This window comes from Prionailurus viverrinus, chromosome D2 (genome assembly GCF_022837055.1).
Source record: "Prionailurus viverrinus isolate Anna chromosome D2, UM_Priviv_1.0, whole genome shotgun sequence".
Lineage (NCBI taxonomy): Eukaryota > Metazoa > Chordata > Mammalia > Carnivora > Felidae > Prionailurus > Prionailurus viverrinus.
The window spans coordinates 59,109,769-59,398,126 of record NC_062571.1 but is presented as its reverse complement, the minus strand read 5'-3'; the positions used below and the strand labels follow the sequence as shown (position 1 = coordinate 59,398,126).

General features: G+C 41.5%; 4 protein-coding genes and 2 pseudogenes across 12 annotated transcripts; 4 read left to right on the top strand and 2 right to left on the bottom strand.

Annotated features, from left to right (window-relative positions):
- The first annotated feature begins 2,842 nt into the window (after positions 1-2,842).
- Positions 2,843-38,685, top strand: ERLIN1 (ER lipid raft associated 1). Of its 5 annotated transcripts, XR_007145307.1 has the most exons (13): positions 2,861-3,002; positions 3,271-3,394; positions 5,102-5,183; positions 9,395-9,441; positions 11,190-11,251; positions 13,875-14,000; positions 16,170-16,243; positions 23,567-23,625; positions 25,508-25,599; positions 32,678-32,767; positions 33,847-33,926; positions 36,410-37,046; positions 38,252-38,685. XR_007145307.1 is itself a non-coding variant. In XM_047825072.1 (12 exons), the coding sequence occupies exons 2-12, from the start codon at positions 3,282-3,284 to the stop codon at positions 36,629-36,631; spliced, it is 1,047 nt and encodes a 348-aa protein (XP_047681028.1). In that variant the 5' UTR covers positions 2,843-2,926; positions 3,271-3,281; the 3' UTR covers positions 36,632-38,685. The 5 variants fall into 5 exon arrangements, 4 of the variants coding, with proteins under 4 accessions (XP_047681028.1, XP_047681027.1, XP_047681026.1 ...); XM_047825072.1 differs by having other exon boundaries at positions 2,843-2,926; positions 36,410-38,685; XM_047825071.1 differs by having other exon boundaries at positions 2,844-2,983; positions 36,410-38,685.
- On the top strand, positions 37,042-46,516 carry LOC125147613 (histone deacetylase 2-like; annotated as a pseudogene).
- Positions 46,517-59,364: 12,848 nt separating this feature from the next.
- On the top strand, positions 59,365-81,836 carry CPN1 (carboxypeptidase N subunit 1). Of its 3 annotated transcripts, XM_047825067.1 has the most exons (10): positions 59,365-59,587; positions 62,158-62,354; positions 67,343-67,498; positions 70,780-70,962; positions 72,238-72,349; positions 74,988-75,127; positions 76,385-76,484; positions 78,584-78,702; positions 80,414-80,548; positions 81,560-81,836. In XM_047825067.1, the coding sequence occupies exons 1-10, from the start codon at positions 59,365-59,367 to the stop codon at positions 81,671-81,673; spliced, it is 1,479 nt and encodes a 492-aa protein (XP_047681023.1). In that variant the 3' UTR covers positions 81,674-81,836. The 3 variants fall into 3 exon arrangements, with proteins under 3 accessions (XP_047681023.1, XP_047681025.1, XP_047681024.1); XM_047825069.1 differs by lacking the exon at positions 76,385-76,484 and having other exon boundaries at positions 74,988-75,080; XM_047825068.1 differs by lacking the exon at positions 80,414-80,548.
- An 11,918-nt stretch (positions 81,837-93,754) lies between these two features.
- On the top strand, positions 93,755-238,428 carry DNMBP (dynamin binding protein). Of its 3 annotated transcripts, XR_007145310.1 has the most exons (20): positions 93,755-93,887; positions 114,550-114,685; positions 131,926-132,080; positions 133,827-133,949; positions 145,271-147,247; positions 183,093-183,286; positions 184,921-185,020; positions 186,229-186,376; positions 187,190-187,207; positions 187,922-188,121; positions 190,163-190,293; positions 191,240-191,344; positions 195,659-195,787; positions 197,340-197,672; positions 198,082-198,261; positions 199,856-200,054; positions 203,474-204,015; positions 205,638-206,267; positions 223,961-223,971; positions 238,415-238,428. XR_007145310.1 is itself a non-coding variant. In XM_047825116.1 (18 exons), the coding sequence occupies exons 3-18, from the start codon at positions 131,936-131,938 to the stop codon at positions 205,821-205,823; spliced, it is 4,710 nt and encodes a 1,569-aa protein (XP_047681072.1). In that variant the 5' UTR covers positions 93,755-93,887; positions 114,550-114,685; positions 131,926-131,935; the 3' UTR covers positions 205,824-207,287. The 3 variants fall into 3 exon arrangements, 2 of the variants coding, with proteins under 2 accessions (XP_047681072.1, XP_047681073.1); XM_047825116.1 differs by lacking the exons at positions 223,961-223,971; positions 238,415-238,428 and having other exon boundaries at positions 205,638-207,287; XM_047825117.1 differs by lacking the exons at positions 93,755-93,887; positions 114,550-114,685; positions 131,926-132,080; ... (2 more) ...; positions 223,961-223,971; positions 238,415-238,428 and adding an exon at positions 162,269-163,617 and having other exon boundaries at positions 205,638-207,287.
- Positions 218,484-270,637, bottom strand: ABCC2 (ATP binding cassette subfamily C member 2). The gene is made up of 31 exons (XM_047825118.1): positions 270,453-270,637; positions 267,658-267,783; positions 265,358-265,492; positions 265,025-265,132; positions 264,502-264,557; positions 263,107-263,341; positions 260,867-261,027; positions 259,884-260,061; positions 255,960-256,214; positions 254,817-254,882; positions 252,111-252,248; positions 251,444-251,590; positions 249,707-249,791; positions 248,930-248,996; positions 246,750-246,876; positions 243,898-244,074; positions 242,345-242,512; positions 239,744-239,924; positions 234,575-234,695; positions 234,149-234,284; positions 233,215-233,434; positions 232,908-233,062; positions 229,200-229,355; positions 227,541-227,740; positions 225,322-225,448; positions 224,400-224,501; positions 223,842-223,985; positions 222,883-223,041; positions 221,805-221,971; positions 219,791-219,985; positions 218,484-219,143 (listed from the first exon to the last, which is right to left on the bottom strand). The coding sequence occupies exons 1-31, from the start codon at positions 270,525-270,527 to the stop codon at positions 219,014-219,016; spliced, it is 4,497 nt and encodes a 1,498-aa protein (XP_047681074.1). The 5' UTR covers positions 270,528-270,637; the 3' UTR covers positions 218,484-219,013.
- On the bottom strand, positions 266,694-267,311 carry LOC125148166 (transmembrane protein 147-like; annotated as a pseudogene).
- Positions 270,638-288,358: the final 17,721 nt, after the last annotated feature.

The following is a 288,358-nucleotide window of genomic DNA, read 5'->3' as shown; positions in this document are numbered from 1 at the left end:
TTTATTTTGCTGTGGAAATAGTAACATGTTTGATTATTGGGGGCGGGGGAGCGCTGCCACAGACCCTGCTGGGTGTTTATGGAGGATGGTATATGCACTGAATTACTTTTCTAAAATCTGAAAATTTTGTAATTCTGAAACATTGGGCCCTAAGGGTTTCAGATAAAGGATTGTCCATATATCATCTGTTAAATAAATAAATTAGAAGGTCTTTTGTGTTTTTTAAAAAATGTGAAATGCTTTTATATTCTAGACAGTTTTCCACTTTGTGTATTAAATGATTTTTAAATTACTTGTAGAATCTCTATTCATTATAATCAGATTACAACAGAATGTTTGAATATGGTTTGGGAATGTGATGGTTCCATGAAGTGGAACTGAAGCACAGAATAACATTACAGGCCCTCACTGTACTTTCCTTAGGAATTAAACAGGACTTATAGTAAAAACAGCATTGGGTAGCTTCTTTTAATATAGTCTTTTCTCCCGTCACCACTCTCCATGTCTAAAAACCATACTCACTCATATCTTGCTCTATAAACTGAGGTCTTAGTCACACCATCCTCATTTTCCTAGCGGTGTCATTTTCCATCATCTACGTTTGAAATCTTGGGGCTGTCTTCTAACTTTTTAGTCATCTGGTACTACTGTTTCTCTAAATATGGAAATTGTGTCTGCTGTTTTAATAGGCAGCCTGTCCCTTGCTTCTCTAGTTCTAGGTATGTATGTGTTTATTTATTTTGTTTTTATTTATTTTGAGAGAGAGAGAGCAGGGGAGGGGCAGAAAGAGAGGGAGAGAATCCCAAGCAGGCTCTGTGCTGTGAGTGCAGAGCCTGACATAGGACTTGGAACTCATGAGCCGTGAGATCGTGACCTGGACCAACATCACAAGTCAGATGCTTAATCAACTGAGCCAGTTGCCCCTATTTTATTTATTTATTTACTTACTTATTTATTTTAAGGAGGCTTCATACCCAGCATGGAGCCCAGTGTAGGGCTTGAATTCCCAACCATGAGATCAGGACCTCTCTTGAGCTGAGATCAAGAGGCAGACTTAACCGACTAAGTCACCCAGATACCCCTCTAGTTCTAGAAGGTTTTAATCAATGAAACATTTATTGGATACCTGTTGCTTAGAATATTGAGCTAGATGGTAAGATCAGAAACCCTTAACAAAGGCATTACAAGAATGCTTATCTGGGAGTTTGAACACTGCAAGCCATCCAAGCATTGGAATGATTATTAAAGAAATTTATTGTTTAGATGACTGCATATTTTCTAAATGTCACTGTAATAATTGATAAGAGATCTGTGTTCGGGTGTGGCCAGTTTATGGTGTGGCTGGGGTGACGTCAGGGTAGCCTGATGCATGTAATACAGGCAGGTGTTCTGACTCAGTACAGTAAATTATAGTGAGATCACTTCAGACTTGTTTCTGATGCATGGGTTGACTATTTTTTTACTGGGTCACACCTTTTCAGAGTGGAATGGCGATTGTAAATGGTATACATTTCATCTTCTAATTCCAGCAATATTACGAAAAGCTAAGAAAATCAATCCAGAAAACGGGCTGGAACAAGTTGTTTTAACTTCGTTTTGCTTTCTGGAAGTTAAAATAGCTAAGCTTTGCTAATATTATATGCCTAGAACAGACGAGGTCCCAGACATTTGTAGGTAATAAAAGTCCTATGAACAGTACAGGTAAGTACATTTATTGAAGGGAGAGGGCAGAGTGGTCTTGTTTTAATGAAGGCTTGAAATCCTATTTACCACTTCCCATTTCCACTGTTACTACCTTTGTAACCTTAGGCCTCCAGTTTCCTAACCGCTTGGCTTCTTTGCCTCCATTCTAAGCCATTTTGTAGCCATTTTGGCCCTAACGTACTGTTTTCCCACACTTCTCTGCCCAAGGCTACAGGGCCCCAGGATCCTCATCTCCCTTGTCCCATTTTGGTCCCACTAGGCTTTGAGTTTACAGGATTACTGTCTAACCTACTTTAACATGCTACCTTTATTTCCCTTGTGTTCATCTCATTCCCATCTCTACTCTTTAACTTTGCCTTTTTTGTTTTGGGTAATATATGCACATGATCCATAACTTGAAATAACAGAAGACTGCAGTACAAAAAGAAAAGTCTTTCTGTTCTCTAGTCATTCAGCTCCCTCACCCTGAAGAAAAACTGCATGCAAGCCTTTCAAAATCTGGGCCTGGCCAAACCTGTTATACCACTCCTTTCCATCACTCGGGCTTCAAGAAAGGTGCAATACTCTTTGAACTACCTGGATGACCCCCTTCCCCCAAACAGACACACACTCGCGTGCTTATTCTGTTTCTATTGGGATGGCCTTCATAAAGCCCTCACTGGATCAATATTCTGGCACGTTAATCGGTGCTCAGAAAAACACCTGAAGGATGAAAGATGTGGTCAGATTGAATATCTTCCTCTTCTGAACTTGTACAGTACTTTTATTGCAACAGGTCTATTGCTCCTGAATTCGTGCAGGACCCGTGCCTGAAGCATGTGGTTGTCACAAAGTATAAACCACAAAAGGACAAACGGAGCAGCTACCACAGAGAGCACGGGAGTGGATTTCTGCACAAGAACAAACTGACCAATCCCTCGTCCCAGGCGCCCTGTCCTTCCCTCTATATCTCTGCTTCCTCCACACTGCGGACTTCCCTTCTCTTTCACAGCAGGAAACCAGCATTGCGCAGAGAGGAGCGCAAGTACCTCCGCAGGCGGGCGGCCGGGAGAATTTTGTCCCGCCCGCTCCCCGTCTCCTAGTGGGGCGGGGAGAGTTACGTCGGCGTGCGTGGCTGCGCAGCCGCAGTGCCGGGCGAGTGGGCGGGGCCGGCTGTTGGCGGCGGTTGGCGCGGCCCGGGAGGCGGCTGCACGTGCAGGCGGGGGCGATGCGTCACTGATCGGTGAGGCGCGGCCTTAGGGTCGGCCTCCCCCTGGAGTCTGCGGCTGGCCCCTTCTCAGTTAGTGCCTTCCGCCAAGGTTGGGGGTGGGTGCAGCGGCCGTTGAGATTGGGGGTGTCAGGACGCTCACCGAGTAGGGGCGGCCCGCGGCCCTTTTCGGGCGGAGGGGTTGGCGAGGGAGAAGTAGGCTGTGTGAGGAGGGAAGTATGCGAGAAAAGGGGCACAGAACTCTCTGGCTCGCCCTGCGGAAGGAGGCCGGGTCTCCGGAGACAGGGTGGAAATTGGGGGGGGGGGGGGAGGTGGCGTCGGTACTCACGAGGCTGGGGATCCTTTCCTCCCCCATCTAGGAGGAGCAAGGATGAATATGACTCAAGCCCGGGTTCTGGTGGCCGCAGTGGTGGGTCTGGTGGTTGTCCTTCTCTACGCCTCCATCCACAAGATCGAGGAAGGACACTTGGCTGTGTACTACAGGTGAGCAGCGTGTGCAGTCAGTTCAGATTCCGGAGTAGGTTGAAAGGGGACTCCCGTTAAGAGTGAGTCTACGAAGTTGTCCCCTCTTGCAGCATCGGGGAGCTCTCCAGTCCTAGGAAGTGATTTTCGTCCCAGCCCTAGGGGAGGATGAGGGTCAAGTACCCTCTAAGTATTGGACAGTTTTAGTGCTCTCTGCATTTTGTGCAGAGGTTCAGATTTTCTACATTTATTCCTAATAGACCGCAAACTCAATTATTTGTGGGAAAAACGAAGAAGGAAGAAAGGCAGTAGTCGCTCCACTGTGACTGAAGAGGTAGATAAGTCATTGTTATATTCCATACAGCTGTACAGGCTTTTAGTTTGTAGTCACAGATGCCATTTAGAAACTCTGCTCTTGTTTGTGGTCGTTTCTTGGATTTTTTTCCCCTGATAGCCCGTAGTGACTGGTTTTGGCTTAGGAGGCCATGATGACCATGACAGTTGTTATATCTCTGGAACTTGAGAGACATAAATATAGCATTGATGGGCCATCCTCCTCCCACCTTACCCTTTCTTTTCAAATTGAGGAAAGGAGTAGCGTGGGATGTGTTGCTGTCTAATTGAGATGGAATAGCTTTTCCTTCAATGTAGTTACAACCAGTTCCTTTTGATGTAGACCGAGGACAATTTGGAGAAATTGCAATAATGTATTTGAAGGAACTTCAACTTTACTTTCAGATCCATCGAATCTTAGAAACGGTCTTTCCTGTGAAGTGCTAGTTTCAAATACAATTTTAGTGATAGGTCTTAGCAGATGGAGATCTAGCATAACAAATGACAGATTAATTCATATTTCCATCTGGTTCAGCGTTGTCTTCCTAATGGTAAAACCAAGGAAGGAACATTTCAAGGTATGGCTCTCAAAGAATTAGAGACAGACTTCAGTTCATTTTTTCTTAGTTATTTGTTATGAATTATTTGCAAACTTATTAATGTTTTCAAGATAAGAAGCCAGGTTCTATGAATTTACTATTCACTATGTAAACAGGACTTCTTTTTTATTCCTGCCTGCCAAGTGCCTCCTTTTTAGAATTTCCAAGATGTACTTTCATATTTCTCACATTTCAGAATTTGGTGAACAAGCCCACACTTATATACTATCTGTTTATAGTTTTATCCTTTCACCCTTCATCTTTTCCATGCCAAGTTTTTGTTGTTATTTTTAACACAGACTTTATGCCTCCAGTGTTTTAATACAGGTAGGTAGAAAAAAAGAGTCTTGAGCCTCAGAAATTTTCTCTTTATTTGAAAGTTTGTGTTATGTTCTTTTTTCAACCTGGTGATGAAATGTATTATGTTTTAATAGGGCTCATGTTATGTACAGTTAAAGTACAGCAACTGAGAGCCATTAGAATTTTTTTCACAATTATTTCTCAGAAGCTTAAAGATGAGGGAGGATCCTTTGTACCCAGAGCAGTGCTAGAGACCCAGAGGTATCCTTGTTTGAGCTTATGAAACGAAGTGTAACATTGGCAGTTTAATTTGATCTTTTTTCACCTTTGGCAGATATTTTAGAGACCAGTAATTGTTCCTCATGAGCAACTCATATTAGTGAGGCTTTAGTAGGTCCATAGCATGAGTAAGAGTGAATATTTATTATAGCATTTTAGATTTGGAAAGAGGATTTCTGTCTTTATAATCTTGTCAAATTGAAACATCTTTTTGCAGGGGAGGAGCTTTACTAACTAGCCCCAGTGGACCAGGCTATCATATCATGTTGCCTTTCATTACTACGTTCAGATCTGTGCAGGTGAGTGATTCCTAGGGAAGCCCCCATGCTGGGTAGACAAGTGTGACAGGAATAGTTACCACATTCATGGGTGGAGGTGGATTTCCTTATTGCTTAAGCAAATGGTGGTATTTACTTAAAAGCAGGAGTTACAAAGTTCAGAGTACAACTGTCACAGCACGAGTTCTGGTTTTGAACCACCTCACTCTCTCGAAGTGTGTTAGAAGTATGAGCCAGGCAACTTGGAAGGACCCACCTCCCCCATCTATATAGTGGTATGCAGCATGTTTTTTGTTTCTCATGTCAAAGTAAAATAGGACTTTGAAACACAGAAGTACAAACCAGTGATTACTTGGTTTAGAAAGGTGTTTGGTTTCCATAGAGACCAGTTCCTGGGCCACTGTTAACCAGGAGGATCTGAATTTTTACACACAACTTTTCTGCCTGGGACATTAAGCACAATTTTATATGGAAACTTTTTGAGTGTTTTATTTTGGCAGCATCCCAGAATATTTGAAATAAGCATCTGTCCGTTGAAAACAGTATCTTGGCTATGGGAGACACTTAGTAAATATCTTTTGTTATAACAAGGTGAAAAAACAGGATTAGATTGTGCCTACTTTTGCAAGCTCAGTGTGATCATACATCTTTGGATTCAGAAGTTTGTGTAGCATCTGCTGTTAATTTTTCCAGAACTCAGGAAAACGCAATGTTTTTAATCTTGTAATTTAAGTCTAGGCTTCCTTCTAGTGAGAGTTTCATTACGAATACTTAAATCCTCCAGATTTCCTTCCAGTTCCCTTTTAGATGGCTTTGGGCAAGAATTGTGTCCATTGAAGTGAAATGTAGTGTTCTTCTCCTAGTCAGACTTATTTCCATATTGTTTTCCCTTGTTTATTTTTTCATTCTTACCTTGGTTCATGTTGTCGCCTCTTCTCTCACCAACTCTCCTTCATTACTGCTCTCCTATCTCAATCTTGCTAGCCTTTTAAAGTCTCACTGCAAATCCTTCTTCTAATCTATAGCTCCTAAAGTCTGTATGGTAAATTTTGGCTCTTAGTCATGTTTCCTTTAGTAATGTTGTTTGTACTTTCAAAGTTGCTTTGTGTATTTTCTTTCCAGAGAGTCTCCAAACTTCCTGAAGGCAGAGGTTGTAACACATTTGTATTTCTGACCTTTCTGCTTATGAAAGTTTTTAAATTGAGCTGATTTCTTAGGAAGCAGTATGGTGTAGTGAACATGGGGCCAGAAACCTGGAGACTTAGGTAATGGCTCTGGCACTAATTGGTTACATGACTTTGCAAAAATGACTTAACCATTGTTATTCCTCCATGAAAGAAGGGGTTTTAATTACATGACCTCAACAACAGCCCAGTCAGTAATGATGTTATCAATGGCATCATCAGACCCTTAGAGATAAGGAGCTTTTTAAAAGTCTTGTTCAAAGTCAGTCAAATCTGTTTCTGCTTTCTTGGAGCTTAGTATTTTGAGTCATACTAATGCGGAGATATTTAAAAGATACAGACAGTAAACATTAAAACAAATTTAAAGGTTAATTGCATACAGCAGATATGCAGTGTATATGTATATATGCATATATAATAATAAATTGTCAAACTTAAGACGTGAAATTTGTAAAAAGATTTTAGTGTAAACTAATATACATCTACAGATATTAAAGGCTGGATCCATTGTGGCTAAATAGTAGTGCTCTTTCTTCATACGGGACACAATAACATTCTAGGAAAGGATTGCATTAATAAAACTTTTAAGAAACTGTTCTTATAAGAACAAGACATTTATTTTTAGGAATTTTTGGAACGCATGAGAAGACAACCTGTATAAACAAGTGGCTTAACGAACTTGGCAGTTGAAAGGAATGTATAAGTAGCATCTCGGGAAATGTGAAATCCTGTATATGAAATAAAAAGAAAAAAAGCTATGCTTAGGGAAATATAAAAACTTTCAGCCTTTATATTACATAACTAAAGACTTAAATTTTTTTTTTCTGTTTATTTATTTTTGATAGAACATAAGGCAGGGGAGGAGAAGGGAGAGAGGGAGACAAAGAGTCTGAAGCAGGCTCCAGGCTCTGAGCTGTCAGCACAGAGCTTGACATGGGGCCCGAACCCACAGACCATGAGATCATGACCTAAGCTGAAGTCAGTCGCCCAACCGACTGAGCCACCCAGGCGCCCCTAAAAAGACTTAAAATAAATATTCATACCGGGAAGATGATAATTTTGGAGATAATTTAAAAGAACTATAAAAGGACATGAAGATAGGATATTGAGGATTTAATGTTTGAACTCTTTCCTAGTTCTTTAAGGTTAGAGAGTATCCTCTAGGTTTGTTTTTTGTTAAATTTTTTTAATGCGAATGTGTACACGTCTGGGAGGGGCAGAGAGAGGGAGACACAGAATCTGAAGCAGGCTCCAGGCTCCAAGCTGTCAGCACAGAGCCGGACCCCGGGCTCGAACTCATAAACTGTGAGATCATGACCTGAGCCAAAGTTGGACACTTAACCGATTGAGCCACCCAGGTGCCCCTATCCTCTAGGTTTAAATAGGGATGTATATTAAGAGTTGACGTGGAATATGGAAATTGAATTTGGTTAATGTTTTGAAGGAAATAAATTGAACTCCTCTCTTCACCTCCCCTCACTGTGCCTAGAACCTGTCACTAATGTTTACCGTCACCCTAATCTTCCAACCCTAGGGTTGTATTCTATTCTTTTCTCCCCTGGAATGTTATATGCAACCAGTTATTACATCCTTCCTCTGTTAGGTCTCCTGGACTGACAGCTTTCAATTTCCATGGCCTTTACTACATTAACTTAAATAAATCAATACTTTAGCTTCCCAGCTGGTTTTTCTACCTCCAGATAAGATGGATAATGAGGACTGCATCACATATAAGCACAGAAATTAGGAAAAAACATATTTTGAAAGGTTCGTTTGGTGGCTATATGTTAGATGAGCTAGGGAGAGCCCAAGCCCACCAGTGAACATTTAGGGCCCACTGTCTAATTTCACATTCTCTTCTCAGAATTTGCACTCTCCTCTATATCGCCCCTTTTGCTCCAGGCAAGCCAGCTTGCTTCCTATCATTATACATGTGGTTTGTCCTCAGTTGTGTGTATTTGATAGGATAGCTCCTTTTTTAAGTTTTTGAAGCTTTATTAAACATTTCAAACAACTGTGAAACAAACACACCAGAAATAAAGCTCCAGAATAGCAGTCCAGATGTTCCTCAAGTGTAGCCTCATGGTCCCATTTCCTAGATGGACTGCCTCCCTTCGCACTCAGGCAAGAGAAAGATGGATGGTTTGGACTGGAAAGACAACAATGTTGGTCCCTATGGGCAGGGCCAGGAGAAAGTGTCATTTGCCAATACTTGTTACTTAAGCGCAGAAAAAGCAAAAAGCCAGTGACCGTCACAAGGTCTTCCTGTGTGTTCTTCATAATGTACAGTCTATATGCTCAGGACTGAAGAAGCTCCTGGCACGAGGAGCTATTGAACCTAAGATGTGTTCTTATTTCTCTTCCTCTAGACGTGGCTTATAAATACTTCACCTCGGAGAGCTTTCCAAACTATTATTCTACTCTTTATCACTTACCTAGCAATTCAGTTTATAATCTGTTATTGTGTACATGTCATCAATTGCTTTATGAGGATTTTATGTCTTATGTGGGATTGTGAGCTTTTAGAAACAAAGATCATGCTTCCTTTTTTGTTTGTATTCCATAAAGTAATATGTTGCTGTATTCTTAAATAAGGTTCAGTGTGTCCAGAATATGCAGTAGAATTAAAGTTCAGAGCAGAAGTCCTAATGGTAGTATCCTTGTAGGTAAGCCATGTAGTTTGCAATCCTAGGCCAGCTCCAGGCAAATAAGGGACTCTGAGAGACTAAACATTGAAACTTTCTAAGGGTGCCTTTTTTTTTTTTTTTTTTTTTTGGCCCCAGCTCCCACCTCCAATCAACCTTCCCACTCTGGGTTGTCCATATGCATCTTGATTGGGACATTAGCTATAAAACATTTTGTTTTATTTTTCATATCTACTAGGATGCAAAAAGAAATTACTCTGATAGCTAATCTTTGGGGACTGAAATCGTAATGGAGCTCTTCTGTACTTACCTCTTAGCAGTTCTCTGTAGGTTTTCTTCTGGGACCAGTAGTTCTTTGACAATATGTGTCCTGAGTATTCATGAAATATTTTTTTTTCCTCAGACAACACTACAAACTGATGAAGTTAAAAATGTGCCTTGTGGAACAAGGTAAGCTTTTCCCCTTGCTTACTAACCTCTCTTTAATTCAGATGGAGTTTCTGTCCACAAACTGCGATTACTTAAACTAATTTTTCAGATAGACGTGATAGTAACCCAGGAGGATTTCTTTTCTGAGCATTATTTGAGTAAAGCTGTGTCTCCAAGCTTTCCATCTTAGAAGCCATTTGGTACTGGAAAAAGTAGTTTCGGAACCGGCAGACCTAACTTCATACATCAGCACTGCCCTGTGTGCTGTATTGACTTTTTTTTAATAGACTTTATTTTTTAGAGCACTTATAGTTTGATAGCTAAGCAAAAGGACAGAGAGTTCCCATATACTCCTTGTTCCCATCCATGCCTTTATGGATTTAGTTAGGCTTAGTTTTCTTGTTTGTAAAAGTTGGGTAATAAGACCTATCTTGCAGGGTTATTGTGAGGATTAGGATTAGTGTATATAAAGTGCCTAACCAGCACTTGACTCAGAGTACGTACTCAATAACAAATAGTTCGAATGAAATCATCTCACTTTCTTGTCATCTGTACTACTAAATGCTATCTAATTAGAGTTTCTGGTTCATGAGGTCTGGAATGAGGCTCAAGAATTTGCATTTCTAGCAGAAGTTTCCAGGTGATACTGCTGCTGCTGGTCTGGGGACCTTACTTTGAAAGTCTCTGCCCTAAAGAGTTTTAGGGACAGAACAGCCAGCAAAGCCTAAATTATTTCTAGAGTATAATCAGAACATTGAATTGTGTAACAAAAAAAAAGAGTGTAAAATTCAAGGTATTTTTTTAAATGCCCTATTTGAAATGACTGTCAGTATTACAAGCCTGTAAGAGAGGCTTGGCCATCTCTGGACGGACAGAAATGCTTGTAAAAAGGGAGAATTTCCCTCTGTTTTAAGTTTATATATTTGATATCAGGTTCTTCCTAGATCTCTCTGTAACTCTCTTTTATGGATTTCCTTTAGAGAGGACTCAAAATTGGCAGCTGATGAAATTTGGGGTAAATTTTATCTTCATGCTTCCCTTATTTTCTCAGATTTTTTTCTGTGAGCAGGTATTACCTTTTATATCAGAAAGAAAATGTCCTTGTAAGTTGTTAGGAAGACTTAGTTGTTTAGTTTCAAAATCTCTAACTTCATGAATCTTAAATTGAGATTCACATGTACCTCAGGGTCTGTGCTAATAGGCCAGGAAGCCATTACTTAACAAGACCTATCTTTCTGCAGTGTCAATTTTACTTGAGGGTTTGAGGAGAAAGTCTTTTTTCATATTAGAATAAATACAGTTTAAACAGATTAAAACTCCTTATGAATTATTAAGATAAGGCAGGAGACCAAAAAAAAAAAAAAAAAAAAAAAAAATGTCAGCCCGTGGCTGGCCTTAATACACCTTGGGGAACCATTTTACTTGGTCCCTTGATGGAAAAGTTTGAGAAGTGTACTGCGTTAGCTGTGGCTTCAGTTAATAAGGGCAAAGTGCCTAAGTAGCCCTACGTTATACATTTAGTCTTCATGTGAGCTGAGTTGATTGCTTCAGTTACAGAGGTGAGACTTGGTTATGAGAGGAGCCAGATTAAATGTGTACAGGGATGTTTGAGTGGTGATTGAGTAGTGGTTATTTTAATTAATGAGTAGTGTATGACTTTAGATTTTCCTTCTAAATTTCTACCATGTGGGATATGTTTGACAATGTGGGAATCTGGGATTATGATAAATTTTATTTAGCTCACACTTTTTCCATTTCTTTGTTTTTAGTGGTGGGGTCATGATCTATATTGACCGAATAGAAGTGGTTAATATGTTGGCCCCCTGTGCAGGTATGGTACCCATATATTCTGTTGTTTTTATAGTTACAATTAGAGTATTTATATCTAAAGAGATTCCTTAAGGAATAAAAGGGTAGTTTTAAAGTTTTATGACCTCATTCATTTCTGATATATATAAAAAAATGAGAATCTTTTCCATTTCTGGGAAATGGTGGCAGAAACAGGTCACAAGTCCTAAACAGAGTTGACTTTCTGTAACTTTATGTGTTACTCTTCTCTCATCTGAGTTTTCGAAGAGCAAGATGGTCATTGATTATTTCTAGAGTTTCTAGAAAGTAGCATTTTATCCAGTCAGGATGAGAGAATTTTCTTGCATGCTAAAAATCTGTAGCAGATCAGAAAACACTGATTTATAACCATAGAAAACTTCTAGTTGAGATTTGCTATAACTTGTAAAGTGATCTGAAAGTTCTCAGTATGGGGAAAACACTTCCTTGGTAAAAGATGAAAAGCCACAGAGATGGAGTGGTTACTATTCAAATCAAAAACTTAGAAGTTATGGAGAAAGATTTGCTTTTTTTTTTTTATGTTTGATTTTTTTCCCCCCAATTTTTTTTTTTTTTTTTTATTGTGGTAAGATACATATAACTTAAAATTTACAGTCTCAAGTATTTTTCAGTGTACAGTTCAGTGGTATTAAATACATTCACAGGGGCGCCTGGCAGGCTCAGTTCATAGAGCATGTGACTCTTGATCTAAGGGTTATAAGTTCAAGCCCCACAGTGGGTGTAGAGATTACTTAAAAATAAAATCTTAAAAAAAAAAATTCACATTGTTGTGCAACCATTAACGCCATCTACCTCTTTTCATCTTGCAAAAATGAAACTACCCATTAAACATTAACTCCCATTTCCCTCTCTCCCCAGCCCCTGGCACCTACTGTTCTGTTTTCTGTCTCTATGATTTTGCCTACTCTGAAGTACCTTATAATAAGTGGAACCATAGTATTTGTCTTTTTGTGACTGGCTTATTCACTTAGCATAATGTCCTCAAGGTTCGTCAATGTTGTAACATGTGTCACAATTTCCTTTTTTTCTAAGGCTGAATAATACTTTGTGTATATACCACATTTTGTTTGTCCACTTATCCATTGATGGAAACTTGGAGTGCTTCCACATTGTAGCTATTGTGAATAATACTTCTATGAACACAGGTGTATGTGGGTCTGTTTGAGACTCTGCTTTCATTTGAAAGATCTGCCATTTTATCTTGATCCTTTTTATTAAAATTTGCATGTATGTTGATACGTACAGGATAGTGTGTTTGACAAAAACAGCTTAAAAAGGTGAAGTTAGAGCCTTTTCCCTAAGGGTTTTTTTATTGTACTTCAGAAGACGTGATACCAGCACACATATATACATAGATGGATGTATGTATTGATGTATGTCGGAATATAAGGTCATGCTAAATTTCATGGCACTGGTACAGGCACAAATAGCAAAAGAATTTCAGAGTAGAAGGCAAGCTGTATTACTGTCAAGTGGATTTGGATTATATTTTTCAGTTATTATTTTCCTTGTCTTTTTTTTCCATCTACTTACCCTGGTTACAAATCAGTGGAATGAATTATGATTGGAAAAATAGACGAAGGGAATTTATTGCTGGTTCTCTAACCAGAGATAAGGAAACTGTTGGATCAACAGTTCATTTGGTAATGACCAACCAAATGAGTTAGTCAGCAAGTATTTATTGATGGCCTATCAGTTGTGATCTGGAATCCATTTACACCTGATATCCTCCGTGGGAAAGCCAGTAGAACTAGTCTTTGGGTCTGAAGGAAGAAAGCAATGTTTTAATAGGTAGAGCATGGATCTGGTGTGATCTAGTATGTGCCCTTAGGCACATTTTTGAAATTCTGTTTCCTATTATGCAAAATTTGGAGGGGTTTTTTGTGGAAATTAAATGGTAATGTACATAAATTCCCTGATATAAAGCCTGGCCCAGTGAACGTTTGCTTCTTCTCCTTTGAGCCTGGTATCTTTTTACAGCCTTTAAAAACTACCTTTTCGTTGGGGAGGAGATGGGCTACATGGGGAATGGGTACTAAGGAAGGCACTTGAGCACTGTGTGTTATATGTAAGTGATGAATCACTAAATTCTACTCCTGGAACTTACCTTACACTATATGTTATCTAACTAGAATTTAAATAAAAATCTGAGGAAAAACAAAAAATCACCTTTCCAAAATGGTCGTTTGCAGCTGCTTCCTTCTTTTATTTCCACTGTTCTTCAATTGATTCAGGCCCTCTTTACCTCTTAGCTCAACTTTTGCTTTGCAGTAGTTGCCTTATATTTGCCCTGCCCCACAGTTCATCTTCACACTGCTGCCACAGTACAAATGTGATTGTGTCATGCGCTTGTTTGAAAATTTTGACAGCTCCTTATTACCTCCAAGATAATGTAGACTCTTCTTAGTATGGAATTCAGAATTTGCCCATTAGAATTGCAAATGTAGTAATATCTGGAAAATTCAGCACAAGAAATGCTCAATGTTTGTGAATTGTATTTCATGTTTTCACTATTCTGTTGTCACTTTTTCTCATGTATATTATAACTTTTACCTTGGCTGAATTAGAAGGTACATGGGTAAAAATGGATTGTACCTCTCCTTCAGTGTTTGATATCGTGAGGAACTACACTGCAGATTATGACAAGACCTTAATCTTCAATAAAATCCACCATGAACTGAACCAGTTTTGCAGTGCCCATACACTTCAAGAAGTTTACATTGAATTGTTTGGTGAGTGTCTTATTTGTTTTAAATATGTGAATGATTAGTTGGAAATCTTAGTCAACTCTGTGGACGCTATAACAATATTAGTAAACATTATGTTATTTCAGCATTCTTCTGAATTTATAATAGAGCATTTGTCTTTAAAATATTCTTTATCTGAAGTTTAAAATTTCTTATTAAATTAAGCAAATAGTTACTCAAAAGATATTTTAAGAATGAGAACCATTTTCTGAAATGCACTATGTATAACTTGATAGTGATTAGAAAAGGATCATTATTTATAGACTATATTCTGTTTTTTTACTATGATAATTTAGTGAAAATTAGCTTTGTTGTTATTTTAATAGATAATTTGGGGAAATTTAGTAGAAGTCTGTTTCTTGGTGTTTCCCAAGACCCACCCCCATGTTTGATGATTTGCTAGGAAGACTGACCGGACTCAATATATGTTCTACTCTCACCTAAGATGTATTATAGCAAAAAATATACAAAGTAAAATCCAGAGGAAGCCAGGCACAAGCTTCCAAGAATCTTCTCCCAGTGGAGTCATGCAAGGATACACTTTGGTATTAAACGGTGACAACACATATGAAATGTTGTCTGCTAGGGAAGCTCATTAGATACTTACTGCCCAGAATTTTTATTGGAAGCTAACATACAGGCATCCTCTGCCTAGTACATAACAAAATTCCAGACTCCCAGAAGGAAGGCACATGTTCAGCGTAAACCACATTGGTTGTATAAACAGTTTAGGCACAGTGAGTCATTCTTACCAGTTCCTGGAATAGTGGAAATCCTTTCCAAATTCAAGTTCCCAGGTGACAGCCAAAGGCCAACTTACAGACAAGCCTTTCTAAGGATCACAGCTTCAGGACTGCTATGTTAACTCTTTTCTGCACAAGTTACTTTTCATTTGTGATAGTGAAAGCTGTGACCCGTGATTGGGTTGTTGCTGTTGGTTGCTCACTTCTCCCTCCTGGAATTCTTAGTGAATTTCTTTTTCTTTTTTTTTTTTTTTTTTTTTTAACATTTATTTATTTTTGAGACAGAGACAGAGTATGAACAGAGGAGGGTCCAAGAGAGAGGGAGACACAGAATTTGAAACAGGCTCCAGGCTCTGGGCTGTCAGCACAGAGCCCGACGCGGGGCTCGAACTCACGGACCGTGAGATCATGACCTGAGCCCAAGTCGGACGCTTAACCGACTGAGCCACCCAGGCACCCCACTTAGTGAATTTCTTACAGGCAGACATAGGGATGGTTAATCATTTTAGAGATCTACCAATTGATCCCTCATTGATGATTCACAACTACTAGATGTATGAGACAACTGTCCTGATTTGTCACATCACTGGTCATTTTAATAATGGTGAGAGTACTATTGAGGTAGAAAATTTATAAGTTAAAAAGCCAAGTGAAGTGATAGCTTTATTGTCCATTCTTGTATACTTCAAAGACCTTCCCGTGAACTCTACCCCCTCCCTTTTTATTTAAAAAAAAATTTTTTTAGACATTTATTTATTGTTGAGACACGGGGCGAGACAGAGCATGAGCAGGGGAGGGACAGAGAGAGCGCAAGAGACACAGAATCTGAAGCAGGCTCCAGGCTCTGAGCTGCCAGCACAAAGCCTGACACGGGGTTCAAACCCACAAACCGCAAGATCATGACCTGAGCCGAAGTCAGAGACTTAACCTGCTGAGCCACCCAGGCACCCTTGTTAAATCCAAAATAATGGGCAGAGGTCCATGGAAATGAAATTTAGTTATTTGGAGATTCGGGTTAAGGATTGAGGATAGGAATTTGGTTTTTATGATAATCAGGACACATATTAAGTAACAACACTGAATTAAGATATTAGAGACTTAGAGTCTCCATTTATTGGATAAACAACCTGTTTATCATCTTTCTTCCTTAATTTCTCTGACAGTTCTTCACATTTTCTCCTATACAAAAGGAAAATTAAATATAAGTTTTAAATATATGTAATAATTTATACATTTATAATATGTAGGTAGTTTTGTTTTCATATATATGTGCAGTGGTTTAAGCTTTACAAAAGAACAGTACCATAGAAACTTTAGGTCTAATAGTGATTGGATTTTTTTCAGTGTTAATACAATGAAAAAAATATTTTTTGAGTATCATGAGAATTGTTGTTCTTGGCCTCAAAAACAGATCAAATAGATGAAAATCTGAAGCAAGCTCTGCAGAAAGATTTGAACATCATGGCTCCAGGCCTCACCATACAGGTAAGCCCTTTTCTTAGGGAAAATCTCTAGGAATTTTGAGGGCTTTGAATTTAATTGTTCTTTCATTGGACATTGTTTATTCAGCAGTTATTGAATTGAAGCGCTAAGGTATTTTATAGAATAGCTTTCTCACTTTGACTTTAGGTCTCTGCAAAGTAAAATAGTCTTGTAGCTTACCCTGGGTGTCATTTTCTTCTGAACTCTTAGAAGGAACAGATAAGCTGAGAGACTCTTACAAGGAAATGAAATCCGTGCACCGCTTGTATGTGAGTCATTATTAAGATACAATAATGGTGATAAATCAGTGTAAGAGTAAGGCTTTAGTCTCAGTAAGGTTTTGAACAAGGATTTCAAATATAAGATTTGAATAATAATTCTATCAAAATAGATGTCATGTATGATTAATTGATATATTGATTGGATGATTATTGCTGTAAGAGTTTAGAGTTATAGAACATTTCAAGAGAGTCTGCCTGGAAACGACTATGATTGAGTTGGGGTTTTAGATGGGAATGGAAGAATTATCAGGATTTATATGGGGGGGGGAGAGGAATAAGGAAGGTATTTCAAGTGGGTAGCATGGCCTGAATGAAAGTAAGATAGCAGGTGAATTTGGTGGTCATGGTGGTGGTGGCTGTGGTATTAGGAGATAGAATGGTGAGAGATTATATGCCTGCTTTTGTGGGTCAGTATATTTTCAGATTGGGTTGAAATCCATAAGTAGATTCTAAAATCAATTTTAGTGGATCATGACCAGCATTGTAAATAAAATGAAATTGAAGAGGAAAAGAAATCAGAGCACATGACATGTACTAAGTTTATCATTCTGTGAAATTTTTTTTTATTTAAGTGTGTAGGTGTTTATATTGGGTGTCACTGTAAAATACATGTCTTACTGTGGTCATGGTCAATAATGTTAAAAGGTGTTGCTGTAGATCTGGATTACCTGAGAAGTGGTAATATGGCTTCTCTAGTGTCCTTTCTTAGAGTTTCTAGGAGATCTGCTATTGTGGTGACGAATGTTACTGCAGCTAAAGAGAAAACTTTTTTTGGTGTCACATGTCTGAAGTGTCACACCATTGAGAATGTACCTTCACTGTGAGCGATCATATGTGAGCTCAGAAACAAGACTGGAAAGGTGGTGAGGGTTTTCCCTTTTCCCATTCACGCTGTGCCATTATCTCCGACTGGTGCCTGAGGGGGTGTTGCCAAAGTTAAGAGGTCATTTGAAAAGTCCACAGCTAACTTCATAAAATCCTCTTGGTTGTCCATTCAGTTGTGGCTGGAGTTGCTTTTCAATTTTAAAGGTAAAAAATATGAAAAAATAAAGATAAAAAATATGAATGTGACAGATTCTTAGATTCTGCTTAGGTTGTTACTTGGGAGATGTAGCTCATTCTTCTTAACAGCTACCTAGAATTCTTTGCCTTATATTACATAATTAGTTCTCTGTTGTTGCCAATTTTTTGCTGTTAATAAACAATAGGGTAGTGAACATTCTTGACACATCTCCTTGTATGTACAAATTATCTTTCAAAAACTTGTATAAATCTTTATTTTTACTAACAATATATGTGCATACGTGTTTCTACGTAAACCTCACAAGTATTTGAAGCAATTAGATATCCTAAGTTTTGCTGTATGGAGTGATGTTCTATCTCTCTTTGATTTGCATTTCTTTAGTTATTAATGAAGTTGAGCATCTTTTGATCTTTTTTCTTTGGCTATTGTGTCAATTGCCTATTCATATCCTTTGCCCACTTTTCTGTTGTATTGTTTTAATTTTCTTACTGATTTGTCGTTGTATTTTGTATATTCTGAATATTTTTATACAAACATGTTCTGTGTGTTGTAAAGAAATTAGGTATTGGGAAAAAGATGAATAATAAAACGAAATTTACCCATAGTCATACCATTGCAGAGATAACAGTTGTATTTTTTTAGATTCTTCTTAATCTAGAGGAGCGTATATTTGTTTATAGGTATAAATAATGTTAAAGTGGAATCATACCATAGCTGCTTTTTTCACTAACAGTATATATAAGCATCTTTTCAAGTCAAAAATATAGATTCACTACATCATCACCTTTAATGGCTTTATTTAATTAGTCTGTGGTTCCAATTTTTACTGTCACACACGTTGCAATGATAGGGTTCTACAATCCTTCCCTTACAATAGATTCTTTTTTTTCCTAGTTTATTTATTTATTTATTTATTTTTAATTTAAATTCAAGTTGGTTGACATACAGTGTAGTTTTGGCTTCAGGAGTAGAACCCAGTGATTTATCTTTTACATATGAGACCCAGTGCTCATCCCCAAAAAGTATGTTCCTTAAACAAATTATTAAGTTAAGTGTAGGATTGATGAGTCAAACTATATGCCCTGTTTAGAGGCCTTTTGATACATATTGCCAAATGGCCTTTCAAAAAATTTTAGTATCTTACATCTGTCATCATTAGTGTTGGTGAGCTGTAGTTTCCTACATATTAGATTGTGAGTGTACCCAAAAACAGATGCATGCCCACTCTCCATCCTTTCAGAGAAATTATTCTGGTATTTTCTATTAATTATTGAGGTTGAATGCCCTAGGATATTTTTTGGCCATTTGTATTTCATTTGTGAATTATGTTAGTTATTACAACTCTTAAATGCATGGGAAACATTTCTCCTAGTTGTTTTTTGTTTTTTTTTTTACCATTTAATTTCCACCTCCCTCCCCCCTGGCAATTCTGAAGCTTTAAACTTATGTAGTAATTTTAGTATTTTTTTCATTTATGGTTTTTTGCAGTGCTGGCGTACTTTAAGCCACTTCCCCCACTTTAAAATATAGAAATTTAAATAAAATTGGAAATTACCACATTTTTCTCTGCTTTTACAGTTGTGTTTTTAGATTTAAATCTTTGGGCACCTGGGTGGCTCAGTTGGTTAAGCGTCTGACTTTGGCTCAGGTCATGATCTCAAGGTTCATGAGTTCGAGCCCCGTGTCATCAGGCTATCTGCTGTTAGCACAGAGCCTGCTTTGGATCCTCTGTCTCCCTCTCACTGTAGCCCTCCCCCGCTCGCATTCTCTCTCTCCCTCTCTCAAAAATAAAGGGCGCTTGGGTGGCTCCATCAGTTTAGTGTCCGACTTCAGCTCAGGTCATGATATCACGATTCTTTGAGCCCCACATCAGGCTCTGTGCTGACAGCTCAGAGCCTGGAGCCTGCTTCAGATTCTGTCTCTCTCTGCCCCTCCCCCATTCACACTCTGTCTTTCAAAAATAAATAAATTAAAAAAAATAGATTTAAATCTCTAATTCATTTGGAATCCATTGTGATGTCAGTTGTGAGGTAGGGTTCCAATTCTCTGTCCCCTAAATTGGTAGCAACAAGAATTACTGAATAATTTATGCCTCCATCTCCCTTGTTTGAAATACCATTTGTATTGCCTGCTGAATCCTATTATGTTGTACTGTTTTTTTGGACTTTATTCCATTGATCTTTCTGTTTCCTATTCCTTCATTAGTTTTCAGCCCTAAACTTTTTCCCATCAAATCTGTTTCTGCCTTATTTTTTCTATCTTGTTAGTAATGACCCCTCTTTCTCTTCAGACAAATCTAGACATGTGGGAGGCATCTTTGACAATGCTCTCATCCTTGGCATCTAATCAGACCCCATATCCTGCTGATTTTACCACCAAAATCCATAAAACTGTTCACTCCTCCATCTTCACTGCCACCTCATTAAGCCAAGTCACTATCTCTCACCATCTCACCTCCTCTCATGTTGCCGCACTTTCACTTTTACCTTTACGTCATTTTCTGCATAGCAGTGAGAAAGATCTTTCAAATTTAGTTATATTTATTTGTTTTTATAAAACCAGTCACTGAATGAAAAAAATGTCGCTTTGTAATACGTTTTTAAACTGGTTGATCAAGATCTTCATTGTTTTGGTTGCTTAATCTTGTCATGAAAGTTTCTTACGAGGGGCACCTGGGTGGCTCAGTCGGTTGAGCGACCCAACCGACTTTGGCTCAGGTCATGATCCCCCTCATCGGGCTCTGTGCTGGCAGCTCAGAGCCTGGAGCCTGCTTCTGATTTCTGTGTCTCCCTCTCTCTCTCCCCCTCCCCCACTCATGCTCTGTCTCTGTCTCTCTCTCTCTTTCTCAGAAATAAATAAACATTAAAAAAAAATTTTTTTTTAAGTTTCTTACGAGAGCTGGAATGCTTTTTCAGATCTTCCAGGCTATTTGTCAGCCTTCCTTCTTTAACACATTACTGTCTGTTATGATAATTCAACTTTTTATTCACTTTTAAAATCTCATAAGATATATTATCTTTTCAAAAATAGTGGCCTTTGATATTTCTGCCAGCTTATTCTTCCAGATAAGTTTTCATTACTGATATTTTCAAGCTATATCAGGTATCTAAATTGGCATATAAGTTTAAAATTAGGAACACAGTTTATGGTTTTACTTAGGTATATCATCACTTTTGTTTCTTTTAGAATTTCTGACCTAGGTGAGAAACCCATATCCCAAATTAAATTAATACTCACAGATTTACTGAATTTTAGTGCTATTAAATATGTTGTCTCTTTTTGTGTAAGCATTGAGGAATCCAAATGATTCTTGGTGAATTTATTGTGTATCTACTAGTTTGTTGACTTCACTGTCTCTAATAAAGTTTTTTGGTTAATTTCCTTGAATTTGTTTGTTGTGTATGTAGTATAAACATTTAACACGAAATCTACCCTCTTAAATTTTTAAGTGCACAATACATTATTGACAGTATGTGCAATGTTCTACAACAGATCTTTAGACCTATATATCTTACTTGACTGAAACTATGAATTTCCTTAGATTTTTATTTATATAATTATGCCAAAATAAAAATCTTAATTTTCCCCTCCACAACCTAGTGTTTCCCAGTCTCCGAGTCATCCTATTTTAATTCTTCACATGACACTCATAGCTATCTGCAACTTTTTTATTCATTTATTTGCTTTTTGTTGTTATCTATTGTGTTTTCTCCCCTTAAAAATTTCAATTTCATGAGAGCAGTCTCACCTTGTTCATTGCTGTATTCATAGTGCCTAGAACAAACAGTACTTGGCACAGATGAGGCACCCAGTTAACACTTACAAGCATTCTCTGTAATAATCAGTATTTAATTTTTCCCTTGTCTGTATTTATACTTTTTTCTTCTTGGACAACTGCTGTGGCAAATTTGAGTGGTGAAAATATGTGTCTTTGATATTTTTTAAATATTTTTTTTCTTATGTAAGAGAGTGACTATATTATATGCTGGCTTTCCATTTAAAATATATGCTTAGGGGCACCTTGGTGGCTCAGTCGGGTAAGCGTCTGACTTCGGCTCAGGTCATGATCTCACAGTTTGGGAGTTCGAGCCCTGCATCGGGCTCTCTACTGTCAGCACAGAGCCTCTTTTGGATCCTCTGTCCCCCTTTCTCTCTGCTCCTTCCCCGCTTTGCTCATGCTCTCTCTCAAAAAAAAAACATTTAAAAAATAAATAAAATAAAATACATGCTTATACCCCAGTGGTCACTTTCAGATATATTCATTTCATTAGCTTTTTTCCCCTCTCTACTTACTTACTGTGTGTGTGTGTGTGTGTGTGTGTGTGTGTGTGTGTGTGTGTGTGTGTGTGTGTTTTGGGCATTGTTTTGGGATATGTTGTCATTTTATTTTTTAAGTCTGTTATGATAACTTATGTTACCTGTTACAGTGGGTGCTTACTTTACACATACTTGAAAATTATGAGATTCCCAAGATTGGCAAGCATGTAGTATGTTCTTCAGCCTCCCTCATACAGCAAAATAGAAATCTTCAGAAGACAGTCCTATTTTACGCTTTTTAAAAAACAAACCTGGGGCGCTCAGGTGGTTCAGTTGGTTGAGCGTCTAACTTCAGCTCAGGTTATGATCTCATGGTTTGTGAGTTTGAGCCCCACATTGGGTTCTCTGCACAGAGCCCACTTTGGATCCTCTGTCTCCCTCTCTCTCTCTGCCCCTCCCCTGCTCACACTCTTTCAAAAATAAATAAACATTAAAAAAAAAGACTAAAAATATATGGCCAGTTTCTTAATTAAATGCAAAATGATAGTGCTTCCTCCTGGATCATATTAAAACATACTGGAAGTCATTTGTGTTCTGGTAGTCACATCGTGAAATCTGGCATCTCTCACAAATGCTTGTTAGGAATTTTTGTCTTCTGGGTATCTCTGTGCATTGTTCCTCAGGGCCTCATATGCCCCACCTTCAGCACGTAATGAGTTTCCTCACTAGAGTCCCCAGCTTCTTACTCCGTTTCACTAATTCTTGTATTTAGTTCTGATAGCTCTCAAATTCTTCACAGATTTGACTGTTCTCTCACATGTTGGAAAGGCTGTGTTGCTTAAAAGTTTTTAAGTCTTTGTAAAAGGCTTTTAAAAGAAGGTTATGTGCATAGAGGCTTTGTTTAAGGTTAGCCAGTTTTCAGAGGGAAATTAAAACTTTCTTCACATCAGGAGTTTGTTGTGTGTGTGTTTGTAATGTGGGGGGGGGGGGGGCGGGGAGTGATGTTTAACTAGTTAAATCAAAAGCTTTTGAAAGATCAGTTTTCTGATGGAGAAGTCAGCCTTCAAAAAGCTGCAGTTCCCAAATAGATAATCTTAATTAATGTCAAAGTACACTACGGTTAGGGAAACAAAGTGTCTAGTAAACAATGTCTAAAAAAGACAAGTAGACTTTGTTCTAAGTGAGCTCCTGGCAAGAAAGAATGTAAGCTGTTAACTGGTATTTGTTTTCCTTCAGCTTTGGACTGTTTCTGTATAGCCAGTACTGAGTGATTACAGGTTTAAGAAACAGTAAATATGTTTATTGTCTACTGTTACTAAGTTGCATATACTGACCTGAATTTTGTTTGCTTTTATTTTTGTTGTTGACTGTTTCCTACTTTACAATTTAAATCTTGGAATTTTGCCTTCCTTGTGTTTCTTTGGTTGGCAAGCCTGGAAAGGAAACAAAAGTATCCAACTGAAGAGCTTTGTGGAGGTCTTTTAAGGGAGAACCTTTTCCCTTAAGGAGTTTATTTCCTCAGTGGATAGAGTGGTTTTTCCTGTAGCCAAGCATTTTTTTTTTTTTAAGGAAGTAAAAAGCAGAGTATCTTTGATTCTTGGTGTGATGGCATGAAAAACAGATTTTCTAGTGGAATCTCCACACGTGTTAGTAGGCAGCTATGTCATAGTTGCTTTATTACTTTCATATGAGGAGCTTTTCTGTAGATTTAGTTTGAAGATTTATTTTTCAAATATACTTTGGCTTTTCACTTTTATTTTTTAGGCTGTGCGTGTTACAAAACCCAAAATCCCAGAAGCCATAAGAAGAAATTTTGAGTTAATGTGAGTAATATGCTTGGGAGCCCAACATTTTTTTTTAGGGCTGTCTACTTATTAATATACCAGTGTAGAGAAAACTTCTATATGAACTAGTACACTCTGGGGTGGGGTGTATATCTATTTTCCATTCTTTAATTCTAATAATATTATCTATTCTTGTGTCTTAATTCACTAGATTATTATGAGTTTTCCCTTTATATATGAACATTTCAGGAGCAGCATTAGAGGCTAAGTATGCAGTTTGCTATAGAGCTATTGTTGGAAAGCTAAGGAATTGTAATTTGGACATGATTATCTTGAATTAAATACTAATAGAGAAGAGAAGGAGTCCTGGCTGGTAAGGTTGAAGGGAGTGCCTGTATTGTGTTACTGTGTTGTAATGGTAAGAATAGAAACACTTTATTGGTGTAAAGTTTGATGTTCATTTTATGTGGTTGTGTATCCAAAATGACACCTAGATCTTTATAATTTGCTTTGGGGAAGCTTTGCCTTAATTGACTCCTGGTAGTCTTCTCTTTTATGTGTCCAGGGCTGACTGGGAATGAGAAGTTAACTTGCTTGACATGAAATTAATTTCTAAGTGTTCTGAAGATCCATATTAGGGGAATACCTATTGTAGTTGAAATGGCAGTATTCTTGTGTGACAGGTAGTGAAAAGAAGAAACAAAAGTCTTTAGGAAATTTGGCTGGTATTTGAAGAGGAAAAATATGAAATGCTGGAAAAATAACTGCACAAGTCAAGAATACAACAGATTGTATAAGTATAGGGGATCCAAGAAGTAATAATACTTCTTCCTGGGGTAATATACGGTTGAGTCCTTACTGTTCCCGAGTCTGTATCTTTTATTATGCTGAGTTTTATTTTCTCTTTTCATTTGTAGAAAAGGAACTTCTTTTTTGAAGCTATAAAGCAGAGTGCCAGGCTGGGTAGATCATGAGTCTGATCCATTGGTATAAAAAATTTTTTTAATTGAAGGCTCAGGATGCCTTAGGCTCTCAACATGATAGCTTCTAGTGATGGAAACGTGAAGACTGTATGTTCTCTGCCCTCAAATAATTTGTAGTATCCAGAATGCCATTTTATGTCTTTATCAATTTGGGCAGGAGGAAAGAAGAGATCTTTGGGGGGAAATGTTTTAGGGAAACTCTTGGAGTTACTTTTCAGATAAATCTGGATCTTTCTAATTTTGTAGACTATTGAAATCCCAGAATTAAAAGCCACCTTGAGATCTAACCTTCCACCTAATAGTAGTCTTTTTTATACTTTTTCTGCCATGTGGTCACCCAATCACCACTTGTACATGCTTAGTGATAGGCCAGCCATTTCCATTATTAGAGCACTCAGGTTCTCAGAAAAGTCTTCTTTACATTGAGCACTAGTTCACTACCTAATAACTGCCACCTAATTATGTCTTCCATACAACAAGCAGGGCCACTGCAAAAGAGTGCCCTGAGGAGCGGCTGAAATCCAGCTCCATTCTGCTTGTCAGACCATGTACCTGAGGGATTGCGTCTGCCCAGAGGTTGTTGCATTTTGCTATTTGGCCCAGAGTGCTGTATGGGCTAGCTGGAGGCCTAACAGTAAAAGAACCATTTATATCCTCCGGGTACTTCCAGATCACAGGCCTTTCCATGATACAGTTAGAGGAAAAGGTCAGACTAAACTCAGATGTATAAATTTGATGCCTATATCTGGGTGACTTTGGGCAAATCATTTAACCTTTCAGCCTCAGATTTATTATAAGTAAAATAAGGTAACACCTCTCTTGGCACCATAGTGGATCAGAAAGTTCGTGTTGAAATGGTTCTCTGACCCACCATAGAGTCAGAATTACTGCCTGTGACTGCACATCATTTCTAATTTTTATAATATTTTGCTTCACAGGGAGGCTGAAAAGACAAAACTTCTTATAGCTGCACAGAAACAAAAGGTTGTGGAGAAAGAAGCTGAGACAGAGAGGAAAAAGGCTGTTATAGGTACTTTGATTTCTTTCTGAATTGGTTGTTTTTAAAGTACATGTGTTACGAGCTTGTCCTGTTCTTTGTCAGTCTGATGATGGATATTGATGGGATCAAATAAGATTGCATCATACATAGTGGAGAATTCTGGAAACTCTTTTGTACATTCAGATGCCCTACAGCCTTTAAAACCTGATGGTGCCAGTACTTAATGAAGTGGTTTGGCTCGCGACCATGTGTGGCTGCTACTGCTACTTTTTTCAAGGACAAGGAAAATGGATAGGGTTTTTGGACAAACGCTGGCCTCTGTGGGGTAGAGTTTTTGTTCATACAATTTAAGAATGGGAAGTTTTTTGGCCAAAGCTCATGTTTATAGCATGCATCCTTGCTGTTGACATGTACCTAGTTTTATCTGGATGGCTAGATGTTGCCCTCTCCGACAGTACGGCGGGATTGCTTACACCTTATATGAATCACAGAGGCTTCCCAAACACTCCAGGAGACTGTGTATTGGACTGACCTCTTAGGCTGTCAGTTGTTTGTTCCTTGGGATGCTGAAAGTTTAAGAGGTGTTTTGTAAACTATTTCAAATATGCAGAAATGTACAGAGAATAATAAAATGAAGGCTTAGTGTTTGCCACATCCCTTCAGGTCATACTTTCTTTCAAAATAAATTTATATATCTGTTGGAAGCCCCCTGTGTTCTCTTACCTGGTCCTATTTCTTGACCCATCTTCTCTGAGTAGCTTCTGCTCTAAAGCTTGTGTAATCTTTCTGTCCATATTTTTATATTTTTATTATAACTACGTAATAATAATTCATAGGATTGTTTTAAACCCTAAAAATTGTATCAGACTCTACCTTTTATTTCACAGCTTGCCTTTATCGTACCAACATTGTTTGAGTTTTATTCATATTGGTATGTGTAGATCTGGTTATTTTTAACTGCTGTGCATTCATTCTATGAGTGGACCTCAGTTCATTCTGATGAATTACCGTTGAAGAGTTAGGTAGTTTCTGGTTTTTCCTTGCTATGAGCAGTGCCGCAGTAACGCCAGTGTCCATGTGTCTTTGTGCACATATTTGGAGTTTTCCTGTGATAGTGCTACTCAACATGTAGTGTTGGTCACTGCCCTGTATCATCGGCTGTTTGTTTCTGATCCATAATGAGATGACAGAAATTGACAATGAGTGCTTAGAAATTCTTATAGTATTATATAGTAATTTTATGTCTAATAATAAAAAACTGGACCCTGTGTTTTTGTTTTTAATATTTTTCCAAGTAATTAATTTTTATTATAATTTATAAAATATTGTTTCCTAACAAATTGAAATACAGAAAAAGGGGGGGAGGGTGCTGTTCCTTCCATAGGTAATTGAAGAAGCACTACTCTGGAATACACACCTCCAAGTCGAATTGCTGGGTCATAGGGTACATACATCTTCAAATTTATAACATACGGTATTGCCAAATTGCTCTCCAGTGGTGATTCTACCATTTTACCTTCTCTTCAGCAGGGTTTGAGTTCCGGTTCATTTGCTGCCATAATTGATTCCCATTTCTGCATATCCTCCTCAACTCTTGGAGTCATTAGACCTTTTAAATTTTATGTCAGTTTGCTGGTGGACATGTATCATGTAATTTCAGTTTGTAGTTCTCTGATAACTAGTAAAGTTGAATATTGTTTATTGGCCATTCAGGTTTCTTTTTTTGTATGTGAATTGCTTGTTAATATATTATTAGCCCATTTGATTACTTTTTTTGGACTGATTTATAGAAGTTCTTTGTATCTTCTGGATATTAATCCTGTCCCAGATTTATGCATTGGAAATATCTTCTCTCACTTTGTGGCCTTTGAACTCTGTGATGTCTTTGACATTCATATATATTTAATTTTCATGTGATCAAATTCATCAGTCTTTTCCATTCTGATTTGTGCTTTTTCTATCCTGTTTAAGAATTCTTTCCCAACCCCAAAGTAATAATTTTATTCTAAAAGGTTTAAAGTTTTGCTTTTCATATTTAAATCGTGAGTCCATCTGGAATTTATTTTAGGGTTTAGTGTGATGTTGGAATTCAGTTTATTTTTTCCAAATAGCAAGCCAATTATTTTAGGCTATTTATTGAAAAGTTCATTATTTTCTCTACTTTTTTCTAATACCACACCTATCATATAACAAGATACTGTATATAATTTGTTCTGTTGCTGTGGTCTCTATTTTGTTCTAATTTCATGGTCTATCCTTCTCCAGAATTACCTTGTTTTAATTACTGTTGCTTTTTATGTTAAGTCTTGCTATCTGGGAGAGCAAGTTTCTCCTTAACTATTCGCTTTACTCTTCCTAAATATTCTTATAAATGTCTGGGGCTATCCTAGGCCCTTTATTCCTCCATATAAATTTTAGAACCGGGTCAGGTTCTACAAAATGCTGTGTTGAGGTTTGATTGTAATTACATTACCTATACATGTCAGTTTGGAGAGAATTGATTAATTAAATTGTTTATTTATTTACTCAGACTTATACTGAGTCTTATAAGTCTGTTTTATTTCTCCATTTATGAGAAGTGTCTTTCAAAAAGTATCATAATTTTCTTCTTAAGGTTCTGGCACTTTCTTTCTTAGAGATTTATTCCTATATATTCCTCAAGCTTTTTGCCATTATAAATAGGATCTTTTTTGAAGGATTTTTCTAACTGGTTTTTGCTTTTCTATAGGTATGCTGTTCATTTTGTTGTTGTTGTTGTTTAGTAGTCTTGCTGAAAATGCTATTATTTCTAATAGTCTCCTGTTGTGAGCAGTCAAACTATCTTCAGATCAGGACAGTTCTGGTTTTTCCTTTGTAGTCCCATACCTCTTTACTCTTCTTATCTTCCTGGTTTCAAGGTTATGACTTAAAGTGCAGTGTTGAAAAGAAAGGTAGCATCAAGTATTCTTGTCTTGTTCCTAACTTTAAATAGTCCCAGTGATGTTTGCTGTACTTAACTTTTATCAGGTTCATGAAGTTTCTGTTTCTTGCTTGCCAAGAGGTTTTTATCATAAATGACTGTTAAAACTCTTAGAATTTTTTTCTATGTATATTTTTTCTAATTTTTCCTTTTAAAGCTTTTAATGTGGTGAATTATATTAGTAGATTTTCTTTTCCTGAATTATTTTGCTTTCTTGGGATAAACCCATTTGATCATGATATAGGAGATATACCTCAGTACATTTCTCTATATGTCTTGCTTATAATTTCTTTAAAATTTTTACTTTTATATGTTTTCATTTTTACTTTTATAAATTTCAGCTTATAATTTTTCCTTGTACTGTCAGGTGGTTTTTTTTGTTTGTTTGTTTTTTCTTCTTTTAATGGTTCCACTAGCCTCAAAATGATTTGGAGAGCATTCTTTTTTTCTGTGTTCTGGAATATTTTGTATAAAATATGTTATTATCTCCTCTTTGTAGGTTTAATGGAACTCTTGTAAAAAACCATCTTGGTCTGGTGGGGTTTGTGCTCTCTCATATGCTTGTTTTTGGTGGTAACATTTAGCCTGTTGATTTAATTTCTGTACTAACTATAGGTCTGTTCAGGTACTTGTTTCTTTAAGTTTGAGCAGTTATACTTTTCTAGAAAATTGTTTCACATCTGAAATTTCAGACGTGGGGACATAAATTTGCAGAATTCTCTTATAATTTTTAAAATCTGCTACCAAATGTGCATGCCCCTTTTCATTCCTAGTATTGTTTTTTTGTGCCTTCGCTTTTGCTGGATTACTTCTGCCAGAGGTCTGTGATACTCTATTCATCTTTTCAGAGAACTGCATTTTGATTTGGTTCTTTTGTCTCTTACTTTTCAATTACATTATTTACACTTATTTTTATTATTCTTCTACTTCTTTTTTTGAGTTTTCTCACTGGTTCTTTTCTAACTTCTTGAATTACTTAATTCTTTAGATTTCAGTCTTTTCTGATTGAAATATGTAAGATTACATATTTTCTTTTTTTCTATTCACGTGTTTTGAAATGTAGTTTATTGGTGTTCATTTTTAATTTTTGTAAAATGTTTCCATTGTGATTTCTTCTTTCACTTATGAAGTATTAAAAGTATATTTTTCAATTTCTGGGTTTTTAGGGGGCTACCTTTTTATTGTTGATTTCTAATGTTATTGCATGATAGTCAGAAAATATGATCTATTATATGGATTCTTAAGTATTTGTTGAAATTTGCTTTGTGGCCTATCAGTACATGGTACTTTTTTGGTAAATGTTCTCTGTGTGCTTGAAAAGATTGAATGTGTTTTCTTTATTTGTTGGATGCAAATTTTCTCTGTTTATCCATTCAGTCAGGCTTATGAATTGTGTTGTTTACATCTTCTGTATTCTAATTTTTGCCGCCTTGAGCTATCAGTTACTGAGAGAGGTGTGTTAAAATCTCCCACCATGACCGTAGATTTGTTGACTTGTAATTTTTTTTCTTTACATATTTTAGAGCTGTATCATTAAGAGCATTTAGGATTGTTACATCTCCCTGGAGAATTGCTCCTGTTATGTAATAACCCTCTTTATCCCAGACACACTTTTTGGCTTAAGATCTGTTTTGTCTAATGAAATTATAACTATGCCAGATTTCTCATGGTTAGTTATTTTCTTGATGTATCTTTTCCCATCCTTTTACTTTCAACTTTTCTATGTCATTATGTTTTAGGTGTGTCTCTTGTAAACAGCATATAGCTGGATTTTGTTATCTTATCCAATGTGAGAATCTGTCTTTTAACTGGTGAGTTTAGTCTTTTTATATTTATTGTGGTTACTGCTATATTTGGATTTGTTTGTATCATTTAGTTTTGTGCTATTCACCACGCATTTTTTTCCTTTGCTTCTTTTTTCTCTTTTCCGATTGGTATTGAATTGATTGGATTTTCTTTATTCTTTTCTTCCTTTTACTTAATTGGAAGTTTTATATTGTTTCTAGAATGTTTCTATAACTAGTCATTACCTGTAAAATGTTAATAAGCATACCTGACTTGACAGAATCTAAAGCTAATCATTCTATCCTCATAAAACCGTAGAATGCTTTAATTCTTATTACTGTCCCTCAATTTTACATAGTTACCTCATATTTTAGTTTTATGTTCTTTTTATTCCCTCATTATTACTATTATCATTTATTCTTACAGTAAACATCCATTTTGATCTATAGGCGTTACTTAATTTTTTTCCCTCTCCATTGTTTTTGGCAATTCATTCTTTTTTCTACTAGTTTGTTACTCTTGTTTTGGTTTTTTTTTCAATAAATGCTAAGGAATGGATAACTTACTCATTCTTCCTTAGTCTGAAATGATTTTATTTCATTCTTGAATTAGTAATTTAGCCTACAGTTCTAAGCCCAACAAAACTTACTTTTTTTCTGTCACTGTGGTGATATTATTTCATTTTTGTTTGGCTTCCTCTTGTCTTCTTACTTTCATAATTTTTCTCTGTCTTTGTGGTGTGTCTAGGTAGAGACAAGCTTACTTCTCTTCACTGGGCTGGTGGGTAGAGGTTTTTAGTCTCAGTGGAATTGAAGCCCATTAGTGGTCTCAGTTTTATACAGTTCTCAAGGCGTCACCTCCTGGCCATGAATGGGCAACAATCCAGGTCCATCTCCCTTGCTTGTCTAAGTTCTCAGCTCTTCCTATACCAGCTCTCAGCTCTCAACTCTTCCTTTGCTTATGTGTCTTGGGGATCTCTCATTCTTTCTTAGCATCTTAGCCACACATTAAAAAAAAATTGTTACATTTTGTCTAGCACTTTAAGGTGTTGTTAGCTGGGGGTTTTTCTCATTACTCTATTTCACCATTTTTCTAGAACTAGAACCTGACTCATGCTCTTTATTGGTTTATTTCTACACATCAGAGAGTAGCGTTAAGTGGGATGACCACAACCATTTCCCTATGTTGAGACACGATTCTCTGGGTTATAGCTATAGGCTCCAAATGCCTTCTGTTATTTCCAGTAGAACGTCATAGTCTATTTGGGAGTTGGGGTGATACAAGTTGATTTTATGCTAATGAGGAAATAGGGAAGTATGCGCTGGGGTCAATGCTAAAGGATACTGGATCTTCTGGAAATAGGAAAACACTTAGAAATCTTTTTTTCTATTATACTCTTCCCCCAGGGACAGAGATAAGATGTGTTAAAATACTCATCCTCTTTGGCTGAAAAGAAGAACTGAGAATGTTCTTCAAGAATTGCAGTGATTGAATTAAAAGTGTAATAAGAGTCTTTCTTCCCTGGTCCTGGATCTTTTGGTTAGGCCGCTGGTGTACTTGAGGGTGTTTGGTTTTCCCTGCCTATAATTGTCTGCTGCAACCAACATGTTCACCCCCAACACTTGTTTTCACAGTGTCAGATGAATTAGCCTGCTTTCTCTTTTATGTTCTACCACAGTCAGAATTCTCCTTCTCTGATATTTTCATCTTGTCATTTCCCTCTTGGTAACTTCAACAGTTGATCCTGAGTATATTAAAGGTAAATTCTTTAGCCCATTACTCAAGATGGAGGTCTTCTAGCTTTCTTTCTATTCTAATTATTTGTTCTCTTGTCAGCTGGCTCCATAATGACCTCTTCATTGTGACTGTTCGTTTGTTCTTCTTGTCTTTACTCCTTTTGCCATGTCCTCCTAGGTCATGTCCATTATTTTCTTTAGGATTTTTTCCAGAAGACCTTTCTTGGTTTAACTTCTCTTTATTCCTTCTTTCTCCTGCTGTTTTATAAGATTGTCCTATGTTGCCATGCATTTATGTTGCTTTGTTTTTGTTCTGAGTACTTTCACGAAGTATCATTTTCCCCATTAGTTTGTGGACCGCTGCTGTGTAATCCCATGAAGGACTGAAACTGTTGTTAACCTTTTGTATTCCCTCCCATTTCCCACAAAACCAGCACTGTCAACAGTGAAATAGGAAATAAATTCCCTTTTTTCTGTTGAGTTGTGTACAGTCTGGATGTTTAAAACAATGAAACAGCCCATAAAACCTTATATGACTAAGTGTTAAAACTATATGCTGATGATGCTAAGTATTTCCAGACCTAGAGAAATGTTTTTGAATGTATCTTTTTTTTGTGTATAATTATAGAAGCAGAGAAGATTGCACAAGTGGCAAAAATTCGGTTTCAGCAGAAGGTGATGGAGAAAGAAACTGAAAAGCGCATTTCTGAAATTGAAGGTACATCAGGGAGAAAAGAGGCTCTGACTATCTTGAACTGCCTCTCTGCTTCAGAGACTGATTTCTTGATTATGGTGGGTGGGAAGGCCATAGACAGAATAATCTGGTCTGGAGGAAGTGGCTGCCCTGTTATGCTCATAGACAGATTTTTTTTAATTACCATTACATGTTTAGCTCTTGGTTGGTTTGTGACTATAGGCAACTCATTGCTCATTTTCTGTCCTTAAGTTGTGGCTTATTAGCTACCACTTTGTCCTCAGGCAGACAAAATATGAGAATTACCTATAATCAGTTGTAAAGAATGCATAAGAAACCCCCACCACTACTAGTTTCTTTCCTACCTGTCAATCAAAAATATAACAAAAAATTTAGCCAGGAAAAAAGCAGCCTTAGTTTTCGTAAAAGGCTCTCAAACTCCTAGATTTCATATAGTGAGATGCTAACGTTCTGAGCTCACAGTCTTGAAGACCAGACATTCAACCTCTTTTGCTTGTATACTGCTGCTTCCTGTCCTGTCATTCTACATTAGCTGATTCTGGATCCAGTTTGGAGGGGATGGGGACAGTGCAATATATAGAGCAGAGCTTTCATGTCTGGACTTCATTGTTTTACTTGAAGCCTAGACATGGGTAGGGTGTGAGGCTTTTTGGGTGATGATGGGTAGAGAAAAGAAGGAGCAGCTTTAGGTGAAAAATGAAGTAGGCTCCGATGAGCTGAAAGTTCTTTAACAATGACGAGAGTATTCTCCTTGGAAAAGAGTCTGGGGACTGGGTTTTGAAAACTGCTAATGTTGTTACATGCCTTTAAAGTAAGTGATTGAGGAGTGCCTGGCTAGCTCAATCAGTAGAGCATATGACTCTGGATCTTTGGGTGTAAATTTGAGCCCCGTGTCGAGTATAGAGATTACTTTAAAAAAAATGAAATCTTTAAAAATAAATGAATAAAATAAGTGATCAAAATATCAGGCAGCGGAAAAAGAGAGCCCTACTTAACATAGTGTGTGAACCCTTACACAGCTGAGGAAGTGGATTGCAACTTTCCTTTGTTTTAAACACTCTTGCCTCTATTTTGCTTGCTAGATGCCGCATTCCTGGCCCGAGAGAAGGCGAAGGCAGATGCTGAGTATTACGCTGCACACAAATATGCCACCTCAAACAAGGTGATTGGCTCTCCATGCCACACTCCTAATAATATAGTGTTTGGGGTTTTGCTTTTCTTTGTTGGGGGGCTCTAATATGATAGAGGTGATTTATCCTGTGTCAAAGATTGGTAGTTACCATCATACTCTCCAGAAACAACCAATCACTTATCAAGTCATATTGCACACTCAATGGGGAGAGACCTTTGTGTAGTTCCTTGTAAAAGTGGGCAGATAGGACAATAGCGGACAAATCTATATAAACACAGGTCAAATGCTATAAACTATCCATCTGTACTGCTCTGTCAGGGCTTAGTAATCAGGAAAGGTGAGGATCTTCTCATGGAATGACAGGAGTAACAAGAGAAGAGTAAAGTCCATTTAGAGTTGCTTTCCAGGTAGCTTTGCATAGATGCTAAGTTCGTTTAGTGCAGTGTTTCTCATCAGAAACTTTCTTGGCATTTTGAGGTAGCAAACTTTTTCATTGTTGAAGACATGGGTATCTCATGCATTATGGACTATTTTGCATCCCTGACCCTTGCCTGCTATGTGTCAGTAGTGCTCACCGATTATTTGAACAGTCAACACCTTCTCCCCCGCGCCCCCCACACGTTTCCAAATGCCCCTAACTGAATACTGCTTGTTTACTGGATTTAAAAAATATTCTAGTTGTGAGGAATTTCACATGTGACAATTGGAGGTAGGAGGTTGGGTGAAATGGGTGAACGGTTTTTGTATAGAGACTCGGGTTAATTTAAGTCTAGAGAATGCAGGCCTAGTAAGCAGGAATTGGTAAGAGGCAACTAGAACCCCTGTGTATTCTGAAAAGGGAAGAATATGACCAAGGTTGATAAAGTTATTAATTGCAGAGAGAACATTGCAGATTAGAACGTTGAAAGAGTTGAGAAAGAGGTTGCCAAAGTGGTGTGGTTTGAAGGATTAGAGTCAAGATTTAAAGTATACACAGGTCTTAAATTCTTTCATTTTAGAAAGGAACAACATGCTCTGGGCTCAGAAGAATTGATAAGGCATGATATGATAGGTTGATAGAGTGAGAGTTGTCAGTACTTTGAAATCCAGTATAAATTTAGAAGTAAATTTAACATATTGGAGACACAGCGCTATCGAAACAATGGAATTTGGTCAAGATGGAGGCAAGGTGAGAAACTTTAGTTTATAAAACTAGCAATCCAGGGGCACCTGGGTGGCTCAGTTGGTTAAGTGTCCGACTTTGGCTTAGGTCATGATCTCACAGTTTGTGGGTTTGAGCCCCACATCAGGCTCTGTGCTGACAGCTCAGAGCCTGGAGCCTGCTTCGGATTCTATGTCTCCCTCTCTCTCTCTCTCTCTGTTCCTCCCTCACTCGTGCTCTCTCTCTCTCCTTCAAAAATAAAAACAAACAAACAAACACAAATAAATAAATAATAAAACTAGCAATCCAAATATGTTATGGGAGAAGCTATCCAGGCACAAGTATCAAGACCTTGTCCTTGAGGTTAGCCTTATGCTGAAAGGGACAGCAGTTTTATGCCATTTTGAAAAATGCTATTTGGATATTGATATTATATTAATAAGGCATTAGGAGGTAATTTGGTTATGCACTGTGACCATATTTGATGGCAGTTTCAGCAGAGGATGTGAATCAACTGGAGAGAGTGTAGACCCAGGGAGTGGAAGGTGTTTTGGTGGGGGGGGGGGGGGGGGGGGGGGTACTATGAAGGTCAAGATGGGCTTTGGCCTAGAGGACAGGCCAGGGACTTGCAATGAGGGGAGGATTACTAGGGAAAGGCTTTGGGGGAAGTATATTCCAGGAATATTCGAAATTAGTTTTAATAACAAACCCTGAGAGGTTTTGGTTGGATATATCTTGGCACCATGATTTTAATTTAAAAACAAAAACTGTGACAGATATGGTGATTGACAAACATCTATCACAATCAGTTTAAACATCTAGCTTCTAAGTAGAGGCAAGAGGACAGATCAGGTGATTTCTTGAGATCTTTTCCACTTCTAGAATGTGGTCAAGAAAAGCAGAATCACAAATGGTTGATTATAAGGATATGAGCCTAGCCCCTTTGAAGCTCTGCCATTCTCATCCATTGACCTGTCCTCTTAAGAGAACCTACAGAGATTCCAGACTAATTCTAGGTTGAACTTAGCTAGATGAAATATAAAAGTATATATGAAGGCATTTTTCAGGCCCCAAGTCACTATAGAAATGTTAGTTACCATTGTTCCCCAAACCCATCTCCTCAATCCTTTTTTTTTTAAATGAACAACTTCTCTCTACATTAGGACAGGAGCTTGTGTAAGGAACTTCAAGTCTAAAATACAGCTGTTAATGTGATAGCCACACTTCAGAGTGAGAGAAGATCATTGGCAATGACTCAGAGTCGAGTACTGATGTTCAGGAGAGCAGTAGGGGAAATGTGTGTAAGGGAAGAGACGGATGATTATTGCACTGAAGTGTCCTGATGCCTTTGCTCTTGTTTGCCCCCACACAGCACAAATTGACCCCGGAATATCTGGAGCTCAAAAGGTACCAGGCCATTGCTTCTAACAGTAAGATCTACTTTGGCAGCAACATCCCTAGCATGTTCATGGACTCCTCTTGTGCTTCAAAATATTCAGATGTTAGGACTGGAAGAAAAAGCTCTCTCCTCTCTAAGGAGGCTCTTGAACCCTCTGGAGAGAGCCCCATCCAAAACAAGGAGAGCACAGGTTGATGCAAGAGGTGGAAATGTACTCCCATATCAAGATGTGGCCCAAGGGGTTAAGTGGGAACAATGGTTGTATGACTCTTCAGATTCACAGAGAACCTGTGCTCTGTCTGTTCTGCCTCTCCTGTGATAGCCCTGGCTTATCAACTGATTGCAGGGTAGAACCAACTGTCTGGCACCCAAATGTCTTCAGCCACAGTTTATCAAGTATCCTGTGTGTGTTCCCTTCTGAACTGGTACTCATAAATCCGGGAAAGTCTGATGCTAAGATACTGCCTGCACTGGAATGTTAGACATCAATTATATAACAAGCTGTGTTTTTCTAAGCTGAGATCTATTGAATAATGTTTACATTGGTCCCCGGGGAAATGTGTGCTTGGCCATTCGAGACATAAGAGGCCAGAGAAGATGTCAGGATGCGGTAAGTGTAAAGACGACCAATCACGCCTGGGGCCCAGGCTTTCTTTGGGGTCCAGTTCCAGCATTCATCCATGTGATTAGCATCTAGTCCACTGAAGTTCTCCAGGAAATGATCTTCCACTTGAGCAATGATTTACTTGATATTATTTGCACCTTTTTTTTCCCTATAGTTGAGTTGGTGGCCTGCTGAGATATGTACCTTGCCACCCAGCCAGGGATTCCTAATCACTAGTTATTACTGCATTAGTAGGCTCAGAGAGCTTGGTTTGAAGTTCTGGGTAAGATGAAACCTTTGCTTTGCACCACAGCTCTGGGGCCCCCGCTTCCTCTCCATTGGATGATGATTATCTGCATCACTGCCCCAGGCCATTTGTAACTAAGGTGCCTGACTTTTAGCCACTCCTTCCTTATGTGTCACTTCTCAGCTCTGGCTGGCCAAGAGCGGGACAGGGCTTTAACCGGAAATAAGAGCAGCATACAGTTCCCAGCTGTTCACTGCACAGTATTGTATCATAACTGCAGGAAGTTTTTATTTGTAAAACTGGATTTGGGGTACATTTATTTGCCCCAGTACCTCTACCTGAAGGCCGAATCCTAGGGCTGCCATGGTTACTAGCACACTGATTCTCCTCAATATTGTTCTTCTGGAGCCTACATAGTATGGGACAGAGTAACTTAGAAAGCATCTTTGGTCATCTTTGTCTCCTTTTTTCCTTGCTCTGAGATTCTGAAATCAAAGTTGTTCTCTGGCTCTCACCCTCCCTAGGAAGTCAGGATTCCACTGACTTCCTGGGCAGCCAGGGGATTTAGTCTCCCTTGAGAGGATGACAGAGTGAGTTATGAGTTTGCCTGTGGCTGTGGGAGACCTATTTCATCTGGGCCTTTTCCCCTTCAGATTAGCTTTCCTGAAACAGTGTGCCCCATACAAACATAGGCCTGAGTTTGTAGCTTGTTAAGACACCTTTCATGAATACTGTGTTCAAGCCAGACAGAAAAGTCATGGGACCACTTCCAGAAACCTTTTTGCTGTCAGTCCTGTCAGTCTCATGACAGCTTGTGGGTTGTGCCAAACACTTTCTGTGGGGAAGGAATCCCAGATTTGAGTGGGGCTTTTCCCTGGGCCTTATACTAGAGAGGCATTTGTAATATGGAGAGAATCCTTTTTTCATTTTCGCTTATTATATACACTCTCTTTATGTTCTCTAGCTCTCCTTCAAAGAACCTTTGAAATAGAAGAATAAACTCTTCACCTGTCATGTATTGTTGCTGCAGATAGGTAATGATTATTGTGGGAAATTTGGGTCATTGACCTTTGTGCTTTCATTCCTAGAGATGTTTCCTATTCCCATAAGCTAAAAGCCGTTGCCCCAAAGTGTTGGATGTGGGTTTTCTTACCCCCCCACCCCCCACCGGTGGCAGAGTTGAGGAACAGGGAACTAGCTTTGTGAAGTTGTAAAGAAACTACTTCCACTTAAACTCTCCCTGGAGTGTGCTTCCCAGCGCTCGCTCAGGCTCTAAGTCTATCCCTCCTGCAGGGATGTTCCTTTTGGCAAATACACACTGTAATCTTGAAGTCTAAATTTATATGTGAAATGCTACCTTTTTTAAAAAAGAAACTAAATAAAATTATTTTACTATCAGTGATTTGTATTTTTTCCTTATGTCTCCATTCTTGTCTGTTGTCTTCACATGCCCCTAAGGCTGTCTTGCCCATTTCAACTAGGTAGCCAGTTTATTTACTAGCTTAACTCAACTGTAGAGGCTTTTCTTACACTCTTCTCAGAATACTGTTTCCTGGGTAGAAGAATCTTGAAAGCAGGGTTTCTGCTCTTCCTGACTCACAGAATGTAACAAGGAATGTTCTGATTCTTGGTGGGATATGGCCAGCAGCTGAAGAGGAAAGGGAGGCTGGAACGTCATGCCCTTTCTGAGTGAGTCTAAGAAGGGAGGAAGGGAAGAGACAATTGTACTGAGGAGGAGGAAGGGCAAATTGTACAAACTAGAACTGACTTCACTAATTCAGGTGTTAGTCCACAAGCCAGGGTTGGACCTGCTCTTTCCAAGCTCTCACCGTTCCCTCATAGGGAACAATTTCACAGTGATGTTGGGGCAGCGGGGCTCAGTAAGGGGGAGTTTTGGGGAAAGCAGCCCTTTACCTGGGTTCCAGTGGAATCGAACCCCATGGTAACCTACATCTGCTGCTGCAGACCAGGGGAGTTTACCTAATTCAGGTGTTAAGTGTTACGTATTAAGATGAAGTGATTTAGAACTAAGTGATTTCTGCCTCTTGCTGGGAGGAAGGGATTTTGTGAATTAGAATTTGTGGCTTCTCGTTGCTTTGGGGTTAATAAATCCCAGATGTGTGCATACAAGGCTCTTTGTCATCTGGCTCCCACTGACCTCTCCAGCCTGGGTCCTTAAATGTGCTTTCTCTCTGCCCCTTTGCATATATTGTTCCATCCACCTGGCTCATTTTTCCCCCTTACATATAGCTCTAATTTTCCTTTGCTAACTCCTGGTGAGTCTTCATGTCTTCAGAAAGGTCAACTGCTGGCTCAGGTCAGCATTCCACATTTCTGTCTTTGTACTATTTCACATATCTCCCATTACCTGTTTCATGTCTGTTCTCACAAGTGTTCAGCTCTTCGGGGTAGAGACCATGATTCTGCTCTTCTTTGGAGTGGTATCTATTGCTCGGACCCGGCCCATAGGCATTGGTGAGTTTTGTTTCATGAGAGAACAAAAGGGTGAATGTGAAATGCAAGAAAGGGAGTAGTGGAGGAAAAAGGACATAGAGATTAGGGTAGAGTGTCTATGTCAGGACTTAATGTGTAACCATGGGAAGTTACCTAACATCTCTGAGCCTGTTTATACATCCTTACAGCATTCTTCAGTGGGTTCAGCAGCATATGTTTAGACACCTAGCATAATGATTTGTGCATGGTAATTGTTGGGGTGCATTTCTCCCTTCCTAGAGTAGGGGAGGCTGATCTGGGGTTTCCAGGGTCCCCTTCCACTCTCATACAGAATGTATTAAGGGAGCAGTAATTTCTAGTAATGAGAATCACATAGGAACTGGAATCTGATTTTTCATGATGGATTTAAAAAAGGAAGAAGAGACAGAAAATGTGTCTGTAGCTCTAAGATAATCAAGCCAAGTGTCAACCTTTAACCCAAATTCTCTCCCCAGACTTCACATGCCATGACATTTGGGATATTGCTACCTCTAACAGTTAATATTTGTAGAGCACTTGACATTTACCAAAACATTTACATGCACACTGAGGATGTAGTCCGTTTTCTGTAGTGATTAACAGGTGTTGGGTTGTTGTTTGTTTTTTTAAGTTTGTTTATTTTGAGAGAGTGAGCAGAGGAAGGGCACAAAGAGAATCCCAAGCAGGCTCCACACTAACAGCGCTGTTAGCGAGGAGCCTGACGCAGGGCTTGAACTCTCAAACTGAGACCATGACCTGAGCTGAAACCAGAGTCAGACGCTTAACCAACTGAGCCACCTAGGTGCCCCAAGGGGTTGGGTTTTACATTTAAACAGTTCCAAAGAATAGAAGAGGAAGAAAAGGTGGCAAGCATGACCAAAACACTACAAAACAGAAACAGCTACTGATCTTGAAAATATCAACACATAATTTAGCATCACATTAAAAACACTACACCACCACCAAGTGAGGATAATTAGGAACACAGGAATGGTCTAACACCAGGAAATCTAGTTTAGTAAAATTCACCACGTAAATAGAATTTAGGAGGCAATCACATGATGGTCTCACTTGCACAGAAAATGCTTTTGATACTTAATACCCATTTAAAATTTTTTAAGTCCTTAGTAAAATGGGAATAGATGAATACCTCTTTAGCCAGAGAAAACATATTTCTCAAATCATCCTAATTGATAAAATACTTTATAAAAGGATCCCCATTAATATCAAGAATAAAACATGTCTATCTACCATTACTAGAAGTAGAAAAAGGGAACAAGATAAAAAAATTTAAGGAGGCAAATTTGTAGATGATATAATTTGTACCTGGGAAATACAAGAAAATTATCTGAACATGATTGCAAAAAGAGAATTATTCATTGGTTAGATACAAATTTATTATTTAAAAAAATTGCTGCCCTATTTAAAATAAAACCTAAATAAATAAACATAATGAAGGCAAGTTTTTAATAATAAAAACAAGGATGGGGAGCCTGGGTGGCTCAGTCAGTTGAACATTCAACTCTTGATTTCAGCTCAGGTAAAGATCTTGTGGTTTGTGAGTTCTAGCCCTGTGTCAGGCTCTGTGCTGACAGCATGGAGCCTTCTTGGGATTCTCTCTCTCTCTCTCTCTCTCTCTCTCTCTCTCTCTCCATCCCCCTCAAAAATAAATAAACATTTAAAAAATAAATAAAAACAAGGATAAAATACTTAGGAATAAACAAGAAATCTCAAGATTTATAGAAAAACATTAAACTGTTAAAGAGAAGTATAATAATAAATTAACTTACTCTATGGGAAGGAAGAAATAGCAATTATCCCAAAATCAAATTTATACATTTATGAGATCTCAATAAAAAATATCAACCAGATATTTTTTTGATCTAAACTAACATCCCAAATTTGATAGGGAAAAATTTAAAAGAACAGTCACAACAGCCCTACCTAATATTAAAGTAAAAAATCACAGTTATTGAAGTAGTGTACTGTAGCTTCTTTAGTCAAAGTATAGAAATGAATTATATATGGAAACTTAGTACATGATAAAGGTGCCTTTTCGAAAGCTTGTAACCTAGAGGGAAAATATGGATTATTCAATGGAGGTTAGAAAACTCTGGGGGAGTTGGAAAAAATACCCCTACTTCACATGGGGGGGGTTTACATGGAAATGTATTCTTGGTGGCTCAAACAAATACACACTTTTACGACTAGGAATTTATCCTTCATGAGTAATTCCCCCCAAATAAGAATATTCATCATAGCAATATTTGTGATATTTAAAGACTGGAATATCCCTGAATGTTCATTTAAAAAGATTTTTTTTACAATTCCCTTATTTTAATAAAGTAGGATACTAAGCAAGCATCAGAATGCCATAGGATGCTGCTGTGTGAAAATGGGGATGTGTATGTATGTGTCTTTTTGTTTTTTTAATCTATAAGTTATCTCCCAAAGGATATATCATAAGTGAGTAACAGTGATTACATCAAGAAGGAAACCAGAAGAGTATAGGAAGAGAGATTCATTTCCACCTTATACCCTTTTGTATATTTTTTTTGTATTTTATACCATGTGCATGTAACACCTACTCCAGTAATCATAAAATAATGTTTAAGGAAAAACAAAATAAAGTAAAAATGGTAAAAGAAAGCCTTCACTTAAATAGCGGTACTCTATAATCAGAATTTGGGTGAAATTCTAATTGTGCCTCTTGCTAAAAGTCTAACCTCAAATTATTTTTCCTTTCTGAATGTCAGTTGCCTCATTTACACTTGTGAACAAAGAGCCTACTGGACGTGGCTGAAGTGAAAAGTAAATGAGATTTCTAAACAGCTAAGCACAGTGTCAGGTAAATGTGATGGGTCCAGTATAAATTGTGGCTATCATTATATTTTGTCATTTAATCTTCATAAAAACCTTTTCACAAGAGGAAGAAAGTGTGTTGTTTTGGTTACCCCACCCCATTTTACAAGTGAGGGAAGTGGGCTTGATTCATAAAATTTCATGTCTCATTTTCTTCCATTCACATCTGAATTCAGAAAGAAAAAATTGTGATATGTAAGCTCCAGACTTGAGGCAGCAATTCCAGTAAAGTTCACGTCTAGACAATATGGGTTGCAAACCCTGGTTTTTCAACAATTAATCATTGCACATTGACCATGACGTTGCTCTTCCCACTGAGCACAATCTTATTACTCAGTAAAAGATAATGTATGAAAATATCATATGACTGCACTCATATGAGGACTTTAAAACACAGGACAGATGGCACAAGAGAAGGGAAGCAAAAATAATATAAAAACAGGGAGGGGGACAAAACATAAGAGACTCTTCAATATGGAGAACAAAACATAGTTACTGGAGGGATTGTGGGAGGGGGGATGGGCTAAATGGGTAAAGGGCATTAAGAAATCTCCTGAAATCACTGTGGCACTATATGGTAACTAACTTGGATGTAAATTAAAAAAAAAAAAAAAAAAAAAAAGATAATGTATGAGTGTGTAAAATAGCCATAACTCTAGAAGATCACTCATTAGACAAGTTTAAGAGTGCTCAGGCCTTTTCAATCCATTGTAATTAAGAGTGTTAGTTTTTTTTATGAACCAAGGGGAAATGTGATAAAGTACCATTTCACTCTCCATTTCTTGGTTCCAGGGTACTACTGTATTGCATTACTGTCTTTGGTCTTTTTCAATTGCAAGGAGTTTCCCAACCCAGAGAAGTTTGATCCAGGACACTTTTTGGATAAAAATAGCAGCTTCAGGTAAACAATACTTTGTGCCTTTTTCCCTTGGTTACTACAAATAAATCTACCCAAGTCATACACATGCACATTCTGGACAATTGTTAGCTTCACTGAGTTTATGGCATAAATAAGTAATGCACTGGTGATAGCCAAGTCAATCAAATCAAATTGTTACAATTCTCCAAATCTGGATGAAACCATTTAAGTTCGTACACCAGTAAGATCAGGTAAGTCATCCAGGAACTATTTTGTGTTTGGTAATTGAGTATAATGCATGGTTTTTTGTTTACTGTTTGTTTATTTTGAGAGAGAGAGCGAGTGCGAAAGCACAAGTGGGGGAGGGGCAGAGAGAGGGAGAGAGAGAATCCCAAGCATGCTCCACGCCAACAGCACACACAGCCTTACACAGGCTCAAACCCATGAACTGTGAGATCATGACCTGACCTGAGAGTCAGATGCTTAACCCACTAAGCCACCCAGGTGCCCCCAATGCAAGTTTTTAAAGAAACCAAAGAAAGTCCAATTCAGGTGTCATATATCACCAGCTGACCAAGGAATTTGTTTTTGCATAGTTTTGTCTGTTGATCTCCCCTTTGTACTACAGACTTTTCCAAAACAAAATGTACCCATTTCTGTTTTTTGCAAACTGTTAACCATTATTAATTTTCTGATTCCTGAAGCCAGGGGCCATCGAAAAGATCTTGGTCACTTTATCTTCTTTCTTCCCCTCTGAAATTCAGAGCCCCACATATCCTTGCCTCTGTGCAGGAGCTGGTTGGCTGGCTCCCAGTTATTATTCCCCATAACGTCATACAGACAACTTAGGATTGGTCAGCACACATTTTTTTTTCCTTGTTATCCTATTCAATCATTTTATTGGTAGTTTCAAAAATAACAGTTGATACGTTTTGCTTCTAATTACAATGATAAGTGTTCAACATAAAAAATGGAAAATGCAGAAAAGCAAACCAAAAAAATAAAAATGTTACCCTACAGAGATAATCACTGTCAATATTTTACTAGATACACTAAGTGCTCTTGAGCTCTCCTGTCACCCTCTTCTCTCCACCTTTCAGCCTGCCCTTCTCTCCCACACTGCCAACCCTGAGTTGGGTTGAGGCCACAGCACCAGAGGGAGAGGAGGAGCCAGAGCTGGGAGCCAGCTGTGGCCTGGGAGTACATGGCCTCCTATTAGGAAGGTGGCAAGAAGAAAGTCTACTACCAAGATGGTGACATTGGAAATTATTATTAGGGACAGGGTCAGCCTATGAATCTCATAGAATCCTCATGACCCATAACTTGCTGTGAACTTATGGGTTATATAGAAAAATGAAAATATACAGTTCCCATAAAACCACAGCTGAAGAAATGACAAAATACCACAGTGATGAGTATCTCAAATGTCTGCATTCAATAAGATCAGGTAACATGAATATGTCTGAGTATCGTAAGCAGATGCAGAAATTTAGTGATGGAGACAATTGCCCAGAGTTTCATGGACTCTGAGTTTTGTCAGCTTTCAACTAGTACTTGGGGCTTTGAAGTCAAACAAACCTCAAACCGATATGGCTGTTAACTGGGCTGGAGGATTACATCATGCTAAGAAATCTGAAGAATTAGGATTCTGTTATGTTAATGATACTGTACTTGCCACCCTTGAATTACTGAAGTATCACCAGAGAGTCTTATATATTACTGATATTCATCATGGTGATGGTGCTCAAGAAGCTTTTTATGTAACAGACCATATAATGACTGTATCTTTCCATAAATATGGGGAACACTTACCTGGAACAGGAGACTTGAGGGACGTTGGTGCAAGAAAAGGCAAATACTCTTGTCAATTTTCCAATAAGAGACGGTATAGATGATGAGTCAGATGGGCAGCTATGTAAGCTTATTATCTCAAAAGTGATGGAGATGTATCAGCCTAGTGCTATAGTTACAGTGTGGTGTAGACTCACTGGTGAGACTTGGTTGCTTCAATCTGATGGTCAAAGGTCATGCTAAATGTGTAGCGGTTGTAAAAACTTTCAATTTACCATTAACTGATGCTTGGGATGGGGGGGGGGGATAGATAATCTAATGTTGCTTGATATTGAACATGTAAGACTGCAGCCCACCCATAATTGTGAAGTTTCCAGTGAATTGCCACATAATGATTACTTTGAATATTTTGGACCAGTCTTCAAACTGCGTATTAGTTCTTCAAACATGACAAACCAGAACACCACAGAATTTATGGAAAAGATAAAACAGCATTTATTCAAAAATTTACACATGCTACCTCATGCACGTGGCATCCAGATTCAAACTATTCCAGAAGATGCTGTTCAGGAAGACAGTGAAGACAAAGATGGAGAAGATTCAGATAAGAGAATTTCTATTTGAACATCAGATAAATAGATAGCTTGTGATGAGGGATTCTCAGTTCTGAGGATGAAGGAAAAGGAGATTGTAGAAATGCTATCATAAAGAAAAAGTAAAGAAAGCTAGAAGCAAAGAAGACAAGAAGGAAACGGCAAAAAAAAAGTAGATGTTACGAAAGAAGAGAAATCCAAGGACAAGAGTAGTGAAAAAACAAATACCAAAGGAGCCAAATCAGAACAGCTCAGCAACCTTTGAATTAGAGTTTCACCAATTTCAGAAACCATAAAAAGGAGAGAAAAGGAAGGAAGAATTTTTCTTTTTGAAGACTTCTGGTTTCATTTTATACTAGCTTGGCATGGACTGTTTATTTTCAAAATGGCTTGTTTTTGTTTTTGTTTCGTGTGGCAAGTTTTATTGTGAGTTTTCTAATTATAAAGCAAAATTTCTTTTCTCCATCATGCTTTATGTAATAGTATTTAAAATTGATGTTACTCTCTCCAAAAATCGATCTATGAAAAGAAGTAACTGGGAGGCGCCTGGGTGGCTCAGTCAGCTGAGTGTGCGACTTCGGCTCAGGTCATGATCTTGCAGTTCGTGAGTTGAGCCCCACATCAGGCTTGCTGCTGTCAGCACAGAGCCTGCTTTGTATCCTCTGTTCTCCTCTCTCTACTCCTCCCCCATTTGCATTCTCCCTCTCCCTCCCTCCCTCCCTCCCTCAAAAATAAACATTGAAAAAAAAGAAGTAATTGGACTTTCTGAGCTGATTTTTCCATCCTTTGTAATTCTCTTTATTAAAAAACAATTATACTTGGAGGAAAAAAACCCACAAAACTACAGTAATTAATACTGTGTGACTCTGGCATACAGATAGACCTATAGATTGAAGATACAGAAATGGATCCAGAAATGAAACCTCACATAGTCCATTGATTTTCAATAAGGGTATCAAGACAACTTAATAGAGAGAGAATAGTTATTTCCACAAATGGGGCTGGGATAACTGGATATTCACATGCAAAAGAATGAAGTTGGACCTCTTCCTTAAACCATACACAGAAATTAACTCCCAAGTGGCTCATAGACCTAATGTAAGAGTTAAAACTATAAAACTCTTAGAAGAAAAATAGGAGGAAATCATGACCTTGAGTTAGGCAATAGTTCTTGAAATGACACCAAAAGTACAAATAACAACAAAAACAGATAATCTAGACATCATCAAAATTTTAAACCTTTGTGCTTCAAAGGGCAGCATCAAAAAAGTGAAAAGATAACCCACAGAATGGGAAAAGATATTTGCAAACCATATCTGATATGGAACTTGTACCCAGAATATATAAAGAACTCTGGTAAGTCAGCAATAAAGACAAATAACCCAATTTCAAAAATGGGCAAAGGGCTTGAACATTTCTACAAAGAAGATATATGAATGGCCAATAAACAAATGAGAAGTTCATTAAGATCACTAGTTACCAGAGAAATGTAAAGCAAAGCCACAATGGGATACCACTTTACACCGACTGTGATGGCTAAAATAAAGACAGATAAGAACAAGTACTTAAATACTATGGAGAAGCTAGAATCTTTATGAATTTCTGGTGAGAATGTAAAATGGTGCAGCCACTTTGGAAAACAGCTTGGCAGTTCCTCAAAATGCTAAGCATAAGATTACCATATGACCAACAATTTTGCTCCAAGGTATATATACCCAGAACAAATAAAACCTATGTCCACACAAAAACCTGTACAAGAATATTCATAGTAGCATTGTTCATAATAGCCAAAAAGTAGAAACAACCCAAATGTCTATCAACTGGTGAGTGGATAAACAAAATGGAATAGCCATACTATGGAATATTATCTGGCCATAAAAAGGGAATGAATACATGCTACAATGTGGATAAACCTTGAAAACATGCTAAATAAAAGAAGCCAGACACAAAAGATTACATATTGTATGATCCCATTTATATGAAATCTCCAGAACAGGCAAATCAATAGAGACAGAAAGCAGAGTCGTGGTTGCTTAGGTCTGGAAAGTGACAGCAAATGAGCACAGAGTTTTGGGGGCTGGGGGTGAGCTGATGATAATATTCTAAAATTAAACTGCAGTGATGGCTGTACAACTGTTTTCTAAAAACCGCTGAGCTGTACGCTTAAATGGATGAATTTTATAGTATGTGAATTATATCTTAATAAAACTTCTTTAAAAGAAAGAGTATATATACAAGCCCCAAATTATAATTAGAACAAATTGTCCTGATAAAATAGAAGCATGATGACTGGAAAGTACTTCATGGCTCATAGGTGTCTTCTAAACCCTGCCTCAAGATATGCAGTGTCAAGACTCAGGTTCAAGAAAATATCCCAGCAGAAGGCATGCGGGAACGTCAGAAGTATGGGATTGAAACAGGCCAGTAAGAAGAAGGGAAATTTCCTAGTACCAGGCACCAACCAGAACTGGAAGGAATTGGGCTACTTACAGGGAGTCAGTCGACAGTCCAGTCTAGAGTTTCCAAGGGGCCTTGGTGAACTCAGGCTAGACAGGCTGATGTTGATGTATGAGGAGGATTTGATTTCACGCATAGGTCTTGTCAGGTAAATAGTAGGTATTTCTACACACTTGTAATCACAACAAGAAGGATTTAGGGCAAAATACCTTCAGCCTTAGTGATGTCAAATTTTAAATCCCAAGACTTTTACATAATTAGATCCAAAAGTTAGATTCAGAGTGATCATTTCTAGTTCTGAATTTTTCCTGAAGCTGGACTTAACTTTATATTTATGATTGTTTGGGATGAAATATCTCTCATGAATTTCCATTCTCAGGGCTCTTATAAGCCACACTCAAGAAGCTTGCTCAGGCCTCTCCTTCCTACTTTCGTTCCCTGTTAGTTTCTAACATGGAAGGGATCTGTTGATCTTCAGTGATGCTCCAGTTGCTCAAACTGAAAAAAATTTTCTTGCAGTCTTAGATGACAATTTTTTATCTTTAGCATTAGTGCTTACTTCAGGAGGGAGCATAGAATAGAACAGAGCTAATAACAGGTTTTCAAATCTGATCATTTGTGACATTTTCTAGCTGTGTGACTTGGGGCAGGACCAGACTTTCTTGATCTTCATATAAAAAGTGGAATTGATAACACCTACCTTCCAAGGTTAGGAGATTGAGGATGAATGAAACGTATGTATTTTCTCTGACAATTAGAAGGAGCTCATATGTGATGGTTTTTTACTCTCAAGTCACTGAAAATTCTCCCATAGTCAATGCAAATTTAAGTTTTTAGACATTCTTTTTTTTAAGTTTATTTATTTATTTTGAGAGAGAGAGAGAGTGGGGTAGGGGCAGAAAAGAGGGGAGCAGGCTCAGCGCCGTCAGCACAGAGCCCGATGCAGGCCTTGAACTTACGAAGCATGAGATCATGACCTGAGCTGAAATCAAAAGTGAGATGCCTAACCAACTGAACCACCCAGGTGCCCCAGTTTTTAGACATTCTTTGTAAACCATTCATTGCTTTTTCCCATTCTGTTTCCTAGACTCGTGTGAAATTCCAAGCTTAGGCACTATTCAACCAATTAATACTTGTTATTATATTTCTCTGGTATAATAGTGACATTGGGTCTCTCTTATACTTCTCAGTGTAATACTGTATTTCTCTGAATTTAAGATACCATCTGTTTGAAGATATGTCTAGTTTCAGAGACATTAAAATGTGAAATAAGAGCACATATAAATATAGTTGCCCCCTACTACTTTTGGACCCATGGTCCGTTGCTCAAAGTCTGATGTACATTAGTCCCTTCATCCCAGATGACCAGATCACTTAGAGTCAGGCTTCTTTTTTTTCAGTTAACCTTCCGCCTGATACCGTGATACCTGATATGATGTCATAACAGTAAACACACATTACATTAGTTTTTTTCAAACTCAGAACCACTTTACTCCAACAAGGATAAGGATTACACAGGTACAAGCTATTGACAAATTAGGCAATACTGGTACACAGAACAGATTCAGAGTCCATGCTGTGCATGCTTTCCACTGGCTGGAGGGCAATCTGAGTCAACATGTCACTGAACCAATGATTGCCCTGTTGGAATTAGGGTTCGTGGGGGCATATGGAAGAGCCTGGTTTTCTGAAATTCCACTTAGTCATTTCCTGCCCTGTTCTAAAGTCAACAAAATGTAAATGCAGAGGAGGTAGTTCATTATTTGTTATTGCTTGTCAACATTTGTTTAATTCTGTTCTATAATTCACGTATAGGCTAGGGACTGGGAATCCTGAAACAAGATGTTGCCTCTGGGCTTAAGGACCTTATATTTTAATCAGGGAAGACAAACAAGTAAGCCAACAATTACAGCATAATACTATGTAGAGAAGTGTGCACAGAGTTTTATGAAACAAAGGGAAGGACACTGAATCAGACTAGGAGTAAGTGAAAGGAAAGATTTAGAGAAAATGATGCCTAAACTTAGATTTGAAACACAAATAGGAGGCAGATAGCTTTCAAGTGGAGAGAGAGAAGGTATCAAACCTCTTTTCTGTTGGTGTATCTTACCATAATATTTAGAGACTGGGGGGAAACATGTAGAGGCTTTGAAGGATTGTGGGTTGTTTGGTATGGCTGGCAGGAAGGAAAGGTGTTGGGGAAGAGAGAAGATCTGATGTGGGACAGGCAGTAAACACAAGGCCATAGAGAGCCTGGTTGCCAGGGAAAGAGCTTGAACTTAACTGAGGAGAGTAGAGAACCAAAAAAGGATCTGAACAGTGACGGGAGGGGCGAACAGGAGACAAGATGTGGTTTGCGCCAAGAAAAATGTCGCTGGCTGCAGTGTGACACATGCAGTGGGAGGAGGTTGAGTCCGAGGCAGGAAGGCAGATCCAGTCCAGGATGAATGAGAACAGAACTGAGACAATGGCGGTAGAGGTGAAGAGCATGGGGCAGCTGTGAGGATGGTTAAGAAAGAGAATGGAGGGGCGCCTGGGTGGCGCAGTCGGTTAAGCGTCCGACTTCAACCAGGTCACGATCTCACGGTCCGTGAGTTCGAGCCCCACGTCAGGCTCTGGGCTGATGGCTCCGAGCCTGGAGCCTGTTTCCGAGTCTGTGTCTCCCTCTCTCTCTGCCCCTCCCCCGTTCATGCTCTGTCTCTCTCTGTCCCAAAAATAAATAAACGTTGAAAAAAAAAAAGAAAGAGAATGGAGAGGGCTTAGGGAGTAAGGACATTTGGGAAATGGGTGAGAAGGGAGAACTTACAACAGTTCCCATGTTTTTGACTTGGGCAACAGGTGGTGCCGTTTCCCAAGAGGAGCGGCTAAGAGACGCTGTGTTTAGATTCGAAGGGGTTGCATTTGAGGTCCCTGAGGAACAAGCAAAAGGGGAAAGCATCCTAGTCAAGAAGATAAGAAATTAATCAATACACCCAACGTATACATAGCACTCCATAGTTTACACCAAACCTTTATCTAAAAGTGAGACATGACTGGAGCTGACGGCGTGGGGGTGAGGTCTGGGGAGTTTACCTGGAGAAGAGCAGCCAGCCTGTCTAGGGAGCACAGAAATCCAGCACTGGAGGTTGGGGCTAGATTCAAAAACTAGAGGAAACCCCAGAGGATTTTTGCCTTCTGCAAAATCCTGAAAGGGCAGCATTTAGAAGAAAATGAATTCAAGAGTATTTATCCTGAAAAACTGGAGTTAAAGATAGTAGGAAAAGGGCATTTTGGGTTCACCTCTAACTCTTGAAACCAACTGAAAACAAAATAAAATAGCAAAGAGTTAAAAAGAAACTTCTACCTTCAATAAATAAGGAACATGTTACAGAACGAAACTGTAAAGAATGACTGCCAGATTAAATTAATTTTGATCTAGAATATGTGAGCACACAAAGCCAACACATTCCTGCACAGACTCTGAGAAGGAGATCAATTTACCTAAAATGAAGTGTCGTGTTCCTGGGGAGTGCATCCAGTGGCCCTCCATGGGTAGCATGCCAAGGTCTAAGGTGGATCAGAGATGATCAAATGTTCTGCAGTATCTGTCCTCTCTTTTTATTGTAACAGAACTGATTTTTAGCTGGGCTTATGGCTGTCTGGGACAAAAACTACATGTACCAGCTTCCCTTCCATGTAGGCACGACTAGGTGACTGCCTTCTGGCCTGTGAAATGTAAGTGGAAGCCATGGTGTAAACCTAGGAAGTTTGTTTTCGTTTTTATTTTTATTTTCTCAGCTTTATTATGCATACACCACATACAAGTGGAATCACGCAATAATTAGGTTTTTGGTGACTGGCTTCCTTCATTTAGCATAATGGTTAAAAGGTTCATCCGTGTTACAGCATGTACGAGTACTTCATTCCTGTTTATTGCTGAATATGTATAAACCACATTCCGGTTATCCATTCTCACTGGCAGTGTGTGAGAGTGGGAAGTTTGCTTTTAAAGGAAGAAAGTGGGCTCCTTCTTGGTGGCTGGAATGTCTGTCCAGGCATCAGCACAGCCTAAAGCTTGGAGAGTACATGGCTTTTTATGAGGACTCTATTATCAAGACCTGTGGAATAGAAAAGACACTGACAGCCTTGATTTTTATGGCAGGTTTTGACCAGTAAACAAAACTTATTTTGGACAAATACATTTTGGAAAGGTATCAACCTAATATCATGGAAAGAATAACTTTTATCAGGTTTAAATTGCATTTCTGTTGAGGTCCTTTTTTTTTTTTTTTTGTCTCCACAAATTTGTTGTTTAATATGTAATGATGGGAAACAATAAACTTAGTTTTTCTTCTGAAGAAAAAAAACAGGGGGAGGGAGGAAGGGAGAAAGAGGAGCCACAGTTTTTTAACAATGATGATAAACATTGTACCATTTTAAATCTAAACGACAGCTCAACACTTGTGAGAGTTATGGACACAGTGCTGAATATAAATTTTACAGCATGACCAATAATGTGACTAAGAGAAATCTGGAGTCATTAGACTGCAAAGGAGCTTTTAGGAGAAGGGAAAAGTCACTTCAAGTTTGGGATGGGGCCCCTGGGTGGCTTAGTCTATTAAGCATCTGACTTGTGATCTCAGTTCAGGTCTTGATCTCAGTGTTGTGAGTTCAAGCACCATGTTGTTGGGCTCCACGCTGGGTGTGGAGCCTACTTAAGAAAAAAAAAAAAAAAAAGCTTTCTGATGGCTTCTCCTTACTCTTGGAATAAAATCTGAACCCCTTGCCACACGAATAAAGCGTGTGCCACTTTCCTATTCTCCCGTTGGATGTGTGGCCTCCTTGGTCTCCAAGCTCCTACACTGATAAATTGGATCAATTGTGGTAATATTTCCCAGTTTGAGGAGGCAGATGAGGGAAAGAGCAAATTTAATTTAAGAGTCATCCCAATGGAATTGCCTGTCACCAAATGATAGTAGGGGTTATTCTCAGCTGATGGGGTGTGGGGGTACCATCTTATTTTTATCCTTGTTCTTTTCTGTATTGTCTGCATTTTTATAACAAACACATTTCATTTTTACATAGGCATATAAAGTCATTTTTAAAAAAGAATTATTTTCAAGGTACCCTTAAGAACAGGAAGCCAAATTGGAGGCAGTGTCATGATATAATCAGGCCAACGTGACAGAGGCATTCTGGCATTGTGGAAAGCTTTGGAGTCAGACAACGAATTTAATCTCCAGATTTGCCAGATGTAAGTTATATGATCTGGGAAAATCATTTAAATTTTAGGGGTTCTCATACATGTAAATGGGATATAATGGTCCCCTTAGGGGCACGTGGGTGGCTCAGTCACTTGAGCATCTGACTCTTGATTTCAGCTAAGGTCATGATCCCAGCATCGTGGGATTGAGCCCCATGTTGGGTTCTGTGCTGAGCATGGAGCCTGCTTAAGATATTTTCTCTCTCTCTCTCTCTCTCCCTCCCTCCCTCCCTCCCTCCCTCCCATTGCCCCTTACCCTGCTCATGCTCTCTAAGAAATAAAATTAAAAGATAATAAAATAAATAGGAGCTAAGACCAAGCCTAACTAGGGAGAGGCCTCTTTAGGTGAGAGGATCAGGGGAGGGTCCCATGTGACAAGCTGTGAGAAGAACAGTCCAGCAAGGAGCATTGGTAGGAGCTTGGTCTGTCCTGAGGACCAATATTCTTTACTCTCCATGCTTGGCCAGGTCCTCTTTGCCCTGCTCTCTCATAACACTTAAACCCCAAATCTATCTCAGAGAGTGATTGGTGATTTGAATGGCGCTGGGTGTATGATTCATCTATATGTCTAGCCCACTAATGTTTATTAAGCAGGGTTAAATGACATTGAGACTGTCCTGCAGGAGCTCAGAGTTACTGCTGGATGATAGAAAGAAATTTTAAAGTTTAAAATTTAAAACCCACAACCTCTGCCTTCTCTCTCTGTCTCTGTCTCTCTCTCTCTTCCCCCTCCTTCTCACTCCCTCTCTCCCTTGTCTAGGGTCTAGGGAGGAGTGACAGCAGAAGGAGGAGGACTGCTGCCCACCTCCCTACTTAATGTTAACATCTTTCTACCCCTCCTCAATCCCTTACAAGTTTTGGTGAGCTCCTTTCTTTGCTCACATGTCCCTGGTGGGACCTTACTTCTGCTGCATATCTGTACTCACTAGAGCTAGTTGAGTAGGATGTTGGGCTCACTGTGCTGAAGGGTGCTGAGTTCAGGCCCTTCTCCACTACTTAGTTGTGTGACCCTGGGAAAATCCCTCCTCTGAAACGGGAATTACAGTACCCTCCTCCCCAGGCTGTCTTGGGGAATAAATAAGGAGCTAGTTGGCACCCTGTAAAACAATGTAGAATTGTGAAGTAGTGGAGATTTCTTGGACCAGGCAGGGGGTAACTGTGAGGATACTGAGAACCCAGGAAAGAGGAAGTGCCTAAAATCTGCCCTCTTTCTCACATCTCATCACTGTGGCTCTGACCCTCCTGCCTTCCTCTTTCACTCTTGAGGAACCTTGTGATCACACAGGGCTGGGCCAGGTAATCCTTCTATCTCAAGATTAGCTGATAAGCAGCCATAATCCCACAAACTTCTTTGTGCCTTGCCATGTAACATCACACACTCCCAACTTCTAGGGATTAGAATGTGGACATTTTGGGGGGCCTATTATTACACCTGCCACAGTGGGAGACAGGACCTTCTGATCTAATTCAGTGCCCACATACTCTCCCAAACCCAGCAAAGCTGTTACGTGACCCAGCTCAGTGGTCCCAAGTGAATACATACATCATGTCCCCCGCAGAGTTGTGTTTGTTCAGCCATAGCTTTGAGGACAGGGACTGCCTTTTCCACTATTGATTGTTACGTCACTAGAATGTAAGCACCACATGAGCAGGGGTCTTTGTTGGGGTTTATTCTATATCAAAAATAATAAGTAAAGCCATTAGCCTTTAATGGTAAAGGCCTTATGTATGTATTTGTTGAATGAATGAATTGTATGCCATCATCTAGCATGGTCTTGAGCACAGAGTAATTGCTTAATGCTGCTGCTACTACTATTAATCTGCTAATCATATGTATGGAGCCCTTATTGTGTGCCAGACACTGTGCGAAAGGCCTTACGTGTGTTATCTGATCCACCCAACTCATGAGGAAGGAGCTGTTTCTTCTCCATCCTATACAGAAGGAAATTGAAGTTTAGAGAAATTAATTAATTTGCCCAAGGTCAAATGACCTAAGAGGGAGTTGAACTTTACTTAAAATCATATCCTTATGCATTATGCTAAGTGAAATAAGTCAAAGACAAATACTGTATGATCTCACTTATATGTGGAATCTAAAAAAGCCAAGCTCATAGAAACAGAATGGTGGTTGCTAGGGGTTGGGGAGTGGATGAAATGAGATGTTGGTCAAAGGATACAAACTCCCAGCTGTAAGATGAATAAGTTCAGGAGATCTTATGTACAGCACAGTAACTGTAGTTAACAATACTCTAGTATATACTTGAAAAGAGAGTAGATCTTAACTATTCTCGCCATATGCACACACATACACACACTAAGATAAGTGAGGTGATAGAAGTATTAACTGACCCTATTGTGGTAATCATTTTGCAACATATACATGTATTGAATCATCACATTGTATACCTTAAATGTACACAATGTTATGTTAATTATATCTCATTAAAGCTGGAAAATTTTTTTTAATATCATATCCCTCTGACACTCAGACTCCTTCCACTTCTAGTTGTTTTGAGAGGCATTGCATGCATTCTGGCTTTAGGACATGTGTTCCGGTGCTCAAAGTGGAATCCCAGAGAAGTGCCAAGCTCAGCTCTGATATATAGAGGGTTCCCTGTTTACAACAACCCAAAGTTCAAACAGGCAGGGAGGGTACATCCCTCTCCTAGAGAAGAGGAGTCATCTGTGTAGCATGAGTGAGGTCCCCTAAGAACTATAGGCACATTTGCCAGAGAAAGGGGAATTCTTCTACCGAGGAACAATTTGGGCTTATCTGAGGGCCACTAAGCCAAGCCTTCAGTTGTCACAGTAGGTATTGTCCTAGAAAAAAGGCCTAATGTGTGACAGCATCCGTATTGCCTTCACAGCCTTCTCTCTTGATTCACCACCTGGGGTGTCCGTATCTTATCAGATACCATGGGATTTTAGTAATGGGCGTTAAGGCGGCAGCCCTATGCCACTACGAATTTGGTGCTTATCTAGGGTCAACCCTCTGGCCTGGCTATACAGTGTTCACCCGATATATCTAAGAGGGAATAGTGGTCTTTACTGACAGGTTATAAAAGCATTGGACTTCCTTGGGAAAGTTTGCTAGAGATAGAGCAGAAGGATGCAAGATGAAACATCATTAGTGGGTTTGTTCGTTCATTCATTTAACAAGGGTGCATCTATGCCAGGCTCTGTGCTAGAGGCTGTCGGCCATCCGAGATGACAGGACCAGGGTGTCAGTGAGCCTGCACTATATCCTAACACCCACCAGGCACATAGTAGGTAAGTACATTAATAGGCAAAGCAATAAGAATTGGAAATACAAAGACTGATTGTAGTAGCAATTGCAAGGGGAGGTGAGGAAGACCCAGGATTGAGAGCTGGGTCGAGGCACCTGGGGAAACAGCTCAAGCAAAAGCAGGAAGGCAGGTGAAGAGGGCATGCTCAGAAGACAGTGTGTGGTGTGCTGAGTCTGGATGACAAGTCACACCTGGACCATGTAGGATGGCCTTGAGGACCAGGCTGAGGCCTCTGGATTTTAACACTGCAGCACGTGAAGATCTACTGAAACTTTGTTCTTGGAAAACAGGTGTAATTTGTATACCGTAAAATTCACTCATTTTAAGTGTACAATTCAATGAATTGTGCAATCATTGCTATGATCCAGTTTTAGAGCATCCTCATTGCTCCAGCTAGATTCCTCATGCCTATTTACAGTAAATCCCCATTCCCATCTCCAGCCCCAGGCAATTGCTATTTTGATTTCTATCTCTGTAGGTTTACTTTTGTATGACAATTCCTATAGGTGGAATAATTCAATATGTGGTTTTTCATGTTGGCTTCTTTCGTCTAGCATAGTGGTTTTGGAGTCCATCCACGTTGAAGTATTCAGTTATATGGTTATACCACATTTGATTTATCTATTTACCGGTTAATGCACATGTGGGTAGTTTCAACCTTTTGGCTTTATGATTAAGACTGCTATGAACATTCTTTTTTTAAAAAAAATTTATTTATTATTAAGAGACAAAGAGAGACAGAGCATGAGCATGGGAGGGGCAGAGAGAGGAGAAGACACAGAATCCGAAGCAGGCTCCAGGCTCTGAGCTGTCAGCACAGAGCCCGACGCGGAGCTCAAACTCACAAACTGTGAGATCATGACCTGAGCCGAAGTCGGATGCTTAACCGACTGAGCCACCCAGGTGCCCCAAGACTGCTATGAACATTCTTATGTGCAAGTCCTTGTTCTCTTGCATAGGTGCCCAGAGTGGAGTTGTTAGGCTATATAGTAAATTTATAGTTAACTTTGGGGGGAGGGACTGTACTTCATTCTTTTTCTTTTTAAAAAAAAACAGCTTTGGTGAGATATAATTTGTATACCATAAAATTCACCTGCTTTAAGTATACAATTCAGTGAATTTTAGTAGATTTACAGAGTTGTACAATCTAATCTTGGAACACTTCTAACATCTTAAAAAGAAACCATCTGCGCACTTATAGTCATTCTACATTTCCCCTCCCAGCTCTATGCAACCTTTTATTTACTATACATTTGCCTTTCATAAACATTTCATGTCAATTGGATCATATAATATCTGGTCTTTTGTATCTGACTTCTTTCACCAAGCATAATGCTTTTAAGGTTCATCCATGTTATACAATATGCCAGTACTTTATTCCTTTTTATTGTCAAATGATATTTCATTTTTTGGATGTTCCATATTTTGTTTATCCGTTCACCAGTGAATGGACATTTGAATTGTTTCCACTTTTTGTCTGTTTTAAATAATACTGCAATGAACATTCATGTACACATTTTGTGTGGATGTATGTTTTCGTTTCTCTTGGGTAGATACGTCGAAGTGAAATTACTGGGTCATACAGTAAGTATAAACTTAACCTTCTAGGTAACTGCAAAACTGTTTTCCAAGGTGGCTGCAACATTTATTTTCCCATATGAGGGTCCCAGTTTCTCCCTATTCTCACCAACACTTGTTATTGTGACTTTTTGATTATAGCCATTCTAGTGGATGTGAAGTGATATCTCATTGTGTTGTATTTCCTTGTGACCAATAATGGCGAACATCATTAAATGTGCATGCGAATTAGCTGTTCATGTATCTACTTTGATGAAATGTCTATTCAAATCTTCTGCCCATTTTCGAATTGGGTTGCTTTATTATTGTGTTGTAAGAGTTCTTGATGTATTCTGGATATATTGTCAGATTTGTGAATTGCAGTTATTTTTCTCCCGGCCTGTGGCTCATCTTTCCATTTTCTCAATGGCAACTGTTGAAAGATTTTTGAGGAGCAAGGAGACAAGACAGAGCTGTGCTTCAGAAAGAGTCTGGCAGCAGTGTGTGGGATTGATCGAAATGGACAGAGAATTCTAATTAATACATCTCCTTAAATTGTAATATAGGGAATAAGCACAAGACAAGTTTCTCAAAATTCTCTGGGAATCAAAGGGTTATAAGCAACTATTTATTGAAGCCTGTTTACAGTCCAGTTAATCAGTAAGCCAGAATCAGTGAAACTACCCAATCTGGGGGAGTACAAAAGCCTTTCAAAAGGTTTCCCTGGATTAGGAAAATCAGAGAGATGGGGGAGGAGAGATGAGTGGCTATCCCAGAGCTACATAAATAATTTCCAGCATTGAACGGGACAATTCTGAACTTCCGTGCCAGGTGTTGTGGCACTGGTGTTTACTGGCGGGAAACTAGGAAGAGCTGGTTCTTGGCCCTTGGATTTTGACTGGTTGTTGGGAGAGGTGGAGCCCATTTTAGTGGGTCTCTTTGAAAAAGCCTGTCAAGATGTCAGGCCTGCTCTCAGTCTTCTTCCACCTCCTCCTTCTCTTCAAGTTGGTTGCCCCAGTGACCTTTCGCCACCACCGCTATGATGACCTTGTGCGGACGCTGTACAAGGTGCACAACGAATGCCCCTACATCACGCGGGTTTACAGCATCGGGCGCAGTGTGAAGGGGAGACACCTCTACGTGCTGGAATTCAGCGACTACCCTGGAATCCACGAGCCCTGTAAGCCCTGAGCAGTTCTTGGAGTGTATGGGACAGGACCCTTCCCTGACAAATCCAGTAATTGGGGCTGTTTTCTGGGGAAGTCCATGGACCCCTCCACCTATAAAGTATCACCTCTTCCTCCATCTGTGCTAAATATTTCCCCACTTAGCCCTCAAATTGCTCCTGCCTCTGGGGAGCTACAACCCCAATTCAGGCTCTAGTCTGTTCCTCCTTTGGAGGTTCTGTTTGCTCAAGACCTTAATGCTAAAAGGTGAGTCTTCTTCCCTCCTCCCATCCCAGCCCCCCTGCCTTCCCTCCCATTACCCTCCTTTCTTCCTTGCTGTTATGCTGTCTTTAACCAGTGCTTCAGGAGACATAAGCAGAAACAATCAGCTCTTCTAGTTCTGTCAGGAAGCCTCACAGGGTTTGGTTTTATCATTCTCTTTGGGGAATGACAGTATGATACGTATGGGATCCTGGAGATAGTTTGAGGTCTTGGGAATTGGTTTTATGCACTGCAATACTTTTTGTTAGTTTGTTTCTATTATAAAAGCAACCTGTATTTAGATTAAAATAGAAATTAGATATGGAAACAAACAAACAAAAAAGCTCACGCCATAATCCCACCACTCACAGATGATCATTGTTAACATATCGATGCATATCCTTCCAGACTTTTTTGTATGCATGTTTAACAACCCCCCCACACACATACACATATTTTTTTATAAAAATGGAATCATAATAGAACAGCTTTTCTCATTTCATAGTCTTTTATAAGTAATATCCATATCTGTAAATGTGTAAATCTGTTCATCATAATTTTGGCTGCATAATATTCATTGCATGGTTGTATTTAACTGTTCATTGAATGATGGGCATTGAAGTTGTGTCTAATTTCTCATATCTTGACTTAGAGCAGTTGTGACATCCAAGTTATGTCTGTTCCTCCTAAACACTGTCAGTTTCAAATCTCTCTCATCCTTTCCACTTCCACACCACCCACACCAGGCAAACATCATTGCAACCTGCCTATATCATCACAGTAGGTTCCTGACTCTTTCAACCCCTACCTGCCACCACTCTCTAAAACTTCCCTTCAGCACACAGATGCCAGAATACTTTTCCCAAATATTTAATCTTCTCACTCCCCTGCTTAAAATCCTTTAGTGGCAACCTCACACTCAATGGATCCTGTCTATGACAGCTTTAGAATGTTACATGGCCAGTGAGGAGGGTATGGGAGGGGGGGCACTGGCTCAAGGAAGTCTATGTCATTAAATGAGGATAAGGACTTTGCTTTGAAGCCACACTTGCATAGAAAGCACCATGTTTTTTGGGGTGTGTGTTCATTGCGGAAGCTTGTGGGTACTAGTTTTAGGGCTAGCCCCTCACTCCATGCATTCAAGGCCTTCTTGAAGCTCTTTCATACTATTCCAGCCCTCACTAATCTCTCTTTTCTCTGATGCCCTATAATTTAGCTGTTAATCCATTCATTCCTTTCATGCATTCATCATTCATTCCACAAATATTACTGATTATCTAGTACTGATTATCAATTACTGATTGTCTATTTTGTAGACTCTGAATAGACAACAAACAGGATAAAACAAAGACACCTCCCTCAGGGGCCTTAATTTTAGCCATGTAAGACTGGCAACAAATGGGTAACTAAGTAAATACATATTAAGTCAGATGAAAAAAAGTGCTATAGAGAAAAAATAACCTTTAAAAGAGAGAATGCCATAAGCAGGATAAGCAGGATAAGGTTGTTGCTGTTTAGGAAAAGCTTCTTTTTCGAGGTGAGTTTTGAGCATGTGATGGAGCATGCCACGCTGTAACTGGAAAGTCTTTGCAGACAGGAAAGAACAGGAGTGTGCTTGGTGTGTGTGAGTGCAAGGAAGCCCCCTGTGGCTCCAGCGGAGTGAACAATGGGAAAGCAAGGTCAGGGCAGTATGGTTGGGGATAGGGCTCCTAGGCAGGAGATCAGGTAGTGCCTTATAAGCCTGTGTAAAGATTTTGGCTTTTAGAGTGAAGTGAGAAGCCACTGGAGGGTTTTAAGCAGAAGAGTGACATGATCTGACTTAAATTTGTAAAATTAAGTTTTCAACTGGGATGATTAGGAACTGTTATGCCATAACCCAAGTAGGGAAAGCCTGCTTTCTTGTGAAAACACCATTCTTAACCTGAAAACACTTGTTTCTGAGAAGCATCAGGCTACTGTGAATGCACCTGGGCTTTGGCCTCCATCTTATTAAATAACTAGGTGACCTCCAACAGGTTACTCAGCTGCTTCCGCACCTCCATCATTCTGGAGCTAATGATGCCTACTTCACAGGTTTTCTGTGAAGATTAGGAGTAATGAACACAGAAGGGGCTCCATGGCATGGATTTCTGTAGCATTTATGATTGTAATTTGTTCAAAAGAGCCTCGGGAATCACTGGAAAAGACCCAATGGAAGCATAAGATTTTCATGTGTTCATTACGCGAAGAGAGGGAAAAGGTCCCTGTGCAACGTTAGGAATCCTTGCCACTTGCAAACTTTCCCCATCCTCTCTCTTCTCGCGTGTTCTTGTCGCGCCTGCAGTGGAACCGGAAGTCAAGTACGTGGGGAACATGCACGGCAACGAGGTGCTGGGCCGCGAGTTGCTGCTGCAGCTGGCGGAGTTCCTGTGCGAGGAGTTCCGGAACGGGAACCAGCGCATCGTGCGGCTGGTGGAGGGCACGCGCGTGCACATCATGCCGTCCATGAACCCAGACGGCTACGAGGTGGCTGCCGCCCAGGTACTGAGCCCCGGGGCGAGAGCCCTCCGGGGAGTCCGTAAAGGCATCCGCCCAGTCCCGCTGTAGATGCCGCTGTGCAATAGAGAAAAGGCCGGTGGAAATACAACAGTGTGCAGACCCGCTTCAGCGCTGTGGCTCCCTAGGCAGTGAACGTGGGCTGCCTCCACACCTTTCCGGCTGACCTCCCGGTTTTGTTGTGGGGATCAATGAGGCAATATCTGTGACAGTGCTTTTTAAACTGGAAACTACTAACCAGGTGTGAAGGGCTCTTGCAAAACCTCCTTCCCTCAATTTTTAGCTTCTTACTCTAAATACTTTTCTCCCTGCCACACTACACTTACCGTTTGCATTGGGCTGGGGGGAGGGAAACAAAACTAGCTTGGCCCAGAATGGCGAAGTCAGGGGCTAATTCTAGATTCTTCATGCATTTGGTTATATTTCTTTTTTTTTTTTAATTGAGGTATAATTTACATACAATATTATATTAGTTTCAGGTGTACACCATAGCGATTAGACATTTGTGTGCTTTGCTAAGGGAATATTTTACTATATTTTTGTACGACTTTTTCCTCTAGTATCATACTCAGCCTTTTAATTCTTTATTTTAAATATTTTTTTTAACATTTATTTATTTTTGAGAGACAGAGAGTGGCAGAGCATGAGCAGGGGAGGGAAAGAGAGAGAGAGAGGTACAGAATCCGAAGCAGGCTCCAGGCTCTGAGCTGTTTGTTAGCACAGAGCTGGATGCAGGGGCCCAAACTCACTAACTGCTAGACCATGACCTGAGCTGAAGTCAGACACTCAACTGACTGAGCCACTCAGGAGCCCCAATTCTTTATTTTAGAGTTACATTTTGCAGGGATCTGCGGGCTTTTACTGTATTTCTTGACGTAAATTCAAAATGTCAGTGTGCCTAACTTTAAATCAACGATTTTGTGTGTGTGGCTGTGCATCAGAATCATACCTGAAGATTTTTTGAAATATAAATTCCTAGCCCCCCCCACCTCATCTACTAAATTAGAATTTGGGGGGAGGGGCGTGAAGCCAGGCATCTGCTTTACACAATGGACATGTTCCTTTAACGTTTATTTATTTTTGGGACAGAGAGAGACAGAGCATGAACGGGGGAGGGGCAGAGAGAGAGGGAGACACAGAATCGGAAACAGGCTCCAGGCTCTGAGCCATCAGCCCAGAGCCCGACGTGGGGCTCGAACTCACAGACCGTGAGATCGTGACCTGGCTGAAGTCGGACGCTCAACCGACTGCGCCACCCAGGCGCCCCTGGACATGTTCCTTTAAAAGCTGTGCTTAATTCAGTCTGGTTTGTTTGGGGTTTGGGGTAAAGAATTGTAAATTAAAGAGGTTTGTTTTTTGTTTTTTTTTTCCAATTTAAAAATATGTTTATTTGGGGTAGTCTTGAAATTTTTTTCATTTTTAAAACTAGATTTCACTACTTTAAAAAAATTTTATTTTATTGTGGTAAGAACACCAAAGATGAAGTCTTTGCTCTTAACAAAATTTTAAGTGTACAACACAGTATTGTTGACTATAGGTACAGTGTCATATAGCTAGTCTCCAGAACTTATCTGTCTTGCTCAACCAAAACTTTAGGTACCTTCATTAGTAACTTCCCATTTCCTCCTCCTCCCAGCCCCTGGCGACCATCCTCCGCTCTGATTCCATGAATCCGACCACTCTATCCCGTACAAGTAGAACCATGAGGCATCTGTCCTTTTGGCCCATCCCATTTTTAACCTACTTAAGAATAGTGCTGGGGAGGTAAGTAGAGGCAGGGAGGAGAATGGAACCAAGATGCTGAATGAAACACAAATTTGACCCTTGCATTCTCACAGCTTCCTGCCAACACAACTCATCAAATGAAAAAAGAAAGCTTTCTTCCTCCACTGGAAAATCAGAGAGGTGCACATTAACATCTTCAGGCTTGAGTTTCCAAAACAGCAGGAAAATTTGGAAGAGATGTGGGGGAGACCTCCAGCCTGGTTGCTTTCCTTCTATTGAACCTTCCCTATATTGCAGTGGAGAAACCGGAGAACCTCAGACTTGCCCACATCTCTTGTAGAATGAAGTGGGGTGAGGGGAAGTGGGGGAAATCCCTGCCAGCCTTGTAAATCCTAGAGCCATCTCTGGGGAGCCAGTCACCTCTGCTCACCTGCTGTGTACTTGTTCAGAGGGAGCAGAGCTTGAACCCGAGTGCAAGAGAAGCCTAATCAGGTTCTCAGACTTCCAGAACTACCTGCCATACCCAGAGGAAACCTGTCTGCAGGGCTATACAGGGAAGACCTGCCTGCCCACCAAACTTTAAAGCTACCTGTAGGTAAAACAGAATAATCTCCCCTTCCTCCACCCCACTAAAGATTCCCAAATTATAATCCCTAGAAACTGTGCATATGTTATGTTACATGGCATGGGAGAATTAAGGTTGCAAGTGGAATTAAGGTAAAATAATCATCTGACTTTAAAATATCCTGGATTATTTGGATGGGTCCAGTGTAATCAATCACAGGGGTGCTTTAAACGTGGAAGAGGGAAGCAGAAGGCCACAGAGAGCTTTGAAGATGTGCCAAGGAATGTGGGTGGCCTCTAGAAGCTGGAAAAATCAGGAAGCAGATTCCCTTAGAGACCTCAAAAGGAACACAGCCCTACTCGTGTCTTTATTTTAGTCTTATGAAACCCATTTCAGTCTTCTGACCTCCGAAACTATAAGATAATATGCTTGTGTTGTTTTAAGCCACTAAGTATGTGGTAATTTTTTACAGCAGGAATAGGAAACAAATACACCACCTACCCTGTTTATGGGAACTTTCTGTTAAGGAAACTCTTTACCTGCAGCCTAACTAATGATCTGATGTGAGTGGCAAATCAACTAATAAGTAAATTAATGTAACTGTTAATATGGACAGTTGTGAGCTACATTGATATGAATGAGCAAGGAGTGAAAAACTCCTGGAAGCGTGATGAAAACCATTATCTCATAGAAGTGAAAAATTAAACCCCAAACTGAAAAATCATACAGATATTTTATATCAGAGCAGAATGAATTAGGGAACTTAAAGTAACTTTAAAAAAAAAAGTATGTTCTCAACGAGATATAAGAATAAAATATGAGCAGAGTGCCATGAAAAATAGAGAAATCTAGGAACAATAAAGATTTTTTTAATATGAAAATGGTAGTGCATCTGTGAGTGTTTAGCTTAGCACATCCATCCATTCACCCCACTTCTAGGAACTGCTACTAATTTGGGCTCCACCCTTTCCATCCACAGGGCTCCAGTGAACACTCCTCCCCTTCTCTAATGCCATACAAAACATTAGATGGCATTTCAGTTTTGTGATGGCCTTTGAACATATCACTATTCTGCCACTTTATATATTTTAATTATTTACATATATATCTATCTCCCCATATCTATTATGAATTCCTGGAAGGTAAACATAACATCTCATTATCTCCCTTCCTAGTGTCTTTCAGAGGACTTTGAGTAGAGATGCACTTAAGTAAATGTTGATTGGCTAAAAGGATGAATGAATGAGTGAATACATGACCAAATAAATGATAACAAGCTGAAGTGTGAGCAGGGAAATAAAGGAATGCAGGAGGTTGACATTGATGAGAAGAAAGGTAAACAAGGATCCTAAATTTAAAAAAAATAAAAAGAGTGGGGGTGGTTTCCATGGTGTAGCCTCTTTGGAAACAGTTTAGCATTTTCTGAAAAGGTTACAGATAGACTTCAATTATGACCCAATAGTTCTACTAGTTGGTGTCTACCCAAGAGAAATGAAAACATACATCTGTACAAAGACTTGTACATGAATGCTTATAGCAGCGTTATTCATTGTAGCCAAAAAGTGGAAATGATCCAGATGTCCATGTACAGGGTTGAGTAGCACCCTCCCCAAAATTCGTGTCTAACCTAGAACCTCTGACTGTGACTTTATTAGGAAATAGAGTCTTTACATATGCAAGCTAAGGTGGAATCATACTGGCTTGGGATGACCAACTCAGATATGACTGGTGTCCTTCTAAGAAGAAAGAAATCTGTACAGAGACACCCATCAGGGAGAAGCCCTGTGAAAATGGAAGTAGAAATTGAAGCAATACATCTGTGAGCCAAGGAGTGTGTCAAGGATGGCTGGCAGCCACCAGGGGCTGGAAGAGACAAAGAAGGACCTTCTTCTAGGGCCTTTGGAGCATATGACCCCGTTGATCTCTTGATTTCAGACTTCCGGACTCCAGAACTGTGAGAGAATACATTTCTGTTGTGATGAGCTACCCAGTCTGTGTAATTTGTTTCAGCAGCCCTAGGAAACTAATAGTCTATTAATTGGTAAGTAAACCCAAATAATGGAAAATTATTCAGCAATGAAAAGGAATGAAATACTGACACATGCTACAACGTGGAGGAACCTCAAAAAACATTGTGTCCTGTGATAAAAGCCAAACATGAAGTGTGTGATCCCACTTACTGAAATGACCAGAAAAGGCAAATCTAGGGAGACAGAGCGTGATTACCTAGGGCTGGACTAAGAATGAGGAGTGATTGAATGGGCATGAGGCCTCCTTTCAGGGCGTTAGAAATACTTCAAAGTTTTATTATGCTGATGCTCACACAACTCTTCTCAGTGGGAACTAGAATTCATTGAATTGTGCACTTAAAATGGGTGAATTTTATGGTATGTAAATTACACCTCAATAAAGCCATATTTTAAAAACAGGGGTTCCCATTATCTTGAAACGTCCAGTCTTGTCAGAGTGTCTCCTGGGATCTCTACCATCGACACGTGGTTTACAGGGAAATGTGAACCCCACCGCTGGGACTTTGGATAAATTAATGGAGAAAATGGTGCATCATTTGATAGATTAACTTAATGCGCCCCCCCCCCCGCCCCCCGCCAAAACTATGCAGTGTACTTCAAATATAGGATCCAGTCTGAAATCTTCCTTTCTCGTTTCTCCATTTTCCTGCTAGGGCGCAGACATTTCTGGATACCTGGTTGGCAGGAACAACGCAAATGGAGTGGACCTGAACCGAAACTTCCCCGACCTCAACACCTATGTCTACTATAATGAGAAACACGGAGGCCCTAACCACCACCTGCCCCTCCCAGACAACTGGAAGAGTCAGGTAGGAGATGAAATGTTCATGCCAAATGGGTAAATCAGCTTCTGGAATCGCTTCTCGCAATCTCCACATCAATTAAACAAGCACGAATTAAGCATCCACGCAACTCTGTGTTAATCTGTGTAGAGCGGCAAGAACTGTATCTTCCGCTCTTTGTATTCACTCTCTCCCCCAGCAAAGAGGCCCTCCCAGAGCACATGCTGTTTGATGTTAGTGGTAGCGAAGTGAAAGCGGTTATCATACCATTGTGCAGTACTTTACCATTTTACAAAATGCTTACTTAGCCAGTGTTTCAGCTGATCATTGTAATGCTGTGAAGTGAACATACGAAGCAGGGCTGAGATCCGTCCCTGGCTTACACCTACACAGCTAGTAATTGGTGGACTCAGGATTAAAACCCAGGCCTTCTGATTCCTAAGGCAACATTCTTTCTACCACATTATCCCATCAAAAGAGGACTCTAGCATTCTGTAGATAAATCTCTCTTACATGTGATGAACTGTGTGCTCACCAACAATTAGCTACAGAAGGAAGCTCAGGCAGCTCACTCCTACAGTTTTCCTCTGCCCTTTCTGTCTAACTCTCAGCTGCTTTACCTTACTGTCATTTCCCTTACTCTCAATCTGAGGAGCCCAGCTGATGCACCCAGGCCTGGAGGCCTGGAATGCCACCCATAGTAATGCGAGTGCTCCTGGGAATAACCACTGTGATTCTCAGAGCATTCCCACCACCACCCTGTTCCTTCTACTGTATAAGGTACTTTAAACATTCTATTTGTGAATATTTAAACTTAGAGATTGCAGGTATAAGGCTTTCTATTGGGAGTTTCCAGAAAGAATAGTCTCAGTTTTTCCCCCTTGAAAATGAGGCAGAGTCATTGCTGACAAGTTTAGATTTCAGATAGCAACTATGCCCTTGGCTCAAGTAAATAATAAGTCAAAACTAACTTCGTAGTAGTTGGCATATCTAGCCGGAAGGATGTCCTGATTTATTAAACTTGTCCAAGTAAAATAAGGTAATTGAGCCAATAGTAATTAGACTTCCACTGGCTCCTTTTTCTCCATATTAGAAGAAAAAAAGGCAATGAAAAGTAAGTCTTCTTGCTCCTGATGGGAGAGGAGCAGTGAGAAGCTGGCCTCATGCTGATGGATGGTGGCTTAGGACATGGAGAAAGGGCTGCTTCAAAGGATCTGAGCCCTGGTCACAGAGCAGGACTGGTGCCTTTGGTATCTTATCCATTTTGATCGGGCAAGACTCAACCCTATTCATCCAGTCCCTCAGGAATGGCAAAGATGGGGGCCTACTCAGCTGACCGCTAGTCCAAGGGGAGCCATTAACACATTAACACCACATAACCTCTAAGCAAATCCATCCTGAGAGGAGGGAAAACACTGAAGACTGTAAATTATTTACTTATACTGCAAATCCAAGTAGATTCACGGCTTTCTTTAGAATGCTGTCACTCACTAGGAACATAATATGCAATCAAGAGGGTGGAATTCAACTACTTAGGCAAGACTGGCCCGTATCATACTATATCTAATCCATGAAATTTGAATATGACCACAGGAGTGTGTTCTACTTGTCAACATTACAGCAGATGCAGTAGTGTAAAGAGGAGGTTCAAAATCATTTGTGTCAACCAGCTTCCCAGATGTATTTACTAGAGCCCTTAATATCTGCAGAGGTGCTTCAGAAGCCACTGGAGCAATGGGTAAATTGGAGAATCCCTTCCTTGTTGTCAGAAAGAAGCCAAGCCGGGGCCCTGAGCTCTCCAGCCATGCCACCCTCTTCAGACCTCTCTCTCTTTCTCTCTTCTCATCCAAGAAGAAGTCATAACTTATTAATGATAGAAACAGTACAAAATTCCAAACCAAGCTGCAGCTGTTCTTTTGAAACACCAAAAAAAGTTTCTTGTTTTCAGATGGTTACATTGTTAATTCCGTAATAGCATTTACAACGTCATTACTGTTGCTCTTCAGGGCTGGGACTGCCTTTGCTCTTGACACATTTGCTTGTGACGTGACCAGTTCTATGTCCTTAATTGCCACACCTATTTCATCAACTTCTTCTTTACTCTGCTCTTGTACAGTTGGAGTCTGTGTGTCTTCTTGAATGCCTGAGACAGCTTCATCTTGAACTTTCAGTTTCTCAGCAGCCGTGAGTTATGCCTGCTGAGATGAGTCCTCAATAAGAGACTTTATTTATTTTTATTTTTTTTTTAACGTTTATTTATTTTTGAGACAGAGAGAGACAGAGCATGAACGGGGGAGGGTCAGAGAGAGGGAGACACAGAATCCGAAGCAGGCTCCAGGCTCCAGGCTCTGAGCTGTCAGCACAGAGCCTGATGCAGGGCTCGAACTCACAAACCACGAGATCGTGACCAGAGCCAAAGTTGGACGCTTAACCAACTGAGCCACCCAGACGCCCCAAGAGACTTTATTTTTTATAGCAGTTTTAGGTTCACAACAAAATTGAAGGGAAGTCCAGGGTCCCCATATACTCCCTGCTTCCCATTGTTTACATCCCCCAGCCAGAGTGGTAATTTGTTACATTTGATGAACTACCTTGACCCATCATTGTCACCCAAGTCCATAGTTTACATTAGTGCTCACTCTTCATGGTATACATTCTATGGTCTGTGGCATTTGTCCACTGTTACAGTATCATATACCATAGTTTCACCTCCCTAAATGCTCTCCCTTTAGCTACTTTGTATGTTGGGATTCCACATCCCAATTTTAATGTCATTTTGTTACAGTATCATATACCATAGTTTCACCTCCCTAAATGCTCTCCCTTTAGCTACTTTGTATGTTGGGATTCCACATCCCAATTTTAATGTCATTTTGAAAAAGAGTCCATCCACTTCATTTTTTATTTTTATTTTTTTAAGTTTATTTATTTATTTAGAGACAGAAAGCAAGTGAGCATGAGTGGGGGAGGGGCAGAGAGGAGGAGAGAGAGGGTCCCAAGCAGGCTCCACACTGTCAGCATGGAGCCCGACACAGGGCTCAAACCCATGAACCGTGAGGTCATGCATGACCTGAGCCAAAATCAGGAGTTGGATGCTTTAACTGACTAAGCCACCCAGGCATCCTTCCACTTAAATTTTTCAAACTATTATGCAAAAGACCAGAGTTTTCCCATCTCCTCTTCTCATATCCAGGAGGACACTCTTTGTTTTATTCAGACGTACTATCCTCTCGGGCCACTTCCTGACAAACTCATTTGGATGGCACCTCTGGTTGCAGCTTCACTGCCAGCCCCTCGTCTGTCCACAGGTGGAGCCCGAGACTGAGGCTGTGATCCACTGGATCCGCTCCTTCAACTTTGTTCTTTCAGCCAATCTCCACGGAGGAGCAGTGGTGGCCAATTATCCATATGACAAGTCCCTGGAGCATCGGGTCCGAGGGGTACGCCGCACTGCCAATACCCCCACACCCGATGACAAGCTTTTCCAGAAGGTATGCAGAATGGCAGCTTGTCCGGCCAGAGGAATGTGGGACTCAGGAGAGGATTTAGGGGGTCTGATTTACGAGGTTATGGTAATATGGCTATGTTAATGAAAAATAGACCATGTGCATGAAAAAATGTTTACCTAATAGTTCAAATAAAATCAAGAGATTAAAATCAACAGATTATTGTATAGTTAATATATTAGTAGTAATGTATAATTAATACAAATAATAAACATTAATTATCAATTCATCAATTAATGAATTCCATAGAGGATAACACCAGTTATTGCTTTGCAAAGAAAATAGATTACTATAACTTTCTCTAGTAATCTCCTTTTTCCACTGTTATAAAGTAGCACTAAAAGGGAATTATAGAGATTCCGCATATATTCCTCTTCCCCCAACACACACCTCTCACACCTAATATATACAGTATTCCCACTTTATCCATGGGAGATGTGTTCCAAGGCCCCCAGTGACTGCCTGAAGCTGCAATAGTACTGAACCCTATATATAATTTTTTCCTATACATACCTGAGACAAAGTTTAATTTGCAAATTAGGTGCGGTAAGAGATTAACAATAATAACTAATAATAAAATAAAGCAATCATAACAATATATTATAATAAAAGGTATGTGAATGATATGCTATAGTTATGTATAAGTTATAATAAAAGTTAAATGAATTTCTCTCAAAACATCTTACTGTGTTATACTCACCCTTCTTGTGATGATACAAGATGATAAAATGCCTATGTGGTGAGATAAAGGGGAATGACTTTGTGACCTAGTAGTGTTAGGCTACTACTGACCCTCTGACATGTTGTCAGAGGGGGATCATCTGCTTCCAGACCCGAGTTGACCACAAGTAACGGAGACCATGGGTAAGAGGGTTCTACTGTAATTCTTTTCATGGTAAAGGCCTATTTTACTTGCTCCTTGTTTTATAAAATTAAGCTAGAATATGGTACACCTAGAAGGGAGTTTATATGTCACCTTGTGTCACCCCTCACTTTGCACTTGAAACTTATCCCCAGGCAGGTGGAAAAATCAGAACACAGTTCTCCTAACTCTAGTCCAACACACACACACACACACACACACACACACACACACACACACACCCCTTCTCCCTATGCCTGCTGGTATTTTCTTTCACTAAAGCAAGTAATGAGTTGTTTATACAGGGTGGAGGTTCGTGATATCACCCTACTTCTAAGTGTGAGCATTGCCGAGGAGTCGGGAGCACTCAGGTCGTTCTCCACCCGCTCTACCCGCAGCTGGCCAAGGTGTACTCTTACGCACATGGATGGATGCACCAGGGATGGAACTGTGGGGATTACTTCCCAGACGGCATCACCAATGGGGCCTCCTGGTATTCTCTCAGCAAGGGTAAGAAGAGTCCTGGGTACAACAGTGCTTTAAGTTGAGGTGGAATAGGGCACATCTCTCCTAAATTATCACTTTTTCTCAGGGAAACAACAAGAATACTATAGAATTTTGCATTCAAGTAGAGATCTGAGCAATGGAGAAGTCTTAAGTTGGCATTTAATGTCATATTCTGATTCTTTAAAATGAAGGTAGGGATACCTTGTGGTCCTTTATTATTTTTTGTTTTTAATTCTTATTTTATTATTTTTTGTTATTATTTATTTGTTTTATTTGAGAGAGCGAGAGCAGGGGAGAGGCACAGAGGCAGAGAGCGAGAGTCCCAAGCAGACTCCATGCTCAGAGTGGATGGAGCCCAATGCAGGGGTGGATGTAGGGCTTGACTCGAGGCTCAACCCCACGACCTTGAGATCATGACCTGAGCCGAAATGAAGAGTCAGACACTCAACCAACTGAGCCACCCAGGTGTCCCACTATGTGGTCCTTTAAAACTTGTGGTTTACATAATAGATTAGGGCATAGGAGGGAAATATTGTAGTCAAGTGGTTAAGAGTATGGCTGTAAGGGTACATTGGGTTGAATCCCAGCTTGCCCATTTACCAGTTATGTGGCTTCAGGGTAATTACTTAACCTCTCTGCCTCTTTTTCTCATCTGTACTTTAAGAATAACAATACTTGCATTATAATTTTGATGTGAATATTCAATAAAACAATGTACATAAAGCATTGGAAATGCATGGCTTATAGATGTTAGGGTCTTTTCTAAGTAGCATGGAGGTATGCCTCACAGAGCAGCAGATGACCAAAGGAGCTGGCCTAGATGCCAACAGTTCCTGTGATATATGCTCTCTGTGCCCTGTCTGCCCATCTCCTGTGAGCTGGAGTTTGCCATGGACATTGGCCACTGACAGCATAGCAGAAACCTTGAGCAAGAGGCTTCTCTCTCCATTCTCTGGGCCTTCCCCATCACCAAGAGGCAAGAAGTCTGTTTATGAACCTTTGGTAGACAGTGACCGTAAAGATAGGGAAGAGACTGAAGCAGAAAGCCAGGTTCTTTTAGGCATCATGTTTTAGCAGCTGTCTCTCCTATCCTTTCAAATCTGACCTGGACAGAGCCCAGATAACAGAAAGCTCCCTGGTAAGGGTTGAACTGATGGCTGGTTCTATGGAAAGTGGGAAGGAGGAAGGTTAAGGAGTCACCAGGTACTGGGAAGTGGTAGACTTCTTGTGGCTGACAACTTGCTTGAACACAAGGTAAGAAGATGTTATTGAACTTTATTTTTTTTAGTTTGCGTTAAGAAAGCAATAGGTGCCCCACACACAGTTTAAAATCTCAAATATACTTTTCCAAATTGTACTTGTTTTTTTCTCCCCTTTTCCATCATCTGAGAAAGCATGGCCCATGCTTCCACTGAGAATCATTGCCCCAAAATAAGCTGATACAATTCCAAGGTTATTCAGTTCATTAAAGTGATTGTTCCAATAGTGTGGTCTCTGGACCAGCGTCATTGGCATCAGCTGGGAACTTGTTAGAACTGCAGATTAGGGGACCTCACCCCATACATAAGGCCCAGAAACCTGTATTTGGCTGGACACAGCCTTCTAGATTATTCTGATGCAGAGAGAGATCCAATGTAAGAGGTCACAGTTGTTCTTCAGCTTTCTCCATTCTTTCTACAACAGCTGCTTATGTTCATTAACTTAGAGCAGGTAAAAGTTGATTAAATGAATAGTTTTTAACCCAAACACATTTGCGATATAAACACCACTCTAATGATCAGGAACATACTAAAAAAATAATTGATTCAATTGAATAATGTAGAAGATAGATGCAGACAAGCATTAGATGGAAGAAAACTATAGCTGCCTTCTGTTTTTTCAGGGGCCTGTTTTCCTGAGTTAACTGCTCTCAGGTTAGTGCAGCAGTCTCAGATAGGAGGAGGGTTGTGAAAACAAGATATCTATCTCATCTCTAAGCTCCAGGGTCTGAAGAACATCATCACCCAGAGAGAAGATCTGTCCCCCCAGAATCAGTACAGGTGCAGTCTAATATCAAGGCATGACTAAAAGCAGACGTTGGAAATGCTAAGAAGGTCAAGAAGTGAATTCAAGCGTTGAGATGGAGAAAAGGAGAGGATGGTGATAACAAAATGGGCATTTATGAAGAGAGAAAACTGTGAAATTGGGGAAAGATTTTATGGAGGAGAAAAATAAATGGAGATCAAGAGGTAGAATAGAAGGTCACAGAGGGGTAGGGTGGTGGTGGTGGAGGAGAAATCTTGGTTAACAACAGTGGAGGTGGGGAGCGCCTGGGTGGCTCAGCTGGTTAAGCGTCCAACTTCGGCTCGCATTTTGCAGGTTCAAGCCCCATAATCTCGCAGTTTGCAGGTTCAAGCCCCATAATCTCGCAGTTTGCAGGTTCAAGCCCCATGTTTCTTGGGCTCTGTACTAACGGCTCAGAGCCTGAAGCTTGCTTCAGATTCTGTGTCTCCCTCTCTCCCTCTGGACTTCCTCTACTCACGCTCTTTCTCTCTCAAAAATAAATAAACATTAAAAAAATTTAAAAAAAGAAAAAAGAGTTGAGGTGGGGCATTTGTGGGATCTTGGTTTTGCAGATCCGCTACCGCTCTCTTTCCCTCAGGAATGCAAGACTTTAACTATCTCCACACCAACTGTTTTGAGATCACACTGGAACTGAGTTGTGACAAGTTTCCCCGCCAAGAGGAATTACAGCGTGAGTGGCTGGGTAATCGGGAAGCCCTAATCCAATTCTTGGAACAGGTAAAATCCTATTCTTTAACTTTCCTAGTTACAGAAAGAGATGTGTTTTCTGAAGGTAGCAAGGGTTTTTGTGAGGCTCAGTGCTGACTTCTGCTTTGACTCCGTACAGTACGTCTGGGCTGCTTCTTCTGAGCCATTTTATTCACTCAACATTATTGAGTACAGTTATCTGTCAGAAACAGTACTGTATGCTAGGGATTATGGGCAGACAAATTTCCCTGCCCATATATAGCTTATGTTTTAGTTAGGAGAGATAGACAATGAACAAAATAATAAAGTACATTTCATAACATGTTAGATGCAAAATGTAGTGAAGAAAACCTTATGGAGAAAATGAATTGAAACGGACACAAAGGAGGTGAGGGAGAGGATCATGCAGCTGTCTAGGGGAGAAGGGGCTCCCTGATGTGGGCACAACAGGAAGTGCTAGGCCCCCAACAAGCGGTTGTTAGGGAAATGCAGATCAATTACACAATGAGATGCCACCTCACACTCATTCAGATGGCTTCTATAAATAAAAAAAAAAAATTACAATAAAAGACAGACAATAGCAAGCGTTGGCAAGGATGCGGAAAATTGGAACCCCTGTGTGTTGTTGCTGGGACTGTGAAATGATGCAACCACTATGAAGAGCCGTATGTGGTTCCTCAAAAATTACTAATAGAATAGCCTCTATGATCCAGCAATCCCACTTCTGAGCATATATCCAAAAGAACTGAAAGCAGAATCTCAAAGAGATATTTGCACATCTTTGTTAATATCAGCATTATTCACAATAGCTAAAAGGTAACAGCAACCCAGGTTGCAGCCCAAGTGTCCATTGATGGATGAATGGATCAATGAAATGTGGTAGGGACATAAAATGGAATATTCTTCAGCCTTAAAAAAGAAGGGAATTCTGAGACATGCCACAACATGAATGAACTCTGAGGACATCATGCAAAGAGAAATAAGGCAGTCACAAGAAGACAACTATTGTATAATTTTACTTACATGAAATGTCAACAGTAGTCAGTTCCATAGAGATAGACAGTAGGCTAGTGTTGTGATTTGCCTTAGATTTTCTCAGGGGTCACCTTGCTCTGTTGAGAAGAGATTGTTGGGAACAGGAAGACAGAGAGACCAAGTTAATCAAGCGGCTGTTACCATAATCTTTGTGAAGATCAAAGGCAAAAATGTATGAGAAAGCTTTGAGGACTCCCAAACACTGGATGCCTGTTTTGTGGTCCTAACTGTGCCCTGTAAACTTTCCTACAGGTACACCAGGGCATCAAGGGAATGGTGCTTGATGAGAATTATAATAACCTTGCGGAGGCTGTCATTTCTGTTAGTGGGATTAACCATGATGTCACTTCGGGTAGGTGGCCACTGCTTGGTGGAGTGAGAGGGAAGCCTTCATGTCCTCACCTTTTTTCAGCATATCAGGAGGCCAGTTTGTACACCAGCGAGACTAGCAAGGGTGTCAAGGACACTGGGGGTAGGGACAGGAAAGGTGATAGAAACAGGGACAGGGGAGCACCTGGGTGGCTCAGCCAGTTAAGCATCGACTCTTGATTTCAGCCCAGGTTATGATCTCATGGTTCGTGAGTTCAAGCCCCAATGCAACCAGAATCCTCCATACCAGTGGCTGGACCTGCGTTTAGGGATCAAACCTTGGGCATCCCTCAGAACTTCAGGGCTTGCTAGATTTTCATACCCTATTCATGCACAGGCAGGGAATGTCTTTGAAACATTCCAGCCAATCACTATATATTGAATACCGCTAATTCCACCAATAAGAGCCCACTTCCAACACTCACTATGCTAAATTAACAAATTACTCATTTCACTACTGAAGAAACTCATTGCCAATATTCATTATGCTATTTAGAAAAGCATCTAGTATTGATTACAAATAAACATAGCTGAAGCCCTAGTCATAGCTGTATCTGGAATTGGGCCTTTATGATACATGCTATCTAACCATTCTTGGGTGTAAGTTCCCAGTTAAGAAAATGACAGCCCCTGGGGTGTAACTTACACTATCCAAAATATGGATGATAATTCACTGCTTCTGCTAAAGTATTTTAAAAGAAATTACAGGCATTTAAAGGGGGCAGAGAAGATACTGCCTTATTATTTATTGTGTGTCTCATTCTTTTTTAAACTTATTTTTTATTTTATTTTTTTGAGAGAGAGATGGGGGGACAAGCAGAGGGAAAGGGAGAATCTTTTTTAATTTTTTAAGTTTTTTAAATTTATTTTGAGACAGAGACAGCATGAGCAGGGGGAGGGGTAGAGAGAGGGAGAGAGAGACTCTCAGTCTCCACACTGTCAGCACAGAGCCTGACGCGGGGCTCAAACTCATGAAACCATGAGATCATGACCTGAGCCGAAACTGAGAGTCATAGGCTTAACCAATTGAGCCACCCAGGCACCCCGGGAGAGGGAGAATCTTAAGCAGCCCCGCAAGGAGCCTGATGTGGGGCTCAAACTCATCATGACTTGAGCCAAAATCAAGAGTTCGAAGCTTAACTGACTGAGCCACCCAGGCGCCCCTGTTTCATTCTTAATTGCATTTACTATTTCAATTATGCATTTTTATACACTTAAATGTTAAAGGCATGGTCACAATTGTTTCTAAAGAGATACAAAGTCATTAGCCAAAATGGTATATCCCTGCCATAGAAAAATAGGCTTTCTTTTGAATTTTATTTTCCCCTTTAGAAGGCGATGGAAGAAATATTAAAAATAGGATTCTCAAATCAGACCTACAGTGGTCATTTAGTCCAGCCCTCTGACTCAATATAAGATCACATACATACAACACCACTGACAGCTGGCTTTCTAACCCAGGGCCGTCCTGTCCATTAGTGCAGGACCATGGCCATCAGTTCAGACTGTGCACTGCACAACTGTGTAGCTGTTCCAGGGATGCTCATTCAGTCTCTGTTTAAGTGCTCACAATTTCACAAAGCATCCATGTCTTTTTCAATAGCTCTGTTTGTCACAGCAGTTTTTCTTCTTTCTAGCAAAATCTTCTTCCTACAGTTTAAACTCGTAGTTCTCCTTATTTTTTTAGGTAGATGTCATTTCTTCACAGTGGCTTTTCAAACATTGAAACAGAAGTTTCATGTAGTTTCTTTACCACACAAAACATTCATAGATCTTTCAGCATATCTCCCAGTGACCCTTCGCTGGACATGAGTTTGTTTTAAAATACAGGGTCTAGAATTAAACACACTGCTGTGCTCAGTACAGAGCACAGTGAAACTTCTACTTCCCATGAGCTGAGAAGCCCACGCTCTTATTACATAAAATAGCCTAAGATTCTTTCAGATCTTAGCCAGTTTCATCATGCTATTAAAAAAAATTCAAGCTTGTGGTCAGCTAAAACCCTCAGATCATTTGTCTTGTCAAGGCCCCAAATGGCAGATTTCTAATCAGCAGACTGAGTTCTATTCTTGTAACTTTTAGGTGACCATGGCGATTACTTCCGGCTACTGCTTCCAGGTACCTACACTGTCACTGCCACAGCACCGGGGTTCGACCCAGAGACAGTGACCGTGACCGTGGGTCCTGGAGAACCAAAACTGGTGAGTTAGGCTGATGTTCACAGAGCACTGTAAAGATCACTTACACAAAGTCACAAACAACCTATTGCATGTTCTAATCACTGCTGAGCTTCCCTGTTTCACTTAAAAAAAAATTCATTGCTCTCATATGCTTATTTTTTTTCTGTCATTCTCCTATTATATCATTCCCCACTTCCTTTGGCTTTTTCTCTTTCTTCTGTTTCACATAGCATAGTGATGAAAAGCACTGTCTTCTTCTAAAAAGTACTATCTTCTGTCCAGAGAACTTGGACAAATTACCTAATCATTCTTCCTCAGTTTCTTCCTCTGTAAGTTGGTGTGAACAGCACCTGCTTTATAGAGGTTGGAATGGGAAAGTGCACATAAAGTATTTAGTACAGTGACTTCCACAGGGAAAGTGCTCAACAAATGCTCCTTTATAATCCCACAGACCTTGCCCAGATCCACTCCCTTAAATTGCCTGCTCTGTTCGTCAACTAGGACTACCACCAGATGGCACTCTGCCCCCTCCTGGTGCCCCGTGTGCCCAGCAGTCTTGCTTTCCACTCACCTTGGCCAAAGAGCCAGCTACTCCCCGGTATTCAGCTGGCCACAGCTGGCTTTTATAGGTAGGACGAGAAGCAAGGAACGTTTTTGACCTACTGCCTGGACCTTTTCAGCTTTGGTCATATTAGATTAGGATCCCAGAGCTGAAGAAGCTCAGAGGTCATGGACACTAGTCCTCAGATTTCTCAAGTGAGGAAGAGGTAATGAGGCAGTTCTATTTAATGAGCACCTACAGACCTTGTTTCCCCACAGGTCTGCTCTTCTCTGGGGCCTCCTTGCTCTGTCCAGTTCCTTCTCTGTACAACCCTAGAGCCCAGCAGACCCACTCACCCCTTTCTCTGTTGACTCTGCAGTCAAGTAGCCTGTTGTCCTCAATAGTTATAGGTACTATTTACTGAATGGTTCCTATGTATGAGACACTATATGAGAGCTTTCCAGAACTATCTCATTTAACCTTCACATCCCTGTCAGGGACACGTAAGTCTTCCCTTTTATGGCCAAGGAAACAAACTTAGAGAAGAAACATGCCCAAAGTCACACAGTGAGCGAGTGGAGCCCCCGTTGGAACCTCTCTGGGGCCTTCAGGGCTGCCGTCTTAGCCAGTGTGTTGAAGAACCTCATGCTAAGCTCACAACCTGGGTGCATAACCCAGGTTTTAACACGAGGACCCAAGTAGAGAGTTCTTTATGTCCTCTGAAGAGTCCTCTGAAGTTTCTAGATAGTTACCCCTTTCCCCTCTCCTCCTGCTAGTCCTAGCTCGTGCCCCTTATAAACTACTTCCACTTACAGATCAGGCAGCTCCCACTGCAACCTGTTATCTGGCCCCAGTTTCTCAGCCAGCTTTCTCCCCGCACCAGCCTCCAGCCCTTTTCTCCTTCTCCCCCAAAGTCAAATGGCTGATAGGCAGCCTCACGGGCGGATTCCGCCCTCTTCAGTGCCAGGTGCAAACGACTGCGAAGCCTCTTAAGTAATCTACTTCAAAAGATGTCACTTCTTTGTGATATAGCCTTTCAGTAAATTAAGATAGCCCATCATTATGTCAAATATACCCCAGAAAGGAAAAAAAAAAGTTGTCTTTTGGACATGATACCCAGAGGGGAAAACAACTAAGAATCCATTTGCTGATCACGGTAGAGCCACTTTCTCTTTTCATTTTTCTAAACAGAGATCCATCTGGCCAAGGGAAGAAAAAAGAAAAAAGGATTATTTACTGGAGGGTTTTCATGTTACAGTGAAGCCTCTTTCACACCATCTCCCAGAGTCCCGTGTCCTCTTTGCTTTTCCCCACAGCCTGCCAGAGGTCAGCTCCTTTCCTTGTCCTGCCCTTCCTTTATTTTGCTGCCTTCTCCCTCTCTCTCCCTCTCTCCCTCTCTCCCCCTCTCTCTCTCTCTTCCCCTCCCTCCCTCTCCCTCTCTTTCTCTCTCTTTTCTAGATCTCTGAATTACTATATAAGAAATGGTAATGATGTAATTAGCTCTGATTTCCTCTACTTTGGGGAACTGGCAGAAAAGCTGGCTATGGGTTTTCGTGGAAGGGGCGGAAAATGACCCCATGGAGAGCTTGCGTGCATGTTTTTCAACTCCCAGCTGGCTTCAGCAGCTCAGACTGTTCCAAGGCCTGGAAGCCAGGGATCCCTCAGGGGAATGTGGTTAGAACACTGTGCCACTCCCTCCTCCTAGGAAGGTTCCACAGTCCGCAGACCTACACTTTTCAGTCAGAAGGATCTTCACATCTGCAGGCCACAGACAGAGGGCAGGTTTCAGCCTTATGCCAGAAAGGACACATTCACTGCACATGGAAATTTGGAATTTAAGAATCCATATGAATAATCTGTATCATCTCTACTATCTATATTTTCAAGCAATTACGGCAGCAGGTTTAGATCTGAAGATGTGAGGTATTCATTGGCATGCCTGAGCACAACACCTGTGATTCACACATCAGCATGAAGGGGATTATTATGGAACCATCCGTCATAGCTCTGGTCCTAAGCAACAGTATCAGTGAAATTGTTGTTTGAAGTGTGGATGTCATTTTCTTCTCATACTTATAAAATAAATGTATATTAAGTTCATCCAGGTATACCCTATGTCATCACCAGTGATTATGTACCTCCTCTTGGGAACGTTAGCCAGGCTGGATGCCGTGTTGCTGCTGTGGCCCACTGCTGTGCTAATGCTCCCTAGTGCCCTGCCCTCAGGACCTGGAAGTGTGGTCAAACCAGGTCCAAACAGGTTCTTCCCCAGTTGGAATTCCAGGAAATGGAAAACTGACTCCTCTCCCCACCTAGTTGCTTCTTTCTTTCTTCCAGGTTAACTTCCATCTCAAGAGAAGCATCCCTCAAGCAACCCCTACGAGGAGAGTTCCCAACCCAGGGCACGGACGCAGAGTCTTACCAAAGAAAGTGCAGCCCCGGGTCAGCTAGGGAAGAAGATGAGGAGACGAAGCGGCCCCAGAGAGTCCCTGCCTGAAATGCACAGCGCTGGGGTGACACGTTAGAAAGGCTTGTTCCTGCTCTCCCATCAGATGAAGCATGCTTTCTATTTTATTATCTGGGACATATTTAAATATAAACGTATTCACGACAATTGCAAATGGTCTCTGTTCCCGGGGTTAGCCCTCTGATGTGGCGGTGCACACACTCAGCAGGATTCAGTAAGATTTCCCGATTCTGGGGCTGTGGTTTGCATCCAGGAGGCTCCGTGCCAGTCCTCGCTGCATCTGGAGACCAGCTCGGGCTGATTGGCTGCTTTGCCTCCAGAGTCTAGCACTGAGCCTGCAACATAGCAGACGCTCAAGGGAGATTTCTGAATGAATGGCCGAAAGACTGAGATGATTCGTCACTGATGTTGTTCCCATAGCAAGACCGGGTGACTAAGTCTTCTGAAATCCCAGAGGACCATTTCAGCAATAGCCAATAGTTTCTTAATAAGAAAAGGATTTCACAGGCAAATACCTAGTCCCGCTGTGACTCACTTTCGTACGTGGCCGTTTTACACAACATACATCTTTCAGAACATTCTCTGGGTTTGTAAGTATAATGTAGACACCTCTATGGAATGGCTCTGTCCTGTCCCTGTGCCAACAGTACCCAGCACTGTCCACCCCGCTGAGTTCCCCAGAGCCCATTTGTGCTAAAAGTGTTACTGAGGAAGAAGAAGTTAGTAAAGGTTTTGAAGAGATGTGTAGTCACAAGCACATAAGTTCATAAGCTCCCTCTGGGCATGTTGGGGTTCCAGGTCCCTTGTGCCTGGGGCTTGGTGAGGGTTCTTCCCCATGCACCCCGTTTCAGAGCTCATCTCAGGGCAGGCTCCAGTTTCCTCCATTTGTTCCATGTCCTTCCGCCCCTCCTACCTCCCCCAACCCCGGCCTCTAACTAACTAGCCAACTAACTAACTAACATCGAGTGATTTAGCGCTTCTCAACGAGTACTCCCACCCCCAGCAGAAAATAAGAGGTGCTTTCGCTGGGACGATTCACCCTCTTCAGGAGGCCAGTCAAGACTGGGATTAACACATGATTTATTTTTCTGTTACTTTGGCCATCTCTCAATCTGTGGTCAAAAGGAAAATAGAAGAAAATGTATCTTTTCCCATTTAAAAAGGAATTCTCAGGGTGTCTGAGTAGCTCAGTTGGTTAAGCGTCTGACTCTTGATTTTGGCTCAGTTCATGATCTCAGGGTTCATGAGATTGAGCCCTGCATTGGGCTCTGCACTGACAGCATGGACCCTGCTTGGGATTCTCTCTCTCTCCCTCTCTCTCCACCCCTCCCCCTGCTCGCTTGCTCTCTCTCAAAATAAATATAAAAAAAAATGAAAAGGGAATTCGCTCCTCAGGTGATTAATACTTTCTCCACATTTTTCCTTTCTTCCCAATTCAAATCCCATATTCCTTGGTCCTCTTTCTGTTTTCATAAAGCAGGAGCTTCTTGAGAGGGCTCTTTTCAGTTCAGTGGAATTTTATGTCTGAGGTTGCCATATGGCATCAATTTTTCCAGATTGTCTGAATATCACTTGCTTTGTTTTCAGGTTCCTTGGTACATAGTCACTTAACAGAACTGATGTTTGTAAAGTATGATCACAGTGTGTTCCCTGACACAGCCACATACTTTCATTCATCCATTCATCATTCATTCATTCATTCATTCAAGGGACATTTGTTGAGTCCTTGCTCAATGCAGAGAATACAAAAAAAAAAAAAATCTAAAACTTGTGATCTTGGGCAGCTACAATCTAGTTGTAGCTAAATAGGTGATTACCCTGCGTTGTGGTAATTGCTATGATTCCATAAATGAAGGGGGCGGGGATGGAGAGCCTGTGGGAAGGTCCCCACTATGGTCTTGGGAAGATCAGGCAGGAAAGGCATCCCAGAGCTAGTGAAGTCTAAGGTGAGATGAAATAAGGTCAGATAAAGAGGCATTGGCCAGGTGGAAAGAAATGGGGCAGCAAGTGAGGTGGCAGGGTGGGGGACTGAGCGAGGGGCCAAAAGCCGAGGCCAGTGGGGTGGGGAGGGACAGATAATGAAGGACCTTTGAACCATATCAGAGTTTGGACTTTATCCTGAGAAGAACAAGGAGCCATTGAAGGGTTCCACTCAGGCAGTGCCAGGATCAGATTTAGAACGATCACCCTGGCTGCAGCCTCAAGAGCTGGCTGGAGCAGGAGCAAGACTGAGTCGGTGAAGAGGCTGCCGAAAGCCAGCTGAGAAGGCAGTCTGATCTGGGGCAGGGCAACATGATGAGGAAACAAATCAGTTGATTTTAAGTTAATCAAAAAGGAGATTATCTGGGGTGGGCCTGACCTAATCAGATGAGCCCTTTACAAACAGTTTCTCTGACTGCCCTCAGAGGAAGAAAGCAGACAACCAGGTTGTGAGCTGCTTGTGAGGAGGAGCATCCCCTAGAAGTTGAGAATGCTCCCAGCCAACAGCTAGCGAGAAGAGGGGACCATAGTCCTACACCACAAGGAAGTGAATTATGCCAAAAATCTGAGTTTGGGCCAACACCTGAGTGCAGCCTTGTGCGGCCAGAGCAGAGGATCCAGCCAAACCACACCCAGACTCCTGACCATAGAAACTGTGAGATAATACATTCGTGCTGTTTTAAGTCTCTAATTTGTGCTGATTTGTTAAGCAGTAATAGGAAGATAATATATAAGCTATTTCATTTTTTTCCCCCTGTCAATTGGGTTGGATGTAAATAGATAAAACACAGACGACCAATTGTAACTGCCGTACTGAGAGGTAGGGCTATCGTGCTCCCGCCTTGAGTGAATGTATGTGAAACAAAGCACAGGAGAAAAACAAAACCATGTAACTCTTTTAAAATAAGAGAGCTGGTGGAGTCACCTTTACCCAGTAGGTGACTGTGACACCATTTTCTCTCTTTAAAGGGACATGTCTCTGACAGCAGAGACTGTAGCCTTTAGATAACTGTAGGTAGTGTCTTGTCTCTGGTAGTTCCCATTATTTGTACAAAATTGCTTGTTACTAGATTGTGAAAATGCACCGTTGGCACAAACACTAAAACAAGAGAAAATGTAAAGGGTGTCCAGAGACTTTATAGACAGAATTGTTCTTCAAATGAGGGCTCATCTCCCTTTCCCAGAGGATCAAAAATCAATACACAATGTGCCACATCCCAAGCTCTTCCATCCCACCTTCAGGACACTTTGAAGGAAAAGTGAGCGTGGGAGACTTCTTAAATAGCCAAACAGAGTTTCCCACAGCTTGAATCTTATTCTAAAATAATAAAATCCCCAATACAGTAGTGTCAAGTTTTTGACTGTTAAAGGTCCGGGGTGTGAATTCACAGCAGTTCATTTATTGATTCGGTCATCTGACAAACGGTTGAATCCCATTTTTGAGTCAGACCCCGTGTTCAGAGTGGAGGAGAGAGTGGGTAAGCCAGAGAGATGCAGTTCCTACCTTTTTGGAGTTAGAGGGATGCGAAGGAAGAGACAAAGAACAAAACAAGAAACACGTGCAAAGAATTAGTATCCGAGAAGGTGCTGAGAGAGGAAATGCCAGGGGGATCTATCTGAGATAGGATGGTTAGGACGATTTCTCTGGAGGTGATATTTGAGCTGAGGTGTAAAGGATAAGACAAAGGAATAAAAGTTTCAGGCAGAAGGAAGAGGAAGCCTAAGGACCCTGTGGCAGGAAAGTGCCCGGCTGGTCCTAGCAGCTGCAGCTCTAAGGATGTGTGTGTGTGTGTGTGTGTGTGTTTAGCTTCTGGCTCTATGATCTAACATTCTAGAAGCCTAACCCAACAGAGGTCCAAGACACAGCTCGGCATCCAAACCACACTGAGTCTAGTCATAAGTGAACCAAAAAGATTCACTTTTTCCATGGCCGCAGGAAACACCCCAACCCGACTAGCCATCTCGAAAACAAGGATCAAGAAAGTGGGACAGCACGGCTTGCGACAAACCTGCTATCAGATGCCAACGTTCATGTATCCAGAGCATTATCTGCACATACGTGGTCCTATGATTTGTCTAAGACATACATGCCCAGCACACACCCTGCACGTCACTCCATCATGCCCACCTCCTGCCTGGAATATGACTTCATTTCTACTTGAACACTAAGCTCATTCTGACTATTAAACCATGAGTAAACATTCCCCCTGGGCAAATGCCTAAGCAAACATCAATTCTCTCCCTCCTCCCAAAAGTTAAATTCCACTATTTATGAAGGATTTTCTCCCTTTTAACTTTTTCTTATTCCTCCCTTCACTGAATGTTTCACCCCACTCCCCTTCCCCTCACGGATCTTTTCCTCTGTTATGTTCATGCTCTTCCCTTCCTGCCATTCCCTGAACCCCTTCACCCCACCAAGGCTTCAGTGCTCAAGGGACATAGCATCACTCAGAAGCGGGGGACCTGGAGCTATTATAGGACAGGTGACAAGCGGCCAAAGAGAAGCCCTCAGGCGCCGCTTTTTTCCTGCTGATGTGCTGCTTCCTATTGCACAGTCCCAAGGAAGAGGCAAATAAAATCATCGCTTGGATCCGTGTCAACCCCGCCCCCCCCCCCCCCAGGAGGAGGGACGAAAGACCTCTCTGACTTGTTTTTAGATATTCCCCCCATGTGAAGCCTTTGGAATGAAGAGTCCTTCCTGGGCATTAGATCAAAGGAGTCAAGTGAGTTTCCTTAATGCTTCCTGGAATCAGATGAAGTATAAACAAACTAAGAAATAAAAGGATCCCAATTTTCATTGTATATCCAGATACTGTATTTTACATACTGTAATTTATGGCAGATTTTATTTCACATACTGATAAAAACATTTTTTTTAACTTCATTTATTTTGAGAGAGAGAGAGAGAGAGCACATAAGTGGGGTAGGGACAAAGAGAGAGGGAGAGAGAATCCCTAGAAGGCTCTGCACTGTAATCACAGAGCTTGATGCGGGGCTCTATCCCACGAAACATGAGATCATGACCTGAGCCGAAATAAAGAGTCACACACTTTACCAACTGTGCCACCCAGGCACCCCCAAAAACATTTTTAAATGAAGGTTCCTATGGACTGAGTGTGTTCTCCCCAGAATTCAAATGTGGAAGCCCTAATGTGATGGCATTTGGAGGTGGAGACTTTGGGAGGTAATTCGGTCATGAAGATGGAAACCCCACCATGGGATTCTCATCCTTATCAGAGGAAGAGAGCTACCTTTTCTCTCTCTCTGCCATGTGAGCCTACAACAAGAAGGGCATTTACAAGCCAGGAAGCAAGTTCTCACCAGAACCGACCATGCTGGCATGCTGGTGGCAGACTTCCCAACCTCCAGAACTGTGAGAAATAAGCCTTTGTTGTTTAAGTTTATGGTAATTTGTTACAGCAGCTGGAGTAGACTAGGACAAAGGAGAGATAAGGGGCCACTAACTTTCTCATTTCCCATTAAGGACAATTAGAAAAATACGATTGCTATCTATTATTACAATCAATTCATAAATGCCAAATATTAACAAAGATATAATGTCAGGATAAAAAGAGTCATATAAAACAAATTATTTTTTTCACTTTGCTAGAGAAGAGCAAATGTTTCGTCTCAGGCTGGCATTTGTGAACCAGTAGTTTAATGATGGGACCTTAGTGGCTCAAATAACTAAAAATTTATAAGCGGAGTTTTCAGGCACAGCTGGATCCAGGTACCTGAATTATGTGGTCTGGACTTTTTCTCCACTTCTTGATTTCATTCTCTTTGGTGGTGACTTCATTCTCACATGAGCTCTCCCCATGAGGGGACCAGATGACCAAGCAGTCGCTTCAAGTTCTACCAGTCTAGCAACAGACTATTGATCCTTGGGCCTGACTCTCAATAGCACAAATTGGTTTATGTGCCTGTCTCTGTGTGCCAGTGACACTGATTGGTCAGTCTCGGGTCATATGCCCAACTCCTGGAAGGCAGGGGAAGGTTAAGGGTGACTTATAGTATAGTTGACCTTTGAACAGCATGAGGGTTAGGGGCGTTGACCCCCACACCCGTGCAGTTGAAAATCATGTATAACTTTTGACTTCCCCAAAGCTTGACTACTAATAGCTTGCTGTTGGCCAGAAGCCTTATCAATCAACTAGTCACATTATGACATAATAGTCATAGTCAGTTAACACATGTTGTTATATGTTTGTATGTTATATGTACTACAAACTGTATTCTTACAATAAAATCAGCCAGAGGAAAGAAAATGTTATTAAGAAAACCATAAGGAAGAGAAAACACATTTACAGTACTGTACTGTATTTATCAAAAACAATCTGCATATAAGTGAAACTATGCAGTTCAAACGCATGCTGTTCAAGTGTCAAAAGTAAACGAGAGTTGGTTCCAATTTTTTTAATCAAAAATTGTTATCAAATACAGAAGAATCAATGGTTATAGACAAAAACAACAAAAGAGCATTACAACTTTGTTAAATTCAAGCAACATTTCAATTTTGCTCTGGCTCTTAAGTGAATTCATTCATTCCACAAACATTTATGAAGTATACCTATGTGCCAGGCACTTTGACAGGCAACAAGGATACAAAGATAAATTCATAGTCCCTGCCTTCAATGAACTCACCATCTGTAGAGAGAATGAGGGGCTGACACTTTATAATAGTATGTGAAGCGGTTGAGATCAGCCCTATCAAAGGCCAGAGAATCATAATCCATGTTGTCCTTCAGTCCCCTACTTTGTTTGGCTAAGGTCGACCTGACTTAGTACAGTATGAAGTCAGATGACTCTTTCCTATGAAACAGTGTACACTAATTCAAACAGATAATTATCATGGAGGAGTTGGGAGTGTGGGAGAATGTGAACTTGACCACAGCACAACAAGAAACAGCAATGTGGCCCAGCTGCTTAAATGGGCAATGCCTTCCCAGACTGTGCTAGAGACAGCACAGCCTCACATCAGAAGAGCACAGTCCCACCTGGCCCCACAGGTGTCAAGCTTCCTCTGGAGTGTGGTAAATAGTTCCAGGCACATTTTCAGGGAAGACATTGAAGGTCACAACATCACTAAGCCTCATGGACCCACCAGGATAAAATATTGCCAAGGGAAGACAAACATGGCCAATTCAGAGGACAGGTGTGAAATCAGTTGAGTGGGAAGCCCACATTGCACAATGGAAAGACTTGGATACTGGCAGAGAGTGGTTTGAATCCTAGCTTTGTCCTTTACAAGCTCCATTTTCTTGGGCAAGTCAGGTTATTTCCCAAGGCATGGGTAAAGAATCATGAGTAGTACTCAACATGTTCTTCAGGATAATTCAGGTGGCACAGGAGCCAACTGTGGGTGATGCTCTGACCCAATAATCAGTTGGTGAAAAATCGCTTAGTGAAAACGTTGTTCTCTGATCGGTTTCTTTAGATCCTTCTGAATACATCAAGCTGAAAGTTTCTGTTTGGTCCTAACTTTCTAACACAGGTTAGTTTCATTTTTTAACGAATGCGGAGTGGCCTCCAGCTCAGAATTAGAATTTACTAACACTGTATTTTATTTCCACTGTATGTATTTTAAGGATTATCTTCTATGAATTACAGTCCATACTGGTTTTGCATTTATGGGAAGGGTACAAAGTCCCCCTTCAAAAACAAAGTGAGTAAATTTAAATAAAAATATTAAACAAAAAAATAGAAACATGGTATAGGAATGATGAAAGTGTGGGAAGCAGTAGGCAAACTACTTAACTTCCAGAGCCTCAGTGCCTCATTGACAAGCTAAGAATGACAAAACTCCCTGGCTAGGTCGTTGTCAATCTGTGCCGGGAAAAAAACAATCAATATTACTTGGAAAAGGCAAAGATGAGCTTGTTTATTTTGCTTCATTAATGTAGACAACCAGGAAAAGAAAATAAAGATGATTTGTAAATTTATAAAATATTTTGCAAAAATTATTGATTCTATTCAAATGGGGAATCCATTTTGGGGGGTAATATTTTTCTGACCAACAGATGAAAAAAAAAAGATAATGATCTTTTTTTTCCCAAAATCTTTTTAATGTTTATTTTTGAGAGAGACAGAGTGTAAGTGGCAGAGGGGCAGAGAGAGAGAGGGAGACACAGGATCCAAAGCAGGCTCCAGGCTTCAAGCTGTTAGCACAGAGCCCGACATAGGGCTTGAACTCAAGAACTATGAGATCACGACCCAAGCCGAAGTCGGACACTTAACCAACTGAGCCACACAGAGGCCCCTGTATGGTAAGCTCTTAACTGAAGGCCAGGCCTCAATAAACATTTACTATAAAATTATCTTCAGTTTTTCAGCTTCCCCTTTCTTTCCACTATCTTCTTCTTGATCCCCAGATACCTTCTCTCTTGTCTTCTCATGAAAATAGTAAAAGATAGGGTAATATCACTTAGATATACCTTGATGGATACACGAAAGAATGAGGTTTTTTTCCAAAGTATTACCTCAACTAGGCATTTGCATTTTAAGGCAGATTTGTTTACCCTGTTTGATTTTTATTTCTAATTATGAAGAATTCCTTATTCCTCATTAAACCAATTTCAAGCTTCTGTAAATAGAGAAGGAGCTCATAGGGAATACTATATTAGTGTATAAAAAGGGCTCTGAAGATAAACACAATACCATCTTTTCTTAGAACTCAGAGGCTTCCTTCCTCTTCTAGGAAGAACAAACCAGGGATTGGCTTTAGTCTTGCCATCTGGGGTCTATGCCTAAATGGAACCAGATTGCCGCTGAGGTCTTCTTATAGGAGTTGGCCTTGCACTAGCACTAGACAAATGCCCTCCCTCCAGAATCGTCCCAACTCCTCCCTTGCCCAAGAGAGCATACTTCCTCTGCCCTTTCCTTCTTCCTCCATCCAACCTGAGTCCTCTCCTTTCTGTCCCGGTACATTCTGGCACCATTTTGATGAATAGTTAGTAATATTTCCAAGTGATGTCTTCCTTCTCTAACATCTTAGAATGCAAGCCTATGCCTTATATATTCTATCACTAAGATATCGAACCACGTCTTTAATAATAGAGATAGGAATATATTCTCTGAACTTCTCCCCCCACCTTTTTTTTTTTTTTTTAGAGCTGGACCCTGGCTATTCAAAGACTAACAGATGACTCCCACCTTGAGCAAAGCCAATTTAGTTTAGTTTCAGCAACTTGCTACTCTCATCAACTTGCCATCACCTGCAGCAGCAGGTTGTGGCTGTGACGTGATACATTCCAGAGGGAAGTCAGAGGGAGTTGGCTTTGATTTGGGGCCAATCCATGCCACACTGTTAGTGAGGCAGTCTATCATAACCGTGATGGACACTTCAGGTGCAATATGTCCTGACAGGTTGAATTTAGGTTCAGACCTCAGAGATCAAAAAACGACACAACTAAACAGTTTTGATCAATGGGATTAACCAAAACGCAATTGAACCATTCCCTGTTTTGGCTTATTGAGGATTTTCCAGGAAAAACGCCAGTCAAGCTTTTTCACTTTAACATTACACATCTGGATATTGTCATTATTGCTAACAGAGAAGTTCCACATACATTTATCTCCATTGATCCTTTTCATTCTAGTCTTGTAAAATTTAGGATATTTTATAATGCGTCAATAGGGTGACTGAAAATGAAATTTGCATTCTTTACCAAGACCCACCAGGCCCAGAATGATCTTCACCCCGTCTGTTTTCAGTTTCACGTCATAATACTTGCTCTCTTGCTCACACTGGCTTCTCTTCTGATTCTGAAACTCATCAAGTTGCTTTCCACTTCATGGACTTTGCACCTTCCGTTTCTCCTTCTTGAAAGTCACTTCCTCAGCTCTTAAATATTTATCTGATTCTTTCTCATCTTTTAGGTCTCAAGCGAATGGTTACATCCCAAGGGACTTCCCTGACCATTACTATATTCAAAGAAGCTTCCCACCACTTACCTAGGCCCTTATCAGGCCAGATATTCATCTAAACCACAGAACACAGAGATTATTTTCCCAGTTCCCTCAAAGACTATATAATTTGTACCATTCCAGTTGCACAAAAGTGAATTCACTATATACAGTGGATGCTTAGGGCACTCGGACTTCATTCTCTATGATCTAATCTATCTTATCCTTTGGTTTATTTCCTTCACTGCACTCATCACATCCTGTCACTGTTTGGTGTATCATTGGTTTATTTATGTATTGTTTGTCACCATACACTAGAATGTGAGCTCCATGAGGGCAGGAGGCTTGGTCTGTCTTAGGCTAAATCCCAAACATATAGCACAATGTTTATGGCATCGCAAATGTATAAATCTTTGCTGATGAGTGAGAAAATACTATTTTGCCTTTAATGATTTAGAATCTTTGCCATGCCCTAGGGCAATGATTCTTAAACTCCAGTGTATCCAGTAAGGAACCTTCCTCCAAAGATTCAGATTCAGTGATCAGAGCATTCCAAAATTGACTGTTTAAGGTAAAAGAAAAAGATCATGTTGGATTGGGTGTATGTTAAGACATTCAAAATTGTCTTTTTAAAATGAAATGCTTGATTTCTATTTCATCTTGATTTCATATGACATTAGAAACATTACAAAAGTACATCCGGGAAACACAAAATTGTGGTTAGTTGAATAGTGACAATATCTTCAAAAATAAAAGCTATAAATTTGCAATGTCAATTACTTATTCTTAGGAAGAAAAGTCACTGTTTCACAGACAAATGAAGTGTTTGTTAACAATTTTGTCAAAACCCAGAACACTGATATTTTAGCAGAGAGTTTTCTGCCCACAATGTTCACATGCATCAAAAAAAGCAAAGGAGAATAGTATGGTAGTTCCTCAAAAAGAAAGAAAGAAAGAGAGAATTACTATGTGATCCAGCAGTTCTATTTCTGTGTATAGCCTCACAAGAACTGAAGTCAGCGTTTCAGACAGATATTTGTACACCCATGTTCATAGCAGCAGGATGGACAACAGTCAAAAAGCAAATGGATGAAGTCGCTGACAGATGAATGGATAAACAGAAGGTTGTATACACACACAATGCAATATTATTCTGACACTCACTACAACCAGGATGACCCTCGAAGACACTATGCTAAGTGCAATAAGCTAGTCACGAAAGGAAATACTGTAGGATTCCACTAATGTGGGGTGTGTGGCAGTCAAATTCAGAGACAGAAAGTGACAGTTGGGTGGAGAGAAACGAGTTAGTGTTTAATGAACATGGTTTCAGTTCGGGGACATGAAAAGGCTGTGGGGATGGATGGTGGCGAAGGTCGCACGACAGCGTTGAATGTCCTTCATGCCACAGAATCGTACACTTAAAAATGGTAAAAATGGCAAGTTGTATGTTACGTGTGTTTTACCACAAGGAAAGGGGAAAGGAAAGCCCACGAACGTTTTGAAATAGAGGTTTCTCTGTCGTGCGTACACAGTGACAGACTTGTTGAATTCTTCCGGATCTCCTAGGTGGATCCAGAAACGGAAGGCACACAAATTCAAGCGACAGGCCAGCAGTGGGACTCTGTGGCCTTTACCACACAAAGGGAATCCTGCGAGGATTCGCGAACAAGTTAAAAGCGGTCTCTCAGCCCCGCCCAGTCCTTACATCGTGTTACTCCTCGCTTTTAAATTCTCGGAGTTGTCCTGAGAGACTTTCCTCAGGGGAAAAATGGGACAGCCAGAGGCGCGCGTCAACCTTGTGTAACGTGATAAAGGAAACTGCCTCGGGGCGGCAAAGAGGACGCCACCACAGGCAGGAACCGAACGGGCCTTCCCTCACTGGCATTTCGCCTCTTTTCCAGGCTGAAGGGCCGGGTGGGGTGAGGGACTCGCTCTGAGCCGGAGCCGCACGCGGCCTGGGAGGCGGCGGGCGCCCTGGCCGCGCCGGCGCGTGCCTCAGTTTCCCCGGCCAGAGGCCTTCGGAGCGCCGCCCCCTCTGACGCCGCAGGGCGGGCGGGCCGACAGGGGGCGCGAGCGCGGGGCGGGCTCCTGGAGGTGGGCGCGCGGGGACCGAGACGCCCCAGGGCCGCGCGGCCGAGAGAGGCGGAAGCCGGGGCGGGAGGCGGGGAGGCGGGAGGCGGGGCGGCGGCGCTGAGTCACACCGGATCGGCCCGCCCGCCGCTTCCAGGGGCGGAGGTGACAGCGGCCCGGGACGGGCGGCCGCAGCCAGCTGCCCGCTGCGCCGAGGGACCGCTGGGCGGCGGAGAGCAGGTCAGGGCCGGGCGGGGAGCACGAGTCGCTGACCCGGGGCGGCGGGCGGAGGGGACCCGAACCCCGAGGGACGCGCCGCGCTGTCCGGCCTGCGCCACCCCTTTCCCCGAGGCGGCCGCTGCCGTGGCCGGGAGCCCCCCGGGGGACGGGGGTGGGGGCGCCGGCCCTCCTCGGAGCCCGGGTCGGGTCCCGCCCTGTGAGGTCCCGGCGAGTGGCAGAGGCTGGGCGGCCGGCAGTCAAGGGGATGCGGCCGTGGGCTCGTTAAACGGTGTCAAGCCCGGGGCTCTTTTCACTGCACCGCCCTGCCACTCGGGCAATGAGGCGGAATTTGAGAGCTGGGAAAGAATTCGGCAGTAGCCCAGCCCCCTGATTTTACAGATGAAGAAATCTTCTGGCTTGCTCAGAGTCCCATCCAGTCGGTATGGGAGTCCGTGATTCTGTGTCAGGGAGGCAGGGAGGGATGATTTCCGAGGCAAGAGTAAGACCTGTTTGGCTAGAGATGCATGTTTGGTTATGCTGGAGTTTTGCTGTTACCCGCGCACACCTGCATTCCTGCCACAGGTCCTGAAGTCCGCCAGGCATCAGTTTCTCAAAGCGCTTAACCTTGAAAAGGGTGACGGTGCTGGCAGTTGCGTAAAGGAATATTGGGGTTACAGACTGGTCAGGTCTGCTGCACATTAGGTGCTGTGGAGAATGCTTGGGGTGTAGAGTTCGTTTTTAAGTGCAAAAAAAGAAAAAAACCCACCCCGCTTTAAATGCAACCTCATTATCCTTTATTTTCATCAGGCAATAATGAATGGCTCTCCCAACGTGATTCTGTTATATTGGTAACTTGCCTACTTTACAGTAATTTGCGGATCTTGTGTTGAAACACTTTCTTTACCTAATTAGTGATGCTGTGGTATGTGGCAAGCCAGTGGCAGGCTTAATGTTTAGGGTTTGAGCATAGTTTAGCTCCAGTTGTTTGAAATAGCTGAGTTCCAGGGGGGAGAGTAGCACTGATTAACCCCTAGTTGCATTTGGCAGGCGAAGTCCCTGGCACCGGACAGGTGTGCGTTCTCAGTTAGTGCTGTGTTGATGACCCTCACAACAGGAATAGATTCCAGGTGATGAGTAAGTTAGTTTATCCCTCCCCACCTGTGTTTCTCTAAATTATTGAATTAAAGGATCTCTAGCTCGTTTCCATCTCCTGACCTTATGTGTTAATTTGGAAACTGCCACTCATTGTGACAACACAGAGTTTTCATAAAACAAGTCACTTTATCAGCATTGGCCTAGAGAAGTGAAAAGTGATTTTTCTTTTTCTTTTTTTTTTCCTGGGTGCTTAATTTATTTGATATAAACAGGTTTCCGTTTTGAAATGATTTCAATAGGTGTCAAGCCAAATTAAACATGCCTACTTTAAGACAATTTTTTTTCTGTCCTGCTTTTTATGTTTTATTTAAAAAAAATTTTTTTTAACGTTTATTTATTTTTGAGACAGGGAGAGACAGAGCATGAACGGGGGAGGGTCAGAGAGAGAGGGAGACACAGAATCCGAAGCAGGCTCCAGGCTCCGAGCTGTCAGTACAGAGTCCGACGAGCTGTCAGCCCAGAGCCCGACGCGGGGCTCGAACTCAAAGAGTGCGAGATCGTGACCTGAGCCGAAGTAGGCCGCTTAACTGACTGAGCCACCCAGGCACCCCTCTGTCCTGCTTTTTAATTGGAAGATATATAATCAAACAAAGAAAGGTCCTTAAATCTGAAATAAATAACAGTATGATACCATCAGTTTCTTAGAAATAATGTACAACCTGTGATTACTTTTTTAATCTCAGCAGTGCCAAATGCCATACGTAATAACCTCTCAGCCATAGTGCAGTTCATAGAAATCAATCATATCAATCAAATGAAAAGGAGATTCAACACACAGATCTGAATGGAATTGCTTAAAATAAAAGCATCACGCGTTTAAAAATTACAGATACTTCAGTGTTCACTGACGTTCAGAGACTGGAATGGGGTGCTTTGTGAGAACAGCTAAAATCTGACCTGGGAGTGGGGTGTATGCGGTGCACAGATAACTTTTGCAATAAACTGAGAACATTCTGCCTCAGGAAATGTGATAAGATGTCATTTCTGTAGCGCTCCTATTGTGTGTATTTTCGGCTGAGATATAATAATCTTTATAGACAATCTGTCCAAATATGTACAGGTTCTTTATTTTGCCTTGTGGCCCTAAAGCAGAGCCTTTCCCACTTCTTGTTTCCTTTTTTTCTGGCTCCTTCTGAGTGGCCCTCTTTCCCACAGAGACCCTTTCCCGTTCCTCTTTCATCCACATTGCAGTTCAGAGCCTGCTTCAAGCATTGCTTGAACTTACACCACTTCTTCTCCCCTTAAAGAATATGACAAATCCTAATTCTTGAGTCACCATGTAGGATCTCCTAAACACTAAGGGTGGGCGTTCATTTTTAGAACATAGTGCAAGACTCCTTGAGACTCTGGTTCTGAAAAAAGGGTTCAGTGGACTGCGTTTATGTTTTTATCTCCTGTGTACTTGGAGGCTGCAGTCGAGGAAGCCTTGAGAGCCAGCAAACTCACTTATCTCTGCCTCAGAAGGAAATCCTTTCGTAGGATGCATGGTGAATCTTCAAATGTCTTATTGCCCTCAACCTTGCCACTTTACAGGATTGGGCTAAAATTAGCAAAAAGCTATTTTTCAAATTTGAGATACTTCAGTGATGTTTCAAATTGCAGATCCTTTTTACATTGTGAGGATTTTTTTTAAATGATAAAAACAACTACAGTGGAATGCAGATGGAAACTTGCATGCCTATTCCCAGTATAAGGCTTGAACTATTCTCTAGGTTTATTATCCTGTTTCTGAAATCAATTTCTTACCTACAACATAGCATTGTTAACGGGATTATCTGCTTTGACATCCTCAACTGGGATTGGTTTTTAGCTAAAGTGTCCTGAACATTCATTCAGAATACTTATGAAAAGTTTCACAACAACCGTCGAATTAATATTAAATAATTTCTTATGCTCAGCTTAGGAAGACATCTGGATAAACTAATTTTCAAGATTGGATAATGTAGTCTTGTTGGTCAGGTGTTAGTGATGAGATTTCAGGGGCATCTGGCTGGTTCAGTTGGTAGAGCCTGCGACTCTTGATCTCAGGGTTGTGAGTTCAAGTCCCACATTGGGCATAGAGCTTACTTAAAAAAATTATGAGATATTAGTCTCTCACCTGGAAAGGCAGAAACCTAAAGTAGCAGCATCACAGAACAGCTCTATAATAAAAGGGCCCTTAAACCAAAGGTGTTGACTTTTGGTTGGGTGCTTTATCCTTGATGCTATAAAAGTCAGCCACAGGAGATAAAATAAACATAGAGTAGCTAAAATGTATTATTTCATTTTTAGATTTTAGAGCTTTCTAACTTGAAGGATGTAACCACCGAAACTGAGGCAGCATGGTGGAGCAAATAGGGCATTACACTGGGGGTCTCAAGTCTGAACTCCTGGATTTTGGTTCTGATTTGTTGATTCATTCACTACATGTTCATTGAGCACCCTTGTCCACCAGGCACTGTTCTAGGTGCTGGGGATACAGCTGTGAATGAAACAAAGCCCTGTTGACATGCCATAGAATTCTAGTGGAGTGGAGGCAGACAGATAAAAATGTGAATGGATAGACTGTCACGTGGTTGTAGTGCTATGGAGAACTTGAAAGAGGTGTAAGTGGGAAAGCATAAGTCTAGGGGTGAGAGGGTGGGCAGGAGGCCTCTGCTAAGATCACTTTTGATCTAGGACTTGAAGGAATTGCGAGGGTGAGGGTGTGGGGGAGGGGCAGAGGGATGAGCAAGTTCCAGGCCCCGATGCTGCACATGTTTGGCATGCGTGAGGGATGGCGAGGCGTAGCGGCCACGCAGTGCCAAAGTGGGTGAGGGAAAAGCGGCAGCAGATGAGAGGTGGTGGAGTGGGAAGGGGCACATCAGTGTAGGCCATTGTAAGGATTTTGGCCTTGACTCTGAGTGAGGGGGAAGAAGCCAGTAGAAGGTTTTGAACAGAGTTGCTCATGATGACTTAAGTTTGACAGGCTCCCTCTGACTGCTGGGTGAGAACAAAATGGGGACAGGGCAGAGTCAGGAAGGCCTTCCTTTTCATGCTAGCTGTGTGACCCTAAACCGTAACCCTTCTCAGGGCCTTAGTTTCCTCATCTGTAGAATAACCAGGTCCTTTCTAGCTCTAGAATTTTAAGATTCTAGGTAGCGTGTAATATTTCTCTGGGGAGGCTAAGGGATTGCCTACAACGGAGTTCTAAAAGTAAATAGCTTCAAATGACCCGAAAACTTGATTCTGACCCGCCTTTAGCTGAATCACTCCAAATCAAGAGGTAATCAGGTCTTTTCGGTCAGGTTGTCAGGTCATGAGAACAAAAACACTGCTTCGTGAATAATCTCTGCTGATCCCTTTAGTACTCTGCTGATCCCTGAATTTTCTCTTCCTGCTTGAAAAAGGATGCAGAGCTGTTACTCATCAACAGAGCTGGCAAGCCAAGTAGCTTTTGTTGTTAGGAAAGTTGGAAACTTTGGGGAAGGAAACAATTCTAATTTTGTATTTATCATAGGTCATTGAATTCTTTTTTAACATGCAAGGAGTGTGAAAGATTTCTTTTGCTTTTAACTCCCTTATCCCCTTCCTATTCCCCGTATGTATCGTAGGTTCTTGTTCTAATGCACATGTGTTTCTTTTTGTCCGTGTAGGATCTTGCAAAGTGGTGATGTTTGTTTATATGTATTTCAATTTATAATGTTGCATTTCATTTCTCTTCTTTTTTTCTCTAAGTACTGTTTTGAAGATCCATCTGTTTCTATGTGCACGTCTAATTCTTTGTTGTTGACTGATGTCTTACACTCCATGCTGTGTGCTCAAACCACAATTTTACTTATCTGCTGTCTGTGTGATAGATACTCAGGTTATCCCTACTCCCTAAGATATATATACTACTGCCATGAGCATCTTCATACCTGTCTGCTTATACAGCTGTGAGTATATATTCAGAAGAGTAATGGGCTTGCATATAATGAATTTGATTAAATAGTGCCAGATTCCTCTCCACAGTGGCAGCCCCAGTCTCTCTTCTGCCAGAAGTGTTGGAGGGTTCCTTTACCCTCACATCCCAACAGTGCTAAGCTTTATCCAGCTGTACATCTTTTCTAATCTTGTAAATACAAAGTGACCTCTTATCATTTTAATTTGTGTTTCTTTGGTTACTAAGGATTTTGAACATCTCATATATAATAGCTTCTTCTATAAATTGCCTATTCATATCTTTGCCCATTTTCTATTGGAGTTGCTATCTGCATTGTTCACGTTTAGACTTTGCAGATGTCTTCTCCTTGGTCAGCTGTTAATTTTGCCTTTGTTGTCCTTTGATCAGGAAACATTCTGGGGCAGTTGGGTGGCTCAGTTGGTTAAGTGTCCAACTTAGGCTCAGGTCATGATCTCACGCTCTGTGAATTCAAGCCCCGTGTCGGGCTCTGTGCTGACAGCACTGTCTTTTTCTGTCTCCTCTCTCTGCGCTCCCCCACTCATGCTCTTTGTCTCTGTCTCTCTCTCTCTCAGAAATGAACAAATGTTAAAAAAAAATTTTTTTTTTAAAGAAACATTCTTAATTCTGACGTAATCAAAGAAATTCTTTGGCATGTTTAATACTTGTGGAGTTTTAAGAAGTCCATTTCAGTAGCTATTTCTGTAACTCATCGAGAGCCCTCATTGCATGTTAGATAGGGATCCAGTCCTCTTACTCTTCATTTAATGAGGCAGTATTTCCAATAATATCTCCAAGAACATCCATGCTTTCCTCCATTGAGTTGTGGTACCCTGTCTCTCATCAGTGGTTTCCATGGATACAACTGGTCTGTCTCTCAGCCTCTCTTCTGTTCCATTAGTTTGCCAGTTATTGCTCTATGTTTTATTTTTTATTTATTTTTTTTATTTTTAAAAATTTTTTTTTCAACATTTATTTATTTTTGGGACAGAGAGAGACAGAGCATGAACGGGGGAGGGGCAGAGAGAGAGGGAGACACAGAATCGGAAACGGGCTCCAGGCTCTGAGCCATCAGCCCAGAGCCCGACGCGGGGCTCGAACTCACGGACCGCGAGATCGGGACCTGGCTGAAGTCGGACGCTTAACCGACTGCGCCACCCAGGCGCCCCTGCTCTATGTTTTATTGCAATGATTTTGTAGTAAGTTCTCATGACTGGCAAGTGTCCTGTCTCTGTTCTTCATTTTTAAGTTTAATTAGCTATTCTTGGACCATTATTTTCCCATATAAAATTTGGAATTAAGTTTATAAGTTCCTCAAACATTTTATTTTTAAGAAATTTTTATTGGGGTTACATTGAATTTATAAATTATTTCAGAGAGGTTTGACATCTTTTTGATATTAACTCATTTCCTCCAAGAGCATGTAATTTGTCTCTCCATTTTTTCAGCTTTTTTTTAAAAAAGAATTTTGTTTTATTTGGAAATAATTTAAAACTAACAGAACAGTTCAAAGGTTAGTACAAAGAGCTCCTGTATATTCCTTACCCAGATGTACCAAAAGTTAGCATTTTGCCATATTTGCTTTATTACTCCCTCTGCTGTATTTCTATGCATGTTTTTTTTTTCCTGACCCATTTGAGTTAGTTCCCTTTTTATCCCTAAATACTTCATCAACTCATTTTTAAATCCTTTATTAGAAATTAAAATTTTTCTCCATAAAAGTCTAGGGGGGCATTTTTGGTTAAACTAATTTCTAAATACTTCCTAGTTTTTGTTGCTATTGTGAATCGTGTCTCTATTATTATTTTCTATTTGGCTATGGGTAGTTTAAGAGAAATGGTGTTGATTATTGTATGATCTTGTATCTGACAGCCTTTCTTCCCCATCTCATACAAATAGCTGATTTCTGGGTCATATAAACTATCATATAATGATAGTTTTATTGCTTCTTTCCCATCCTTATACTTTATATTCCTGCATTGGCTGGAACTTCCAGGACTATGTCAAAATAGTTGCTATGCTAGTGGTATCTTTGTCTTGTTTTCAGTCTTTAAGAGAATGAGTCTAAAGTTTTTCCATTTCATATACTATTTGTTTTAGGTTTCAGACTTTTTTTTTTTCCTTTTAGAGAGAGTACACGAGCTGGGGTGAAGGGTAGAGAGAGAGAGAGAGAGAGAGACTGAGAATCTCAGCAGGCTCCATGCTTGTAGACCCTGACATGGGGCTCAATCTCACAACCCTGGAATCATGACCTGAGCTGAAATCAAGAGTTGGATCTTCACCAGGCACCCCTGGTTTTAGATGTACCTGTGTCAAGTTAGGGTGTCCTCCTCTAGTCCTAGTTTATTGAACATTTTAATCATAAATGAGCATTAAGCCTTATCAGCTACCTTTTCAGTATTTGTCTCCAAAGAGCTAAGATGGCATCGGGAAGGTGCGTACCCAGATTCTAGGCCTATGCTAAGGTTAAGTTTTAAGCAAAAGAAGATGAATAAGAGTCTTCAGTACTTCTGAGCCCTACTTATATAAATTTATGGTAAACATTTCATGTTTCTAATATAAGCTTATTTCACCATTAGGTCAGCCTTTCCTCCTGTTAAGAGTCAGAATTTAAATAGCTGGTGTGAAGAATGGGAGAAAGAGCCATATTCAGCATCACAGCTGGGGCCGTCAGCATGATTGTAAATAGAAGACCTGTAAAATTATAGTTTGCTTACTCTGTGGATCCGTCTCTACTCCAGGTATAAATCTTATCCAAGTATATCTCACAGGCTATTGAGATACTTTAGCTCTTCAGCAACCGTAACTCCTGGGGAGTTGGGCAATTGATTGTCATGGCCATCTCTTTTGGTATATGGTTGGGTTTTTTTTTTTAAGTAGCTATTTTTTCCCAATTATAAAAACTATACATCTTCATTGTAGAACATTTGCAGAAATATAGAAAAGCAATTCTTTCGTCCTGACTTTTAGCACCAACTTGGAAAAATGTTGGTTATTTCTCTCTCTCTGGCCTTTTTTGGGGGAGGGGCAGAAGGAGGGGACGTGTTTGTGGAGGAGGAGAATGCACTTAAATTTGGGCTATATATAATTGTATCCCCCTTCCTCTTTCAAGGTTAGGCCGTCAACTCTTATTGCTTTGATTGATCCTCTGAAAAAAGGCAAAAAGATAGGAGTAACTTATGGGGTGAAGTAAATGCATGCTGGTTACTTAGAAATTCTGAACAGGCTATGCCTGGGGGAACCATTGTGCACAGAGAGCCCAGTCTCACTCTCCAGATATGGGGCAGTTGAAGCCCAAATGCTAATAGACCGAAGACTAGCTTGGCGCAGGAAAAGGGGAGAAGTCTGTCTGATGTCACTTTGCTTCGGTTCATTTAGGACTTTCCTTCTTTAGGCCATTTTCGGAAAAGAAAAATATGGAGAATATAGTTGTAATTTATCTTCTTTTGACTCTGAAATAAACCCAATACAGCTGTCTTGTTTCCCTCATCACCTGCTATGTGCTGAGTGGTGAGGGAGTGGTAATAAATAGCAGGAAGTGAGAATTTCTAGGTTAACATTCCTGTCAGCTGGAAGATTCCACATCCAACTGCCCTCCCCTTCTTACTCCCCATCCCTTTGTCTACTATTTTTTGGTTTTGTTTTTCATTTTGTCCTACCTAACACCTGTCACTTCCTAAAATGCTGTCTGCCTTCCCCATCCCTCAAGGAGGAAGTCCTTCAATGGCAGGGATCTTCTTTTGTTCACTGATAAATCCCAGGCAGGTGGCCGGCACATAGTGTGCTCTCAACAAATGGAAGCTGTAAAATGAATCAGTCTGTAAAGAGGCAGCTCTGTGATACACAGCAAGGAAATCTAAGGGAGGGGTGAGGAAAGAAAGTCCTCTCGGCCTCCTTTAAATACATGGGTCCAATAAGCCAGTAGAATCCCCGTTTCCTCCTTGACCTTGCGTACGTAACCTTCAACCAGCCACAGAGCTAATTTTTCTACCCCTGTTTCAGCAGTTCCTGTGGAGTGTAGGGTTTCTGAGAGTGGAGTGTGGGTGTCCGTGTTGCTGACAAGCACATGGTGGGAGGAGGGCCCCGGAGAGAATAATCAGTGCTGACGTTCTAGCCATGGGTTGTGGGCTGGGCACACACTCTGCATTGTTTTCATGAGGTGATTCTCTTAGGATAAATGATCTGCCCCATCAGCAGGAAAAGTTGCAATGGATGTGTCGGCCTGTGCTGAACTCCCCAGCCTCACGCCCCATGTCCTCCCACTTTCTAGTTTATTCTGCCCTCCCATCCCCAGGAACGCAGAAACCTTTTGGCGTTTCTGCCATTTCTGGATCCAGTTCAGGATTGTCATGATGAACACTCATGTCGCATATACCTGGTTACTTTATTATAAAGCGAGACCTCAGATTATATTGGTGGTAGCACAATATAGGGCGCTAAAAAAAGTTGCCGCAGATGCATCACCGTGTTGCCCTGGAGGCCAGTGTCACAGACCCAGTTTGTCTTGTACAGACCATTTTCTGACTCATTGTCCTGAAATACTGCTTTTGCTTATTACTCTAGTGTTCAATACTTGTTACCCACTGTTCCCCCCAATAAATCTTAAACCACTGCCTGGCCCTCAAGTCTGATCCAAATCTATATATATATTTACTTTTATGTCGCCATTTTCTACTCTCATCATTCATCAGCTTTCTTTTCTACAGCAATAATGATAGCAATAAGTATACTATTAATTATAATTATGGGGGTGCCTGGGTGGCTCAGTCAGTTAAATGTCCAACTTTGGCTCAGGTCATGATCTCATGGTTTGTGAGTTCAGGCCCCACAGTAGGCTGTCTGCTGTCAGTGCAGAGCATGCTTCTGATCCTCTGTTTCCCTCCCTCTCTCTCTGCCTCTCCCCCCCACATTCTTCTCTCTCTCTCTCTCTCTCTCTCTCTCTCTCTCTCTCAAAACTAAACATTAAAAAAATATAATTGTGAATATTTCATCTTTTATTTTACTGGGTTTCACTAACAGTCTGAATTCAAATGAAAGGGAAGGAATATAAAACAGCAATACTAATATCATAATGGCAGCTAATATTTTAGCCAGTCACCATACTAAAAAATATATCCTCATTTAATCTTTACAATGGTTTTATAAGAAGGTGCCAGTGTAATCGTTATCATACATATGGAGAAACTAAGGTACAGATTGGTTGAGAGGGGCACCTGGCTGGCTCAGTCGGTAGGGCATGTGACTCTTAATGTGAAGGCCTTGAGTTCAAGCCCCACATTGGGTGTGGAGCCTACTTAAAGAAAAAAAAAAAAATTGGTTGAGAAACTTGCCCTGAAGTTATACTGCTTTTAAGTGGTAGAGCTAGAATCTCAGACCCGTATCTATCTCCAAAGCCCATGCTCTTTTTTTTTTTTTTAATGTTATTTATTTTTGAGAAAGACAGAGCACCACTGGGGGAGGGGCAGAGAGAGAGAGACACAGAATCCGAAGCAGGCTTCAGGCTCTGAGCTGTCAGCACAGAGCCCAATGCGGGGCTCGAACCCAAGATCCTGACCTGAGATGAAGTCGGAGGCTTCACCGACTGAGCCACCCAACCCAAAGCCCATGCTTTTAACCAGCATGCCATATGTAGTAGGCCTCAGGTAAGCAGGTAACTGAAGATAAGAAGTGACACACAATCTCAGGGTTATTGAGGACTGTCCTTTTCTCACGCATGCCATGTTATTTATTCACCAGTGCTCTGGGTTGTGGAGAGCACGGGAGGATTTTTCCTGGAGCCTGAACCCTCTGTGGGGGCTCCTCTCCAGATCCTGCACCAATTGCTGCAGACAGAGCAGGTGGCACCTCAGAAAGGATGGGCTCCGAAACTTTCCATCTGGGTAGCGTGCTTTGGCTTTTCAACCTTTCTCCTCAGGAAGTATTTAAGATTTGCAAAAATGAGGGGCGCCTGGGTGGCTCAGAAGACACAGAGACTGCTTCGGATTCTGTGTCTTCCTCTCTCTGCCCCTCCCCTGCTCACACTCTGTCTCTCTCTCCTTCAAAAATAAATAAACATTAAAAAAATAAATTAAAATTCCTCATTTGTTTCAATTTTTTAAACAATTGACTTGTTTGAATCAGGATCCAAGAAACAGGCACATACTGCATTTAACGAATGTGTTTCTTAGGTGGTTTTTAATTGATAAGTCCTCCTTACTTTTTCACTTTAATTTTTTAGTTACAGTTTATTTTATTGAAGAAACTGGGCTTTTATCTTCTAGTTTCCCACATTCTGGATTTTTAAAATGGTTTTTGACTTAACTTTATTGACCTAATGTGAGTTAAGTTACCCTTTTAATCTGTCAGTCACTACAGGAAGTTCCAAGTTATTCAGCTTCCAGAAATAGAAAGGATTCACTGGCCCACATACTGCTTGGTCTGGCCCAAAGGTAATTTCTGAGGAGTCTTCCAAAACATCCCAGGTGACAGGGAATGATGTTATCAACAGATTCTCCATATTTCAAAACATTTAGCCTCAGAAAGAATTTTATAACTTCTAATTGGCAAGGCATTTCTGTGTTCCCTAGAGTTAGTGGAGAGAACGGCGAAGGCAGTGAGTAGTCTGCTTTTCTTCTTTTAGACAGTGTTTGTTGCTTTAAGGATTTCTGGGGCTCAGTGCCAGAACCTCCTTGGGATATTATTGTCTTACAGTTTAGATCTGCTTATCAGGAAACAGAATCCCCTAAGGGTCAGGTAGGAGGAGAATGAGTTTACATTAAAACCAGACGTTGGTTAGTGGCTGTTGGGGTCCTGTATTCTTGAGCAGCTAGCGGGACTGTGGCATATACTAGTATATACATTTTCCAAAACCAGAGTTTTCATTACTTCTTGCTGCTGCCGCCTAGGTGTCGTTGGTGTTGTTTAGTAATTATGAAAGCTGGACCACTGTAGACATGAAGAAGTCCAGTTTTGTCTCGTTTTTCTTCTAGACTTGCTGCCTTGAGCTGCTAGTCACCTGCGATAGTTCTGTAGAGCAGTGAGTCAGTATTAAAGTATAAGGAATGAATATCGTGGAAGTACGAAGCGGTGCTTGGATTTATGTATTCAGTGACTTGAAGATTGTAAGAATACAGTATCTCAGTGTCAACATTTTCATCTGGTTTCAAAGCCAAATGGTTAATAAACCAAGGCTAAAAATCTTAAACACAGAATGAGGAAGGCATGTAATCAATTTAAGTATTTTAAGTAACTTTATTATAAGGCTACCTGCTTATTTTAAGAGGTGTGCTTTCAGGCATTGATAATAAAGGAATGAATCTCTGTGCTTTTACCAGAATGTTCAGACTCTATTACACTCTGTAGGTGCAAGTTAGGCTTGGTCTTTTTTCTCTTCTGGTGACTCTGAAAACTAACAAAGGAAAGCATATTTATTATTGACAATTAAAGTGTTAATCAGAGCGATTTGATAGTTTACTAATTGTTGTTCCTTGCGGTGGTCAAGTAGCAATAAAAATAAGCACCTCACATTCACATCTGATCGCAGATGGCAACAACACATACATGAGATCATGTGTTTGAAAAGCAAGCTGTAGATTATTAGATTGTAATAATGTGTGTTGTAAAACTGTAGTGCCTTGCAGACTGCTGCCAGCATTTTAGTGAGGCTAGAGTTTAGGGCATATGGGCGGAGGAGCGTGTCTGGAAATGAGGCTGAACTTGTGAGTGGGGACCAGGTCACGAAGAGCTTTGTACAGTCTGCAGAGGAGTTTTAGATACTTCCACAAGTGATGATTGGGAATCCCTTGTGGAACTTCAAGCAGCAGAGACTGATAGAATTTTGTGTTTAAAAAGATAATCCTAGTCACAGTGTGGAAACTAGAACAGAAGGAGACGAGACTGGTAGGGAACCGGTTAGGAAGATGTCACAGTAGTCCCAAAGGAAAGGTGGTGAGAGTCTAAAGTAGGGCAATGGCAATCTCAAACTTGTACATTTCAGCCCCAAAGAGCAATTTTTAAATAACTTTTTAATGCTTATTTATATATTTTGAGAGAGAGGAAGAGAGAGAATCCCAAGCAGGCTCTGCAATGTCAGCGTGGAGCATGAATGGTGAGATCACGACCTGAGCCAAAATCAAGAGCCGGTTGCTCAACCAGGTGCCCCCCCAAAGAGCAATTTTTAAAAGGTTGATGTATTTGAAGGATTTAGTGTCAGTGATGCCTCTAGAAGTTCAGGATTTTTTTTAGAAGAGTAAATAAATTAATTTCGTATCCCTCTTCTATCCCTGGAAGGCATTTGGCAAAGGTTTGCTTGGACCCATATGCAGGGATCTCGTTCATAAACTGCTGCCAAATCCTTGTGGGTCTGTTGTGAATACACAGCTCATTTAGAGCTTAGAGTAGAGGGGGTGTCAGTTGCTTTGTCCTTGTGACCAGTAACCACAGAATCACATTGTTCCCCCTTCTCAAGAAGATTGTAGCAATTTTGGACAGTGAGCCCTCCCACCCCGCCCCCCCCCCCCAAGTTGCTGCCTCCTCTGTATTTTTCATGTTACAATCAGTTTGAGTGATGATGATGGTTCTCTTACCCCTCCTCCTCCTTCATTATCATCATCATCCTGCTCATAGCTGACATTTACAAAATCTATGAGTACATACTATTTTCCAGGAAGTGTATTCAATATTTTATCTACATGATTAAACTTAATCCTCCTAACACCCTATAAAATAAATTTATTATTACCTTCAGTTTACTGATGAGGAAACTAAGGTTCAGAGTTCTTTAAGTAACTTGCCCCACGTACATAGCTTGACAAATGGTGGAACCAGAAATCGAACATAATTCTCTTTAGAGTCCAAGCTCTTAACGGTTATGATGTGGTTACTACTTAATACAAGTTAGTATGATTTCTCTTTTTAAATTTGCTCTTTTTTCCACTCTGGAAAGCAGTGTGGAGGTTCCTCAAAAAATTAAAAATAGACCTACCCTATGACCCAGCAATAGCACTGCTAGGAATTTATCCAAGGGATACAGGAGCACTGATGCATAGGGCCACTTGTACCCCAATGTTCATAGCAGCACTCTCAACAATAGCCAAATTATGGAAAGAGCCTAAATGTCCATCAACTGATGAATGGATAAAGAAATTGTGGTCTATATACACAATGGAATATTACGTGGCAATGAGAAAAAATGAAATATGGCCTTTTGTAGCAACGTGGATGGAACTGGAGAGTGTGATGCTAAGTGAAATAAGCCATACAGAGAAAGACAGATACCATATGGTTTCACTCTTATGTGGATCCTGAGAAACTTAACAGGAACCCATGGGGGAGGGGAAGGAAAAAAAAAAAAAAAAGAGGTGAGAATGGGAGAGAGCCAAAGCATAAGAGACTGTTAAAAACTGAGAACAAACTGAGGGTTGATGGGGGGTGGGAGAGAGGAGAGGGTGGGTGATGGGTATTGAGGAGGGCACCTTTTGGGATGAGCACTGGGTGTTGTATGGAAACCAATTTGTGAATAAATTTCATAAAAATAAATAAATAAATAAATAAATAAATAAATAAATAAATAAATAAATAAATAAATTTGCTCTTTTTTGTAGCTCTGCCCAGTAAGGTCCGTGTAATCAAACGCAGTTTATTTACCCTCCATCTGCAGTTCATAGCAGGTATAAAACACAAATATAGAACATTTTTAAGACATGAAGCACAGGAAAAACTGTGGGGGAAAGTGGTGTATGGGCAGAGTAGGGAAGCTATTTAAATTTCTAGCCTTTTTCAAGGCAGAATATTCATATATGCCTTCACTATTTTGCTTCAAGCATAGCAATTTTGGAAATAGGAAAGACAATTGTAAAAATCGAGATGACAATTCAGAAACTATAAAATTCACCCTCTTAAAGTGTATGATTGAATATGTTTTTTTGGAGTGTATTCATAAATTATGCAACCATAACCACTATCTAATCCAAGAACATTTGCATCACCCTAAAAAAGAAATTCTGTACTCATTAGCAGTCATTCCCCATTTCTTCCTGCAGAGACACTTACTTTCAACCCTACAATATACCAAAACATATCCCAAAGCTATGAAAAAGATTTTGAGAAGAATATTTATTCATGATCCCCTTCTCTTTAACACAGATGATAATAATAATAATAGCAGCCAACATCTGTATAATGGTTACTATGTGTAAGGTACTATTCTAAGTGCTTTACGTATTAACTCATTTCAATTTCACTATGACCCTATGAGGCAAGTTCTATTATTATATCCATTTTACAGATGAGGAGATTAAGGCACAGGGAAGTTGAGTAACTCACCTTAAATCATATAATTCTAATAGGGGATGGAGATAGGATATAAATCTGGGCAGTCTGTGGGGCGCCTGGGTGGTTCAGTCGGTTAAGTGGCCGACTTCGGCTCAGGTCATGATCTCGCGGTCTGTGAGTTCGAGCCCCGCGTCGGCTCTGTGCTGACAGCTCAGAGCCTGGAGCCTGTTTCAGATTCTGTGTCTCCCTCTCTCTGACCCTCCCCCGTTCATGCTCTGTCTCTCTCTGTCTCAAAAATAAATAAACGTTAAAAAAAAAAAAGTTTAAAGATAAATCAGTAAATCTGGGCAGTCTGACTTTGTAGTCTGTGCTCTTAATTATTACATATGTTTTAACGGGATCATATCTACATTTGAAAATGACAAGAGGACCTTGAGAACGTTATGCTGAATGAAACCAGTCACAAAAGACCACATATTGTATGATTCCATTTATATGAAATGTCCAGGAGAGGCATATCTATACAGAGTATTTATAGAACAGCAATTTACAGAGTGTAAATTACTGGTTGCCTAGGGCTGGACGTGGGGTGGAGAGGGTGGGAAGACTGTGGTGGGAAATAGGAAGTGACTGCTAATGAGTATGGAGTTTCTTTTTAAGAATATGAAGATGGAGGCTCCTGGGTGGCTCAGTTGGTTGAGCATCTGACTCTTGATTTTGGCTCAGTTCGTGATCCCAGCGTTGGGGGATCGAGTCCTGCATCAGGATCCGCCCTGAGCATGGAGCCTCCCTAGGATATTCTGTCTGTCTGTCTCTCTTTCTTTCTTTCTTTCTCTCTCTCTCTCTCTCCCTCCCTCCCTCCCTCCCTCCCTCCTTCTCCCCCCCCCCGCCCCTCTCCCCCGCTCATACTTACTTAGTCTCTTTCTAAAAAAAAAAAAAAAAGTGTTCTAAAATTGATAACAGTGAAGGTTGCAACTCTGGGAATATACTAAAATCCATTGAATTGTACACTTTAAGTGGATGAATTATATATATGTGAATTACAACTTAATAAACCTGTTTCTTAAAAAAAAATATGAAGAGAAACAACCAGAATTATTTTTCTTAGACTACCTTTGTCTTCATCTAAAAAAATTTATATGTACATACACACACATCACCTTTTTCTCTTTTATTTGGGGATACTCAGTCACTTGCAACCAATTCTGATTCTAAGCATTCTGCTTGCCTACTCAGACATTCCAGATGCTTCCAAGTACCTAAAAGCTCAACCTCCTTAACCTGGAAGTGAGGCCTGTGAGATCCCATAGAGCTCTGTGGGAAAGAATAGCATGATTATCGGGAATGTGACTATATATTTTGGTTTTTTTTTTTATTAAATATAATTTATTGTCAGATTGGTTTCCATACAACACCCAGTGCTCATCCCAACAGGTGCCCTCCTCAATGCCCATCACCCACTTTCCCCTCTCCCCCACCCCCCACCAACCCTCGGTTTGTTCTCAGTATTTAAGAGTCTCTTAGGGGTGTCTGGGTGGTTCAGTTGGTTAAGCGACCGACTTCGGCTCAGGTCATGATCTCTCAGTTTGTGAGTTCAAGCCCCGCATCGGGCTCTGTGCTGACAGCTCAGAGCCTGGAGCCTACTTCAGATTCTGTCTCCCCCTCTCTCTACCCCTCCCCCGCTCACACTCTGTGTCTCTCTGTCTCTCAATAATAAACGTTAAAAAAAAAAAAAAAAAAAAAAAGAGTCTCTTATGGTTTGCCTCCCTCCCTCTCCGTAACTTTTTTTCCCCCTTCCCCTCCCACCTGGTCTTCTGTTAAGTTTCTCAGGATCCACATAGGAGTGAAAACATACGGTATCTGCCTTTCTCTTCCTGACTTATTTCACTTAGCATAATACCCACCAGTTCCATCCACGTTGCTACAAATGACCAGATTTCATTCTTTCTCATTGCCAAGTAGTATTCCATTGTATATATAAACCATATCTGCTTTATTCATTTGTCAGTTGATGGACATTTAGGCTCTTTCCATAATTTGGCTATTGTTGAAAGTGCTGCTATAAACACTGGGGTACAAGTGCCCCTATGCATCAGTACTCCTATATCCCTTGGGTAAATTCCTAGCTGTGGTATTGCTGGGTCATAGGGTAGATCTATTTTTAATTTTTTGAGGAACCTCCACACTGTTTTCCAGAGCAGCTGCACCAGTTTGCATTCCCATCAACAGTGCAAGAAGGTTCCCGTTTCTCCACATCCTTGCCAGCATCTATAGTCTCCTGATTTGTTCATTTTAGCCACTCTGACCTGCGTGAGGTGGTATCTCATTGTGGTTTTGATTTGTATTTCCCTGATGAGGAGTGATGTTGAGCATCTTTTCATGTACCTGTTGGCCATCTGGATGTCTTCTTTAGAAAAGTGTCCATTCATGTCTTTTGCCCATTTCTTCACTGGATTGTTTTTCGGGTGTGGAGTTTGGTCAGTTCTTTATAGATTTTGGATACTAGCCCTTTATCCAGTATGTCATTTGCAAATATCTTTTCCCATTCCGTCAGTTGCCTTTTAATTTTGTTGATTGATTCCTTTGCAGTGCAGAAGCTTTTTATCTTCATGAGGTCCCAATAGTTCATTTTTGCTTTTAATTCCCTTGCCTTTGGAGATGTGTCATGTAAGAAATTACTGTTGCTGAGGTCAAAGAGGTTTTTTTCCTGCTTTCTCCTCTAGGGTTTTGATGGTTTTCTGTCTCATATTCAGGTCCTTCATCCATTTTGAGTTTATTTTTGTGAATGTTGTAAGAAAGTGGTCTAGTTTAATTCTTCTGCATGTTGCTCTCCAGTTCTCCCAGCACCATTTGTTAAAGAGACTGTCTTTTTTTCCACTGGATACTCTTTCCTGCTTTGTCAAAGATTAGTTGGCCATACAGTTGTGGATCCAATTCTGGGGTCTCTATTCCATTGGTCTGTGTGTCTGTTTTTGTGCCAATACCATACTGTCTTAATGATTACAGCTTTATAGTAGAGGCTGAAGTCTGAGATTGTGATGCCTCCCACTTTGGTTTTCTTCTTCAATATTACTTTGGCTATTCGGGGTCTTTTGTGGTTCCGTACAAATCTTAGGATTGCTTGTTCTAGCTTTGAGAAGAATGCCCTTGCAAATTGATTGGGGTTGCATTGAATGTGTAGATTGCTTTGGGTAGTATTGACATTTTAACAATATTTATTCTTCCAATCCATGAGCATGGAATGTTTTTCCATTTCTTTGTATCTTTTTCAATTTCCTTCATAAGCTTTCTATAGTTTTGAGCATACAGATCTTTCACATCTTTGGTTAGGTTTATTCCTAGGTATTTTATGATTCTTGGTGCAATTGTGAATGGGATTAGATTCTTTATTTCTCTATCTTTTGCTTCATTATTGGTGTATAAAAATGCAAACGATTTCTGTATATTGATTTTGTACCCTGCAACTTTGCTGAATTCATGTATCAGTTCTAGCAGACTTTTGGTGGAGTCTGTCGGGTTTTCCATGTAGAGTATCATGTCATGACTATATATTTTGATATAGAACTTAAAACAGTTTAATGTGTTATATCATCCATTCTGCAAATATTTATGGAGGGCCTTCTATGTACCAGGAGGTGCTCTAGGTGCTTGATTGATATCAATGAATAAAATAGACACAAGATTCTTTGCCCTGTAGAGTGTAGAAGAGATAAGGTCTAATCCTATAGGCTTCATAGAGGAGGTATTATTTAAGTTGGATCATAAAAGATACCAGGATTTTATCTAGATGATAAGAGTTAAGTGTGTTTGATGGAAGAGTGAGGTGCCCAGCTGGTCCAGTCAAAACATATAGCATCTATATTGTGTCCTTTTTTTATGTTTTTAATTTAATTTTTTATTTTTGGCTGTGCCACAAATAATTTTAAAGTCTCAGTGGCTTATACCAACAACCATTTACTTTCATTCTCATGGGTCTCTGGCTACAGTTTGGCTAATCTAGGCTGGACCAGGTAGAATTCAAAAGGCTTTCATTTGGGTTCAAGTCTCTTTCCCCTTGTCTTCCCTCTGGGGCCCTGTCTGAAGAGGCAGTAGCTTCCCAGGGCATGCTCTTCTCTTGGTGGGTATTAGAGCACAAGGGGACAGACCAAATCGTACAATATGGTGTAAAGCTTCTGCTCATATTCTCTACATTGGCACTCTAAAAGCAAGTCACATGGCCAGTCCAACAAAAATGTGACAGGCAACTATACTCTGGCCACAGTGGGAGGCACTGTATAGTCACACAGCAAAGAGTATGGAGCTGTAATTCTGTTATAAAGAAGGTGATGAATTTATTTTTATTTTTTTATTTTTGAGACAGTGAGAGACAGAGCATGAGCAGGGGAGGGGCAGAGAGAGAGGGAGACACAGAATCTGAAGTGGGCTCCAGGCTCTGAGCAGTCAGCACAGAGCCCGACGCGGGGCTCGAACTCACAGACCGCGAGATCATGACCTGAGCCAAAGTCGGATGCTCAACCGACTGAGCCACCCAGGCGCCCCAAGAAGGTGATGAATTTTGAACAGCAATCTGATCAACAAGAGTATTATAAGTACAAGAAATAGCTGGACAATGGGGCACCTGGATGGCTCAGTCGGTTAAGCGTCCGACTTCGGCTCAGGTCATGATCTCACTGTCCGTGAGTTCGAGCCCCGTGTCGGGCTCTGTGCTGACAGCTCAGAGCCTGGAGCCCACTTCAGATTCTGTGTCTCCCTCTCTCTCTGCCCCTTCCCTGTTCATGCTCTGTCTCTCTCTGTCTCAAAAATAAATAAACATTAAAAAAAATTATATAAAAAAAAAGAAATAGCTGGACAAGGTGTGAATACAGAAGCGAATAGACATGGGTATAGAAATGACTAAAAGGTGTCAAAGATGTTGTTAGAGGATTGGAACAAATTGTGAATTATGGTGCTCCACTGATTCACAATACTAGTTTTCTGTGTTACCGCTATCAATTTTAAGTCACGGCACTATGGGGTAAAGACAGTAAATATTTCTTTATTTATCTAAGTCATATTTTACCTATCCCAAGTTCTCTTCCACCTGGTTGTTGGCAACTTTAATTTTAGGTATCATTGGAGTCCTTCCTTCCCTGCACCCAGTAGTATCAGAGAGATTCCTGGATCTACACAGTAGAAAACTGGAGGAGGAGCTGTATCTTTAGGCTACAGTGGTTGCTTCCTAATATTATGGAAAATCCTACTATTCACATATACAAAATTCAGAGAGTTTAAAATGTAGAGTTAAAAAAAAAAGGTACTCTATGAACTCAAGAAGTTTAATATGAAACATTTGCGAATACAAAATGCTATGAAACGCTTCTGTCCTTTCTCTCCTAGATGGAAAAACCGGTATCAGACTTATATTCTCACTGTAAACAACTCTAAAACTGGGAAAACACAGGAGGCAGCTGTTTTCAGGCATCAGGCAATAGGCAGCGCTGGTCTGTGATCCTGGAAAGAAAGGAAACACCAGGTGAGTCCCGTATTCACCCTGGCTCTTTGCCTGGGAACATTTTCCCAATTACAGCCCAGGGAGGTGGCACTCAAGTGAGAGCAATGGGCTCCCTGAACAGAGGAGGAAGAACTCAGAGTTTAGGGCTACCAAAAGGGCTGAATTGTAGAACAGGGTACAGGAGGAGAGGGAGCAGCATATAGGTGTAGGGGGCAGGAATCTGCTTGGGTATTCACCTCAGTTCCTTGGCCAAGGGTCAGGTTGGGCATGCACAGGGAAGACTCTGTGAGACCTGATGCGGAGTGGCTGCTGTGGGGCTGAGAAGTGAACAAAGACACTGAGGGTGCACAGTGCTCAGAAATGTTGGTGTTCTATTCCAGCCAGAGTGAGAGAACTTGATGAGCGTTTAAGGTATGAATTTGGGATCCCAGATAGGACAACTTTAGGAGTGAGTACAATACCCTATAGTAGGGACACCTGGTGGCTCAGTCCGTTAAGCATTCGACTTTGGCTCAGGTCGTGAGCTCATGATTCATGAGTTCAGGCTCTGCATCAGGCTCTGCATTGATGGTCTGGAGCCTGCTTGGGATTCTCTCTCTCTCCTTCTCTTTCTGCCCCTTCCCCCACCCCCTCAATAAATACATAAACTTAAAAAAAAATACCCTAGAGTAAAGGCTGTACCTTAAGACTAGGGACAGAACCAAAATAAACCCACCTGACATGGCATAAAACCAAACCTATCAGGATCAAGAGGAACTGCCAGTAATTCAACTGCTTGTCAAACCGAAATTCAACACCCATTAAAGGAACACAACATAATCCAGACTGTGTACAACTTATCATCCACCATACTTAGCATACGATAAAAATTACAAAAGCACAAAGAAGTGAAACTATGACAAGCAAAAATGTGACCCATCCTATGGAGAAAACATACAACACATCCTATGATGGTCCAGGTGATAGATTTAGCACACAAGGAATTTAAAGCAGCTGATATAAATGTGTTCAGATATTTAAAAGAAAAGATGGACATAATTAATGAATATATGGGGAACACTGGCAGAGAAATGGAACTATTAAAAAGAGCCAAATGGAAATTCTAGATTTCCAGATGGAAAAGTACAATAGCTAAAATAAAGATTAACTGGATGGATTAATGAGAGCAGGAGAGACATGCAGAAGAAAGAGTCCAATGAACTAAATAAACTGAATCTAAACTGAATAGCCAAGAGCAAAAAGATTGGAGCTAGGGGATAACAAAGCTGTAGTGACTGTGAGGCAATATCAAGTAGTTTAACATATATCTAATTGGAGTCCCATAAAGATAGGAGGAAAGACGAGGAAGAAATATGTGAAGAAATAATGACCACAATTTCCCTAAATTTAGTGACAGACATCAACCCACAAGTCCCAAAACCTCAGTGAACCTCAGACAGTAAATATGAAGGAAACAACACCTGAGAACATTGTACTCACCTGCTGAAAACCAAAGATAAAAACAAAAATCTTTTTTTTTTAATTTGTTTTTTAACGTTTATTTATTTTTGAGACAGAAAGAGACAGAGCATGAACAGGGGAGGGGCAGAGAGAGAGGGAGACACAGAATCTGAAACAGGCTGCAGGCTCTGAGCTGTCAGCACAGAGCCCGACGCGGGGCTCAAACTCACGGACCGTGAGATCATGACCTGAGCCGAAGTCGGACGCTTAACCCACCAAGCCACCCAGGCGCCCCAAAAATCTCAAGAGTAGTCAAAGTAAAAAGATATGTACAGAGAACAAAAGTAATAATGATAGCTGACTTCTTATCTGAAATTGGCAGAAGACAGTGGAACAACATGTCTAAAGTTTGAAAGAAGAAAAACAAAACTGTCAATCCAAAATATTATACTAAGCAAAAATACCTTCCAGAAATGGAAGTGAAATAAAAACATTTTCAAATAAACTAAAGCTGAGAGAATTTGTTGCCTGGAGACTTAATATTGCAAGAAATGCTAACGGATGTTCTTTAGGCTGACGGGAAATGATACCTGAAAGAAACTCAGATCTGTAGAAAGGAATAAAGAGCACTAGAAATGGTAATTATATAGGCAAATGTGAAAGACTTTTCCTTCTTTATTTAAAGGACAACTGATTATTTATAACAAAAATGGCATTGTATTATCAGGGTTTATAATAATTGTACCAATTATTTATTGCTGTGTAACAGATCTTCTCCAAAATTAGTGGCTTAACACAATAAGCATTTATTGTCTTACAGTTTCTGTGGGTTGGGAATTCAAGAGTGGCTTAACTGGATGTTTCTGGTTCAGAGTCTGTCATGAATTGCCATCAAAATATTGTCTGGGGCTGTACTGATCTGAAATCTTGACTGGGGCTCTCAGCTCTCCTTATAAGATCTCAAATAGCTACTGGCAGGAGGCCTCATTATTCATCATGTGAGCCTCTCCATAAGGCTGCCCGAGTGTCCTCACGAATTAGTCTTGGAAATCACATACTGTCGCCACCACCACATTCTGTAGTTTAGAAATGAGTCACTAGCAGAGCCCACAATTAAGAGGAAAGGAACTATGCTCCTCTCTTTGAAGGGAGCGGTATCTAAAAATTTGTGGAGATACTTTAAGGCTACCACAAATATGTAGAGGTAATATATATGATAGAAATAATACAAGGAACAGGATGGAGTGGTAAATGGAATTATACTGTTGTACAGTTTATACAGTGTATATAAAGTGGTATAATATTAATTCTAAGTAGATGCATATTGTACTCCCTAGAGCAACCACTTGAGAAATCTAGAGGTATAGCTCAGAAGCCAATAGAGGAAATGAAATGGAATACTAAAAAATATTTGAGTAGCTCACAATATTGCAGGAAAGAAGGAACAAACCAATGGGACAAGTAGAAAAGAATTGCCATACCAATAACACTAAATGTAAATAATCTAAATATGTTAATTTAAAAGTATAAATGATCAGACTTATCAATTAACTGTTTAAAAGAGAGGCATTTGAGAAATAAGTCAGAGAGAGACAAATACTGTGTGAACTCACTTATATATGGAATCTAAAAAAGGCCAGACTCATAGAAACAGAGTTGAATGATGATTGCTGGGGGCTGGGGGATGGGAGAAATGGGGGAATATTGGTCAAAGAGTACAAACTTCCACTTATAAAATGAATAAGTTCTGGGATCTAATATACAAGATGGTGACTATAGTTAATAGTACTGTATTGTATACTTGAAAATTGCTAAAAGAGTAGGTTTTCAGTGTTCTCACACAAAAATTCTAATTTTGTGAGATGATGGATGTCTTAACTAATCTTATTGTGGTAGTCATATTGCAATATACACATGTATGAAATCATCACATCATATACACAATGTCATATGTCAATTATACAATGTCATATGTCAATTATATCTTCATAAAGCTGGAAGAAAAAAGAGATGTACTTTAAATATAAAAGCATAGATATGTTGGAAGTAAAAAAAAATAGAAAAATATAAACCATGTAAACAGTATGGAAAAAGCTGACATGGCTATATTAATGTCAAAGAAAGTAGACTTTAAGGAGTATTAATAAGATAAAGAGGGATATGTTGTTATGATAAAAGTCAATTCATCAAAATGATTGAAAAATTTGAAATGCACTAATAACAGAACTTTAAAATACATGAAGAAAAACTAACAGAATTAAAGAGAAAAACAAATCCCAATAAGAGTTAGGGGTTTAATTCCCCTTTCTCAGTATTCACAGAGCACGTAGATAAAAATCAACAAGGATATTTATGATGTGAATGCTGCCATCAATCACTTAACCTAACTGACATTTATAGAACACTATTCTCAACAACTGCAGAATGTACATTGTTTTCAAGTGTGGATAGAGCACTCACTAAGATAGACCATATGCCGGGCCATAAACATCTCGGTAAATTTTAAATAATACAGAGTATGTTTTCCTACCACAGCAGAATTAAACTGGAAGTTAATAACAGAAAGATCTCTGGGTATTTGGAGTATTTGGAAAGTAAACAATGCACCCCTAAATAATCCATAGTTAAAAGAACAAATCATATGGGAAATTGGAAAATATTTTTGGTTGAATGAAAATGAAAGCATCATATCAGAATCTGTGGGATGCAGTGAAAGCAGTGTTTAGAGGGAAAGTTGTAGCTTTAGATGCTTATATTTAAAATGAAGAAGGATTTAAAATCTGTTATCTAAGTTTTCACAGGAATGAGAAAAAAAAGAACTAATTAAACGTAAGGTTGGGGGCGTCTGGGTGGCGCAGTTGGTTAAGCGTCCGACTTCAGCCAGGTCACGATCTCGCGGTCCATGAGTTCGAGCCCCGCGTCGGGCTCTGGGCTGATGGCTCAGAGCCTGGAGCCTGTTTCCGATTCTGTGTCTCCCTCTCTCTCTGCCCCTCCCCTGTTCATGCTCTGTCTCTCTCTGTCCCAAAAATAAATAAACGTTGAAAAAAAAATTTAAAAAAATAAACAAACAAACAAATAAATAAATAAATAAACGTAAGGTTGAAGGAGGGAAATAACAAAGAAGAAATCAGTGAAATAGAAAACAAACAATAGAGATATTTAACAATGTCAAAAGTTGATTCTTTGAAAAGATCAATAAAATTGATAATCTTCTAGCAAGACTAAGAAAAAAAGAGAAAGCGAAATTTTCCAATATCATTACAGATCATACAGATATTAAAAGGTCAGTAAAGGAATATTATGAACAACTTTATGCCAGTAAATTTGATAGCTTAGATTAAATGGGCACTTTCTTGAAAAATACAACTTACTAAAACTGAGACAAGAATATAAATTTTCAATAGCCGTATACCTGATAAAAATATTGAATATTTAATTGAAAACCTTTCCTTGATGTTCTACAGGCCCAGGTTATTTTACCGATAATTCTATCAAATATGTAAGGTTGAAACAATACCAGTCTTAACATAGATTTTTTTCAGAAAATAGAGGAGAAAGGAGTACTTCCCATTCTTTATGCGGCAAGCCTATCCCTTATACACAATCTGACAAAGACATTTAACGAAAAGATTAGAGACCAATATCCCTTTGGGAGCATAGGTATAAAATCTTCAACAAAATAGTAGCAAACTGAAATTTGCACTACATAAAAAGAATAATAGGGGCACCTGGCTGGCCCAGTGTGCACCTCTTGATTTCAGGATTGTGAGTTCAAGCCCATGTTGGGTATAGAGATTATTAAAAAAATAAACTTAAAAAAAAAAAAAGAATAATACATCATAAGCAAATAGGGTTTATTCCAGGAATGCAAGGGTGATTTAACATTTGAAAATCATTTTAATTTGCCATATTAACAGAATAAAGGAGAAAAAACGCGATTGTCTAAAAACGTTTATCAGTAAATACAGAAAAAACCATTTGATAAAACTCACTTATTCATGTTTTTTTTTTTTTTTTAAAAGGGCAGAACAAAACAGTACGCACGACTGAGGCAAAGTCCTGAACTATGCCCTTCGTTTCTTTTGGCAGGAATCACAACTATCACAGACATGCTAGCTGCCCAGAAGGCCCAGCAAAAGACCCCATGCAATCTCTAGGACAAAGTTAATTAATTGCTCTATGATTGTGTGCATTTGCTCTTTGTTAGGAAACTAGCATTCCAGCTTATCTCAACTACCAGACACAATTGTTATTTTCTGTAGCAAATCTGTAATCTTATTATTAAAATGTCATCTTAGTTTTCTATCTGTCATGGCAGTCTGTCATACAAATCTCCCACCTGTTTTGTTCTCTTTTTATCTTATCCTAGCCACTATTTATGCGTCACTCCCAGATTTCCATATAGGGTTTCCAAATAGATACATTATTTTCTTTACATATCCTACCACTGCTCCCTCTGCTCTCGTCAGAGATCTTTTTACACACGATGAACCTTTTTACTGTTGAATTTTACGTTCAGACATCCTGATTTAGGACATTAAATCCTTCTGGTTGACACCGAGGAATCAGTCATTCATTGGGTTTGCCATGCCTTGGCCGTTACTCTCTGGTTCATCTTAAATAGAAATTACCAGAAGATTCCATATATACATTTTCCTTTCAAGTATAGTGGCTCTAGTTTCTACAAATGGCAACTGTGTGGGTTTTTTTTTTTTTAAGATTTAATTAAAAAAATTTTTTAGAGAGAGAGTGCCCATGAGCGGGGAGAGGGAGAAGGGGAGAGGGAGACAGAGAGAGAGAGAGAATCTTAAGCAGGTCCCACTGTGGAGCCCGACGCAGTGTTGATCCCATGACTCTGGGATCATGACCTGAACTGAAATCAAGAGTCAACTGTTGGGGCGCCTGGGTGGCGCAGTCGGTTAAGCGTCCGACTTCAGCCAGGTCACGATCTCGCGCTCCGTGAGTTCCAGCCCCGCGTCAGGCTCTGGGCTGATGGCTCAGAGCCTGGAGCCTGTTTCCGATTCTGTGTCTTCCTCTCTCTCTGCCCCTCCCCCATTCATGCTCTGTCTCTCTCTATCCCAAAAATAAATAAACGTTGAAAAAAAAAATTAAAAAAAAAAAAAAAAGAAAAAAAAAGAGTCAGCTGCTGAACCGACTGAGCCACCCAGGCACCCCAAGTGTTAGTTTTTGTTATTTGCTTGTATAAAGCTGCTGGTTCCTGTTTTCCATGGTGCTTGGATAGTGGTGCTCTTTGAGAGAACCTAAATCACCCACCCTAAGAATGGTCTCAGCTATGTTTAACTCCAGTTGGACAGTTTTTCTTTCCTAGTTTTCTTCCTCAGAATCTTTCGTTTTCAGAATTGCTTTCCTGATTCTTCCTTCTAAAATATCAAGAGTATTTTATAAAGTAGGCTGAAGGGTAGAGAAACTCTTCATGTCTTTTTAAACCTTTTTCTTTAGCGCAGAACTAGCTTGCCCTAGAAACAGATAAGGGAAAGAAACAAGATGCCTACCTTGCAGATCTTTGTAACATTTATCCTCACACTTTGGAACACTGGGTTACATTTTCTTGGCGTTCCCTGGAAACAGCTCTACAAACTGCCTGTCTTCACATGTTTGTGGTTATCTGTGGCCTCACCCTAAAGTTTCATTTTATAGTGTCACCTTCATCTGCACTTCTGCAACTGCTAAGGGATGTTTTATCTGGGCATTTATTACACACACAACCTAGTGGGGTTGTGAATTTTAATGTATCACTAAGCTGCTTAGCTCAGACATGTCCAATGTATTTACTCATGTGTCAGCAGTTCTTAAATTTCCACCCATAATTGAGATTCATGCATGATTTAAGAAATGTGTACCTGAAAGAGTACTTAAGGAACTCTTAGGTCGACCCATCTGAAAATATTTCTTTAATGGAAATATCCTCAACCTTGATAGGCCCTGAACTAGTAATTTTGGGACCTTCCTCCACCAGTGCAATTTTGTCAAAAAGACAAAATTGATGTAGAGACATATAAGCGAATTTTTACAAAATATTTTTTGGCCTCTACTTTATTTTAGATGAGAAGTGTTTGGTTTAAACCCTGAAGGGGACTGAAGGGCCCTTCCATGATTGGCAGAAAGTCAGATATATATCCTGTCCATCTGCTGAGGTTGCTGCCTTCCAGCTTGGGACCAGTTTGAAATAAGCAAATGTAATGTAAATTGTAAGACAGTTTATAATAGTAGATTCCTTTCCTACCTTCATTACTCTGATCATTCCATCTAAGAACAGGTTTTTCATTTTTTCCTAGGAGTCCGACATTCCACAGCTTGTTTAACCAAAGTATATGTTGTGAGTCAGTGCTCTTGTCATCAGAAGAGCAGTAGGCAGAAGGAGGTTCAAGGAGGACAGGTTGGCCCTGACTGTGTTACTCAGCCTCGTGGGGGATGCCATGATCAAGATGGGTTCTACTTTTCCTCCTCATCTGTTGCTAGTTCTCTGAGTAGTCACCTGGCAGTGACTGTTGACCTTCTGTCCAAAATGAACTCCGGTGACATAAACCAGAAGGGGAAATGCTGTTTCCCTAGCTTCTCTCATTTCCTTCCTGAAAGGAAGAACTTCATTTTCTGACACCTCTGATCCTTTCCCACAAAGCAAAGAGACTATTCTTTTTATCCCTGTGTTTTTAAGAATAAGACAACTGCACAATTGTCTTTTTTCTTTTTTTAATTTGAGAGAGAGCACACGAGTGGGGGAGAGGGGCAGAGAGAGAGAGAGAGAGAGAGAATCTTAAGCAGACTCCATACTCAGCACGGAGCCCAACACAGGGCTCGATCCCACAACCCTGCGATCATGACCTGAGCCAAAATCAAGAGTTGGACACTCAACCCACTGAGCCATCCAGGTGCCCTCCACAATTGCTTTTTGAAATTAAATATTATTTCTCATTGTGCTATTAAAATTTTTAAAATGGATTTCCATTCCCAAAAGTAATATTTTTGAGAAAGGCAGTTTCAAGACATAAAGAAACTCTCACATGCTCATGAAAGCATATTCCTTTGAAGGAACCTATACTGGAGAGTCCCCACAAAGAGGCCCCCTTCCCCAGCTTTTGTCAGGTAGGCAAAGATGTACCTGCTCCAGGGCTCCCCCCTTGCAGGACCAAACAAGAAACAAGAAAGGAGAAACAGCAGTCCTTCGTTTAGGAAACCTCTTCAGAAATTTTGTTTTGGAATCCCAGAGTTTAGACTTACACTATGAATTGGGAAATGAAAGTGTCACTAGTGCTTTCTGGAAGAATACATTTTCAAAACTCTCCTACATTGTATCCTACTTTCCTAATGGTAAAACAGATGGCTCGGAATTTTGAAACAAGAATTTAGAGTCTGGGTCCCACGCACGCGATCCATCAAAAATGAGGCTATTTTTTTAGTGGAATAATCCAGGCATTAATAATTTTATTCATATTTTTTAAAGGTTGCAAAATTTGCATCTCTAGCTCTTCTCTCTCATCTGGATTTCGAATGGTAGATTTAGGAAACCAATTTTATAGTTTTGTGTATTCTTTGTCCCCATTTTTTTTTCATGCACGTTTCTCAGAAATCCTGAAAATTCCTTTGGGCATGTATCCATCAGGGGCCTAGCAAAATATGGAAGGCACGCCAAAGGTGGATCATTTGAGGGGGTTCTTCTTCGAATGGAATGGACAGGTGTGGGGAAAATAACAACCCCAGGCTTGCAGAAGAGCCACCTCAGGCCTGAAGGGGCAGGGAACTGGGAGCCAACTGATAGCCCAGCAGGGAAGGAGCCCGGGGAATAAACACCCCGACTTCTCCTTCTACCGTCAGCTCTTCTGCTGTGCCACCCGTTGGCGGAACCCAACTGGAAGCCAGAGGCAAGGGGGCACCTTGCTGCGGTTCTTGTGGGTCAGCTCTGAGGAGCACAGCACAGGGTGCAGGGTGGAGGGAGGTGGAGGACAGGCCCAGGAGGGAAATGGCAGACCCTCAGCACACACTTATTGTTCAGTGTCCTCAATCTGTACCAGGCTCAGCTCTTTCCTCAAAAGGCTGGTTTGGAAATTACTTATTAAGCTGTGTGATATCGGTATCAGGGTAAAAGTTTATAGTTTGTGATCTCAAGATTTTTTTTCAGTAATACGTTCAGACTTGCAGATGTGTTACTTATTAAAAATTACCAAAGTTCCCCAAGCCTTCTCTCCCTTCTATGACATACGTGTTAAAAACTCTTTTTTACTGTGGTAAATGTATATATAACCTAAGATTTACCATCTTAAACATTAAAACGATTTTTTTAAGTTTATTTATTTTGAGCGGGGGGAAGGGGCAGAGAGGGAGAGAGAGAAAATCCCACACAGGCTCTGCACTGGCAGCACGGGGCTCAAACCCACGAACCATGAGATCACGACCTGAGCTGAAATCAAGAGTTGGATGCTTAACTGACTAAGCCACCCAGGCGCCCCCCATTTTGACCACTTTTAAGCATACAGTTCTGTGGCATGAACTACATTGACACTGTTGTGCAGCCATCATCACCGTCTGCCTCCAGAACCCCTTCATCTTCCCCGGCTGAAACCCCATACCCATTTCCCCTCACCCCAGTCCCTGGGAGCCGCCGTTCCACTTTCTGTTTCTTTGAGTTTGTTCTTGAATGATCATACAAATGAAATCACATGGTATTTGCCTTTTTGTTTGTGAGTTAGCATGATGTCTTCAAGTTTCATCCACGTTGAAGCGCGTGCCAGATTGTCCTTCCTTTTTAAGGCTGAATGATGTTTCGTTGTATGTCTGCACCACAGTTGTTTTCTTTTTATCCCAAGTTTTTATTTAAATTTGGGCTTGTTAACATACAGTGCAATATTAGTTTCAGGTGTAGAACTGAGTGATTTATCACTTACATAGGACACCAGGTGCTCGTTACAAGTGCCCTCCTGAATACCCATCACCCATTTAACTCATCCCCTCACCCACTTCTCCCCCCCATTTTGTTTATTCATCTGTGGATGGATAGTGGTTGCGTGTTACACATTTTATTTTATTTTTAAAAGTTTATTTATTTTGAGAGAGAGGGAGAGAGAGAGATCAAGCAGGGGGAGGAGCAGAGGGAGAGGGAGACAGAGAGACTCCCAAGCAGGCTCCACACTGTCAGCAAGGAGCCTGATGCGGGGCTTGAATTCACCAACCATGAGATCATGACCTGAGCCAAAATCAAGAGCCAGTTGCCTAACAACTGAGCCACCCAGGTGCCCCGTGATATACATTTTACTTTATGATCTTTTTAATTTTTATTTATTTTGAGAGAGAAAAGACACATGTACAAGCGGGGGAGGGGCAGAGGGAGAGAAAAGAGAGAATCCCAAGCAGGCTCCACACTGTCAGCACAGAGCCCAATGTGGGGCTCAAACTCATGAACCATGAGATCATGACCTGATCTGAAATCAAGAGTCAGATGCTTAACCAACTGAGCCACCCAGGGGTCCCCTGTGATCTACATTTTAAAATGTGATTTATTTCTGAGTATGTTCTCATTAATACATTCACTATCATGACTGTAACCTATACATGTGCAGTGTGATGTCTCAGAAATCTACAAAGTGATATAAGAGGAAGGGCTATAGGAGCTGAGGCATGAAAGGTGGAAGTGAGCATGAGCAGGAGAGGTGGGCATCATTTGGAGAAAGTGGAGAATGGGGAGACTTTAAATATGTGCAAAGATGGGGAAACCCACCATGGAGAAAAAAGGGGCATGTAAACAAAGGAAGAAATTCTGGACAGAAAGTGCTTTATGGGAGCAGAGAGCATTTTGATTGGTTAGGATTGCACTGAGGGCTACTCAAGTGGGGTGAGGTGAGGCAAAAAAAAAAAAAAAAAGTGTGCTGTGGGCAGAGAAATTTAGAAAACTGGTTTACAAAGGATTCTTAGGGGGCACCTGGGTAGCTCAGTTGGTTAAGGGTACAGCTCTTGATTTTGGCTCAGGTTATGATCTCATGGTTTGTGGGACTGAGCCCTGAGTCAGGCTCTACACTGACAGCGCTGAGCCTGCTTGGGATTCTCTCTCTCTCTCTCTCTCTCTCTCTCTCTCTCAAAAGAATAAAAATTTTTTAAAAATTAAAAAAAAAAAGAATTCTTAATTGGATTGTCTCAGTCTTCAATATACTAGTATTTTATGCCCCTCCTAGAGGGAAATAGTCCATAGCTTCCCCCAAGTTTACAGTGACCGTGGGGCTCTTGTATTAGAAGCTGCTTAGTGTCCTCAGAACATGTTTTGGGAAAATGGTGGGGACGAAGCTAAGCTTCTTGGGGGCAGGAACTATATCTTGAATGTTCTTTGGTACATCATGGTAGTAAAACTGGATTAAGAGGTAGCTGCCAAGGATATCAGTCGATAGAAAGTGTTAAAATAGTGAGTCACTAAAAAAACTCAGTGCAGATTTAAAAACTCTCTTTCTCTGTCACTGTCTAACTGAAAGAGAGAGAAATCTCCTTCTGAGATTCATGGTCAAGTTATATGCAGGGTTTTATTTTTCCCTAGGTAGGGTAGATACTTTGGGATAGGAGTTAAACTATTTCGGACAGTAGAGGAGAGTTGAATGCTCCTGTCAGCCACCAACGGGATTAGAGAATAAATATTTAAAGAATATTGGTCAAAGGGTCATCAAAGTACAACCAGAGTTTCAGCCTGCATGGGAATTGGAGTCCGTTAGGCTTGATAAATATTTGTCCAATATGTGAATAAATTAGAGAAAACAGGAAGACCTTGTGAATTTTTAAGCAACTGAACAACATGTAAAAATCAATAGTTTAAAAGATTAACTACGTTCATTGGAGAGAAATGAATTTTATCTTTGGCCAAGAAAAGAGGCAAACGACACTTAAAAACAACAATGAAATATGTAAACAGGTTTGCCCGGGTGGCTCAGTCGTTTAAGCGTCTGACTTCAGCTCATGTCATGATCTCATGATTTGTAAGTTTGATCTCCATGTCGTGCTCCATGCTGACAGCTAGGAGCCTGGAGCCTGCTTCGGATTCTGTGTCTCTCTGCCCTCCCCTGCTTGTACTCTGTTTCTCCCTCTCTCTCTCAAAAATAAACAAACATACCAAAAAAAGGTAAACAGATAATGACCTCTAGTTAAGATATATATGCCAAAGTGCTGGAGGAAAATATCTGTGCTTTATTTTGAGATGCATCAAAAATAAAACAAAATGTTTGCAATATGTCAAAAAAATAACATGGATTGATAAATGGATAAAGAGATGTGTGATAAAATAACTGCAGTAAGATGTGAACAGTAGAATCTAGGTAGTGAGCGTAAAACTTTTTTAAGTTCACTGTGTAAAAATTTTTATAATAAAATGTTGGAGAACCAAAGAGAGGAAATTGGAAGTTTAGAAGATTTTGAGGGAAGAACCAGGGAGATTTCAGAGATGTGATACCTACAGTAAAAAGAACATGGGCACTGGAATCAAACAGACCTGAATTCTGGGTCTGGCTTAGCTTTTTATTTGCTAGAGATATAGCAAATATATATATAATATATATATTATATATGTAAATATATCTAATATAGATATATATATAGATATAGATATATAGATATATAGATATATATCTAATATAGATATATAGAGATATATATCTAATATAGATATATTAGATATATTTTAATATATATATTAGATACACATTAGATGTATGGCCCAGTGGTGGCACTGGGATTTGAACCCGGGCACCCTGGCTCTGAAGCCTTGCTGTCTACCTTGCAATGCAGCAATGATTCAAGCTTCCAGTTCGGTGTCTGGCACATGGTAGATTATCATCCAGTAGCTGTTGCTATTAGTGTACCATCAACTGTAGAGGATGAAGTCCTTCTAGTATTCGATCTAGAAGATTTATATGACACTATTATAGGAGCTGGAAGGCCAAACTGTTTGTGGGAAGAGATGGTTAATTTAGTTTTCGATAAGTGGAAGTTGAGATTTTGATACGAATAGTTTTGTGTATTTTCTAAAATCATTTGCTTGTTAAAAATTTGAAAGTGTGTTACGTGCTGAGCACTGCTCTAGACAAGTGAGCAAAACAGACAAAAATCTCTACCCTCTTAGGGTTTTGTGTTCTAAAAGAGTTTGAAGAATTAAGGACCTTTATATCTCAAATGCAGACTGACTCTCCAAAGGAAATGCCAGCGAGAGAAGGTGGTGTTTTCATAGCAGACTTTCCTGATGTCCCTGACATCCTGCCGTATGGGCAGTTCTTTCCTCTGCTTTCTCTCAAGCCCAGCTGTGTTCTGATTTCCTCTGAAGTTCTTTTTACTTCCATCTGGAGTTGGTGGAACAGCTTATATAAGCTATTTATGATTAAGTTTCAAAATATCTGTCCAGGACTCTAAAACGGCCCAGACAGGAACAATAGTAGTTGCTTTTCATGGGGTTTACAGAGCAGAGAAGACGGAGATGAAATTCATGATATTCCAAGTAACCCAGAGGGCACCAAGATCTCCTTTCCGGTCTCACACATGAGTCCTGTACTTTAGCTAGGCTCTGGCTCCAGCACCCTTCCAGGGTGTGTATTCCTCAGCGATTACGCACTCATTCCAACAGGGCAGAAGGTCAGTCAGTAACAGTATTCGTTGAGCCAGACCCTCCTCTGCTTCTGAGTCATTTTCTGGTACAGCAAAAAGGTTGTCAGGGAGAAGCTTTAACTCTTTCAGATCACAAAGTTTACTCCTCAGCGTAACAGGGTCTGTCTCTTACATCCTACAGAGTGTATGCTGATTCTCTCTTTGACGTTTCAGATAAGGAGGTATATATTTAGTCTGAGTGTGAGATGGAATTTGAGAAAACAAAGTAGAAGGAGAAAAATAATACCACCGTGGCCCACCCTTGGGGAGGTGTGTTGATAACGTATAGATGGCTAAGAGGTTTGCAAAATATTATGCTTGTTTAAAAAAAATATTTATGACACCACGCTTAATGCGGAAATCTGACATCTGGCAACTTCAGCCATTTGGAAGACAGCCAGCAAATAAGAAAGGGGCATCAGAGCACATAAAAAGTAACTGTTGAAAAACTCTAGCTAACTAATACATGTAGTTTACCACCACGGAAGAGTTCGTTAGGTTTTCCTTTAGAGCTTGTTTACATTTTATTTATCTAGGAACTTCTAATAATTTTGGCGGTGTCTGTATGGTCTTCCCTCCCCAGCAGACTATGAACAGCAATCTAGAAAGAGGATAGAGAAACTGATAGAGGACATAACTGATAGCAGAGGGACAGCTGACAGCAAAAGAGAAAGACCCAAAAGTTATACAGTACTGGTACTATGCATCACAACACAGTATACTAATGTATGGTCTTAATGAACCTGTGTCCATCAGGCAAAGAGTAAATTATGTTCAGTGTCTTTCCTACTAGCAAAGGCGAGAGAGGTATATAATTTTTTTTAATGTTTATTTATTTTTGAGAGAGAAAGAGAGAGAGAGAGAGGGAGACACAGAACCTGAAGCAGGCTCCAGGCTCTGAGCAGTCAGCACAGAGCCGGACATGGGGCTTGAACTCACTATCCATGATTTCATGACCTGAGCCGAAGTTGGACATTCAACCAACTGAGACACTCAGGTGCCCCTATAATGTGTCTATTTTTAAACATGGTCAAAGCTAAACCAAGTTTTGACGTGTTGAAATGGTAGATTCCGTGGTGTTTTTGTACTTGTACAATGTGCTATACATTGTCTGGTGATATATCAGTGAGACGGATTTGAGCTTGTAGCTGATTATGGAAATAATGTTTAGTAACAACTGCTCACATTTATCGAGCACCTCCTATACCAACCCTGTCCTAGGTGCTTTTACACTATCAGCATATGGTTAAGGCTTTAGACAGATCTGGATTTCTGTTCCATCTCTGACTTACTGTATGACCTCGGACAGATTGCATCACCTCTCTGAGCCTGTGTCCTCATCTGCAAAATGGAAACTAATGATATGGGATAGGATTGTTGTGGGGACCCAATGAGGGACATAGCACAGTGCATGACATATAGTAAGTGCTCAATAAATATTAGGCATTATTATCATTATTTTTATCATCATCATCCTTCTGATGATTATTATCAAAGTATGATTATCCCCATTTTTCTGAACAGGAAACTGTAGCCCAGAGAGTTTAAGTAGTTTATCCAAGGTGAAATAACTAATAAAAGTGGGAGCTGGCATTTGAACCTTGATCGCTGACTCCAGATGCCTGGTTACTTTGCATTCACATTATGCTGCCTCTTCAGCATGGGATTGTAATTCAATTTTTTTCTATACAGAGGGCAGAGGACGTAGGGAATGTTACTGGCCACTTCTCTTTTCCACTGTGGACCCAAGTCATCTCATTATAGACAAAAATTCCAGTCACACAGAGATAAGCTCCTTTTACTCAACAGTACAAATTAAATATGCAATATTTAATTGTGTTGCATGATTCATTAAAATTGTAAAGGTGCTCCACATTAATATCCTCAACTATTTATATGCATAACACGTTTGTGTACATCATTGTTTTCTTAGGTAATAAACTCAACAAAACTTGTAACCATCTTTTTTTTTTTTTTTTTTTTTTTTTTTTTTTTGTAACTAGGCATTTAGTGCTTTTTGATGTCATCATAGTTATATGTGAAAGAAAAATTAGAAGCCTCATCTCTACCAACACCAGACAGATACTTGAGATGAATAAAGGAAAATAGGCTTGAGGCCGGGATACTCAGGAGAGAGAGCGTCAGGTGCTCTCTGTGAAACACCTGAGAGACAGGTTGCTAATCACGGCTTGTTGACAGCTGAGCACATGCCCAGTCTTTCCTCCTCTTCTGTTGTTTAAATGTGTATTGAGGAGGCTCCCTGGGCACATATGTCAAGGTGAAAGACCCTCTTAACAGTGCAAAGGATACTATGCAAGCTTGGGGGATAGGTGTCTTTGAACTGAAAACACATTCTTGATTTGGTCTATTGTACTAAATCTTGTCTGGAAGTGTCATTTTTATATCGCCCTTTCTTGTTCTTTTCATGGATTTTTACTTTTCAGTACATTTTAAATCTCTGCCATTGAGGTGTGATCCCACATTCCTTTTTTTTGGGGGGGGGGGCTAGGGGGTAAGTAGGAGCCTGAATCCTGGCCCTGCTGCTATGAACTTTGTGACAAATTAAGTTTTTCAACTTGCTGAGCGTAGGTATCCTAATCTTTAAGATAGTTCTGGGGAACTATCTTATTTCATTATAAATGAAATGCCATATTAAAAACCCTTACTTAAAAAAAATTTTTTTAATGTTAATTTTTATTTTTGAGAGAGAGAGACAGAACATGAGCGGGGGAAGGGCAGAGAGAGAGGGAGACACAGAATCTGAAGTAGGCTCAAGGCTCTGAGCTGTCAGCACAGGCTCCCCAAACCCCCTACTTTTTAAATACCATATTTTAAAAGTACCATATTGACTGTACTTGAAAACTGTTAATTTCCTTATTGGCCCCTTCAGGCCTATTGAGACGTCTACATTTCCCAACTTGTACCTTTTCTGTCAATCACAGGTAAAGGTCACTTTTTTTTCCCCCTGACTCCAGAAGTGCCATGAGAATCAAATGAAGAATGTATGAGGAAATCATTATTTTTGTCAGACAGTACTTAAATTTCTTCAGAATATAAAGTACAAGCTTCTTATTTGCTTAGCTTTGACTTGATTCTAAGCGTCTTTATATCTTAAGCTTTATCATTCTCAAGATATTGACCCATAGTCCAATGTCTTAAATAGTTAACACTTTCCAATGTCTTTTGACTTGCCTTTCCAGGTTATAAAACATGGAGGCTGGCTCAGTGGTTCGAGCCATCTTTGACTTTTGCCCTAGTGTATCAGAAGAACTACCGCTCTTTGTAGGAGATATTATTGAGGTGTTGGCAGTGGTGGATGAATTTTGGCTTCTAGGAAAGAAAGAAGATGTTACAGGTAAGAGGCTTATAATTCCTCAGGTACAAAATAGACCACAGGCCCTCCAATCTTTCCATATTAAAAAATAAAGGTTAAATGGGAAGCCCAAGTCAATAAACTACAGAATCCTTTTGTGTTTTTCCTGTGATTTTTACCAGTGGGGAGAGAATGTTTGTTATCAATCCATCTATCCTTATTGGTTCCTTCCAAAGGCTGAGATGGTTCGATACCAGCTGCCCCAGGCCAATTTTCTGTTCACATCTTTACCTATCCTTCCCAGGTCTTTGTCCTTTGTGCTCAGTGCCATTGTTTACCTTCTGAAAATACGTGTTATTTCTTTATTCAGAAACCTGTTGTTTGACATTATTTTTCACTACCAGTCTTTACCTGTGATTTGTGGAACGTAAGTCCCTCTCCACCATATTTTCTCTACCTGTCTTCCTCAAACGTTTTCTACCCTTTCTTTCACTCTGTTTTTCAAGGGATCATGATGCATCCTGTTCACTCCTTCTTAGATCCATGGTTGGCCCAAATTTATTAAAGCTACCCCTGTCCTGGGTGCAGCTACCTTCCACTTCTTATACACCTGATTTCCTTTCTTCCAGTCTTTCAAATATATGTTAGCACCAGTTTCTTTCATTAATTAGCCTAGGGAAGGGTGAAGGTTTTTACCCCACACTATGCACCTGTGTTAAATCCGGTCCTTAACTGACATAGATTTATGTAATTCTGGGCTGCAGCTTGTTATACAGACTCTGTTAACACTTAACCCACATTTGGGAGATAATAGATTATTTCGCAATAGAAATGATAGCTCAGCTAAGACAAAAATGATGAGTAAGAGCTAGCAACACAAAGAGGATAGACAGAGAGAATTGCTTATCCAGAGGCCCTTGAATGACAAAGAACATGGAGGGTCCGAGAAAAGTTCAGCCTGGCATGAGGTCTGAAAGGTTGAGGAAGGGAGAAGGTGCTGGGGAGAAGGTGCTGGGGAGAGGAGCAGGAGCTAGATCGTGGAGGACAGCGTATGCCGTGGTATGGAGTTATGGAATGGGATACAATACAGGTGCTTTAAGCACTGTCAGATTTGTATTTTAGAAAGCTCAGTGCTACAGGTTGAGAAATGATAGGGAAGGGCAAAACCAAGGGCAGGGAGGCAGCCTGGGAGGTTGTTGCAGTGACCCAGGTGAGACATGCTGCTGCCCTGGACCGAGGTGATGGGTCTGGAGATAAGTGGATGGATACAAGAGATATTTGGAAGGTGGAATCCATTAAACTTTCTGATGCTTTCCAACTGACAGGCCCTGTCTGTCTACTACCACCTATTAAAACGCTACCCATCTTCAGACTTAAATGCAGTCTTTTTCATAAAATTTTTTGTATTCTTCCTGAACCATTTTCTGCCTTCTCTAATGTCCATAGCAATCTGTGCATTTTTCTTGTGTCACTAGATTTCAGAGTGATTGTTTATGTCTGAATTCGATTTTAAGGTCTTTGAGAGCAAGACCGTCTTACTCATTTTTCCCTCTGTAGTGTGTCTTGTCTAGAGTAGCACCCAGTTAATGCTTATTGGATTGAATTGCATCTTTTCTGCTCCGCATGAATGAAATTTTGTGTGCTGTACTTTTTCTATAGTAGATTTTCCAATTATGAGTACTCACTTTTCAATTTAGTGTCTATAAATGGGCTCAGAAACACAGTTATTATGTCCTGGTACACAGAAAATGAAATTTCAGTATTAGAAACGTTTGCTTTTACTTTCAGGACAGTTCCCCAGCAGTTTTGTGGAAATTGTGACCATCCCCAGTCTAAAAGAAGGAGAGAGGCTGTTTGTCTGTATCTGTGAATTTACATCCCAAGAATTAAACAGTCTTCCCCTCCACCGAGGTAAGTTGACCATTCAGAAGTAGACTGTTTACAATAAGTTGAATGGAGCTGGCCCATTTTGACAAGTAGATTTTTTTTTTTTTTGAATTTTTAAAAGTGGCTAACCTCTGGAGAGTGTTTAGTAGTAGCAAGATCGTGCTGACAATAATAATGCCTTATATTTGCATAGCATTTTATAATTTCCATAGTATTTGCTCACAAATACATTCTCATCTGATCCTCACCACAGACCTGGTAGCAAAGTGGATATTATTAACTGCATTTAATAAATAATGAAAATGAGATTCAAAGGATGTTACCTGCAGATGAAAACTTGTGGCCTCAGAAGGTCAAGTCATGTCACGTGATTGTAAGTCCAGCATTCTCTTTCCACTGCCCCATATTGTAGCCACACTTCAGACTACATTAATCTTTTTTCCCTTAAAAACTAATATGGCTTTCCCAGCAACATTACTATTTATTACTATATAATAATCAAGCAGGAATTGTGGTATAGAGATTAAGAGACAGATGTCAAATAGCCCCATTTTGACTCCCTATCGATAGGTAATATTACATTAAAGTTATCATCAGAACCAGTTTAAAAGGAAGTGATTTAAGGGGTGCCTGGTGGCTCGGTTAAGTGTCCGACTTTGGCACAGGTCATGATCTCACGGTTCATGAGTTCGAGCCCCACACTGGACTCTGCTGTCTGTGTGGAGCCTGTTTGGGATCCTCTGTCCCCCTCTCTCTCTGCCTCTCCCCTGCTTATGCTCTCTCTCTCTCTCTCTCTCTCTCTCAAAAATAAGTAAACATTAAAAAAAAGGAAGTGATTTAAAATGAATAGTTGTAGCCATGTCTCAGTGACATTCCAAGTATTTCTCACTTACTCTGATAGACGTATGAACTTCTCTAAAGATGGACCATAAACCGTTTCACCAAGGATACTTGATTAAGTCCACACATTTCTGCATGAGCACAGAAACCAGTAGTGTTCCACAAACTGATGTTTATGATGAATGCAATTTTTGTGATGACAAAGGAGGAGCCAGCAAAATGGTAGAATTTATTGGGCATGTTCTTAATATTGTTACTTGCTCTTTTGAGTATGGCCCTGAAGGACTAGGCTTAATTTCTTAAACCATGTGCACATCTGAGAGAGAGAGCTCGCAGAGGTGGGGAAAGAGAGAAACCTAGCAAACTTCCCTAACCCTTAGACAGTGAGAAGGAATATTGAATTTAGATCTTAATCCTCAAAATCTGTTTTGAGAGTTTCTTACACTTTGCATTGACCCTCTACCTCTGTTCTGAACGCTTTCTTGTTAATCAGTGTTGGAAAGGGAGAGAGAAATAGATCAAGATGTTATAGCAGGAAACTTTTATCTGTCTCCACTCACAGCCCTTCCACTGCGGGGAGAGGGGGGTGGGGTCTGTAGTCCACATCAGACCAGAGGGAGTGGAGAAAAGGCCAGAGCACAGTAGCTTCCATTAGAGCTGAGCAGAAGATATGGGTGGCATGGATTTGTCCTTTCCTATACCTAGAGCAAATAAATAGTGGGTATAAGAATATACTCTGTGGGAATATGCAGTATGTCTACAACATTTGGGGAATTGGAAGATGTATCTTCTGGAATTAGCTTTTTTGCTTTATATCTTGTGTAGTCAGGTCTTAGATACTAAAAAGAGAGACTTTCTGCTGAATGCCTTCCCTGGAAAGACTGGTATCATGGGTTCTGAACTTGCTTTGAAGTTAAAATCTGCCTCAGGAATCCCAGGGCCACAAAATAGATTCTTAGGAAGACCCTAGCATGGATCTTTCAGCCAGGAGCCTCCTGGACCAAGACTGACTCAAGCTCAGGCTGGGTCTTAGAACCTGTAGACGTTATCTTGATTAGTTTTTAAGCAAAGGAAGAGGATGCAGCAGGGGCAATACGTAGGAAGAGACTAGAAAGAGATATGCTAACTGTCAGTGTTTTTATCTGTTCTCTTCTCTGCTGCTCTCCTTCCAGTGAGTGCACTGACTATTCAGCTCTGTTTCCTTCTATGCTTTTCATGGCTCTTTTAGCTCTGTGTCTTCTGATTTGAACACATAAGCCTTTGAGAATGGGAGAGTTAGATAGATGCACCTCTGCAATTTGAATTTTTCTGGGAAGTTTAGCAGGAGACACAGAAATGATTTTAATTTCTCTTGTTTTCTATGCACGACAGTACACATTAACAGATAATAATTTTACTTGTGGGAAGCAAAACCAGTAAAAAAAAAGAAAGTATTTTTTTATGCCCCCTATAGTTTATAAAACTTGAGTCTAGGCTTCCTGATTTTCAAGTCTAGTGCTTGGGATGTCCCTTCTACTTCTTAGGTTGAAAATTGTTTTTTTCCATTAGATCGGTGTCTCAGCTCACGAGTGGTATACATTCCTCTAGCCCTGCCGTCTAGTACTATTAGTCCTATTCCCTGTTGTTTCTTTCTCTCTCCTCAGTACCTTCCGTGTAGCAGTGAAGCTTCCTCTGTGCTGTGTAAATAAAACTTTTGGTGATTGAATATGTGTCAGGAGGGGATTTGGAAACCTTAAGAGCATGTGGGATAATGTTTGAGACCGGTTTCGTTTTACCATGCTGCCTTCAGTTAATTGTTACCTACTTACTGTTCAGAAGTATCATTGGGATTAATAAGAGAAAAAATTATATATTTTAATTGTAAAATTATGTTATTAAAGATATATATGTATTTGGAGCTTAGGAGATAAGAATTCTGATGGCCCTAGATTTAAATCCATCTCTACAACTTAGTAGCTGTGACTTTAGGCTAGTTACTTACGTTATCTCAGCCTCAGTAGGATAATAATACCTACCCCAGGTAGTTGTGAGGGTTGAGTGAGGTTATGCACATAAAGCATCTGGAACAAGGTAAGCATGCAGTAAAGATGAACTGTCCCTCTTATTCTTAACCTGGGATTCCTGGACTTTGTGGATGTGCTCTGGGGGGACGTTGTGTCCTAATAATGACATGAAGTTTATGTGTCTGTACATTTTTCCAGGGAGATTCTATCTGGAATTGGAATCACCAGTAGTTCTTCCAGCAGGTGTCACCCTTTCTCCTTTCCACAAAGCCATCCAGTTGTTTTGGATTATTCCCTGTATTCTGAGTTATATTTAAACTCCAAAAACAAGGCTGTCTCTGTATGTCTTCTTTGGAAAAATGTCTATTCAAACCCTCTGCCTATTTTTTAATCAGGTTGTTTGGGTTTTTTTGGTGTTGGGTTGTATAAGTTTTTTATATATTTTGGATATTAACCTCTTATCAGATAAGTCATTTGCAAATATCTTCTCCCATTCAGTAGGTTGCTTTCTTTATTTTGTTGGTGGTTTCCTTCACTGTGAAAAAGCTTTTTATTTTGATATAGTCCCAAAAGACACATGAAAAGATGTTCAGCATTACTAATCATCAGGGCAATGCAAATCAAAAACCACGATGAGATTATCACCTTATACCTGTCAGAATGGCTAAAATCAAAAAGACAAGAGATAACAAGTGTTGGTGAGGATGTGGAAAAAAGGAACCCTTGTACACTGTTGGTGGGGATATAAATTGGTACAGTCCTGGTGGAAAACATGGAGGTTCCCCAAAAAATTAAAAATAGAAATACCATATGATCTAATAATTCTAATAATTCACCCAAAGAAAACAAAAACACTAATTCAAAAAGATATGTGTGTGCCTGTATGTTTATTGCAGCATTATTCACAATAGCCAAGATGTGGAAACAACCTAAGTGTCCACTGATAGATGATAAGGAACATGGTGTGTGTGTGTGTATATACATATACATATATATATACATACATATATATATATATATATATATATATATATATATATATATGTAATGGAAAATTATGCAGCCATAAGAAAGAATGAGATCATGCCATTTGTGACGACATGGATGGACCTAAAAAGTATTATGCTAAGTAAAATAAGTCAGACTGAGAAAGACAAATACCAAGTGAATTCACTCATATGTGGAATCTAAAAAAAACAAATGAATAAACAAAAAAGCAAATCAGGCCTATAAATACAGAGAACAAACTGGTGGTTGCCAGAGGGGAGAGGTAGTGGAGGGATGGGCAAGCGAGAGATATAGACTTCCAGCTATGGAATTAAGAAGTCACAGGGAGGGGCGCCTGGGTGGCTCAGTCGGTTAAACGGCCGACTTCGGCTCAGGTCACAATCTCGCGGTATGTGGGTTCGAGCCCCGCGTCGGGCTCTGTGCTGACTGCTCAGAGCCTGGAGCCTGTTTCAGATTCTGTGTCTCCCTCTCTCTCTGACCCTCCCCCGTTCATGCTCTGTCTCTCTCTGTCTCAAAAATAAATGTTAAAAAAAAAAATTAAAAAAAAAAAAGGAGTCACAGGGATAAAAGGCACAGCATGAGGAATACAGTCAATGGTATTGTAATAACCATGTATGGTGACAAATGGTAGCTATGCTTGTGGTGAGCATGGCATAACATATAAAGCTGTTGAATTACGGTGTTGTACATCTGAAATAATGTAACATTTTGTGTCTACTTTACTCAAATAGAAAAATTATTTTTATTTTTATATTTTAGAGAGCGAGAGTAAGGAGGGGAGAAGGACAGAGAGGGAGGGAGGGAGGGGTGGGGGGAGAGAGAGAGAGAGAGAATGAATCTTAAGCAGGCACCATGCTCAATCCCACGACCCTGGGATCATGACCTGAGCCAAAATCAAGAGTTGGATGCTTCACCGACTGAGCCACCCAGGCCCCCTCAAACAGAAATATTTTTAAACAGAGAAAAACAAGGCTCTCTCTTAAAGGATCAGTGCAGGTGGCCAGGGCCATTTACTGTTTTATTTTTTTTTAATTTTTTTTTTCAACGTTTATTTATTTTGGGGATAGAGAGAGACAGAGCATGAACAGGGGAGGGGCAGAGAGAGAGGGAGACACAGAATCGGAAACAGGCTCCAGGCTCTGAGCCATCAGCCCAGAGCCTGACGCGGGGCTCGAACTCACGGACCGCGAGATTGTGACCTGGCTGAAGTCAGACGCTTAACCGACTGCGCCACCCAGGCGCCCCCATTTACTGTTTTAAAAATAAACGGGGGAGAAAAAAAGAGAGAGGGAAAACAAAAAACAAAAAAAGAGTATGAAAAGGAAAGTACAGAAAAAGGAGAGAAAAAAATTAGTGGGAATGATGAAATATCACTGATAATTGCCTCATATAACACAGAATGCTTATAACCTCATTTTCTAGGCCACCTCCTCACCCTCAAAAAAGACCAATAAAAAATGAATTCATAATTTTATTTTTTAATTAAATTTTTAATTTTAATTCCAGTATAGTTAACAGTGTTATATTAATTTCAGGTGTAAAACGATTCAACAATTCTATATGTTACTCAGTGCTCTTCATGACAGGTGTACTCTTTTTTTTTTTTTTTTAATGTTTATTTTTGAGAGACACCAAGTGTGAGTGGGGGAGGGGGAGGGGGAGAGAGCGAGGGAGACACAGAATCTGAAGCAGGCTTCAGGCTCTGAGCTGTCAGCACAGAGCCCAGTGTGGGGCTTGAACCCACGAACCGTGAGATCATGTATGACCTGAGTCAAAGTCAGTTGCTGAACAGACTGAGCCACCCAGGTGTCCCTATGATAAATGTACTCTTAATCCCCGTCACCTATTTCCCCCATTCCCCCCATTCCCCCCCACCCCCAGCTCCCCTCTGGTAACCATCACTTAGTTCTCTATAGTTAAAAGTCTGTTTTGGGGCACCTGGGTGGCGCAGTCGGTTAGGCGTCCGGCTTCAGCCAGGTCACGATCTCGCGGTCCGTGAGTTCGAGCCCCGCGTCAGGCTCTGGGCTGATGGCTCGGAGCCTGGAGCCTGTTTCCGATTCTGTGTCTCCCTCTCTCTCTGCCCCTCCCCCGTTCATGCTCTGTCTCTCTCTGTCCCAAAAATAAATAAAAACGTTGAAAAAAAAATTAAAAAAAAAAAAAAGTCTGTTTCTTAGTTTGTTTCTTTTTTTTTTTCCTTTGGCTTGTTTGTTTTGTTTCTTAAATTCCACATATGAGTGAAATCATGGTATTTGTCTTTCTCTGACTGCCTTATTTCACTTAGGATTGCACTCTCTAGCTCCATCCATGTTTTGTTTTGAGAGAGAGAGAGAGAGAGAGAGCATGCTCACGAATGGGGAAGGTGCAGAGAGAGGGGGGGACAGAGGACCTGAAGTGGGCTCTGTGCAGATAGCAGAGAGCCTGATGCGAAGCTTGAACCAACAAACTGTGAGATCATGATCTGAGCTGAGGTCAGTTGCTCAACGGATTAAGCCACCAACATTCCTCTCTGTGTTGTGGCAAATGGCAAGATTTCATTCTTTTTTATGGCTGAATAATATTACATTGTATATGTATGTATGTATACACACCACATCTTCTTTATCCATTCATCTATCAATGGACACTTGGGCTGATTCCGTAATTTGACCATTGTAAATAATGCTGCAATAAACATAGTGGTGCATGTATACCTTTGAATTAGTGTTTTTGTATTTTTTGGGTAAATACCCAGTAGTGTGATTAATGGATTATAGGATAGTTCTACTTTTAACATTTTGGATAAATTTATGTATAAATAACCTGACAAATGATATAATGCCCAGGCCATAGATTTGTGATGCCGTGTGTGTGACAGATGAGGGTAAGGTTCTCATATGGCTCATATGGAAATCTAAGTAAAACATGTGGTGAGTCTGCCTAAAGCACATAGTCTCCTGGGCATTGTGATTCAGGCTGGGGGCCAGGGGGACCTAATACTACGGAGTCAGACTACTTACATTTCAGATTCTAAGAAGGCTTGCGTTTGTTCTTACCATCTTATTCCTAATGCATTTCTTGTTCGAATTAAAAAATCAACCAGCAAACGTAAGCAGCCTGGCGGCTGGGATTATTTATGCATGAGTGAAAGGCTCAGGCTGACTCTAAGAGTCACCACCACACTTCCTATTTTTCTGTTTTTGAAATCTGGGCGCTCTGTTCCAGCAGTTCCTCATATTGTTGTTTCAGAAGGCTGGAAATGACCACCAGGAAGCCTCTTCCTCAGGACTCACCTGGGATGCCAGTGCAATAGCTGCACGACTCTTTCTGATGAAAATGAGAGACGGTGCAAAAACTCAGTAACAGCTACAAAATAAGGGTGTTGAGCAAAATTAAATCTAACATGCTTTTTGGGGTTTAAACTGTGATTCTTAAAAAAAATTCACCTTTTTGGGGGCACCTGGGTGGCTCAGTCAGTTGAGTGTCCAACTCTTGATTTCGGCTCAGGTCATGATCCCAGGGTTGTGGGATGGAGCCCCATGTCAGGCTCCATGTTTGAGTAAGCTTAAGATTCTTTCTTTCTCTCTTTCTCTCTGTCTCTCCCTCTCTCCCTCCTCTCCTGGTGCCCCTCTCCCCTGCTTGCACGCACTCTCTCTGTCTCTCAAAAAAAAAAAAAAAAAAAAAAAAAGATCTTTTTTTATATAAAAGTAGCCAACAGAATGACAGTCTGCCAGGTAATAAAGCTTATTGAAACAGTCACCCGGGTGAAAATAGGAAAAGCAAGCCCTATTATAAGGGTTTCATGGAGATCTGGCAACACAAGGAAAATATTGTAATTCTACAGTTTAGGAAAGCCAGTAGAGTGGGAGTTATGGCATGCCTTTATTCTTCTGATTCACCCAAAAGCCTCTTGTGCCTGGATAGTAGCCATGTCTCCGGTGAGTTTCTTCTGTGGTTCTGATGGATTAGCCTTAGAGGTAGTGGGGGAAAAATCATTTATAAAATTCTCAGGACCCCAAGCTCTAACCAATGGATAGTGAGCCATAAATTAAAGGAATATAGAAATATAGGACCAAGACCCTATATATTTTTTTCAGGAATATCTAAGTAAAACATCAAATCAGTGAAAATGTGTTGGGTGCCTACCACCAAGTACAAAATCTTAACATTGGGTCCTGTGTAGTATATAAAAATACAAGTGTCAAAATTAGTGATGTAAATGATAATTTCTTTACTAGGCTACAGATGGCCAAAGTGGATATGAGTTTCTAAGGTCTTTTAGAGAAGGATGCTAGGGTTTCAGACAGACAGTCTTGTTTGTATAGGAAATAATGAAAGTGTCCTTGTGTGGAATAGGGAGATAGTATTGTCTGGCTGGGGTGGAGGCAGGGAACGGGTTACGACTGGATGTGGGTGCCAGGTTGCACTAAGGTAAAAACATAAGAATAGTCTTTTAGTAGTTTAGTAACTAAACCTTTTTAGAGAGTTTAGAGCAAACTTATTTTTTATATATTTCAGATAATAAGAAATACTTTTAAATTTTATTTTATTGGTTTTTTTTTTTTATTGTAGAGAGAGAGGGAAGCATGAGCAGGGGTGAGGGGCAGAGGGAGAGAGAATCTTAAGCAGGCTTCACGCTCAGCCTGACGTGGGACTCGATACCACAACCCTGGGATCATGACCTGAGCAGAAATCAAGGGTCGGACGTTCAACTGACTGAGTCACTAGGTACCCCAAGAATAGGATTTTTAGAGAAGAATCCTATGGGAGTAGTAAGAAGCCTTCATGCCTCACAGGAAAAAATTGAGCGGGGGAGGGATATGATAAAACTGGTACGTTTATCATCTCAGTTTGGTTGGAAGAGACTGGAAAAGATGAAGTCTGGGACAAGGTTTAAGAGAGTGAGATGGCGAGAATTGGACCAGGGCAAGTAGTGAGTGGAAACACTATTTTGAAAGAAGGCATTAAAGGAAGAAAGGAAGGAAGCAGGCTGGAGCCAGTTTCAGAGGGAAGACAGGATTGATTTATTTGGGAGTTGGAGTTGCAGAATCATCAAATTGGACAACGAATGCTTGCTCTGGAAAGGCATTGTATCAGACTCAGGAAATACAAAAGAGAAGTGGTACCTGCCATTAAGGAACATGCCATTCACTTGGTGAGAAGATAGGACAGACTTAAATTTTTTTTTTCAAATCAAGAGAAGTTGAGTACCCTAAAAGATACCCTAAAGTTGATACCCTAGAAGATAATCTAGTTATAACATATGCTTGACTATAAAATAACTTATGTGACTTTGGTAGGTGTTTGCTGCCCTGGTCTTATTTTACTTGGGCTGCTTGCATCCCTTGATCACCTCTGCTGATGAAAGTAAAATTGACTAGGCATCCAGTAACAGGAAGATTTAAAAAGATTAAAACTGATAATCCACAAAATGAATAATTCATCATCAGATAATTAAGAGTTTGTTTTATAACAATTTATTACAAAACCATAGAGCAGTTCTTTAAGTTGGGGTGAATCCTCTAAGACTGAATTTTAATTTCATTTTTTTCCAGAAACACTGTGCCCCTATCCTTTCTTTACCTCACCTTCTTCAACAGTAAGACAGATAGACACGAACTGTTCAGTTTACATTTTGTGAAGTTAACCGAAACATTGATATTGGAACTATTTTCGAAACAAAAGTACCTATTGCTAGAACATGCTTTATTATGATGTATTTTCAGGATAAGAATAGTTCAAAAAGGCCTCTGGAGGATATAAATGAAGAATTTGTTGCCCACACCCTGTACCTCCAACAAAGAAACCATTCCTGAAGACTTGTTTTATTGTTCCATATTTGATATTAAATACGATTTAGCATGAGAGAGTAGATGCATTGGTTCAAAGGATTACAGTGGACATGTGTACACACACATACATATATTTTAAATGTTTTTATTTATTTTTGAGAGAGAGAGAGAAACAGACTGACAGAGCATGACCAGGAGAGGGGCAGAGAGAGAGGGAGACACAGAATCAGAAGCAGGCTCCAGGCTCTGAGCTGTCAGCACAGGGCCCGAACCCATGAACTGAGAGATCATGACCTGAGCTGAAACCAGACACTTAACTGAGCCACCCAGGCGCCCATTTATATTTATATTTATATTTATATTTATATATTTATATATAAAATATATACATGTATATTTTAATGTTTGTTTATTTTTTGAGAGAGAGAGAAAGTGTGTGCACAAGCAGAAGAGGGGCGGAGAGAGAGAGAGAGAGAGAGAGAGACCACACAATACAAAGCAGGCTCCAGGCTCTGAGCTGTCAGCACAGAGCCTGACGCAGGTCTCAAACTCACAAGCTCTGAGATCATGACCTGAGCCAAAGTTGAACACTTAATTGAGCCACCCAGGTGCCCCAGATATGTGTATATGTCTTTTTTTTTTCCTTTTTTTTTTTATTTTTATTTTTTCAATATATGAAATTTATTGTCAAATTGGTTTCCATACAACACCCAGTGCTCATCCCAAAAGGTGCCCTCCTCAATACCCATCACCCACCCTCCCCTCCCTCCCACCCCCCATCAACCGATATGTGTATATGTTTTATCATTTATAAACTAATCCAATGACACAGACTGTAAGAACACTGTTTAAAAGTAGTATTTTTCAACTTTTTGATCCTAGGAGCCCTTTTATACCCTTAACAGTTATTGAGACCCGAGGGAGCTCTTGCTTATGTGGGTTTATGATATTTGCAATATTAGCTATTAAAACAGAAAATTTAAAAACATTTATCAATTCATTTTTTAAAACCTATTATATATTAACATAAACAGCATATTTTTAATGAAAAATAGTTTTCCAAACAACAATTTTAATGAGAAGAGTGTCATTCGTTTACATTTTTGCAAATCTCTTTAATATTTGCTTTAATACAAGAAAGCTAGATTCTCATATTTATATTTACGTTCATTCTCATTGAACTGTGGTTTACTGAAGTATGTGAAGTATATGAAGAAAATATAGTTCTGACTTTACAGACTCTCCAAAAAGATCTTGGGGCTCCCCCAGGATTCCATGAACCACACATTGAAAACCACTTGTTTGCAGAAACGTGTACTATTTTGTCACTAAATTGTCAAAATTCACTAAATTCACTAAATTATCAAAAGTATTATGCCCTGTGTGGCTCAGTCGGTTAGGTGTCTGACTCTTGATTTTGACTCAGGTCATGATCTCACGGTTCATGAGATCAGGCCCTGCGTCAGACTCTGCTGACAGAGCTGAACCTGCTTGGGATTCTCCCTGTCCCTCTCTCTGCTTCTCACCCACTTACATACGTGTTCTTTTCTCTGTCTCTCTCAAAATAAGTAAATAAACATTTAAAAAAAAAAGTATTATGCCCTTAAAACTCCAGATGTGTATTTCCCTGAAACCGACATTTAAAACGATGAGTTGTACTATTAGTTATGTTAATACTCTTTTGGGGTGATGACTCAGGTCATTATCTTTGCTTCTCTTTCTTTAGGCGACCTAGTGATTCTCGATGGTGCTCCCACTGCCGGCTGGCTGCAGGGCCGAAGCTGCTGGGGCGCGCGGGGCTTCTTCCCGTCCTCGTGTGTCCGGGAGCTCTGCCTGTCCTCACGGAGCCAGCAGTGGCACTCGCAGAGTGCCTTGCTCCAGATTCCTGAGTACTCGATGGGACAAGCCCGGGCGCTGATGGGGCTTTCTGCCCAGCTGGATGAGGAGCTGGACTTCAGAGAAGGGGATGTGATTACCATTACTGGAGTTCCTGAACCAGGCTGGTTTGAGGGGGAATTAGATGGTCGAAGAGGCATTTTTCCAGAAGGTTTTGTAGAGCTTTTGGGGCCTCTGAGGACTGTGGATGAGTTGGTAAGTTCTGGAAATCACGACGATTGCATTATTAACGGTGAAGAAGACACCCCTACAGGAGAAGAGGAGAGGGAGCCCGAAGAGGATGAGGAGCAGCCAGGGACCTACGGAATTGCCCTCTACAGATTCCAAGCCCTGGAGCCAAATGAGTTGGATTTTGAGGTAGGTGATAAAATCCGAATTCTGGGGACGCTGGAAGATGGCTGGCTGGAAGGATCACTGAAGGGCAGGACAGGCATCTTTCCTTACCGATTTGTAAAGCTCTTTCCTAAAACAAGAGCAGAGGAGACCATGGATGTGCCAGAGGAAAGCAGCCCTGCTGAGATCCCTGACATTTCTCTGGATTGTTCTGAGAACTCCATAGTAGTAGAAGGAAGAAGACATGAAACTCTCGAATATAAAGCGGAGAAGTCCAACTGTGTTATTTCTGAAACATCTGCTTCTCCCCTGGAGCATCTGACTTTTGCTTATGAAGTAAACAAAAATTCTCATCAGGACGAGGGCACCTCAGGAGGGCCCCTGAGAAGCCCGGGCCTGGGGCACGAACAGCCTCTTGCCAAAGACTGTTTTGCAAAGGATCCTTCAGAGACAATCAATGGGGTTTCCTCTCAACCTCAGGTACCTTTTCGTCCCAGACTGCAGAAAAACCAGTATTATTCTCCAGTGGGAGGGAGCCTCCTAAGCTCAGAGCAGTATCCTGACCCTGTTCCCTTCGAAGCAAGGACTAAAGACTACTCCAGCCTACCTCCCAGAGGAATGCACTCCCCACCAAAAACCCTTCAGAAGCCAGTGCGACCTCCTCACAGTGGCACTAGTCTTTTTGCCCCTAGGGTAGTCAGACCCAGCCAGTTGAGCCCTCAGCTCCAGGGCATGGTAAGATGTGTTAAAAAGCCCCACACGCTCAAAGAAAATGCCTCTGGCTTTTGTTCTGGATCAGAGGTGAAGCCTGGTCTGCAAGATAAAGGGTTCGCAGTGGAAGCAATGACACTTGTGCAGGGAGAAGGCAGCACTGACCTGGATTCTAAGTTGACACAACAGCTGATAGAGTTTGAGAAGAGCTTGTCAGGACCCGGCACAGAACCAGATAAAATTTTGCGCCACTTTTCAATCCTGGACTTTAACTCCGAGAAGGACATTGTCCGAGGTTCCTCAAAGCTACTCAGCCAGCAGGAGCTGCCTGAGAGGAGAAAAGCCCTAAGGCCACCGCCACCGCGGCCCTCTGTTCCAGCGTCCACTTCTCCCCAGAGCCTGAAACCTGAACCTCCCTTGGCAGTGCGACCCTCTCGCCCAGCTCCCCTGCCTCCCCCAGCACAGCACAGAATGATATCCCCCAGGCTCCTAACCTGTCCCCATCCTAGCTGTGAGACCCCAGAAAAGGAAGGCCCTGAGAATATGGAACAGACTCCGGACCAAACTTCCCCGTGTCCGTTAGTACTGGTGAGGATTCAGGAAATGGAACAGGACTTGGATATGTGTAGCGGGGCTCAAGAAGAGCTAAACGTGACGGTGGAGGAGAAGCAAGATGAATCATTAAGGGCAGAGACCCTTGAGGACCTTGAGTTCTACGAGAGCAACATTGAAAGTCTGAATATGGAACTCCAGCAACTTAGAGGTGAGTGGTGAGGAAACAAAATGTACTCGCTTCTTGACATCCACAAGTCCGCGTTAACAGCCTCCCTGTGCTTTTTAAGGGAGATGTTACCGTCTTCGACAAAGAATGATTTGCTGTTTCTTTACCTAATTTCATATCACAATTCGACTGGTCTGTCTTGGTATATCCTATGACCACTCACTGTAGCTTCCTGAGTTCACTTGATGCCCAGATAAAGAAGCTCAAACCTCATTGATGTTCATGCCTCCTGTTCTGGTGTGGTATGCATAGCAGTCAGGCAGCTGGAAAGTCCCTTAACCAGGCTGTAGTGAGGACTAACGACTCCTAGGCTAAGATTCGTGAAAAACTGCATCTTATGTCTTTGTGGTTTAAGGAGTGGGTTTCAATAGTAACCATAAGTCCTAACATTTATTAACTTGTTCATAATAAGGACTGGTTACCATTTGCTTGCACAAATAATCTTCACAGCCACCCTAAAGGCACTGGGATAATTCATACGGCTGCTTTATAGATGAGAAAGGTAAGATTTGCAGAGATTAAGTAGTTTACCAAGGGAACTGGAAGCTCTTGTTTTTAACTACTGCAGTTCACTGCTTCCCACCTTGCACATTCAAATATTCAAATTCTGTCCCTTAATTTGGGGGTGACCAGCCTCGGGGACTCCATTTGTATTCACCAGACTCATGGGAGAAATAAATTATAAAGGAGAAGGAGAAAGGAAGTGAGGCACCAGCATTAGTCTAGGGCTCGAGGAGAACACGGCTGTGTCACTTCGGGCAGGTGTGCCAGAGAGCTCCGAACCCACGTGTCCTCAGGAAGGAAAATAATACAAAGTAATGCGTGGATGTAGGAATTGCAGGATACTGATTGAACTCCCAGCAGGAGAATGGTGGTCCAGAGAGGCTGGCTCAAGAAGGCGGGCCAAGTACACACGCTCACCTGCCCCTCTACTTTAGATCACTGCAAGCGACTGGAAAAATAAGTTCCAACAAGAAAGAGTATTATGGGAAGGCCAGAAGTGGAGTCATCTTCTGAGAGATGGAAAGCAGATGGTATTAAGGAGAGGAAACTTCTATCTAAACTATGCTTGGGAGAGGACCGCTATGCGAGCGCATTCAGGTCTGAGGGGACTGCAGCCTCAGAGGCGGGGCAGGGCCGGGGGGTGTCCTGGAGCAGATTTTGCTGTGAAGAATCAGGGAAGAACTAGGGCACTTGGGCTGAACAGGGGCGGCAGCAACAGTTACCCTCAAGGGGACTCGTGAGGATGAGCTCTTAGTCATGTCCTCAAGAAGGTGATCACTTAGGGGCACCTGGCTGGCTCAGTCGGTAGAGCATGCAACTCTTGGTCTTGGGTCATGAGTTTGAGCCCCACTTTGGGCATAGAGTTTACTTAAAATAATAAAGGGGACATTAAGAAAAAAAGTGATCATTTAATATGAGTACCTGAAGTCCTGGGGGGATTGCCAGATACCTGGATGGTTTCAGTGTGCCTGAAAAGGAGTTATAAGGGAATCTCAGTGCTACATCCCCAAAGCAATAGCAAGTTCCAGGATCTTCTACCACCTTCCAACTTGTAAGTTTTGAGATACACCTGTAAACTATTCTTGCATTAGATATACGGGTGGCTGAACAAAAGTGTCTCAAATTTCAGGTAGTGGGAATTTCTCAATAATGAGGCTTTTTAGGAGGGCTTGGCTGGCTCAGTGGGTCATGCAACTTTTGATCTTGGGGTTGTGAATTTGAGTCCCATGTTGAGTGCAGAGATTACTAAAAAGACATTTTTTTAAAAGTAATACTTTTTAGAATTAATTGTGTTCCACAGAAATGCTATGTCTTCTGTGCTTAAGGATCCCATGCAGTGTTTTTAAATGGATGTATAGATTAATGGACTGGTACTAAGTGATGAAATGGGTATTCTTTTTCCTTCAACTGACCTTCTTTTTTAGGACTAATTTAATAATTTAGCCAGTGTTCTTACCGTGCTTTTTTTTTTTAAGTGCTAAAAGTTTAATAATGTGATAGATCTACAGTGGGTGTGTACAGTCTTAATTAAAAAGATTTTTCTTCATTTGAATCTATCAACAGCATAGGCTATATTAATGTTAATTTTTTTTCAATAAGTATTATTTATGTCTATTGCTAATGTGATGAAATTATTCCTTGGAGTCACTAACAGTACTTCGTAAGGTCATCGTTTTCTGTTTTCATAAAAATGATATTCAGTAATATAGTCAGTACAGTGAAAAAGAAGGAAATCATCAGTTTGAGCACTAGGCTTTACTCTTCCAATGCTCTTGATACAGCATTCATCTAATTCTGATTGATATTATATTTAGTTGTTTCTATGCCTCCCAATGTGAATTTGAAACCTACTGAGAAGATATACTTTGTATTAGTGTATCATTTCCCACACCCCTGCCAGAGTATTCTGCAGGTAGTAGAGACCCATTAAATACTTGATAAATTGGATATAGTTTAACTGAATGAAATTAAGTTGAAGTTGCGTGTCTACTTCCCAGAGTTTTCATACATCTCCTACCTCTGTTTGTTACTTTGAATTTGGACCACTGTGGCTCTGGAGACTGTTGGAACAGAGATGCCAGTCCCCTTATCAGACACAGTTCATGGGTAGCAAAATAGTCCAGTGCTGTGTCAGACCCAAGGTAAGGTTCTTTGTTGTAGCTAGCTACACCTCCTTCTTAAGACTCTGGAATTATGGTGACATGAGGATTCATTTTGTAGAAGAAGCTCTATTTTTTTTTCAAATCTGAAATGTCATCTTTTATAGTTTTCTGTTTCCTGCAGGTAGCTTTCAGCTTGTTTTTTATTTTCTTTACATACGGTAAGCATAACTTTAGTATTAGAGTCTGCATATGATGATTCCAAGATATTATGTGTTAGTGGGGTTATTTTTGATGTTGCCTACTCCTCATTCATGTGGTCTAGACTCCTTATGTGTCTGATTATCTTTTACTGTGTGCTGGTCATAGTATTTGCAAAACGTTAAGACCTACAATGAAGGCACCTGATTCCAGAGAGGATTTGCATTTGTTTCTATCAGTTTTTTTGTGATCTGCTAATGTTCCCAAATTCCCAAAGGATAGTAATCCTTGGGATTCAAGAAAAAGAAACTGGAATCTCTGTTAATTCCTAAACTATAAATTATTCTGAATTTTAAACTATTTATTTACATGTTCTTAAATAATAATAGTAATACCATAATCATCTACAATGAATAATTTTTCTTTGTTAGGCTTATATTAAAAGTTTCAGAGATTATAATTTTCCTGTCTTATGCTAATACTAAAAGAGATTATTATATTATCATGGCACACACACATATACATATATAAGCAATGTGTGTGTGTGTGTGTGTGTGTGTGTGTGTGTGTATATATATATATATATATACACATACACATATATATATACATACATACATACATATATATATAAATGCATGGTTTGTAATGAACCAAATATTATGACAAGATTATGTATTTCTGTTTTTTTAAGATGTTTATTTTTTGAGAGAGCACAAGTGGGGCAAGGGCAGAGAGAGGGGGTAGAGGATCCAAAGTGGACTTTGCACTGACAGCACTGAGCCCCATGTGGGGCTTGAACTCACGAACCACGAGATCATGACCTGAGCCAAAGTCCAACTCTCAATTGACTGAGCTACCCAGGTGCCCCAACAAGATTATATATTTTAATAACATGTAAAAGTGTTCTCTACCTGATAATAGACTTTTTAAAGACTTTAAAGACTTTCTTACTTTTTAATTTAAAATAATTTTAGATCTGGGGCACCTGGGTGGCTCAGTCAGTTAAGCAGCCAACTTCAGCTCAGGTCATGATGTGTTTATGGGTTCAAGCCCTGTGTCAGGCTCTGTGCTGACAGCTCAGAGCCTGGAGCCTGCTTCGGATTCTGTGTTTCCCTCTCTCTCTGCCCCTCCCCGCTCACAATCTTTCTCTCTCTCTCAAAAATAAACATTAAAAAAATAAAATAATTTTAGATCTATAGGAAAGTTGCAAAAAATTAAAGTTCTCATATACCCTTCACTCAGCTTCCCCTTAACCTTCACATCTTGCATAACTATAGAATATTTATCAAAGTCAGAAAATTAACATGACAATAGGCAATTGAAAACATTAGAAGAGGGGAACATTAACATAAAATAAATTGTAAATAAAAATAATTTCAAAACTGTAAAGTAATACCACAAGTAATTAGTATTTAAAAGTTATTCTTAAAACAAGATTGTAAATACACAAAGCTTCATTTGCCCTGATCCTATTGATCATTGTTTTGTTAATATTCCAGGCATAAGAAAGAGTTTCCATCTTAGATTGATGTTGGTTGGATTATGAGTGTAGCTAAAAGCATCCTCAGGTGGGGCCATTAGGGTACATGTAAGTTCATTTTCTTTTTTTTTTAACAATGAAGTATTTTGTGTACTTGCTCTGATTTTGACTATGCCATTGAAATCAATATTGTTTTTGCTAATTCAAAATTTAGACAATATTTTTGCTAATTCAAAATTTAGACAAACTGGGTGGCTCAGTCGGTTAAGTGTCCGGCTTTGGCTCAGATCATGATCTCACTGTTCGTGAGTTTGAGCCCCATGTCAGGCTCTGAGCTATTAGTTCAGAGCCTGGAGCCTGCTTCAGATTCTGTGTCTCCCTCTCTCTCTGCCCCTCCCCTGTTCTTCTTCTGTCTCTCTCTGTCTCTCAAAAACTGAATTAAAAAAAAGTTTAAAAAAATTTAGACAATAAATTTTTAACTATTCATATCTGTAAAAAATTTTATTATTATAATTGATATACAACATTATATTAGTTTTAGGTGTACAACATAATAATTCAATATTAATATTCTCATGGTCTCTTTAATCTTCTGTTAAAATATTTATAAAGAACTATACCCTGTAGCAAATATTAAACCCTGAAGAATGCTGGGCAGTTTTGGGTGGTATTCAAATAATGGAACATTCACTGCTCTGAGCAAGATTTAACACTGCACAGAATCATTTGTCAGAGTTGCCAGTTTTGCTTCTAGAACTTGATATCACTTACAAAGTTTGTATGACATACACTGTACAAATAAGCTTATTAATATTTACTTGCAAGAATGACTCACTGTTAGCAGCACACAAGGCCATGAACACACACACTTGTAAACATAACATAGCAAGAACTACAAGCAAAACTAACTGATTAGATCCTGATCACTTTTCTGTGTACTCTTGTCTGGTCAACCTTAATCTTTCACTTTCTGTGTCAGTATTTTCTGTTCTTGCTTTCAACTTGACATCGGTAGATGCCAGTAATGTGTCTACCTTTATTATTAGGCTTTATTCGTAAAGAAGAATTATAGTATTTTCTCTTGTCTTCAAGATTTCTAGGCTGATTTTTCTTAGGATTCAGAGAGACCTATACATTTCTCAAGAAACACTGAGAAGCATTTTCCACATGGAAACATTAGTCCATCTCAGTTTGGTTCCTGAAATTAATTTCAAAGCTTAAAGTTCCATGGAAAACCAAGATATAGGAACCCCAACTGTAATTTTGCAAGAGGGCTGGTCCAATTCTGACTCACTCTCAGGGGTCCCTTGGGATCTTAGCTTATTTAGGGAAAAGGGCTGTTTTTAGATTTCTCGCCTTGGATAAGCTCTGGGCTTTGAGTTTTTGACCTTTTCTCCTCAGAGGACCATTGAAACAAAAGTTCCGTTTTCTGGAACTGGCAAGTGCTGTGGGGCAATGCCGCTTCTGTGGTTATTTGCTTGTCTGGATTCCAGTTTTCTTTTGGTTTTGGCCAGCATGCTACCATCTTGTCAGTGTATTGATAGTTTGGAGATTTTAAAAATATTTCCTCCAACTTTTTAAACTTGTTTTTTCCTGTGAGAGGATTGGTCCAAATAACCTAAACTTTAATTATTAGAAATTTGAAAGCCCAGGATTAGTTTTAGAGAAGCCAGTATTTGGCTCCAGCTGAGAATTTGGAGCTTTAAATTTGGAATTACCACGTAGAGTCAGAGTAGAATCAGAGTAGGAGGCATCTCTGATTATAGCACGTTGGGGAATGAAATGCCATTTTGCAGGCTTCAGGATGGGATTCAGTTCAGTCATTCATCCAGCAAATGTTTGTTATAGGTACTGTGCTAAGGGCAGGGTAATAAACACAGATGTGCTCTCTGCTCTCAGAGAGCTTCTGGTCAAATGAGTTGCTAGTTAATAAATTAAGGTACATATCTAAAACACAGTATCTTCAAATCTGATAAATAGGTTGACTTCCAGAGCAATGGAAAGATTTGGGGTTAATCCACAGACTTTCAGGTTTCCCAGTACATGTTACTTTTAGAACCCTGATTAGGACTACGTAATGTAGCCCTGAGAGAATCTTATTTTAGAATATCATAGTGTTTTCCTGTCTCTAGGAGAGGTTCACATGCCTCTCAATTTGACAAGTAATCAGGGTTGTACATTCATTTCTTTATTCAGCAAATATTTCTTAAGCACATACTAGGAGGCAGGCACTGGCTATCCATTGATTAATACGAAGGACATAGTCATAGTATTATTCATATTTGTGTATCTCTGAAACTCCAGTGATCATAGTGATGTTGACCTCTGTATGTAATCACACTGTTGAAGCCTTTGAACCATGGTCATAGTTACTTCAGTGTGAGTAAGGACCCCATTAGTTCTACGTCAGTGCAGGGAATGGTAAAGGGTAGAGTCAGCCTCTTCCATATTGGGAGCCTCGCTCCTAAACTTTTCTTCCCTTGAAGGTAATGTCAAGGGAATGTTGACCAGAGACTCTCAGGGTAATTTTAAAAGGCTGTTGCACATCAAATCAGAATGTGTTTCAAGAAAGTAACATTTTCAACAACATACTGAGATCTAAGACCCACTAAAGAGAGCCATTCATTTAATAAGTTAGAAAAGTACTGATATGGAAGAGTAATATCTTTATACTGAAGTGATCTACAATATTCTAGAAAGTATAGGGACACCTGGGTGGCTCAGTAGGTTTGGCATCTAACTTCGGCTCAGGTCATGATCTCACGGTTCGTGGGTTTGAGGCCTGCATCAGGTTCTGTGCTGACAGTTAAGAGCCTGGAGCTTGCTTCAGATTCTGTGTTTCCCTCTTTCTCTGCCCCTCCCCTGCTAACACTGTGTCTCTTTTTGTCTCTCAAAAATGAAAAAATGTTAAAAAAATTTTTTTAAATTTGAAAGTATAGTTTATTTCTACATCCAGAAGCTATTTATTATTCTGAAGACTCCTTGGCGTGCCTCAGTATTAAAAATTCTTTCTCAGGGTGCTGAGTGGCTCAGTAGGTTAAGTGTCTGACTTCAGCTCAGGTCATGATCTTATGGTTTGTGAGTTCAAGCCCCACATCAGGCTCTATGCTGAGTTCACTGGAGCCTGCTTTGGATTCTGTGTCTCCCTCTCTCTCTGCCCCTCCCTCACTCACACCGTGTGTGTGTGTGTGTGTGTGTGTGTGTGTGTGTGTGTGTCTCAAAAATAAAAACTAATAAATTTTTAAATAAAAAAATTATATTGAAAAAATAAAAATAAAATAAAAATTCTTTCTCAAACTAGTAAAACACAATGAGTTAAATAGCCAAAACATTTTGTGGTCTTTTAAGATGTAAAAGTTTATGTGAAAGGAATAATAATCTTTCTTTCTGATTTGTCAGTACATGAGAAAAAAAAGCAAGTATCTTTGACTTGTGGCATGTGGTTCAGGATGTTGGCTCAGTAAAAATTAGCTCGGTTACTTTAAATGGATTTTGTCTTGGTATAAAACAGCAACCAGTTAGAAGGCTTTAACGGTCTATGTTAATTCAGGACTGAAACTAGTTTTCCTTTTACAATAGGGGTTCAATGTGTGTCAAGAAATGTAGCTTGGAATGGTTGACTTAGTTATAATTAACCCATGAATCACTATTCTTTTTTTTTTTTTTTTTTAAGTTAGTTAAAGAATCTCTATTCCTAACTTTGTAGCATGGCTTTGTGAACATTTCCTCACGCTCAGCTCATGGCAGAGGGGAGGAGAAACTGGAATAGATCCAGGGATTTTAAGTATCGGTTTCAGATTTCACTGGGGCCTTGCAGGGATATAGTGAAAGGACCTGCCTCCCTCCTGCCAGCACAGACCCTTGGCCACAGTCATTCCTGCCACTGCACGGCCACCGAGTGTGTCATCTCCCAGCCTACACTTTGCCAGATGTAGCAAGCCCCAAGAGATGAGAAACTCCAGGGCAGTCATTTAATCTGCATATATTGAGCTCCTGCTGTATTCCAGGCAGTGCTCTGGAGTTAGGGCAGTGATCTCTGCCCTCATGGGGAGAGGCAAACAGTAAGTAGAAATATGAATATGTACTAGAAGGCAAAAGAAGCTATGGAATCAGGGAAGGCCTCACTGAAAAGTGACATTCGCGTGAAGATCTGAATGATTGTAGGGAGCCAGCCAAGCCATTTTTGGGGGGTGGGGAAATCGTCGCAGGCAGATGTGCAGCTAGTGTTTGAGGAACAGCAAGGAGGCCAATTCAGCTAGAGCTAAGGTGTGGGTTTTGTAGTTCATTGTTCAGAGTAAGACAAGCCACGGGAAGGTTTTGAGCAGGGGAGCAGTAAGATCTGGCGCATGTTATAGCGTCACTCTGGCTGCAGTGTGGAGGCCAAACAGAAAGATACAAGGGTAGGGGCACAGAGACCAGTTGGGAGGCTACTGCAGTGATGCTGCAGGCAAGAGGTGATGGCGGCCTGGACCGGGATGGTAGACTGGAGATGACACGGAGTGCGTGGTCCTGGGTATATTTTGAGTCTGAGCCTGTAGGATTTGCTGGTGGATTGGGTGTGAGGTGTGAGAGAACAAGAAGAGTCAAGGATGACCCCGTGGGTGAGCAACTGGAAGGGTTGGAGTTGCCAGTAATTTCTCAATTCATGGTGAAGACTGCAGGAGATGCTGGTTGGTGGGGGAGGTGGGACGGGACAGAGGTCAGGAGCTCTGTTTTGGTCATGTTGATGAGCCCATAAAACATCCGGGTAGAAGTATTGATTAGGCAAGTTTGATATACAGCCCAGAGTTCAGGGGAGGGGTAAGGGTTGGAGATGTACATTTGGGACAAATCAATTTTGACAGCCCATAAACTTTATTTAAAGCCACAACGTTTAATGAGATTACTTCTTTTTTTTTTTTTTTTTTTTTTTTTAACGTTTATTTATTTTTGGGACAGAGAGAGACAGAGCATGAACGAGGGAGGGGCAGAGAGAGAGGGAGACACAGAATCGGAAACAGGCTCCAGGCTCCGAGCCATCCGCCCAGAGCCCGACGCGGGGCTCAAACTCACAGACCGCGAGATCGTGACCTGGCTGAAGTCAGACGCTTAACCGACTGCGCCACCCAGGCGCCCCTAATGAGATTACTTCTTAAAAAAAAAGAAAAGAAAGAGTATAGATACACAGAAGTGGCCCAGGCACTGAACCTCACCATTAGCTGAAGGAAGTGAAAGACAGTGATCATAATTATAATTAATTGAGCACTTATTACTTGTCACACAGAGTGCTAGGTCTTTGACACACTTTCATGAATCCTCCATATTGTGCATATATGACAAATGAGAAAGCCCAGGTTGACCCAGACTGTCACAGTTAGTAAGTGGTAGGGCTGGGGTTCAAATTCAGGTCGGTTTCATTGCACAGCCTTCTGTGCCCTGTCACTGTGCCACACCATGATGTTGGCGTGTTTCAACTTGAGAGAGGGATGCTTGATCTCTGAGAGTGGGTGTAGGAAGCAGCACCTGAAAAACCCAGAAATTCAAGGGCTCACAGAGGAGGGATCCCAAAAGACCCTTGTCAACTTACTTCCAAAATAGTTTATTGTCAGGCATAGCATTTTTTAGTACTCTCATCTGTTGAAAACTATAAGAGAATATATGTATGTCTTGATATCTTTAAAAAAATACTTGACCCTTCTGCACAGATACACTTTTGGCTGCTTGCTTATCAGGAAGTCATACAGCTCTCCAACATGCTTACCCATTCATGCTAGCAACATCCCCACGCTGGTCGTTCGTCTCTCTGAGCCCTCACCTAACTCATAACCCTTTCAGTTCATCACGAGGTTATAAATTCTGAGACATCTTAAGTGCTTCTCACAGCCCTGTCTCATTGCGAATATTCACACCCTTCAGAGCATATCACATTTCCCCCCAAACACCTCTTATTTTCCAACACTCCAGCCCTTATTGCCTTTTACAGTGCTCCCAGAATCCTCTCTGCTTCTGCCTTCCCTCCTCCCAGTCAGTTGTTGCTTTTCATTAGTGCTTCATTTCTTCCTCTGCTGGGGAACTTAACCTTTAGATCTTAGGTGTCTTTCTTCTCCTTTATTTCCAGACCCTCTGTCCACACCACCAGAGGCTGTAGCACTGATGTCCTATGAGTAGCTTTAGCCGTAGTGGTCTCCTTTAAATTCTTCCTTTAGGCTGAGAGGCAGCGGCACTGAATAAGATTGGAAACCACATTTCCAGTCCTATCAGTGTTCCCTGCATTCCTGCCATGTGCTAGGTAATTGCATATCTAGGAGAAGCCCTGGGGCACACCAGTGTTTGGGAGTGTAGAAGACCAGGAAGGTGAACTAGCAAAGGAGAAGACGCAGATAGTCCAGTGAGTGGGACCGATCCATCGGAGTGATTGCGTTGCAGAAGCAGAGGGAGGGCCTTGTTGCTGGAACACAGTCTCTGAGGCGTTAGGGGGACTGGGATCCAGGGAACCAGCAGAGAGACTGGCCTGTTATCAGAGCTGCGACAGTTTCTCCATTTTAACAGGAGGGAAGGCAGAGTGTGTGGATACAGACACAGTAGGATGGTAGATTTGCTAGGGAAAGGATGAAGAAGCAGAAATAATTTATAAAGGAGGAAAAGAAAGGAAGTGAGGCACCAGCATTAGTCTAAGGCTCGCGGAGAACACAGCTGTGTCACTTCGGGCAGGTGTGCCAGAGAGCTCCGAACCCACGTGTCCTCAGGAAGGAAAATAATACAAAGTAATGCGTGGATGTAGGAATTGCAGGATACTGATTGAACTCCCAGCAGGAGAATGGTGGTCCGGAGAGGCTGGCTCAAGAAGGCGGGCCAAGTACACACGCTCACCTGCCCCTCTACTTTAGATCACTGCAAGCGACTGGAAAAATAAGTTCCAACAAGAAAGAGTATTATGGGAAGGCCAGAAGTGGAGTCATCTTCTGAGAGATGGGAAGCAGATGGTATTAAGGAGAGGAAACTTCTATCTAAACTATGCTCGGGAGAGGACCGCTATGCGAGCGCGTTCAGGTCTGAGGGGACTGCAGCCTCAGAGGCGGGGCAGGGCCGGGGGGTGTCCTGGAGCAGATTTTGCTGTGAAGGATCAGGGAAGAACTAGGGCACTTGGGCTGAACAGGGGCGGCAGCAACGGTTACCCTCAAGGGGACTCGTGAGGATGAGCTCTTAGGCATGTCCTCAAGAAGGTGATCACTTAGGGGCGCCCTCGCTGGCTCAGCCTGTTAAGCTTCCAACTTCAGCTCAGGTCATATCTCGTGGTTCGTGAGTTCAAGCCCCGCGTCAGTCTCTGTGTTCCGGCGCAAAGCCTGGAGCCTGCTTTAGATTCTGTGTCTCCCTCTCTCTCTCTTCCCCTCCTCTGCTCACACTCTGTCTCTCTCAAAAATAAATAAACATTTAAAAAACTAATGAAAAAAAAATTTTATGGTGATCATTTAATATGAGAAGTCCTAAAGTCCTGGGGGATTGCCAGATAGCTTGATGATTTCTGAGGACCTGAAGAGGGGCTGGAAGGGAATCTTGGCTCAGTGCTCCATCCCCAAAGCCACAGCAAGTTCCAGGCTCTTCCATGGCCTTCCATTACCTGTGACTTGGTTTGAGATACACTCGAGAACCATCCTTGCATTAGATATACAGGTGGCAGAACAAAAGTGTCTCAAGTTTCAGGTAGTGGGAATTTATCAATAATGAGGCTTTTTAGAATTATGTTCCACAGAAATGTCATGTCTTTTGTGCTTAAGATGAAAACATGACGAAACAAACTTGGAGAGCTTAAGTAACTTCCCCAAGATTCTACAGCTGGTGAGTGGCAAAGTCCAGACTCACACCCAGGGCTGGCAAAGCTGTGCTCTTAACCTCCAAGCTGTCCTGCTCTCTGCCTGGCATCTAGCACATGCCCCATAAATGCTGCAAACATCAGCTCCTCAAACCTGTCTGTACCTGCTGGGTAACCCATGTGCAGAGATGTGTTGAGGACTGAGACATAAGTTAGACATGGTCCTTGCCTCTAAGGAGCATTCAGTGTAATAAATGGAGTTACACATGCATAATAAAATAACGTAGGTGAAATGAGAGAGAGATTTGCTCAGTGCTCTGAAAAACAGCAAGAACTGTAGGAATCAGAGAACATCACTGGGGCACCCTTAGTGTGGAAGTGTTGGTCACCAGACGAGAGGCATGACCTGCATAGTTAACAGAGACATTAACAGAAGTGTAGGGAGGCATGTGTTCTTGCTGGTTCTTTTCTAGTCTCCTCCCTCTTCTTCCTTTACCCTTCTGGCACCTTCTCCCTCTTTCTGTCTCCTTCTAAATCCTGCTGCCTGTCTTCCCTCCTACCATTGAATATAGCAGTATTTCTGTCTACTGGGCGCGAGGGGTGCACAGATAGTCACTGCAGCTGATCGCCCCCACTCTGGTGACAAACAGCAAGCATCAGGGCCCTGTGGCACTTTAGGGCCTCCGTAATTTATCCTCTTTTATATCTTCTCTTGGTTGATGTACTAGGTGTGTTTCTTACAGTGCTATCTTTATCAAAGATACAAAGTAGCTAAAGGGAACTTTGTTTCCAGTAACAGTGTGGGAAAGATTAATCTTTATTTTCAGTATTTAAAAGTGTGCCTGGCTTACTTTATGTGCCAGTCTAGATGTGCACTGTGGTCAAATGGCGAGGAACGGCCCTGTGGTGGCCGGGTTGGGGGGTGGTGGCAGGGGGCACGGGCAGACTCCAGGACTGGAGGCACAGAGGGAATGTCAGGGGAAGGGAAGGGGCCAGTGTGAGCACACCTGCCTCAGAAGTGGCCACCTCTGACTTAGATCCTGATAGAGTTTACTTGTTCATTTGCTTGGTTTGAGGGAAATTAAGGTTTTCTAGTATGTTTTTGAGTATCCCTGTTCGTCTAGTGCCACGAAGTCAAACAGATCTGAGTTCAGATTGTGGCCCTGGCTGGTACCAGCTTATGTGACCAGGTTATTGAAACTCTGAGACTCTTTCTTTGTCAGCAGTAAAGTAAGGGTAATACAGTACCTCTTTGCAGGGTACTGAAGATAAAAAAAAAAAAAAAAAAATTTTTTTTTGTCAGCTTGCTAGCCCTCGCCCCGATTCTAGCACATTCTCACACTGAAAACACAGAAGCTTCCAGGGCTGCCGCTGCTACGGCTATTGGTTTGGAAGGTGTGAGGGAACAGAACAGAAACCTTCACATCAGAAGATTTGGCAATCCAGAGATTGCAGCCAAAGGGTGCATACTAGCGCCTTAGGTATTTGAGGAAAGGACAAACAAGTTGTGAGGAAAATGGAACATGGATTTTTTAAACTGAAGGAATCAGAGGTGTCATAGAGGTCAGTGGGCCTAGATGTCTACAGATGGGAACCTCGAGTGGTTCATCCAAGAGTAAACATCTAATTATTGACACAGCATCTAACCCTGGTCTCCTCACGGTTCTGTATACTGTTTCACAAATAGGGATTAGACAGTGGTTCAAGGAACCGTTCCTGGACGTTGATAGATGACCAGTTAGCTAAAACAATCATCTTACCAAAGCCTGTCTCTGAGCACAGTACTCTCCCTTGAATGAAGTAAATGGCATTCGGTCCCTTGGGATCTGCCCCAACCTACCGCTCCAGCCTTTTCTCTTACTACTTTTCTACGTATTCCATCCTCCAGACTGTTCCCCATCTCCTAGTCCTCCATATGTAGAAAGTCTGGGGAAATCCTGCTTGTGCTTAAAGGCACTGCTCAAATGCCGCCACTTCCATGATACCCTCCAGCTGCCCTGCCAGGGACTTTGCTTTGTTGCATTGCCCTTGTGTTTGTCATAGCACCTGTCACATTAGATCTTCTGTTGTGGGGTTGCTCCTGCATTGCAAGAGGCAGGGACTGAGTTGTTCACTTTTTCTCTCTTCAATACCTCACCTATAATAGGTGCCCATCTAATGTTTGTTGATCCACAGAGGTCTTTTTATAGGCACCTTTCTGCTTCCTAACCTTATTCCCCAGTTCCTGAATATTGCTGCATGATTGGATGGAGAAGAGATTTAGAAAATGGTTTTCATGCTTCTCTGGCATGGCACGTATCAAGGGAAGTGTGAAAAACATACTTAACTACATTCTTGTAGGGGACAGTTTTAAAATTACTCAGACACCAGATGAGAGTAAAAAGGAAGTTTTTTTTCTTCCTTTCAGTGGGATGCCCCATTGCGTCTGCAGGCAGGAGTTGAAACCACTTGCGATTTGAGTGTGTACTCACTAACTGGTAACCTGACTCCCATGAAAAGCAAAGCTCTCACAGGAGGAAGAGTTCTCTCTCTTAGGGAAACGGAGACCTGCAGAGTTTCAGATGTCTAAGGATTAGAAAGCTGAACTTGGAAGATGAGGAACAGAGGTCCAGTTTGAGCTGCACATGAAAACATTGTTTATACCCCTGGTTGATTACAGAAATATCTAAAGAGGCCAATGAGATTGATAGATGACCTTACCTTGGCTTTTAAAGGGGGCTGTTCTTGCTCACTCTGCTTTTTCTACAAAACCTTTAGAACAGCAGCATACTTCCACCTTCAGCACAGAAAGCAGCCAAGCCAGTTTGACCAGCTTGAGGGAAACACCAAACCAAGCTGCCAACTCCAATCACATGAACACTAGTTACTAATTATCTTCTGGCCTCTGTGGGGAAAGATATAGCAGCTCACTGATTGGATCCGAGGTTGAAATAACTCCACATTTCTCTGTGCTCCCAGCTGGAGGAGCAAGAAGAGTGAGTGTCTCGAGCACTTTGGGAGACATTTTCAGAAGGACGGATACAGCCTTGGGCTAAACCACACCTGTCCACATTTTAGCCCCACCCAGGCCCATGGAAGAGGGAAGCAAAACTCGAGTCTTTAAGTGCACTGAACATGTGTGAAACCCACAAAGTTAGAAAAGAAAGAGGAGCGGGCAGGAAAGGGCACTGGGGCTCCAGCTGGGAGTATGAAGATCACAGGAGTCTACAGAAGAGGGATCTTACAGGGCTGGATGGACTTTACAGAGAAGGCGCCTCGGATTCCAGAAACTGGACGTCAGGGCACAATCGGCCCTTCAGAAAAAGGCATTGTGGATACTGGGCTTTTGGGCAGAGTGAACCAAGTTCAGACCACGAGGAAGCAGAGGAAAGTGGAAAGGACTGTGTGGACTATGGAAGTGTGATTCAAGGCTGTGATGGTTACTGGAACTCAGGAGATGTAGATTATGGGAATCTGAGCCCCGAGACGAAGGATAATTGGCTTACAGGCAGCCCAGAAAGCTGGAAAGCTGAAGGATATAGGGAAACAAATGGCTACGTAGATGGTCAGAATCTGAACTGTAATCCTGAGGACTCTAAAGACACTGGACAACAGACTCGCCACAGTGGTTTGGATGATCCTGTGGGGAATGGTGGTCAACCTGAAAAGTGGCACGTGGACCACAGGAATTTTAATTATAATGCTGAGGATTGTAAAGAAACTAATATTTATTGTAGAAACCGCAGCAATTTATGTCAGGTTCCTGGGAATTATATTAATGGTCAGTCTGTGGACTTCCCAGATTTGAATGGTGTCAGTGAAGGTAAAGAATTTGCCGAATACTATGAAGGGGACAAAGGTGTGTGTCAAAATGATAAAATCTATCCCAAAACAAAGACTCCTGTCGTGGATCAGAGTGACTTTGATACAGAAAATAAAGGCCACGACACTCTATTTGCAAACTGTGAGTATAAATTTCAGAATTACAGAGAAACAGATTCTGCCCATCAGATGAAGGATTTGGAGGACAGTGGCATGGACAGAGCAGGAATGATGGCCCTTGGGAGCAGAGGGATCTTCCCGGATGGTCTGCGGAATCAGTGGACGAGAGGGGCTCGGGGAGAACACCATAGCGGCATTCCGCAGGGCCCTTCCTTAGGAAAGAATACCTGGCATTTAGAGGCCGAGAGAAAGACAAATGGCCCTGAGACTTGGAAAAGGAATAGTCGCTACCGCCGCACAGCACCCAGCACCCTGAGACGCTCAGAATTTGTGCAAAACAGGAAGAAAACTCAAGGTACGAACTCAGCCAGCCTTATTAGAATGCTAAAACATGAAAGAAGGTAATAGGGGTGGTTATCTAGGTACTAGGAACACCCATGTACTTAAGGAAACTGGCCCTCGAAATTCTTTTTTCAGTGTATCTTGAGTGAGAAAAACCTTAGAGATTTAATCCCTCTGGGAGGCACTTTTCAGAGCAAGAGCAGATACAGTACTATAAACACACACCATGGCCTCCAGAACGAGACCGTGTTCTCATGGGAAATATCTTTATCATTCTTGGTTTTGTCAGGGGTCTCTAATCCCAAATATCTTTCCAATCTTTCTTTAATATTTCTTTGTCTCAGGGGAATGGCAAGTTCATTACTGAGACACCAAGCGAAAATTTATTTTCCTGGCAGGATCTTTCTCTCCATCTCTACGCTTCTTTAGACGTTGGGGAAAAGAGGATTTAATTTGTTTTATAGAGTGTTTGTATCTTTACACTCAGGAATCTTAAGTGAATGATGAGCACTACAACTCTTCTGGAAATCAGAGGATTATTTATATTCTTCGCGATGCTTTGTACATTCAAATTTCTTCATCTCACTTCGCCTTAACTGTTTTTGTAACATGATACATTAAGAGTCTTTTATAATGTAGAGGTTGTTTCTTTCTTGCCAGTTTGTCTTCTGATGTTCTCTGAAATGAATTCTGTTCATTTTGTTTTGTTTTGTTGTGGTTGTTTTTATAATTACTGGATTCCCTGTTAAGTCTTTCTTTTTATTTACGCTATTCTCTCACGAAGCCAACTTTCTGGTGGAGGCCGATTTGAGGGTGGTGTAGGTTATGAGCAGAGGATAAGGGTTAGAGTCAGAAAATGTGAATGATCTAGAAACTCCATCTCACACCTTCCTCCTGAGCGGGAAGTCTCTCATCTAGATCTTCAGAACAGGCTCACTGTTGGTGGGGGCATGACAAGTCCCTGGTGTGATCCCAGAACTGCCAGTGGTTTATCCTGTGGTCTTCCGGCACAGGCTTAACCTAACCAGAATTTCCAGGGCATTGTTTTGGATAAATCAGGGTCTCCACCTGCATTTATAAAGATAAAAATGAAACTAAGCCCGGCTTTAATTGGAAGGCTGAGGTATTTAGCAGCTAGCCATTTTTTTCTAGGTGTGTTTTTGCTCTGAGATGATAGGGATTGAATGACTTCTAAATTCCTTCCAGTTCAAATCAACAACAATCAAAACACACACACACACACACACACACACACACACACACACACACACACACAATTACACAAGTGATTCTGTGATTCCTTATATTGGTTTTTGTGTTGCTCCTATTCCCTTCCCCCACATCTGTTCCGTACATGAACTTTGTTTCCTATCTTTAGTTCCTTATTGTATTAAGCCTCCTAAGTGTAATCTAAGTGTGTTTACTCTGTCTGACTTAACAAGAGTCAAGCCCTTCTCTCCCGAGTGGTGCAATTTGCCCTATGAACTCTCTTAAACCAGCTCAGTTCCCCCTTCTGTCACTTACATTTTTACAACTCTCTCTTTATATTCGAGGGCTTCAGTTTTGATGGTATTCCTATTTAGCTTAATTGACATCCCTATGCCAAGTGTCCTCCTTGGCCTATAACAGAATCTTAGTCTGCCCTGAAATCCTTTTGCTTTCTAACATTCTTTGCTGGCTGTCTCACAGCACAGGCACCAATGTCCTTGCTGAACGTTACAGTTACAACATGTAATTACAGAAACAAGTGTTAGAGTCTGTCTTCTGCTAGGAGTTCACGTCTCAGCCCCACCATTTACTAATAGCATAATTTGAGGTGAATTACCTAATCTCTCTGAGCTTCGGATTCCTTATTTATAAAATGAAGATAATGACACCTGTGTCAGTGAGAGAACATAAATAAAACCCTTAAAGACATGCCTGGAACATAGTGGGTGCTCATAAATTGTGATTTCTTGGTCTTTTGTCCACCTGCCTCCCTTCAGCCTTACAAGTTATTCCACCAGTCTATCACTACATGGTCCCCTCTCTCCTGAGATCCAGATTGACCCCCACTGAACATCTGCCCTCAGGCCCTGTGTCTGCAGGTGTGATTATCTACGTGGAATGTCCCATCCCTTCCTCCTCTCCCACCCTCCCCTGCCTCCCCCTACTCCATCTGAGAAACAAGGTGCTATCTAATGGCCACTCCCAGCCTGTCTCTCAAGCTAGAAGCCAAGTCCTTCTACCATAATGTGCCCTTCCCTCACCTGCCTTATCAGTTCATTCTCCTATGGAGGCCTCAGGCTTAGAGATTGTTAGGGCATGCCTGTTAGGGTTTTGCCCTTAGTCCTAGGGTGTGGGCCCCTCCTCCTGAGAGGTGGGTCTTACTTCTAGGGTGCAGCTTTTTTGATGTTTCAGTACAACATGAAGTGTTTATTGAATCTCTTAACTTAGAGGGACTCAAATTTCAAGCCGTGTCTTCTCAGCCCCAAGCAGTTGTGAATATCTGCCAGGCTTTTTGGCCTCTAGCCGTTACTGCTTTCTGCTGGCTTCCCGGAGTCTCATCACCTGCATGCATAGTTCAAGGATTTGAGGGGAATTTCTGCACAGATTTTGGGCTGCTCTCTCTGTGGCTTCCTCTTTTCCAGGATTTCACTCATAATACCTAGCCACTTCACAGCCCCAGAAATGAGCCTTTGACTCTTCAGCCCAATAAGATTGCCAGTTGTTGGCTTTCCATTTTTGCTTGATTTTCCTCACATTCTAGAAGACTAGGGATTGACTTCAGGGAGTAAAAATTGGATAAATATGGATCTTACCTAGTTTGCATCCCTTGTTTTGAGTCCTATCCCCTCTAGTTTTCCGCCTGCTTTTGGTTGCTTTCCAATACCTTCACACAGTTACTTTAAAAAAATGCCTTATCCAGGGTTGCTAATAGTTATCAATAGGGAGGTTGGTACAATGTAAGCTGCTCTCCCATTGCTAGACCAAAAGTCGGCACCAAGGGTTTACACTTGCTAGTAACATAAATGGTTGTGATGGGAAAGGGACGCGGTACCTCAAATTCCGTGTTAACTATGGGTTAAGTGATATTAGGATATGTAAATGAGGAACTGTTACAGAGAGGAATAGGATATGGAATTCAGGTGAGAGTCCAGGCTTGGAGGTTCAGGATCGGAGGGCTCAGTAGCATCCTCCTGTCTCACTACACATCAGCAAGCCCAGTGTTTTATAAATAATGGGTAACCACCCATGACTGGGTCTTAAAGTCTCTTCCGTGGGTTATAAGTAGCATTCTTGAAAAATAAAAGTGAGTAGAAAATTTCGTAGCACGTCTCGTGTAGGAAAAGTATGCATGTGATACTTTCATGTGTGTGTGTGAGCGTGTGTGTATCCACACGCACGTGTTACATGTCATGTATATACTGAATCACAGTGTAAAGTGTGGGCTACCGTTAAAAAAAAAAATGTTTGAAAAACACTTAAATCTGACCCACCGTTTTTATAACCAAAGAGATGGAGTGCAGAGAAATTGAAATATATGTCCCAAATCAGTCCCTAGGTCAGGAATAGAATCCAGGTCTCCCGATGCCCAGACCAGTGCTTTTACTGCGTCACCAGGGTTGAAGCCAGAAGCGCAGCTCTGCGTTCATGCCATATAAATGAACCTAGAAAAAGCAGAAAGTATTGTATTAGGGAAATCAGGGGAGAGACTTCAAGTGGAGGGGGGCGTAGCCGTGTAACATGCAGCAGAGATACGGGAGGCGTGTGGACCAAAGAAAGACCTTGCATTTGCCAGATGGGGTGAAGAAGAGGAGCAACCAAGGTGTAAAGCACATTACATGGGGTTTAGGAGGGAAGTGGTGATGAAGATATACTCTTGATTCCTTTAGAGTTTGGACAGTAATTGCCGTGGAACAACAGAATCCAGGGAAATCTGTTTTGTTCTCTCCCAAGATGATAAAAACCAGCACAGATTTGAAGGCACTTTTGCCAGTGTTCCACAGGTAGCGCAGTTTTTAGGACTCTGTGGGTCAAGGTTTCTTTTCACTGCAAGTATACAAACATGATGTCTTTGTAGCTGCAGACTGTATTCAAACTATTGGAATAAAATGTCTGCCAGTCAATCCAAGACATTAGCTCTTCATCCTGGCTAATTTCATATGCTGATTAGAAGCCACGAGCGCAATAGATGCCAAGAGGTCTCTGCCACTCTGGAGACAGGGGCCATACTCCTGGGAATTAACTGGGCAGTAACTAATGGCCAGCAAAACAGACTGTGGAATTTCACCGTGGGTAGGATGAGTCGTGCTGGTGGAACCACTGTCATTTACATACTGGACATTCTCAGAGCACCTTGTGCCGCTCTCTCTAATTTCATTCTCTTATAATAAATATTAGCCACTCATCTATTTTTATCTAACAGAACCGTACTGAGCACCAAACACTGTGTTACATTCTGGTTCCAGCTAGATTGCCTGAAGATCCTGAGGAGGGATGAGGCTACTGCTCCGGTACAAGTGGGCTGCAACCAGCTACCCTTGGGCCCAGCTCTTCACTTTCTGCGTCTCCTTCAGGGACCATCTTTCTCATGACGTTTGTACCCTTCTCTGAACTTCTGCATGGTCGCCTTTTATTGCAGACCAGCACTTCCCATTTACTCATAGTTTCTGCACCCTCTTCACTTTTCATTACATATAACCATACTCGTCCCAACACTGTCTTTGCGACATTATTGCAACTTCTGCTTCTATTTCTGTCTGACCCGGCTGATAGTTCATAATTCAGATTCCCAGGAGAGTGAGTGTAATTGACTCACCCTGTGTTTTTTTTTTAGTCCTCATCATATGAACTAACCATTCATTGATTAGGTACAAATCCCTGGTCCAAATGGTAGAGGTGAAGTCCAGGATTGGGAGGGGGGGTCACCTGGTTGAAATCACGGCTACATGGATGACTGATGGTGCCGATTTGGTATGCAGTGGGCTCGAGGGGGCAGGCGATCTGAGGCTTGGCTGGCCCAGACCAACCCCAGGATGTGGAACTGGGTGGAGGTATCTTTTGGCTGTTACAGTGGCAGGGTACAAGGACTACTTGGGCTTAGAAGGCAAAGGCCAGGGACTCTAAAATTCTTCAGTGTGTAGACCTGTCCTATGCAATGTAGAATTGTCCTGGCCAAAATGCCAGCTGTGTCCCTATTGAGACACTGGAGAAGATGGATAAGACTTGTGCCTGCATTCAGGAACTTGCGGTTTCAAACAGAAAACAGCATATAAGCAAATAATTAAAATACAATTTTATAAGTCCTATAAGGGGAACTATTAGATACCTTTTCCCCTACTTGGCCCTATTGCCTGTGTAAACTTGTGTGAATTATTTAATCCCTCTGTTGCAGTTTCTTCATCAGTAAAACCAGATGATGTAACTATGTGGCAGTATTATGAGGGTTAAGTGAGTTTATAGATACAGAAGTACCTAGAACCGCACCGTAGAACCCGGCGTGTAGTAATGCAAAATAAACATGAGCTGCCATCATCCTTTCACCAGTATACAGATCCCACGTCCCCTTTGAATGCAGTTCAACAGGGATTTGGTAACTAGAACTTGTACTCAGCACTGTGCCAAGTATTGGGGGTATCCGGAGAAGGATGCCTCCCCCACCCCCAACACACACACAGAAGTTTCCAGATCAATTGAAGAGGCAAATGTAAAAATATGAATAATGTAATAAAGTACACGAGTATTTGGTTTAGATGGTGAATGCTGTGGACAGTCAGAAGAGGGAAAGCTCAGTCTTGAGTTATGCGAAAAGACTTAAGGAAGATGTTTGAACTTGAGCTAAAGCTGAAGAGAGTGAGTAATGGAGGTTGACGTAGGCAGAGAGAAGCAGGGAGAACATTCCTGGTTGGGGAAACTTTATAAGCAAAGATACATGGTTGTGGTGACAAGGAGGAACCACAGTGTGTGGAGCACTGGAGTATTAAAATCTTAGAAACCAGATGCTAGTTTGGAGCAGAGCCTGAGGAATAAGGCAAGCTGGGTCTGCCTGTGGGGAATCATCTCCTCGCTTGTAATCACTGAAACTGTGAGTGGATACGTTCTCTGAGGAAAGGAGCAACTAGGGAGAAGATCAGGTGTCTGAGAACTGAGCCACAGTTTGGGGGAAGGGGGAGGGGGAGGAGGAGGGAGGCCAGCAAGAGGCATAGGGCAAGATCATATGAAGAGGTCAGGAGAAAACCAGAGAATTTAAAATAAGAGAGAATGGCCAGTGCTTTGAAGTGGCCCAAGGAAATCAAGGATAATGCCATTGGATTTGTCGAAGAGGCTGTTGGTTGACTGAAAAGACAATATTGTTGCAACCGTGATGATTCAGAATTACTTGCAAAGGACTTATATGGGTGATGCAGTCATAGAAGGAGGGCATGAAGACTACTCTTTCAAGACCTCTCACAAAAAGAACCAAAGACCTGTGACTGTAGCTGAAGGGGCACAGAGTTGGACACGGCTTTCATGTGTTTACTTTTTAAAATCAAGGTGTTGCTTGTTGGAGGATAGATGGGTAGGTAGGAGGTAAAGGAGAGGAAAGGGTAAATATGTGGAGGCAAAAGGCAATATATGTAGGGCCATATATCCCCAAGAGCTGGGAGACAATTGAAGTCTGGGAAAGAAAATAAGATGATCCTGTGGTTGGAATGATCCAGTCTGGCAGACTCCCACCCAACCCAAAGACCTTGCCTCTGCCATCAGGAGCTGTATTCTCAAGGAAGGTTGTATGTTTTTTCCACAAGCCATTACCTAAATTGTTTGCATATAATGTTTCATCAAAAACATAGGAATATTGGCCTGGGAAGATTCCAGGTCTCTGTAAAAGCAAAAGATATGAAGGAAAGGCAAGACGTCGAGTGTGGATAGGAAGAGGTGCCCTTGTGGGGCATCTCCTTTCACATGGACCTGGGGATATTAGAGGGTGCAGTGGGAGGAGGGGTGAATCAAAGCTGCTAACTTGCAAAACCATGGCAGGCCTAGCCTTAAATGGAATGTCAAAGTGGGAGCTCAGAAACTTGACATACCCAGCCTGATCCCCCAGAGCTTTCCAATTTGATTATTTCCTGAGAAACCAGGAAGTGCCCATGCTGGGCATGACCATCAGGCTGTAAAGCCATAGTGCCCACGCACAGTGATTTCTGGTGGGAAGGGACATGTCTGTATACGTGGTTCCACAGCGGACCTCATTCCACCATATCAAGAAACCCCTTTTTTCTTTTTCTTTTTTTTGAGAAACCCATTTTTTTTCTTATCATAAACCAAGAGGAGACCAATAGAATATATTGCATTTCATTGAATCTAAAACACCATCTGTTATAAGACACTGAATGATTGTATGTACCAATAGAAAGAAAACTTCTGATTAAACATTAACATTCTATTACTTGGAAAACATATCTTGCTTTCAGAAATGCTAAAATGTGCAAAACTGTGCGTCTTAGCATCTACTGAAATGTGGAGATGCTTCTACTTAGTGCTGACCTTACGGCAATACTTAGACAAAAAATATTAGAGAATTCTTCTAGCTCTTTCATCAGTGATTTGGAGATAGGGAATTCAGTTTTCTTGCTCTCCAGCCCCTGCCCTGCATAAAAGAAGATTTAAACCTCATTTACCCCAGTGCCATAGGGGTAACTATGTACAAAATTGTAACTAAAATTTTCATAAAACTTAGGACAGTTCATGACGTTTCAAAAATCTTTGGGTAGGGGCGCCTGGGTGGCTCAGTCGGTTAAGCATCCGACTCTTTTTTTTTTTTTTAATTAATTATTTATTTTGAGAGAGAGTGAGCAGGGGAGGGGCAGAGAGAGAGGAAGAGGGAGAATCCCAAGCAGGATCTGTGCTGTGAGTGTGGAGTCTGACCCAGGACTCAATCCTACAAACCATAAGAGCATTACCTGAGCTACAAATCAAGAGTTGGATGCTCAACCGACTAAGCCACCCAGGCACCACAAGCATCTGACTCTTGATTTTTATAGCTCAGGTCATGATCAAAGGGTTGTGAGATTGAGCCTGGTGGCAAACTCCACGCTGGGCATGGAGCCTGCTTAAGATTCTCTCTCTCCTCTCCTCCCTAAAAAAAAAAAAAAAAAAAAAAAAAAAAAAAAATCTTTGGGTAATGTCTTCTAGCCCAGCTATAGCAGAGTAGTGCTCAGGGCACTCTAAATTATAATAATTGTTGCCATTTATTAAGTACCAGTTGCTGTGCTAAGAACTACGGATTAGGTATGCACAAAAGTCCAGTGGAGTCTAAGCTTTGTGATGGTGGTAAAGGTAGTGTTTCTAGAACCCAGCAATACTTGGCATATCGTAGGGGCTCAGTGAATGTGTGTTGTCAAATTCTATTTTGGGGCACAGAATATGTACATCAAAAAGTAAACACCCTAGGGTTTTAATACAGTGTTCTGTTCCAAATTGAGATAGTTCCGCTCCATTCCTAGTTTTCTGGTACTTATTACTGTATATGGATGTCAGATTTTTACAGATGTATTTTTTTCTCTATCAATTGACTTGGTCATATGATTTGATTTTCAAAAGTTGAATTGGCATCACACACCTAGAATAAATGTGACTTGGCAGTGTTTTTTTAAAAAAAGATAAAATAGTACCTATTATTTTGTATTGCTGCTTAAGGAGGGAAGTTGAGAGAAAAGTCTAATCCAGGGACTAGAGAGGCCTTTGTATGGCTGGGCTTAAAGGACAGTAGGTGGGCAGAAAAGGAGGGACACCAGCTGAGCTTGTCATGTTCAAGGATTAAGAAGGAAACAAATACTGGAAGTACACTGTTCTAGGTTCCATAATAATCGCAGCATATGCCTAGTCCTCAGGGCTCACTAAAGGAAGTGGCCAACTGTCTACATGTGTCCAAAGACACATACAAGTGGCACTTCTTGTGGGACTAGTTAGAAGTTGATGTGGTTGGGGTGCCTGGGTGGCTCAGTCGTCTAAGCGTCCGACTTCAGCTCAGGTCACGATCTCGCAGTTCGTGGGTTCCAGCCCTGCGTCGGGCTCTGAGCTGACAGCTCAGAGGCTGGAGACTGTTTTAGATTCTGTATCTCCCTCTCTCTCTGACCCTCCCCCTTTCATGCTCTATCTCTCTCTGTCTCAAAAATAAATAAACGTTAAAAAAAAAAAAAAAAGAAGTTGATGTGGTTACTCCAAACTGAGAGGAGTAAGTTAAGTAACAGAGTAGGAAGTCATGTAAGATTTTAGATCTTGGAAGTGACCAACAAGGCCCCTTTGTTACATATACATGGAAACAATGGCCCAGAGAGGTCATGTAACATGTCTAAGATCACACAGGTAGGAGGGGAGGCAGGGCTCGATACCAGGGCGTTTGTAGTTTGAGGGCTATATTCACTACACCTGCTGCCCTCTCAAGATCTAGAAGTAGCATCACTGACAGGCCCAAAATGGAAGCCAGGGGAGATCTAGGAGATGCCCAGAGCTTGTTTAAACCAACATGGCACTTATGATTGGGGTCCTAGGGAAAACATGATTTATATTTTCCTTGTATTGAGGTTTTATATTTTTCCATGTGTCAACTAGAAAATAAGATACTAGTATATAATGACAGATATCCAAAGTTTAATGAGATTTTACCATCAAAATATTGGATCATACTTGGAAATAATCTTTATTTTGAGAGATTGGGTTCATTGAAATAAATATAACCAAAACCCTTAATGCTTAAGTTGATTCAATTTTTTTACTATTCTTTTGTTTCATGAACTTATGTTTTGCCTGTTCAACTAGATTAAGTCAAATGGAAATAACTTTAAAGACATCTAGTTTAGCCCTATACTGTTTGCTGTTCTTGAACATGGGACAGATGAAATGACTTTCCTGAGGAGACTAAAGAAAGCTTTTGAGGGCATTTCAGCTTTCTCTACGTTTGCCCCATCGCCTAGCACTCTGGTAGCTCTCTATTAAATATTCATAGATGGGCCCCTGGGTGGCTCAGTCAGTTAAGCGCAGACTCTTGGTTTTGGCTCAGGTCATGATCTCATGGTTCATAAGTCCGAGCCTCACATCGGGTTCTGTGCTGACAGCATGGAGCCTGCTTGGGTTTCTGTCTCTCTCTCTCTCTGTCCCTCCCCACTTGTGTGCACTCTGTCTCTCTCAAAATAAATAAATAAACTTAAATATTCATAAATTTTATAGTTATAACTTGAACAAGATTATAATTCAGGTGAATTGATGTGGGGGAATTACACAGTTATAAAAGATACATAAAATACTGTGAGGGCAAACAGAAGGACTAAAAGTAAACCATCTCACAGAAGTTGAAGAAAGTCTAGTTTTATAGAGTATGTTAGAAAAATAGCCAGAGGGGCACAGACATGAGCAAATTTTGAAACATCACTGTAGTGTCATTATTAAAATTGGAAATATAATGCCAGAAATGGCCCTGTGCATACAGAGAAGACATAATCCAGAACAGGCCTTGACCCTTCACGGAAAGCACTGGTCTGGGATGCTGGTTTTGAATATGTAGCTTTATCAGCCCTGTGATCACAGACAAGCTATTTCATTGGTTTGTGCCCCTGTTTCCTCATTTGTAAAATGTGAGCAATAATAACTTCCTTCAAGAGACTTGGTAAATACAATATCAGATGTGTGTGTGCTTAGAAAATAAAGCTTTGTGTATAGAGTTTTGTTGGTTGACTATAATCAAAGCTTGCTTATTAAATAGTGATAAATTATTTTTAGTGAATTATTTTATGAAAACTATCTTTGCCCTCTTGATAATTTCATTTCTGCTGCCTAAGGATTAAATAATAATAATAATAATGTCACACCAACAGCACACCCCTCTAGGATTTATGTGTATTTGGTAAGTGTCCAAAAATGGTGTTTGAGCTGGTCCTAGAATTAAACTTCCTATCCTGGCAGTGTAAGAAATTGCAGATTCCTGTACTTTGACTCCTTTGCCCTCCTGAAGGCCACAAGGCCTGGAAAAGGAAAGGAGAAATGAGAAATTTGGAGCTGAACTTCCCCTGAGGTGGAAACTTTCCCAGCAGGGATTGTGCTGGAAGCTGCTTGCCAAAGTAGGCGGGTGGTTAATGAGTACAAGCCACAGGGAACATTTTTTTTCAGTTGCTGCTGAGATTTAGGACCTAAATGTGATGATTCCTCTCTGAAGTTGGGCGGCTGTGAGCCCTGAGGAAAAGCCAGTGACCACAGCCCCTGACGTTTTACTTTGAGCAAACCTTCTCCCAGTAGAGTTTTGTAGGTGCTGGAGGTGAAGACTTGGTGGGGGGCTGGGTGGCCTGGCCTGAGTCGTGTGGAGATCAGGAAAACCAGGATTTCTGATTCCTCCGGTTGGGCCTGGGGGGAAGAAGAGCAAATTTACAAAAGGTAGTGTGGTTTTGCTTTTCTTAGGAGACTGGCAAATTGTTGCTTCAGCAGCGTCTCCTTGCCCACGTTCTTCAGGTCAGGAAAGAAACCTCAGGTTATTAAAAAGCGAGGAAAGAATTTGAAATGGATTAACAGAGTAATTGAGAGCTGCTGGTATTAGAATATTCTCATCTTCTAGCAGATGTTCCCTCCCCCCACTTTATTATTCTTTGTTATATCAACATTACATGTTCACTGTAGAAATACTAGGAAATACAGTCAAAGAAAGGGAGAGATACCTGAATTTCCATCACTATCAAGACTTCCGCATTTTCAAATATACACACTGAAGGTATTTTCCCTTTTTAACAGAATTACAGTTCTTTCAATAACTATTTTGTAACATGCTTTTTCATAGACAATATTCCATGTTAATAAATATAAATGTGTACTCAGGGGTACCTTAGTGGCTCAGTCGGTCAAGCGCCCAATTCTTGGTTGCGGCTCAGCTCATGATCTCATAATCTCACAGTTCGTGACTTCAAGCCCCACATCTGGCCCTGCACTGACAGCATGGAGCTACTTGGGATTCTCTCTCTCTCTCTCTCTCTCTCTCTCTTTCTCTGTCCCTCCCCCACTCATACTCACGCTCTCTCTCAAAATAAATAAAAAAGAACTTAAAAAAAATAAATGTGTACTGAATGTCTACAATAGTAGTCTGTCATACAGATATATGACATACTTTATTTAACCAGGCCGCTTTTTGGAGAAAGTTTGGCAGTTTCTGGTTAGACTGTTTGTAAATTTTTTTTACACATTGAAGAACTTCCCTATATGTACATCTTGTGCATTTGTCCAATGATTTACATGTAATAAATTCCTAAAAGTAGACTCCTGGGTTAAAAGGTTTGACTTTTTTTTTTAAGAAGAAGAGAAAGCATTAAAAGTTTCTACCTGCTGCCCTATCCCTTTGGGTACCGTGTCTTTCAGGGTTAACAAGAAAGAGCTGAGGTTTTGTGAAGGGGGCTCTCCCCTTCCCTGAGAAAGATGGTTGATATGTAAGTCAGAAAGCTGTCAAAAGACAGGATAAGATAAGTCTTTTCCTTTGTTTCACATGTGTTCAGCCATAAACTATCCAGAATACCATGGAATATTTACTGTGTATTACAGTACTAGATTTGGTTCTGTCTGAAGGATTATTTACATGATACTAAATGGGGTTTTATAGATATAATCACAGGAACATATGCAGATATGCTTCAATACGTAATTGTTCACTTAATGGTGGGTGAACTGTGGCTCTACAGGGGTTAAGTTGTGCTTTGGAGCCACTCTGTTTTCTTAGTAGCTACTGGGTGGCCCCCAGAACCCACAGGTAGAATTTAGGTCACAACTCCCATGATTGGCCTGGAGGCAGAGTAGCTATTGGTCAGGGGCCCAGACAGGAGCCAGTCTTGAGCTTACTGGGCCAGTTACTGAGTTTGTCTTCATTCCTGCTCAGTATAATGGGCACAGTGTGGTTGTGGTGTTATGAGGATTAAATAAGCCAGTATTTATAAAGTGCTTAGATCAGCACTTTACACACACAGAAAGTGCCATAGAAGTATTTGTTAGAACATAAAGCTGAAAGGAGCTGCGCTAGATGGTGGAGGGAAGCCACAATGTGGGCTCCCAACCAGATGGGCCTCACAAGTGAACGGTGAGATTTTAGACACGGTGGGAAGGGCTCTTTATCAAAGCTGTCATCTCGGAGATTGCTCAAAATTTCACCAATACAGACGTTTCTTAGTATGACAGTTTATTTTAAATTACTGGCAATACATTAATAGATTCTTGTGAGATTAAAAAGTGCTGATTCAGGGGCACTTGGGTGGCTTAGTCGGTTGAGTATCCGACTTCAGCTCAGGTCATGACCTCAGGGCTTGTGAGTTGAAGCACCGAGTTCGAGCCCCATGTCCCCATGTCCTGGAGCTCTGTGCTGACAGCTCAGAGCCTGGAGCCTGCTTTGGAGTCTCTGTCTTTCTCTTTCTCTCTGCCTCTCCCTGTTCATGATCTGTCTCTCTCTCAAAAGTAAGTAAATGTTAAAAAAAAAAATTTTTTTTATTTGCAACTACATGGATGGAACTGGAGGGTATTATGCTAAGTGAAATTAGTCAGAGAAAGACAAATATCATATGCCTTCACTCATATGAGGACTTTAAGGGATAAAACAGAAGAACATAAGGGAAGGGAAACAAAATTAATATAAAAACAGGGAGGGGGACAAAACAGAAGAGACTCTTAAATGCGGAGAACAAACAGAGGGTTACCGGAGGGGTTGTGGGAGGGGGAATGGGCTAAATGGGTAAGGGGCATTAAGGAATCTACTCCTGAAATCATTGTTGCACTATATGCTAACTAATTCGGGTGTAAATTTTAAAAAATAAAAAATTAAAAAAATAATAAATTAAAAAAAATTTTTTTAAGTGCTGATTCAGCTGAGGCCCCCATTGAGCCTCCTACCCTCAATCCAATTCCCTCCTTGAGGTGTGAGGGCGGTGTGTCCCCCTTCAATCCCTTTTCCTTTGGACTTCTGTATTATGTCCATTTATGGAAATGTGTAGTGATTTTTTGCAGGATTTCTTTTTTCTCTCTTTTCCCTTTTCTCTATTTTGTCTTGCAAAAAATAACCTTTTGTTCTGCAACTTTCTTTTCTTCCCAGTTACTTTCCAAGTGTCAGTGTTTGTGAGCTGTGAGCAGGGCTCCGGGTCCCTGTGAACTACTCTGTGCCGTTCTTGCTGTGCTGGGAGCAGCCCAGCTGAGATCTGCATTCTGTTAGCAGTAGGGTAAGGTCCCCAAAGAAGGAGGGCCAGGTCCCTGGGCAAAGCCCCAGCCTGGTGGGCTGGCCTGGGGGGCAGGGGGATGCTGCAGTAAGCCAGGTCCTAGGGCAGACAAAATTGACAAAGTTCACCCACTTCACAGCGTGGCCTCTTAAGGGAGAGGTGGATGGGCCTTCAGAATTCTTCCCTAAAAAGAGCATCCCCCAAACAAAGCTTAGTAGGGGCAGGCAAAGTGAGAGGTAATATTCTTGGGTTAAAAACCCCTGAAGTGAAATTGAGATGGTGTCAGGAGCAGGAAAGGAATGCGAGAGAGGAAGGGGTCTGAGCAAAGCTGGGCCGCTTTCTGCAGCTCGGTCCCTCTGGAGGATTCCAGCTCCATCCTTTAGAACCTCCCGGCGCGATAGCCTAGGGGGCTCGGGCGATTCATATGTAAATGTGGGAAAGCCTGGGGGAAATGCCTACCCTATTCAAAGGATTTGGGGGTTGCGGAGCATTCCAGAGCCCTGGGAAGACCATACTCGGCCAGTTACCCTGGGACACACACGTCCTCACCGCAGCCTTTTGGGGCCGCAGGTGCCTCCTGGGATGCCGGGCCCGGGGCAACAGGTGGGGCAGCCGGGGCAGCCTGGGACCTTGGGGCAGTTCTGAGATTTTCGCCACCAAACCTGGAACCAGCTTTCAGAGGAAGGAAGAAGTGAGTGGCTTTTCTCTGCTACTCTGCTTTGGTTTGTGGAGTTGCGGGTTCACTGGGTCCCTTCCTCACAACACCGTGGAAGGAGCCTGATGACGCGCACTAACCTGAGGGCTGGGGAGATCTTGAGAGGAGGTGGGATCAAGGTTTTGTGGGGCGGGGGGTGGGGGGGCGGCGGGGGGACTGGGTAGGGGAACAAAAGGAAAATACAACCCAGTACAAATTGTTTTATCCCAGAAAGTAAATCTGTGCAGTCAGCCTAGGCTCCAGCTCCTAAACACCTCCAGGGCCATCCTGGGGGGGGGGGGGGGGGGGAGGGGGATCTGGTCCGCACCCTGCAGTGTAGGCTACTACTGGGCTCAGCTTTTATTGTTCTTATGGAAAAGCAAAATGTTGTAGTATCTGGACAGAGCATTTCTACGTGGTGCATTTTACCTTAATCTGGTGCGGACAGCATTTTCTGACCCAAGTTGGGAAAAAAACTAACTTGTGTCAAGTTATTACCTTGTTTGTTCCCTCAGCAGCTTGGCAAAGTGAACATTATTACCTTCATTTTACGGATGAGGACATTGAGGCCCAGAGGCAAGAGTGGACTTGCCGGGGTCACCCAGCTAGAGTAGGGAAGTGCAGGGTTCACAGCCCATCTCCGCTGCAGCTCGGCGAGCGGCGAGGCCACCTTCTCTCACTTGGTTGTCCCAGATACTAAAATTTTAGATCAGACTTTTTCCTTAGGACATATTTGGAATAATAAAAGAGTTTTACATTTGGAGTCCTTTCAAGTCAGATATTTCTAGTTTGACTTAATCTTGAGAAGTCATACGTGTGTAGAGTTTGAGGGGTCATGAAGGGTCATCTACATCTTCAGAAGCATGTAGAATAATTTTGTCAGAATTGCAGATACATCCCACAGGGGTTTTAAATCATGCTAAAGTGTTGCTGTTTTATTATTATTATTATTATTATTATTATTATTATTATTTAAAGGTGGGCCAAGAGTTTATAAATGCACCTGCAAAAAAAAAAAAAAAGCATGCTGGTAGGTTAAAAGAATTGTTACCATTTCTTTTTTTCTCTTTTTATAAAAATCTGAGTTTCTTAGTGTAGGTTGCTGGCGTTTGATGAGTACTTGGTGGTATTCTAAGCTTTCAACTATAATAATGAAGAGAACTTTGATTCCCGAGATAGAATCGTTTCCAGAGAATTTTCAAGATTTGAAGCAAATAAACAAACCCCTGACCTTTTCTAGTTGAGATTCCAGGCTAGGGAGGCAAAATGGTACAGGATTAAGTGCATAGGATTTGGATTGAGATGTATTTAGATTCAAATTCCACAGCTGCCATTTACTCTCTACATAACCTGGGACAAGTGGGGCAACTTCTCAAAACCCAGATTTTCTATTAAATCCAGTAATCGTACAACTTCAGAGTTTTGGCATGAATATTAAATGAGTTCAGGGACATAAATATGTAAAGCTCATTGCATGCGATAGGGATTCAATAAATGTTCTTCCTTTCAGAACTTTTTAGCCCTACATTAAAAATGAGTTTCTTCTAAAAATAACATATCATTATGTTGTATGCCTGAAACTAGTATAAATGTTGTATGTCAATAATACTAAAATAAGAAAGATAATAAATTATTTTGTTTTTAAAATTTATTTATTTATTTTGAGGGAGAGAGAGAAAGCTAGTGGGGTAGGAGCAGAGAGAGAGAGAGAGAGAGAGAGAGAGAGAGAGAGAATCCCAAGAGATTCTGCACTGCCAACACAGAGCCTGATGAGGGGCTCAAACCCACGAACTGCGAGATAACGACCTGAGCTGAATTGGATGCTTAAACGACTGAGCCAGCCAGGTGCCCCAAAGATAACAAATTTCAAAAACGAGTTTCTCTTCTCAACTTGCCACTTATGACTCTTTATTTTTTTTTATCGTTTATTTATTTTTGAGATAGAGACAGAGCATGAACAGGAGAGGGGTTAGAGAGAGAGGGAGACACAGAATTGGAAGCAGGCTCCAAGCCATCACCCCAGAGCCCGATGCGGGGCTCGAACTCACAGACCACGAGATCGTGACCTGAGCTGAAGTCGGACGTTTAACCGACTGAGCCACCCAGGCGCCCCTATTTATTTTTTTTGAAAGAGACAGAGCATGAGGAGGGGAGGGGCAAAGAGAGAGGGAAACACGGAATTCAAAACAGGCTCCAGGCTCTGAGCTGTCAGCACAGAACCCAACGCAGGGCTCAAACTCATGAGCCACAAAATCATGACCTGAGCCCAATTGCAAGATCATGACTAGAGCCGAAGTTGGATGCTTAACCAACTCAGCCATCCAGGCGCCCCTCCTCAGTTATCTTTGATTGAGAACTGTCTCTCAGGCTTCCTTTTTCTTTCTTTTTCTTTTCTTTTCTTTTTTTTGGGGGGGGGGGTAAACTGTACCCCCAATGTGGGGCTCGAACTCATGACCTCAAGATCAAGAGTTGCATGCTCCACCAACTGAGCCAGCCAGGTGTCCCTCTTTGTCTTTCAAACATGACATTTTGAAAAATGCAAATCCTCGGTTTGGGTTTGTCTGATCTTTCCTCAAGATTTGTTTCAGATTTTTTAAATGTTTTTTATTTATTTTGAGAGAGAGCAGCACACAGGGAGGAGCAGAAAGAGGAGAGAATCCCAGGCAGGCTCCCCACTGTCTGCACAGAGCCCATCGCAGGGCTTGATCTCAGGGACTGTGAGATTATGACCTGAGCCAAAATCAAGACTCTGGACACTTAACCTACTGAGCCGCCCAGACACCCCTCAGATTATGCATTTTTGACTGGGATACCACGTAAGAGATACTGTGTTGTTTCTAGATATGACAAATGAAGAAACCTGATGTCTCTTTGTCCCTTATTGGTGATGTGAATTTTGATTACTCAGCTATTCTACTCTCCCTTTCTCCACCATATAGAGTCACTATTTTTCATTTTTGTAATTAATAAGTGATTTGTCATAACTAACTAAAAACTTTGCAAATATGCTGATCATCATCAGACTCACCACCAACACCAGAAGTCTCCGTTGATGATTTGTGCCTGGACCAAATTTTATTCTGATATTGCAAAATAATGATTTTCTAGTTCCCATCATTTTTTCTGTATTTATTAGTTGGCATTATACCATAAGAAAAAACATGGTCTTCTGCCCCATTTATTTATGTACTTATATGTTATCAATATGAACTCTTGGATGCTTATTTTAGTATTAATGGACAGTCCATTGCTGTGCTTATTTGATACTCAGATTGTACCAGATTTGGCCAATAGGAGCCACTTCAAGCTGGCTCCTTGCCTTTTTGAAGTGCCTCCATCATTTTATTGAGCACTTTCTTACTTTCTGCCATTAGATGTTTCAGGTTCATCTGTACTTCCTTTGCCTCAGTCTTGCAATTATCCATTTCTCCAAAGAATTCTGTTTTTTTGGGAGGGGGGTTGTTGTTTTTTTTTAGTGGAGAATTGTTTTTGGAAACAGAGTACAATTAGAAACTGGGTGCATTCTTTTTTAAACATTGGAATTCCTAAATTCTTAGAGAAGGGGCAGTGGGGAAGATTTTTGGAGATTAAAATCTGGTGTGAAAGCCTAGTTTTCCGTAAGTAGTATAAGCACTAAGGTGTTTTGCGTCTCAGATCTGGTAAATATATTCTTGTGATCACACTCAGACTAGTATATTTACTTACCAAATTTGTAGGTTTTTTAAAGTGGATCTTAAGAAATTTGAAATAAACTGAGCAGAGGTTGCTTCGTTGGTGGAATTGTTTTCAGTTGTTTATTTTCGTATTTAATGTTTATTTTCAATGAACAAATGCCATCCCATCTTTATAAATAACTCTCATCATCTGTATCTAATGAATAGGTTATTGTAAAAGCCAATGACAGGGTACATAGTTGTTTTAATTTTTAGATCATGAAGTATGGTTCTATACGGGTTCTTTTGGTTCATGATACCATTAAAAAGAACTTCATCTTTCTAGTACCTTTGTATTTTCTAGGGCATTTGATGTAACAGGGTACTCCAGTCTTCATTAATGTGTTGATATGGAGAATCTAAATAATTTTTGTGTATTTCATTGTATATGTTAATCCTCTATCACAGTGACTGGAGCATGGTAGGCCCTACAGTCTCTCGGTAATTCCTATCTAACTCTTGTCTTCTCCTTAGTTGGCATTGTTATGTTCCCCATAATATTCTCTTTAATTTGCTGTATCAATGTTTTTAACTTCCAGATTGGTATTTCTGCTGCTGACCTCATGCATTGGGTTTTATACCTAATTAAGTGAAAGCAATTCTTTATGAGAACTGCACCTCTCTCAACCTCTTTCCCAAGAGGTTTAGGTTGGCCCTAAAATGGGACAGCTACTCCTTTCTAGGACAAATTCTAGAAATGTTATCACCCAGATGAGAGAAGTTCTCAGCCCTTCATCTGTTCATGATTAGAACGGACGTGTGACCGGAACTCCTGATGGTTGACAGGTGTGAGACTTTGGTTCTCAAGGAATGTTTTCTGTTCAGCCTAAACTGTTGAAGAGTCTTGCTTTCAACACCCAGAGCTGCTGACCGGTTCTGTCTTTCGTTCTAGAAATGACGCTCCTCTCCTCCCAGTCCTCATCACCGGTGGCCCCTCCTGGGTCTGTGTACACCGAAAACCCAGAGCAGAGGATGCTGGAGAAGAGAGCCAAGGTGATAGAAGAACTTCTGCAGACGGAAAGAGACTACATTCGGGATCTGGAAATGTGCATTGAGCACATCATGGTGCCTCTGCAGCAGGCACAGGTGGGAACTGTGGGAGCAAGTTTGCTTTACCTTGAATGTGATTCTCCAAGCCTAGAGCATTAGGATATGGGTGCTTTCCCCACAAGAGTTACTGGGTTTCTTTTTTTTTTTTTTTTGTCTTTTATTTATTTTTATTTTTTTTTTATGAAATTTATTGACAAATTGGTTTCCATACAACACCCAGTGCTCATCCCAAAAGGTGCCCTCCTCAATACCCATCACCCACCCTCTCCTCCCTCCCACCCCCCATCAACCCTCAGTTTGTTCTCAGTTTTTAACAGTCTCTTATGCTTTGGCTCTCTCCCACTCTAACCTCTTTTTTTTTTTTCCTTCCCCTCCCCCATGGGTTCCTGTTAAGTTTCTCAGGATCCACATAAGAGTGAAACCATATGGTATCTGTCTTTCTCTGTATGGCTTATTTCACTTAGCATCACACTCTCCAGTTCCATCCACGTTGCTACAAAAGGCCATATTTCATTTTTTCTCATTGCCACGTAATATTCCATTGTGTATATAAACCACAATTTCTTTATCCATTCATCAGTTGATGGACATTTAGGCTCTTTCCATAATTTGGCTATTGTTGAGAGTGCTGCTATGAACATTGGGGTACAAGTGGCCCTATGCATCAGTACTCCTGTATCCCTTGGATAAATTCCTAGCAGTGCTATTGCTGGGTCATAGGGTAGGTCTATTTTTAATTTTCTGAGGAACCTCCACACTGCTTTCCAGAGCAGCTGCACCAATTTGCATTCCCACCAACAGTGCAAGAGGGTTCCCGTTTCTCCACATCCTCTCCAGCATCTATAGTCTCCTGATTTGTTCATTTTGGCCACTCTGACTGGCGTGAGGTGATACCTGAGTGTGGTTTTGATTTTACTGGGTTTCAAATAAAGTCTGTGGCTGCTGCTGCCGCCCTTACTTCAAGGGTCCCAACATACCTGTGTTGTCGACCTACCCTTTCAGCACCTGTCCCTTTTCAAGTCCACCGTTAACTTACCAGACTTAACTGCAGTAGCTCCCAGGACGTTTCCTGCTGAAAACATTTCCAGGAAGTCTGGGTTGTCACTTTATTGGGAAGGTTGTATAATAATATAATACAGTCTGGGGATGAGGGGTTACGGCCTCCAGCACCTGACTGTACAGGGTGTGTTCAGGAAACCCTGACTATGGTGTATGTGCCAGATACTTGTCTAGATGCTGGAGATAGGAAAAACCAGTTAACAGCACCCTGGGGATTTACTGTCCTTACTGTTACTTACTTGGCCATCAGGGCTTTGCTTGAGTTTGTACTTCTGGAGCATTCACTCCTAAGAACTAGTATAGGAAGTGGGCACTGCCATCAGATTTTGGGTACTGGATGGAAATTTGTATCCCAACGTAATTATGGACCAAACTAGTAGTAGTCATTTTACTAAGGTAGTGGAGGAGGGGAGTAAAGCAGAGAGTAATTGGCTTAAGGACAAGTGACACTAAAGAAAATGTTGGCGCATTCCTATTCTGGGAACTTTGTGACATTGAGTGAAGATGACCTTGAACAATTTTGTGCCATCCTTGAAGAGATGTTCCTAATATGAATGATATGTCATTAATTTCATTTCCATGCGTTTTTACGTTTTGTTTCCCTTTCTCAGATACCAAACATTGATTTTGAAGGACTTTTTGGAAATATGCAGATGGTGATTAAGGTCTCAAAGCAGTTATTGGCTGACCTGGAAATCAGCGATGCTGTAGGTATGAGCTCCTGCCATTGCTTCAGAAGCAGCTTTCCCCCCCCCCCCCGCTTTTTTTTTTTAAAAAAAGACTTCATGGATAGAAAGTAGGGGGTGAAGTAGTTTCGCTGGTACTAAATGGGAAAATGAAGCTTTGCTAGGAAAATGAAGTTTCAGTTACTTAGTTCAGAGGTTATTTGGCCCCCTACTTTGATGTGACACAGGATGTTAGCAATAGAAGATATTTTAGATGTCACATGGTCTGATGTTTTCTAGACTGATGGTTGTAGACCATTAGTAGGTCATGAGATCAATACAGTAAGTTGCACCCAGCGTACTTTTTTCTTTTAAAAAAAAAAAAATTTTTTTTTTTTCAACGTTTATTTATTTTTGGGACAGAGAGAGACAGAGCATGAACGGGGGAGGGGCAGAGAGAGAGGGAGACACAGAATCAGAAACAGGCTCCAGGCTCCGAGCCATCAGCCCAGAGCCTGACGCGGGGCTCGAACTCACGGACCGCGAGATCGTGACCTGGCTGAAGTCGGACGCTTAACCGGCTGCGCCACCCAGGCGCCCCCAGCGTACTTTTTTCAATAAAATAAAATAGAAAATACCAGAGTGTACTATAAATAATAAGCATAGCTACAGGTTTTTGAAACTTACTTCTTATTTCAATTCTACATATAAGTACATGAGTCATGATTTAAAATGTTTTTATTCATGTGGGTCATTGTCAAAAAAATGTTTGAAAAACAGCGATCTACTTTTAATAAACGAGGGAACTGTATTATCTATTGCTGTGTGACAAATTATACCAAAACTTAGCAGCCTTAAATAAGAAACGTGTATTATCTCACAGAGCCTGTGGCTGAGGAAATCCCAGAGTGGCTTAGCAGGGTGGTTCTGGCTCAGGGTCTCATGAGGTTGGAGTCAAGGTTGGACTCCAACTGCAAGGTTGGAACCCTTGCAGACACCTTACTGTGTCTGACTGAAAGGGGATTGGAGGCAGTTTCCGGGACCAGTTCTGTGTGTGTGTGTTCTGAAAAATAAATACGTGATGACATGGTCCTCTTAAATTTTGCTTTAAGTAAATATAATTTTGAGCGGTTTCATGGAAATTTCTTATAAATTGGATGGATAGTCTCATTATTATTTATTGTGATAAAACTACATTGAGGATACTGAGAAGAAAGTTACTAAACACTCTGTATGTTTATGCATATTCCAAAGGGCCTGTGTTTCTTGATCACCGGGATGAGCTTGAGGGAACGTACAAGGTCTACTGCCAGAATCATGATGAGGCCATTTCACTGCTGGAAATCTATGAGAAGGATGAGAAGATCCAGAAGCATCTTCAGGACTCCTTGGCCGATCTCAAGTAGGAGTTTTGTCTGCTTCACTTCTATCATAAGTCTTTAGTTCTGCCTTGTAGAAGTCATTGCATGCATACATCTAGACTTCTTGTGACACGTATCTTATTTATTTATTTATTTATTTATTTATTTATTTATTTAATGTTTATTTATTTTTGAGAGAGAGACACACACAGAGTGTGAGCATGGGAGGGGCAGAGAGAGGGAGACACAGAACCCAAAGTAGTCTCCAGGCTCTGAGCTGTCAGCACATCACCTGATGCGGGTGCTCGAACCCACGAGCTGTGAGATCATGACCTGAGCCGAAGTCGGACGCTTAACCGGCACCCCAACATCTATCTTATTTTAAAACTAAAGTCCTGTTCTGTCACTTGCTCTTCTTATTCCCTTTTTCCTTGAAAATCTGAAGTGGCTTCCTGCTTTGTGTCTACAGATACAAAAGTGTTAAATTAGCATGTTCAGGTAAGAAGCAGCCAGAAAGATAGTTTGGTCCAAATTAACAAGAGTGTAGGTAAGAAGACCAAATTCACTTATTCTTGACCTTCAGGTGAGATCCTCCTGGAGTTAGAGAGGTAGGTTATAAGGATATAATGTATGTCTAAGTAGATCAAAGTGAAGTTAGGGGCTTATTAACTTTTTAGTGGACTAGATATGCCTCCACAGATATTCATAATTTTCCTTTTATGCCATGTGATTTTTTTTGTCTGCCCAGCTGATAAGGCATTAGTTGAACTAATATATTCTGAGAAATTGAAAATTGGCATTAGTATCACCTCTAAGCAGCTGTCTGTTTTCTTTTCATGCCCGCCGCCCTGTAGGAGCCTATACACAGAATGGTAAGTCCCTTGCCCTTGATGCACAAGCTCATTTCTTTATTTTCTTCCTTTATAGACAGAAACCTAGGAATAGGTCTGCTGTGCTGTATTTTTCTCCATAGTTCTTCCCACCAAATGACACTTCATGTAATGTTTGCTTGTTGCCTGTCTCCTTCCACCAGGACAGGTCACTGCTAAATCCTCAGTACCTAGAACAGTACCTGGTATTTATTAGGTGCCCAGAAAACATTCGTTGAAAACATGAAATTGGAAAGGAGGGTGAGAGAACACAACTATCTTTATTTAAGAATCACAGACACCACCAATAGGCCCTGTATTATTATTTTTTTTCATATGAAATTTATTGTCAAATTGGTTTCCATTACAACACCCAGTGCTCATCCCAACAGGTGCCCTCCTCAATGCCCATCACCCACTTTCCCCTCCCTCCCACCCCCCATCAACCCTCAAGTTTATTCTCAGTTTTTAAGAGTTTCTTATGGTTTGACTCCCTCCCTCTCTAGCTTTTTTTTTTTTTTTTTACTCTCCCTCCCCCATGGTCTTCTGTTAAGTTTCTCAGGATGCACGTAAGAGTGAAAACATATGGTATCTGTCCTTCTCTGTATGACTTACTTCACTTAGCATAACACTCTCCAGTTGCATCCACGTTGCTACAAAATAGACCCTGTATTATTGACGGTTGATTAAAAGTCTCTGTTTTACCCTCTCTTACAGGGGATGCACAAATTACATTAACCTGGGCTCCTTCCTCATCAAGCCAGTCCAGAGAGTAATGCGCTACCCACTGCTGCTGATGGAGTTGCTGAATTCCACCCCAGAATCTCACCCCGATAAAGTGCCCTTAACCAATGCAGTCCTGGCAGTCAAGGAGATCAACGTTAACATTAATGAATATAAACGTCGAAAGGACCTGGGTAAGAAAAGCATACTTGGCGAAAAGGAGGAATGCCCTTGAGAACGCTCTCCTAATCAGAAGAATTGTTACTTCACCAGAGATGGGCAAGGCAGAGGGTGGGTAACAGGGCTGTGCTTGAAGAAATGGTGGCAGAATTTGGGGGAAATGGGATATGAAAAAGAAAGCAATAACATAAGGAGAGTACAGCCGTGGAGCAGCAGAAGTAAGGCATCTGTGATCAAGCGTAGAGCAGTAAGTCTTCCCCAAGGATGTGAAGACTGATTGGAGAGTGGCTTATGCAGGCACCGGTGATTCCCTTCGCAGCTCATTGAAGGCGATCCTTTTCCACCCGTGCCTAGATTTGTCCTCCTGCATATGCCGGGTCGGATGTTTTACTACCTCCACTTCAGTTAGGAATTTTCACCTTCTTCCAGAAAACCCCAGTTTGCCCCGTCTCTGGGTCACGTGACTCCTCTCTGGTCTGAGCCCCGCCCCCAGCACTGTGCAGCCAGTTGCCAAACCACCCAGCGCATTCTTTATTATGTGGAATGAAGCAAACCGTTTCTTTTCTCTTTTCATCAAACCTCTTATGAGGCTCTAATTTGAATGCTCGATGAGTATGCATGGTGACCAGGCTAACCTGGTTTGCGGAGGTTATACTCTCCGCAAAGAATGGAGAGTATAACCTCTTTCTCTGCCTTCTGCTTCCACCTCGTCACCCACACTGGTATGTAATGTTGACTGTGCTGTTCAAGCCCTTGGGCTATCTAGCCCTTTGTCTTGGTTCATATCTCCTAATGTAATGTCGTCTTCATCTCCTGCAACCATAAAGTGTGCCTTCGTGGTGCCTCCCAGTTCTCTTGCAACCCTCCTGGCATTTCCAGGCTTTTCTTGATATTGTACCTAAGGTATGACACAGTAGTTAATCACATGACTCCTGCATAGCTTTTTACTGTGTGAGACAATTGGATATAAATATCTCATTTGTGGGGCACCTGGCTGGCTCAGTCAGTTAAGCATCTGACTCTTGATTTCAGCTCAGGTCATGATCTCATGAACTGTGAGATCGAGCCCTGTTTCTGGTTCCGTGCTGACAGCGCAGAGCCAGCTTAGGATTCTCTCTCGCTCTCTCTGCCCCTCCCCAACTTGCTCTCTTTTTTTCTCTCTCTCTCAAAATAAATGAAACCTTTAAAAAGTACATTTCAGGGGGCACCTGGGTGGCTCAGTCGGTTAAGCATCAGACTTCGGCTCAGATCATGATCTTGAGGTTTGTGGGTTTGAGCCCTGCGTCGGGGCTCTGTGCTGGCAGCTCGGAGCCTGGACCTGCTTCAGATTCTGTGTCTCCTTCTTTCTCTCTGCCCCTCCCCCACTCATTCTCTCTCTCTCTCTCTCTCTCTCTCTCTCAAAAATGAATAAACATTCAAATGAAAAATACATCTTGGGGCGCTTGGGTAACTTCATCTGTTAAGCGTCCGACTTCAGCTGAGGTCATGATCTCACAGTTTGTGAGTTTGAGCATTGGGCTCTGTGCTGACAGTGCAGACCCTGCTTGGGATTCTCTCTCTCCCTCTCTCTCTGCCCTTACCCTGCTTGCTCTGTCTCAAAATAAATAAATAAACTTAAATAAATAATACATCTCATTTGTACAGGAGACCATTTAAGATGGTCTTATAAAGCAAGTAGCGTTCCTTTCTACATTTTATTGGAGAAGGAAGTGAGGCTTAGAGAAGTCAACTGATTTATGGAAGGCCACACCTTGATGAAATGATGGACTCAGGCATTGAGCTCACAAGCTTCCTTGACTCCAAATCTTAGACTCTTCTCCTGACCCTTCTGCTCCCTTTGCTCCTCACCACCCCTAGTCTGCACAGTCTCTCTCTGTGCTTTGTCAAGTATGCCGTCTGTCCATAATGGTGATCTTTATTCATGTTTTGTCTGTAGTCAGTTATGAGCTCACTGAATACAAGCACTAGCTCTAGTTTGGGTTGTTGATCTCACTTTGTGGCTCGTTTTGTAGTCTGTCCATGCTCAGAGAAGGGCTTTCTTGACTCACTCCCTAGTCCTCAAGTACCGAAAAGGTGATGAAGACAGCCTCATGGAGAAAATTTCCAAACTGAACATCCACTCCATCATCAAGAAATCCAACCGAGTTAGCAGTCACCTGAAGCACCTCACTGGCTTTGCTCCACAGGTGAGATTCCCACACTTGAAGGTTTGGCACATCTTCGCAGAGTTTTGGGGTTCCCCAGGGCAGCCTGCATGGTGTCGATTGCATGATTCCCCTCTTAGTACCTCTTTTAGTATTTGTCAGCTGGTGGATACAGGACCCTGCAGCTACTGGGTAGGTGAATCCACCCACCCCACTCCCCCAACCTTCACCCGTGCTTTGGTGAGCTGCTTACGATGTGTACAAAGACAAATCAGGCCAAATCGGTCACTATATCATAGTTAATGTGGTTTTGGATGCCCGTGAGGAGCTTATGATCTATTTGGGGAGACAAAATTGTAGACATGAAGCTAGAAGGGATTTAAGAGATCACCATCGTTCAACACCACACGTCACAAATAAAGAAACATAAAGTCTGCGAAATTGAGTAATTTGTAAACAGGTCATGCACGTTGCTGAGAGTGGATCTGAAGTCACCAGGCTTCATTCTACTCTTCCATATATGCAGCATGCAATTAGTGGAAAACAGCAGCTAGAGAACAGTCAGCTGTTAAGTTTTGCAGTTTGTTTTCTGGATGCCGTAGTACTTAAAACAGGACCTCCATGAGAGTGAGCTTCATGCTGGCAAGAGATTTAATCTAAACCTCAAAGAAAGAAGGTAGTTTGGCATAGGGAGAGGGGAGGGCATACCAGACAAGGTGACAGCTCGAGCCAGGGCACCAGGGTGAACAAACATGGTGGGCTCCAGGGACAGGAAGAGAGCAAAGCTGTGAGGGTAAGAGGGCCTGTGTATATTTTGGAGATCTTTCAGGGTCACATAGGGGTGTCTCGATTCAATTCAGTGTGATTCGGGGAAACCTCAAAGGTTTAAAATTTAGACAAAAGATATTTTTAAGAAAGATGCTTTTGCCCCTAGGATAGGTTGTGGGAGAATCCAAATCTGCTAACAGCACGTGTTTACTGTGAACAGATAAAAGATGAAGCATTTGAAGAAACAGAAAAGAACTTCCGAATGCAAGAAAGATTGATCAAATCTTTTATCCGAGACCTGTCTCTCTACCTCCAGCATATCCGGGTGAGTGAGGACAGCGCTCCACTGAGAATCACATAGGGTGTAATCTTGTCTGCTTTCCTGCTTGCCAGCATATTGTGGAATGCATGTTGAATAATCTGGACTCCAACGACCACTGTGCCCTGACATACGTGTTCCTGGGAGCCCTGTAGGTCATTTAAGAGGTGACAGCATTTGGAGGATGAGCACGCTGAGTTAATTCTAGGATGGCCCAGCTTCTTCCTCCCCCTGGCATCTCTACCTTCCCACCACCTTTTTCCTACTGTCTCCTCCATCCAGTGACTTGTGAAGCACTTGTCACAGTTCATTTTGTTAAGATCATTTTGAAGATCGAAAAACACGAGAATGGCTCCTATGGAGGCATACTTTCTATTAATAATGTTGATTGCCATCTAATTTAGTTGCTATACAAAAGGCCCCTAAAGTTGTTAGAACCATGAATTGCTCTGGAGAGCTGGAGGGGCTGAGGATACCAGGCAGTATTTGCGTCATGGTCAGAGCCAGGACTAGAATCCTTTTTATTTTATTCTGTAAAGATATTTATTTATTTATTTATTTATTTTGAGAGAGAGAGTGAAAGCGCACATAAGTGTGAGCAGTGGAGGGGCAGAGAGAGAAAGAGAGAGGGAGGGAGAGGGAGAGGGAGAATCCCAAGCAGCCTCTGAGCTGTTAGCTCAGAGTCTGATGCGGGCTCAACCTCACGAACGTCAAGATCATGACATGAACCAAAATCAAGAGTCAGACACTTAACCTACTGAGCCACCCAAGTGCCCTGAGGAGTCAAATCCTTTTTATTTGTATCTCTCATTCCCCTATGGACTTCATAGAATCGTGTATATGGAAGCATATCGTATACCCCTGGCCCTCACACATGAAAATCTCATCCTGTGAAACAAGCAGTTTTCTTTTCTTTTTTTTCTTTTTTCAATGTTTATTTATTTTTGGGACAGAGAGAGACAGAGCACGAACGGGGGGAGGGGCAGAGAGAGAGGGAGACACAGAATCGGAAACAGGCTCCAGGCTCTGAGCCATCAGCCCAGAGCCTGACGCGGGGCTCGAACTCACGGACCGCGAGATCGTGACCTGGCTGAAGTCGGACGCTTAACCAACTGCGCCACCCAGGCGCCCCCAAGCAGTTTTCTTTAAAAGAGATCCTTTGCGGGGTGCCTGGGTGGCGCGTCGGGCTCTGGGCTGATGGCTCAGAGCCTGGAGCCTGTTTCCGATTCTGTGTCTCCCTCTCTCTCTGCCCCTCCCCCGTTCATGCTCTGTCTCTCTCTGTCCCTAAAATAAATAAAAACGTTGAAAAAAAAAAAATAAAAGAGATCCTTTGCTTTCTAAAAAAAAAAAAAAAGTGATTTTTTTTTTTTTTAATTGAGCAGAAAGGTACAAAAAAGATACCAAAGGGATAAGTAAAAAGTGAAAATAATTCTTCCTCCAACCCGTCTCCTAGTCGCCTTCTATAGACAGTTTGCATTTATCAGATTCTTCTCTCATCATAGATGGTCGTGAGTGTGTGTGTGTTACACACTGTTGAGCATCTTAGGTTTTGCACACAATAGTGTTTTAGAAGTCGTTCTGTACCTATGCACACAGAACTGCCTTTTTTTTTTTTTTAACACCTGCACACTATTTGATTATATGGATGTGCCATAACATATTGAACTTCTCCCCTATTGATGGACATTTAGACTGTTTGTAGTTGGTAAATGAATTGATGCATTGGCACAAGGAACATCCTTATGGATACATCATTTTCTGATCTATGAGTATGTCTGAAGACCAGAGTCCTGGCTTTTCTCAGCCAAATCATATAGCAGTGTAAATTTTGATATTAGTAAATTTCATAGACATTATACCAGTGAAAACTCCCTACCAGTAGTGTATGAAATGATTTCCTCATCCCTTGCTAACACAAAGTGTTACCAAAATCAAAATATCTTCTCTTTGCAAGATAGGTTAAAAATGCTATTTCAATATAGTTTAAATTTGCATTCCTTGTGAATGAAGTTGAGGATAATTTTAAGTCATTATATTCCTTTTTTCTGTTGATTTGTCCATATTTTGAGGCACTTATTTATTTATCTAAAAAAACTTTTTTAAGTTTATTTATTTATTGTTGACAGAGACAGAGACAATGCAAGCAGGGGAGGAACAGAAAGAGAGGGAGAGAAAAAGAATCCCAAGCAGGCTCTCCACTGTCAGTGCAGAGCCTGATGCGGGGCTCAAACCCACAAACTGTGAGATCATGACCTGAGCTGAAACCAAGAGTCAGATGCTTAATTGACTGAGCCATCCAGACACCCCGAGGCACTTATTTATTGATTTGATGGTCTTTTTCTGATCAATTTGTAGTATGTCTGTATACTACAAAGTAGCCCTTTGTCTGAGATGATGGTTTACAAATATTCAACCCCCCCCCCCCCACCGGTTTGTTGACTTTTGTGTTTGCGTAAATATTTTCTCCATGTAGAAAATTTTTAGTTTTGCATGGTCTAAGCTTTTCTTTTATGGCTCTTAGCTCTGTGTCATACTTGAAAAGATCTTTTCTATTCCAAGATAATAAATATCTCCCAGGTTTTAGTATTTTTATTATTTCATTTTTTAAAGTTGAAGTCCTTGATCTGGCTGGAATTCTCTGTATAAGGTTGAGGTAGCAATCCAATGTGCTTTTTTTTCACCTGGTTTTCCAACTGTCATCATTTATTGAGTAATCCCCATGATCTGAAATGTCCCTACTATTCTTCTAAATAGCAAGCTCTCTCCCTTCATGTTTTAAGTATATAATTAGGTGAAAATTAGGGTTTATAAAACTTTTCAGGGAGCACATTGGTTTAAAGTGAGAGATTTGGCAAAACGAATATTGGTATATCTCCCAAGTGTGTTCTCTGGTCTAGGACTTTGCCTTCCAGTCCCTCTGATTTTGATATTCCCCTATTGGGTGTTTTCTTCCCATATGTTCTAAATGTGTAGCAAGCATATACCTGAGCCCCCAACTCTTTTAAAAGGCTTATCTCCATAGCAGTGAGTGGGATATACGTAACCTTGACGGCCATTTGATGGGCAGGTCAGTTTGGTTCTGACTGCTAGCCAGAAATGAAGGGAGAAAATGTTGAACAGTTTCATCTCTGACTTTATAAAATGAAAAGCCCTGCCAGATAAAAGTAGCTGAGTCAACTGAGGGAGAGAGAGCGCTGGCAAGAACATAAGCTGAGGGACGTTGACTATACTTTGCTATCTACATTGGTGTGTGGACTACTATTTTGAGACTTTGCGACATTTCTTTAAAAGAATATAAGAGGACATCACTTCCACATTCATTCTCCCACTCAGGAAGAATTAGGAAGATTACAGTTTATCCGTCTGACAAAACGCTGGCTATGTCTACACATGCAGGCATAGGACCTAAAGACTAGAGGTCTGCAAATGCCATGAAATAAAATGTAGTAAAATCAAACCAATGTATGAGGCACTGATGTTTTTTGCTTGGGGACTTCATTTGCCCTTGAAATACATTAATGGAGTTTTGGGTACATTTAGATTTTATTTGGGTTAATATCAAAGTAATAGGCATTCCCTGAACTTAAACTAAAGAAGGTGAAAGCCCAGCATTGTTTCAAGTAGCCAGAAAAAACCAGCCCAGGATTCAATAATGGTCAAGATCAGCCAGGAAGAGTTTACTGTGCACTCACTTATTTATTCATTTATTCAGCAAATGATAATTGAGTCCACAAACAAAACAGACAAAAGTCCCTGTCTTCATGGAGCTTCCATGCTATTAGGGGTCTGTGGGAGGAAGATAGAGATAATAAGCAAACATTAGTAAATTATATTGTCCATGAGAAGGTATTTTTGCAGTGACAAAGGACAGAGCAGTCTGGAGTGCCTGAGTGCAGGAAGGGGGGCTGTAATTCTGTATAGGGTGGTGGCCAGTGTCTTTGAGAAGGTGACGACACGAGCCAACACTTGTAGGAGGAGAGGCGACTGCTCATTATCGTGATCTTGCAGGAATCATCTTGGCTCCAATTTGTTAATTTACCTCTTGATGAATTAAAAAACCCTCAAATTAGGAACATAAAGAAATGCTAAAGAGCTGATAAAAACCCTCATCATTTTTTCTATAATTAAGAGCCTTAGGCTTTTCTCTGTGGCTCATAAATCATAGTTTATGAGGGTGAGCTTGTTTCAAAGCTAAAATACTGCGCCAGAGAGAAAATTATTAATCATGGACCCCTTTTGTCCCATTCTGCTACCCAGGATGAATGGTGAAGGCTAGGAAGTTCTGTTTGTCTTACCGCATTTGTTTCTAACTGGCTCCAGGAATCAGCGTGTGTGAAAGTGGTGGCTGCCGTGAGCATGTGGGATGTGTGCATGGAGAAGGGGCACCGAGACTTGGAGCAGTTCGAGAGGGTGCATCGTTACATCAGTGATCAGCTCTTCACAAATTTTGTAAGTGACTCTTTCCTCAACCCTCTTTTTATAGGGCCCCCTCTTCTTGGGATTCTTTAACATCCAGCTTGTGGAAAAGCTAATTCCACAGAGACATGGTGTGTGTGCATCAGGAATACCAGTCTCCCTCTAGCTATATTCTATTGGGGTTTTATATTCAGAACAGTGGCTTTTAATTAGTTGAAAGGACAGGTTGGCCTTTGGGATTCAAAGAGATTTTTTTCTAGCTGTGATCAGTCTAGTTTGAAGAGACAGGAAAAGTGGGAAATTTAATCTGGTATCACTATTGATAACTCTGCATAAAAAAACAACTATCGGAGTACTAACTTAGAAAGGAATATGTAGGAATAGTTTAGAAGTTAACAAATGGATCTTTGATTTGGCATGAACTTCCTTAAAAAGACAGTACTAAAGGCCAAATTGCCTCTGTTAATTCTAAATAGAGACATGGGATTGTTTGATCCTGAGTAGAAACAGATGGGTGGGGTTTGATGGGTTCTTGGAAATCTCTGAATGGCTTAAGCTGAAGAAAGCATTCATTCTCGCTTGGGGAACTTGCAGGTGTTCCAACAACAGTAGCATCTTATGAAGTAATGTACTTAAGTGCCTGTATATATATATACACATACATATATATATATATATATATTTTTTTTTTTTTTAATTATTTTTGAGAGAGAGAGAGAAAGACAGAGCACAAGCTGCAGAGGGGCAGAGAGAGGGACACAGAATCTGAAGCAGGCTCCAGGCTCTGAGCTGTCAGCACAGAGCCTGGCACGGGGCTCAAACCCACAAACTATGAGATCATGAGCCAAAGTCAGACACTTAACTGACTGAGCCACCCAGGCGCCCCTCGTGTTTATTTTCTTTACGTGGCAATATCCTGCCCCTCCATGTCTGTCCCTCTAGAAAAAATTAAAGATAAAAATCTTTTGAAGTAGAAATTGATATTACCAAGTAGTCATGATTAGAAAAGGTATTATGGGTGTATGAAAGCTTCTGTACCCCAGATTGATGTAACAAAACTACACCTTCAGTGAAATCCAAGCTGTATAGACGTGTGCACGTAAGAAGTGATACCAGACGCACTGTCCCATCCAGGTTGTAATGCAAGCATCACATTAATGTGTGTGACTTATCATTTGTCATTAGCTGTGGAGCTGAGGTGGGATTAGCATATTTTGCAAACTGTTTGGCATGTGCGAATTATTGGATGAAGGTTATAAATTGAAGATTTTTGTAGAATGTGCAAGTCCATCTGGTGTTGGATCAATAGAACACTATTGGATCTGTGTGGGTTTAGCTCGTGCGCTAGCAACAAAGCGGGTGGTACAGGATATAACAAATCAGCCTTAAGGGTATTTCAGAGAATAACAAATATATGTGGTGATGGATGTTAACTGGATTTGTTTTGGTGATCATTTTGCAATATATCCAAATATTGAATTATCACGTTGTACACCTGAACCTAATGTATCGGTTACACCTCAATTAAAACCCACAAATACCGGGTACGGAATAACTGAGCAATGTGACTTTCTTGTCCCTGCAGAAGGAAAGGACAGAGCGGCTTGTCATCTCTCCCCTAAACCAGTTACTGAGCATGTTCACGGGGCCCCATAAGCTGGTGCAGAAGCGCTTTGATAAGCTTCTGGACTTTTACAACTGCACAGAGCGGGCAGAGAAGTTAAAGGACAAGAAGACTCTGGAGGAGCTGCAGTCGGCCCGGAACAACTACGAGGCCCTGAACGCGCAGCTGCTGGATGAGCTGCCCAAATTCCACCAGTACGCCCAGGGCCTCTTCACCAACTGCATCCACGGCTATGCGGAGGCCCATTGCGACTTTGTGCGCCAGGCGCTGGAGCAGCTGAAGCCACTGCTTTCAGTGAGTGTGTGTTGTCGTCCATCCGTGTGTCCCACCCTCCCCTGCCAGCGGTGGGGAAATCTCTGAGGTTCTCCAGGGGTTCCCAGAACCCCACATTTCCCAGAAACGCACATTTGGGTTTCTTGAGAAATCATTCAAACTGGGTAGGTGAAATAGATCATCAGGTCAAGCTTGTCAGGCTCGGAATTCTCCATCCTTGCCAGTGCCTGTTGCTTCTAAACGGCGCTTTCCACCCTGAGGATCCGGGAGGAGCTGGCCAGCGGGGCCTACCTGTGGGAGCCTGCCTGCGGTGGCGCAGGAGCAGTGTGCTCTGGGTGTGGGAGCCACGCTCCCTGCACCCTGGCCAGTCCTGGGATCTTTCATCCGCTGTCTCTTCTTTCTCTCCGCCTGCCCTTCCCACGGACTCCAGTTACTTAAAGTCGCCGGCAGAGAGGGAAACCTCATCGCCATCTTCCACGAAGAGCACAGCAGAGTTCTGCAGCAGCTCCAGGTTTTCACCTTCTTCCCAGAGTCGCTTCCGGCTGCCAGGAAGCCGTTTGAGAGGAAAACCGTGGACCGCCAGTCGGCCCGGAAGCCGCTCCTGGGCCTGGTGAGTGGAGGGCTGGCGAGGGCACAGGTGGAGAGCGGCAACTCCGGCGGGGGTGGGGTCCGGGCCGTGCTAGCCGTGACTTCCTCTTGTCTCTGAGGCCTGGCCATTACACTTCCATCATTGGGTTATTAAAAGGTTCAGATGAGATCATATATGGAAAGCACTTAGAAATGCCTAGCACATAGTGAGCACTGTACAAATAGGCTGTCTTGTTATTACTGATGGACCCAGCTCCGTGTACAGATTAGTGATGTAATCTGTATTATAGATCTGTATTAGTATTCTGCACAAACATAGTGCAGAATAAAGGTCCTCGAGCTCTCTCCTCTGTCACGGGCTCCTTCCTTCACTCTTCCAGAACATCACTGCTGGTCCTAGCTCGTGACCACCTATGATTTTTTCACACTCGATATGTATTTCAAAATGCCCTCCGAAAAGCACTCTAGGATCTTAGTCTATACAGTGAATGGAGTTTGTAAAGGATTAATATTGGTACTTTGATCAATTAATTAAGGAAACGGATTTAAGGGTATGTTAATTCTGCCAGGCTTCTCTGTGTTTGATCATGTATTGGAAAAGGTAATTATCTGATACACTGCCAAACTGTTAGCAGCTGACCACTTTTTTACCTGGAGTTATAGTCCTTCAGAACTCAGTTTTTCCATATTTTGAAAAGTAGGGTAAAATACACCAGATTATATGGGATCATAATCTAAAAGACTACTGATCTCTGTTTACAACATTTTGCTCCATATAATCTCATAGACATTAATTTACCTTAAAAGGGGGAATCAAATTTATTATTACCTTTGCTTTTTCTTTCTTTTTTTTTTTTTTTAAGTTTATTTATTTTCAGAGAGAGAAAGAGCAGGGTACGGGCAGAAAGAGGGAGGGAGAGAGAGAATCCAAAGCAGGCTCTGTGCTGACACTGTGGGCGCGGAGCCCAATGTGGGTTGAACCTACAAACCTTGAGATCAGGACCTGAGCTGAAATCAAGAGTCTGTCACTTAACCAACTGAGCCACCCAGATGTCCCTACTTTTGTTTTTTCTAATTTTTATGAATAGTAATTGTTTTTACAGATGGGGAATTCAAGATGAGGAAAGCCTCAGTTCAGATTCATACAGCAAAATACAAGAAGTCCTTGTCATACTCCTTAGATATTTTGACTCTTTAGGTGGCACCTTTTTTTTTTGGTTAAGATTTTATTTTTAAGTAATCTCTATGCTTAGCATGGGGCTTGAAGTCACAGCTCTGAAGTCAAGAGTCGCATGCTGTACTGACTGAGCCAGCCAGGCTCCCCAAGTGGCACTTTAATTGCATTTTTTTGTCACGAGATAAACAGATGTAGAACTAAGTCTGTTCATTTTTCCTAAGAGCCACAAAGGCACTAAGCCATGGACTATGAGAATATGATTTTTACCCAGCCACACGGACTGACTCAGGCACAAAAACATCCGATGGGAGTAGCGAGTGGCTGGCCGTCACTGCCCCAATTTCTGAGACTTAGCTTGTGAGTCAGGATTGAATATGGCTGCTGGGATGATGGGCAGGGAGGGCTTTTGTTGATCATATCTCTTGTGTTACCTTTTAAGCCAAGTTACATGCTACAGTCGGAAGAACTTCGGGCCTCCCTTCTGGCAAGGTATCCCCCTGAAAAACTCTTCCAAGCAGAACGGAACTTCAATGCCGCTCAAGACTTAGATGTCTCACTTCTGGAAGGTGACCTGGTGGGCGTGATCAAAAAGAAGGACCCCATGGGCAGTCAGAACCGCTGGCTGATTGACAATGGAGGTAAGAGTGTTAGACCTCAGATTACTGTAACTGTAAATGAGGAACAAGTTATTTTTGACCATACCCGAATCTTATCTTGGCCAGAAAAAAATGTGAGAGTATTTGATTAAGGGAGAAAAATAACCTTACAAGTTCTGTCCATCTTGAGAGTGTGTAAGGCCCAAGTCATTACTGAAACAAAACCTTTCTTTGTTTTTGTTTTTGTTTTTACAAATTCCAGAGGGGGCTCCATTACTTACCTTGCAGGATCTCGCCATGTTTTACAGCTCTTCTGGGTGGTCCTTACCGCCCACCGGTTCTGAGCCTTCTCAGCCTGTTCTAAGCGAACCACAAAATAAGCTGTCCTCTTCCAAGCTCTGTAAACGTGTTTTGTGAGTGTGTGAATTTAAACCTGTAGGAAAAGATTTTTTTGTTTGCCTTTTGAGTTTTTTGTTCCATAACAAACAGTTTTATCTGTTGACTAGGGAATGCCTTTAAATATTTTTTTGTGTGTTTAATTTTGAGAGCAAGAGAGACAGAGTGTGAGCGGGGGAGGGGCTGAGAGAGAGGGAGACACAGAGTCCGAAGCAGGCTTCAGGCTCCGAGCTGTCAGCACAGAGCCCGACGCAGGGCTCTAACTCACGAACTGTGAGATCGTGACGTGAGCCCAACTCGGACACCCAACCAACTGAGCCATCCAGGCGCCCTGAAAATGGCTTTAAAAATAGCTTAGGGGCACCTGAGTGGCTCAGTCAGTTAAGCGTCTGACTTCGGCTCAGGTCATGATCTCACAGTTTGTGGGTTCAAGCCCCGTGTCGGGCTCTGTGCTGACAGTTCAGAGACTGGAGCCTGCTTCGGATTCGTGTCTCCCTCTCTCTCTGACCCTCCCCTGCTCGCACTCTGTCTCTCTCTCTCTCTCTCAGAAATAAATAAACATTAAATTTAAAAAATAAAATAAAATAATAAAAAAAATAAAAATAGCTTATAGTTTGTTTCTAGCAGGGGTGGTGGTGGGGCAGGGCTTGTAATAGAATTAAAGGAGAAGTAAAAAGAGTAATACTGATCCATATCCTTTCTCCCCAATTCCACAAATCCAAAAGCTCTGAAAAACAAGAATTCATTTGCCAAAATCTTCCCTTATCTGAACTTATTTGATAGCAAAATCCAAACAAAGTGACGTGAGCCTATATATAATCATTACTCATCTCTTTTGATGTGAATAGTCATACATTTTAGAAACATGAATTGGTTTAATTATGAGGTGTTGACCTAGATACTGCTGGAGATGTCATAGACAGTATATGTACTTGAGTCCTTTTCCAAAATTCAAAAAGTCTGAATTCCAAAACACATCTGGCCCTCAACATTTTATTTTTATTTATGAGTTTATTTATTTTGAGAGAGCGAGAAAGGAGGAGGGAGGGGTGGAGAGAGAGGGAGAGAGAATCCCAAGCAGGCTCTGCACTGTCCATGCGGAACCCGACAAGGGGCTCAAACTCAGTAACCGAGAGATCATGACCTGAGCTGAAATCAAGAGTCAGATGTTTAACCAACTGAGCCACCCAGGCACCCCCTAAATAAGCATTTTAATAAGGACTGTGGGCCTATATAATAAACATCTATGTTCACACCACTGGAATGTAAAATTGTGACATTCTCAGTTTGAAAGTATTTTGTGGATTTTCTCTCTCCCATCCACTCCTGCTTTCCCCAAAGAATGGAGATTGGAAGTGGGAAAGGAAGGACAAGGATGGAGGGTGATGGGCCGGTGAAGCAGGTGACGGGTTCATAGAAAGACTCCTGGTCAAGATCCAGGCTGTTCAAGAGGCTGCTCCATCCTTGGGGCTTTTCTCTTCTCCATCCTGATGAGGGGTGGCCGGAAGCCCACAGTATTAGGATCAGCTGTTAGGCCCTCTACCCCTCACCATCTGCCCCGGGGACCCCTCCCATCATTCAGCAGATGTAACAAGGGTGGCAGCAGTTTTCCTAGGTACAGAAAACACATTGAAGATGAAGACGGAGATGGCCCTTCCTCGCACAGAGGTGACATTCTCCAGGTCCCTGCCTTGACAGATACTTCTTTCTTAACATAAAAAATGTTTCTGTGGCAGGGATTTCAATCTTTTATGTTTAAAAGTTTTAGCTGAGGACTTCCTTGCAGTAGGGATTTGGATCTGACTTGGGTTCACCAACTGGGTGCAGTCAGAGGAGACTTAAATTCAGAAATCCGTCCAGAAGGGAGAGTGTTGCATCTTCCTGATTCCAGATTCCTGCTGTGATTGAGGTAGAAGTTCTGCTGGTGAGCAGTTGTGCAGTGGGGTTTCAGGAGCCAGGCCCAGCCTAGCCCCTAATCCTTTAGACCTTCCAATAATTTTGTAAGCACCTGATCACTTGTATTAAAACTTTCTTCCCCACGCCCCCGCCCCCAAAATAATAAAAGTTTTAGCCGAGGGCCCTCCCTGTCATCATCTTAGGCAATTTATTAAAGTGAACATGTGCTGTGCCTGTGTTGTGTATATACTAACTCCTATAAACTGCTTCCTACTTGAGACTCTTCTCACAGTATTTCCACCACATTCCCAAACTAGAAGCGGGATTCAAGTGCTCCAGATGGAAAGAGAGCCGGAGGCCCTTTCTGAGGGGCTCTGTCACTATGAGGATGGTTTTTAAAATCCCTTTTTCTGTACTTGGTGTACCTGAACACATCCTTAGTTAAGTCTCTCCTAGTCTTTGTTTCCATGATGTAGATATCCTGTTAAATTCTCTTCATATGTTCATTCTCACACATGTGGTGATTTTTAATACTTTCCTCTTGAGTCTTCACGAGGGCTCCTGTCACTCATTGTTATGGGGTTGTAACTAGAACGCACTGGCAGGCAGCCAGAGTTGCGTCTCCACCCACATCGGACCTGGGATTGAATGTCTCATCTTTTTTGTCCCTAGGCATCTTCTTTTGTCCCTCACACTATTGACCTAGCTTTCTTTTCTTCTTTTAAAGTTTTATTTATTTGAAAGAGAGAGCATCTGTGCTGACAGCTCAGAGCCTGGATCCTCCTTCGGATTCTGTCTCTCTCTCTCTCTCTCTCTCTCTCTCTCTCTCTCTCTGCCCCTCTCCTGTACTGTCTCTCTCAAAAACAAATAAAGATTTAAAAAAGCATGTGTGAGAGCGAGCTCTAGTCAGGGAGGGGCAGAGAGAGAGAGAATCCCAAGAGAATCCCAAGCAGGCTCCACGCTGGCAGTGTGGAGCCTTATTCGGGCAGGGCTTGATCTCACAAACCGCGAGATTATGACCTGAGCCGAAACCAAGAATCGGGTGCTTAACCGACTGAGCTACCCAGGCGCCTCTTGACCTAGCTTTTCAACCACAGTTTGTTCTCTGTTGACTCCGCCTGCTATCCCTTCCACTAAAAGCTCTTCATGTTGATTTTTCCTCCCCGTAGTCACCAAAGGCTTTGTGTACAGCTCCTTCCTGAAGCCCTACAACGCCCGCCGCAGCCACTCCGATGTCTCTGTTGGCAGCCACTCCTCCACCGAGTCGGAGCATAGCAGCTCCTCTCCCAGATTCCCACGGCAGAACAGCAGCAGCACCTTGACCGTCAACCCCAGCAGCATGGCTGTGTCCTTTACCTCAGGGTCTTGCCAGAAACAGCCTCAAGATGCATTGAAGGAAGTAGACCAAGAAACTCTCAGTGCATCCTTAAACTTGGGTTGCTCAGACAGCAGTCTTTCCAGGTGCCCTTCAGACCCAGACCCCAGCTCCCAGCCCAGGCCGTGGGACTCTATGGAAGCAGTCAGAGACATTAACCAGCCTGCCCCTGCCCTCAGGAGCCACAGAAACTCCAGGCATCCAGAAATGGTAGGTTACTCCCTACCAGGGCGAAATGGGCAGGGAAAAGACCTCATGAAAGGATGTACAAGAACAACCCAGTCTCTGGAAGACAGAAGTGAAGAGCCAGAAAGCAGTGAGGCAGAAGGCAACCAGGTAAGCGCTCCCAGTCACCATGTGGAACAGGTAGCAAGAAGCCTGGAGGTGTGGGAGCGGGGATGTCCCAGGCACGCCCAGGGCCTGTGCGGGAATCTGGGCTGAGCTCATGGGCGACTCTTAGAAAATCTGCTGTTTATCCCATCTACTTAGGTTTTTATTCAAACAGTTCTTTTTTTTCTTCCCATAGAATTTAGAAATAACATTCTGGCTCAGGTTCAGTTTTTCCCATTCTTTTTTTTTCCTATTCTTATCTTATGAATTTGAACATAGCTTTTGTATCTTGAATTTTTTTAATTTTTATTATTTTTTTTAAGATGAAATTTATTGTCAAATTGGTTTCCATACAACACCCAGTGCTCATCCCAAAAGGTGCCCTCCTCATCACCCACCCTCCCCTCCCTCCCACCCCCCATCAACCCTCAGTTTGTTCTCAGTTTTTAAGAGTCCCTTATGCTTTGGCTCTCTCCCTCTCTAACCTTTTTGCATCTTGAATGTCTTAAACCTACATATTTTAAAGTCATTTTCACATTCACAGCTGAGGAATCCCTGTCACCCACTTATGGCTTTTGCTCACTCTTGCAGCAGGGAGTTTCTGTGTGTGTTTTATAACATCTGTCTGTGAGCTCATCTCCATCAGGGTTGCCTTTGTTTTTGAGACTCCAAGGTTACGGAGGTATTTGCTTCTGTCAAGCGTTGGATTCCAGAGCCAGTTTTCACACTGGATTCTCAGCCCAGTCTTTCTATTGCCACATTCCTCAGTGCTACAGATGAGCATAGGGCATGCCCATTTCTCTGGCAATTCTGTTACTACTCACTGCCCAGGACAGACATCTAAGGTCTGGGCTCCCAGTGGACAGTTTCTAGACATGTGGAAGGAGAAAATGGTCCTTTTTTAGATTCTGATTTTGTTTAAAGAGCTCACTTTGAACTTCATCAACTCCTGTCCAGGCCCTAAGACTCCTCAGGTGTGTTTTCATCCTTGTGCCCCTCAGGCCTCTTGGCTTCCCCTTCTGATCACTGAGTATCACCCATCTTCCATATTGACTGAAGGTTCCTTCTCCTCTTTAAGGCAACTCTGAAAGAGTAAAAGAATATGGATTTTGGTTTTCCTTGAATCTGCCCTGTTCATAATGGTAGCCACCAGCCTTGGGTAGCCATTTAAGTTTTAGTTAAAATTAAATAAAATTAAAACTTAAGCACCTCATGGGGCACCTGGGTGGCTCAGTCAGTTAAGTGTCTGACTTTGGCTCAGGTCATGATCTCACAGTTCATGAGTTCGAGCCCCACATTGGACTCTGTGCTGATAGCTCAGGACCTGCTTTGGATTTTGTGTCCCGCCCCCCCCTCCCCCCCCCCCCCCCCCCCCGCTTATGCTCTCTCTCGCTCGCTCGCTCTCTCTCAAAAATAAATATTTTTTAAAAATCTCTTGAAAAAAAAAAATTAAGCACCTCAGTCTTACTGGCCATAATACTTCAAGTGCTTGACAGCCACACGTGGCTAGAGGCTGCCATACTGGATGGTGCAGGAATCGCACAACCCCACCACTGAAGGAAGTTCTGTTGGACAGTATTGCTCCAAGCAGTTTCCCATTTCCTAACTCACTTTCTCTCCCTCCCCAGGTCTATTTTGCTGTCTATACCTTTAAGGCACGGAACCCAAATGAGCTGAGTGTGTCAGCCAATCAGAGACTCAAGATCCTGGAGTTTAAAGATGTTACAGGAAATACAGAGTGGTGGTTAGCCGAAGTTAATGGGAAGAAGGGCTATGTTCCATCCAATTATATCCGCAAAACTGAATACACCTGAGCCATTCTCCCTCCCGCTCAACCTTGCTGCCTTCACTTTCCTTCTGCTGAAGGGTTCTGGTGGCCCCCAAGAGGGCACCTGCTCCTGGGACACAGGCCCTGTCTACATTGCTTAACCATGGCACAGTGGGGCACAAGATGGGTCTTGTTCATCACCACTGGGTTGTGTCAATCTTGATGCTCACTAGACTTTCTAGGATTTGAAATGGACCCTAGGGCTATGAAGGATTCAGTGACCACGAGAAGAGGCAAGTCGTGGGTCAGCCTTTGGGAATGAGAAGCCGCCAGCCGGAAAACCAGTATTGTATGTATGCTGGAAGCTGTGCTGCAGCATTAGATGTTGGCGCTGGTTACACCATACTGAGTTTGGGGTGGTCCTGTGCTCCACGAACAAATGACCAGAAATTGACTTGGATGACGAATTCTCCGGGAGCCCTTTTAGACTGTGCTTCTGCATGTGGCAAGGAGTTTGTTGAGATTGTATCAAATCTGGTGTTTCAGAGCTTCAGTGTTCAGCACACACATTCACGCATACACACCCGCCCCTAATTCCTAAAAGTCCCTAAAACACTACCATCTGTAATCTTTTTCTTATTTACTTCAAATACTGCATTTCCAGATTGGCTCTGCAAAATTCTGTTGTTTTCTCTTTTTAAAAAATATTTACGGTCTGTATTTCCCTTCGATCTTTATCTGGAAGGTTCTCTTCCCTTTTAGGTGTATAGCCACCTATACTTTCGAACAGCCACCTCTGCTTTATCGAGTCCATGTGTGATCTCTCCTAGCCCTTCACCTGCAATCCAATAACTGATAGATTTTCTTAGGAGAACAGGCTCAGAGCTCCAGCAACCCCATGAAAAGGATTCGTTCCACAGGGAGCTGGAAGCAGTCTGGCTTTGTGGAAGACCAGATGCCTTTCTCCTTCTTCCACACCTACTACCCACAGAGGCAGAAAGCATAGCACACGTGTCTTATATGAATTAGGATAAGCAGTCCCAGAGGTAGCTTATCCTAGACTTGGAAATAAGCATTCTCTGTTTCACCACTAACCTCTGTGCTTCAGAGACCGTAGTCTAAGCCAAACAGATTCTAAAGTGCCTGATCGTACCTCCCTTTGGCCTCAGGAAATGATTTGCTAATCCTTACAGAAAGAATCTCCTCCTAAAAGTTCTATTTGAGGAGGGCTCTTATTCTTAAGGTCTGCCTCAGATATGGAGCCTACCTTGAAACAAGAAACTATGAATTCTGTCTTAAGGGAATGAAGAACACCTCCAGCCCCTGCTCGTCCAAGTGCACCTTTGGCCTTAAAGTCCTGATGAATTGGGAGACACCTGTGGACCCCTTAGCTCTGTGTGTCTGTGGGTTGGTCTGAAGGCAGCAATGCGAGTCTCTTGTGAATAGTGTTTATATTTAGAGATGTTTATATTTAAGTAGTTATTTTATAAATAAAAGCATTTCTAAGGGCCATGAGTGTGTTTTCTTGATTTCCCTCCATGTTTAGCTTGAGCCTAATCAGATTTCTGAGGGTACCTCTGTGACAATTCAAAATGATGTCTAGATTCTGGAAAATGGGAGGCTAACTGAAGAAATCCAAGTCAAAAACTCATTTTGTCAAATATAATTTCAACAGAATGACTGTACCCTCAAGACCCCCATGCTGCAGGTGATTGCCTGTTTGTTTTAAGTGTGTTTATCCTAGCAGAATGGAAGAGCTGAAGTCTCTAAACTGGAAGCCCTACGAGGTAAGTGTTTTCCTGATATTACAGAAGTGGAAGCCCGTGCACTAGTGGTTAAGTAACAAGGCTTGGAGTAGCAGCCGGACGGGGCTGGGGACGGGAGGTGGAGGATGATGTGTGGGTGACTGTGAAGCAATTGATACTGTTTTTTTTTAACGTTTATTTACTTTTTTTTTTTTTTTATTTTTTTTTTTAACGTTTATTTATTTTTTGAGACAGAGAGAGACAGAGCATGAACAGGGGAGGGCCAGAGAGAGAGGGAGACACAGAATCTGAAGCAGGCTCCAGGCTCTGAGCTGTCAGCACAGAGCCTGACGCGGGGCTCGAACCCACAGACCGCGAGATCATGACCTGAGCCGAAGTCGGATGCTTAACCGACTGAGCCACCCAGGCGCCCCTAACGTTTATTTACTTTTGAGACAGAGACAGAGCATGAACAGGGGAGGGTCAGAGAGAGAGAGGGAGACACAGAATCTGAAACAGGCTCCAGGCTCTGAGCTATGAGCACAGAGCCCGACGCGGGGCTCGAACTCACGAGCCATGAGATAATGAGCTGAGCCGAAGTCGGACACTTAACCAACTGAGCCACCCAGGCGCCCCGATTGTCTGATATTGTTAAGCGATAGAAAACATGATTGAATAGGTAGACTCTGTGGTACAGAAACTTACAGATCAACTAGGCCAACTCTTATTTTATGAACTAGGAAAATGAGATCTAATGACATTGTGACTTCCCCAAGTCACACATCAAGTTTTTGATGAATCCTGAATTTAAACTTGAGTTCTCTAGCTGAGTTTTTACACCTTGTTCCGGAGTCAGACTGTCTGGCTTGAGACACTTAAGAGCTGTGTGACCCTGGCAATTTACCCAACCCATGCTTCAGCTCCCACCTCTAAAGTAGATGGTAACACTAGCCACCTCATGGGTTGTTGTAAGGATTGAATGAGTTGGAACATGGACAGTGCTAGAACACTGCCTGATACATAGTGATAAATCGGAGAGCCTTGAGGTTCAAGTCAAGGAATTTAGATTTGATGAGTCTGGTAATAAACTCTTGGAAGTTCTTAAGTAGATTGCCTGTTTTAGGAAAGCTAAATGTTACAAGATGATTGGGAGGGACTACAGATCAAAGGCAAGAAAATCCAATAGGAAAAAAAGTTAACTGCTTCGGATATAAGAATGCTTGAGAGTGGAAAAAAGCATCCTATAAAGAATATGAAATTAAAGAAATGATGGAATCCCTGGCAAAGAGGAGGTCATTGGGATGGGGACGGGTTTCTGAAAATGTGTCTTTTGTTTTAAACACTAGATGTCTGCTTGTCTTGCTTCTGCAAGTGTGGCTGTCAGCCCAGTGGCATCACCGTCACTAACCTGGGAGCTGCTGGAAATGCAGGCCCCACGTGATTTGTGCACACATCCAAGTTTGAGAACATCCGTCAAGGCAATTTTTGTAAATGGGCTTTTCTGCTGTCAGAAAAGTAAGAGTTACAGAAACCACGGAAGGAAAGGGTGTCAGATGTTTCAGACACAACAGAAGGAAATGTCATTGAGGAAAATCACTCAATCCGGTTTGCCTACTTGCTTCCTCTCTTGAATTTTCTCCCTTTCCTGTCTGGAAGTAGCTCTTCAGTTGTGCTTTCATCCAAAAGTCCTAGGAGAATGGAGAAGAGGTGGGAATTGCCATCTATAAAGTCTCGATTTCTGGCTTTCCTCTCAAAATTATTGTGGGAACCAAATAAGATGACGTGTGTAAATTTTTGCGCACTGAGCTCTAGGAGTGGTACGTGGTTCTAATAAGGATTGAATTTTGTGTCACTCTGTTTTAATTAGTTGTGCAGCTGGGACTCTGTTTACGTGGGTTTTGTTTCAGGGTCAGGAATACAAACAGGCCCTAGAAGGACACAGATGCTTCACTTGCAGAACCTTAGAGCCCCAGGACCAAGAAACTTCAAGATGTATACGCATCATTCTAAATCACCGTACAGGTCAGGATTTTAAACTTCTCTATATATTAATATGTTGTATTGATGAAGATTTTACTCTTATGTCTTTCTTAGGTACAGGAGAACCCTTGCTGTATCTCACTCAGCCCACTGGAACTTTCCATGCGAGTATTACTGAAGATCGATATTAGTATTTTGCCTGTATCAAGAAGGGAGTGTTCAACAACAAATTGCAGACCTTGCAAGCTATTCCCTCACCCCACTCAGGGGTGACCCTCCAAGAAAAGGGAGCCAGTGTAGTGTTTTCCCAGAGGTAAGTTCTGGTGGTGTGGTGAGAGGGAGCAAGCATTCTGGTCTGGGCGGCGGCAGGGTGTTCATTCGGGAGACGTTGGGAGCCGGCCGATGCATGGGACTCCACTGCAGATCGGGGGTAGGCGGGGGGAGGTCTGCAGGCCTCAACCATGTCACAAGTCACTGCCCGTGTACCACCATGCTAGTTATCCCCTGAGACACCCAAGAGGAGTCAAGCTCCAAACCTTTCCCATAGCCACTCCTCAGGTCCAGGATCAGGGAAGCTGAGAGAGACTGCTGATGTGTCGCAGCCGCCTCTTATGGAGTCACCGTGACTCACTTTAACAAAGAACCTTCCCACAACCTCTCCGCTGAGGTCAAGAAAAGATTACCTCCAAAAATGATGATGCTGAAGAAGATGTTGGCAGTTTGCCAGCAGAGGGACAGGTATGAGCACTGAAACCCGTTTTTAGCAGGGCTGAAAAGATGGTGTAGTCATCTGCAAACTCAAATGGGATTCACTGAAGATCAATGAATTGTCATTAAGCCAGCTTCAGTTGGAGAATATTGGCAATTTCATCAGAGCTACTTGGACTTATCGTATTGTATTGGTTTCCTATTGCTGCTATAACAAATTACCACAGTTTGTGGCCTAAAACAACACAAATTTCTTATAATTCCGGAGGTCAGAAGTGCAAAATCAGTCTCACTCACTCAGCTAGACAGTGTCGGTAGGGCCAGTTCCTTCTGGAGGTTCCAAGGGATAATCTGTTTCCCTGCCTTTTCCAGCTTCTAGAAGCTGCCTGCATTGGCTTATGTTCCCTTTCTCCATCATTAAAGCCAGCAGCATAGCATCTTCCAATGTCTCTGCCCTGACACCATCTTCATTCTGTGGTCCTCCTGCCTCTCTTCTGGGGATCCTTTTGATTACATTGTGCCCATCTGGATAAGGTCATCTCAATATCCTTAATCCCATCTGCAAAGTCCCTTTTGATATGTAAGGTAAATAAGTCCTCATGGGTTTTGAGGATTAGGATGTGCACATCTTTAGGGACCATTATTTCTGTCTACTGCAGTTATGAAATCACATGCCATTTTTGAGGCAAATTCTCTTTTTGCAAACGGAAGCATGATCCAATTCAGGCTACCCTAGTGATTCTGCAATAGGGGTCAGCAAACCTTTCCTGTACAAGGCCAGACAGTGAATATTCCAGGCTTTGTAGGCCATACAGTCTGTCACAGCTCCTCAACTCTGCCACTGTAACCCAAGAGTAGGCATAGATAATACAAAAACAGGTGAGCATGGTGGTTCTGATAAATCTTCATTTACAGAAACAGCCAGATTTGGCCCTTGAGCCATACCCCTACTTTAAATCTGGCTAAAACAAAAGGATTTGGGTCAACCATTAACATTGAAGGTAAGTATGCAGGAAAATTAGACCTTTTGATGAGGAAAATGAAAAGCTAGCAAAAGTGTAATTGGTTTATAGACTGGAAATACAGTATCAGCCAGGCAGATATCTATGGGGCTAGGAGGCATCTTTATGATACCAGAATGTTAAACCTTAACATCACAGTTTTCCTGCATATAGATGCTAACAACAAAAGAGCCAGCAGGCAAGGGTGTTAGCACCAGGTGTTGGGAAAGAAATATGTGTCTAGAGGTACAACCAGTGGATAACTCGACAATCTCTATAGATGGATTCCAACAAAGTTGTTTCCTAGAGAAGAGTGAGTGGCTGTGGGCTTATGCAGCAAACGTCCCAAAGACTGTTGCTCCAGCAGAACCAATCATTCATAGTGGAAGCCAAGGAGACGGTAGGTGGACCTGAAATCCATGACAGTGGTTATCAGAAAGAATAGCCAGAGGCTGTCACAGTGAGGACCAAGGTGACTAACCAATATGGCGACCAAGGCCTTGATTGTTAGAGTTGAAGAAAGGAGCTCTTACATTAGTTCATTGTTTAGGTTCAGTAAGAACAAAACTAGTCCTAAGTAATTTTTCTTTTCTTCCAGAAACTTTGTTTTTCTGTTCATTTTACCTAAAAGGAATTCTGCCTTACACACACCCCTTTTTTTCTTTTTTCTACTTCTTCCCTAACTAGTTGATTTTTACATTGTATAGTTAAATTGTATAGCATAATCTATTTCCTGCCTGTGAAGTAAAAAGGAATGCTATGGAAATGGAATGCTTCTTGCAGCCAATTCTTTTATGCATTTTTACCATCTTTTACTTTAATATCTTTAAATATCATAAAGCCCTTTTTTATTCCAGTATAGTTTACAGTATTATAATTTCAAGTGTACATTATAGTGATCCAATAATTCTGTACATTACTCAGTGCTCATCATGGTAAGTGTACTCTTTAATCTCCTTCACCTATTTCACCCATCCCCCCAGCCCCTTCCCCTTTGGTAACTATCAGTTTATTCTCTATAGTTCAGGGTCTGTTTCTTGTTTTGTATCTTTTTTGCTTTGTTCATTTGTTTCTTAAATACCATGTATGAGTGAAATCATATGGTATTTATCTATCTCTGACTGACTTATTTCACTTAGCTTTATATCTGTCCATCCATATTGCAAATGGTAAGATTTCATTCTTTTTTATGGCTGAGTATATTCTAGTGTGTGTGTGTGTGTGTGTATCACATCTTCATCAGTCAATGGACACTTGTGCTGCTTCTGTAATTTGGCTATTGTAAATAATGTGACAATAAATATAGGGGTGCATATGTCACTTTGAATTAGTGTTTTTGTATTTTTTTGAGTAATACCCAGTAGTGGAATTACTGGATCATATGATAATAATTTTAATTTTTTGAGAAACCTCCATACTGTTTTCCACAGTGGGTGCACCAGTTTGTTGTTTCTTGTGTTTTTGATTTTAGCCATTCTAACAGGTGTTAGGTGGATCTTGTGGTTTTGATTTGCATTTCCCCGATGATTGATACTGAGCATTTTTTCATGTATCTGTTCACCATATGTATGTCTTCTTTGGAGAAATGTCTATTCATGTCTTCTGCCCATTTTTAATTGGATTATTGGGTTTTCTTGATATTGAGTTGTAGAAGTTCTTTATATATTTTGGATACTAACCCATTATTATATGCAAATATCTTCTCCCATTCAGTAGGTTTTCTTTAATTTTGTTGATTTTTTGCTATGCAGAAGCTTTTTATTTTGGTGTGGTAGCAATAGTTTACAGTCTTTCTCTCAGGAGACACATCTAGGAAAAATTGTGCTATAGCAAGTGTCAGAGAAATTACTTCCGATGTTCTCTTCTAGGGTTGTTATGGTTTCAGGTCTCACATTTAGGTCTTTAATCCATTTTGAATTAATTTTGTATATGGTGTAAGTGAGTGGTTCAGTTTTCCTAACAACATTTGTTGAACAGACTTTTTCCCATTGTTTATTCTTTCCTCCTTTGTTGAAGATTAATTGAGCTTATAATCATGGGTTTATTTCTGGGCTGTCTATTCTGTTCCATTGATCTGTGTGTCTATTTTTGTGCCAGTACCATACCATTTTGATCACTACAGCTTTGTAGCAGATCTTGAAATCTGGGCTTGTGATACCTCCAGTTTTGTTCTTTTTCAAGATTGCTTTGACTATTTAGGGTCTTCTGTGGTTCTGCACAAATTTTAGGATTAATTCTAGCTCTGTGAAAAATGCTGTTCGTATTTTGATAGGGATTGTATTAAATCTATAGATTGCTTTTCATAGCATGGAAATTTTAACAGTATTTCTTCTTCCAGTCCATGAGCATGGAATCTTTTTCCATTTGTTTGTGTCATCTTTAGTTTATTTCATCAGTGTTTTATAGTGTACAACATACAGGTCTTTTACATCCTTCGTTAAGTTGATTCCTAGGTATTTTATTTTTGGTGCAACTATAAATAGGATTGTTTTAATTTCTCTTTTCTGTGACTTCATTATTAGTGTATAGAAATGCAATAAAGGGGCGCCTGGGTGGCTCAGTCGGTTAAGCATCCGACTTCAGGTCATAATCTCACAGTTCATGAGTTTGAGCCCCACATCCGGCTTTGTGCTGACAGCTCAGAGCCTGGAGTCTGCTTTGGATTCTGTGTCTCCTTCTCTCTCTGTCCCTTCCCTACTCATACTCTGTCTCTCTCTGTCTGTCTCTCTCTCTCTCTCTCAAAAATAAACAAAATTAAAAAGAAATGCAATAGATTTCTGTATATTGATTTTTGTATCCTTTAACCTTCCTGAATTCATTTATCAGTTCTAGTAGTGTTTTTGTGAAGTCTTTATAGGATTTTCTATATATAGTGTCATGTCATCTACAAGTAGTGAAAGTATTCCTTCTTCCTTACCAATTTGGATACCTTTTATTCCTTTTTCTTGTCTGATTGTTGGGGCTAGGATTTCCAGTACTATGTTGAATAAAAGTGGTAAGAGTGGACATCCTTATCTTCTTCCTGACCTTAAGGGAAAAGCTCTGTTTCCCCCCATTGAGTATGATGTTTGCTGTAGGTTTTTCATTCATTCATTCATTCATTCATTCAAAGAGAGAGCATGAGCAGGGGAGGGGCAGAGGGACAGGGGGAGAGAATCTTAAGCAGGTTCCATGCCCAGTGCGGAGACCAACGAGGGACTCGATCTCACAACCATAAGATCATGACCTGAGCCAAAATCGGGAATTGGCCACTCGACCGAACAAACCACCCTGCTGTGGGATTTCCATATATGACCTTTATGTTGAGGTATGTTCCCTCTAACCCTACTTCGTTGAAGGGTTTTTTTTTTTTTCATGAATGGATGTTTTACCTTGTCAAATGTTTTTTCTCCATCTATTGAAATGATCCTATGGTTTTTATCCTTTTGTTGATGTGATGGATTGCATTGATTGATTTGCGAATATTGAATCCCTCTTGCATCTCAGGAATAAATCTCATATGACTGTAGTGAATGATTTTTTGAATGTATTGCTGGATTCAGTTTGCTAATATTCTGTTGAGAATTTTTGCATCTACATTCATTAGAGGTTTTGGCCCGTATTTTTTTTTTTTAATTTTTTTTTTAATGTTTATTTTTTTTGACAGAGACAGAATGCAAGTGGGTTAGGGGCAGAGAGAGAGGGAGACACAGAAGCAGAAGCAGGTTCCAGGCTCTGAGCTGTCAGCACAGAGCCCGGCGCGGGGCTCAAACTCACGAGCTCTGAGATCATGACCTGAGCCGAAGTCGGACGCTCAACCGACTGAGTCACCCAGGCGCCCCCCGTATTTTTTATTATAATGTCTTTATGTGATTTTGGTATCAAGGTAATGCTGTCCTCATAGAATGAATTTAGAAGCTTTCCTTACTCTTCTGTTTTTTGGAATAGTTTGAGAAGAATAGATACTAACTGTTCTTTAAATGTTTGGTAGAATTCACTCGTGAAGCCATCTGGTCCTGCACTTTTGTTTGTTGGGAGTTTTTTGATTACCAGCAATGAAACTGAATGAGTAATCAGTTTGTTCATATTTTCTCTTATTCAATTTTGGGAGGTCATATGTTCCTAGGAATTTATCCAGTTCTTCTAGGCTGTTCAGTTTGCTGGCATACAATTTTTCATAATGTTCTCTTGGAATCCTTTGTATTTCTGTGGTATCGGTTATTTCTCCTCTTTCATGTCTGATTTTGTTTGAGTCCTTTTTTTTTTTTTTAATCAAAATCTTATTGATATTTTCAAAGAACCAGCTCCTGATTTCATTGATCTGTTCTATTGTATGGTTTGTTGTTTGGTTCTATATCATTTTTTTCTGCTCTGATCATTATTCCTTCCTTTCTTCTCTTGGAGTTTGGAGTTTTGTTTGTTCTTTTTCTAGTTCCTTCAGGTGTTAGGCTAGGTTGAGATTTTTCTTAAAGTAGGCTTGTATTGCTAGAAACCTCCTTTTTCGAACAGTTTTTGCTGCATCCCAAAGATCTTGGACCATGGTTTTATTTTCATTTGTCTCCATGTATTTTTTTAATTTCCTCTTGGATTTCTTGCTTGACCCATTCACTGTTTAGTATCATGTTATTTAACTTCCATGTATTTGTGCTTCTTCCAGATTTTTTCTTGTGGTTGATTTCCAGTTTCATAGTGTTGTGGTCAGAAAAGATGCCTGGTATGACTTTGAACTTTCTGAATTTGTTGAGACTTGTTTTGTGGCCTAATATGTGACCTATTCTGGAGAATATTCCATGTGCACTTTGAGAAGAATGTGTGTTCTGTTTTAAGATGGAATGCTCTGAATATATCTTGTTAAATCCATCTGGTCCAGTTTCCTTGTTGATTTTTTGTTGGAGTGATCTGTCCATTGATTTAAGTGGGATGTTGAAGTCCCCTATTATTATTGTACTACTATCAATTACTTTATTATTTACTGCTTTATGTATTTGCTCCCATGTCCATATTGGATGCATAAATATTTATAATTGTTATATCCTCTTCGATTGTTCCCTTTATGGTTATCTTAAAATCTATTTTGTCCGATGTAAGTAAGTATTGCTAATTCAGCTTTCTTTTCATATCCATTTGCATGATAAATGCTTCCTTTTTTTCATGTTTTTTGTTTGTTTTTGAGAGAGAGGGAGAGACAATCTGAAGCAGGCTCCAGGCTCTGAGCTGTCAGCACAGAGCCTGATGCAGGGCTTGAACTCACAAACTACAAGATTATGACCAGAGCTGATGTTGAATGCCCAACTGACTGAGCCACCCAGGTGCCCCAACATAAAGCCTTTTAAAAAACAGTTTAGAGTCTGTGTGGAAGACTCCACACTTATAGCTAAATAAGTTCTCTGCTTACTGTCAATGTTTATACAATAGTGTTTACTTAAAAATTAGCAAAGTCATGATCAGTGTGCATTTGTGATTGAATGTGTTCTTGTCCTATGACCTAAATGGAACAAATTTCTTCAGGGAGTATTTCAAAAGGCATTTGTATAAAACTAGCCTGCAAAAAATTGAGGTTTGATTGGTACACTTAGTCTGTTTGTGCCAATGTATCATGTGGAGTTACTTTTCTTTCCCTCTTCCTGCATTGTTAGAACACATCTTTCCCATTGTGTTTATATAATTTCGAACATTGGAAAAAAAATGTGTGTTCACTTGCTCTATTCTAGCTCCTGGAGATGCACAAAAAAAATAGTTACTGTTTTCAAGAGGCTCACAACTAGGGAGACCCAAACAGAAAATTATCTGACAAAGTGATAAACACAGTGACCATAAATTAGCTGGAGAGTATTTTTGGTTGCAAACCACAGCCCCTAACTCTGGTAAACCTAAGCAGAAAGGGAGTTTTCACGTGTCAGCAGGTAGCTCACTGACTCCGAGAGACGAAGAAAGCCAGATTGGAGTCTTTGAAGCCAGGAATGATGCTCAACCTCACTGCACCCTGGTGCTGGGACCCCTCCACTGCTACCTCTGGAGAATAGCTGTGCCTGCCACAACTGCCATCCCCATCGCCGGGACAGATTTCGAACAAAACAGGAGGTGCCCCACAGAGCTGAAACCCAGATTTCTGGGAGGGTGAGCTGCTCGTGTCTCCCAGGAGCATGAGGACACCGGTTCCGGGAGTACTAGACAAAGTGCAGTCGGTGCTGCCACCCGTATGGCCTGCCGCTGCAGACACCATTGCTAGGGGTGCTGCTGATGGGAACAGAGCAAATAGGAAAAATCCCTTCTGCATCCCGCCTTGTAGCTACAATTCTCTTCCTGCAGGCACTTCCAGGCTCTGAGCATCTCACTCAACAGCTAAAATGAACAAATGAAGATATTTTATATAATTTCATCACTAAATGGAAGTCAAGAATGTACTGACCCCAAGATAATGTGACACAAAAAAATCCGGAAGATAAGGAAGGGTCAGAGCTTGGGGTGACTTCTGAAACCAGAGGACTTGGACCTTTGTTGGTAATACAAGATGCCAAAGCCCAGGACAGGAGGCCCTCTGATAAACCTGGACCCAACAGTGTACAAGTAAATGAGGAATAAACCCCATCACGCAGAAGGAGTCAACAAGGCAACGTGTCGGTCTCTAACCTGACACTAGGTCAAGGGGAGGACTCTCCCTGCAGAATTGGTAAACCACACGTTGGGCCTTGTGCAGAATTGCAGTCTGAAGTCACACCGACTGTAGGGTTTGAAGCCCTTAGTGGAGAATTTAATTCAAACTGGTTCTGGGTAATGCCCCCAAATGACAGGCAGAAGCTTTCCCAGTTTTGTTTAGGAGAGCTCAGATTCCACTCAGCCCTCCAAGAATATCCACAGATAAAATGACCAGCTTACAGTCAAAATTCACAAGGCATACAAGGAAATGAAGCATCATGAATAAGAGCCAGCAGAAACCTCATACTGAAACCTTACTAGTAACCAGAGAGAGATTAATAATTCATACTCATCAGTTTGACAAAAAGGGTTTTCAATTGGCATCACCTAGTGTATGCATGTAAACATGTGCATACTCCCCATACCTACATTATATCCTAAAGAAACTCTTACACATGTATCTCAGGAGTAATATACCAGAATGTTCCTAGCAGTATTATTCATAACGGGAGGGGGAGGGAACCATAGAAAAAACCCTACCGACCAACATTAAAATGGATACACTGTTGGGGCACGTGGGTGGCTCAGTCAGTTAGGCGTCCAACTTTGGCTCAGGTCATGATCTCACTGTTTGTGGGCTCAAGGCCCACATCGGGCTCTGTATGTCTCTCTCTCTGCCCCTCCCCTGCTCGTACTGTTTCTCTCTCAAAATTAATGAAACATTAAAATAATTTTTTTTAAATAAAAACATTTTTAAAAATTTTAAAAAATGGATACACTGTGTCATTTATACACTGCCACACTACAGAACGGTGAGAAAGAACCAGCCTCACTATGTGCATCAACATGCATGAATCTCAAAAATAAAACTGAACAAAAGCAATAGAAGAATACATCAAGTATGAGTGAGGCCATTTACATAAAAAGTACACCTTGTTTAAGGATACATACCAAGTAGTAAAACTAAAATGAAAGGCAGGAGGATATAATTATCACAAAATTCAGGATAGTAGTTATTTGGGAAAGGAGGTAGGAAGGAGGTATAATCAAAGTGGGTTCACAAAACGGGGGTTCTGCTGGAGCTGGTAATACCCTTCTTTAAAAGGTACATTTCACATACTTCTGTGTGATAGCTTTCATAAGAAATAAGGAATAATCCTTCCTTCTCCAGCCCATGGCACCTACTGTCAGAGTGATGTGCTGTTCACATTTTCAATGCCAGCTTCTTTGGCCATCAAACAAAAGGGGCCAGAATTTTTCAGCAGTTCGTTAGGGGTGCCATACTCTACAATCTTCCCGTTGTCTAGGACCATTATCCTGAAACAAAGGAGAAAGAAAGGTCTTAGCAGCATCTCAAATCTTGGCATTTGTAAGAACAACTAGTACTAAGTTGTGGTATATTTCATTCATAAAAGGTGATAAAGCAGTGAGAATGAGTGAACTATAGCTGTCTGTGTTAGTCTGGGTGGATTCCAGAGATAATGCCAAAGAATCAAGTGGAAGAATATATACAGTATAAGTCCATTTACATAAGTTTTTGTTTTTTTGTTTTTGTTTGTTTTTTTAAGATATACATTGTTGGAGGGAGACTATTCTCCAAACAGGTCCCAAGATTATGGACATTACCCCCATTTTAAACGTAAGATGTCAGAGTTGGAAGAAGCAGAAAACTTCTAGTTATTGTATGGAGGCAGCTGCTGAGACCCAGTTGAACTGAGAAAATCTGTGGTTAATATCTGCCTCTCGTGGCTTGGGCCTCCACCTCCCACACTCAATTTACTATTGCCTATTATACCCTCAGGACTGTTCCCTTAACGCCCTGTTGGCTTTTATTAGCGTGATGTAGAATTTTGGACCCATTACTTGAACTCTCAGAATCTTTGGCTGGAAGATATCTTACGGCTAATGTGCTTAGTTTTTTCAAGGCTCAGTTGTGTCTGTCCAGCTCTGTCACTCACACTCACTTGTCACTGTCCATGATGGTGTGGAGCCTATGAGCAATGGTGATAGTCGTGCAGTGGGAGAACTCCTTTTGGATGGTCGTCTGGATAAGGTGATCGGTCTCTATATCCACCGCAGCAGTGGCCTCATCCATGATCAGAATCTTGGATTTCCGAAGCAGAGCCCTGGCCAGGCACAGCAGCTGCCTCTGCCCTATGCTGTAGCCAATGGAACAAACCAAGCATTAGCTCCTCAGGACCAAGGCAAAACGTGGGATGGGTGTGCGTGCACATACACGTGCACTTTTCATGTTCCGGATCAGGCTTTCAGAACCCCTACTCCTAGATTCCTCCAGGATGAATACCTAACAGAAGAGGCGAACACCATGTTTTCCTAACTTTCTCCATTAGAAGACCTACCACAGGTACTTAATTTTAAAATTCATATTTCTGGGTCCCACTCTTCTCAAGCAGAATGGGGAGGAGCCTAGAAACATGTATTTTTAATAAGCACCCCAGGCAATCTCCATGTTTGATGAGTTTGGAAAACCCTAGCCCAGGAATAGCTCTTTGCATCACTACAGTAATAGCCCAGCACCTCAACAGTAATTCCAAAATAACTCAGGATGCCACCAAGTTCAGTGCAGCAATATTTGACCTGGCACTGTGAATATCGGGTGACACTGCATCAGAATGCCCCAATGGCGTTTCTTAGTGGCCTTAGCAAACCCATTCATTATTTTAATGTGTAATTCTAGTCTCAAGGCTAATTATTTGTTCAAGGCCTTCTGCCTTGATTAGAGACATAGCTCTCTAATGAACGTGATGTCTTGGTGTGAGATGCAATGTATGTGGAATTCGAATATGCTAGTAAAATGCAAATCGCTTTAATTTGCTAAAAGCCAGTAATGAAGGCTGGACCTCTTACTTACATAAAGAAGCTTTGGGAAATGATGTGGAGGAAATATTCAGGAATTCGCTAATTGCTCTTTCCTGCTGTGGCCATTAGGGAACATATTAAACAGAGGGCGGCTAGACTAGAGTTCTGTAATCTCTGTAAGAAAATTTCTGCAGGAGATGAGAAGTCACCCAAGATGAACTTCCAGTTTTTCTCTGTAATGTAAGAACAGAGACACTGTAAAACCGTACTTCAGTTGTACCAAACTCCTGCCTGGCTCAGTCGGGCTTCACAGTAATAGGCTGTTACCGAGGCCCCAGTCTGGTGTTCAGCTGCTATCTCTCCTTCCAAATGATTGATCTCCCATCACGCACCAGAGAAATGTTAAGTTTCAGCCCTCAACCCTGGTCTGAAAGCAAGGCCCTGATAATGCCGGATAGGTGTCTCCCAGCAAGGATAGAGAAGGATGGGAGGATTTTTGTTCTCACAAACCAGACGTGTCAAGGCCCGTGTCACATCTTGCCAGAGGGACCCACACGGCCCACGTGTCTGCGTATCCACTATATGACATTACTTTATACACGATCAATGCATATTTGTGGACTGAATAATCTTTTCCATAGGCCTAAAAATCTACTTAAGTCCTGCCAGTTCCTAGATCTGTTGCTGATGGTTAACAAACTTGGTGCCATTCTATACCAAAGCTTACAAGTATTCCCTGGGGCTACACACCGAAGTCACCTAGGCCCTGACTCAACTGGTCTGGGGTGCAGCCTGGACATTGGAATTAAAAAAAAATGTTCCCAGGTGATTCTAGTGTGTAGCCTAGTTAGGAATCAATACTCTTAGGCAGTGCTTCTTAAGCTGTAATGTACACACAAATCCCTTGGAATCTTGCTAAAATGTAGATTCTGATTAGTAAGTAGGGTTGAGTCAGAGTGTGCATTTGTAACAAGTTTCCAAGAGAAACCAGAGCTGCTGGGCCTCCCTTCAGTTCTGAGCTTCATCTGCTAACGTTCCACGCCCTACCTACCACTGGGACTGGAGCAATCCTATGATACCACGGACTACCTAGCCCAAGGAACAAAGGAGTGGATCCCCTTCACTTCCTCCCAGTGCCTGTGGGTTATGAAACATTACCTAAGGTTGTCACCAGCCTCTGTCACTTTGTGGGACAATCCAAGTTGCAGGCCAGCCACAAAGGATTTGAGGTGAGCCAGCTCCAGGGCCTTCCAAATCTCCTCATCTGAGTGGTTGTTAAAAGGATCTAGATTCATCCTCAGGCTTCCAGAGAACAGGATGGGATCCTGCAAGTCAAGGATGAGGGGGCTATTGAAGGTAATGACAAAAAAGGGTCTAGCAGGGTTTTTTTTGTTTTGTTTTGTTTTTTGTGGCCAGGAGAAAGTAGCGAGGACTGGCCTGAGGTGCAAAGCTGGTTAGTGGTCAAGCTTTTGCAAAGTTTCCTCACGGAAGACTAAAGGGGCTGCCAGAGGATTAAAAGGAGTTCTTGGTTTTTTCATTTTAAGTCGGGAAGGGACAGTACAGAAGAATTTATTAAGCTGCAGAAAAGATTCAAACTGAGCTAACACCAGACAAACCAAAACCACCCCCCAGAGACTTGGCTAGAAGAGCAGAGGAAGAATGGTTCTAATAAGGACCCATATATCACCACCCCTACCACCCCGCCCCCCCCCCCCCCCCCCCCCCCCCCCCCCCCGCCAACCCCCGCCTAAACCTCCAAGAGAGGCCTTATTTGGCAGGGTCCAGAGAGGAAGCCAAAGAGAAGCCTTTTTTTGCTGATGCACTAAGCGTTCCACTTGCTGGCAAAAACCTGCAGCAAATTCCCTCCCCTATCTTTTAACCATATCTAATGGGGAGTATAAAGCTTAATGGTTTCAAGCTTCAGCGGCAAAACTGCTAATGTTGATTGCAAAGGTCTTGCGAACCTAGGATGGGCTACAGAAATGCTAAATAATCATCCGCTCTATTTGACTGCTGTTGTGTTGCTGCCACCTAGTGGTTAGATTTTGGCAGTGACATAAGTATATTGCCACAAAATGCAAAAGTTATTTTTGTCAGTTCTGGAAACCATGTGTCCTAGGGTATCCTGGGTAGAATGCAGAAATGAGACTGCTAACTGAATATACATCAAGGAGATGCATATGTTTCCTGCAGAAAAATCTGTCCCCTGCTGCACGTGCAAAGTTCTAGACCTCACCTGGGGGATGATGGTCAGTTTCTCTCGGAGGTCATGGAGCCCAATGGAAGCAATATCTACCCCATCAATGATGATCTGGCCACCTGCAGCCTCTAGGATTCTGAAGAGGGCATTTGTCAAGGTTGACTTCCCAGCTCCTGTCCTGCCGACCACACCAACCTGTAAATACAGTTCCTTTGTACATTAGTTTGCCGTGTACTTCTTTGGGGGAAAAATGTTTAGCCTGGGACATTCTGGGCACTGACTAGCTACTTCATCTCTAAGGTGTTCAACTGATATTGATTTTTGGTGGGGGGAAAAGGGCCCAGATGTCAGAAAAAGATGCCTTCTCATTCTACCTTCTCAACTGTTGGTTGCTCAGAACTGTAATGACCATTGGAAATGTACACATCAACAGCTGTTGTAATTATAAGACATTATAGGGTTTAAAAATAAATCTTTGTTTAGAAGTGAGGAAAATGGAAGGGTCAGGCCTAGCATCAGTTGAGAACCTCAGCATCCTTACCTAGACTTTTTTTTTTTTCTTTTACATTTTTACATCAGACCCCAAGTCCTCATAGAGAAGGCGCAGGACTTTGCAGACCAGAGAACTAAGTCATTATCTCTGCAGAGACCACCTCCACATTGCTGTTCTCACCAGTTCCTTCCCAAGGCTGGGTGCTTTCTATCATGCCCTTACAGGAAAGGAGCTACATCAGCAACAGAAGATGATGCTGGCAGGGAGGCAGGGAAGGGCTCAGCAGAAAACTCTTACAGCCCCAGTAAGTCTGTTTGATCCCTTGTTGACATCTTGCCCTCTGGGGGAGGAGAGGGTGTGTCCTTATACCTCCCTTGGGCAGAAGTGTCCTGACCCTATCCCTCCACCCCAATGATGAAAGCAGAGTCTGGCTGCTCTCCCCCTCCAACTGTGTTCTGATCACAAGGACTCACACTCAGGCCTTTCTTCAAGCTCCACCTACCTTCTCCATACTCTTAATGTCACAGGTGATCCCTTTCAGTATGAGATCCAGCTCAGGCCGGTACCGTAGTTGGTAGTTGTTAAACTGGATCTCCCCTTTGCTGGGCCAACCTGGGGGAGGTCTCTTATCAGTCACCCAGGGTGCCTGGCAAAGAGACAGGAAGGGAAGTGCTTTACATGGTGGCAATTCACTGAATGGTACCCATAGGACTCCTATCACAGAGCAGAAGGATAGCAGTATCCCAGCCACCTGTGGGCATCTGCAATGATGAGACTGCAACTCCCAGAAGTTTCCAATTAAAGAACCCCCATCCCTCAAGGTTTCTCTGTGGAGCTACGGAATGAAGACACCTTTTAACTTAGTGCATTCCAAGACCTGACTTCCCCCCAAACCATTTCCTATCTAAGTTTTAAGAAATTGGGTTGAGTTAGAGCACAGTGAGTTGTAGGAGAAACTTTATGATTCCATATGAAATCTCTAGACAGGGTAAAGATACTCTTTTGAAGGAAACTTTTTTTTTTTTTGGCTTGTCCATGGGTTCTTCTAATTTCTCCTTACCTCGTTTTCCACTTTGATGTACTCATTTATTCGTTCAACAGCCACAATGTTGGTCTCTACTTCTGACGTCATCCTCACTAACCAGTTCAGGGTTTGTGTGATCTACAGAAAATCATCTCAGGCTCAGAAACCAACTCAATTTGTCAAACCATAAGGTCAGTCCAGTAACTCTGGTGAACAACAGAGTCCTTTTGGGTGCTCTGCCATGATCACATTGGGCCTATATTAACTCCTAATGAACACAGCACCATACAGAACCAGCTGGTAGCTATGTAAACCTCCTGCATATTAGTTACAAAAGATGGCCAAGTGACTCATCAAATGAACATTTAGTGAATATTTATTACTGTGACAGACATAGTCTTGGGCACCAGGAAATAATGTCTAACATGTATCCCCTAGTCATGCTGGGGATGCATATCATTTTATTGGACTCTTGATTAGAATTTCTTGATTAGAATTAACTATTCTGTGATTTAAGAAAAACAAACATAGAAGAAGACAGTCAAAAGACTTTCTGGTTACTACTACATTTTGGAAAAGAAACTCGTTTATTCTCTTTTGACTAGAATCAAGCAAAGAGGCAAAGAGATGGGGACTATTAGGTTGCTTCATATCAAACTGCTTTCTTAACTGCCAAAGGCAACAAAGTTTTTGTCCGTTTTTCCAGATGACACTGGTACCTGCTTAGAAAGGGTAAGGAGCATGTCCATAGACTACACAATTAGTAAGAGATAGAGCCAGGGTTTGAAACTTGGTCTTCCCTACTCCCTTCTAGATCTAGAAAGGAATCAAGAGCACAAACTCCATGGTAGACTCTAGACTCGATTTAAGAATAACTGCATTAATTTGGTTAATTATGGTTAATTATTTGGTTAATTAACTGCATTAATTTAACCAAACTCCCAACCTTAAGACTCACATTAAGTGCATTGGACAGAACAAAGCCCACAGTGTCTCCACTTAGTGTATCTCTATAAATAACCATCATCACAGATGCAAAGAAGACAATCAGGTTCCCAATCAGCTCCAGACGGACTGCAAGCCACCTGTAGGGCAACAGAACCAGAGAGAAAGGTGTCACTGATCTTCACCTCCTTACCCTAACCAGGAACCTACGTGTTCATGGAACACTCTCAGAGGGATTGAGTTGGTAGGGCTGTGTTCTCATGAGATGCCTCAATTTGACTATACCATGTGTTCCTAAAATCTTTTAAATTAGATTTTAGAAAATAAATTGCATCTTAAAGGTACTAGAGGAGCTTGCTAACCTAAGGGAATTCTATGATTCAGTGTCTCCCATACTTGACAAATCATAAGAACCATCTGAGGTAATAGTTAAAAGTACACAAAATTCATGCCAAAAAAAAAAAAAAATCCTGGACTTTAACCCCCAGGAGATTCTGGTTCAGAGAGCCTAGGGTGGACTTCAGGAATCCATATTTTTAAGTAAACTCTACCCCCAATGTGGGGCTCAAACTCATGACACCAAGATCAAGGGTCATGCTCTACTGACTAAGCCCACCAGGCACTCCAGGAATCTGTATTTTTTCTTTTTGTTTGTTTCTTTAGAGAAAGAAAGAAAAAATCTTTTTTTTTTAAATGTTTATTTTGAGAGAGACAGAGTGTGTGTGTGTGTGTGTGTGTGTGTGTGAGTTGGGGAGGGACAGAGAGAGGGACAGAATCCCAAGCAGGCTCTGCTCTGTTAAAGCAGACCCTGACACATGATCCATGAAATCATGACCTGAACCAAAATCAAGAGTCAGACGCTCAACTGACTGAGCCACCCAGGCACCCCAGGAATTTATATATTTTTTTTTAATTTGTTTTTTCAAAGTTTATTTATTTTTGGGACAGAGAGAGACAGAGCATGAACGGGGGAAGGGCAGAGAGAGAGGGAGACACAGAATCGGAAACAGGCTCCAGGCTCTGAGCCATCAGCCCAGAGCCCGACGCGGGGCTCGAACTCACGGACCGCAAGATCGTGACCTGGCTGAAGTCGGACGCTTAACCGACTGCGCCACCCAGGCGCCCCAGGAATTTATATTTTTAATAAATGTTCTAAGTGATTTCTTTTGATTAGGCAGGGCAATAGAGAAAAGGGATTAGGCAATGCCATAGAGAATCCATCTGTAAGTGAAGAAAGTCAGCAGCACACGAAGGTTCAACGTACCCTGATTTCATGATTTTAAAAAGGGAAAGAAGCTGGAGGTGGAGGTGCAAGTGGATCACAGGGTGAGATGTTGGAACTTTATGGAGAACTGAATAATGTGTAGACATCATTCATAAAATTTGACTTTCCCAAAGAAAATGAATTTAAGTTTGCACCAATAATTCTAGCACATGTACAAATAAATATGATACATATTTTACAACGGCGTCTAAATAGGATTGACTCACATGCCAATGTTCTTCTTGGAAAGTATCTAAGAAATAAAGTCTCTTTACAATCAGAGTCCTGACCGCTCCATGTTCCAGGTAATACTGAACATCATTAGCCTGCCCTTAACGGGTCAAGATAATGTGGAAGCCACTCAGGAACGGTCACTTCCTGAAAAAGACCTCCAAGGACATATCCCTTCTTGCCAGGGTCTAGTGATGCTGCAGAAATGAAGGACGCTCACCCTACTCAGGATTCACCTCCTTGGATAAGAGCTTTCCAGGTCTGTCATCACTGGTTTTACCTAAACATTCCATAGTCTCCTCCCTCCAATCTCGGCTTCTTTTGCCACCCTACAAGCACACACTGCCCATGGAGAATCTCACATCTGCTCTCAGGGAAGCCAACTACACATTCCCAGTTCACCCAGCACTGCTTAAGTAGCTGGGATACCGAATGCTTATCGATGTCATTGGACTTCCACCATAGTCCTATGATATAGGTTGTGTTCTAGCTGCTGTAAAACAAACCAAAAATGAGATTTTCCTTAGGTCAAGGCATTTTACCCAACTTGGTAAATAGAGTGGGCACAAGCATCCAGTCTCTGACTCCAAACTTCATACTTTCTTCTACTTACACAACAAGTATGTTTGGGCACAGTGAAATTCACATCACTGGCTACACCTGCCCTCCCATAGCTAAGGTCAAACATACATAACCCTAAAGTATATATTTGGGTAAATACCCAGGGGCAGCCTCACCTGTTGGAGACAATCCAAGAGAAGACACATTTCTGGTTGGTGTCAATCCCCACCTCATTATGTTTTAGAAATCGCTGCTGATGCTCAAAGGCACGGATGACAGACAAACCTGACACAGTCTCACTGAAGTGAGAGTAGATTGGGGACCTGGTGACAGAGTCCAGACGTTTCAGCTGGCGGGAAGTAGCCACATAAAACATCTGGACCCCAAAAGTAAACAGTCAGTCACAATCACATTGCATATGCAATATCTCTTCCTCTGTGGCTGTGACCCAGCATTCTTCACCTTGATGGCCACAGCCCATATCTGAACAGGACAGAAGACTCTAGGCTCACCTCTGGCTAGGAGAATGAGGAGAGAGGCCTGGGAAGACATTGGTGGGGAACAGAGGAGGATGAAAGTGAGGAGACTATACCACTTGAGGAATTTAGTCAGCCTGACCCATATTCTCCCAAAGAATCTGCATATATTGTCCAAGCAACAGTTTTTGTAGTAGCTGGAAAAACTGTCTCCAAAGGGATTTTGTAAATTACAGCTGGGACTCTAGGGGTGTGGAAAGTGGAGATGGGCAGAAAATGGCCAGAGAAAGGTAGCCTGAGGATTAGATAAAAATTGAATAGTTAGGCAAGTGACCAAACTGTGCTTCAATGGTGTATGAAGGTAGTTCTGGAAATATGTGGAACGTTGAGGGTCTAAGAACTAGAACTGTATGTGCAGACAGACCTTGAGACACAAGGCTGAAGGATGAGATTTAGTGGAATGCAGTTCTGCGGTGCTACTGGAGTCTGTGAGGATTTGTTGAGACCAGGAAAGAGCTGGTCATTTGAGAGTCTGGACCCAAAACGTTTTACCTAGAAGTTTCCTCAAATATCCTTCTTCTTACTGTTGGCTTATCATTAATGGCTGAGAGGTTGTTATTGGGATAGCAATGTACCTGAGGAACTTAACACAAATACCAGGGGTTGTCACCTTACCAAGAGCCACAAGGCTGCACTTAACTGCAAGTTTTTCAGAATTGTTTTCCCAACATAAATATTTCATCCCAACGAATTCTCTCCACAGCTTGCCTCCCCTCATCACTTTTTAATATGGGCGTGGAGTCCCCTCCACTTGCTTCACTTGGCTTTCAAGCTATCTGTTCCCTCAAGAATATATTGGCATTGAGTCTAAGGCATCCATAGACACCCAGGTGAAACTAGAATTGCCCTGAAGTGAATAGAGATCTAGCTTCTGCCAAGAGACATCTCCCAGAAGATAAGCCTAAGCCAATCAAGGAAGCAGCCATAGAACAACTCTTCTAGAAGCAACCCATCACCTATCCATTACGGGGGATCTTACAGAACTTACAGACTGTCCAGAGCCAACCTCAAAGTAGTCTTAGGTCCAAACATAAATCTGCCCCGTGTAAATCTTTAGTTGAGGGTTGGGGAAGGGCAGCAGCTAAAGTGAGATCTGCTGTGAACCACACACCAGTTGGTGCTGACACTCTATCTCCAGACAGTGGCCTCTGGACTCCTCAGTATGTCAATATAGGACTAAGTGACAAAGATGCTAGAGAGGACTGAATGACTAGCAATAAACAAAAGAGAAGATTCTCAGGAGGGAGACTGGGCTTTTGTAAGTAGAGAGGAAAGGACACTAGGTCTTTTTGAACCTACCTGCACAAATGTGTAAATGATGCCAAGGGGAATGATGATGGTGATAAAGATGGGAGTGGCCATGCAGATCATGACAAGGGTGCTGATGATTCCCAGGAAGCACAGTATCCAGCTTCGCAGGGACAAGGGGAGGGTGTCATCCACCGTGGAGATATCCTAGGAACACATAAATTAGAAGAATGCTGTGCAAATAGGTTACTAGGACATCTTCCATCTTCCTGACTCCAGCAGGGGAATTGTTGGATTCTGGGTTCCCAGTGAGTCCTTCATTTAATCATTTCATGGTATTCATTTGCAATACACTTTTCTGCTCATCCCAATAACCAATATCACTTCTGTAATTTCTTCATCTTTCTAAATCCTTCCAAACAGATATGGCAGTCACCCTTCACTTTTTTCAACAGACTTGGTAAAGGTTTTCACTCTTCTCAGTGAAATTCTCACTTGTCAAATTTATTAAACCATTCATAATCATTGTAAGCTAATAGAGACTTACAGGTAAATCCTCCTCTAACTGAGCCAATTCAATTTAATTTAACTTTACACAGGTCCTAATTCCATTCAGTACCTAGAATAGAACCTGGCACATAACAAGCATTCCTTCTGTTTGAAGCCTCCAGTCAACAAGCCTTGTCATCGACCCTTGACTGAAGAACCATCATCTATCTACCTGGCAAGCTGTTTTCTCTGCTGAGCAGAGAGCTTCATGGGAGAGGGAGGTGGAGGTCAAATGTGACACTCGCCTGGCCAGTGTTCTTTTTTTTTTTTTTTTTTAATGTTTATTTTTGGGACAGAGAGAGACAGAGCTTGAACGGGGGAGGGGCAGAGAGAGAGGGAGACACAGAATCAGAAACAGGCTCCAGGCTCTGAGCCATCAGTCCAGAGCCCGACGCGGGGCTCGAACTCACGGACCGTGAGATCGTGACCTGGCTGAAGTCGGACGCTTAACCGACTGCGCCACCCAGGCGCCCCATCCTGGCCAGTGTTCTAACCAAGTAACCCAGAGGTGACAAATCGGTCTTACTGCCATATTGCCTTCATGTCATGTTGAATAAATGAACAAATGGATGGATGGATGGATGGATGGACGGACGGATGGATAATGGGTCAGTATACACAGGAAGTCTGACTTATACTTTGGGCTTCCCTTACTTACATTTCTTAGATTATATGGATTTTAGCATTAGTAATATGTGGGTATCAAGGTGAGTTCAAATTATCTCTGGAGTTTCCCAAACTGGGTAAGGGATAACAGTTTCCCAAGAGTCCTGAATGACTGAGTCTAATTTATGTTCTCAGAGTCCTATCAGAATGCAAATAACTATATGTCCAGGATTGGCAGAAAAAAAGAAATCCTTACCAGCTATCAGTTCTATACAGATTACTTTTTGTCCTTTACTGGCATAGATTCTCCCACTTTCTTTCTTCCATCCTCTCCCTTCACCTCTTAAGGGCTCAGCCATCTATTCCAGAGGACTCTAAATCAAACTCTCCTTTATAGGTATGAGCTCCCTTTCCCCACAAAACTCACCATATAGTCAATGACAGTTTCCTTTTTCATGCAAAAGCAGTTAGCAAAATATGACAGTTGCCTAACTAACTCACAGTAAGGTCTCTGCATTCTTTTTCAGAAGATTAATTATATACATATAATTTTATATTTATTTATATGTATTTATATTTATATATGGTTATATATAATACATATATAATTATACATTTATATATATATATACTTATACATATATATAATATATATATAAATATAATTAACCTGGCACAAAACAAGTATTCCATGTTTTATATATTCCATATATACACACACACACACACACACACACACACCCATATATTCCATGTAATAAATATATATTACAACATCAGAAAAGAGTGTGCAATCTTTGCAAAATTCCTGTGAGAAATCTCCCCATTTAAAATTGCATGCCCAGGGTGTCTAGATGGCTCACTCAGTTAAGCATCTGACTTCAGCTCAGGTCATGATCTCGCAGTTCACGAGTTTGAGCCCTGCATCGCGCTCTGTGCTGACAGCTTGGAGCCTGGAGCCTGCTTCAGATTCTGTGTCTCCCTGTCTCTCTGCCCCTCCCCTGCTCATGCTCTGTCTCTGTCTCTCAAAAATAAGTGTTAAAATTTTTTTAAAATAAAATAAAATTGCATGCTCTTTGGGGCATCTGGCTGGTTCAGTCAGTAGAGCATGGGACTCTTGATCTCAGGGTTGTGAGTTCAAGCCCCACATTTGGCATGGAGCCTATTTTAAAATGAAATAAAATAAAATAGGGGCACCTGGGTGGCTCAGTCAGTTAAGCGTCCAACTTCAGCTCGGGTCATGATCTCACGGCTCATGGGTTCAACCCCACATCAGGCTCTGCACTGACAGCTCAGAGCCTGGAGCCTTCTTTGGATTCTGTGTCTCCCTCCCTCTCTGCACCTCCTCTGCTCACACTCTGTCTCTCTCTCTCAAAAATAAACATTAAAAATAAAATAAAATGAATAAAATAACTAAAAAACTAACATAACTAACTAACATAACTAACCTAACAACCTAACATAAAATAGTATGTTTTTTTAGGTTTTATTAAAGAGCAGAAAACCGACTGAAGTTGTCTCCAATGACATCATGCTCACCATATTTGTCCCAGAGGAAAGTGATAAATGGAGACCAGTCAACTTGTCCAGTTTTAAAGCAGCCACGATGTCCCAGAACTTAGCTGTGGGCTGGCCTTTGTGTCTGTTCTGAGGCCAAAAAGATAAGGGTCTAAAGCTACTCAGACAGTGTGAAAAATGTGCTCCCTTTTCTACAAACAAGAAGACTAAAAGCGTGCTGATGACAGCCGACTATTAGAATTACTTGATTTCTGCTTCTGTTCCTAAAATCTCCATCTCAAATGCATGAAGAATCATGGGTTGGGTTTGGCTCTTGGAAGACAGCCATCTATGATCTTATCATTTATTAAGCATTCCAGCGCCTCATACAGTCCTTGGCTCATACCAGCTGCTCAATAAATACCGTTGAATAAATGAATGCTAAGCGTTCCCGGATCTGCAGTACATGGAAATAATGTTTTAGAACTTTATTAAAATTATAGGTGGCTCTTTTCCATAATCCAGACTTCGTTTACTTATCTTAAAGTATCAAAGATAGAATAGGAATGGAGCAGAGACCAAGCAAAGGGTTATTCTGTTTTCTCTTTTATTGACCATCATAGCCAGTGCATGTGTTTTTCCCTCTGCAGGATAATCCTTTTCATTTTTCTTCTACTGCCAACCCACCTCCCCCAACCATATCTCCCTGGCTAAGTTCCTTTTATGACTTAAGTCTCACATTTTCTGACATTTCCCACTTTGTCACCAGGATGAGCTAGTACCTCTTTGCTCTGTCACTGTTTTGTACTCCCAGAACAGCACTATATACACATGTTGTTATTAGTTTTATTGTGTCCTGTCATACTCCTTTATTTCCTTGACTGTCTCCCTCACTAGATGGTGAGCTCTTAAAGGGCCAGAGCTTTTCATCTCTATATCCCCAGGATCCTTGGGACCTCACACAAGGTGCTCAATAAACATTTGCATGCTAAGTGGACAAAAGAACTATAACTGTATACTGTTGCCTAGGGGGATAGGAGAATTCTTTCCCTGTTCACAGTGGAAAGATCCTAAAACACAACATCGTACAGCCCTTTAGATACTTACACTAGCGAACCTGTTCACAATCCGGCCTGTGGGTGTTATGTCAAAAAAACTCATGGGTGCTCGAAGGATATTGGTTAGCAGTTGCTTGTGAAGGATGTTTGATGCATGAGTGGAAGCACGGGCACTGCAAAGATTTCCTAGGAGCACAAACACACCTAAAAATGGAACGAGTTTAGTCAGTACTATGCACAGGGACCCCTAAAGACCTGTGCCAAGGACACGATGGCAATTTCTTCCCTGAGTCTAGACAAAGTACATAGACCAGGCAGATTCTGTAAGAGATGGCTGGTATAGCCATCAGACGTACCTTGTACCAATCCCAGAGCTCCATAGACGCCAACTCTCAGGTCCCTCTGTGAGGCTGGATAGTTAGTGCCATTATAGGTTTTAGAGTCATTGGTCCAAGCGCTGAGCCAGAGGTTGGATCCAATATAAGCCACAGCATTGATCACATAGGCAATGATGATGAAGAATATCAAACACAATCCTATGGCTCGCAGGTATTTCAGGTAGACGGACAGCTTCACCTGAAAAGCACCCATCCTCAGTATTAGAAATCCTAATGGCTTTTGGTGAGTAGTTACCTAGAATACCAGTCACAAGGGGGAGTGGAGTCCCCTGGAAAAGTGGATAGCAGGTAGCAAAATTTGGTAATCTGTGGTCACAATTTCTGCATTAGGCCAGGATACTAATGGATGCTGAAATACAATGTGGGGTAAATAATATCACATTATTAATAATCTTCTAGATACAATTAAGAGAGAAAGATATCAAAATAGAGTGGGAGAACAACAACACAGACACAACAGAGTGGGATGGAGGGTATACTGCAGACCTTGGAACTTGTTTTTAGTAATTTGGATTTAAATTAAGACCTTAAACTTAAGACCTTGTTCTTAAGTTTTATTAATTTGAATTGTGTGCTCTCAGATCGACTTATTAGTGTTTTCTGGCTCCAAGAATTGCATCTCAAAGCAGTTTTGTTGTTCCCTCCACATATCAGAATGGAATTACTTATGCAATGTGGTATGAGGATGTTCACAGGAAACCTTCATTCTTGGAAATAGGATTTGATAGAAAGCCCAAAGCCTCTACTAACGTTTCAATGATGAAGCTGAAGATTTGCAAAGCACATGAGACATATCCCGCCTGTAGATATGTATTCAAGTCACCAAACTTTAAAATGTTCAGATCCCAAGCCTTAGATCACCTCAAATTGTACTTTTTATTGTGGCCTTCACCTTTCCAGTTTGTATGAATTCCTTCTTAATTAGTTTTTGTCCTTTGACTAGTTCTTCCTCCTCCTTCAGGGTATTCACATTCCGAGTTTTCAAAGAGTTTTTTAGGGATTTCCGGTGCCTGCTACTGGACCTAGAACTGAGAAAGAGAGAGGAGGAAAGCATTCTTGAGGACGCACAGATGCATCCGGGGGGTCTTGTTGCAAGCAGATGTCACAGTCGCTCTGCTAACATCAAAGTGCATTTCAGAACACATGGCCATAGAGAAACACCCCACCCCGCCTCTGCTCTCCGTACAAAGAAACAAAGGAAGAGCTGGGAGTGTCCCTGGTGTCCACTCCCTCAGGACAAGCCCACAGAGAAAAAGAGAATGATCAGATGGAAATATGGAAGTGATGACGAGGGCTGCCAGCTGAATAGATGACCAACCTGTGACTAAGTGTTCGATGAAGGCTGTTCTCTCTTCTCATGGTCAAGGAGGCCACCTCCTCAGGGATTTCCTCCACACTGGGCATCAGCCCACAGTCATCTTCTTCACTGTCCTCATTGACTAGAAGACACATCAAAGGTTAGGGAGGTGGCGACATAGAGCTGTCTGAATTCTAGGAACAAGGAAGAGTTCTTTCTGATCTAGCTGGCCCTTCAGCAAGAGACCACAAATGTATACACAGGCTGGAATATTTTGCTTCAGAAATATTACTTATTAGTATCTCTAATAGCTGAAAAATACAAGGATAAAGGAGAGATGAGTTAATGTTCTAGTGGAAGAGAAAATGGTAAAAAGGAGAAAAATATTCCCAGAAGCTTCTCAGTTCTTTTGCAGCAAGGAAAGAACTTTTAAGGTTATAGTAGATAAGCAGAAGAGTCCTAATTCCCAGAATTTACTAGAAAGGGGAGTATAAATTAAAAATGCTCTTCTTGAAATTCAAATAACTTTACAAACTTTTGTGAATTTAAAACACTTGAAAAACATATGCTGCAAATAAAGAATACATTTTTAAAATTGAAAATAAAATAAGTAAAATGTAAAACAGCCTGGACATCAGTGGCAATGGTAAAGACCTCTGGAAATTGATAACTCCATAAAGCAGTGAGAATACTGGCAAAATATTGTTAAACTTTTTTCCTAACTCTGGAATTAACCAAAGGCTTGCAACAATCCAAGGAACATTTATTTAAGAAAAATGGCTAAATCCCAGTAAGAACAATAAGCTTTGTGATAGTTTAATTTACCCCCAATCCTCTCTCCTCAGATCCTCTGTAGCCTAGAATACTAATAGCCTCACAAACATGGTACCCACAAATAGCAGCAGCCTCCTGGCTGCTGGAGGGAACAGAAAGTGTTCAAAATTCTCCCAAAGCCTCATCCTGTAACTGAACTCAAGTCTGTCTGCCCAACATGCAGCAAAGACAATCACTGAGCCATTGAGTACAAAGTAAGGAAAGGGTTTGAGAGGATGCCAAAAAGACAGGAGGGCAAGCTTCACATTTGCCTCCACAAAGTAGAGTCAAGAAAATTTAAGGGCAAATGAAAAAGGCCTGGGTAAAGAGTTGTAGTTGTGCTTACTAAGTCCCACTAACCCTTTGGTTACCGATTTCAACCCCTAGAGAACCATCATTATTTGACCTGTCTGGCAGTTCCCTAGAAAACCCCATGCACAGGGCTTGTCTTTGTTGGACCTGACTTGGAGTCAGCAATCGGCAACAATTGTGTAACATCACAGCTGCCTGAGATGGTGATAACAGTTGGGGCAAATAAGTAGCTAAACAAAAACTTAAAAGGAAAAGCTGGGGAATAAGATATCCTTAGGGAGCTTTGATATCTTTAATATACCCCTGGCAATCTAGAATGCCATACACATGGGCAGGGCTGCACACATGCTCCAGAGAGACTGGAGAAGGCCCTACTCTCACCTCTGGCTACTCTAGGAAGCAAGAAACAAAAGGTGAAGCAGAATTGTAAATTGCCTACTGGAGTGTTAAGGACACGCCCCCCCCCCCCCCCCCACACCACCGCCCACCACTCTCACACACACACACACACACACACACACACACACAGCCTCTCAGAAAAGCCTGAGTGACTTATTGGTTCCAGGCCCGTAAAGAAATCTCTAATCATTAGCTGACCACCCAAGCAGAGACTTCATTGGCCACACACGACAAAGAATGCAGATTTAGTAAGAATTAGTTAAGGAAATTAAACAGGAGGAACAACAAATCCTGGCAGAGGAAAAATCTTATTTCCAGAGTTGTATTATTTAAAGTGACCAGTTTTCAACAAAAAATTGTGAGACACGCAAAGGAAGAAAGCATGGGACCATACACAGGAAAAAAAAGCAGTCAACAGAAACTGTACCTAGGGAAGCATAGGCATTGGGCTTACCAGAGAAAGACTTTAAATCAACTATTATAAATATGTTCAAAGAACAAAAGAAAACCATGTCTAAAGATCTAAAGTATGAAAATGAGTTCTTATCAAATAGAGAACATCAAAACAGATCAAATTAAGAAAAAAATAGAAATTCTAGAAAAGTACAGTAACTAAAATGAAAAATCCATTAGAAAGACTCAACAGATTTACTAAAGAGATTAAGTGTGTGACTTAATCCAATCAACCATCTTAGCACAAAAGCTGCCAGCTTGGACTGTAGGGGACAGAGGCAGGACTAAATGAAGGAATATGGTCAGACTTCTAGGATTCTACAAGCAGAAAATGTACCAATAGAACTATCCAGCCGTGAACATGTGTTATCCTTCAAGAAAAGGGAAAAATGACCCTGGGGTTGACTACCCCTCAGTTCCAGAGGGTGGAACCACCAGCCCAGGTTGAGCCTAAAGAACAGATAGCATCAGACCAAACAAGACTATCATCAAACCTTAAAATCTGGTGGAATTGACCCTGCTAGATTTGGGATTTGCTTGGGATTCATGACCATCTTTCCTTTTTGGAATGGGAATGTCTATCCTAATGCTGGTCTTACCATTGAAGCAGATAATCTGTCTGGTTTTATAGCTTGTCAGATGGAGAGGAATTTTGCCCCAAGACTCTGGGTCTCACCTACAACTGATTTGAGTGAGGAGAGGATAAAATTTGGGACTTCAAATTGACATTTGGAGGAGATTTTGGACTTAGAGGAGATACTGGAATGATTAACACATTGGGGATGCTGAGATGGTGTGAATGTATTTTGGACACAAAAAAGATGTGAATTTGGGGATGCCAGAGAATAGACATGATAGAGTAACTTGTGTCCCCCACCAAATCCATATGTTGAAATCCTAACCTCCACTACCTCAGAATGTGACTTTATTTGGAAATAGGATCATTGTAGATGTAATTAGTTAAGATGAGGTCAGACTGGAGTGGGATGAGCCCCTAATGCATTATGTCTGATGTTTTTATAAAAAGGGGAAACTTGGAATTGATGCACACAAGGGAGAATAGCATGTGAGGATGAAGGCAGAGATCGATGTGATGGGTCTTCAAACCAAAAATGCCAAAGATTGTCAACAAACCCCCAGAAGCTAGGAGAGAGTCCTGGAACATGTTCTTCCCTGTCGCCTTCGGAAGGAACCAATCCTATGCATTGATTTTGGACTTCTAGCGTCCAGAACCATGAGACAATAAATGTCTGTTGTTTGAGCCAGTTTGTAGTGTTTTGTTATGGCAGCTAATTAAGAAAATTGTATACAATTTTTAAAAAGGGGGGGTTGCACCTGGGTGGCTTAGTTGGTTAAGCGACTGACCGGCTCAGGTCATGATCTCACTGTTCATGGGTTTGAGCCCCATGTCAGACTCTGTGCTGACAGCTCAGAACCTGGAGCCTGCTTTGGATTCTGTGTCTCCCCCTCTCTCTGTCCCTCCCCTGCTCACACTCTGTCTCTCTCAAAAATAAATAAAATACTTTAAAAAAGAAAGAAAATGATAAACCAAGCCAATATTGACACAGGTCACCCTTGCCCTCCTGCCTTTCCTTTCATTCTACCATGTCATGGTCTACCCCTTGCCAACAACAACAGCATGCCAGGCATTGCTCAGAAATAATTACTCAATGTTTACCTTGATTGACAAAGGCTTGATGAGCTTTTTTACAAACTGACCTTTACATAGAGGATAGGATTCTTCAAAGGGGCCATCTGGAAACTCAGATCATGGCAGAATCCATGAAACTCAGATCGCGGCAAAAAAAAGTCTAGACTTAGCATAAGAAAACTACCCATGCACCTCATGTTGATGTAGTTGAGCAATAACTTAAGGGAAAAAAGCATCTGACACTGCCTTTTGGCTTGGGGCCTTCACTGCCCAGGCAGGTGATTTTTGCTTTCTCCAGGCCAGTGCCTGGAGCACGTAAAGGCTAATGAAAAGTTCCGACTTCTTCCTTTCTGCTGGTTCCCAGTGCCCCTGCCCCAGTCTCCTGGGATAGCTCCCAACCCTGTCACCCATATCATCCTGTTCTTTGCTCCTGTCCTATCCCTCCAACACTTGACAGTTTATCACTCCTACCCTATCCTGCCCTGAGCAGTTTTCAACAAAAAATTGTGAGACACGCAAAGGAAGAAAGCATGGGACCATACACGGGAAAAAAAGCAGTCAACAGAAACTGTACTTAGGGAAGCACAGGCACTGGGTTTACCAGAGAAAGACTTTAAATCAACTATTATAAATATGTTCAAAGAACCAAAGAAAACCATGTCTAAAGACTTAATACTTACAGACTTTATGGTTCAGGCTTTTCTTTCCATCTCTCGTGCTCCCTGGGGTGGGTTTGAACCATCATGTGTCCTGACCTCAAGGCCTGAATGAGTTCACTTGCAGGCTCTGTAACTACCTCCTTTTCTGACTGACTTGTGGAATGCACCCTTCAGATCTTGCTTTCTAAGGCTTGACCTACTGCTGGTGACTGCTACCCAAAGCAGATATCCAGAACTATGTGCAGGACTACTACTGGCAGATTCTTGGGAAGGTCCCCAGGGATCAGGGCTCCATTGCTGACTAGAGCTAATTGATGACCCCAGTGGTGGTGGTATTAGGGGATATTCCTGTGGTGTACTGTGAGACCATGCAACTGCCACGATTCTTCCTGGATCAAAACACCCAGTGGTTTTTGGTATATTAGTCAAGATGCCCTTTGTTAGGCCTTATCAAGAATGTTTCAGTACACTATTAGTACCAGTCTATGAAGCTGTCCAGGAAGTGGTTTTAGCGGATTTAGGGTAGGTGGGGTGGGATGTGTGATTTGAGTCAACAGAAGTACAGCATCCTTAAAAGGGGGTGCCTGATGGTACTAGTCTTTCGTCCACAGGGACTAATCACCCCAAATCTTCAGTCATACCCTTCTAAAGAGTGTTCTTCGATTGCATGGTGGAGACGAGCTGAGCAGGATGAGCCCCTAGTTTGGCTCAGGCACAGAATTTCTGTGTCTGTGTTTCTTTACAGAGACATAAAATACAGAAAGAATAGATTTTGGATCTCTGGATAATTCACTTCCAAATTGAACTCACTGGATACTGCATAGTTCAGGCAGTCAGTATCAGTTTATCACTTCTACCCGTCCCATACCCAAGCTTTATCCTGTTCCAGTCCTCCTTACATACCTGTGGCCTCTCCTTCAAGACCCATCTGTTTTTTGGATGTCTTCAGAATCTTAGCAAACAATCCTTTCTTGGCCAGCAGAGTGCTGTAGGATCCCTTCTCCAGGATGGTGCCATTCCCCAGAACCACAATCTCATCCACTTGGGGAAGAAAGTGAATGCTATGTGTAATCAAGAGTCGAGTCTGAAAAAAACAACAGTAAGTAGTGCCACCACCTTCCTTCTGTGAGCCCCTCTGTCCACCACCATCCTTGGCTTGCTCTTAAAAAGGAAAGGAAGTAACTTCTTCCTGCCAACTATGAGTAGCTAACTTCCAACTACCCAGAATGTCTATTGACTTCTTTGGCTTGCTCTGGGGGTGGGAGGGAAGGAAAAAACAGTCATCTAAATTCATTTTAGGACTCTGTTTCAAAATGTAGCCCTGAACACTTGACCTCTTTTACTTTTTTCTTTCCTTCCCAGTGCCTCATCCTAACACCAGACCCTATGTGTAAGGGGAAACTCTGGTCCTCGTGGATATATTGTTATTTGCCTGTAGTGACAGCAAGGTTTGCCCTACACACATTCTTCCAGCTTCCTGAGAGCTTAGGAATGTCACTTGAGATCCAAGCCTATCAATATAACAGATGCATCCTAAACTAAGGAAATAACTAGCTAATTTCCCCTTCTACTAACCAGCTAACCAACTGAACTTGAGAGCAAGGACAGACCTTTTCATCTGTGCACGCCCAGTCTTTGCAACAAACCAGGCACAGGGTGGTATATAGTTCATGAATGAATGGAGCCAAAGGCCATTTGGACAGGAGACAGAACCAGAAATAGAAGGGAGAGTGAGTTCCTGTTGACTTACTGATCCAAGAGAAGCAAAGGGCCTCAGTGGGACAGCAGCCCACCTACCCTGACTAGCAGCAATCAAGAAGTCTTGAAGGGAACAGGCCACACACAGATGGAGTTTTACTGCCCAATACTGAGGGAGATGTTACTGTCAGTCCTCATGGTACACTTGCTGTTGGTGAGGGACACATTCAAACCCACAAAGGGCTCTGCCAGCACCTCCCCCATTCAGCCCACTGTGTCAGGGCAAATGGGCTAAGTTGCCCACGGTAAGGAAAGTCTAGCCTTCACCTACCACTAGCTCTAGTGACTTGCTCTGGCCACTTTATCTGTACTCTCTCATGGGAGCATTGTGAAAGTCCAATGAGGCATCGCAATCAAAGTGCTTAGCACAGGCCTGGAGCATCATGAAAACACAAAAAAATGTTAGTTCTATTTTATCCCCACATTCCCACATCCTGCAAGGGTTCCAGGAAAGTGCCTTTTCAGAGCAGAGCTCTAAAACCTGTGGGATGACCTATGTCCCACCAGCAAGGTGAGTTATTGGGTCCTCTGGGATGTTTTCTGACTCCAACCAATTCTCCGACACCAGCTAGGTGTTCAGCGATTCAATTCTGACACTGACTACCTAGAATTAGCACAAACCCCACAGCTGAAGGGCTTGGTCTTATGAGACTGACCGACTTCAGAGGCAATTTGCATGACTTGGGCCACCCTTACTTCCAACCAACTAGCCATAAAGCCCCTTTCTCATGATCAGTAGTTTATTAGAATGGCTCATCGATCTCCAGAACACACTTTACTTGTTTGTTGGTTTATCATAAAGAATACAACTCAAGAACAGTCAACAGAAGAAATGCAGAGGGCAGGCTATGGGGGTGTGGGACTCACCTGTGGAGCTTCCATGCCCACAGCCTCCCTCTCGGCACCTTAATGTGTTCACCAACCCAGAAGCCCTCTGGATCCCACTGCTCACAAATTTTTATAATCCAATCTTCAGCCCTTGCTTCCCTCCCCAGAGGCCTGAAAGTTCCAACCCACCCATCACTTGGGCTTTCTCACTCTCTTTTTTAAAGTTTGTTTGTTTGTTTGTTTGTTTGTTTGTTTGTTTATGGGAGAGAGAGAGAGAGCACTCACCAGCGAGCATGGTGGGGAGGAGCAGAAAGAGAGAGGAGCACAGAGGATCTGAAGTAGGCTCTGCACTGACAGCAGAGAGACTGATGCAGGGCTCGAACTCATGGGCTATGAGATCATAACCTGAGCCAAGGTCAGACGCTTAACTGACTGAGCCACCCAGGTGCCCCACTTGGGCTTTCTCTTGAACAGCCCAGTCCTGAGGCTATCTAGGGGCTGCACCCTAAGTCTCTCTCTAGGCTTATGAACAAAAAACACTCCTACTATTACTCAGGAAATTCCAAGTGTTCGGAGCTCTGTGTCAGGAACTGGGGGCAAAGACCAAATATAATCTTGTTATACCACAGATCTCAGAGTGCTTTCCATCACAACCAATCATCCTAGGAGGATCAATGTCATCAGAGCCACAGAATAAGGTTCAAATTAGCCAGTTCTAGCATAAGCTATGACCTCAAGATGGGAGCTTTCATGGGTCATCTCCTGAAAGACCAGTCTGACACTGTATCTCCTCAGCAGCCTTGGTGGTATGTTGGGGGATAGGGGAGGTAAGTACATGCTTCAGGACAGCAACAGTCCTAGGAGATATGTCCCCCAATCCCTACCCCGATGTCTTCATTGCTTTAAGTAATTTCTCACCTTGCCTTTCAATAGGCCATTGGGACCCAAGACCTTATTGAAAATATGTTTTCCCACATGAGCATCCACGGCTGACAGGGGGTCATCCAGAACATAGATGTCTGAATTTTGATAGGTAGCTCTGGCCAGGCTAATCCGCTGCTTCTGACCCCCACTGAGATTTATACCCTGAAGAAGAAAATAATTTCTGTTAAGCACTACTCCATAGTCCCACCTTCACAGAGACTATTATGGAGGGGAAAGGAAGAGATTTACTTCAATAAGGTATCAAGGGATTTAAAACCTTCTAAGTTCCTCTATACAAATCAATAACTTTGATTCAAATAAATTACTTCAGGCCCAATGATGAAACGTATGCCAAAATTACCATTTTCTATGAGATGATTTACTTATTATTTTTGTTTCCTGCCCCATGGGAATGTGGAGCTGCACCAGGGCAGATTTTCCCTATTTTATTCATGGTTGTAACTCCAGCGCTTAAAATGCTGTGTGGTACATAGTAATTACTCAATAAGTGTATTTGAAATAGTGAACAAAATCATTCTAGAGCTGTATCTTCATTAATCTTCTAGTAGCTGAAGATTCTTGTCCCTCAAAGACTGCTCTATTCATTGTTAGTAATAGGAAAGAAGGTTGAAAACATCCTAAATATGTAGGCATCAGGAATTTCTAAATCAATTACACTCTAACCATATAATGGATACAATACGGTCATTAACAATGTATTTTTTAAAAAGGCATTTAATAACCTGAGAAAGTCACACTAAATTTCTAAGTATTTGAAGCAGAGTAGTAGAACCTTTCTCCAGGCCTCACTAGCATCCAGAAGTTGAGTCAGGACACCTAAGCTCTGGTCCTGCGTCTGCTCCTCCACCTGCGAGGTCATCCTTGGGCCAGGCTCTGGTTAGTTAGCCTCTATGGTCCTAGCCTCATCAGCTTTCTTTAAAAAAATTTTTTTTGGTGGGGCGCCTGGGTGGCTCAGTCAGTTAAGTGTCCGACTTCAGCTCAGGTCATGATCTCACGGTTTGTGGGTTCAAGCCTCGCATTGGGCTCTGTGCTGTCAATTCAGAGCCTGGTGCTTGCTTCGGATTCTGTGTCTCCCTCTCTCTCTTCCCCTTCTCCACTCATGCTGTGTCTCTCTCTCTCTCTCAAAAAATGAATAAACGTTAAAAAAATTAAAAAAAATAAAATTAAATAAATTTTTTAATGTTTTTATTTATTTTTGAGAGAGAGATACAAAGCGTGAATGGGAGAGGGGCAGAGAGAGAGAGGAGACACAGAATCCCAAATGGGCGTCAGGATCTGAGCCATCAGCACAGAGCCTGATGCAGGGCTTGATCTCACAAACCAGGAGATCATGACCTGAGCTGAAGTTGGATGCTTATACAACCGAGCCAGCCAGGTGTCCCTCGTGTTTTCTGGTATTTGTTCCAAGCTGACTACCAAAATTGGTCAGCTCTTTTACTCCCATGTACTTCACCGTCCTTGCTCCCCGCCACCACCCCCCCACTACTATTTCTTCACCCTTCAAGGTCCCTTGGTGTCCCAAGTACCTTCTCTCCAATCTCGGCCAGGTCTCCTCCGGGCAGCACTTCCAAGTCTGGGAGGAGGGCACAGGCCTCCAGAACCTGCTGGTATTTCTTTTCATCCAACTCGGATCCAAAAAGGATGTTGTCCTTTAAGGTGCCATTCTGGATCCAGGATTGCTGTGGGACATAGGCTATAGTGCCCTAGATGGGAAGGACCAGACCACGGGACAGTTATACCTCCAGAAATGCAGGGCTGAAGGAGGGAGTGGCAGCATGGGGAAGGAAAAACAGAACTTAGATTTTAAAAAATGAATGTCAGGCTGACTGAGCATCTGATATGTATAAAGTGCTTGTATTTATTGCACCAGCCAGGGAGAAAATTCAATATCCTGTTCACCACTTAAATACTTCTCCCTACTCTCTATTTCACTATCACTTTCTAGCCATGATCCTGAAAATTAGAGGAAGAAACACATGCTGCTTCTAGAACAGGAAACTCACTGGGATTGACTCAAACCCTAAGACCACCAGAGGGCTAATACAGGTGTGATGGTATAGAGATTTTAGGAAGAACCAAGAGATTTGAACGAGGGTGCCAGGCTGATGCATGAAGCAGATCATGTCCAGAGAGGAAGCCTGACAAAGGCCTGTGTTTGAGAATGAACTCAGTGATGAGTTGGCAAGAAAAAGCTTTCTCATACACTTGAAACTAACATAATAACATCGTGTGCCAACTATACTCAAAATTTTTTTGAAAAAGTTGTATTAAAAAAATAAATAGTGGGGCGCCTGGGTGGCGCAGTCGGTTAAGCGTCCGACTTCAGCCAGGTCACGATCTCGCGGTCCGTGAGTTCGAGCCCCGCGTCGGGCTCTGGGCTGATGGCTCAGAGCCTGGAGCCTGTTTCCGATTCTGTGTCTCCCTCTCTCTCTGCTCCTCCCCCGTTCATGCTCTGTCTCTCTCTGTCCCAAAAATAAAAATAAACGTTGAAAAAAAAATTTAAAAAAAAAATAGTAATTTATGATAACAAAAAAGGAAGTATGGTATGATAAGTTAAAGTTTTTATTATTTAAAAAGTTAAACAGAAGTCAAAACTTGACTTGAGGCTAGAACCAATTTAAATATTAATGTTAAATCATTACCACAAATTTCCAATGTGAACTTCTTTGAGTGTTAAAGTCATTTGAAACGAAAATGCCATTTTTAAAAAATAATTTAGAAGACATTCAGCAGTTTTGTGTCAGTTTAAAGGAGAAATGTGTGTGTGTGTGTGTGTGTGTGTGTGTGTGTGTGTATGCACACTTTTATAAAAGAGAATTATGTTTAGAGGTAATTTTAAAATAATCTTCTTTTAGCCTGTGTATCCCAGTTTCTATGGTATCTATGGGGGCAAAGTGACATGCCAATTCAAATTTGACCTCTAGGGGCACCTGGGTGGCTCAATCGGTTAAGTGTCCAACTTCGGCTTAGGTCACAATCTTGCAGTTGGTGAGTTTGAGCCCTGTGTCGGCTCTGTGCTGACAGCTCAGAGCCTGGAGCCTGCTTTGGATTCTGTGTCTTCCTCTCTCTCTGCCCCTCCCCCACTAGTGCTCTGTTTCTCTCTCTCTCTCTCTCTCTCTCTCTCTCTCAAAAATAAACATTTAAAAAATTTTTTAAATTCAAAATTGACTTCTAAAGGACTAAATAAAGAAATGTTCCAAGTGAACAAAAAGAAGAAGTTAGGAAACAGTTAAATCAGTAGCATCTGCTCCGTTATATCTCATATTATTTAATGTAAATTGGCTCATGAGGGATTGGTAAATCAGGGAATAAGGTCAGTATAATGTGGAAGAAGCATTAATTTTTAATTTTCTGAGCATCTTAGTGTCAAGCAGTCAGGGGCAAGCTTTCCCATAATTAGAAAGAAATGGTTAGCAATATATGAAGATCTTAAGGAAAAAACCTAAAAAATCTACAGACACGTGGGGTTTTTTTTGGTGTAAGTAGTGGCTGGTTAAGTGATTCCAAGTACTTATAAGTTCCTCTAAATTGAACTCTCTGGGGAAGCTGAGAGTGCTCATGGAGATGCTATGAAAAGATTTCTTCTGGGTTAAAAAATATATAATTGACAATGATGTCTACATCCTGTATCAAATTTTTGAGCAAGTGAAGTCAAAGACCAAACTCTCAGAGGAGGAAGAGGAAATCGGGAGTCTAAAGCTACATGTGATGCTCAGTGTAATTGCCAGTGAGGATTTTACAGTGCTGCTGTTTTAATTGTTATTGGTTTTGTTGGTACGCTAGTTACAAAGTTGTGTCAGTTTTTTTTAATTATTATTTTTGAGAGAGAGAGAGAGAGAGAGAGAGAGAGAGAAAGCACACAAACACATACACGTGGGAAGGGGGAGAGAGAAGGGGAGAGAGAACCCTAAGCAGGCTCCACACTGTCACAGAGAACCCAACTCAGGCTTCGAGCCCACAAAGTGAAATCATGACCTGAGCTGAAATCAAGCATTGGACACTTAACCAACTGAGCCACCCAGTTGCCGCAGGTATGTAAGTTTTTAATGATGCTTTTAGAAACCTAGATGTAGCAGAATTGCCTATACTTTGAAGGAAGAGATCTCTGTTAAACAGTTTTCAAACTTTAGTATGCATAGGACTTCATTAAACATGCAGATTTTTAGAATCTATCCCCAGAGTCTGATTATATGTGTGGGGTGGGGCAAAGAATCTACACTTTACAAGTCTACCTAACGTCTCCAAGACCGCATCTGCAGCAAAACAACAACAGTGGTCATCAGATTCTAGTCCTCAGTGCATTCTCCAAAACGAGAAAGCAGTGCTCAGTGGCCCACATCTCAAGGTCAGAACTCTTTTCCTTAGCATCCCCTCTCACCTTGATGGTGATGTGCCCGTGGACATTTTCCATTTCTCCCAGCATGGCTGACATCAAGGAAGACTTCCCAGAGCCCACAGTGCCCACCACAGCCACCAATTGGCCTGGCATAATGTCCAGGTTCACACTGAAAAGAAAGAAGTGTATTTGGTTTTTAAGTGTCTATTTTAAGAGAAAGTGAGTGAGCGAGCGAGCATGGGGAAGGGGCAGAAAGAGAGTAAGAGAGAATCCCAAGCAGGCTCTGCACTGTCAGGACCAAGCCTGGTGAAGGGCTCGGTCCCATGAATTGTGTGACCATGACCTATGCTGAAATCGAGAGTCAGACGCTTTACTGACTGAGTCACCCAGGCGCCTCAAGAGAAGTGTATTTAAAGGAGGTGAGGGTGTTTTTCAAGAGTAGTTCAGGCCACTTCTCAGACCATTCATAAGAAGTCTCGTATTAGATTTTCCCTCAAGATTGGAAAATTTGTCTTGGATATAGAAGACTCTGAAGTGCTTCTTTAATACTTTTTTTATAAGCTCAAAAGCGCTAGAGAATGAGCCCTAACTTATCCAACTGTCTATAAGCTGTTTGTGCCAAATGTAGGTTTCAACTGGGAAAATTCTCTTAGCACCAACATGGTACCATTGAACAAGAACTTAATGGGAGCTTAGAGACCTGAGTTCAAGTCTCATCTTTGCCACTGCTGAACTATATGATCTTGGAAAGTCACATCCTCTGGACTCTCATTTATGAACTAATAGGGTTGGAATAGATCAGGGTTTCCCGAACTTGGCTATTTAATGAGAGTGGCCATTCAATGGAACACTTGCTGGAAGCACAGAACACCTTCCCCTCTCCTGGAGCTTTGGCTGTGTCTAACTAGGGAGGGACACACACTGGGAAGGGCTCCTCGAAACTCTGTGCCCACCCTGTTTTCGAGTCCCTAGTATATTAAGAACATCAGGAACTTGTTCACAGTCTTTCTGAAACTGCCCTTTGCTAGTGTAAGTCTAAAAGAAGTTCAGTACAAAATGGGAGCTGTGTCCAGCCTTTTCTCTGCAAAGGGAGGCTTTCAGGTTGGGAAGGTCCAGAGGAGGGGCTTCTGGCCTGATAGCATCCTGGGGCAAGCTCCAGAATCTATATGAAAGGCTGTAGGAATAGAAGTGTGGAAAGACCCAGGTGTAACAGGGAGAAGATAAGGTGTGCTGGGTTGGGAACAAAGATGTGGCCTTCTCAGGCTTCCTGGTATATTATGTGTGCTACGTTCAGTGGAGTTGGGTATATACTGTCTATCTGACCCTGTATAGACCATGTGTTCTCCTATCCAGACATACCTACGGTAAAGTTCAATTTATAAATTAGGCCCAGTAAGAGGTTAACAACAATAACTAGTAAAATAGAACAATTATAACAATAAACTGTAATGAAATATATGTGAATGGGGTCTTAACTCTCATTGACTGTCCTGCACTCACCCTTCTGATGATGCAAGATGATACAATGCCTAGGTGGAAAGATGAAGGGAGGTGAATGATGGGAGCACTGTGACCTACATTAGGCTACTATTGACGTGACCATTCGTCAGGAGGAGGATCATCTGCTTCCACACAGAGGTTGACTGCAGGTAACCGAAACCAAGGAAAGCAAAACTGCGGAAGAGGAACTACTAGACAAGCAACAGCGTGGCAAGAAAGGGTTGGCTTAGGACAGAGGAGGTGGGAGGTAGGAATGAGTTAGTTAGATGTAAAACTCCAGATCTCAAGTTTAATCTTTGTAGAGGCAGCTCCCGTTGTCCACTTTGGGGAAAGAAGCCATATTCTCGATTACTGTTCTTAAACCAACAAACGAACTTAAATTGGTTTCAGGCTTTGGTGTGTATCCTTTATCATACCCAGAGACCTAGGCCACTTGCTGCACTACCTCCATCCACAATCTGGTGAACAAAGGTCTTCCTGGGTTCTTAGCTGGAGCCCACAGTCCCACAGTAAGACAGCCTGGTGGCAGGTGCACTTCTGGGGAAAGAGGCTTGGGAGTTTTACTGTCCGCTGGTCTCCCCAGGGTTTCAGCCTGCACTGAAATCTAATGGAATGTGTGCACATTGTCCATATTTCACATGCCCTAGTGGTTGGAATTTTCCAGTAACAGGACTGGCAAGGAGAAGCCTAAAGAACAGCAGGCTGGACAGGAGGCAACTCACTCTCGAATTGTGGCTTCCAGATCCCGGTCCCAGGTAAAGGAGGCCTCTGAAAACTGCACAGCTTTGTCTGTTGAGAAAAAAGCCCTCTCTTTTAGTCAGATGTAGGTCCTCATGTGTCTGTCTGCCCCTTCTTAGCCTCCTGCATCCCTCCTTCAGCAGATCCCAAGATCACCTATCAGTGCTGGCTCCTACATTAACAGGAGGCAGAGGAAAGTTCCCCTGGTGAGACCAAAAGTGGCCTGCAAACAAAAGCGGTTCTGGTTGAATTCCCAAGCTTGTTAGCCAGATTCCTGACCTGCAGACACCTCTGCAATGTCTGCCTCTGGGCACATTCTCACACCCTCTGTTGCCTCATGTCCTGGTAAAAATTCTACCTCTATATACAAACCTGGTCACTCCCTGGATTCCAGGTTCACAGGTCCCTCTGGCTGTGTCTGTCCCCCAATCCTTAGATCTTCAGACCTTACAAATGTTCTTTCACTCCAGCCTACTTTCCCCAAGTTCCCATGGTTGGCTCCATCTTGACTTCTCTTTTCTAGATCTTTTGCAGGATTCCCTGCTTATCCTCAGACTATGGTTTAGCCATCTGGCTAAGCAACCTATTCTAAATGAAAATGTCACTTAAGTAAAAATAGTAAGCTTGTTACGCAAATGTAGGTTAAAGTAAATCCCTTAGCTCTCCCTTTCAATCAGTTTGCTGCCCCTAAGCCCTCCTATGTCAAAGTTCTGGTGCCAGCACTGTGAGTAAGTTGGGGAAGCAACTTCCGAATTCATTACCAAAATTGTACTCATGTCGAATGGCGGATGTGTCCAAGTCATCCCCTCCCAAGTACTTTTCTAGCCGTTCTGTGGAAACGCTGGCCTAGAGGGGGACACAAAGGATCTCAAGAATAAAAAATCCAACGACAAGCATGAGCAGGGAGAGGATTTTGACTTTGTCATCAGCCCTGGATGTGGAAGCAGAGAGTCAACCTGCCAGGCCTCTTGCCGATGGTTGACCATTTGCTACATCTGGAACCTCTGGACACCCCCATAGACTCAGCCACATTTCAGCCCTGGAAGACATCCCTCTCTGCATAGAGGGAAATTAAGATGCTGTTTCAGCCCCTTAGAAAACTTGTGGTGCTGGGGTCAACTCTATTGCCATCTCTTCAATCTTTGGACCCAGTTCCAGAAACTGTCTTCTGCCTTCTTCTAAGACAAAATCCTAATTTCTATCTGCTTTTGGTAACTGGGACCCTGGTGTGCTCTTCTTTAATGGAGTCTATGCCTTGGTCCTGCCCAGTGTCCTAACTGAGCCACTACTGGGACCCTTTATACAGGAATTGGCCATGGCACCACAGTGACCTTAGAAAACTCCACACAGGCCAAGTTTAAACTGCAGCTGACCTAAGCATTGGCAGAACACCCTGTGGTCTCCTGAAACATGAGAACTGGGGAGAGATCCTAGGAGCTTTTACAAGGACCTTTCTCACTTGCCTGTTTTCAGGGAGCCTGTCAGAGAGATCATTTCTCATTACCACCTGGGTTCTGATGAAAGAGTGGACTTTCTATCTTGCCTTTCCTTTGAGTGCAGTTGCAGGCTACAAAACCACTCAGCTGTTGCATGGATCCGCCCCTCAGAAACAGAGTGCCTCACTGCCCGTGTTACATTATCATCTGGCCCCTTTTGTTTCACAGTCACCCCGCGAGATAGGGAAGGCAGGGAGCAGACACCTTTGCTGATCTTGCTCTTGCAATTTATGTACTAAGCTATTGGAGTCTAGAAAGAGCATACTGTTTCTTTATCAGCCAAATCTGTCAGTCTTTCTTAACCCCCTCCAGGGTAGTGAGGTCTGAAACTCATCCTTCCTATGGCCTGAGTGGTCTAAAGCATGCCACCCTTAGTGTAAGTGCACATCACCATTCTCTATCTTTCTGATTACCTCACTAGCCTACCACCTGCCCTGTGAATATCCTGAGGTCTGGTACCTGGTCCATCTCAGTGACTGTGCTCACTTTTCAGGAACCAGACACTCCCTCTGGCCCATCCGAGTCCTCTTGAACTCCAAACTCACTTTCTGACAGCTCGAAGCTTGAGAGCTGTATTCAGTTCCACCACCACATGGCTTCATGCAGAGAGGGCCTTCTCTTTCCATGTATGCTGCACTTCCCTAATGCTATATAAATACCCCAAGAGCCTTGGTAAAATGTGGGGGAAATTGGGCTGGGAAAAGGGCTTAGAAACGGTCCAGGTATCAGCTAATCATCATAATCTTACTAAATGCTTTCACAGGCACTGTCTCCCTGTGAGGTAGAGAAGATTGGTATGATTATTCTCATTTTAGAGTCAGATAAACTAGGGCTCAGAGAGCTTGTGATTTTATTAAGATCAAACTTGGTCTCCAGAGACCAAACAAATCTAATTGAAAGTTCACCAGCAGAAGCGAGAAGTAAGATATGATAGGGCAGTCATTTTGGGATGTAAGCCTTTTAACCAGAGATAATCAGTTAGCAGTGAAGGCTTCTACCCACCTGTAACATGGAGGTGATTACCATGGGAAACATACTCAGGGGGAAACGCAGGATATTGAAGAGGGTGATGGAGGTGAAGGCCTTTTCTGCATCCAAAACATTATTGCTATTCACCAGAATGTAAACTGAAAATGTGATCACAGACACCTGGAAAAGCAAGGTCATGAGCAATTCATTTCTAAAAAGGGTTCAAACACTTATGCTAAGTTTCAGGAACACAGTATATCAGAGTTGAAGGAGCCTTAGGGATCATTATCTCAACCTTCTTGTGTTACACAGGAAATATTTTGCCCGAGGTCACAGTCAATTAATTGTATTACTGGGACCAGAGTTAGGGTCTCCGGGCTCCTATATTGGTGTTCCTCCCCTCTCTAGACCCACACAGCTCCTTAAGAAGACAAGAAGCTCTCCTATGCAAACCATTCCTGATTACCACATTCATGCTGATTATCCTGGAAACTTACTCTGGGCTGCCAGATGACCAAATTGTACACAAGGGTGAAATTAGAGTTGGGGGCACCAGGTAGGAATAGCAACTTTGGGAAGTTGAGGAGGGGGATAGATTTTCCAGGATTTCGGGGTTAGGCCTAGAGGCACTGGGCAGTCTGCTGAGAACAGACCTTCCTCTTCAGGAAGCTGACCCAGTCCATTGACTCCTGTCACTCACCAGGATTGGACTTAAGTGTAAGAGAAATATCATTATAGTCTGAATCTGACCCAAGGTCAGCAGGTTCTTGAGCTCTTTCTTCCGAAGTTCACGGACTTGCTTTTTGAATGAAGGTTCCCAGGCAAAATACTTCAGGATCTAATAGGGTAGAAAACAGCACAGCTCACACTGTTGCCCCCAAAGGACACCAGACAGATCTCATCTACCCAGGTTTTAGGATAGGTTCTCCAAAATAGGGGAGTGGGGGGGGGGGGGTAGAAATCCAGATTATAAAGTATGATTATAGAAAGGTAGGTTGCATTTGTCAGAAACCTACTATGTACAGAACGTTTTAATTTTTTTAATCTTTATTTCTGAGACAGAGAGCATGAGTGGGGGAGGGGCAGAAAGGAGAGACACAGAATCCAAAGCAGGCTCCAGGCTCTGTCAGCACAGAGATTTTGTCAACCACAAGGTCATGACCTGAGCCAAGGTCGGATGCTCAACCAACTGAGCCACCCAGGCATCCCTGTACAGAACGTTTTAAACACATGATCTTACTTAATCCTTATAACAACCTTAGTGTGATCAATGGTCCCAGTTTGCCTGGAACTAATAGGTTGCCCAGGACATGGGGCTTTCAATGCTAAGCCCAGAAAGTTCTGGGAAAACCAAGGAGAGTCCCCTACTTTTGCAGAATTATTGTGTCAGTTTTAGTGAAGAGGAAAGAGGCAGAAGATACCAGGTAGCTTGCCCAAAGTTACCAAGCTAGCAAGCATTAGAGAGGAGACTCAGGGCCAGGGCTACCTTTTCATTTTGCCACATTTAGCAAAAAGGCATATCAGAATTCTGCATAGAGAAATATCAGAGAATTAAAAGAGGCCTCTGCTTCATTTTCAAAAATTTAGGGTAATGTTTAAATCCTTGAATTCAAAACAACACATATATTAAAAATTAACTTGCTGGTAAGCTTTGCAGGAAGAAATGCGTTATTTTGAAAGCTGGCCAAAAGAGGGGAAAAAAAACAGCATTTTTCCTGCCTGTCCTGCACAAACTTTATTTTAGTGTAACCAACTAGCTAATTGATGCTAAAGGAATAATAGAATTCAAATTTCACTCTTTTGCAACTCTAATGATATAATAGATCAAGGCAATGATCAGCAGCTGCAAGAACTTCTAGGACAGTTTTCAAACTTGGCTGCATATTAGAATCACTTGGGGGAGATTTTAAAACCTATGGGGGCACCTGGGTAGCTTGGTCGGTTAAGCGGCCGACTTCGGCTCAGGTCATGATCTCACGGTCTGTGAGTTCGAGCCCCGCGTCGGGCTCTGTGCTGACAGCTCAGAGCCTGGAGCCTGTTTCGGATTCTGTATCTCCCTCTCTCTCTGCTCCTCCCCTGTTCATGCTCTGTCTCTCTCTGTCTCAAAAATAAATAAACGTCAAAAAAAAAAAAAAAAAAGAACTTTAAAACCTATGTATGCCTAGGCCTCAACCCCAGAGAGTCTAATTTAAATGGTTTGAATTAGGGCCCAAGCCTCACTGAGAGTCAAACTTCCTGGGGGGGGTCAAACTTCCTGGGGGTCAAAATGTGCTGCCAGAGCCACAAATCACTGCTCTGGGGGAAAGAGTGGCAGGAAACCTAATAAGGGGTGAATCACCTAGACCCCCGAACACTCACCATTGCTGGTGTTTGGAAGCACATGGTACTGCCTGAAAGTATCTGTCCTCCCTACCTCCACCAAAAATCAAAAAAAAAATATCCCCTATCTAATCAAGCCTCTAGATCTGATTACTAATTTATAAGAAATATAGGAAATAAGACAACGCAGTTTCTCCAACATGACAAAGATAAAAAGAAAAGGGGAGGGGGAAGAGTCAATTATAGATTAAAAGCAGTAGCAACTAAATGCCATGTGTGGATTTTTTGGATCCTTATTCCAACTAATTAACAGCAAACAAATGACATCTGAGGCAGCTGGGGAAATTTAATGGTACCAAAAATGACTAATTTTTTTTTTTAAGGTGGGATAATAGTATTGTGGTTATGTTAAAAAAAAATAAAGTCTTTTAGAAACACAAAGTATTTATGTGAAATACAAGATACTACATCTGGGATTTGCTTTAAAAATAATCTAGCAGAGGGGTGCCTAGATGGCTCAGTCAGCTAAGCATCCAACTCTTGATTTCGGCTCAGGTCATGATCTTGTAGTTCATGAGTTGGAACCCCACATCAGGCTCCTTGCTGACAATGCAGAGCCTGCTTGGGATTCTCTCTCTCTCACTCTCTGCCCCTCCCCTGCTCTCTTGTGCTCACTCTCTCAAAATAAATAAATAAACTTAAAAAAAAAATCTAGCAGAGCATGAAGTGGGTACATAGATGAAACTAGATCATGCTGATAATTGCTAGACCTAGGTGAGAAGTCCATGGGGGTTCATGGGGTTCATCATTCACTCCACTTGTGTGCACGTTTGACAATTTTGACAGTAAAACATGAGAAGAAAAGCAATCATTTAGGGTAAATAAAGAGAAATGAAGTTTTGAAGGAGGGCCTGAGACCACTGGGAGGAGAAGCAGGAGACCTGCTAACAGGGGTTGGGAGTCCTGGGACACACCACAGGCCCAGAAGGGCGGGGGGGGACCCGCAAGCCCTGCCAGGCCTTTTGAAGGCTGAGAACCCTCTGCTGCTGGCATTTTACACCCGGGCCACCTGTACTCGGCTTCTCACCTTGATCCCACTGAGAATTTCATTCATGATCTTTAAACGTTTGTCTTTATTCTTCATATTTTTTACCTGCCAGGAAAAAGTCAAACAAAACACACTTCCTCGTAAGAGGGTCCAGAGTTGCTGCAGATGCTAGGTCCTAGTGATGGCACTTGTGGCTGTCACATGGGTGCCTGGTGATGAGATGCATCCCTGCCTGCTCTGCTCAGGATGCTCCCGCCACACCCATCTGCTTTCTGATCCTTAACTACACCCAGTTCACTTCTGCCCCCACAGGTTTGCCTGCCTGCGCCTCTTCCCAGGCTGTTCTTCCCAAGGCTTCCTCCTGCACAGTCAGGCTCATGCTATTCAGAGCCCAGTTCACATGTACCCTCCTCACAGAGGCTTTTCCTGACCCCATAATCTAAAACCACCACCCATTCACTTGCTCTCATCTCACCCTGTTTAATTTTCTTCATAGTACTATCATGACCTGATAGTTTTCTTCTTCACTTCTGTTTATGGCCTGATTCTCCACTGCAAATAGAATGTAAGTAAGCTCCATAAGAGCAAGAGCTTTGTCTAATTTGCTGCCATATTCCCAGAATAGTATGTACAGAAAATCTTTTAACAGTAATTATTTGGGACTAAAGGAATGCAAAGTGAATGCATGAATAGATCATGTACACCATTGAGTCCATCCACCCAACCTATGACTTCCGGCAGAGCAAAGGACTATCGGCATGGAGCCCCACCACCTGGTAGGAGCAGGGATGACTGCCAGGATTTAGGTGTAATGTCTGGGTCACTCATGTGTCTGCTCTGCATGATTGGTTTGTATTGCTATGACAGAGAAGCAGGGCCAATAATCACTACTTGAAGAACAGTCCAGCAGAGCAGGGTGGGAGAGTTATGTGCCGGGTCCCTGGGAAGCTCTCCCCTCTCCAATCAGGCTCTGCCATCTAACATGAACGAAGATGGAGTATATAAACCTTAACGGTGCTCAAAAGATGAGAAGGGAATCCAGAGAAAGCCACAGTCATTTGGGATGGTGGAAAGTCTTCCATTAGCATTGCCTGCCCAAATGCCCAAGAGTTAGAGTAAGCAAAAGACTTTAGACTTTGAAAAGGGTGTAGAGATCTCCCCAGGGTGACTCGGTTTCTTTACCTGAACAGCTCTACTCTTGGCGGCAAGTATCCCATTAATTGGGATTAGAAGTACCATCAACCCAACGCCTGCTAAGACTGAGGGTCCCAGCTCTGCCCATAGGAAGGAGATAGATAAAGTAATCTGTAGAATATTTGACCACAGCAAATGGATGAAGCTGGTCACATCCATGAGCTTCTGGGCATCCACAGACATCAGGTTCACAGTTTCTCCAACGGTGTACTGCTTTCTGGTCTGGTTGGATAGGGTCAGCGCCTAAAGATAAAGATTGGAATTGGGATCTGTGGATAAGTCCAAGAACAATGGGGAGTAAAAGGGAAACTCAGGAAGAACATACTAGAAGGATGGGCTCCATATGGACACAACTTTTCCAAGAGGCTAGGCCTTCTTGCCTCCAAATCTTACAGACAGTGTTCTCTCATTTTTGACTACCCTTTCAGGCTATTCCCACCTCCCTGAACCCCCTAGCACTTCCACCCCAACACACACACTTCTTTGCTCAGAAAATTCCTAATTATTCTTTAGTGTCAGTTTAGATGGAATTTATTCTGAGAAGACTTCCCTGGACTCCAGAGTTTGGGGTAGATACCCCTCCTGTGTACTCCCATAACACTCTGGACTAACCTCTGTCATTACGGTAGTGACACTGAACTGTAATTGTTTTTCTATTTCTCCACCAGATGCGAACCCGGGAGGACAAAGGCTACATCTGTTCATTTCACTCCTGTATCACATGGCACACAGTAGGGAATCAGATAGTGAAGGATAAAAGGAAGGCAAGAATCATGAGTGGATTCTGGCCGTGCAGACTTCTGACGTGGCAGTTTTATTGGAAGTCATATTCTTATGAAGAAGTTGCAACCGTTTCCAAGGACAGAGATCTTAGAATGAAGAGGAAAACTGTAGGGTTCACGCATTTGAAGCAAAACCATTTGTTTATGGTCAGGAATTTGTAGGCAATATCTAGATGCTGACTCATACAGCATGGGCCCCCGTTCTCATGTTAGAGAGACCAAAAGACTACTGTCCGTCCACAGGTCTGTTACTTATACCAATGCCTTACACAAATGCACCTTGCCAAGGATTGGGGTGGGGGCACTGAAACCAATTCACACCATGCCCACCAAACCACCTCCTGAACATTCTTCATACCACTACATCTTCCTGGAGGAAGGAGAGCCTTCTAAGCCCTCTAAAGATAGAGTATGGGCTAAGGTTAGTTCCAGGGATCCACCTCCAGCCCCTTCCCTAGAAGCTGTACTGTCATCATATCCACAAGACATATTTCTTTGGAACATAACAAGATTCTTGTTTATACAGTAAAATGAGGGACGTTCTCCCAAACGTTAGGCCACCAACGTTCTAGAGAAATCAGTTCACTGCTATGCCTCCCCTTTAGTATGGAAAAGCAAAAATATGCCAAATATGCCAACCCCCCCCCAACAAAAACCAAACCAAAAAAACAAACAAATTGCCCTTCAAGGTCATCACTTTTCTATTCTCAATAAATCTCAATACAGTAGAAAAGACATTGGCTTAGTCCCAACAGCCCTTATCTGAGGGCAAGTCCTGGCTGTGTGATTATAGGCACTGAAATGATCTAATCCTTACTTCTCTGTAAATAATGCTGTTCCTTCACAGGGCCATGGATTTATAATGGATATGAAAAAAATGTTTTATAACATTTCATAAATGAAGCACTGCCTAAACATATAAAAGTCAATTTTAAATTCTATTTTAGTAGCAATATTAACTTGAATGAAAGTCTTATTAAAATCACCATTTTAAAAATTCTTTGTGGATTGTAACAGTTGTAAACTTGGAATATATTAAGAATCAAAAATAGTGGGAATGAGTCAACACAATTGTAAAAGTGTACATTCATAAAAATGGCTGAGACAGCTTGGTTATTGACCTCATATCCTGCAAACAGAAATCCAGTATCTCCAGAAGAAATAAGGGGATTAAAAATTGAGGCAAGACATGGGGTGCCTGGGTGGCTCAGTTGGTTAGGCATCCAACTTCAGCTCAGGTCATGATCTCAGAGCTCATGAGTTCGAGCCCCGCATTGGGCTCTGTGCTGACAGCTCTGAGCCCAGAGCCTGCTTCAGATTCTGTGTCTCCCTCTCTCTCTTTGCCTCTCCCCTGCTCACATTCTCTCTCTCTCTCTCTCTCTCTCTCTCTCTCTCCCTCTCTCTCTCAAAAAAGAATTAAAAACATAAAAAAAAAAAATTGGGGGAGGACCAATCCCAGTGTGAGGGTATTCAGGAATTCAAAAGACTTGACCAGACTTCTGGGTTAAAGACATTTGGACTACCTGTCTGGGTTTCTCTCTCTCTTCCCCCCCCCCCCCCTTTTTTTTTGTAACGTAAAAAAATTTTTTTTAATGTTAATTTATTTTTGAGAGAGAAAGAGACAGAGTGCAAGTGGGGGTGGGGCAGATTGAGAGAGGGAGACACAGAATCTGAAGCAGGCTCCAGGCTCCAAGATGTCAGCACAGAACTCGATGCGGGGCTCGAATTTGCAAGCTGTGAGATCATGACCCGAGCCAAAGTCGAATGCTCAACAGACTGAGCTACCCAGGCGCCCCTCCTTTTTATTTTTTTTTTAAAACGTTTATTTAGTTTTGAGAGACAGAGACAGAGCATGAGCAGGGAAGGGGCAGAGAGAGAGGGAAACACAGAATCCAAAGCAGGCTCCAGGCTCTGAGCTGTCAGCACAGAGCCCAACACAGGGCTCAAACTCACGAACTGTGAGATCATGACCTGAGCTGAAGTTGGATGTTTAACCAACTGAGCCACCCAGGCACCTCACCTGTCTGGGCCTCTTGGTGAGTCAACATCTGCTTGGGGAAGACAGTGACACATGGGTTTTAAGAGACAAATGCAAAGGAGAAAAGCACGAATTATGAAAGAGAAATCACTATAATGGAACTCTCTAGTGGTACAAGAAGGAGGGGAAGAAAAGGCAGTTGATGTTTAATGTTCTGTTCTATAAAAAGTCCTATCTCCTTATTTCTGAATTTTCTCCTCAGGCTTGTAGTCACTGACTGTAACTACTCTATTTTCAATCCTTTTTATTTATTTTTTATTTTTTTATTGAGATATGATTGATTCTATTTTCAGGGATGAAATGAGATTTCACCTTGGCATCTAGGACACAAGGAAAATACAGTTGCCCTGAGAAAGAAAAATGTTAAAAGCAACGTGTTAGAAGATTAGCAAAATCATCATAAGGAAATGGAAAATTTCAAGTCTGCAGAACTCAGTAACCAAAGTGACTGTATTTATAAAATGAGAGAAGGAGTCGGGCAGAGAAGGGGTGGTCAGATGCTAAAGGTTAGAAAAATCAGTCTCTAGGCAAAAGTGGGTCAGGGAGACAGAGTCCTGGCCCATAGAGAATTCTAGTCTATAGCAACATTATAATCTGAGATGGATGCACCAAGTCTTGTGAACCCAGCTTCATGTAATACCCAGTTTAAATGTTGGTGGTTTTAAGAGTTTGCCCTTGGCCAACTTCTTTTCTGATCTTACATTCTTTCTGATTTTAGTATATGTGCTGCCATATACAAGCACCCTGATCTTACATTCTTTTCCAAGGTGTTCTCACTTTGTCAGGAGAGGCAGGAAGAGAGGGACAGGCATGCAAGCCTTCAAGGGTGAAAGGCAGACCCTGGGCAGGGGACAGCTTACCAGCTCTCCTCTGGAGAGTATCTCCCTATGTCCCCAAAACACATACACCCTTTGTCTGTGAATCTGCTTTTCACAGTTTTCAAAGGAACAATTAAAGGAAGCTATCTAGTTAGTCAGAACCAAGTGTTAAGGGTCAGCTAGCATTTCCATCAAATTTTTTTTTAATCTTGGGATAAGTGCTCACACCTACTAAGGGGATTTTCTGCGGTGAGGTCTGACACAATCCACTTACCTTCTTATATACGGAAGCCATGATGGTTGTCCGCACACTTGTCCCCAGCATGAAGCACAGTTGAAAGTAATTCTGAAGGCAGAGAGACTGGATGAGGGCCACAACAAAGAAGAGGATCGAATAGAGATATCCAACCCACACATACGTGTCTCGGTTATTTGCAAAGGAGATCAGCAATCTGCCAAAACAAAAACCATGTAAGTGATGCTCATGAGGTCTCCAAGGACCCTTCACATTGCTCAGCCAGAGCCAGCTACCCTACCCCTGCCCCGCAGTTAACAGAAGTGACCAGCATTTTCCAATGCCTTTGGAAGACCTGAACTCCACAGTTATGCCACTGTTCTCACTTTTGCTTGGAGGAATAGCAGTGACAGCTTAGAGTTGATGAGCCATAGCTGTGAACAGGGTTAATGAGAGAAACTCTACTTACAGCTGCCATTGCTATGCTTTGGCCCATTCTTCCCCCAGCCCCTGGTAAAAGACGTCGTGTGGGATACACGGATTCGTTCTTGGACTATGCAAGCCCGAAAAGTATCCAGCAGGAGTTAGAACTTGTCCCAGAGGGCAGCTCATCCCATAGATTCTGGCAGACTGTGAAGTCTTGTCATGATTAACCTGACCCTCCCACCGAAGGCAGTGGCCGGAGAGATGGAGTTACAGACACTAGGTACAAGTCTGTGTTCGATTTGCTGCCCACCTCTTGGGCATGGCTCTTCCTATATCAGTTCTGTTTACAAGAGCCCCTAACTAGTATCTGGCTTCCTAGGAGGAGAGAGATGTAGAAAAGAGGAAGGCCAAAAGATATAGCATTTTAGAGCTTGAAAATGGCCTTGCGTTTTTCATGAACATAGCACTGCAAGGTGGAAGGCTATCATGAGCATTTAAAAAAATGGGAATTTAATATTAAGCCCCTGCGTGCATATACAAGGGACAAGCAAAAGGCAGAGGAGGTCCTGAAAGGATAAGGAAGGCCCAGGACTCACTTCAGCAGCTGAGGATTCAGAAACATGAGGAGGTCATGCATCAGCTTCAGTAGGAAGGACTTCAAGAGTATGACGTAGAAAGTTTTGAAGAGAGTCTTGACCAACCAGGCCTTGGGAAAGTTTTCTGTAGTGCCAGACTTTTCTTTCTTTTTAACATCTTCCTAGGTATAAAACCAAACAACAGTGCCCACAGGGCTATGTAGTGTAAAACTTTGTCTTGCACCGCACAGCTCCAGAGTGTTAAGCCTCTGAGTCCTGTCACCTTCTTTGTACAGATTTTGGTCTTCTCACTGCCTGGTTACCATCCACCCTTTCAGCCGCCTCACCAGGCAACTAAACTGGTGAGAATACCACATAAAAACAAAGAATAGACTCCAAGTGGCAGCCTGGAGGGTAATCCTGAGAGTGAAGGGTGACAGTATATTTTTTTGATGTTCAGAAGTCTTTTTGGTTTTTTCTCTCACTTATGGTTGTTGTGGGTTCGATTATGTCCCCCCAAAAGATACGTTGAAACCCTAATCCCCAGTACCTCAGAATGTGTCTTTATTTGGAAATAGGGCCTTTGCAGATGTAATCAAGTGAAGATGAAGTCAAGAGGGGGTGGGCCCTACTTCAATATGACTGGTGTCTTCATAAGAGAAGAGACTCAGATACAGAGAGGAGATGGTCATGTGATGACAGAGGCAGAAATCGGGGTGATGCATCCACAAGCCAAGGGACAGCAAAACCGGAAGGTAAAAGAAGCAAGGAAGGTTTCTCCCTTACAGGTTTTGGAAAAAACATGGCCCTGATGATACTTTGATTTTAGACTTCTAGCTTTCTACCTGTGACACAAAAAGATTGTGTTAATTTTGTGGTGTTTTGTTAGGGCAGCCCCGGGAATCTAATACATGGGGCATTACCACTCACTTGCCAGTGTCTTCCTTTTCCTATGATTTGGCCTCTTTATTACATTCTCCTGGGTCCCATCAGGCCCCAAACTCCAGCTTCCCAGCCTCAGTTTCCAGGTTTTTCTACCAGTGACATCCTCTTGTAATTTTGTCACTGAGATCCCATCTGATCAGTCTCTTTTGCCCCCGCCTGCCTCCCAGCTTCCACCCTTGCCCCCCAATCATCCATTCTTCCAGCAACAGCCCAAATGGGCTTTTAAGAGTATAAATCTGGTCACATTACTCCTCTGCTCAAAGCCTTCCCCTAGCTGTCCATCTTTGTAAAATAAAACCCAGATTCCTAACCATGGTCCCTAAACGTCTACACAGCTCAGTCCCTGTCCACTTCCCTGAGCTCATCTCACCGCCTGCTCAGCCTCTCCCTCCATGCCCCAGAACTTTCTTGAAGCTCTCTGAATAAAGTGTGTTTCCCTCAGCCTCACATTCCTGTTCCTTTGGACTGGATTACACTTCTTTCTGATGATCCCCCAGGTGGATTCTTCTCAGACTTTGGGTCTCTGCTCAAGTGCCAGCTCCTCTGAGAAGTCTCTCCTAGGACCCTTAAGTCACTTCACACCAAATACATTAACATGTTTTGTTTTTCTTTTCTCTCTCTTTTTTTTTTTTTTAAGAGAGAGAGAGAGAGAGAGAGAGAGAGAGAGAGAGAGAGAGAGAGAGCATGGAAGCAGGGGAAGGGCAGAGGAAGAGAGAGAGAATCTTAAGCAGGCTCCACACTCAGCATGAAGCCCAACATGGGGCTTGATCCCACAACCCTGGGATCATGACCTCAGCCAAAGTCAAGAGTCGGATGCTCCCCTGACTGAGCCACCCAGGCACCCCAATGTATTTTCTTAATAGCATTTATTACTCTCAAGGAGTAATATGTATTGGTTTATTATTTATTTTCCAGCTATCTAAAGAGGACTCTTTCAGGCCATTCCTTATGCCCAGTGCCCAAAATAGTCTGTTACTTGGTACTGATAAATACTGTTGAGTAAATAAATAAATGAATAAATTACCTAATGTTAAAACCCACCAAGGTGCAAATTCTAGTAATGCTAAGATATTATTTTTCTATTTTTAAAGACACATAATAGAAAATTGCAAACATACCCAAAAGGAGAGAGAATAGCACATTATACTCAAATGTTTCCATCACTAAGGTATTATTAGTATTATGAATACTACAGATAATATAAAATGCACTGTATAAAGTGCTATCAAAATGTAAGGACAGAATCACTATGCCACTGATGCCCTTCTGCTTGAAGACATAAAGCACACTCACACAGACACTCATGGGAAAGTTACCAGGACAAGGATATCTTGGCTTTGACTCTGATTCTTGTTCAAGCCATGCAGCCTGTCCCTGGAGTTCCCCTGTGCTCTCCCCCGCTGTCGTCTCTGGACTGCCTTCCTGGCCTTCTGCAGCTCTCCTGCCATACATTTTTCAAACTTGCTGACCAGTGTCTTCGTTTTAATATTTTCATCAAGATCCCAGACATCTTCAAGTGTCAGAGGTTGCTTGTAGCCTTTCAGAACAATGCTGGAACCAGAGTGACCCATAGGCTGAGACCATATATGTGGAGTCGGGGCAGGGGGAGGTCCCTTGCTGCTTCTTTCAAAACCTGCTCCCTGGTTCAGAGATGGAGGGGCAGAGGATGGGAAGAGGGCCACTGCCCCATCTTCTGGCCCTTTGAACTTGGCAGAGGAGTGGGGAGTGCGGAAAACAGATACGAGAGGTGATGGAACATGGAAGAAGATGAGGAGAAGGGAAAGAGGGGCGGCACTACTGAATTAAAAGCCAAAAGAGCATCACTTCCTCCCCATCCTTCCTCCTCAAACACTGGCTGCCTCTCTGCCACTCTGGAATCTCCTTGAGGGGCTTTCATGCTGCCCTTAAGGAACTGAGCAGCCCTGGAGGCCTCCTCTATACAGTCTCCCTAGATCAGGGCCCATCAACCTGGTATTTGAGGACATGGATACAAAATAAATTATATCTTTATTTTTACTAGCTTCTAACTGAATTTTAGCCTTTCCTTAGGACATGAACGTAGGCTACCAAACAGTTGTAAAAAAGAATGCCTGTGCCTTGGACACCAAGAGACATCACAGTGTTTTCATGGCTCATTTACATCATCATTACTTTGAAGTTGTGATCATGATTAGCCCCATCACTAGATCTTGTCATTTAATGAATTCTTGAAGAAGCACTTATGTTACTACATCACAAATTTGTGTTTTTTTTTTAATATTTAAGTGATTATATTTGAATATATTCGGTTTCCTTTGTAACTCTATACCTTTTACGTTATACATTTAAAACATGATTTGAGAAGGGATTCATAGACCTCAAGAGCCTGCCAAGAAGGCTCCAGATCTTTTGGTATCCCAGCTATTTCACCCCTTACCCTCCAAATCATGCCACACTGCCTGCACCCAAATTCTCCTTTTCTTGTCCTTCTGCCTCTTTTTTCTAATGTCCTTTGTTTTTCCCTGTGGAACCCCCAGACCATCAAAAGGAAATCCCCCTCCACCCTCTCCTCCACATCCTCTGAAATAAATAGATCCATTACATTAACATTCTTGGACTCTAAGAGGAGAAATGGAGGCCTCAGGAAGCATTTTTAAAATTAAGATTTCCATCACTTTCAGAAGAATGAAGGGGTAGGGATACAGACAGCCCATACTCCGGGCATTTCCTACCTGTCATACCAACTAAAGGTAATGCTACTCAGAAATGAAGCCGTGAATGATGGATTCTGTGAGACACACACACAAAAAAAAAGAAAAAAAAAGAAAGAAAGAAAGAAAGAAAAAAAAATCAAAAAGTAATTCAATTTGAAACAGGAACTTTTGGGACTCTATAATCAGAAACTGATTTTTATAGATATAATGTTATGCTAAAAAGTAGATATAATACTGAAGTAGACTGGACAACATAGATTTATCTGGAAACCCTGAAGTCATTAGTAAAAATCAGATTTTCTGGCATAGATATATGATGAATTGTCTATGCTAAAGATTGGCGAGTCAATGTCAAAGTATTTCCACGCACATAAAAGTATTTCCACATGCTAGTCACTCTATTTCCTTAAGCCATAAATGGTTCACATTGCTATATTGTGGGCTCATGTGTCCTCCATGAACCCTGGGCATCTCGAAGTTATAGGTGTCAAGATACCATCCAGTTAAATACTACATGAGGTAGGCATATTTAGTGTCTCACATTTGAGGAGTCATCTTTTTCTGAAAATGCTGAAAGTATCAGGATCAGGACGTTCAGCGCATAGCAGATGAAGAACAGGCAGGAGTAAGCCAGATTAGAATTGTTGCCCTATGGGGGGAAACAAACAAACAAAAAACAAACACAAACAAACCAACCAGAAATAAATGGGCCTTTTTCCAAATTAAGTCTAAGTGTCCCATATGTCAATGTTCATGATTAAAACCTATCATCAAATTCCCCTATTCTATCCCAGAGTTCAACTGACTGTATGCCATTTACTCTTAGAAGGTGCTCACCTCTACCTCCTCGTGTCACCCTCTCTTTCCTCCTTACCTTTAAGAGTGTCCGGATCAGAGTCTGAAACTGGAAGACACCACAGAGTACTGAGAGAATCCAGAATAGGGACAGGAACCAAGAGTCCTTCTGCACACACCATAGTCTGCTGTGTTGGAACAGCAAAACCAGGAGCTAGAGAGAAGTTCACATCAAGTTCTGAAAAATACGGTCACTAACTGAGGACAAGAGGCAAGAAAGAGGCCAGAGAACAAGGGAGCAGTAGGTCAAAGGAGGAGATTGTTATAACTAATCTGGCCAAGCAGAAAATACACAATGCCAAATTGTAGACTTCCTCCCTGATACCACCCATCTTCCTCTTTCAGGGCCTCAGGCTCAGGGCTCTCCTTGGGACCCCCTTCCCCACCCCTATGTCTGTTCACCACACTTGGGTGGGGAGTTAGCCAAGAATACAGAGGGTCCTCTACTGCACTTAATAGAGTTACTTTGGGAGCCAGAGAAGTCTTTTCAAGACCCAAGGAAGTTAATGTCAGGCACTACAGTAGTCCATCTGGGGAGGCAGATTCTGCTGGACGAGTGCAAGCTGTCTATAGGATTTTCTAATAATATCAAACTAAGTAATAATAAAAAAAAAAAAAACACTTGCCTTGTAACAACTCACTTAAATATAACTAAATGTTTGTTTCCTAGATTCTGTGCCGAACGTGTAAACTAGCATTCTGAAAACAAAGCCACGATTAGTAGCATTTGCTAATTTTTGTGGTGTAGAGATTACTACCATGGTAGATGTCAAGCCCCAACATACAGTCACTAAACAGCGTCGGGAAGAGATGCACACGGCCCTGTGAGCAGGCTCCAGCACACCATGCCTACACCCTTCTTGTTTTATAACAATGGTAGCAAACAATAATGCCTGCAGGGGCCAGGCCATGTTCATTCCTGAGTGAAGTAAAGGTGAAGACTACGCTGAGCAGATGTGTAATCTATCAGGGATGACTGCCACTCAGTGCCAGCTGACCATTGCCCTATGGGGACACACGCCCCTAAGTGCCAGGCATGCTGATTTTCCAAGGAAGTTTAGAAATCCACAGAGTTATGTGGCATCTTCCTCTTTTAAAAAATGGTGGCAACTAATTCAGTTGTTGTTCAAACACTGCACAGGCCTCCCCCAAAAAACAGCCTGTAGGAGAAATAGCCGTTTCTGTTATCAAGTTTATACAAAGAACCCTGGACTCAACGATCCATTGATAAGACTATTGGTCAATTTAAGAATAACATTTACATAACTATTTTTTTTTTAACTTCTGAAACACTGTTTATTTCACTGAAACCTGGAGGCAGGGGAATGGGTATGTGAATGTCTGGGACACCAAGCCTAGGAGTGCACGTTGACAACAGGAACATACAGGGTCAGGGTGCTGAGGGCTGGACAGCTGTCCAGGGAACAGAGGTGGACAAAGATCTCTATGACAAAGGTCTTGTAGCACTAAAGAACACCAGTAGGAGTACTGCTGGCTGAAAAGTGTGGTACAGGTGCAATCATCTAGACCCGGGTGGATGTGTCGATGTAATGGACCAGACTAATGTTGGAGTCCATGCTCTTCTGGATGTTCTTCCAGTCAAACTCAGTGCCCTAGGCTCCCACTCAGAGGGGGATGTGGCGGGACATAATGAGCACAGTGGTGGCCCAGCCCCAGGAAGCACCCATGACCTGTACTCCCCCTTGCCTGCATTCTGGGACATGACAAGGTTTAGGTCTACCACATCCACGCTGGCCTTCACGAACTCCCCAGTGAACTCATACATGCCGCCTTCCCAGGTGAGGAAAAAAAAGTGGCCAGAAACAGCATCTTGCACAGCTGCACGAAGAGGTGGGTGACCCTGGCCTGCACACATTTGCAGAAGGCATTGTACTCAGGCCACTACACTTGTAGGTGATGAAGTAGGGGAAGTAGCCCAGGGCAAAGCCATTCCTGAAGTAGAACAGGGTCATGGTGCTGACCTCCTGCACCCACCAGAGTGTGGGTCTCTGCCTTGGCCAGACTGACACTCGCTCATGTATAATTATTAGATGGAAAGATAGGAGGGCATAAGGTACATACCTTTGTCATCAGAGCTAGTATTTACACTAGGGAAAAGGATCTAGAAGTTAGTGTTCAAAAGAATATGAAAAGCTAAAATTTGATTCAACTCCATTACAAACAAGTTTTGCCTCATCATAGGCCCCTCAAAAAAGGTAGAGGAAACTGGACTTAGTTTTATTCCAAAAGAGTACATTTCAACCAGATGACTATGAATAGGGAGAGGATAAACAGGGCAGGAGTGGGGATACGCCTTACCCATGTGCCCAGGTAAAGGCTTGGATTGGTATATCTAATGGCAGGGACCGTGGCTTGTCCAGAGTCTTCTGTGAGTACAAGGGCCAGTTCTATGGCTGCTAGAATAAGAAGGAACCCAACAAGCACCTGAGAAGGAAAAAGACCACTGTTAAGAAGATATCATTCTTTAGAATAGAATGGTTCCTGATAAAGATAATAAAGAGGGTATGCAGTGATTCAGAGAACATGTAAGTAATACTGGCATCAACGAATACATGTAGTTCAAGTAATGGAATAAAGATCAATGTATGCTAGGACAGGTTTTTGAGGAATGTTGAGTATGGTGATTTTAAACTCTGTTCATAAATTCTGACATCTTCCTTCAAAAAGATCTGGGTACCCCTTTTGTTGACTGTGAGCTTAGTCACTCATTTCTAAAGAGTAGAATATGCTAGAAGGTCATAAAACACAATATGGCTTCCTCGTTCTCTTTCTCAGATCACTTACTTCAGGGAAAGCTACCAACATCATCATGAGGATATTCAAGTAGCTCTATGGAGAGATCCATTTGGTAAGTAACTGAGACCTTTTGCCAACAGCCATGTGAGTGAGTCATCTTAGAATTAGATGCTTTAGCCCCACTCAAACCTTCAGATGACCTTAGTCTCTTCTAGCATGTCAGCTGCAACCTCATGAGACCCTAAAGCAGAACCCAGGTAAGCTGCTCCCAAATTTCTGACCCACGGAAAAACTGAGAGAAGAAATGTGTTTTTAATAGCTAAGTTTTGGAGTAATTTGTTACAGAATAGGTAATAAAAATAGATTTGAAAAGGGAATCCCCCTACCCCAACTGGGATTTCTAGTTTCCTTGGTCATATTCTCTTTCCTTGGTTATTTATTATTCCCCAGCTCTTCCCCATATAACCTTTGAAGTTAACATTGCAAAGGAGTGTGACTATGTCACCCTAGGAAGACTCCAAGCCAATCAATATTTGTCCTATGAGTTCACAGGACATCATACACATTGTATTGTTCTAAAGAATCACCCCCACCCATCAGAATGAAAAAAGTACTACTTCCACTGAGGAAGTAGCAATTCTCATTCTCAGAATGAAGATCTTTAGTACCCTCTTCTACCCGCATCCCTTCCCATCCATCTATCCCTACTCATTCCCATGTCTCATTCATCCAGAATAGTTCAGGCAGAGATATTGGGCTGCTTGTAATGAAAACCAACCAAGGAGGGAGGTGAATCCATCTGTAGTAGGACCAGTGTTGTTATTTAGCAAGGCATAAAGTCAAAGACATGTTGATAAAGAGAATGTATTTCTCAAGTAGATTAATACATAATGTTGTGCTTTCCTCACCTGAGGCTGTGGGTTTTTTTCTGGAAAAACACAACAGCTTTCGAAGCATTTATGTTTACCTTTAGGTGACCTGGGAGTAAAATAGAGCAAAAGGTGGAGCTACAGCCCCCAGTCAAGGATGACTTTAGGTCAGGTGAAGGGAATACTAACCAGCTCCTCAGGCCAAGGAAAAAGAGCAGACCCTGCCACAGGCTCACATACATTAAACGCTCGCAAACTGATTAGAAATATACTGAGCAATCCACATCAAAAAGGACAATTTACATTATAGAGAACTCCCACAAAGCAATTTAAAACAAAAACAAACAGTCCAGTGCAAAGGGCATAGAATGGAAAATTTGAAGAAAAAAAGCCACACATGGCTTTTAAGCACAGGAACAGATGTTTAACCTCACTGATAATTAGTGCAATTTCAAATGATAACAATATGCAATTTTTCATGTAACTGATTAGCAAATATCAAAAAGTTTGATAAAAATTTGGTGGGACTGAGGAAAAACCTCTATGGAGGTTAATTTTCACCATATATAAAAACTTTGAGCCCATACACTTTTCATCCAGTAACTTCACTTCTAGGAATTCATGCTACAGACACACTCATAGGTACAAAGTTATTTACTGCAGCACTGCTTATGACAGCAGGTTAAAAACCACCTAGATTTCTATCACATGGGAGACATAAGTTATGGGACACCCAAGTAACAGCATTGTTAGTAGTCACTGAAAAGCAAACAGATTCTCGGGTATCTGGGTGGCTCAGCCAGTTAAGCATCCAACTTGATTTTGGCTCAGGTCATGATCTCAGGGTTCATGGGTTTGAGCCCGCACTGGGCTCTGTGCCTAGCATCTTATTCTACATTTCATAACAAGGTCAATTAGGTCAGTTCAGTTAAACAGTGAGTGGTCTTATTTCAGGAGGTGGTCCTGTAGGTGGGCTTTCAAAGTTAGGCCCACAGTGTGTAAACAACCAGGTAGATAATTAACCAGATATACAAGAAAACCAGAAGAATTCATGATCCAGGCTAGTTTTATAGGTAAACAATAAATATTCAAGGACGATTAATCAGAACTAGAATCTAATACCATAAAGGTAATACCAGAAAGGAATCTAACCATAAAGGTTTGTTACTGAAACATTTTTTCCTTTCCGAAATCACCGTCAAAGGTAGCCAAATTAAGACTAACTTGTTTATAGAACAAGTCCAGTTTTAACAAACTTGGCCTGTTTACATAAGTGCAGCAAGAACAGTGGCTGGCCATTTAAGTTCTTTTAAATCTGGTTTGCTGGAACTTTTCATAAGGAATTTCAGGTTGAGCCGTTAACAGCCTTTCAAGGCCAAGATACTTGCTATTAGACTCCCCTGCAATACCTATGGATTTGGGTTACTTCCTCTTCTTGAGGCCCCCAAAATATCATGAACCTGCTAGGAAGTGACCTTTCCTCCTTACCTGGTAAGGCTCCCAGGAACCCTGTAAACAAGGTACCAGGCCAATTTTTTCCCAACAGGCATTCATTGGCTCCATAAAATCAACCTTAGTTCCTTAAAGCTGTCTGGACATATTGGAGTCTATGCAGGTCTCTCTCAAATAGGACATTCCAGTCAAGGCCTTGATAATACAACTAAATGTTTCCAATGGTGCCATGTTACAAGGAAAAAAGATTTTCTTTTGGGGGGGAGGGGAGAGAAAGAGAGAGAGAGAGAGAATGAATGAATGAATGAATGAATGAATGAATCCCAAGCAGGTTCTGTGCTCTCAGCATGGAGCCCCACTTGGGGCTCAATACCACAAACCAAGAGATCACCACATGAGCCAAAATCAAGAGTCGGATGCTTAACTGACTGAGCCACCCAGGTGCCCCAGAAAACAGATTCTTATTGAACTTCTACAAATAACTAACTGATTTCCCTTATGACAGATTCTTCTAGCTTCACTTAAGCCAGCCACCATAGCAGCTACTATAGCACTGGGTTGATTAATCATAGGGGCAGATACTAAAGTCCTGTACCATGCCCCCAGGGGTCTCTTGTCCTCCAATATCTCACAGTCGCAACATGCCCACTTTTGCTTAAACCAGATCACTAGCTCCACTAATTCACTTGCAGATTATGCCCTCATAGCCACTCTCTGACTAGTAGGAATTCCTTCTCCATCATCCCCAGGCTCAAGAGTGGCCTAGGTCTTTGTTTGAATCAGAGGGCTTGCCCGTAAATCCTTTTCCTTTTCCATGATAACATTTTCCTTGCCAGAGAAGTCATCACCCCAGGGATCCCATGCTTTGGGGGCACAAGTCTCTTGAGACAGAGTAGCTCTCACTTGGGTACACCGTGGTCTGTGCCCATGCATCTTTGCCATCTTATTTCTAACCCCTACTCCTAACCCTGAAATCCTGCAGACCTAATGTCTGCATTAGAGGAAAACGTGGCTCATTCATCCTTTTCCAAAGCCAACGCTTCTCTGGTCTGTTCCAATTCTCTTCCTTATTCCTAATTCCCAGTCTGTGGCCTATCGCAAAGCACAGATCAACTGCCAAGCTACCACCAAAATAGCTCGTTCGCTATCTCTGTTTCCTTTCCCCACCATTGCAAACAGGATATCTGACAATCCCTGGGGCGTTTTCAGGACAGCCCCATACTCACATGCTTATCCAAAATGCTCAAAAAACCTGGCCAAGGCTCTTCACATGGAGGTAGCTGGCCAACCTGGGGTTCCCCTGAGGACAGGCTTTCCCCTGGCACAGCCCCTTTACCCACGCTGGGGTCATTTCCGGTAGCCTGCAAACCACACCAGTCGTCAGCGGGTGGAGGAGGGTCAAGAGTGCATCCTTCAGCCTGAAAAGTCACTTTAATACCGAAAAGCAAAGGAAGCCACTCTATACCATTCACACAGAATTTCGTTCAGGGTAATCACTTACAGACAGGGACTAGCGGGTGGGCGCCAGCTGATGACCCAGGGCGGTACGCAGCTCTTCTCTACCACCTCCCTCCCCGTTCTCTGCAACTACCTGGACCTTAATCCCCAGCTCTTATGGAGCGAGGAGCATGATGGTGAGGTCACAGGGTAGTTATCTAAAGTGGTGCCACCTGTGCACCAGAGACGAGCCCAAGGTGAAGGACCAAAGGTGGAGTCAGTGTTGTAAGCATTCCTACAGTAGTCACCAAAATTAAGAATAACGTTAATAACAATGGGAAATTCTTTTTATATCATCTTAAGCAAAAAGCATAGATTATGAAATTTCATATGCAATGAGCTTAATTATGTTTTAAAAATATGCATAATATGTAATCAAGTTTGGGATCTTGAGATGAGATCATCCTGAATTAGAGTAGGCCTTAAGTCCAATGACAAATGTTGGTCTATAAGAGAATGGGAGAAGACACATAGGCATGGAAGACACAGGCAGAGAATGGAGTCATGCAGCTATAAGTCAAAGAATGCCAGGGATTTCTGGCAGTCCCCAGAAGTTAGGGGAGAGGCATGGGATAGACTCTTCCTCAGAGCTTCCAGAAGGAACCAACATTATCAACACCTTGATTTCAGACTTTTACCCTCTAGAATGTGAAAAAATAAATATGTATTGTTTAAAAAAATAATACACACACACACGACAGGAATTTCCAGTTCAAGATACCAGATTTAGTATATTTATCTCCCATCCTTCTCCATTCCATTGATCTGCTCTATTAGCACGTAGTAAATCCGTAACAGCACTGAGAATATGAATGGAGAAGGGTAAGCTCAGTAGACAAGAAAAGTTCTAGAAGACAAAAAGCAAACATGTCAATAGTGACAAGAAAAAGAGCAGAGAAAACCATGGCCCAAAACATGTAAGAAAAGGCAGCAGTGAAAGAGGAGCCTGATGCAGACATTACTGGTCGCTGTGTTTGTACCTTCTGTCTGTCCGGGATTCACCCTCTGTTCTTGCCCCTACAAGCCTAGAGTGGTAACAATTGGCCACTAAGCTCCAGGTCCCCTTTTAGATACAATCTTCTCACATGATCCTTTTTTCCCTCAGCCACCTGTTTCCCATTTGGGCCTGACTGGTAAATTGCCTACTCAAACAATTGGGAGCTCTGTTGGAAGCTGGACCCATTTCCAACCCTATGAGATGAGTTAAAACCTATCATGTTGGTCCCATTCTTCTGGCCTGTAATTGCTTTGGCCATGGGCTTGTAACACAATTCTGGCCAAAGAGAACTGGGGAACAGCTTGTGGGGACTAGTTTGTGGGGGCTCTGGGGAAGTTTTTTTCCCTCAGTGATAAATGTGATACATAGATCCAGAATATATAAAGAACTCTTTACAACTCAACAACAACAGCAACAAAACATACAGAACTCAATTAAAAGATAGGCAAAGGATTTAAAGAATTTTTTATTTCCTAAAAAGGTATACAAATGGCCAAAAAGCATATGAAAAGATGCTCAACATTATTAATCATTAGGGAAATGCAAATCAAAACCACAGTAAAATACCACTTCACACCTACTCTGATATCTATAACTGAAAAGATGAACACTAACAATTATTGGTGAGGATGAGTATTAGAACCCTCGCACATTGCTGGCAGGAATGTTTAAGGATGCAGCCACTTTGGAAGACAGTTTGTCATTTCCTCAAAATATCAAACATAGGGCTACCATATGTTAGCGGTTCGACTCTTAAGTATATACCTAAGAAAATTGAAGACCTATGTCCGCCCCAAATAAACACAATATAGGAAATCTATCCAATGGTATATTATTTGGCCATACAAAGGAATGAAGTATTGATAGGTGTATAACATGGATGAACCTTGAAAACATAATGCTAAATGAAAAAAGCCAGACACAAAATGCTATATATTGTATGACTGCATTTATATAGGAAATATCAAGACTAGGCATAAATAGAGACAGAAAGCAACTTTGCGGTTTCCAGGGGATAAGGGGAGTAGGACAGAGTGGGGTGACTGTTTAATGGTACAAAGTTTCCACTTGGGGTGATGGAAAGTCCTGGAACTGAAGAGTGGTGATAGTTGCACAACATTGTGAATGTATTTAATGCTACTGTATCTTACACTTTAAATTGGTTGAAATGGTCAACTTCACATTCTATGTATTTTCCTATAATAATAACAATAAAAAAGGAGTGAATTACTGACTCACGCTACAGCATGTATAAATTTTGAAAACATTTTGCAAGTTAAATAGGTCAGGTGCTAAAGGCTACATATTGTATAATTCCATGTCTATAAAATGTTCTGAATAGGCAACTTCATAGAAAGTTGATTAGTAGTTGCCAGGGGAGAGGGGAGAGGGGAGGGAGGGGAAGGGAATGGATTGTTACTGCTTCATATGTCCTGGATCTCTTGGAGCGATGAAGCTATTCTGGAACTAGACAGTAGTGATGGGCACACAATTTTGTGAGTCTTCTAAAAACCACTGAAGTGTATACTTTAAACAGGTGTGTTTTATGGTATGTAGACTATATGTTAATAAAGCTAATTTTTTTAAGTGACACATAGGGGCATCTGATCTCTTTATCTGCCTCTGGACACTGACTGGAGGGTGTGATACCTGGAGCTGCTGCAGCCATCCTGTAATCACATGCTAGCTTGATAATTGGTTCAACAAGCTGAGGCAATCAGAAAAAAGATGAAAATAATCAGCCATCTGCTGAGGTTGCTGAGTCTCTAAAGTAATAAATCCTGGAGCTGCACTACCTCTGGTCTTCCTGTTCTGTAAGATAATAAATTCCTTATTTTTTAAGCTAACAGGTGCAACTCACAGGTGAGTCTCCCACTGATAGAAATCTATTCTCTATAGTTAGCCTCCGCCTAGAGTAAGACTGGGAAAAAGGACAGAAATGACAGTCCTAATTGAAGTTCTGTGTACAGAACTGGTACAGTTACGCCAGGCATGTCCTTCTTTCCCCCACTTGCAAATCATCACAAATCCACTGACAACTGTATTTGCCACTGTTGCAGGCTGAGTCTGGAGTTCTTTCTTGTCCAGCGAGAGAGCAGACGCAGAACTGAATACGAGAGGGGTTAGTTGGGGGGGGGGGGGGGGAGGAGGGAGGAGACAAGAATCCCGAACAGGGGTTTCATCTCTGTATTAATTGAGCTCACAAGATATTACCCACATGGTGAACGTGAAGAAAACAAGATCTTACACACGTGAAAGTGGAGAGAACAATCAGACAGTAATCGTTAACTTGTGTGTGTAAGAAGCAAAGGGTCAGGGGGCAGGCGGCAAGTGGTTTGTGATCAAAGTACAATAGTATATTGGTGTTCAGTGGAAAGTAACTTCCTGCAGGTGTTATAACAAGTTACTCATGCTTCCATTACAATATCTCACTAGCTAACCTGGGGTGCTTTTACCACGTGGTAGCAGCTTTCTGTCCTAAGCTTTTTCTCTAACCCATTTATATAAGTAGAACCTATTTCCCCACATGCCACCACTACTCCTAAGCAAGCTAAAACAGATGTACTCTCCAAAGAAATGGAATGCTTAAAAACAAAAATGAAAAACAAGTGGGGGGGCGGCGCCTGGGTGGCTCAGTTGGTTAAGCATTGGCGTTCGGCTCAGGGCATGATCTCTGGTGCATGACTTAGAGTCCCAAGTCGGGCTCTGTGCCGACAGCTCAGAGCCTGGAGTCTTCTTTGGATTCTGTGTTGCCCTCTCTCTCTGCCTCTCCCCAACTTGCGTGCTGGTGCGCACATGCTCTCTCTCTCTCTCTCTAAAACTGAATAAACATTAAAAAACAAAACAAAAAAAACCGGAATGCTTTTCTTGAGGAGGGGTAGCAAGATACTATGTATCTTGGTGCCCCAGAGTAAAACAGTCTTCATTCCATACAGCACAGGCTACTGCTCTTGGGAGAAGCCAGTAGGTCCACACAGTTGTCCAGTTGACTCAGACTCAGAGGCAGTCTTGCCCTCAAGAAGGGACAGCTGGGGAAGCTGACTTACATAACGGCAGAGGGACCTACTCCAGCCACATACATTCATTAACTTAGTCCCTCACTTATAATTGCAACAAAGAATGCTAATAACCATAAGAAAGTTGAGAAAAGCCAATACTAGCAAAGAAGATAGCCAAGATAATTAAACAGAACAACTGATTCTGGGATAAAACAAATTATTAAGTAAAGAGAAAATGATTTTAAATTATTTTGAAATTAATGTACTAAGAGAGATTTGAGAATACAGTGCATCCATTAATAGGTTGATGTTTAAAAAAAAATAAAAGGTAGGGGTGCCTGGGTGGCTCAGTTGGTTGGGCATCTGACTTTGGCTCAGGTCATGAGCTCACAGGTCATGAGCTCACAGCTCATGAGTTCAAGCCCCGCGTCAGGCTCTGTGCTGATAGCTCAGAGCCTGGAGCCTGCTTCAGATTCTGTGTCTCTGTCTCTCTCTGCCCCTCCCCTGCTCTCCCTCTCTCAAAAATAAATAAACATTAAAAAAAAAAAGTATATTCAGAAATTTTTTTTTAAATTTTTTTTTCAACATTTTTATTTATTTTTGGGACAGAGAGAGACAGAGCATGAACGGGGGAGGGGCAAAGAGAGAGGGAGACACAGAATCGGAAACAGGCTCCAGGTTCCGAGCCATCAGCCCAGAGCCTGACGCGGGGCTCGAACTCAAGGACCGCGAGATCGTGACCTGGCTGAAGTCGGACGCTTAACCGACTGTGCCACCCAGGCGCCCCTATATTCAGAAATAAAGAATAATTCTTAGAAACCAAACCTATGATTGTGAAAATAAAGGTTCGTTACGATGACTGGAAGAAAAAATTGGGGAATATCTTAGAACTTAGGTGAAGGAAGAAAAAGAAATTTAAAAAGAGAGAGAGAAGTTGAGAAGGAAAATCATTGCAGTGTTCAAAATCCACCTAAAAATAGTTCTGAAAAGATGGAATTTCAAAATTGGAGGAAAGGAAATGAAAGAAGTAATGTATGAAAATTTCTCCGAGATAAGACACGAGTCTTTAAATTGAAAGTGTAGAACCCACTGAATGAAAAAAGACCCATGTAAACAGACTCTCGTGAAATTTCAGGACATAAAGAATAAAGAGGATAAAAGCTTCTAGAGAGGATAACAAGAAATGAGAAGAATTCTATCTCAGTAGCACAGGATGTTGGGGAAAATATAGCAACATCTTCAGAGTTTTGGGGGTTTTTTTAATTGTTTTGAAGCTAGCATTCCATCTCCAGAAGAACAATGTCAGAAAGCAAGGAGAGTTGCTCTCTGAAAATTTCATTTGAGGATGTTCTCCATATCCAAGAAATTTCTAATTTCTAATTCTCTCATTTTACACAAAAGGGGCATCAAGATGTAGAATCTAAAATTGATGGCGGATTATTTTTAGGAATGAAGGTAACCAACAGAAAAACTGAAAACAGTCATACAAAATGAGAAGACTGAGAGAAAGGGAAGAAGAAGAAAAAGGAAGCTGAAGGTACGGCTAGTCAACCAAATTCCTTGTCTTTCACAGAGGACAGAAATGGGTCTTTTTTGAAGGTGATAAATCAAGAAATACAGGTATAAACACATAATTTGTGATATGGAGATAACCATCGAAATAATTTTAAATGAAGGCCTCTACAGAATGATACTGGAGGGTAGAGGGGTGAGAAAGAGACTTCGGCTTTTCATTTTTTTTTTAAGAGAGTGGCAGGAAACATACCAAATGTTAATAGGAGTATAATAGGAATTAATAGGAGTGATAACAATTATAGATAGATTTAATTTTCTTCCTATTTCTCAAACCTTCTACAATAACCATGCATTGTTTTTATAATCAGAAGTACACGCACACTTTTACTAAATAGGATCAGGGAAATACTATCATTGTTTATAATGATTACCATGTCCTTAAGTGGTCTTTGTCCCTGATCTCTGATTTATTGGAGGAGCTTCAAGCACACACGGAGTTTACTAAACTTTAAAGAGACACAATCTCACTAGTATTAAAAACAAAGAAAGAAAGAAAAGGAGAGTAGTCTGGCCATATTTAATATCTCTCCATCTTTGCAAGGTCCTCCTTTTCCCAGAGCTTTACGAATGACAAGCACTCTGGTTTAATCTTCTATTCGTTATACATGTCTATTTCTACCACTTCCCTGGAAGATAAGTGTCTAGCTTCAGTGTCAGTATTTTCAGGGAATATAACTCCCAGCAGTATATTCTATTTTCAGAAAGTTAGTATTATCAGAAAGTCCTTTAATATATTTAGCCAAAGTGGGCTTCCCTGGAATAACCTCCACCCACTTAGTCTTGATCCTGCTCTCTGAAACTTTTCAGAACAAGCCTGGCAATCTTCTATGCTATATTATGCAATCACTTAAAGATGATTTCCATGTTTCACTGGGTCAACACCAAGTTTATTTTTGCTGTTGCTGCACATCTTGCTTTGACCTCAGAATTTCCACAAACTCCAGAACCAAATTCCTCTTTTGTTTCCCTGGGTCTGAATATGAGCTCATTCACTCATTGATTTTGTAGTTCAGTTCATTCAATTACCTACTGTGCATCAGGTCCTTTCAGTAAGAATGCACATTTAAGCAAACAAATAAATGTGTAGAATCTCCCACCCTGGTCAAGCAATCTGACTTATTTCAGACAAGTGCAGACAGTTCAGGAAATTCAGAGAGAAATAGCCCAAAAGCAGGTGGAAGAGGAAATGGAGAAATAAAATCAAGTTGAAGAATGAGCCAAGAAGAAGGTTCTCATAGAAGAAGTAACGTTTTACTGTGTGAGGAATTATATTTCGGACTGTTCAGAGAAGAGACCAGTTATTTTGAAATTTTCAAGAGCAATCTAATTTGTGTTTGTCACTCTCAGGGTAGAGGACAAAAAAGGAAAGTATAAATTGTGAATGGAACTCCTGAGACTATGAGCAAGAGTAAGTGAATTATTACCTACAGAAAAAAAAAAAAGGTAATACATTGATTTTCTTTTCCTCTATAGGGATTTATATTTATAAAAGTTAGCAAAATGTGATATACCCGTATACCTGTATAATGGAATATTATTCAGTCATATAAAGGGATGATGCACTCATACATGCTACAATACGGGTGAACCATGAAAACCTTGTGCTAACTGAAAGAAGCCATCATAGAAGACCACATATTATTTTAAGATTCCATTTATATGAAATGTCTAAAATAGGGAAAATATAGAGACAGCAAATGGTTAGTGGTTGCTTGGGCTAAGGAGGATGGGGAGATGGGGGTTTCTTTCTGTTCTAAAATTGATTGTGGTGATGGTTACACATATAAATATGCTTAAAAAATAGCATTTAAGTGGGTAAATTGTATGGTTGTGAATTACATTTCAATAAAGCTGTTTTTAAACATTAATTAACAAATATAACTAGGATAGAGTGCTGATTTACTCATTACCCAGCCTTATCTTGGAAAAGGATAGAAAAAGACAGTTGACTGATTTTCTTTTTTTTTAATTTTTTAAACGTTTATTTATTTTTGAGACAGAGAGAGACAGAGCATGACGGGGGAGGGTCAGAGAGAGAGGGAGACACAGAATCTAAAACAGGCTCCAGGCTCTGAGCTATGAGCACAGAGCCCGATGCGGGGCTCGAACTCACGGACTGTGAGATCGTGACCTGAGCCGAAGTCGGCCACTTAACCGACTGAGCCACCCAGGCGCCCCTTGACTGATTTTCTAACAAAAAGCTCTGACTTATTTTCAAGGTTATTAAAGCGTATTATTCAATGTTCAGAATCTAACACATTCTTGACTTGATCCCTACTTCTAGACTGCATTTAATATTAACATTCAACAAATTCATACTGAGTGCTAAGCTGTGTTTGGCACTTGGGTCAGCAAAGAGGACAGCAACCCTGCCCCCACTCTTGGGGACTGTTCATTCCTATCCAGAGTCCAACAAAACTCACCACCAGCCCCTGACTTGGAGAGTCAATAAAAATTCCATTTCGGTTGACCAAGTTCCTTTCTTCCTTTTAGATTCCAGGTAATCTGATGTCATTGGTATGTGTGCTCATAGAACATTAAATCTAATTGGCATTTTAAAAACCTTGTTTAAGGATCAGGACAGGTAGGGAAAAACAAACAAACAAACAAACAATAACAAACTAGTGAAAAAAGCAGATGGTGGATTTTATGAGGTGGCTTTTTTTCTTCTTTTTTTAAAATTGTTTAAAAAATTTTAAAATTTACATCCAGTTAGTTAGTATATAGTGCAATAATGATTTCAGGAGTAGAATCCAGTGATTCATCACCTATGTACAACACCCAGTGCTCATCCCAGCAAGTGTCCTCCTTAATGCCTCTTGCCCATTTAGCCCATCCCCTTACCCATAGCCCCTCCAGCAATCCTCAGTTTGTTCTCTGCATTTAAGAGTCTCTTATGTTTTGTCCCCCTCCCTGTTTTTGTATTATTTTTGCTTTCCTTCTCCTATGTTCATCTGTTTTGTATCTTAAATTCCACATATGAGTGAAGTCATATGATCTTTGTCTTTCTCTGACTAATTTCACTTAGCATAATACCCTGTGAGTTGACTTTGCAACCTTAGTTGAATGTCTCGGTTCCCACAAGACCCTTTCTGCATTAATCAGTGTCATTGGCTAAGGGGCTTCTCCCCTAGTTCTTGCTGGATTCTCTTCCGCAGCTCCTGTTCCTTCCATATTTCCCTACTCGGGTATATGCCTGTGAGCACTCACCCTAACTCACTCTACTGTCAGTGACTGTCCAGACTCATGGAAGACTTTGGGAAAATGGAAGCCTTATTTCAGACCCAAGTTATGGGAGATGAGTGATGGTTGGATTGCCTGAACTGTGCAGAGGACACGTTTTATTTCCACCTCATTGTAGGTGCCAACTGAATTGTAGTCTCCTGATTTATTAGAACAGCTTCAAGACAGGTCATCCAGTATTTGTTTCTCAAATATTAAAAATAACTATTAGACTGATCGATTACTCATCATTGGTGTTTAGAGTCTGATATCAATAAGATTTAAGAGTCACTATCATTGCGTAAAAATTAAAGTCACCTTAACTAAGAAATATGGCAAGGGGCGAGTGAGCACCTGTCTCAAGAAAGCTGGCTAAAAATAGGGAAGAAGACACTTTAACCACCAACAAAATGTCTCTATTGTGCACCAAGTAATTAGTTCGAAAATAGTGGAGTTCCCATACCTGCTTAGCAAGATAGAGTTTGGTGATAGATGATCTGTTGATCTTGGTTCTGTATACATGAAGAAGCTGCCAAGGGGCCAGGAGCCAAAGGAAACCCAAGGGAATCCACACCAGAACAGTTTGCTCAAAACAAAGTGGCAGGTCTGCTTCTGGGCTATCCAGGAATGAAGAATTCTGGGGGACCAAAAACGGAAGGATTGTTGAATATACTCATGTTTTGAAGACAGAAAACCGGTGCGAGACCACCCTCCCCTCCGACCTGTTTCTAAACAATTTTAACTCAGTTCTACATCCATATCTGGCCTGACCCATTAACTAGCTGCATTTTCCTATTTATTTCCATTGATATAGCTTCAACATTTAATGACAGTGACTTTTCTGGCCAACCCAACCTTAAAAAGCCTTTCTTTCTAGGTGAATTTCTCCACTAGCTCTTCTCAGGAAACTTCACTACTGCATTTGCCAGGTTGCGGGAAGAAGAGGAATGGACAGTTCCTCAATTCAAACAGTTCCCTGGGATATAGAAACTTGTTCTTCTTCTACTTTTTAGCACTGATTAAGCTCCCTGACAGATGTTCCAACATGCAGCCAGCAGGATGCTTTAGTCACACTATGACATTTAGCCTCCTTTGAGCCAGAGGGGCTTATAGTGATTGGAACCTGAGGGGATTGTTGGCACAGGAGCTGCAAAGGCACTATCGGATGGGAGGCTCATTCCCAGCAGGTCTGTAGTCTTTACTTTCTGTAATAGGTAGAAGTGTCTTGGGAAGTGGGGGTGGGAACACCAGTTCTTATTTCTCAGTCTTGTAAGGGGTAATTTTTCTCTCCTTATAAATATTTTCAAATTGTTTTTGTATAGTTGTTTGCACAGACTCTTTAAAGAAAACATTGAGGTGCCCTGACCAAGAGCTCTGTCAGATATTCTCAGAATTCTCCAAAGATGCCCTGCTGAGGGGCACCTGGGTGGTTCAGTCGGTTGAGTACCCGACTTGGGCTCAGGTCATGATCTCACAGTTCATGAGTTCAAACCCGGCATCAGGCTCACCACTGTCAGCGTGTAGCCTGCTTTGGATCCTCTGTCTCCTTCTCTCTCTGCCCATCCCCCTCTCACGCTCTCTCTCTCTGTCTCTCAAAAAGAAATAAATATTAAAAAAAAAAAAAAAAAGATGGCCTGCTGAGATCCTGGGGCCTATTAAGCCCCACCTGCCTGTGGTATGGAGGTCCTAGCCTGAGGCCCTTGTGGCCCAGGTTCTTTCTAAGATGGGAATGCTAACTTTGCTATCTCATTCTTACTCTTCTTATCTCTCCACCAAGAGATTCTAACTTTAGAATTCAGAAGAATAACCTAAGATATTTAAACTATTTTAACAAGCCCTCCATGTGATTCTGGTGCTGTGCTAGGCATTTGAAGACCACACTTTCACAGAATCATTAAATCCTAGGTTCCTTCTCATTTTCTATTCCACTAAGCCATTTAGTAACTGTTGCTCACCCTGTCTGCCTTGAAATTCTCTGCTCTAATGGTTCCAAAATGGTCTTGGTGCTCGTGACACCCAAATCTGCATCCCTGGCCTCAACTTCCACTCCACACCCCTAACTGCCAGGTCCTCTAGAACATATAGCTATCACTTCAACCTCAGCATGCCTCGACAAAACTCAACCAGGGTCTTCTCTTCTTCCTCTCACCCCACAAACCCCACAACAACTTTCCCTCCTAATATTGTTGAGATTGGAAGTCTTTTCCCTATTTATCTTTAGAGAAGATGATTTTGCAGCTAGCTAGTTTGAGAAAAGAGTCTAGGAGGGGCACCTGGGTAGCTCAGCCGGTTAAGCGTCTGACTTCGGCTGAGGCCATGATCTCATGGTTTGTGAGTTCGAGCCCCACATCAGGCTTTGTGCTGACAGCTTGGAGCCTGGAGCCTGCTTCAGATTCTGTGTTTCCCTCTCTCTCTTTGCCCCTCCCCTGCTCATGTTCTGTCTCTCTCTCTGCCAAAAATAAAATAAAGATTAAGAAAATTTTCAAAATAAAAAAAAGAGTCTAGGATATAATAAACATATGTTAGAGAATATGTTACCTCTCCCACATAGAATGTCCTCTGGAGATATTATGACTTATCTTCTCTTAAACAAACAAACAAACCCTAGAAGAAACAAAACCAAATCCTGAGGTTTAGACCACCTGCACATCTAACTTTTCTGGTTCTTATTGGTAGCCACTTGAGGTTCATCTACTATTTGTTCTGAGTCTGAGAAGAGTCAACAGTGAAGAGAAGTAGTATTTCTCACCCAAAATGTAGAGTTGCAGAACTTCTCCAGCATGATTCCTGGAGCACTTCTGGAATGAAGGCTCTTTTGTGACTCTGTTGTTTCTTATTAAGTCTTCCTCAGAGAAGGTGGACTCAAGTTGCAGTTCAGGATGTTATCTCCTATTCTGACATTCCAGATAAAATCATGTTTCCTGACCTTTCATCCTAACAGCTTAGTCATTAACTTGCTCAGATGTTTATTTGCATTATCTCAGTAGCTAGACATGTGACTGAGGGGCCCCAGGGGCAGGTAGACTCACCATCCCCCAAAGAACCAGAAGCCTCTGTAGGTATGGTCTTATGTAAAAGGAATCACTGGAAAATGTCAGCAGAGGCATGCCTGGGTGGCTCAGTTGGTTGAGTGTCCAACTTCCACTCAGGTCATGATCTCCCTGCTTGTGAATTTGAGCCCGTGTCTGGCTCTGTGCTGATAGCCCAGAGCCTGGAGCCTGCTGCAGATACTGTCTCCATCTCTCTCTGCCCCTCCCCTGCTCACACTCTCTCTCTCTCAAGTATAAATAAAAAATAAACATTAAAAATTTTTGAAAAAAAAGAAAAACAAGAAAAATGTCAGCAGAGCTGGCAGACAACCCAGGAGAGGAGCCTTTCCTTCTCTTGAAGACATATGACCTAAAAAGAGAAGTGCCCATGGAGGGGCAACTATCTTTAAACATGCAGTTTTACTTCTGTTTTAAGGCCTTAGAATTTATAGGAATGAAAAATGTCCTACTCTTCTGGATTTTAAATTAAAAGTTTAAAAATAGTATAAACTTTATTTGAAAAACTCAGGTTATAAAATAGTATATCCAGTGTGAACCTATACGTAAATATACGTTATGCAACAAAATGTTAACCTTAGCTGTTAGAGTTGTGGGTGATTTTCCTTTTTGCTTGTCTGTATTTTCTGATTTTTTCCCCATAATTATCAGGTATTATGCAATAATATTTTTAAGCAATCTTTTTGTATTGTGGTAAAAAACATGACAGAAATTTTACCATCCAACCATTTCTAAGCGTATACAGTTCAGGAGTGTCAAGTATATTCACATTGTTGTGCAACCACTCTCCAGAACTTTTCCCAACTGAAATTGGGAAATTTTGCCCAACTGAAACTCTATACCCAGTAGACAACAACTCCCCATTAGCCCCTCCCCTAGAAAAGCAAATGCTCTTTTAAAATCAGGGTACCCAGGGGCGCCTGGGTGGCGCAGTCGGTTGGGCGTCCGACTTCAGCCAGGTCACGATCTCGCAGTCCGGGAGTTCGAGCCCCGCGTCGGGCTCTGGGCTGATGATGGCTCAGAGCCTGGAGCCTGTTTCCGATTCTGTGTCTCCCTCTCTCTCCCTCTCTCTCTGCCCCTCTCCCGTTCATGCTCTGTCTCTCTCTGTCCCAAAAATAAATAAACGCTGAAAAAAAAAATTAAAAAAAAAAAATCAGGGTACCCGATGGAAACCAATTTGACAATAAATTTCATATATTGAAAAAAAAAAAGAATAATAATACAGTAAAATCAGGGTACCCGAAATTAACAGCAGCCATACACGCTTGCCAACATATTAAAGTACAGATGCCATTATTTGGGGGATCATGTGAAACCATTTTGGTCACTAACACAAAAAAACACTTCTTTGTTCTGTGAGTATATACAGACCATCTACAGAGAGTAATTAACAAAAGAGTATTTATACTTTAATGTATACATACATATACATATATATATATTATTTTTTTTAACATTTATTTATTCTTTGAGAGAAAGAGACAGAGTGTGAGAGGGTGTGGGCAGAGAGAGAGGGAGATACAGAATCCAAAGCTGAGCTGTCAGCACAGAGCCCGACTAGAGACTCGAACCCATGACCTGGGCCGAAGTTGGATGCTTAACTGACTGAGCCATCCAGGTGCTCCCATACCTATATATTTAATGTAGACTTTAATGCCTGGCCTAAGGTTAACTATCCATTTGGTTACCTTAAACTCACAAATGATAATAACACTTACCACTAGTACCAGTGGGTATGTTGTGAATTATTAGCATCTGAAAGATGTGTAACTTTTATTAGGACAGTCATTCAGTTCTGTGAATGACTTAGGCCTTGGGGTGTTCAAATACATTTGGACAGAAATTTTCTATGTTTACCATAAACATTTTCTAGTTCCTCAATATACACATACTAAACTATTCTTCTGTAATTAGATGGTATTGGCATACTTGCCACATAAATGTATAAATGCATAAATAAAACCTGGATAAAAACATGGTGCCAAGTGTTTCTGATGGATTTGTTTTGGGGGGTTTTTTTAGACTTAAAAAAATGTTTTTTTCTTATTTATTTATTTATTTATGTGAGTAATCTCTATACTCAGCGTGGGGCTTGAACTCACAACTCCAAGATCAAGAGTCACATGCTCTACCAACTGAGTCAGCTAGCCACTCCTTATTCCTTATGGATTTGTGATTGTCCTCAGATTTGTTGTCTGTTTCCGCTGTTAAATATCAGAATGATTACATGACATGTGTCCATTATTCTCAGTCGACATCCAACTGAAAATATTGTGTCAAAAAAAGAATGAAATCCTCATGACTGAATCCATTCCTTTGGGAGCTACTTTGACCAAAGAGGTGAAATGAGAAATTCTGATGAGAGAAACAAATAACACGAACCTGGCTCACCTAAAGTGGTGATGCTAAGGACACACTGGCAGACACTAGACAACTTGTCACACATGCTCCACGGCCAAACTCTAAGGGCTTTTCAGAAAAGTCATCGATGCCTGCAGCTGTGTTCCCTGATGACTTAGCCTGCTCAACACTAGACTTCCCATACTGGCCTGTTTGATGCCCTCCAACTAATTAGTTTAATCAGGAATAAACTCTCACTCTCCCTAAACTGTGTGTTTGCCTCTTTTCCTGTCTCTCTTTTTTATAAATCCTGGCTTTTGCCTTTGTTGACAATAGTGTAATGACAATCTCTCTCAAGTACGAAAAAACTAGCATACAGACATCCAATTAAATGTCTGAATTAGTCTTTGACAATGATGTCAATCCTCTTCTTTCTAGCAGATGGATATTGACTGAACATGTCTAGCAAGTAGTTATGAAAGCAAATTGGCTATGCTTGGAAATGTTCATTGAGACTGAAGAGAGGGCCTAATGAGAGGTATGGTGTGAGTGGAATTATTTTCTACTTATAAAATGTAAACTCCCTGTGGTGTCTACTGCAAATAAGAGGAACAAAAAGTGACTGATAAAAATTGTAATCATGTTTTAAAACAAGCAGAATTTATACTCATTTGTGCTTAAAACATTTTGAGTAGCCAAAAAAAGGGAGGGTGGAGGATCTAAATATTCACCAAAACAAATGCTTAGGTTTTAGGATATTTACTGACACGGATAGGGTAAACATATGATGTATTATCAAATGAAAGAAGAAGTGGGTGGGTCTGGCATGTAAAGAGTTTGGCAGTTACCATTCCATCCTAACAAGTAAAATGTTGGACAGACTGAAAAATCAACAATTCTTCTTAGATCAGTAAGAGAAGTAAGGTCACAGAGCAAACTGCTGTCCCCCAAATTGAAGAGACAGACAGGCAGACAGGCAAATGCAGAGAATCACAATTTACTGGGGTGGGGAATGCTGAACTGTAATTTACCAACTGATAGAGAGTCTTAGTGTCTGAGTCACAGAGTCACTGGGTTTTTCTTTTCTTTCTTTCCTTTTTTTTTTTTTGTTTTTTGGTTTGTTTTTTAATTTAAATCCAAGTTAGTTAACATAGAGTGTAATAACAATTTTAGGAATAGAATTTAGTGATTCATCACTTACATATGACACCCAGTGCTCATCCCAACAAGTGCCCTCCTTAATACCCATCACCCATTTAGCTCATCCCCCCACCCAAAACCACACCAGCAACCCTCGGTTTGTTCTCTGTATCTAAGTCTCTTATGGTTTGTCTTCCTCTCTGTTTTTATCTTATTTTGAGAACTTTTCTTTTTTAAGTAAGTAAACAATTTATTAAGGGCTTTGCCTACAAAAGCACAACATAGACAAAGTCTTTCTGAAATGTCATTACTATAGACATCACCCAGTTGATAACTTAGAGTAGAAAATGCAGGAAAGTGACCCAGGGCTGACTTCCCACATCTGCACTTGGGCAAGTGCATGGGGGGAAGACTGTTCTAGGAGTCACATCGTGAAACTGTTGTGAAACTGTTATTCTGCCATTGTCTCTGCAAAGTCTGTTAGCCACTGAATGACAGGATGGTTTGGGCATTAGCCGTTCCTGTAAATAGAACGTTGTCTCTCAATCATTCATGTCCATACCGCCAAGGTAGCACATTAGCAACTCCAGCTCATTTTTATCGAATATTTTAATCAAATCAATAGAAAGCAATTCTGTGAATCCCTCCAGGAAGTTGTTCATTTACTTGTGGACCCTGTTCACAAATCTGCAGTGGATGACTCAGTTTCTGCCTGAAATCCAACTGAAGTCTCCATCATGTCTGAGAGGTTCAAAAAAAAAAAAAAATCCAGGGGGACTCTGTGATAGGGGAGCTCCCCCCTATAAACATTTTTATGAGTTTTACCTTCAAGAGCTTGAGAAGGTTCTCACAGTGAATATTGGAGAAAAATCTCATCCTGCTTCTGGCAGGCAGAGAAGAAAAGTAGCCATTTGAAATATACCAGAGCATTCTGTTTTTAACAAGATCTGCTCTCAGAAGAACTGTTTAACCAGAACTTAACCCATTGGGGTTTTCTCAGAGCCTAACCAACCTGCAGAGAGAGAAATGCCCAAATCAGCCTACTCTAGCCTTCTTGTTCCACCTAAGAGAGCAGGCTGAGAGGTACTTGCAAAGTTCACAGTCTGGAGGCACCAGATCACTAAA

Excerpts from the sequence above, each read along its gene's own strand:
- ERLIN1 (XM_047825072.1), top strand. The coding sequence starts at position 3,282 with ATGAATATGACTCAAGCCCGGGTTCTGGTGGCCGCAGTGGTGGGTCTG. Across the intron at positions 23,626-25,507 it reads AGAAGAAATTTTGAGTTAAT|GGAGGCTGAAAAGACAAAAC; the intron begins GTGAGTAATATG and ends TTTGCTTCACAG. Across the intron at positions 25,600-32,677 it reads GAGGAAAAAGGCTGTTATAG|AAGCAGAGAAGATTGCACAA; the intron begins GTACTTTGATTT and ends GTATAATTATAG.
- CPN1 (XM_047825067.1), top strand. The coding sequence starts at position 59,365 with ATGTCAGGCCTGCTCTCAGTCTTCTTCCACCTCCTCCTTCTCTTCAAG. Across the intron at positions 67,499-70,779 it reads CAGACAACTGGAAGAGTCAG|GTGGAGCCCGAGACTGAGGC; the intron begins GTAGGAGATGAA and ends GTCTGTCCACAG. Across the intron at positions 78,703-80,413 it reads GTCCTGGAGAACCAAAACTG|AGATCCATCTGGCCAAGGGA; the intron begins GTGAGTTAGGCT and ends TTTTCTAAACAG.
- DNMBP (XM_047825116.1), top strand. The coding sequence starts at position 131,936 with ATGGAGGCTGGCTCAGTGGTTCGAGCCATCTTTGACTTTTGCCCTAGT. Across the intron at positions 132,081-133,826 it reads AAAGAAAGAAGATGTTACAG|GACAGTTCCCCAGCAGTTTT; the intron begins GTAAGAGGCTTA and ends TTTTACTTTCAG. Across the intron at positions 147,248-183,092 it reads GGAACTCCAGCAACTTAGAG|AAATGACGCTCCTCTCCTCC; the intron begins GTGAGTGGTGAG and ends CTTTCGTTCTAG.
- ABCC2 (XM_047825118.1), bottom strand. The coding sequence starts at position 270,527 with ATGGAGCCAATGAATGCCTGTTGGGAAAAAATTGGCCTGGTACCTTGT. Across the intron at positions 254,883-255,959 it reads CCAAGAGTAGAGCTGTTCAG|GTAAAAAATATGAAGAATAA; the intron begins GTAAAGAAACCG and ends TTTTCCTGGCAG. Across the intron at positions 242,513-243,897 it reads TGGCCGAGATTGGAGAGAAG|GGTATAAATCTCAGTGGGGG; the intron begins GTACTTGGGACA and ends TTTCTTCTTCAG.